The sequence below is a fragment of the Cupressus sempervirens genome, chromosome 9, assembly GCF_028749045.1.
Source record: "Cupressus sempervirens isolate cs-2001-9-10 chromosome 9, ASM2874904v1, whole genome shotgun sequence".
In the NCBI taxonomy this organism is placed as follows: Eukaryota; Viridiplantae; Streptophyta; class Pinopsida; order Cupressales; family Cupressaceae; genus Cupressus; species Cupressus sempervirens.
Genome location: NC_143126.1, coordinates 446,836,496 through 447,068,995, shown reverse-complemented (window position 1 = coordinate 447,068,995; position 232,500 = coordinate 446,836,496). Strand labels below are relative to the sequence as shown.

General features: G+C 34.7%; 1 protein-coding gene and 1 long non-coding RNA gene across 9 annotated transcripts; one reads left to right on the top strand and one right to left on the bottom strand.

The window, feature by feature from the left end:
- The first annotated feature begins 23,679 nt into the window (after window positions 1-23,679).
- On the top strand, window positions 23,680-161,645 carry LOC149539227 (uncharacterized). 3 transcript variants are annotated; one of them, XM_089800562.1, is made up of 6 exons: window positions 23,680-23,915; window positions 79,792-79,951; window positions 80,052-80,088; window positions 80,487-80,592; window positions 108,711-108,821; window positions 161,278-161,645. In XM_089800562.1, exons 1-6 carry the CDS (start codon window positions 23,820-23,822, stop codon window positions 161,443-161,445), a joined length of 678 nt encoding a protein of 225 aa, XP_089656688.1. In that variant the 5' UTR covers window positions 23,680-23,819; the 3' UTR covers window positions 161,446-161,645. The 3 variants fall into 3 exon arrangements, with proteins under 3 accessions (XP_089656688.1, XP_089656687.1, XP_089656689.1); XM_089800561.1 differs by having other exon boundaries at window positions 79,693-79,951; XM_089800563.1 differs by lacking the exon at window positions 108,711-108,821 and having other exon boundaries at window positions 79,693-79,951.
- LOC149539226 (uncharacterized) lies at window positions 93,671-162,588 on the bottom strand. 6 transcript variants are annotated; one of them, XR_016356198.1, is made up of 5 exons: window positions 162,334-162,588; window positions 148,316-148,449; window positions 141,551-141,607; window positions 119,331-119,412; window positions 93,671-93,969 (listed from the first exon to the last, which is right to left on the bottom strand). It is a non-coding gene; the product is annotated as an uncharacterized LOC149539226 (long non-coding RNA). The 6 variants fall into 6 exon arrangements; XR_016356199.1 differs by having other exon boundaries at window positions 148,367-148,449; XR_016356195.1 differs by lacking the exon at window positions 119,331-119,412.
- Window positions 162,589-232,500: the final 69,912 nt, after the last annotated feature.

Below are 232,500 nucleotides of genomic sequence, written 5' to 3'. Positions count from 1 at the left end.
AAAAATCTATGAGGAGAATTCCCTGCTTCGTATGGTAATACTTAAATGTCCACACTTAACATGGACCCATTATTGCCCAAGTGTCATGAAATTGGGCTCTAATACCAAAATTTCATGCCCAAAATATCGGGCAAAAACACACCAACAATTTTTTTAATATATAACTAATCTACTAAGTTGATACATGCTACATTGATTAGGTCATGGAAAGATGAAAAAGGGTTAAAAGTGAGTTTCAAATACATATAATTAAGATGCAGAGTTGATGTCTCCCCATATTGCGTAGGTTTGAATCCCTAAAATGTGTCAATCAATTAACATTTAGGTTCAATTTGCAAGGGTACGACTTCCAACTCAAATTACATTTTAGGGTTTCCAAGTTTATAAGTCAACTATGATGCTATCCCTTTTAACACTATACTAGATCAACCCTTAGGAAGGTCTAATTATGCATTTAAAGATTAATCTATCATACTATACTAATACTTAATTCTGTATATAATCATAACTCAATTAGAACTAATTAAAAACCCTAAATATTTATCATTAAAATAATCGTGGCATTGTCTCATCCTCTAATCAAAACCTAAACCATTCTATCAAGCTATCTAGACAACTTTAAATTCATTACACATTTAAATCGTGATATAGTCATTTGAACTAATTAAATCATTTCTATTCATCATTTAATTTATTACAACATTCTCACATCATTTTAGAACATGACCTAATTCCCTAAACAAGTTATCTAGCCAACTGGAGTTATAACACTCCCCGATCTACGATGTACCTTTTAGTTTGAAATTTAAAATGTTCAATACCCCAATTCTAAAATCGTCGCATAAATTTAAGTCCCATCAAAGATTACTAATATAAGATTTCCAAATATTCCATTTTTTGATTTTATCCTCCACTTAACTTCCAAGAACATTATCTAACAATAACTAGCACCATCATAATGACTCTAACCCTTAAAACCACACAAAAATAAATACTCTACACCAAAAATAAATACTAATTATTCTTTTCAAATAATTATAATTATTATCCATTTAATCTAACACAATCTAATTTATAAACACAATTATAGAACAACCATACTTAAACATTTCATATAGTTGAATAAAACAAAGACAACATTACATTTTAAAGTCATAGGCTTATTTATTAATAACATTAATGTACTCTATTAAAAAAGAATACTAAACAAAAGAAATATTAACACAAAAGTATAAAAATAGCTAATATAATACTAACAATTAAAACAAGATAACTAACTATACTAATTTAACATCTAACATACCACTCCTAACCTTTAAACTTTAATGCATATCCTATTTAACAACTAAAATATTTTAACAACATATTTAAAACATACTGAGATATCCTAATTTATTTTACTTTAATTAACTTGAACTTTCAAAACAAATCCTAACATTTAACAACTTAAATACAATACTAAACTAACCCCCAAACCCCCTAACTCTCTAACCCTACTAACCTTTCCTAACCACTAACTACCCAAACATCTTCCACCATCCCACTATGTCACATCACCCAAGTGGGAGGGCGCCTTGTCTGACATCCTCCCTCATGCTACCCAATCCCTTAACACCTATCCACCCACCTCACAACCTATGTGGGTGCATTGCCCCACTCAACCCACATCGACCAAGAGGAAATAAGTGTGAGCAGTACCATTCTCCACCATCCCCCTTTCCTAAGCGTCGGTGTAAGTTAACATGTCGCCACCCCCCCCTCCATTCAAACACATTAATACACCACCCAATGTTGAAGTGCCAAATCAATATTGCATGGGGGGTTATGTGAATGCCAAGAGCCAATAGGAGGAGGGTGGGTGAAGTTAGTGCATTAATGTGTTGCACTTAGTCAAAAAGGCCTGCTTCTGATATGATAAGAGGGGGATAGAATTGATGATAAATTTCAGTGGGTATGCTTTAGAATAGGATAGGATATTAGATATAATTTTTATTTTTTTCTGTTTATTTAAGTTTATAATTAAATAAATATATTTAAAGTAATCTTAATAAAATGCTCTGTTCAAGGGGGGGAAATTTAATATTTTTCCCTCATACAAAAAGCAATGAGCTTTTAGTTCTAAGAATGAACAATTTTCTTTTAAGACCCCTTTTTTTTTTTCTAAGTGTTAAATTGTGAATACAAACTATATTTTCAAGGCAAGGGGAGTATTTTTTTTTCAAATCCTTTATTTTTCTAAGTATTGAATTATCCAATATACTTAATTAGCCAAGGAGGGTTTTTTTTTTTTTTTAAGTTAATTTTAACATCGGGTTTTAAATGTTTTGTTTGAGTATTTGAAAAGGATTATAATGCTTCCTGATAATTACGAAAATGCAAGTAAAGTACCTAATCATAACATCAAATTTTCTTACCATATTTTGAGCTCAAATTGCATAACTTAACATATACCATCATTTTATCAAATTAATACTTATCAAATGAATATGATTTCGAATCATAAGAATGCCACAGAAAGGATAACACATCATTGAATCCATTTTCTGATAAATGCATGCATATAAACTAAATTGCAAGAGATATCATATGTAAGGACATACTCCTTTTTTTAAGAAATTCAATCATTTGATTCAAGAACTCCATCGGGAAAGAACCAGCAAAGAAAACCTAAGATCGTAGTCGTTTTCACAATAAGTTTAACAATCACATTTTTACAACGAGATCATTATCTCGAGGAGAAATCTCCCAACATATTTGAATTTAAATAACAACTCTGAAATTTCCTGCTTGGCTCCACAATAGGGAAACCATTACGAAGTCTGCAACACATCAAGGTGATCATGGAGAAAATGAAAACTGACCAAGAGACAACCAATCTTAACATGAAGAGAATTTTAAACATTCACTCCCATCCAGGTTTGCACAATAGGTTCGTCATTGAACCAAACTAGAGAGAAGGTAGATTTTTCCAATACGAGATTTCGGCCACAACAATGTAACAGGTTCCCTTTTGGGGCTATAATCACAAGAACTTCTGTTCTTCCATTTCTTAAATTCCAAAACTCAAAACATTGTTTGTGCTAACGAGTAGGGACCCATAACACCCTATTCTCTCCCTCTCCTCATCCTGAGGAGAGACTTTACACTGTCAAAGTCCAACCAAAGACCTCCTCCCATAAATGGCCACTTCTACCCCATTCGAGGGTGAGTAATGCCAATAAAATCCATACAATCCCTTCGAAAATCAAAGCAAAATACTAAGGAAAAACATTTAAGAAAAACCCATTTCAATCTCTCCCAAACATATTCATCCAACACACGAACATACATATGCAAGAAAACTACTTAAGCATGAAACATAGCACAAACCAAAAAGAGCTTGAAGGGTTCTTACCTTCACAATAAGGTTATGCCAATTGGAAAATTTTAGATGAGCTTCCCTTTCTTTTCCTTCTCCTTCAATCCTAAATTGCTCTCTGAAACTAGAGGTTGGGTGAACACTCCTTCTCTCTCAAATTTACCTCTAAATAAGATACTAACTCAACCACCTTCAAAATGTAATAACTTCCCCACTTGCCTAAGGTTCTAGAAACTTCTAACTCAACTTTTCATAAGGCTAACCTCAAGGTGGAGTTTAAGTTATCCAACTCATGGTGAAACTTTCAATTTTCGCAATAAAGCAAAAATGAGGTATTTAGGTAACCATAAAAGTCAACAAAAGGAGCTAGAGGGGTGGAAAATGCCCCAACCCATACCCATACCCCTTAGGTACTTAGTTTTCATATTTTTGGCTTCTAGAACTATTTAAGGGACCTAACAAAAAGCTTGAAAATTTTTGGACTTTCTAACAACCTTCAAAAATGCAAATTAATCACTAATCCTAATTAGGGTAATTAATCTTGATTACTAACTGATTAATAAAAAGGTCACTAACGCAGTCCAGCTTAGATCTTTAGGTTACTCAATTAATCCTAACTGTCATGCTGAAATGCATACACAAATCACGAGTGTCAAGCGGCACTATCAAATCACTGTTACAAAACATTAACACTTATTGATTACAGAATGATACATTCATTCAACTCACGATACAAATAAAATATAAACAACGAGGTTTGCATCTCCTTGATTTCCACAAATGGTACATAGGGTTTAGTTCTAATTCTTTCTTAGATTTTTTGGCTAAAATATCCTGCACACTCATTGCACTCATCAGTTTCTCAAGAAAATCACATACATATATTCAAAACTTATCTGGATAGTTACATAAATCAAAACATGAATCTTTCATATAATTAGTTGTTTAATTCATTTCTACTCACATTTAATCATTAACAATCACATAATGAATATAACATAACTTATTCATTAATTCATATTAAAATACTAGAATAATCATCATTAGGCATGCATATACCTAACATCATAAACATCACCAATTAAGGAATACTGAACTATTTGAAAGCATAAAAATTAATCATCGAGGTACCAAAATTGACACCCTTATCATCAGGTGAAAAGGCCTCATATCATTGTTAATTAAATTTTATTGTTTAAACAATCAAGATAATGTAATAGTTCTCGAATCACTGAGTATTAAAACATGGATGTATCAACTACTCTCAATTTCATTAGGATGTTCACAACATAAAAGATTATTTCATATCCATTCTAATCTCCTATAACAGATTTAACAGAGAAATTCATATTTAATAAGTACATGTGAGGAGTGACCTTACAGAAGGGACCTTGTATTAAGGATTCTATTCCAAACCTTAGAGCTACCCAGGAGGTCATTATTAAGGAGATTATACCTGAATTGGGTGTTGTCAAGGTATTTATCCCTCATGATTCTTCCCCACTCGGTCTTGTTTTCCAAAAATCTCCACCCCATTTTAGTGAGAAGGGCTTTATTCAAGTTAGTAATTCTTCTTATTCCTAACACCCCCCCCCCCCCCCAACTTTATCTTTGGGTTTACAAACAGTCTCCCAATTGACAAGGGTCAATTTGTTTCTCTCTTTTATGCCTAATCGTAGGAAGTTCCTTTGAAATTTTTCAAGTTTTTCATCAATAATCTGATTAATCTTGAAGATGGAAAGAAAGTAGATAGATATTCCCTACAAAGCTACCACCAATAGTTGGAGTTTTCCCACATTGCTAAGGATTTTACCTTTCCACCTAGCAAGCTTCTTTTGCATCCTTTCTAGAACAATGTTCCAAAAGGTGGTGGAGACATCCTTTATCATCAAGAGGAGACCAAGGTAGGCATTTGGGAGGTTCGCTGAGTGACATCCCAATATATATTTTACTTTAACTTGAAAAATCTCAGTAATGTTAAAAAAATTAGACCTTACTTTTGACCAGTTTTATTTGCTGACATGAACAATCCTCATAGTTGGTGAGTGGATTCCTCCAAGCTCTAGCCTCTTGGATAGAGGATTCGTCAAATAGGAAAGTGTCTTCCATAAATTGTTGTATTATTTTGGGAGATAGTGCGGTAACAAGTTGGATGCCTTTTAAGTCTCCCAACGTAGCCAACTTGCTAACCGACCTACCCAACACTTATGCCACCATAATGAATAGGGAAGGGGATAAAGAGTCAGCTTGTCTCAATCCTCTAATAGCTTCAAAACTTCCCTAGGGTGCCCCATTGAGCAACACCTTGTATTTTGCGGTTTCCACCATATTTCTTATGACATTCACTACGTCCTCTCTGGACCCCACCTATTCCAACACATTGTATAGAAAGGTCCAATTGATTCTATCATAAGCCTTTGAAATATTTAATTTAAGGGTCATACTTGGTCTTCTACTTTTTTCTATGGAGTGAATGATTGCATGGGTGGTAATCACAACGTCCAGATTTTTTGACCCAAGACAAACCCCTTCTGTGGGTACCCGATAACCTTTTCCAAAAAAGGTTTTATCCTGTTGACCATCACCTTGGAGAAGATTTTATATATAGTATTACAAAGGTTGATCGGTCTAAAATCCCTTATGGTTCTGGGTGTTTGGATCTTAGGCACAAGAACAATAAACATGTTATTGATCCTTCTCAGCATTTTCCTAGTTCTGATCATGTCCCTAGTGGCCCAAACTAGTTCATTTTTAATCACTTCCCATAAGTGTTGAAAGAAGGCTTAAGGGAAGCCATTAGGGCATAGTGCCTTGAATGCCATCATACAAAACACAACTTTCTTCACCTCCTCTTCAGAGACTTTCTCCCTTAGTTTATCATTTTCCTCATTCCCCAACACAATTGGGATGATATCGAGCATACTTTGCCTAATCATATCGTTGTTACTCTGGTTCTCCTTTTTGTAGGTATTCATGAAGAACTCAACCACATGTTTCCCCATATCCTCCTATTCCTTCCAAGCCCTTCCTCCTTCCTCTTCAAGGGAGGTAATGGTGTTTCATTTTTTGTGTTTTGAAGCCAATCTATGGAAGAAAGAGGTACTCCTATTACCTTCAGAAATCCATGAAATTTAGAATCTTTGCTTCCAAAAGACCTCCTCATTTTTAATAGTTTTCTTCCACTTCCCTTGCAATGCTCCTCCTCTTGGTTGGTAGGCTCTATGTCATCCCCTACTGCCATGGTTTCTTGTAACCTTTTAAGTTCCTCTTCAACTTCCCTTTTGATTTTAAACACATCCCCAAAAGATCTTTTTACCCATTCCTTTACATTCCTCCTAACGTTGCCCAGTTTCTAGATAAGCTTTAACATTACAGTTCCATCCACTCTGATGTTCCACCATTCTTTCACCTCATTTATGAAGTTTAGATGAGATTGCCATATAATTTCATACCTAAAAGGTTTAGGCCCACTCACCAGACCATTCACCCAATTGAACATAATCAGGGAATGGTAAAAAATAGTTCTTGAAAGGTTAATTAGGGAGGAGGGGATGAGGTGTGGCTAGTCCCCCAAGACCAGAAGTCTATCTAATCTAACTTGGATCAAATCCTTTCCCTTCCTGTTATTGGTCCAAATAAAAGGGTTACCCTGTAGTTTAACATCCATGAGATCATTGGTATTAATAAAATCTAAGAGATACTGCATGCTTTTCGAGAAGTCATCCCCCCCAGCTTTCCAAGGGGTATAAGGGGGTGTTAAAGTCCCCCATGCACATAATATTTTTATCCTTCATATTTCCAAATACTCCTCATATCCTCCCCCAAGCTTCACATCTAGTAGCCCTAGCAGTCAGAGCATAAACATTCACCAGGTTCCACAATATTTTGCCATTGCTGAGCTCTATAATCATGAAGTTCTTTTCCTTATGGACCTCACTACTGTAGACACCTAAAAACCTTTAGAAAATAAAGTATTTTTATTTTTTGAAAAATTCCTGATGACATCATCATTTATTAATTAATTAATTGATTTATTTTTATGCCATTAAATCCCTTTATCTTAATTAAAAATATTTAATTAAGGAATCCCTCCCAAAAATGTTTAAATCTTATTTAAACATTATTTCCTTATTTATTAATTATTTAATTAATAAATTGACCAAAAAATCCAAAATAAATAAAAAAAATTTTTTTTGCCCAAAACTTGGCCAATTTCCTTAAGACCACTAACCTCTTCCAAAATCTTATAATCCTTCTTTAATTTTAATTAAAGGCTAATCCCATCATTTCCTACCCCTAATCAATATCTCCTCAACCCAAACACTTGAAATAAATAAAACTTTATTTATTTCCTAAAAATCTAATTTATCCTCATCCTAAGAAGTTCTAGACTCTTCTAGAAAGTCTTCATCCTCATCCTAGGAAATTCTAGACTATTCTAGAAAGTCTTTATCCTCATCCAAAGTCTAGACTCTTCTAGAAGATGTCTTTAAACCTAATCCCCTCCTAACCTTGTCACATTCCTTAAAAATGGGTTAAGACTTACTAACCCAAGCCAAAGTTAACAAATATCTCCTCCTTCACCCACCCTCATTAAATGCCATCCACTTGCCTATCCCTAAGCTAATCCTAAACCATCCTAATCCATCCTCTAATCATTTGCACAATCCTAAGCAAGCTTAAAACCCTCCTAATCAAGCCCAAGTCGAAATTGCTCTCATCTCCCTCAAAATATCTCAACCATAAAACTTTATGAAGCCCACTAGGCCATAAATGACTCTTCCAAGCCCTTTTATTGCTCTTACAAGTCATTATGAGGGTCTTTATGAAGATTTTATCCCTTGAGCCTCTTTTGTTGACTCATCCTTCCCCTTTCCTCCATCCTCTCACCCTGCGACATGTGTCACTCCTTGATTGGCTATAAGGAAGCACAATCCATGTGCTCTCTTCTCATGCAATCTGAGCCCTCCATGAGCTTTTTCTCATCCTTGCATCTTAGCCCTCAATCCCTCAAGCCTCTTGCCTATAAATTGGATTCTTCCCCTTTGCAAAATAACACAATCCATGAAGTAAAGTCATAATGCCATTTTAAGAAGCCATTTTACATCAAAACCATACACTCACACCCAAATTCCAACTCCATTTGAAGCCCTTTTTGAAGCATAAGCTTGAGCACACATCCTATCTATTTAGACAAAGCCACTCAACAAGAGAGCTTCTCATTGAGAGAGCCCATTAATGGCTCATATTCTCAATTGAGATTTCATCTTAGTCTATCTTGAAGTTCATGAATTTTGTTTAGTTTGTAGAAGCTTTATTTAAATTTGGTTTCTATTAGCATACTAACATTGCTCATATACAACTACATGTCAAGACCTTTTGCATTCTTTCACACCTTTCATATTCATTTCTCTTGGCAATGCATAGTTAACTTTTTCATGACCTAATATATTTATGGTGCCAATTTAATATTCCAAAGGATTATTAAATGTTTGATGACTCTAATGCATCATCGTTATATACTTTATTTGACTAATTTACATATTTAGAAAGAGACATAAATGGATATCCCCATCAAGAGAAGAAACAAAACCAAACCTCATGTTCATTGATTTATTTTTCTATTTTGCAAACACATATATCCTAGTACTTAAAAACTTTAAATATATTGATGGATGCCCATGCATCTTATGTGAAAAGTCAAAATTAATCGTGGAGGGATGATAATTAACACTGTTAGACCAAAACCAATGGGAAAACACAAATTTAAACATTAATATTTTTGGGTGGTGTTGACTTTTTGACTTGTTGGGTGCTCCTACACTAGTTTGAAATCAAACATTGAGACTACAAATGTGTGTGAGATATTTGTCAAAAAAATGGTCATTTGAGATAGTGATTGAAGGGCAACTTAATGTTTCAAAATTTGTTCATTTCAAGTGACATAATGTTTGTTAATTAAAAGATGATAAGGCTTATTAGAAGAATTGTGTAAATTTGTATCTTGCTCTGAATTTATGAGCACCATCTTGTAAGCATGTTTTATCTTCCCCTAAGGTTGCATGCTTGACATTGCATGTCAAATCAAGAGTATAAAACTATCTTGGCTTTGAGCCAAAAAAATTATTGTATCCAATTATTCATAGTTTGATTTGTTATCCCCATATTGTGTTTTAGCGTAAAAATGTGGTGCACATATGTATGTTGTTCATTTATCTTCCTTTGATTTTAAGTTGATTAAAGTTAATTAATATGATTTGGTGATTGAAAAGTTCAAGTATCTTCTCAAGAATGATTTGTCCCCCTCTCAATCTTGTAATGTGTTCTACACTTGTTATTAAGGAGAGGTTTCTCTAGGAGAATCTTAACTACTTATGAAAGGTTTGAGGTAGTATAAGAAATAGGTTATAAGGTGTAAAAGTTTGATGGGTTAAACTATTTTTTTCTGTAGATTGAATTTTATTTAAACTCTTCACAGTTTGGACTATGAGAATTTTTGTGAAATCTAATACTACCCTTGCTAGTTGTACTTTAACTTTAGATTAAATTATGTTACATGAGAACAGTGAGTAAAACTAAAAATAAAATCACTAGTGGTTTGAGGGAATATTTATAATTTTTGGAGGTCGTGCTCTATAAGTTTGAATTTTTTTTTTTGGGAAAATATTAGCAATAGCAATGAAAATGTGAAAATCAAGCACATGTAGACACATAACCCAAAGTAGAAGTTTGAGAGTATATGAGTATGTATAAAGAAGAGAACATTAATAGTTAATTGTACCCAATGATAAAATGTAGAAAATGCAAATAAAGGTAATGGAAAATTTGTGGAGGAAAATGAAGTTGTGATAAAAGTCATTAGAACCATTATAAGACCGTGTATACCTAAGCTAATGTTATTGACAAAAGTATTCATACATGGACACATATACTTGGATCAAATCTATGGAGTGATCTCAACCTTTGAGATGTGGGAATTTGATTCGGATAATATCAAGAAGGAAGCTACTTTCAAGTCTATTATAAATATTGAAGATGAACATGAAAGACATAGTGATTTGGATAATGTAGAAGAAAAATTTGTAAGAAGATTGAGGGAAGAGTCCAAAAAATATGAAGGTAAGTTTCCCTTTGGATGTTTCAACTGTGAAAGAATTGATCATTAAGTTTTTATATGTACATTCAAATAAGTTAACTATAGAAGGATGAATGACGATTACAATAGAAATGATGATTATAGAAGGGATGACATTAATGTAAAATAAGATAACAAAGATAATCCTATGAAGAGTTTTTATTCAAACGAGACCCAAATGAAGATGAATTCTATGATGAGACATTTTTCATCCACAAAGGATGGTGGTAGTGAATAGTTTGGCACTTTACATCTTAAAGGAAAAAGTGAAATGTCAATGATTGTATGTATTGTTCAAAAGAAGATCCAAAATATTGAGTAATTGATAGAAGATGCTCAAAGCATATGATTGGTGATACTAAAGGAAAGTTCCTTGAAATTGAAAAAAATGATGGTGGATTAGTTATATTTGGTAGTGAAGAGGTTGCTACATTCTCTAATAAGGGAACCATATCAATTGATGGTAAGAACAAGACACAGGATGTATATTATATTAAGGTTTCAAAACATAGATTTTTGAGTGTTAGTTAATGTGCAATAAAATAGTTACAAGATTACATTTCATGGGTCTGAATGTGAGATCAGAAAATGAGATTCTAGAAGACTAGTTATAAAATGAATAAAGATAAATGTTAATGTCTATTACAAAAAAGAATAGAAGAAGTAATTATTTTCCTTTGGTGTCATAACATAGTCTTATCTCTAGGTAAGTCTGAGTTAGAAGAAAAAGAGCCCTTAGATACCCAAAATCCCTAACCTTTATTGAAGGCTAAATTATTTCCTTTCCAAATGAAGTATCCATTTATTTGGTCTTTATAGAAGTACTATTATACTCAACAACGTATGTCCTTTTATTTGTGTCGTTTGTGAACAATTAGGACCTCCTTGGTAATAATGAATGCCTTCATCCTCATCTCTTTACAAAGAAAAGAACCTACCGCATCTTGAGTATTTACAATAATGTAAGTACTAACAATATCCATAATAAGAGGGTTCCACAAATTAGTAAAATAACAATGCAAGATTCAACATTTCTATTTCTCATCCACCTTAACACCAATTGTTAGCAATTTAGCCACTAGTATATTGAATGCTACTAGGTGGTCTATAGTTTGTTAACCCTTTTCCATTAATAAGGAGTATAGTTTCTTTCTTATGAACAACTTATTAACTAAATATTTCACTTGATACATATGACCACACTTATTGTATAGTTTATTTATAGAGGCCTCTTTATTAACATTAATTTAAACAAAATTTTCTAGGCACAATCTACTTAGAACCTTTAATTTATGGTCCATAACATCATATTTGGTAGCCTTGGTCTCGTGAAATTCTCATCAACAATATCCCTAAGATATTAATCTATATATATATCCTCCATCTTCAACTTCCACTTTTAAAAATTATTTCCAATAGAATTCTCCACCTCTATTTCCCCTAGAAAACTTCTTATTTGAAAAAACCTAGAACAAGATATAGAGTATCAACCATACAAACTCTTGTTCAAATCTATGGAAGTTTAAAAAGAACCAATAACCCACAATTGAAATCGAAGTTGACCATGATTTGATACTAGTTATAAGGAAATTAAGGTGTCAAAACAATTTCCTAAACTAACCTTGAGAGGATGGATATGTAAAAAAAAATCATAACATTTTACAACAATTACAAAGATTTAACACAAACAAAGATAAATAATATGGATAGAAACATAGTGATTTATGTGGGGAGAACACCTTTGAGAGAAAAATCCCACACTCTACAATTTTCTTAATATATTATTTAGAAATCAACAAAATATTATAATATACTTATAGAAAAACTTCTTATAGGAGTACCACAGACCATGGATCTAGAGGTAAGTCAACAACTATTATCCTCTCACTCAAATCCTCTACCTCACACACCTAATATATAGGATGCACACTACATGAAACAATTAAATGATATTACAAAATAATGGGATAGAACCCTCGTGAAAAGTGGTGTCCATCTGGGCTCCAAGATAAGATGTCAAGTGATATGCCAAAACACATATGAACATGAGCGGATTTCTTTTATAACTCATTAATGTGTTTAACACAATTTCACGTTTCCTATTCTAGGAGATCCAACTTCCAAACAAAATAACTTTTGGACTGGGCATATGATTTACAAATTGTTTGAAGTATTGAAGTAATCATGATTTTTTTTTTATCGAGATTTAAATAGATATACCTATCAAGTACACTTTTGGCTATTCTAAAACTTCTAGGCCTTCAAAATAAAATTTGTAATTTTTTTTTGACAACATAACAAATTATATTTTAATATATTCAAATCTAGAGATGATCTTTCAACAAAAAATTATCAACATGTCTTGTCATCCATCATGGAGAAGAAAAATTTGCTAAATTTTATGACCATATTAAATGACCCTTCATTTTGTCTATGGTTCAAGCTCTTGGCTTTGGACATGGATTCATTCAGGTCATTCATGTGCTCTTTGAGGATACTTCTTCTTACATCGCCTTTAATGGCCAACAATCTGAAGCTTTTAGCCCTTTTAGATTTATCCACTAGGGATCTCCTCTGGCACCTGCCTTATATGTCCTTGTTGTAGAAGGCTTTAGTTACTTGATGGCTAATGCAATCTTCTTTTCTCTTGTCATAGGCATTTCCCACCATGAGTCACTTGATCAACTTGTTAATGAGAACTTCATAAATGATCCATTTCTCACTCTCATTGAGGATGAGGTTAATATTAGAGTCTATCCTCAATGTTTGGACAGCTTATATATTGCTTCTAGGTTTGTCATTCAATGGCATATGAATTTATGTTACATGTAGTCCTTTCTTCCAGCTTCGCACTAGATTTCCCACTATGGATTCAACAAGGGAATTCTTTCACTTCCTATGCATTATTTTTTTCTTTTTGAGCTTCTCTTGTGGACCTATGGAATGTGATCATTGCTAAGATAAAAAAGAATTTGGACTACTGGATCACCAAGCCGCTCTCTCTGGCCAGAAAGTTCTAGACTTTTCTAAAGTTTTGGTTTTCTTACCATGTGTATTATTATTCATGTTGGGCTCCTTCTAAAGCCTCCCAAACAAAGTTTGAAAAGATTTTCAAATATTTCCTCTAGGCCTTTGGAGCTAATAATCATGGGTTCTATAGAGTTTCTTGGAAAAATTGGTTCCTTCCCAAAGAATCTAAAGGGTTGGGCCTCCTTTCAACTCAAAACAAGGACATTCCTTGTGTGATAAATGGTTTATATACGTATTAATTAGGGGCAAGGTCTAAAATGTTCTTTGACACTATATCTCTTTAGGATATCTTGTTAACAAACTAGCCTTGAAGGCGGTTGGATTTCAAGCCCTTATTATTATGAATAGTTCAAATCTAGGTCATCTTTATTGTCAAAATTATTTGAAAATATTGGGAAGCCATCAAGCCTTGGCTTCAGTGGGCTCGAGATGGGTTTCAAGATGGGATTTCTATGAATCAACACAACCTTTGGTGATATCCTTTATTTTCTCTGTAGGGTGTTCCACTTGCCAAGATTTAGGGGGTCATTGTGTTTCCACAAACGAGGTTTTAAGACTACCAACAATTTCTTTTCAAGAGCCACTATGAGTCTTTGGATGTGGGATGATCTCCAAGTCCAATTTCACCTTGGTCAACTAGATCAAGAGACTTTTGATCTACATATTTCATCCTTACCTACATATTTTCTTCACAAGATTCTTATTTGTTGTCACAAAAGCTTGCACCCTTGTCCAAAGTGTTTACCTAAGGACAACCTTGTGAAACATGGAAACAACCTCCAAGTTGTGTGACTTGAACTATGAGGTTGAGTCTTTGGAGAAGGTTGGCTTCCTCTACTATTAAGATGCACTTAAACTATTCTTGAAGAGAAAAGGGATAAGGAATACATGAAAGTAACTACCTAATCTATTTTAAAGAGGTGATGCACTAAAATAGGATGTGCAGACCAATCTCTGCCCATACATGCACAATACTATTATTATGACAGTCCAAAGATATACGAATTCAAACTTTCTTTAATCTATTAACTACATAGAGATCAGACAACCACATGAGTGACACAAGGAAAAAATGCTTCACTTCTTATCATTCACGGGCCAATAGAGATACAAAAATGTAGATTATAGATATCCGCGGTATGCCAAAGAGAGGCAGACAAAGCTTGCACAATACATCGACAACTGAAAGAGATAAGATAGGATGTCATATAATTCAGAGGCAAAAGGGAATTTATAGTAGTGTGCCAAGGCAATACTAGAGAAACAAAGAAGATCCAACCCTAAGAAAGAGTACAACATTTGTCTTTATAGTGCAAACATAACTTAGATAACTTCCATCATAAGATAGAATTCAACCACTACAATCAAATCTACAGAGAATAATCATTGCAAAACTAGAAAGATTTGATTACACCACAAATCCATACATGAGAAGATCACTTTTTCACCAAACAAAGCTTTGAGAGGTCAGGAACAATAGTTATTAACTTCTCACTAAATGGATGGATCAGTAGGTGGCGATGGAGTATCTCTTTGCATTTATCAGACCTAGGGAATGATGAAAGTAGTTGCAGGAGATCAGAAAGATCATATTCATCATCAAGGAACTACTTCTGCTGCCATCAACTTGCCAAATCAATCTTGTTTTTTGGTCAAATGGAATTATCCTTCAAGCCTCGCCATGTGGACCAAACATCTCTTAACATTTTACCACTTCGGTAGTATCTAATTTTATATCTTATGTTTCACCACCCGTGATCGTAGCCTCACCACCACCTTTCCTTAATAATAGTTCTTACATGTGAAACTGCGACCCATTGATTATCGCAGCTCCGTAGTCCGCCTCTAGCATTTCTCATTAACCACCATGACCCTATGAAGACTGAGATCTTGACCGCATCCACACCATTGCCACCTTAACCCAAGGTTCACCCTTTAATCCTTGCAACCAAGCAAAACAAGGAGAATCGCTTGATCGCAACTCAAACTTCAACCACCTCTTAACCTATTATGATCATGTGTTGGTTGTAGATCTGAAAGATCTAACTATGCAAAATGTGTCTTTAAAAATATAGGAAGATTTTCCCCTTTTGGCATTGTCGCGACTTGAACCATAACATGTTAATGTAACCATGCGATCAAGCAAAAATAAAGCAATGTGCATTCACCATCCCAACCTTGGTTAAGCCTATGCACCCTGTGACTATGTGAATTGCATGGTCATGACTTAAAATGTTCTAAGGCATAATATGAAATAAGGAATATAGCCAATGTTAAATCATTTCATAAGAAACCCTAGGCAACCATTAAAATAGACTATTGTTTGAATTCAATTTTTTGGTGGGAGGGTGATTTTGGCTAACAGTATCCAATCCATTAAACCTTGGTGGAAGGATTGGAAGTAGTATCCTTGGACTCCTCTTTCTAGCTACAAACCCAAAATGGGTCATCATTGGTTGGTACCACATTTTCCTATGGACACCATAACCAACAAATGTTGGCACTTGAAGTCTTCCTAGAAAGCCCAAAGGATTGGATTTCTCAATGTTTGGTCCACCACCATAGAACCCAAGATTACACACTTTTCCTGGTGTGTTCAATTTCAAGGTTGCCCTTGGGTTCTAGACTCAAGAATTTTCCTGGGTTCTTGATCTCAAATGCTCTTTTTGTGGGCAAACATAAATCTTTTGCATATTTTTTATTTTCTCAATGAGGTCAACAACATTAAAGTTGGATTCATGATTTCTTTAGACCATTTAGGCTTAAGCCATTTTCTTGACATATAGTCATACTGGGCGATTCACCCAGAACCGCCTTCAAATTCTCTCAAAGTTGGCATATTTTTTGGATGGAGATTTTATTCACTTTATGGAAAGATAGGAACATTTTTCTTTTTTACTCACAACTTCCTTGACGTTAATGCCTCTATGCATACTTTGGGTATGTAATAATGTGCTAATGCATATTCAAGTTCATACCAATAAAGTGGCCTTGCAGTTAGCTCACTTACAACAGTTACTATGATATTGGGGTAATGTCCCTTGTATGGTTTCTTGAGTGCCACCAGAATCTATTTCTACTGACCGAACTTCACCTTGTGGCCACAATTATTTTGCCTACTGGTTGCAAACCCCAAGGTCCTAGTCTTGTCGATGTCTCTTGGTGGTGGTAGTGGTGGTGATGGTTGGAGACATCATTCAAATTCTCTGGCACTTTGTAGATTTTCCATGGGGTGGTCCTTGCTTTCTTTAGCTCACTCCATTCGTAGTACTTTTAGTTGGCCTAATACTAGCAGTGATTCTACTTGGCATATTACCATCTCTCCCTAGGGGTTTCCTCGCCTAGATATGATGAGTTTGCCCCCTACAAGGGAAAAAAGAGAAGAAAAAGAAAAAGATATTGAATACGGGTGCTCTATTCTAGATCCCACTCGTAGCCACACTGATGTATGGGGTAAGGATGATCATTAGGACCCTCTTCCCTCATTCAACACTACTTTGGCCACTTGAGGAGGCTTTCTCTGGGCTGTAGCCATTTTTTTCTTGATGAATAGTTGATATTTTATGCTTTCAGCTTGAGGCCATGTGACTCTCGTGGGGTGATCATACATCTCCTAGCCTTTTTTGTGAATATAGATACTCTATTATTATAAATTAATAAAGAAGGTTTATTCATTAAAAAAATAGCGGCATGTTTTTCTAGTCCATCCAAAACTTTGAACAATTTTTAGGAAGAATTTATGTTCAAATATAAACTTATTACTAATAGTAACCACACGTAAATGCAAGGTTGGGAGATATTTTCCTAACAACTCATCCTCTACAACAATGACTTGTGGAAAACCCTTTTAAACTAGAAGAGAGGTGAACACAAGGATGTTTAATGGTTGTAGGTGAGCAAAATTATTGCGCTCCTAAAGGAGATTATGGGTGCCTCAAAGGTGACAGGAAAACACCTTCTTTTCATTCTTGTAATGTCAACATAACTAGTAATGACAAACGAACCAACATATGACACTTGATTTATCTAGTGGGTAGATTTATATGTTATAGCCTCTTTTTGGATTCTTTGGCCAATAGTTGATGTAAATTTGATGTATTTAAGTTATGAACCCTTTTAACACAATTAACATATCAAAAATGTCAAATTAATTACTTAAGAAGTATAAGAAGATTTTACTCCCTTATAATTATATTAAATGCAAATTATATTTTTTAATAAATTATTAAAAAATCCCATTTTGGAAAATCACTAAATTATATACTTATTAGTCCCCGCCGAAGGTAGGTAACTATAGCATCCACTGATGTCAAATTGTTTTTCAACTCCTACCTATCAAATAGAAGAATATTTTCAATTTACTGTAGCATTGTATTGTTTGAAATGAACAAAATTATATTTAGCTTTTTAGTGTTTAGTATTTTCTTTTATCCTATTAGAGTGTATAATGAACAATAGGTGTTTTCGATACACTCTTATCTTATGGATGGTGCTTTAAATTTTTGTAATAGTAATAAAGTATTTTTTAAACTGGTAGAAAACTATCCAATATCGTCCCACTTGGTTAAATTGTGTTCATAGTTGGTATTGTCAGTTCTTTCGGTGCGTACAACTCACTCCACCTTTTTTGAAGTTTACAGTTGACTGTTTGAAAAGATAGAGGCTGAGTATTTCTCCTTTGATTGTAGTAGTTGCATGCTTTATACGTTGAACATTTATTTAATATTTATTTCATGCTGCAACAATTTGTAGTAATTCCCCCTCTATATATGTAGGTATTTAATAAAGACATCTAAGTAAATAGGTTAGATAGTGGGTAAATAATTAATAAACTATCTTTTATTACTATGAATTTCCCTAATAGACGTTGAATTCCGTTGAAATCATCTAGAACTATCTAAATGCTTTCAATGTCAATTTTTGGTGAGTCAAAAATTCATAGAGCAGCCTAGCTTCTTGGCTGATCCAATTCTTTTGTGGCAAGACACTTTCCCTTTTACATTGTAGAATTCAAGCATGAGTTTCACTGGATATGGAGGCATTGTTTTTATTTTTAGGTGAGGAAACTTCTCAGATAGAAAATTTCTCACATCTTTCTTTTTTCAAATTTGTAAATAGTTGTGGCTTGATTGTTATTCTCATTTTCTTGTCTATTTACCGTTGCAGATTCTTCACCGTGTATGGGCGTTGATTTGGGCTAAGAAGCTACAATGGATCATCATTACACTAAAATGTCAGATGGGGTGCACTATTTGAGCTTCAAATGAGGTTTAAACCTAGACCCGATATTCATTTGCGTTGGATTTGAGATTTTTTTTAATGTTCTAGTCAATTGGACTTTTTTTTTTTTTAATGCTTTGGTCGATTGGACCTTCTGTTGAATTTTTAATTTTTTTTAATATTGACTGTTTTGGTTAATTCTTAGAGGAGTTTTGTTATGAGTCACTGGCTTATTCTTGAAGGAGTTGTTATTTTAATGTGTTTGGTTGTGTGTTTTGGGTTTAAGTACGGGGAAGCCCTACGAAAGTGTTTTTATCAAGCCAAAAAAAGGATCTATGGCTCAATAGCATAAATGATTGCAAGATATCTCATGGATTAAAGCATATTTGAAAGGGGTTTTTATCAGCTATGTGCTTGGTAATGCCCTGCTAATTATATTTGCAAAATATGAAGTACAAATAAAGCACAATAGTTGCTTCTAATCAAATGGGAGAGATCCAAAAAAGAAAACAACAAAAACTTTAAGTCATATTGTCAAGCAAGTAGAAAATTCTCATGCCCAAATCGTATTGGTAATGATTTGTTTTCACGTCAATTACATAAATCCAAAATTTATGCGATTGAGAGGATTGGTTTACTACATTAAAAATTAGTTCACTATTATTCTTGCAATCGATACCCTATTTGTCTCTTGAATTTCCTGTAAGATTCTTGGTAAGAGTTATCAATAGAAACTCCTCCATTATAATTATTGGAGGAGTTGTTGTTCAAATGTGTTTGGGTGTGTGTTTTGGGTTGAATTATGGCCCGGGGGCCCTCTGTTTGAGTGTTTTCTTGGTGCATGTTTAGTTGAGTTTATGGAAATTCTTTAGTTTAGGGTTTTATTTATATTAGAAGAACATAAAATGACATGTGCGATTTAGAAACATACATTTATAATAAAGCAATGGAGTCTCTGTGCATTTATTAAAAACCCACAAGATGTACGTTGAATGTAACGACTATATAGATTTTTATTTCTCGGGATTTCTTCCCAGCCTTAAGATTAAGACTAGGGTTGATATGTCTCTTCATAGTCCTGATCTTCTTGATAGCCTTATTCAATATTTTAGAATTTAGAGAGATAATTAAAAGCCAATCTAGCTTCAGTGAGCATTACTATATAATCTAGTGCAAATAGTCACAATTCAGTCCCTCCATTTTTTCTGAGAACTAATAGAAATACTTATGTGGGTTATCAAGACAGCCAAATATTCATCAACTATAGTTGCCCAAATGTAGTTCAAACCCCAACAAAGAATAACAAGGATTATTTTGGGGCACCCATTGAAGTTGATCAGATGAATGACTCAAAGCCAAGGATAATTTAATATTGTGTGTGAGTATTCTGGGTTAAATTATGAGAAAGATTTGGAAGCCCAAAGATATGGAACAGAGTAACATCAAGAGAGACAAAATGAAAAATGAAGCATAACAATTATAAGTAGGAGATAATTTCCACAAGAAGTCAAATTGTGATATTGCTATCAAGATTTAACAGTGTGATTTTGAGTCAAACTCAATGACCCATGTTTCATGAGTAGTGATTCAACATGAATCCATCTCTCATGAGAATAAATGGAACACTTAGAACTCAGTGGATCTAGGTGATGCTCACAGGGGTGAAGCACCAAGACTTCCCAAGAGGTCACCCATCCCAGTACTACTCTAGCCTGAGCGCGCTTAACTACGAAGTTTCCTCTATGGTTAAAACCAAAGCTTGCAACCCCATTTGTAAAACCTTCACCAAGTGTTGTGCCTTATGAACCATTCATTAGAAAGCCCCTTAAGCTCCTCAATTGATAAGTAGGAGATAATTTCCACAACAAGTCAATTTGTGATATTGCTATCAGGATTTAACTTTGTGATTTTGAGTCAAACTCAATGAACCATGTTTCATGAGTAGTGATTCAACATGAATCCATCTCTCATGAGAATAAATGGAACACTTAGCACTCATTGGATCTAGGTGATGCTCACCAGGGTGAAGCACCGAGACTTTTCAAGAGGTCACCCATCCCAGTACTACTCTAGCTTGAGCATGCTTAACTATGAAGTTTCCTCCATCACTAATCGATGCTACCATATAGGATTTCAAAGACTTGTTAGGACCACTTGATTAAAAGATTTTATCTACTACAATGGTAAGAGAGTAACAATCAAGTGATCTGCTAGGTTTAGCATTACCTTGCTTGTTTAGATCTCTACTTCACTCAATATCTTCCTTTTGATCTCTGTTTGGTTGATTCATACACTTTCACTTTCACTTTGTACTTCCTTCGCTTGATCTTGTCACTTTCATTCTGCTTGGTTTACCTTGTTCTTCTTTCTTCATCTTCAACGAAAATTCTCGCACAATCAACACCCTATCACCAACATTAGCAACAAAAAATAGTCCTGTTCATCTACTTAAATGGTAAACTTTACCATTCCAAATCCTTCCATATTTTACTGCTTAATCATGATCGTAGACCTCAGATTCATTGAATTTAGTCACTTAGAAAATATAACTTCCTTGAACTTTGTGATTTTCTCCATCTTGGTAAATCTCCTTCATCGGGTCTTCATTACATTTCTCCAGAAGTAGATCTTGTAATTAACTTTGACTCTATCCTTTGATCTTCTCAAACATTCTTAATTTTCATGAAAAGTTAGCCTCAAATTAATCTTTCCTTTTGTTCTTCACTCGGTGAATATTGCAAATTTACTTAGACAATATATCACTCGATTAACACTAAAATTACTTGGTCAACCCTAAGCTTTAACTCTTCCTTGTCAGGTGCTCGATGTCAACTATAGTAGCTCAGTTAATATTGTATCCCTTCATTCACTGATCAACTAGTTATGAACTTAATCACAACATTACATGATTGTTAAACAATCAAACCAACATTATACTACATCATAGTCCAATTCATTCAAGTACCCTTTAAATACCAACACTTATCAATTCTTTATCATCATACTTTCTTCAAATCCTCTTCATCAATAAGATGATCCAATACTCTACTGAGTTAGCATAATTTCTAACCAACTAAGGCTTGACATCAATGATAACATAACAGAACAATCGACATGACTCTTTTACATATAATAACAACATTATCAATTGGGGTTAACAAGAAGATATGCTTGAGCAAATATTTTGACATTTTGGTCATTATACTGCTTTTCATTTGATATTTAAAAAATATTTGTATTAATTTTATTTATATAAAAAAAATATTTTAATTTTTAATTTTTTTTAATGTCAAGTAATACATGTATAAATAAATTTTAAATTCACACCAAAAAATATTCACAATAAAAAATATTTATGAAAGGTATTAAAATAAAAATAGATTTATAATAAATATTATAAAATCATATATAATACACCTTTATATTTAAACGATCTTATTAAAATGTGGAGTACTTTCTATTTTTTGAATGATCATATGGGTGATAAGTATGTTTGTGTATTCAATATTGTCATTGTTTTTTAAAGTAATGAGATGTGCATGGGTCCATTGATTGACATTTATTGCTCTCTCTAAGTGATGAGATATGTTGCTTGTGTATTATTTCATCATCAATTTTTTTCTTGAAGTGATGAGATGGTTATTAGTGTTATTTTATGAGAGTGACTTGATTTTCTTTAAATGATGACATGGGCATGTGACAATCATTATTGTTTTCTTTAAGTGGTGTGATGGGCACTATTTTGTATTTGGCAACTATGTGTAGTTTTCTTTTAATCATGAGATGTGTATACTTGTGCATGTATTAAGTCATAAGCTAGGTATGTTTGTGTAATTGATGACCAAGTATTATTTTCCATAAGAAATGAGATGGGTATGCTTGTGTATATGATGATTATGTGTTTTTTTCTTTAAGTGATGAGTGGAGTATGCTCGTGTAATTGATGACTATATTGTTTTCTTTGAGTGGTGAAATAGACATGCTTTTGATCCCGTATTGTTTTCTTTGAATGATAAAATAAATATTACATTTTATTTTTCATAAACTCACTTTGCATATTTCAACTATACCTTTGTACGTGGAAAATAACCCTAACCAACCATGGTTGTGGTTGAATTGAAATATATTTATGTGTAAGTGATGATATATGGATATGTTTGGGCATTTAAAGACTATACATTGACAAGTACAATATAATAAATCAATTTGTCATATTGCTACCATATTAAAGTCAAACTCATTGACTCCTCTTTATAAATATGTATTCTTCTTTGAATAAGAAAACGTGCATGCTTTCTATAAATAACCTTAATCCATACATTTTCAATGGTGTTAAAAAGCACTCTCATTGTTTGTAAGTTTTTTATAAAAACACCTCAATCCTTTCCTTTCTCCCTCTCTTGTTGAAAAGCAACTCAACAAATAGATTGAATAAATGCCCATGTAGACTGTCACATCCAATTTCTGCCATAACCAATCAAATAAATACACCCACTTTTGCCAAGCTACATATTACAATTAGTATGACAAATGACGGTATTTTTTGTTCAAATTTTGCTCTACATGGAGACACTATGAATACGAAATATTTTACTCTGGATGGACAAATTTTTAATGCGAATTAGCTATGCAGCAACAAATTGCATTTGATAAATAGTTATAGGGGGTAATTCTCTTTTGTTGGTAATCTGCTGGTTGTAGGCCAGTTTGTCTTCGTAAGGGCCAACCCCTTATTTTGACTCCCTGTTAATTCAAAAACACATCACATTACATTTGATTAAATAATTTGTTTGTTTTCAATTATTAAATAAATTTAATGTAGTTAATAATAATTGCGACCAAGCTGTCTAATGTGGTACAATTTATGGGCATGTGCTGAATAGACAAGACTAAATAAATGCCCATAATAGATAAGACTAAATAAATGCCCATACTGGAAACGCTCATACAATTTGTGTGGTTAGGTACTTGTCTTAATGACAAAATGATGGCGGTCATACTTTATTTCAGTACCTTGGTGAGGTTAAGAGAGGCCTGCAATTTATTCTAGCAGGAAAGCGAACTGAGAATACTGAGATGGATTCAGTTGGGTTTGAGAAGGAGGATTTAAAAGAGGAAAGGCTTTTGAATCTGATGAGAATAACTGTTGAAGCTCAGGATTCTTCTGCAAAGGTATGTCGGATAAATTCTTGTGCAAAATCTCTTCTTTACTAATCATAGCATAAAATGCATTATACCCATTTTGTGTTTTCAGTATTTTTCTTGCTAGATAAACAGAAAATTTTCTTTTCAAGTTCACCGTCAACTGGGTTTTCTGGATGAATTGGATCGTGGGTGTTTCTGTAGATTAATTATTGTTGTGAGTTGGCTTTCCTTGCGAAATAAAAACTTGATCTTGGTTGATTTAGAACTTGTCATCACATTTTTTCAATCATTTCCAGTAAATCGGAAGTTTTCCAGCAGCATTGCAGTCTGATTTTGATGAATGCGGGTATTTTGTGTGTGCACATTTCGATCATTTATGGTTACTGTTTGTTTGTTTTTTTGTTTTTTTTTTTTTTTTGGATTCTGGATTGTTGTAATACTTCAACTTCATGCAGTAAACAGTCGTGATCTGCCACAAAGATGGTTTTTTAAAATTTTTGTTCTTCTATTTCATTTTTAAAGTACAACGAAAGCGACGTGAATTTGATGGCTGTAATGGTGAGTTTTCACTGAAAGATTGAAAATTCGTTGGAGATTGTTATTTTTTAATAAAACTTTAAATAAGATGGTTTAAATTATAAATAAACTTAAAAAGTTATTATAGATAACACAATATTTTATTTTATAATATAAATATATATTATTATAAATTTATAATATTGAAATTTAAGATATATTTTTATTGATTATATTTTAATTTCTATTTTATTTTTTTAAATTTTGTGCATATGGAATAATGTGTTCTAAACTAATAAAAAAATTGTTTATTATAGTATATATATGTATTATTAATGAAATTTATAAATATATTTAAATAAATAATAATTGTTTATAAATTAAAAAATTAACAATTATTATTACTATTTACAGTAAAAGATATTAAAATGAAAATGCTTCTCTTTCATTTCAAATTTATAAAAACATTTTAAATAAGTGTCACGTAGTGGCTGTATTTGTCTTTATAATCAATTGTAATTGTATCGAGCTTATTGAATATAAATAATTGATTATTATACATTTTTAAATTTACTATAATATGGTTCAAATATTATCTTAATAAATAATTATGTTTTTCCGTGAATGCGTAGTTGAAAAATTATTGTAGAAAGTGAAAAACAAAAGAATTTATAATTGAAAAATTATTGTAGAAAGTGAAAAACAAAAGAATTTATAATTAATAAATGGTAAAAAATATAATGTCTCGATTTTTAGAGAACTTTGATTGTGTATTAATTAAAAATTTAATTTTATTAATTTTTTAGTTCATATTAATAATAAGTAAAGCATTTGTATTAAAAAAATATATTATAAGATCCTAAAAATAAATCTTTTTAAGAGAAAGCTTGTGTGGAAATTTAATTTTATTAATTCTTTAATTCATATTAATAATAAATAAAACAAATGAATTATTCTTTTAAAAGTTTGATAGATACATTTGCTGTATTACTTCTGGGCAGATTGTGTGATAATTCTTGCATCAACGTATCCCACTATTGGACAGATTGTGTGATAATTTCTCCTTGAGCTCTTCCATCTTGATCTGAAACGTTGATGCAAGAATCATAAAGTGTGATCCGAAACGTTGATGCAAGAATTATCACACAATCTGCCTAGAAGTAATACAACAAAGGTTTCTTATGGATTGTGGAAAACTGATATCTATAATTGATAGATACATTTTTATAATTCTTTTCACCTAATATTTACTTTTTAAATCATTTATATAATGCTGTTTTATTTATCGCATATATGACACGTAAGTTTTATTTTATTGAAATAAAAAAATAAAAATAGTAACAAACAATTGACATTGAACTTAATTGTAGTTGTTTTGAAGTTTTAATTTTTATAAATCATATATATAGTATTATTTTTTGTAATATTATGTTATTAAGATTTGTGAAATATTAATAAAGAATTTATTTGTAATAAATCAAGAAATATAACAAAATTGTAAAATATAAAAAACTATGATATGATTTTAGAGAGCCTTTCTATTTTAATGAAAACAAAATTCTAGATACTTCTAGTTCCCAATTATAACTATAAAAAAAAGTCATGACTAATACACTCTATAGAGGAAATGTATTTGTTTGAAATTACTCTTTTGTAGAGTGATTATATTGGTGGAAAGATAATTGGATGGTTGGGAACATAAAAAAATTCTTCTATATAATTATAGCCTAATTAAAATAATATAAAAATGTATGCAATTAAAAAATTTAGATTCAATCAAGGAGTTGATTTGATAAATTGAAATGTTAATTTTAGAAATTAATTGTAAATGTATATGGTATTCAGATTGCAATATACTGAAAAATATGAATAATGAAGGTGAGCATAAGTGATTCATAATAGTTTAGATATTAATAATCTTGAAATACTTAATATTTCTAAATAAAAAAATTAAAATGTGGAAATTTGTAGGAAAAGCACCAAACCAATTCAACCAATCATAATTAAATAATTTGTATAAATAGTTCACTCATCTAATAAGAGATGAACAGTAACAGATAAATGATTTTCCACTTCTCAAAGAAGAGATACAATAGATTATAAGGGCACACAATCAATAAGCAATAAGAGGAGTCTAAAACACATAAATTGTATTCTTAATACAAATGATATATTGCCCACATAAGAACAATTAAAATGAAAAACAACATAAACCATGTTGTCTTTGTTTGATTTTCCAAGTGTCATTAATAGATTTGACCTCATCCATGGTGGAGAATAATTCTTTCTCATTTGGAACCTTCAAAAATCTTAGTGGTACTGAATATGTCTTCCTTGAAGAGTTTAAAAAGTTGCATTGTGTTCTAGGGTCCATCCACGGAGGACCATAATCTTGAGTTGAGAAAGAACACCTTCAGCATTCACACCTTGATAGCATCATTGTTATAGTCCTCAATCATTTAGTGAGGCAATTGTGAAACTCATTTAGGTTAGAAGTATGGAGCAGATAGAATGAACTTCAATCTCCCAAGGAGAAAAGGAGTTTGAGAGGGCAATAAGACATCTAATTTTTCATATGCATTTTATATTTACAAAATAAAGTACACATAAATTTGATGTCTTCATTAAAATGTTTCTTATTAGATGTTATCATTTTAAAATGTACATGGTGTCTAATCTAATACAAAAGATAAGAATTGTTTTTTTAGTACACATCCCATTACACTCAACAAACTAATAAAAAGAGGTTTATAATAATTAGTTGATATTTGAGTCTCCTAGATCTAAGGTGAACTTGGGTTTTCAAAATGCGAAACAAATGTCTAGTCACAAATTTGGTCATAGTAGATGAATTGATGATTGGTATTTTGATTGGTATTTTGAATGCATAAGTTAATGTAATTTTTTATCGTATCTATAGACTCATTTAAAACCAAAGACTCAAGCCACCACTTAAATATTTTACCCATAATTGACATGTGTAGCCTTAGGGTTAGATATTTTAAGTTTGAGTTTGAAATATGATTGACTAAAATTTTTACCCTCATTTTTAAATTTGATTTCTTATTGTGTATTTAGTGCCTTGACTAAAGTTTGGTCCCTAGCGAACTTGCACCTTTTAGATTTCTCACCCTAAGATTTTTCCTTAGAGATTATTTTCTTATAGTTGCTAATTCTTATTGTAGTTTGCAACCACATTGAATGTGTGTCGTTTCCTCCCAATTTTGTCATTTTATTAGCTATTTTCATTGTTTTTTATGGATTCACATAGAACCTTTTCTTTGGTGATAATCATGCATGTCTCAAGGATTTTGATGGATTCTTACACTTTCTTAAATATTTGATCCTTAAATTGTTTTGTACTCGAAAATATAGATGGCATTACATGATCTAGAGGAATTATCTTATTAGATCACATCTTTAATCCTTCATAGAGATGATCATTCATTCTAGTGTGATTATCATAGGATGCATGAATGCACCATTGTCAGTTTTATTAAATAAAAACTCCAATATTTTAGTTAAGAAGATATAATATCAATTGATAATATTATTGATATTGAAGGAGATTAATTTATCACACATCAACATGAAGAAGTGAATGAGGAGTATGGTTTTAAGTTTAGTTGTTAGGGATACCAAAACACTAAGGAAAATAGTTCATCAAATGACACCATTACACTTGACAATATAATAAGACACAACAATGAAGGAAATGTTTGCATCTAACAAGCCATAAATTGAACAATATTTGGCGGCATGATGCACTAAGTCTTCCATTGATAACTATTTTAGAAACAAACACATCTTTAACAAAAAGATAAAATGAGACAAAGATATTTACTACACATCTTTAGATATACATTTTGACAATCATTATTTTAGTACAATATTTCTCAAAAGCCAAATAGAGTTAAACAAAAAGTTAAAGGGTGGAACATAAATTCTTTCAAAAGAAAAAATCTCTATCATTAGGCCTCAAAATAAATTTGGGATCAAATAGAGCTTGGAGTTCGAGATGTAGAAATATGCAACAAGGAAAGAGAACTTTGTGCTCAACGGGTTAAGTTATCTAAGGAAAAAGAAGATATTTCAAAGCAAAAGTCTAGAATTCAGTGACTTGTTGAAGGAGACAAAAATGCTAAATTCTTCCATCAAGTACCATGAAACACAAAAGTAGGAACACAATAAGAACGGAAGTATAGTTTTGATAGATGAGGCTAAAATTGTAGAGGAGGTTGTTTCCTTTTCTGACAACTCACAAAGAGAGGTAGATAATGATAATGATAAGATGGAGGAGCTAGGAATTTATTCCAATATATGTAATAGAACAAGACCTCAAGGGAATGTTAAAACTTATGACTCTAAAAGAAGTGAAGTATGCAATATCGTTCCTTAGGATTTTTTGAAGCTCTTGAAGATGGCTTCCCTCCTTTAAATCTTCATTGACAAATTTCTAGAGGATGGTGAGCAACTCGAGAGTTTTCGAAATGGGCAATGATTGTTTGAACCTCCCCCTCCTTATTCCTTGGTTAGTTTGCATGTCATGCAATACTTCACTCTTGAGAGTAGATACATGATTGTTCACATCTATCACTTTCCCTTAATGTTAAACCATGTTAGGCATAGAGAAAATATCAATGTGTGTTTTATCTTTTTTTTGTCTCAGCAAAAAAGCATAGAGAATTGATCTTCCTTATTGCTTCACTAGGTTTTGATAATGGTGTGGTATATGCATGCTTTTGACCTCGACCCACATGACAACCCACTAAATTTTGACTAATAAAATGAACGACCCCCTTTCCCCCAACCCACAATGTAATGTATTGATAATGTTCCTAGAAGGTTCAGAGAAAGGTAGTTCCTTTGGTAAGAAAGATCCAAAACAAAAGACTTTATGCCATTATCCTAAAGCCAAGAATGTCTACCATCCTTCTCCTTAGGGTAATGAGATTCTTATGGTTACTTGTAAAAGTGTAAAATCGCTTTTGATCTTCTTGGGTCTTCCTAGAAGATTACCTAGAAGGAGTTCCATAAAAAAAGGATTCAATGTTACTATTATTGATGACGACGAGGGGGATACATAACATAAAGGAAAATAACCCAAAACAAGTAGTAGGGTCTCACTTGAGAGGCTAGCAATTTTCCAGGCTACCTAAGGTTGCCTCAACCCCACAAAATAAAGGCAAAAAAATCATTTTTGAGGATGATAAAAAATGACATCTTGGGAGAAGAATAACACTATTTTAGAGGAGGATAGTCAAGAGGTTGTTTATGAGGAGGAAGACGAATAACAGGAGTGAGAGGTTAATTTATAAATGGAAAACATAGAATATGAGGGTACCAAAGTGAACCCCAACCCCAAGAATGAGAGATTTGAAATATGGACATATATTAGTAGAGGAGATGCCCTGTAAAATGTTAATGAAAATAAAAAGGATGATGAGAATAACAAGGAGACTATTTTAGTGTGTATACATGAAAGAAGGATGAATGAAAGAAATAAGGAAATGTATGATACAGTTATGTTGTTGATATTGATCACATGAGGGATAATGATTAAAGCTATTATAGGGATGCCCATATGTAGTTCTAAAATCAGAAAGCAACTCAAGAAGAGAGGGGACAATAAAGGAGTCAAATGTTTAGAGAATTAGGCTGAGCAAATTGGCAATTGGAAGGAGGCACTAGAGGATCTCCAAAATACTTATGGTGAAGCATAGTTATAAAATGTTTTGGTTCAGTTTTTTTTACTATTGTAAGTATGGTTAATATAGTTTCATTTGGATATGCTTGCCGACCTTTTAATTATAACTATAGTTACGTATAGTTTTATGATATTTTGGTTAATATTTTTTACTACTTCAAGTACAGTTAGTATTATTTCATTTGGATAGGCTTTCGACTCTAGTAGAGTTAGGGTTTGTATTATTTAGCATTAGGAGTAACCTATGTTATTCAATGTTTGGTGTTCTTCTGATCGTTATTTATTTAACTCTATTGGGTTGTTTATTTAACTCTATCGGTCTTTTTTATTAATGGAATCAACACCCTTTCCCTACTAATCTAATAAAAGACAATGAAGCGTCAATTTGAAAATCTCCACATCAAGGGCATGACATGGAGATAACAACATTTGTTGTGTCATGCTTGCGCAAACCAATTTTATAGAACAAAATCTTTTGTGATTGTGGCCCACTAGCCTATAACATGTGTAATCATAGCATCGCGAGTGATAGTCATAGAGGGCATTGGGTTACCCTAATACAACTTTTTATTCCTATGGAAATACCTTTTTTGTTTATTTTACATGTTTATCACTATTAATGTTGTGTTTCCCTAGGATATATGGTTTTACTTGATCTTGTTGCTTAGTGTGGAAGATTCTACTAACTTTCACATGCTCATACTTGCTTCTCCTAGGGGCAAAATAGGGGGGTATATTTTTAAGACATTGTGAACAATATCTTAGTTAATTTTATAGATAAGTGTACCTTGGGTATGCATATGTTTTTTCATTCTTAAGTTTTCAAGATTATCATTTCAAATGTACATGATCATCATTTAGTTTATTCATGTTTTTTTCTCTTTCTCTATTTTCTTTATGTGCAATCACTTGTAGTACACACATTGGTTGGGGTATATGATACACTCATTTTACTCTCAACTTATGTGCAAATTTTATAGGCCATAGTTATTTTAGTGGCTTAGTTGTTCAAATTAAAAGATAGATACCATTTTATATTACAAGCTTACTTTTTCTAGAGATCTACTTTGGCATGTATGTCCACATGAAACAATATATTCTAACACTTATTTTAACCTAGGTTTACATCACTTTGTGTTGATGCTTTAAATTCACAATTCTTGCACATGATTTGATCATTTTAGTGCACTCACTGACAAATGCCTAAATTGTCACCCACTCTTGTCACATTTAAAACCTTTTTGTTCCATTTCCTAGTACTTTGAACATTCACTCTTAATGCAATTGTAATTGTGGTATCGTCCATTCAAGAAAATGGTTCTCTGGATATTGGTTTCCATTTTATAAAAGTTAGAATTCTTCAATCTAAGTTGAGTATCTATATTTTGACCATAATCAACATGAATGCTAGAAGTTCAAAATTTTGCATTTATTTAAAGAATACCATCATAAATAATTCATACTCAAGAGAATGAATTAAAAGATTTATTTAGACAAAAAAATAATGAAGATCCTCTTCTTTTAAAAATTCATGTAGCTTCTATTATCATGCATGATCAACAAATACTCATGTTTCTTATGTCAATTTACATGTCTTATTAAAATATACATATAAAATACACTCTCTCGCAAGTTCACACAACTACATGGTAGCATTAATAAATCATATTAATATATAAGTAAATAATCAACATTAATAAATAATTTATAAGGGTTATTTATCTCTATCATTTGAATATATCAAATGATAAAGAGAAAGAAGATAATGGCAACCCAAGTGGAAGGAAAGACTTATGTTTAAAAATAAGTAAAGGAGGGCTACAATTAATAAAGATAAAATTAAGGAAAAGGATTAGTCATTTTTATAGAGAATTATGGACAAGAGGTCCACTCTTACATCTGTATCAAATAAAAAATCATACCATTATCAACCAAATGGGTGTTTCATTATTTTCCTTAGGATTTGAACTAGTAAGAGAGTTCTGATAAAGGGATAATTGCTTTTCATCTTTTCCTCAAGATTTGAATTAAGGAGTAAATCCTTGAAAAGCTCCATCTACATTGAAAAAGATGTGCATCGTTCCACTAGCTAGCTTGTTTTTTTAGAATTTGGCTTGGAGATGTGAGATTCAACAACAATGTGACTAGTCGCAAAATGATCTTTGACCCGATGCTTTTTGATACTCATCTTGTACTTCCTTGTAACCTTTGGGCTTCAAAATTTTACTTTCGTGAGGAAGAATTGTATCATCTACAAATTGTTGGCGAGTGATGTTTTCTACGCCTTCAATTACTTTGATACTTGAAACTAAACCATCTAAATATGCCTTATCAATACCTCTTCGAAAAGATTCAACCATTATAACAAATAGGAAAGAGGATAAAGGGGCTGCTTGCTTTATTACTCTTGAATTATCAAAGAAACCCTCATGAGAGTTGTTTACAAGAATAAATATTTTGTGTGTTGATATATAATTTAAGTTTAAGTTAATCCATTTTTTTGAAAATAAAGACATCTAAACATTTGCATAAGAATCTCCAATCTAACTTATCATAAGCTTTCCAAATATTTAGTTTGATTATCATGTATGGTTTTTGTTTTTTTTTTTTGTTGTTGTATTGAATGCACCAATTCTTACAATATTATGATTCGATCAAAGATAGATCTATTTGGAACAAAACATGTTTGTTCATTTGAAATGATTTAACTACTAGAGTCTTTAGTCAGTTGGCTATGACTTTGCACATTACCTTGTATATTGTGTTACAAAGGGAGATTGGTCTAAAGTCTCGTGGTTCTTCTATTCTATTCTTTTTTGGGATTAAAGCTAAAAAGGTATCATTAATTTCTTTTAGAAAATGTCTTGCCCTCCTAGAGTTCTCAGTTGGTTCCCAAAGATCATTACCTAGGAAACACCAATATTTCTGAAAAAAAAACTTGCATGAAAACCATCATGCACCAGGGCTTTGTCAGGATTTAGTTCAAAAAGAGATTTCTTTACTTCATATATTATTAATTTTTTATTAAGAAATCTATTTTCTGCTCTTGTAATCACCTTGGGGATGTTACTAAGCATTTGATTTTGAGCTATCAAATCAAGCCTATCTATATTGTTACAAGTGTTTTTGTTGAAATTTACCAATTCCTTAATGAGTCTTACAAGGTTTTCTAACATGTCTTCATTAGCGTTTTAATACTCATAATTCTGTTGATGTTCCTTCTAACTTTGGTACTGTTAAGGAAAATTTGGAAATTTTGTCTCACTCTACTAACCAAACCTCTCTTGATTTTTGCCTCCAGAAAATTTCTTCTTTCGATATTAGATCTTCATGTTTTTTTTCAGATTTTTCTTTCAAATAACTTTCATTGTTTATTCCTTCATTATTTTCTCTTCTAATTCTACAATTTCCTTTTCAACTTCCACTTCTTCGTCATATATATTTTTTAAATATACTCTATCTCATCTAACACTTTTTGCTTGACATGTTTCAATTTTTGACATAGAACAAAAGAGCTTAAAGCCTTCATACGAGCCTTCCTTCAACCATTTTTCTAGTAGTGACATTAATTTCTTATCTTAAATCCACATTTTTTCGAATTTGAAGGGGCAATCAAGTGGTTAACTTTACTTTGTTGTTTCTAAACTTATCGATAGGTCATCTGACCCTCCTAAATCCAAAATAGATGTTGATAGTGTCTGGTTAAAAGTATTGAGATCTCCTTTGAAAAGAAACCTGTCCAATTTTTCCTCTATGAATCTAGTGCCTTCCCTCTTATTATTCTATGTATAATTTTCATTCTACATTTAGATATCTAATATATTATGATCATTGATCCATTCTTGAAAATCTTTGAGGGATTGAGGTTCTTAACAAACTCCCTTTTTTTTGTTCTATTTAAGAATGCATAAGTCTCCCCCTATAATGAAGTTGATGGTGTTCATTTGATCAAATAGAGAACCGATTTCATTCATTTAAACATTTTACTAATAGTAATTGTTGGGCCATAAAGATTTAAAAAAAAAACTTTAAGTTGGTTGTTGATACTATTAAGCCATCCTCCTATCCAGTTGTTCCTTTTGATATGAGTTTCAAAAAGTACCTTTCTGGAGTTCCATAACATTAGAAGTCCTCTTGATGCTTCTTGTGTCTGAACGGATTATCCTTGCCATAAACCTACCTTTTGAATTTTTCAACTTCATCTAGTGATAGCTTTGTTTTCCTGTATTAGAACAATTTCTAAGTTCATAATTTTTAAGGAGCATTTAAGTAAACACTATTTGTTAGGGGCATTTAATCCCCTAATGTTCCAGGTTGTTAACTTCATGACAATGTGGGAAGGCACTTCCCCGTCCCATTTTGAAAAGAAGATATAAGTTTTGACTGATTCTCAGCCAATCCTTCCTGTAGCTCCAATTCGGCTAAAGCTTTTTCCACCTCTTTTTTAGAGTTTTTCCATAGTTGGGAATCTCCCTTCCATCATAATGTTTTGCAATTCCTAATGTGTTTTTTGTCTTTTTTGTTCCACCTCTTCAATATCCACAGTCTCATTAATCATTTCTTGTTCCTCTTGTACTATGGTATTTTCTACAATATGTGTTTTTCTGTTTTGATCCTATTGCATTTCTCGTATGATTAGATCCTCATTAATTGTGTTTGTGACATCCATTATATAATATATGGCTTCTAGCTCCATTAAGATTTTGTTCTTATTTTGATGAGGTTGACCTTTCATTATTTCTACTTCTATGTTGTTTTTGATATAAAAGCAGCCAAAAGAAGGGGGCTGGCCCTTTACAATAGTGGCAAAACTACCAGCAGAAAGCCAACAGGCAACCAAGCAGATCCCTTAATGATTTACATCAAAAATAGAAGTAGCATCATAACAGTTAATAAAAGTACTAAGGTTCATGCACTTAACACTAACGAATTTTAACAAACTATCAAAAGGCATATGGGTGGTTAGCGCACCATACCACCCACAATCCATAGCCAAGTTCAACAGAAAGAGAAAAACCATCACAACTGGACAGAAAGAAACTGTTGGCAATATGGTCAGATAGATGTCTTAATGGTTGTCATTTATGGCAACATACATTCAACATTTCATTTATGCATTTAGATATAGAAAATTGTCAAAGTGTTTGACAGTTTGTAGCAGCACAATGAATAGATGTTATTTGGAGGACAACTCTTTGAGAGATAGCTCTTGTGCAATTAAGGAGAGCTTCATGACTGTATCATGATGACGTATGCTAGTGCGCAGATGTGTATGGACAATATGGCACGAGTTATGACTAAATTACTAGAATGGGTATTCTTCAGAGCAGAACAGAGCATAGCAGAGAATTGGATTATACGGCCTTAGGAATTATTTTGGTTACAAAATAATTACTAAGTTATGATGAGCCGACTTTATGTACATTATTTTATATTATGTCAAATGTGTGAATACATGAAGACCGATTGAGCAAAATTTTGTAAATGAGCAAGGTATAAGTAGAAATCTTATTTTGCACAGTAAATGTGGATGTGGTGTGATATGCGATCTATCACGTGAATGATCTGTAAGAGGTGCGAGCCTTATGTGATGCAAATTTTGATGTATGATTAGAACAAGTGCAAAGTACAACACACAACAAGTATTGTATGTATATCTTCTCTTGTAAAGAATTGAATTGTATAATTTTATGTTAGGGTAGTGGGCTCTTCTTGCATACATTGTATTTGTTCTACCAACTCCTAAAAGGGTTGAAGCAACTCCTAACAAAATTGAGGCTAATAAAAAGGCCTAGTCTTCTAATAGGGACTCGAGACACTATGTACTTCATAGACTCCTAACATGGTCAATATCCTTAACAAGATCCTATTGTTTAGTGAATTATCTAGTGGGTATCATCCCCACCGAGGTTTTCCCTTGGTCAGGGTTTCCCTAGTTAACAAATAATGGTGTTATGAGTTATCTATGTGCATGGTTATATTTATCGTTCAACATTGTTGGTTTACTTTTGTATGCAAGTTATAAAGTAATTAACAATATTCAGTTGTCGGCAAAAGTTTTTAGAATACTGATTCACTATCCCCCACCCCTCTCAGTATTGTTTATTTCTAACAATTGGTATCAGAGCTTAGTTACTTTGAAGAGGCTTAATAACTTAAATAAGATCCCTGTGAATATGCAACAGTTGAATAAAAACCTAGAAGATGCTCTTGAGCAGATTGACCTTCTTACTAAAGAAAGAGATAACTTGAAAGATAAGTATGAAGATGAAAAAGTTTACATTGGCAAGTTAAAGAACAAGATTGATGATTTAGAATCTGGCAAGGAACCAATTGCGCAAACTAGTGACAATGATGAAGTAGGAGATCTTCAGCAGGAAAATGAGATATTGAAACATGAACTGAAAATAGTTGAGCTTAAGTTGAGTCTTAAGAAAAATGGTGGCAATAGGAACTTGGACTGAAAACTAAGAATGTAGACCTTAGATCCTAGTTAAGTCAAGTTACACTTGAACTAGATACTATCAAGATTGAACATGCTGAGTTAGAAAAGTATAATATTATTGTGAAAGGTGAATTGACACAAGCTAAGCAATAGTTAGAAAAAATTTATTCTAGTTGTGAGTAGATAGATCAGAAGATAGTTCATTAGAGACTTTACGACAAGACAAGACTTGGATATCTGATTGGAGAGAAATCAGCTAAGAAAGTTGAAATCAGAAGAGAACCACATTCAATTATTGAATCCCTTAAGGAATCTGATCTAAGGTAGAATCAAGCACATGTATTGAAGTATCAAAGCAAGCTGAGTTGATTGATTTGTCAGCTAAACCTGATGAACCTAAGAAACCAAAGCAAGTTGATGAATTTAAGCAAGATGAACCACCCAAGGAAGTAAGATGTGAGTTCAGAGGTATATCCTTCATTTCTAATGAAGTTGGACACACGAAAAGAGATTGCACAGGTAAGTCTTTTAAACCCATTACTAATTTCTATTATTATAATTGTCATGATTATGGACATAAGGCAGTAGAATGTAAGAGACCTAAGTTTGATGGTAATAATACAAATAGTAGAATGTCTAGGAATACTAAGCCCGTAGGTAATGAAAGAGAAAGATCACAAAACAAACTCATTAATGGAGAAACATCTAATGAAGAGAAGAACTAGTTCGTGTGCTACAAATGTAACAACCCTGAATACATTGCAAGAAATTGCAGAGCACCTGAGAATCAGAATGGAACCAATCAAAGAAGAAATGCACCTGTATGCTAGTTATGTATTAACTTTGGAGACACAACAAGATATTACAGAATGGATGTAAGGAACTTTAAAAGGAATCAAGATAATAGAAGGAACAACAACAGAAATGATAGAAGGAATGATAATGGCAGTAACAACAGTCAGAAGGAAACAATTAAGGAACATGTTGATGAATTCAAGGAAGCATTTGTGACAGTTAAAGATCCAAAAAGCTCTTATACAGTTTTGGAGGAATAAATTTTCGATGCACCTGATAGGACATTAAAGTCACAAATTGCTTGTGACAAATCTTACCTGAATTAAGCAGCTCTAGTGGTAGTAGAGCAATAGTTGGTCATAACTGATGTTAGAGAGAGAGTTGGAAGTTGCACAGTTAATAGGAGGTTAAGGACATAGAGAAAAGGCTATGGTCAAGTGCGCAAGACTTGATATAATCAAAGTAAGTAGGAATTCAGAAATCAAGCTTACTGGTAAACAGAGACAACATTTGAATCTGTGGTAGATAAACATTTAATGCGCAATACGATTTGGAAAGGTTGAAAGATTGTAAACAAGATTATATGTGCCATTTGTTCATGTGAAGTGTCTTGAGCGAATTGAAAGAGTGGTTTGACAATGAATTGAAGTGCAAAGTAAAGTTTGAGAAATAGAAAGTTGTAGAAGCCCTAAATTGATTTTAAGGTATTTTTGCAAAGCTTGAACCCAGTTTCTTCAGTATTTCAGTATTTATAGTTCAAATGGCAAGTCAGAATGTGTATGATGTGAGTGAAAGACCAAAGTGTGAGTTTAAGAAACATCCGTTTATTTCTTTATTGGATGATCCGTTGGGAGCATTTTTGCAAGTTCTAGAAAATATGTTACATGTTGAAGATATAAGAAGCTACATTCACTATAAAATTGAGAGCATAGGTGATAATGAAATTCATGAGACTTTGGGAAGGATGTGCAACAATGACTTTATATTTGAAGTTTGAGTTTGCGTGCCTAGAGAATTTGAATTTGGTGAAGTATATGTTTTACACGGAATTTGATAATCACGAGTGGACCTGAATTATTTTGAGTAGGGCACATGATGATATGTTTTGGTTAGGAGATGAGAAGATTGTTATTGACGATGACCTAATTCACAAGGTCACAGGACTGGGCAATGAAGGATGCTATCTTGTAAATGAGAAGAATGTTAGGAAAATGGTTGAGACGAACCTGAAGACGAAGTTCGACAGAAGGAACATGAAGGTTGAACCTATTCAGGATAAAGGAGTAAAGTTGTTAACCAAGATTTTGGGATACAAGTTGAACCATGCATCAAGGGTTAACTTAGTACTAGCTCGATTTCTTCAAGCGACATATGTAATGGCAATTGAAGGAAGAAAGGTTAAGTTATGCGAGATTGTTAGAATGCAATTGTTAAATAACATTGCAAGATTGAAAAAGACCAAGAATATTGTATTCAGATTTGAGTCCCTATTGACTCATATATTCTTTTATGCTACAAGAAAGTTTCCTGGAATGATAAATTGGGATAGCAACAAGTGTGCAATGAAAATGGTGACTTAATGCTACAGATCTAAACCAGAGAATGTCAGAATTGACGACATTGATAGATTGATGAAAAAATTTCAATTAGAGATGAAATTGAGGTATAGAATACCTCCCTCTATGGTTGAGAAGTATAAGGAATAAATATGCTTCATGGTGAAGACAAACAACACCTGCATGGAAGCAGTGATTCCCAGAGTCAAATTCATTAAGCCTATGGGTTATGAGATGAGTGTAGAGCTCATAGAAGGTTATGCAAAGATCATACTTGAATCTGAGCAAGCCACTAACTACCTTAGATGGGGAACCTATGAAGAGAGATCAAGAGTAGTTCATTCAAAACTATATAGCAAAGAGAGCAAGAAAAAGGTTGAAAAGGAGATAGATTCCATTCGTAAGGAATCTGGCATGGCAAGACAATAGTTAAATGAGATTAAAAGAATTACGTTGGAGATGAAAGCTAGTGGTCAAACTAAGGTATTGGCAGCAACTCCCATTGTTGTGGCAGGACCTTCAGAAGGAGTAACAGTGGCACAACCTTGTGTGCAAGATCCTATTGCAACTTATGCAATAGTTGCGCAAGTGCAACCAGTGAGGACACGACATGAACAAACAAAGAGGCAGCCAGAGGTGGAAGCAACTATTGTGCAGAGGAAATCAGGGAGATTGGTAAAGGTTAAGCAAGAACTTGTACCACAAGCCAAGAAAAGGGTCAAGTAGATTGCCAGGGAACCAGGAAAGAGGAGGAAAACAATGCAGATGAGTAGTTCAGAAAGTTCTAAAGATGAAGCTGAAGATAAACCTGTTGAATAAGATGCACAAGAAGTAAGAACAACAACAAGAAAGAAAGCTTGGAAACCCAAGGTAGAGAATTTGAATATGCAAATAATAAATGATGATGATTTTGTATAGTTGAATAAATATTACAGCATGTATAGTAATATGGATAGAAGGCAGTTAGAGAATGCTATTATAAGAAATATGATATTGAAGAAAAAGAAATTTGAGAATATCCAAAATAAGATTCTTGAAGACCTATACAATAGGTTGATTAATAGGAAGAAGAGAGTGTTGGAAGAGGATTTTAATATGAGGATCACAACAATAAATAAGCTATGTGATGTTGGATACAAAGAGGAATCATACAGAGTTTTGAAGGGTATTGTGCCCTTGCTGAGGAACAAAAGAAGAGTAGTTCTTCTGATGCGAGGCAATTATGAGGAAGTAAGACTAGAAGCTGAGGAGGCTATAGTAACATATATGTCCTCAGTACCTAAGGTGAGTGCGCAGACAAAGGCTGATAGTCCAATGTATGTACAGACAAATACACTTTTCAGTGAAAAGGAAGAAGAAGAGGAAACACAACAAACACTTTCACCACCTCATATCATTATGGGTACTGAATCCATGCAAGTGGATAATACACGCATAATTGTGGATATAAAGGAGAATCCTTTTGTAGGATATGGAGCGACTATTGTTGGCAATATCACTGCCTACTCCAGCTCTGATGATGAGGAAGACGAAAATAAGAAAGACGTAGAGGCAATGAGGAAGAAAAAGATACAAAGAGAACAGGTAGAGAAGAAACAAGAAGAAAAGAAAAGAAAAGAGGTAGAAGAAAAGAAAAGAAAAGAAAAAGAAGAACATTGGAAGAAAGAAGAAGATGAAAAGAGGAAGAAAGCTGAAGAAGATGCAAAGAAGGATACTGAGGAAAAGAAGAAAGTGGAGGAAGAGAAAAATAAGGCAGTTACACTTATTCCTACTGTAGCTTTAGTAGTAACAACAGTTGGAACATCAACAACAATATCTATTCCATCTGATGATGAAGATCAGAAAGGCTTGATGAGTACTTTGAGTAAGTTGTTCAAGAAGAACAAATTTGTAAAGTCTTTGGGGAAGACATTAACAGAAGTCTTGGACAGGATGCAAAAGACAGTTACTACAACTGTAACTATTCCTGACTTGCAGTCAAATCTCATGTCCCCTTTTTTGAGGTAATTTGATTTAATTAATTAAATTAATTAAGTTGTCCAAAATAATGAATATTTTATGAGGATGACTAATTAATTATTTTAATTAAATAAATAAGTGGTATTAAGTTAATTATTTATAAAGTTATCAAATAAACAAATATTAAAAGGTAACTTTATATTTAATTAATTTAATAAAGTGACTTGAATTATAAAATATTTTATAAAGTCACTTAAATAAAATAATGTTCTAGAAGTTTCTGGAGAAAGTGGAGAAAAAAGAATAAATAGGCACCCTGGGCTTCATTCTCAGCAGGCAGATTTGATGTTATTGTTGTTGTTCCACTTTGTGGAGCCTAGGGTTTCTACAGATTACTTTTTTGTCGTAGGAAACGAAAACTTCCTATTGATAGCAATTTTGAGGGTGTGAAATATCACTTGAATTATTGTAGCAGGGAGGAAGATACTTCAGTCTTCTATTTGTGCTACATTGAGAAAAATATTTGAGTACAAAAAGCAGTCCGAAAAAGCAAACCAAAAAAAGCAGTCCAAAAAAGCAGTCCGAAAAAGCAGACCGAAAAAAGCAGTTCGAAAAACAGTTTGAAAAAGCAAACCGAAAAAGCAATCCGAAAAAGCAAAGCGAAAAAGCAGATCCGAAATAGCAAAGCGGAAAGGCAGCGTTGGTGAAAATTATTATAGACATCTACAACCAGGTTCCGTTGTTAGCATTGCAATTTAGGTGTTATAAGTTTCAGCTATAGGTGTGCATTATACCAACATTATCATTTTTGTAATCCATGTAAATGCCAAGAGTCTTGGCCATATTTCATGAGCATTGTATTAGAAATTTCATTGCAATCAAGGAGATAATAGTTGTTGGTGTTATTTGAGCAATTCAATATCATTTATTATCAGCTAGTTAGTTTGCATACCAACTATTTGTAAAAATGCCAGTTGGCTGTAGGTGTTCATTTCTCATGCTTAGATCATATATATGCATTGAATATTGCCAAAATTAGTTGCACATTCATGTTAGGTCATTGTTTAGACAATCTGGAGTCTTCTTGCAAGCATTCTTATTGATGCAAATTGAAGAAAAAAGTCATTTTAGCAAATTGAAAAATTATATCAGTCATATGACCCTTGTATGCAAAGTGTTTGACAAAATTTCGTGAGCCTTCAATCAGAAGTTTTCAATCAGATTTGAGTAGGGTCATTACAGTGGTATCAGAGCTACATTCCTGCCATCCTAAGGGTTTAGCAATCACATGCAGCCACCTAGATTCTACACTCGCAGGCAAGCTTGGTTTGACAAGGAACAAGATTTTGACAGGCAGCCGGACACCATGGGTGACAGGCAAGAGCATAGCCCACCAAGAGACAATAGGAATGAGGATCAGGAAACAAGGGAATTTTACAGAGCAATGGTTATAGGACAAGAGCGGATGGCTAAGGCTTTGCAGGCACTCGCCACCGTGGTTGAGCGCATGAACACACAGAACAAACGGAATTAGGAGCAAGAGGATAACAGGAGTGTAGTGGTATCACCTGAGTTCATAGAACTCCTTCCAGAATAGCAAATAGGCCTAGACGACCCACCTTCTTGAGAGAAGAATGTACAGTAGAAGAGAATGATGAAGATGTTGAGGAGCCCACCTTTGCTGATGTATATATGGCTGCTCATGATGAATGGCAACGATTGACGCCAGGAGCTTGAGAGCTCATGCATTTTGATTGTTTTGTACAAACGAGGATGAACTACTACAGGTCTCGACAGGAGAGGAGACCTCGGAATCAGAATAAGGATCTCAAGCAGGCCACTAATAAGCTTACATTACCTATGTTTGATAGAAGTGTCAAATCTACTGCATAGTCATGGATTCATAAGTTGGATACTTTCTTGGCTCTTCGACCCATGACAGAAGAGGAAGCCATCAAGTTTGCCACTTTGCACTTGGAAGGAACAACACATTAATGGTGGTATTATGGATTGGTTACATTGCAGCATAATCAGATTACATCTTATCAGGAGTTTGTAGATAGATTGGTGGAACGTTTTGACAAGAAAGACCCAGAATCATACTTTAGAGATTTGGCTCAACTCAAGCAAGTTGGGAGTTTGGAGAACTACATTGGGGACTTTCAGAGATTGTCAGTAATGGTTCCCAATATCTCAGAGAGGCGACTGGTGGTGTTATTCATGGAAGGCTTATTGGAGCCTATGAGAGGATGGATAAAAGCCTTTGATCCTCCTACTCTTCAGGAGGCGATGAAGAAGGCTAGGAGCATGGAGTTTGTAGCACCAAAGAGCAAGAGCTTGCATAAGGAAATCCCTTCAACAAGCAATGAGACTCCCCAACAATCAGACAAGAAAAATAAATCAGCACCTATGATGGAAGAGGAGACACGAGAAGAGTTGAGGAAGAAGAAATTATGCTATTGGTGCAAGGAGCCTTACAACAAGGATCATGATTGCCCTTTGAGGCCAATAGCAAGGCGAACAGTTTCATGTGGGCATACTATGAGGACTTTGATTCTGATGAAATTGATCAACAGGTTGCTTGAGAACTTAATCAAGGTGAGGATACTTTTGCTCCCATGGCATATATTGCCAATGTTCAGGATGAGATTGCATTCAGGTTCAGGGGGACAGTTGATGGACAAAATTGCATCGCTATGCTTGATACTGGTGCGACACATAACTTTATTAATGGAAATTTTGTAGCTCGGTGCAGACTTCAGGTTGAGGATTTTGGTGGATTCAAAGTTCGAGTAGCAGATGGATATACTCTCGCATGCACCAGAAAGGTTGCTAATCTAACCTTGAGATTGAACAACTATGAGTTACATTCAGATTTTTATGTGGTCAACATGGGAGAGATGGACATAGTTTTGGGAATGAAGTGGCTCCAGGACTTGGGAGTATTTACCCTCAATGTACCTAAGATGGAAATGTCTTTTGAGGTTGATGGTAGGAGGCATGTATTGAGGGGGATTACAGATGGAGGCTTGCATTTTATCAGAGGGGTGGACAGTAAGAGAAAGAAAAAAGTGATTCAGGAGAAACATGAGATGATTCTCAATCCATTGTTCAAAGGGGAAGCTGCTTGGTCATATGACAATTCACTCTATGGCTGGGATGATGAAAGCTCTCTTGATTCCAGTCTTGAGATGAGCATTGTTGATAGTGTTTGTGATCCTACTAGTGCATTGGGATTGCAAAGGGGGCTCACAGAGGAGATTTCAGAGGTGTACATGGTGAGGAGTGCTCATAGCTTCATTTTTTATTCTCATGTACATGACCTATTCATGATACACAATTCAGGAGTGCATGTGTTGAATAGTTGGGATGATAGTACGAAGTTTGGAGGCAAGGTTGATCAGTCTCTTGGCTTGCTCCCACTTGAGGCTAATACTTCTGCAACATTTGATGATGATATTGAGTTGGTACGACAGTTTCAGTTTGGGCAAATGTTGCAGAGATTGTTCGGTGATGACAGGGACATTATGTCGTACTTCTTGTGGGATCTAGGTGGTGAATTGCATAAGGACAAGCAATTTCAGGGGGGGCGGACTGTCATGTCCCCTTTTTGGAGGTAATTTGATTTAATTAATTAAATTAATTAAGTTGTCCAAAATAATGAATATTTTATGAGGATGACTAATTAATTATTTTAATTAAATAAATAAGTGGTATTAAGTTAATTATTTATAAAGTTATCAAATAAACAAATATTAAAAGCTAACTTTATATTTAATTAATTTAATAAAGTGACTTGAATTATAAAATATTTTATAAAGTCACTTAAATAAAATAATGTTCTAGAAGTTTTTGGAGAAAGGGGAGAAAAAAAAAAATAGGCACCTTGGGCTTCATTCTCAGCAGGCAGATTTGATGTTGTTGCTGTTGTTGTTTCACTTTGTGGAGCCAAGAGTTTCTGCAGATTACTTCTTTGTCATAGGAAACGAAAACTTCCTATTGATAGCAATTTTGAAGGTGTGAAAAATCACTTGAATTATTATAGCTGGGAGGAAGATACTTCAGTCTTCTGTTTGTGCTACATTGAGAAAAATATTTGAGTACAAAAAGCAGTAAAAAAAAAGCAATCCGAAAAAGCAGACTGAAAAAAGTAGTTTGAAAAAGCAATCCGAAAAAGCAGACCAAAAAAAGCAGTCCAAAAAAGCAATCCGAAAAAGCAGTTCAAAAAAGCAATCCTGAAAAGAAGTCTGAAAAAACAATCCGAAAAAGCAAAGCGAAAAAGCATAGCCGAAATAGCAAAGTGGAAAGGTAGCATTGGTGAAAATTATTATAGCCATCTACAACCAGGTTCCTTTGTTAGCATTGCATTTTAGGTGTTATAAGTTTCAGTTCTAGGTGTGCATTATACCAACATTATCATTTTTGTAATCCATGTAAATGCCAAGAGTCTTGGCCATATTTCATGAGCATTGTATTATAAATTTCATTGCAATTAAGGAGATAATAGTTGCTGGTGTCATTTGAGCAATTCAATATCATTTATTATCAGCTAATTAGTTTGCATACCAACTCTTTGTAAAAATGCCAGTTGGCTGTAGGTGTTCATTTCTCATGCTTAGATCATATATATGCATTGAATATTGCCAAAATTGGTTGCACATTTGTGTTAGATCATTGTTTAGACAATCTGGAGTCTTCTTGCGAGCATTCTTATTGATGCAAATTGAAGAAAAAAGTCATTTTAGCAAACTGAAAAGTTATATTAGTCATATGACCTTTGTATGCAAAGTGTTTGACAAAATTTCTTGAGCCTTCAATTAGAAGTTTTCAATCAGATTTGAGCAGGGTCATTACAACGAAGGCCGTAGAGTTGGTGAAAACGTTTGATATGGAATTCACAACCCTAGCAGAAGTTGCTTCAACACAAGCTCAAGTTACTCATGATGCAACTCTATTCAACACAGTATGCACCAATGTGCACAATGATCTGAAGACACTTGATGGAAACATCAAAGGATTGAGAAGGCATATCGATGTGGGAAAAAGATTGTATGGACAATGTGTGCACTCATACAAGTACCTTGTAGACTATATGAGAGTCAGATAAAATTTAAGATAAGTGAGCTTAAAACACTCATTTTCAAGTTACAACTCCGAGAATCAAGAATTGAAGATATGGAGCAGAAGTGGAGAAGATACATGATATGATAAAAAAATTGGAATATGAGAAAGAAAGAAGAACAAGGAGATTCGCTAATCTTAGAGAAATTTTGTTGTCTAAGATCAGCATTTTGCAGAAGCAACTCGAGGAATGTCTTACTGCTAAGGCTTCCTATGACAAGTTTGCCTATACTGATTTGAGTGCAGTAGAAGTAGCATACTATGCACTTTACACACTAATCAACATCTTGGAAATAGTGAAAGACAACTAGAAGAAAGAGATAGAACGACTAAAGGTTGTATATGCAGATTATTTTTCTAGATTAACATGTTGATCAGCAACAGAACATCCAAATTTTTGTATACAAGTTTTTGGCAGCTTTGCCATTGATGTGAAAGGGGGAGAATAATATATAAGAAAAATTGTATGTAATATGTAAGCAAAAGGAGTATACACAAAGGGGGAGTAATATCGTATATGTAAGCTATTGTAAAGGAGTGATAAGGGATGTAATGATCCATGAAAACATTAATAAACTTGTTATGTTTTGAAGGCAATTTTGTAGTGACTTTATTTTTGTTTTTTTTATGTATGACATCATTTTGGGACTTGGCCGATTTTCCCAAATGTTGCCAACAATGCCAAAGGGGAGATTGTTGGCAATATGGTCAGATAGATGTCTTAATGGTTGTCATTTACGGCAACATACATTCAACATTTCATTTATGTATTTAGATATAGAAAATTATCAGTGTTAGAGAGCTTGCAACAACATAGTAAATAGATGTTATGTGTACAGACAACTCTTTGAGAGATAGCTCTTGCGCAATTAAGGACAACTTCATGATTGTATCATGATGACGTATGCCAGTGTGCAAATGTGTATGGATAGTACAACACGAGTTATGATTAAATTACTAGTGCGGGTATTCATCAGTGCAGAGCAAAGCATAGCATAGAATTGGATTGTACGGCCTTAGGAATTATTTTGGTTGCGAAATAATTACTAAGTTATGGTGAGCCCACTTTATGGATATTATTTTATATTATGTCAACGTGTGAATATATGAAGGCCGACTAAGCAAAATTTTGCAAATGAGCAAGGTATAAGTAGAAATCTTATCTTGCGCAATAAATGTGGATGTGATGTGATACGTGAACTATCATGTGAATGATCTGTAAGAGATGCGAGCCTTATGTGATGCGAATTCTAATTTATGATTAGAACAAGTGCGAAGTACAATAGAGAACAAGTATTGTATGTATATCTGCTCTTGTGAAGAACTAAATTGTATAATTGCATGTTAAGGTAGTGGGCTCTTCTTGCATACATTATATTTGTTCTACCAACTACTAAAAGGCTTGAAGCAACTTTTGACAGGGTTGAGGCTTCTAACAAGGCTTAATCTCCTAACAGGGACTCGAGACACTATATGTACTTCATAGACTCATAATAGGGTCAATATCCTTAACAGGACCCTTTTGTTTAGTAAATCATCTAGTGGGTATCATCCCCACCGGGGTTTTCCCTTGGCCAAGGTTTCCCTAGATAACAAATAATGGTGTTATGAGTTATCTATGTGCATGGTTATATTTATTGTTCAACACTATCGGTTTACTTTCATATGCAAGTTATAAACTTATTAACAATATTCGGTTGTGGGCAAAAGCTTGTAGAATACAGATTCATCCCCCCCCAGCAGTATTATCTTTTTCTAACAAAAACAACTAGTAGAGAACCCACAAAAAAACCCCAAGCATAGGAACAAAGGACCACTACCTGGCTACCTTCTTCCATTTCTCGACCAAAACAATTTTGGCCTAGTCCTCCACAAGGAAGTTATAAAGCAGCTTCAGATCTTCATTCTGAAGGCCCTCTTCCTCCTTCTCTTGAGCCAGAAGCTAGAGGGTGGTCGCAGCTGCATGGGTCACCTTCAGAGTGAACTTGGAGATTAAGGTGAAGCCTTCCTCCAGTGCATTACACTAGTCCTTCAGTTCCTAGAAGTCTTTACGAGTAACAACCACCTCCTCCACATTACTTAAATTTATTACCTTGTTACAATTCACTGGTGACTTTTTTCTCGTAATCCAGAATGTTAGTGGGATCCCTTAAAGTTTCCAAACCATCATTCCTCATGGGGGAAGACATAGTGTTGGGAGTTTAGCTTTATCAGATTTGGAGTCTTCCTGGTTAGCAACAGATAACATGGTGAAAGTGGCAGAAATGTGAGTGGGGTCTTGGACGGGTCCTTGGTAGGGTTCTTTGCCTCAAAATCCTAGGTGCCATTGACAGTGTCATCCCACATCTCCTCTTCTTTATTGTCAATATCATCCTTCAATTCCTCCTTACCATCCCCTAAGATCTTATCACTCTCCTTCGAATTAGTATCTTCATCTTCTTATGAGCATTTAGCCATTTGTTTGAATCTACCCTTGGTCTTTTCCATCCTACCCTATCTTCTTCTATTCCTACATATCTCTTCATCTGAGTCCCCAATCTCCACCTCCACCCTCTTTTCAGTTTTGGTTTTTTTATTATCAACTAGCTCTGGAACCTGGGGTTTGTTCTTCCTGCTCTTAATCGAGGTTTGGTTGGGTGAGGGTTGTGGAGTAGGGGCATAACTACCACCTGCAAACTCTAGACAAAGGGAGTTAACAATGGGTAGGAAATTATCAATGACAATCACTCTCAAGGGCATAGGGCTAGGTGGAACTGGAATAAACGAAACATGAGCCCTTGATATAAAATAGCAGGATTAGCCCCTTTTGTTCTTTTTTCCCTAACATCCATAACCATCTTTTCTAGGGCATGCATAAGAAAAAAGGGAATGCAGACTAACTCCCTATTACGAAAGTGATTAAGTGAAGGGAAATGGTAGAAATAGTACACACCATATCTACCTTCCAGGGTGAGGTACTTCATTATGACTAGGCACACATCATCTCAAGGCTTTGATAACTTATCCCTTCGAAATCCGCCATGATACTGGTTTGGGGCTTTGTTTCCTCTGGAAAATAGATAGGCTAGCTTTGTCCGTCACCTTCGTGGTCTTTTGCCACTTCTTGCTACTTATTTCAAGGCCTATCACCATAACTATGGACTCCTCGTTCACCTAGAAAGTAATACCACTGATAGTGACCCTCCCATCATTCTAGTTGTTGATGAATTGTTGCGAATAGTTCTCGTCCTAACTAGCTATGGCCTACATGTAAGGGACAAACCCGCCTTCCTTCAACATTATCCAGGTTTCTTGCCTTTTGGAGAAACCCTCCATCTTCTTGGGCTCTAGTCTGTTAAGGTCCCCACCCACGGAATCTTGCTCCTTAGCGATATCACTTTCAACAAGCTTGGTAATTTTCATTTGCAAGAAGAGCACCACCCAAATTTTCATAGACCCATGGCTAAAAATATTGTGTTTGTCGGTTGAAGTAACCTCTTCCTTACACTTCATAGGGATGCAATATCCAAAATGTTCAGGCAGTCTTAAAACATCATTATGTGGAGTGAAAATGCTTTGCGTGAAATCCCTTAATGATTTAATAGTAATAATAATGATAACTTTTTCCGTGATCAACCAATACCACAAAAAAGTGATGGCTCTTTTTTTAAAGCTGAGGTTATCAATGCCTTTACTTTTTCCGTGCCCTTGCATGATGAAATCCACATAATTGAATCTCACAAAATGGTTTGTCAAATTTAAGGCAGTCTAACCATCATAGTAATAAAACTAGAAAGGCTGCCAAAATTGTCAGTTCTCCAAATTTGGATGTTCATCAATCATAGTTTGGAGGGTCTTTTCCCTACTAATGAGGGAATTAATATAGTTTGGTAGCATTTCAGTGCTCATCCAGCTTTTAGGCTACCCAAATCAAATCTCAAGCCTGCCATACCATTTGCCACTGCATTGGCTTCCTTGTAAGTGTGTTGCAACTCATAGTGATCAAGGGTCGTTAGAAATTGCCAAATGTCCCCCAAGATGCTGTGTATATAGCTCAACCCGGTTGGGCCTGCCCTTGGACAGAGTCAATGATGTGTTTAGAATCATATTCTATGCTTAACTTCTTAAACCTCATCTCCACAACAAATTTTAGACCCCAAAGTAAGGCAACGGCCTCAACCACGTTATTGGTTCCCTATCCCAAATTCTCAGAGTAGGCTAACAACACTTCTCCCCTACCATTTCGCAACACACCACTAGCTGCTGCCAAACCATCTCTCGTTGCACCATCAAAGTTGAGCTTGACAGTAGACACGGTGGGAGGGATCCAATAGGTTCTTTTTCTTGCTAAAATTTTCGAGTTGTCAAAGTGCTGGAAGTTGGGGAGAATTTTCCAATTTCTAACTATCTCCCCATCCTTTATGCTCGAGGGGTTCATGTGGTGCTCTAAACTTAGCCACCATAACATTCTCCCTAACAAGCTTACTTAATATCTCCCCTACAATCTCCTCCCCCTTTTCTTCCTCCTTGGATATCCTATTATTCCTTTCCTTCCAAACATCCCAACAAACATGTTGGGGGAGGATATTTCAAAGAATTTTGAGCCGAGGGTGGTAGAAGGGGCAGTTCCAGTTCTCCACAAATTGTTCCATTCCTCTATTCCTGACCCAAACCAATGGGAATTTGTTCCAAATGTAGGACCATACCTTTAAAGTATAGGGGCATTCAAGAAAGAGGTGCATAATGCTTTCCTTTGCCTTCTTGCAGAGATAACATCTGTCAGTAATCAATATGCCTCTCCTCCTTAGGTTGTCAATATTTAAGCTCTTGTCATGCATGACCATCGACTAGAAAAATTAACTTTCGATAGCAATTGACTATTCCAGAGCATTCTCTAGCTGATAGGGGTTTGATCCTTATCAAATGCAAGGAGGTAGGCAGATGTCCTCTTATCCCAAACCACCTTATCAGGCTGAGTATGCAAGGGAAGTTTGTGGTAACTGATCATTTCCTCCAACTCTTTACCCAGAGGGTCATCCCTGTTGGGAATACCAAAATTGTATAAGTGCTTCCATTTCCTTTGGGCATCAATATAGTCTGCCACCTTCTCTCCCACCATTCTTTTTAAAGGTTCCTGAAGACTGCTGAACTTGTTGTAGATCAGTGGTTTCCCCCACAGCCAGTTGTCCTCCCAGAATCTTAGTTTTTCACCATTTCCTACCAACTATCTCACCCCTTTCCTCAGAAGGGACCTGGCATTAAGGATGCTATTCCAAACCTTAGAACCCCTGAGGAGGTCATTATTGAGGAGATTATACCTGAATTGGGTGTTGGCAAGGTATTTAGACCTCATGATTCTTCCCCATCTAGTCTTGTTTTCCAACAATCTCCACCCCATTTTAGTGAGCAGGGCTTTATTCAGGTCAGTAATTCTTCTTATTCCTACCCCCCCCTTATCTTTGGGTTTACAAACAGTATCTCGATTGACTAGGTTCAATTTGTTTCTCTCCTCAGTGCCTGACCATAGGAAGTACTTTTGCAATTTTTCAAGTTTTTCAGCCATACTGTGATTAATCTTGAAGATGGAAATTAAGTATATAGGTATTCCTTGCAAAGCTGCCACCAATAGTTGGAGCTTCCCCTCATTGCTAAGGATTTTACCTTTCCACCCAGCAAGCTTCTTTTGCATCCTTTCTAGAATAATGTTCTAGAAGGTGGTGGAGACATCCTTTATCATCAAGGGGAGACCAAGGTAGGTGTTTGGGAGGTTCGCTCAGTGTCATCTCAGTGTATTTTTAACTTTAACCTGCAAGACCTCAGGAGTGTTAAAAAAAATTCTTACTTTTGACAAGGTTTATTTGCCAACTTGAACAATCTTCATAGTTGGTGAGTAGATTCCCTCGAGCTCTAGCCTCTTGGATAGAGGACTTGCCAAAAAGGAAAGTGTCGTCCACAAATTGTTGTATTACCTCAAGATACAGTGCGGTAGCTGGATGGATGCCTTTTAAATCTCCCAATGCAACCAACTTGCTAACCGACTTGCCCAACACTTTTGCCACCATAATGAATAGTTAAGGGGATAAAGGGTCACCTTGTCTTAGGCCTCTGCCAACTTCAAAACTTCCCCAGGGTGTCCCATTGAGCAACACCTCGTATTGAGCGATTTCCACCATATTCCTTATGACATTCATTATGTCCTCTCTAAACCCCAATTGTACCAACACATTGCATAGGAATGTCCAATTGACTCTGTCATAGGCCTTTGTAATATCTAATTTAAGGGCCATACCCGGTCTTCTACTTTTTTCCATGGAGTGAATGATTTCATGGGTGGTAATCACAAAGTCCAGGACTTGTCAACCTGGGACAAACCCCTTTTGTGGGTCCCCAATAACCTTTTCCAGAAGAGGTTTTACCCTGTTGACCATCACCTTGGAGAAGACTTTATATATGGTATTACAAAGGCTGATCGGTCTAAAATCCCTTATCGTTCTGGGTGTTTGGATCTTAGGCACGAGAACAATAAATGTTTTATTTATCCTTCTTAGCAACATCCTAGTCTTGATCATGTCCCTAGTGGCCCAAACAAGTTCATTTTTAATCACTTCCCAGAAATGGTGAAAGAAGGCCGAAGGGAAGCCATCAGGGCCTGGTGCCTTGAAAGCCTTCATTGAAACACAACTTTCTTAACCTCATCTTTAGAGACTTTCTCCCTTTGTTTGTCATTTTGCTCATTCCCCAACACAGTTGGGATGGTATTAAGCATAATTCACCTAATCATATTATTGTTCCTCTTGTCCTCCCTTTTGTAGGCATTCATGAAGAACTCAACTACATGTTTCCCCATATCCTTCTGTTCCTTCCAAGCCCTTCCTCCTTTGTCTTGAAGGGAGGTAATGGTGTTTCATTTTTTGTGTTTTGAAATCGATCTATGGAAGGAGGTATTCCTATCACCTTCAGAAAGCCATGACATTCAACATCTTTGCTTCTAGAAGACCTCATTTTTAATAGTTTCTTTCCACTTCCCCTTGCAGTGCTCCTCCTCTTGGGTGGTAGCCTCCGTGTCATCCCTAGCTGCCATGGCTGCTTGTAACCTTTTAAGTTCCTCTTCAACTTCCCTTTTGATTTTAAACACATCCCCAAAAGATCTCTTAGCCCATTCCTTTACATTCCTCCTAACATTATCTAGTTTTTGGGTAAGCTTGAACATTGCAGTCCCATCCACTCTGATATTCCACCATTCTTCCACCTTTTTTCTCAAGTCTGGATGAGATTGCCACATAATTTCATACCTAAAAGGTTTAGGCCCGCTCACTAGAGCATTCACCCAATTGAACAAAATCGAGGAATGGTGAGAAATAGTTCTTGAAAGGTTAACTAGGGAGAAGGGGATGAAGTGTGGCTAGTCACTCGAGACCAAGAGTCTATCTAATCTAACTTGGATCAAATCCTTTCCCTTCCTATTATTGGTCCAAGTAAAAGGGTTACCCTGTAGTTCAACATCCATGAGGTCATAGGTATTAGTAAAATCTAAAAGATCTTGCATGCTTTCCGATGAGTCATTGTCCCCCCAGCTCGTTTGAGGGATATAGGGGGCTGTTAAAGTCCCCCATGTACATAATATTTTTATCCTTAATATTTCCCAATACACCTCCTACCCTCCCCCAAGCTTCACATTTGCTAACCCTAGCATTCAGAGCATAAATGTTCCCCAAGTTCCACAACATTTTGCCATTGTTGAGCTCTATAATCATGAAGGTCTTTTCCTTATGGACCTTCCTGCTAGTCAAGACATTGGGATTCCACATAGTTGCTATACCCTTGAGGCCCCTTCCTCTTCCGAACGGAAGAAGGCAGCCCCAGGCCATAACTTATTAGTAAGCTTAATGAAATTTTGGTTAGTTATCTTCGTTTTGTGTATGAGAATACAATCTACCTTTTCAGCTAGAATACATTGCCTAAGAGCATACTATTTTTGGGAGTTATTCAACCCCCTAATATTCCAAGAAAGGAATTTCATTTCTTACCTTTCTTGATTGTCTCCAATGTAAGTTGTTTTCCACTGGCCACCTCCTTTGCTGTTTGCTTCGTTTGTGTTGTTCTGCTTTTAGGGCATCCCACAATATTTGTCATTCCCACATCCGTTTTCTGTCCACCCCTATTTTTATGCTAAGGGAATTCCCAATCTCTCGTAATACTCTTTTGGGGGGAGGAAGGGGCTGAGTGAATCATCATATCCTCAGCCACCTCAATACTTCTCATGACTTTGGCAATAGCTTCCTTTGGAGTCACTAGTTTGAGCCTTTTCGAGGTTACGTTCCCTTAGTGGGGGCTATCAACAATATTTTCTAGTTCTCCTTTGCTGGAAACTCCTCCTACCTCCTTTAGAGGTAAGAAGTTCTTGATAGGAGTCACCAACACTGTGGTCTATTTTTGGGCCAAAATGATTGGGGACACCAGAGGAGTCTTGGCTGAGTTCACTTGGCACTCAGCAACAAAATTGCATGTAACTTCTTCCATTGTGTCTCCCTGGGGGGTCCCAATCTCACCTTTTAGAATCTAGTGTGTGATATCCCCTTCCGCAACTGGGGATTTCGGGAGGTCATCAATCTCCTTCCTAAAGGGGTATTCCTCTGTGTCGGTCCCATTTTTCATAACAACACTCGATGACACAACCAGGGGGCCGATTGCTACTTCTCTATCTTTCTCGAATCTAGCCTTTGTGATCAGGCTTTCTGAGTTATCCTCCTTCCTATCAACCTCTACCCCCACAAGAGTAGTCGAAGATTCCCCTAGCACCATGGTCGACTTAACTATACTTGGCGAGCCCTCCTTTTGCTTATCCTTCTGTGTTAGGACATTGCAATCCATCATCACATGGCCAAAACGACCACATTTTTGGTAGTAGAGGCCAGCGTTCTCATATTCTATAGTTTGGACTTTTTTACCCCACTTAGTAAGCAATGTGACCATGGTTTGGAGTGCTCTGTTGATGGTAACATTCACACAGAATCTAGCAAAAACCAATCTAGATTTTTGCAGAGTTACTTGGTCCGCAGTGAGAAAATGTCTGAAAGTATTTCTTATCCATCTCAAGATCTTTTCATCTCAAAATTCCAGCGATAAGCTTGGCAAGAAAACCCACACTGGGGCTAGGCTTTGGAGTTCTTGGCTAGCATTAAAACCAGGGTGCCATTTAGCCAGGGCTAAATAGTGTTTGCCATAGTACCACATCTCAGAAAGGATGACTGCCAGATCCCTAGCAGCCATGAAGCGGAAGCAGACAAGGCCATTGGGCATAGCCAAGATGCTTACACTAACCTTCACAGACCACTTTTGTGCCACCCACTTCCTGGTCATCTCAATTGTGGGTTGGAAGGAAATAATTCTACCCACTACACAATGTTTTAGGGAGGTAGTATCGCTTTCTACAACATTCTCCGGGAAGGAGATCTCTGTATCGATAGTGTCGTGAGTAGCCTTGGGATCCACCAGCTTGGGATTCCCATCCTTTCCCCCAATGAGTGCGTTTATCCACCCTCCATTGGGGATGGGGGAAGAACCAGCATTCCCATCCTCCTTTCGAGAAAAGTCAACTCTAGGTTCTGAGGAAAGGGGTGCAAGTATGCTGACTAGACCAGAAGCATTACCCGACAAAGCAGGGGAATCTTCTCTTTGAAGCACTAGCACCATGTGCAGGTATGCTGACTAGACCAGAAGCATTACCCGACAAAGTAGGGGAATCTTCTCTCTGAAGCACCAGCACCATGTGCACGTCTGGGCACACCAGAATTTCTTGTAGGCCTAGGCCTTTCGGGGCCACATCAATTCAAAATTCAAACTGTCAATGAGCAGGAAGTTGCAGATTGGGCATAAATGTAACTAGAGGTCGTATCTTCTACTTTTATGCGATTGTTAAGATTGACCTGACAACTTATATTTCCATTGTCAATCATAACATTACTTGGCCCTTTTGTTCTTTTAGGAGTTATATTTCCCTCATTGCATGCCATTTATTTAGGTCTTCATTGACTTCGTCCTGAACTTCTATTACTTCCTCTATGAGGCTGGATGGGATCTTAAGGTTGGCTTCTAACTTTTTGATAACTTCATCTTGCCTCGCTGATGTGACTTCTTCTGTATATTCGGACTTAGGCAATTCTTTATCGTTCCTTGTTTTCTTAGTTTTCTTATTGTGCTTGAGTTCCTTGTTAATGTCCCTCTTGTTCATTTGAAGAGAAGGTGAGAGACAATTACTTCAAAACCACCTCCTTGTTTGCAAATTTAATCACTGTATTTGAACTTTCCTTCATCACATTGGCAGAAGGATCAAAACCTATCATATTTAGGATGTTAGGTGGATTGGCAAAAGTCTGGGACTACACAACTCCACTATTATCAATGGGGCCTTGATAATATCTTTGATGGACTTTATATTCCTTGAAGCCTTTTGTTAATTTGATCGATTTGTTTTTGTAGAGGGTGTTTACCTCTACTAATATTTTAACCTCCTCTGTATCGAAACTAGGTTGTTCAAAACCTGAACAAGGGCCTGCACAATTCCCTATCTGTTTTAAAGTATCCCATTGAATAAGTTATACTAGGATGTGACCCAAACTAAACTGTAAGGGCAAATTATCAAAGAGAAGCTTTGCGCATTGAAATTAGGGGACCAACCAAATAACAGGAAAGGATATCCATTATAGAATAATTTAACCTTAGACAAAAGGAACTCTTTAAGTTTTCCTGTCTTACACTCTATCAAAAGGAATTTTCAGGCTATGTGAGTGATACTAACCTGGTCACAGACTGATTCTTTCCACCATTTTTCCATTCCTTCCATACAGGAAATAGGACCACTCCACAGTCATCAGTCATGTTCTTAATTTTTAATAGTATGGATTGAGGTGGCCTTTAATTTCATCTGTGATCGTATTCATGATTTTCAGAATGTTTATCTCTTGATATTGTTAAATATACCATTGACCTAATTGGATTTTGAGAATCGGGTCTTGATTTTTCTTCTACAATTTGAGAAGTCTTCCCTTGATTGTATTTTTGGATGCAAAGGAGACTAGGACTGGAAAAGTTTGTGGTGCCCTGTGCCCTAACTTTTGACAGTTCGCTTCAGTTGCGAAATTAGTCACTGAGGTGGTAAGTGGGATAATCCACATTCCTCCAGCTCGCTTGTGCTTGATGCGTTTGAAATAGATTGGAAATCAACTCGCTTGAAAACCCTAGATGAAGGGTTCGAAGGGCGACTGCTTTGCCAAGGAAACCATAACAGGCTCTGCTTTCTGCATGTTCTTTGTTTTAAGGATTCTGATTTAATCTTTTTAATGTGGATGCCTAGATCTGTTTCTTCCAGCATTTTTTGCTTACCACTAGGTTCCAACCTTCTTCGTAATTTTTGCAGAGGTGGGGGATGAGAAGATTTCAGATTGCAGGTGAACTTTGTAGTTTGCATGTTGAGACAATTTCAGATATGGATATCAATAGGGGAAAAGTCTGTATGAACGACAATGTTGGAAGCTTCCATCTAAAATGTGTTTGGTGACGATAGTCAATGTTAGAATTAATGCTCACCAACAGATTTTACCCTCCCCCCTCCCAACCCCATGCGGTAATGTTAAGAGCTCAAAGCATTATTTTAACACCAATTTGAAAGACAAATTCGAACATGTGATTTTTTCAACACCGCGTGGAGATGAAACTTGTAAGTAAACTCTTTCAGAAGTGTCCCCAACAATCTCAAAAGATAGATTTATAGCCTAAAACATTTCATCATTGAAAGACAACAATAAAGATAAGTGCATAACACAATGAGAATTTCTGAACCTCTTATGTGGGAGGTCTTTGGTTCAAGTCTGTTCAACTTTAACACATAATAATTATTAATTACAACAAATAATAAAATTTAATCGACCTAAAACTGTCAGTCAAATTCTATGCTTGCTGTCAACAAAACATGATTTTTGGTTTTAACTAATCGATGTTACTCAAAGTTGGATCTTAACTTCCTATATATAAGCAGAGACTAATAACACCTAAATCTATCCAAACTAACGAGCTAGGCTTGCATGCAAGAGACAAATTGAAATGACCTTACAATACAAGCAGATCTGATTACTCCCACAATTCACCCAAACCACTCAAAATACCACAAATATTTCTGTTTGACTTCCAAATGAAAAAGTACAGAATATATACAAACATTACAACGGCAGCATACTGCTGTTAACACATCCACAAATACCTGACAACAATAGCAAACACACAACCATGCTCATTAAACCACACCAAACAACTTATAAAATACCTCTTCACTGAAATAAGGAAACAAACATGGCTGTCTTTACATAAATCCCGTCTTTTCCTGTAAGCAACTGCCTCTCTTTCCAGTCTTCTTCTTTGCTTCCACCGTTCTTCTTTGGTAGCTGCAATTTCAATTGTTATTCGGTTGGTTTTCTTACAAGCTAAGAAGACTTTCTTCTGTTCACTTCACCTTAATTTTGCAAATTCGGTCTTGTGTCCAAGCTCAAAGGTCAACTCAACTTCGATATAAGAACTTGTTCATTTCCAAAAGAACTCTCTTATGTCTGAGGCATTAAATATGCGATCCATCAAGAGTCTTGTTGATGTTTTGCACAATTCTTGTTTAACAGCTTCAATGACTTGGAACAGTTTTACTTTCTTCAACAGAAATGTAAAAAATGGATTTCATTTTACTAGGAATAGTGAAATTGCCATATTCCCTAGCTTATTTGCAAACACTTTTCATCCTTATTGTATATGTATGACTTTTATCTTCCAGGCCATGTTCACAAATTAATATTGTTCAATTAGAAGCATCTTGAGCGCGGGCACAGTAATCGGTTCTAATGACAGCAGGAATTTTCCTTAATCCCAGCGGAAAGGCCACTAAACCCAAAAAACCATCTTTAGCTTTTAATAATCTAGCATCATAGTCAACAGCAACGGCAAATCCAATAGATCCAGGCGGAAGACGAGAGTAACAAATAAATTCAGCCCCTTCCAAATGAGCAAATTCATATTCTTTTTACCTCATTAATTCCTTTTCATGACTATTGATCACAGAGAATCTCTTTGTGACTTGTCTGCTTTGAAACCCCAATTCTTTTCCCACCGTTTTCTTCTTGGCAAATAGATCACGTAAACTGTAAGTACTCTCCAATTTAGAATCGCCTTTACAGCAATCTCTTGATCTGAGACCTTTTACAAAAGCTTCTATCCATTGGCGTCTATCAATTTCATCACCGATTGAAGTTTATCTCAAACTCTCATCAGACTCTACTGATGTTCTGAGAGCGTCAATAGGGGAATTGGGATCAATTGCAACCATTCTTTCAAGAACAGAACCAAGCAAATCATTGCAGCTTGTTTCTTGTGCCATTGATACTGTTAATGCTGACTATCCCTATAATCTCAATATGCACCTTGAAGAAAATCAAGAACTAAAATACACTAGCTTTTTGCTCTGTCATCTCAAAACCCTCACAGCATAACATACGTGGTAAAAAATGGCATATGACTTCAAATTACCTTCATCCTCGGGAATCGAGATGCCTAACAACTGGGCTGTCTTCAATTCAATAAAACTCTTAACCACAAACAAGCCAATCTTTTTCAGGCAATGAGAATGAAAAACCTTCATGGTTTTAAAACCAAAAAAAAAAAAAAAAAACCAATATTTCTGCTTTTCAGTAATAGGTGCCTAAGACTCCTGCTGGCAGAATATTTACGCCGATTGAACAATTTTCTTCCCGCCATTATCGACAGCAAAACACACTTTTATGCTTATCTTGTTTTTTCTTCACTCCGTTAGGTGCTCGACAACAAAACACGCTTTATGAAGCTTTCTCTGCCATCAGAGGTTAATGCGGTATTTCAATGTCCAAAGATGTTTTAATTGGCCGATGTCGGAAATTCGTCGCGCTACTGTTTCTAAACGCGAACTTTTTTGCCGGAACTCTGTAGCCGATCATTTTTGGTTAGCGCCGGTGGGTTGCTGACTTTAATAATTTTCACTCAAAATCGGTGGCGTTTAATAGTTTTTACAAATTCCTTGGCCGATACGAGAAAGCTTGCCAGTAAAAGACAATATATTCGCTTGAATGTCAGGAAAACACAGTTTTTAATGTGCCCGCACATCCTTTGAGCATGTTGGTCATAATTGAGATAGCTTTTATTGTGTCCGCATTATCTGATGAGTAGTTAAACCCAAAACATAACTGAAGTAAAGCTGATGATATGACTCCCCATTAAACCATTTCAAAACTGTAGAGATACTCGCCATTGAACAAATCAGGTATTTAACGAGACCAGATCAAAAATTTCCAAAAACCAACTTTAGTTGTAGTCTCCATTCATTGGTTATCTCTTGGACAATTGAAGATAAAACAGGGCTACACCACGAGGACATTGATGTAATACAGAGCATATGCCAGATTGTATAGAGTAGCTAGATTATGTCCTCCATTCAAATGCCCAAATTGTGATCATAGGGCTCTTTTATAATTCTTGGCTACGTATGAATGGGGAACGGGAGGAGACTATCAGAATATTTTAAACTCAATTCAGCCTGTCAGCAATAAAATTTCTCAAGTTACCCTGCACTCTCAATTTAGATCCTGTGATTTATTAACTGAATCAAAGTCTTCTTTACAGATTTATGAATTTGCAATTATACTACATGTCGATAAATGCTTAACTACACTCACACTAGAAATAAGGACCATAATTTTTAAATACTACAAATCCAAATGCAAATTGTTATCATTTCTTGGCTGAAAACTATATAATTGCATAAATTAATCAACCCCACCAGAGAAAATGGCAGAAATCGCATTTCCATCTGTGTGTTCACTGTAATATACAAACAGTGGCTTCCTCTCTTCAAGTAAAAACATTACATTTTACTCGTATAAAGAACATTGAATTGCACAAACTGAGGTGTGTATAGTTAAAAATGCCCACGAGCATAGTTTGCTATGAAAATAATATACCTCCAATTCTCCCTAGCGTTGCTTAACTGCTCTGCAATCTCCCACACCTATCGGCTATACACTTCCACCCTGTTCTGGTGTAAAGGCTAGTTTCATATCAGTCGCTATACCTGGTACAATAGATGACATACTTTTTTTTCTATGAAAAATAACTAAAAATTAACTGTTTGATTCACAGTTGTTAAATTTCCAGATATTGCTATTATGGGAAACATGTAGTAGCCGTCTAGGCTAATTTTGCCTACTTAAGATTCTAAAAAGTAATTTTTTTGGTGTACCTCTGTAGGTGAGCATAAGTATTTAAAATGTATACTTTTCAGTACAGATATAACTATGCAAGATATTAAAGGCTTCTAAAAATAGACATGGCTCCACCTGAACACAAGTGTAGGTTGCATGTTCTACACAACAAACAAATGCACGAATATAGAAAGCTGAAATCAGAACAAGAAATAGTGGAGTATGTGGAATATGCAATCACAAATTCCTTTAATTGGACTTATGTGTTAATTATTGTTAGTTGGACAGCTGTTATTTCTGACCCGGAAATAGCAGCACTATTTATGGGTAGCTTGGACAGCTGTTCGTCCTTATCTATGAATAGCGGTTGTATTTATGGGTGGTTTGGACAGCTGTTTGTCCACTTGCCAAAAATTAGTAAATGGTTATTATTTACTAATTTTAGAGATTCCCTTTTGGACACCTTGCAACCAATTCTATTATTGGCTGTTGAGTTGTCTTAATCTCAGTCGTTGGTTTGATTTAATCTCGGTCGTTGGTTTACCAACGAGAGTAGTATAAAAAGGGGTCTAGGGGGCATTTGGAAAGCAAGGCGGTGATGCTTTGGTGAAGCTGCTTGCAGTGTTAGCAAACAGTCTTGCAGTGTTAGCAAGGGCACAGAAGGCAGGAAGCTTTTGGAGAAGCAGTTTGCAGTGTTAGCAAACAGTCTTGCAGTATTAGCAAGGAAGCTTTTGGAGAAGCAGTTTGCAGTGTTAGCAAACAGTCTTGCAGTGTTAGCAAGGGCACAGAGAGAAGCTTTGGTGAAGCAGTTTGCAGTGTTAGCAAACAGTCTTGCAGTGTTAGCAAGGGCACAGGAAGAAGCTTTTGTGAAGCAGTTTGCAGTGTTAGCAAGGGCGCAGTGTTAGCGTGGGGATAGCAGTGGGGAATATCAGCGGGAGAGATTAGGAGGTTGTCAGAGTTCTGCCAGTGAGAGGCAAGGAATTTTGTATCTCTTGATTTGCTGAAGTTTAATATAATTCCTCATCTGTAGAACTGGTTTTCCCTTAGGGGTTTTTCCAGGGACAATTTGTCCGAAAATATTGTGTTGATTCTGTTGCGCATTTCTTTTCGTATTTTAAGTGAAGTTGCAGTTGTGTTATTTTTCGATATTAGCTGGGAATTTATTTTCAGCAGTTTAATAATCATTTGTGATAGGAGATTAATAATCAGTGACTGCAATAGTTTGATTTTTCACATTATGCATGTCAACAACTATTGGAAGTGAAGTAAAAATTAAGCTAATATCCCCCAAGTCTAACTAAGGAGAAAAACCTAATGGAAGGAAAGAGTAAGGAGAGAAAACACACTGGGAACACAGCGGCCCCTCAAAATTTATAAAAAGAAAAAGTTTCGTGACAAGAAAAGTGTGGATATCTGTTAAATGATATCTGTCAGATTTAAAATTTCTAATTTAATAACTAATCAAAACTTAAACACACAACCAAAAAGAGTTGAAAATGCTCAAAACTTTAATAGACAAAATCAAAAGGTTTTGAGTGTCCAAAAATTGAGCATCGAAAACCAAAATAAAGTTAAAAATGTTAAAAAAGTGAACATTTCTAATTCCATTAATCAAGGATGCTCAACATTAGAGCAAACATAACCTCATGATCAAAATTTATTGGAAATGCTCTATTTGGAGATACATGCAAATGGTGGAATCATTGAATGATAGACATTGTGTTTAAATTAATTTCTAAATTTGGATCTACAAACTAGCAGATGGATGCCCATCATTGATTGTGTGCATCAAAAAAATGTTATCGAATGATTGTAGTTTGTGCAAAAAAGTGAATGTGTTAAACACTAATTTGTGTGACGGGTTTGTGAATTCATAAATTTTATTTTTTTGTCATTATGATTTGTAAAGGTTTGTATATATATATATATATATATATATATATATATAAATATATATGCAAAAAATACATATTTAATATGCAAAAAAATACATATTTATAAAACTAAATCATTTAATAGTATATAAAAAATCAACTTTCATTAAGTTTGGCTCCATCTTGTTCATTTTTGGCTCACAGATACCAGGGGATCTACATTGGATTCCTTTCCTTTAGAAGCCGTAGCATTGGCTCAAATGCTAAGCTATTTAAAGAAAACCCAAGGTCTAGAAACACATTGCTGGCCAAAGCTATTTGTAGAGGAAAAACTTGTTAGACGGAAGCACATGGATGAAGCAAAATGACAAATGGATGCGAAAGTGGAATATCAACATCTATACTTGCCCGGATAACATTAAAGAAACAAAGAAGTTTGTTATGGAAAAATTTCGCAATATTTTATGGACAAGGCACATAGAGTGGAAAAAATCTTATTACATTAAAGAATTTAACCCCACTTCTAGTGATGATGAAAAGGCCTATATAAGAACACCTATTAATTGGAAAGCAAAAATGCTAATGGCACAACTTAGAACTAGTTCACACTGGTTGCGATGTGAAATTGGTCGATGGCAAGTTTCAAAGGAAGACTGGGCAGACAAAACATGTTTCTCCTATAATATGGGAGCAGTAGAGACAGAGCAACACTTTGTCAAGGATTGCCTGACATACAATGACATCAGATCTGGTTACACAGAGATATTGCAGAACAAAGACTTCAACTACTGATTCGAGGAAGATCAAGTGAAGAGAACAACGGCTCTGATTATCAAACTTCAAAGAAGGAGAGACAAGTTAACCAAAACTTTGCAGATAGATTAGTTATGCTCCTACCTTGGGGGGGGTGATCGTGTGGGTCCCATAGGCTACTTTAGCCTCATGGACGTCATTAAAATCTATTATATCATTCCCTTGGGTCGACATGAATTCACAAATCATTCACGAATTTGAGTCAAGCACAAATTTGGATCCGGCTCGCGACCTTTATGCACAAATCCAGTAACATAGGTTAAATATGTTACATAAACTATCAAGATACTACATTGGTTAACGTGCATGCAAAATGTGAAGCATGAAATATGTAGTTTTTGACAGAATGCCTCAAAGAGAGTGCAGCACGAGCTTGTAAAGCCGTGTTCGGAAGAGGTAGTTTTTTGACAATTTTGACGAGGGCTGGGTACACCAAGATTTTGATGAAGTAAGTCTGTAATAGTTTTGTGATGCAGATTTATAATAAGAAGGCTGATATAAAAAAGAACATGAATATAATATAGATCTTTTTTTCGTGGTCCCATAGACTATTTGGTTTGGGTTTAGTAGACATCATTAAAACACCTTTGTTCATTCATTCATACAACCTTTTCTAGCATGCTACATACTACGCCAATTTTGGGAGCTTTCGACATGGTTTTGAAAATTCATCAAACAATGGAAGGATATAGATTCTGGTCACAAAACATTGTTACAATGGCCTCTAGCTACATTCGTACAATATGTGAAATCATAGACATGGCAACAAACCTGTTTCATAGTGTGGCTTTAAATCCCATGGAATTAAATGATTTCAAGGATTTGGAGAAAATAGAATTTTTTAAAGACCTCAAAAACTCGCAAGAAAATGCAAACAGGTAGGTATAGAAGATGTCCTTCAGCATGGAGGTTTTATTATCATTATTTGTCTATCAGAGTAATTGGAATTGCTTTGTTAAACATGCATGTAAATGTGGAAGTGCGGAACAAGACAAGTGAATTGTTTGGAAGAACTCTTAAGACATGAAGTTTGTATGATGAATTTGCAATTTCTCTTTGAGACATTAGTCATGAACATGAATTGTTTGACAGAATGGCTCAAAGAGACATCATCTCATGGATTCAATCATTACATGTTCTGAGAAAAATGGTCATGTTAGAAAGACTTTAGAGACTTCCAAATAAATGTAGTTAGTGTGCCTAAAAAGCTGATCTAGTAACCTTTGTAAACACCCTCACCACTTGCACACAGTGGGAACTTCTAAAAATCTCATCGACATATATCAAAGCACATGAAAATTTGCATAGCATGGCTAATTTTTGGACATATTGTGCCAGAAAGTATGAAGATCCATCAAATTATATAGTAAACCCAATTTTTTGTCAGACATTATGGTGACAAGCATGATGGAAGACACATGTAAAATGTAAATGCATAGGCAAGGCAAGCAATTTTTTGACTAATTTCTCTATAATTTAAGTTGTAGGCTACGAAAGGGTGGAGATAGAATGTGTACCAAAATCAGTTCACAAAATGCCTCAAAGATATATTGTCTCATTCAACGGGATAGTCACAAGATTTATAAATAATATATTTTGTTTTTGACATTCATAAAATCACAATTGTGGAGATATATTCATCAGACGTTAATATTGGAGAGGCACTGTTAGACATACATGAAAAATGTGAAATCATAGGCAACTCACATGTTACATCCCAATTTTTGACCTAGCTTGAAATATAGCTATTGAGGTTCACATGAAGTCAGTTGGCAGTTTAATTTGATATAATCTAGCAAAATCGTAAGATAGTTAATTGTTATGATCTCAAGTGAAGAAGACATGTTAGTTGATCGTTAATCGCAAATTCATGGAATTGATGAAAGGTTAACTGTTATGATTATTTATGATTTATAATTTAATTACAGAGAAATTCCTTGTAGGAAGCATGTCGAAGGGGTGAAAGCATTGTCAGAAAAGAATTAGGCAGGGCATCACCATCGCTGGGCAGACAGGTAGAGGACCTAGCGATTTGAAACAGGATACATCTGTAGAATCGCATGAGTTATTTAAATAAATAATTTAATTAAAGTAATTAAGTTAAAATATATAAACATATCTCAAAGGATTTTAATATATCTTTCATCATATTATTTTAATTAATATTAAAAAACGTTCATATATGTACAAATGACTTAGTACCATTATAATTTAATAATTAATTAAGTGATGTTGCTTGTTCATATTAGATTTTAATAATTATAGTAATTTTTAAAAACCTTTCATCTTCTTTCTTTCTTTCTTTCTTTTCCTCCTTTCTTTTTATTCTTTAAGTTAATTTGAGAGCATTTGAATTGAATCTTGTAACTGTAGGAAGCCGTAGAGATAGGCTCCTTCTATATTATAGAAATTCTTAAGTCGTCTATGGCATTCCAATTACCTATAACATTCGAGCCTTGCTGGAAATTTATTCTGTCCCAATTCAAATCAATACCATCTTTACCGTAGGTCATAGAGCCGGACTAGCAGATTTCTTCAAGCACAAGATTACCCTTAGTCATTTAGTGGTGGAGTCACGTAAGACCTCTGATCTGTTTATTTGCAAATCAAAATTGTTTCTTATTCCATTGGTTGAGGTCGTAATCTTAAAGCATGTGATAAAATGATACTGTTTTATGCATAAGTCAATCATTTTTCCTATACAAGTTTGTCGTTTCCTTAGACAGTGATTAATGTATAAAGCATGACGTCTTTCTTGTAAAGTATTCCTTATTAAATTTATCATCTTCCATAAAAAAATCTGCCGACTGCTATTTATGATATTTAATGCACATAAAGTCTGTCAACTTCTTTTTCTATATATCCGATTATATGAGAGTGGTGTGTGCAAGAGTGATTAGGTTTCAAATACAGAGCTTCAGCATAGCAGTTTTTATATAATCAGTAGAGCTATATATATTTGTTTTGTAGAAAAAATATTGGTATCTTTTGTATAGCCTATTAGTGCTGTGGGAGAGAATATATTGTGTGCCTTCAAGATTGATCGTGAGTGCATTAAGTTGTTCATTTCTAGTTTGCAAAGCTGTATATGATATTGAGCCGGAAGTTTATTGGAGAGTATAGTCAATTACGAAAGTCGTATTCTTGTTTTACAATGATAAATCATTATCTGACCTCCTTCATATTTTATTTGATACTTTTATTAGAAATCTTCTTAGATGGTTAAGACTGAAGTGTGAAGATTAATCTTTTATGCTATCTGCTGAAATATGAAGTATGTATGATTTTTTTTCAACTTAATAATAATACTCTGAGACCTCATTAATAAATCAACCTTTGGAAATAGAGATAATCATGTATATTGGAAAGTATCCAAATGTTTCAAGGTTTAAAACATATTACCCAACATGAATTAGAACATTTTGACATCGAGGAAATTCACCAGCAAGAATGCCAACAATGGTGAAGAGGTGGAGTTAAAGAGAAATCGGTTATGATTAATTTAATTAAGTAAACATTCAATTTGAAATCTTTTAATCATAGATTGTGAGAGGCTCGATGCATGTAATCTTCTTCAATAATTGACAGAATTGGTTGTCTAAGAATTCCTAACACTTGGAACTCACCTTGGCTGTGTAGCCAAGAAAAAGGGAAACGAGGTGAGAAGAGGAATCTGTAGTAACATGAATCAGTGATCAGTTATGACAGCTCAATGTTTATCATTTTAATATGAATTAAATAATAACTCATGCATAATCTTGCTAATGTAATCCCCTGTTGCCAAGTCGTATGGTGAGTTAAATACCAAGACGCCCAGTGGATGGCAAGATGACCCTTGTCTATTCTGGTATGGAGGGTGTTGGTGTAAATAAGTATTCACTTATTACACTTAAGTTTACTTAGGTTAATGCATTATTTAATTATTTTGCATTATTTTATTATTTTTATTTGTGAGACACATAGGAGTTTGCACACCTTTTGAGTTGTCATGTTGACAACACAGGAGTACGCAACTCTATTTTAGCACATGGTATCTACAACATTGTTTTGCGTGTCACACCCTTGTAGGCTTATCCTCTCATCACCGCATTTACTTCTGTGCTTAATGGAGGATAACCCATATCTGGTGGACATGTGCTTGGTTGTATGACACATCATGATGCTAACTTCTATGCATTCTAGAAGCTCTCCTGAGACCTTTATATTCAGGCACTCTTAGTGTACTTTAATGAATAAGTTATTGAATACATTGTTATTTTGATCATACTCTCTCTCTCTCCTTGGTCTATAGTGTGCTTGTGTTTGAGTTCTTAGTTCTTGGGTGAATTTTGCCCTTAGGCGAATTCTTACAGAGGGCCTTTCTCATTAGAGATCGTGTGGGGATAAGATTTTGGTCTGAGGTTGGGTGGTTAAGCCCCTAACAATGATTCACCTTTCCTTAAGTGCCAGAGGTGCAACGAACAAAGATAAGTCATACATTCGATTGTTTAACAGAAAACAGGGATTATCACTCTTATATAGAAGGAGGTAAGATTAAATTGAGTTATTTCATTGTTACTGTCACTTTACTTTCATGAATAATGAATATAAGTATATTTTCTAATCTTGAGTTATTGTCATAGTTAAGTAGTTGGAAGAAAAGGAATCTGAAGCCCTAATTGATTGAGAGATGATTAGAACCCTAAATGATACAGTGGTATCGGAAGCCCTAAATGAAATCGTGGTAGTGGAAGCCCTAAATTGAATCAGTGGTATTAGAAGCTCTATATTGAATCTGTGGTAAAGGAAGCCCTATTTGAATCAGTGGTTTCAGAAGCCCTAAATGAACCGATGGTCAACGATGCCCTAATTATTGCAGTGGATTATGATGCCTTAAATTTTAAATATAGTTGTATGTAATTGTAATTATCATTTGATTTTGATATAGCAGTTTTTAGATGATAGTTGTCATGTGTAATTGTTATAGTGTATTTGTGGACTAACCCGGGTGGTTGCAGAAGCATCCCTAGTTTGATACTTATCTCAGTTTTCCGAGATATGTAGTTTTCAATTTTTGTAGTAATTTCATTTGATGGTATTTCAAGTTTTTAGTTAAGAAATTTTGTCTAACTGATTTTAACAGTAAATCTTATTCACATGAACAAACATGATATAACTGTCTTTCTATGAAACAAAGTAATAACTGTATTCTTTGAGTATGCTAGTTGTTAATTTAGACACTGGAAAACCGGATGTTACATCATAGCTACAAAGCTCTGTTCTACCAAAATTGCCATCTTTTCCCCATAATTGCACAGTAATGAAAGTTTATTAAGACGTAAAATATTTGACAGGGGTTATTGTATGAACATTATCTTATGGGACACTACGATTTCAACATGCATTGAAATTTTATATGTTAAAATGGACTTTTGGAACTTTTAAGAGAATAGGGGTTCTTATCCTTTATGTCTGCTAAGGGTGTGGTCCTATGAGGGGGGTGCGAGATTTATTTTCATAGAGTGGGTGGTCCTATGAGGCCAAAAAAAGTTTGCTATAGGATTAATTAGAATCTTCTCCTTAAAAATAGTAGCCCCTACTTTTAGGGTGTAGATTTGTGCTGGTGGAAAAGGTGGGGGACTAGAAATTGCTGCACCAGCTTAAGCTTTCCTTTTGCCATATATCAATCAAATTCATGAGACCACCTGCTTCAATAATTTAGGGAGCTTAAACTTTTTAAGAATAACTCCACTACAAAATTGATGGGACGTCACACTTTAAAATAATCCTTCAAAATCTCAAAAGCACCTGTTGAATTTTTCTCGGAAGCCCCCCTCCATGGTACCGCACCCCAAGTCTCTCCTACCTTTCATGAAGGTGTTGGGTGCACCATAAAACTTGACCTAAGGAAAGGACTAATGGTTGTAGGAAATGCATTACCGTTACGAAAGAAAGAGTTGATATGGCAGCCTTGTTAATACAAGATGGAATCCTTAAGACCCTTTTTGTACCTAGTGTCTCAAGAGGACATTACTATGCATGTGGAATCATATGGATATTTGTTATTGTATTTAATGTGATATGTGATTGTAATCAACGGTTAATGTCATGTAATAACCCCAACTGGTTATAACTTCGTCAAACACCAATTTCTTCTCTAGTTCAATTGTTTGACATTTCGTCAAACAGTGTGCAAGCAAGCTCTAATACCACTGTAATATCCCTTGCCCAAACTGACTGATTTTAGCTCAAGTAATATTGTCAAACACTTGTATGTTGCCTTTCTCTTTTTTGTGTTTGAGATTGTTTGATATAGTTTGAATGGTGCTAAGCAATTTAGAATGTTCGCAAATGGTATTAGAATACCTCTCACAATGAACTAATATGCAAGTGCAGTTCTTTGGTATTTTCAATGCATATGCATAGAAACTAGAGATGGAATGCATACTTGCAACCAACTGACACTATGACAAACAATTGGCATACAACTATTGTGTTGATCATATATTTATTAGATGGAGATTTTGTCAAACAAATGGTATGCAACATATATCTTCTTTATTGAATTCAATCCCATGTATAATGCTGCTATGAATTTGCCAAGACAAATGGGCTTACAATAATGACTATAGCAATGTCAAATCTGATACTGAGTTATCACTTACAACAATAAAATTATATGCCTAAGATTACAATGCTAACTACTAATATTTGTAAGAGGAACCTGATAATAGTGATGCCCACAGATGGAGATGAAAGTTGCATAAATATTTTAGTGTGGTACAGTAGCGCAACACTGTTCACATGTATCGTAGCAGCAAGGAAAAGATGATCACTAATGGCTGCCAAAAATGAATCTTTAGGTATGCACCTGATAGTCCTTCAATATTCTTCAAACTCTTCGGGTATTCCTTAACTTTAAGCATAAATATAACTCTAGAATGAAGCTCTCCTAAATGCCAAATTCAATGGATATTTCACCACCTCAAATTGTTGCAACACTGAAAAATTGATGCTCTCAAATGGCTAACTAAAATTAGAAACCCTTAGTTTCTTCTCCCTAGTTCATATCAAATGCAATTGACAATAATCGAATGCCTAACAATGAAGCTTTCGCCTCTATTTATTCCTTTCCTTCACCCTTCTAGAAGGAAATAAACTATTATTTAATTGCACTCTAGAAGCTTCCCCCTTTCCAATGCGATAATTAGTTGTACTTCTAGAAAATTAAATTAATTAAATATAAAGTCACCTTTAGATTTATTTATTTGTCAACTTTAATTTAATTTATTTCTCCTTATTTCTCCACTTAGCCTTTGGAGAATGAAAAGCTAAGAAGTGTTTACCGTACAGGTAAAGAAGTCAACACATACAGACAATAATAGCAGAATAGCAGAATTATATTCGCAATAGTAGATTAATGATGCTTTACAATGATCCCAGACGGGATATAAATACTACTGCCGAACCTTCCCGAAGGAGTTCGTTGGCCACAATTATTCTATCCGTTACAAACTATTTACCGCTGGACCGTCGGCTACGGAATACCGAAACACCGCCGGACCGTCGGCTACAGAAACATCGCCGGACCGTCAGCTACAGAAACACCGCCGGACCGTCAGCTACAGAAACATTGTTAGACCGTCGGCTATAGGAACACCGCCAGACCATCGGCTACAGAAACATCGGCGGACCGTCGGCTACAGGAACACCGTCGGACCGTCGGCTACAGAAACATCGCCGGACCGCCGGCTACAGAATACAAAATACCACTGGAACCATCCAATCGGCTAACAAGAACTCCATTAAGAGGCTAAGAAGATGGGGACATTACATGTCAACCTCCTCATTCTAGGAATCTAGATAATGGAAGCTCTCAGTTTTATTGTTTCCAAATTAGAAATGAAGATCAATAAAGGTTTGCCTCTTTTCAATTATTTTCTGAAAAATAAATATCAAGAGTCTTGGTGAAACTTGAAATAAAAGGAACAAAAACATCATCAGTGTGTTGGAAAGGATCAGATAGTGTAATATTGCTTGTGATAGTAGGGGAAAACTTGAGGAAGACATTTTTGCTTTATGCAACCCTCAAAGATCTCAAAAATGGAGATTGAAAGAACCCTCTACTCCAAGATATTTCTATGTCATGTTTTGACAGTAGACCTAATTGACATATTTTGTAGATGACTCAGAAAGGATGGTATAGTATTGAAATATTATAGTATGGCTGACATTGAAGACATGAAACAATGAAGAAGATGATTTTACAAATACAAGTGGTTTATTCTTGTTTTCATAAAAGGCATGTGGTACAATAGTACTTGAATGAATTATATAATTAGTCCGTGATACCAATCTATGGTAAAACATAGTTTGATTGGTGTCATATATAGGTGGTATTGAAGATGAGTACATGAAAATTGATCATGCTCCATGCAAACTTTAATGTTAATCAAAAGTACATTTTATTTGTGGATAGAGAATAAGGTCCACCAAATATAGTTTGAAATCATGCAATCATATTCAAGTTGTTGGAGAATGAATATTCATGTATGTCAATGATCAGGATGGTGAAATAAAATTGCAATTGCTATTTAAGAAAACAAAGACAAACAATTCTTAGTGTTAGGAATTTTTCAAAGTTGTCAAAGATGAAGCGGGCAAAAATGAAAAGCTATCTCAGTGAAGTCAATGGTTAGTCTTTCTTCTCAATGCATGTAGGTTTAGTGACTTTTGTCACTTTTGGTCAAATTTAAGTACTTTACTCTTTTTGCTTGAAATTCGTAAGGTTGATAGCCTTGTTCAATTTGTGTGTTACTAACTTGCAAAAGAAGGTAGCTACAAGGAGGTTATCTTGTGATCCTATAAATACAATGCCACTTTTGTAATGTAGGGAGGACTTTTTTGTGAAGGTGAAACTTCAAATCACTTTTAGTTTTGCATTATCTATAGAAGGGTTTGAGATTGTACAATCTTAGAAACATAATAATGAAGACATGCATTTGTACTTTCTGAATGTTGCTCTTAGTTATGATTGCTAACTTTTCGTGTGTTAAATTGGTGAAACTCATTATGAATTCACATAAATCATTATAATGCGTGCAATTAATGTAATATATGCATTCATTTCACAATATCTTGAGTTGGGTGTGTAAAAATAACCTTTCCCTTGTATGTGAGATTCATTTTCTTAGTACATATTAAAACTTGTTTTGTGCTTAAATCTCATTTTTAATAATTATTCATTTTGAATCTCAAATAGTATTCATATGTCTATTATTGGAGTTTCTAATATTAATCTCTCTTTAGTTTTGTCTTTTCCCCTGATGTACTCTTAGGTTAAAGTAAACCAAAAATCTTAAATACCATCATCACGTAGGGATCTGCCTCTCTCAAATGTAGAGGAAGATTGTGACAAATTGTTATTTGATCATAATCTCTCTAATTGTTGATACGATTGTCACTTGTCACATGACAAACATGATCAATTTTAGAAATTACATTGATAATGTCAAACCTATTTATCAACAATGATCAATGCTAAAATTATAGAAGTGATATGAAACATTAAGTTAATAATCAATATTAGGACATGCTATTTGTTGAATGAGGACTATATGCATAATACTGACCATTAATTGGAAGGGTTACTTTTTGTTATAGCATTGAAGAGTTGACACCTCGTCGTAGCTCATTAGATGAAGTGTAACATACGAAATTTTCATAACCATATTTTAATCTCAAATTAAAACTAATCTCACAAGTAACTGATTTCATTTCACATGACAGATTTCTACCAATTGATTATAACTGAAAGAAACTCTTTTCAATCCATCTTACATATTCAATTGATTATTCAACAAAAAAGATATTGCTTAACAATTTGACAAATTCTAGATATTAAGCGACAAATAAAGTAACGACTAATTACATCAGTTGAAAAGCTTATTAACATAAAAGTAAATATTTTCTACATCTTAAAATAAAAATATTTATCTATTCTAGCAGAGGTAAAAAGTGAAAGAACATATAGCGAAAATAGATGAATCTCTTTCTCTCGTTGTCCAAGCCTCGGCATTGGTGAGAGGAGAAGCATTGACATAGGCTTAATCTCCCAACTGCGGACCATTACTTATCCCCACACATTCTAAATTAATAGAACGACCCTCCCTACCTTGGGATTGGGTTTGGGATGTTCATAAGCCCAACCATTAGAATAATCAGGTGGGTTGAAGTCCCACCAGTTATTATCCAAAATAACTGAAGCGGCTGGACAATCAACAAAGGTCACATGTTAGGCACATCTGCCTAATTTCTACCCTGGCCAAGGATTTCAAGTTGGGTCCACAAACCCAATCTCCACCAGTCGACTTGACAACATATTACATAATTGGAACATGCATGAGCTATTATAGTTTTTAGCATATTATTTATTTGATCTGATACCATTTTTTTATTTGTGTAGACTCTTTACACCTTCTAACCAATTCGGGGTACCATGCCGGTGATTCCTAGGTGCTCGCGAGTTTATCCATTGTTTTTGCTTTACACCTCTTCACTCATTTTGGCAATATTGTCGGTGAATTCCTCAGTGTTCAGACTACATGATTTCAATTCCATCTCTATGTGATATAAAAGGATGTATTAAATTCTGAGCTGAGATAATTATTGACACATGATTGATATGCTTTCATGATTAAGTATCGGTAAACATGTTCCATATTCTAAAATCTACATGTTCTTCTCTTGAATTCAATCTGAAAATAAGTTGACATCAACATTATGGATTTTATGTATCATGGCACAAGGATACAACTAATGCGATATATGGAAATGAATAAAAGGAAACAAGTCTCTATAATATTCCTAGTTTGCGGATACTACATGAACCAGACGAGCTTAACATTACAAAGAAATAAAAGAAAGGACATACGCTGGTTCAACAATAGTCTTACTTGACACTTCGTTTATATTTGAGAGGCTTTGAAATCAAGAGTCGGACTCCACTATTGGTTCAGACTTCCCATGGCAAGCAATTGTAATTATTTGCAGACAGAATTAATCTTAGAGGAATTTATTCTCAATACTTGAGTGTCACCGATAGCAAGAAGGTAAAGATGAAGAATAAAAAGTGTGTTGTGATACGATTATGAGACTATAAAAGAAAGAGAGGCTTGACTCTCCGACTTCCTTCAATCACAAGAATCCATTCAAATGCTATTCTAAACGATTTAAGAGAAGAAGAGGGAGGGAAAGAAAAGAAAGAAAATAAGAAGTTAAAAGAGTTATTTTATTATTTTATTATTATTGTTCATTTTTAAATACGTTCATGTGTACGTATTGGTAAAGTGGCATCATTAGATTATAGCTTATAATTTATTGGTGTCACCTTATTTTTACGTACATATGTTCGTATTTAAGTGTGAATAATAATAATTAAATAATGAATTCATTAATAATTTCTTCAAAGGTATGAATTATAATTTTAAATTTTAAATTGATTATTATATTGTTCTTTCAATAGCTCATGCGGTTCCATAATACATGTTATCAAACCTAGTATCCTTGCAAGAGTGGACTTAGGTCAAACTTGTCGATTCAGATGATTGGACTATTCGACCATCCCCTTCCGATGATCCCGTTTAGCAATGCTTCCCCACTCTTCAGTCTTCTTCCTGTAATCATTCAAAACAACATTCTTGCCAAGACATCAATTCAGGACTTATAAATTGTTAATTCAAAATCATTTAGTGACCGTTAGAGATTTCATCAACATCAAAATAACTAACTCATTTCACATGTTCATGAAAATATCTCATTATTAGTGAATACAACATATATATTTCAACTAACTCATTTCACATGATCAGGAAGGAATAAATTGATACAACGGCTAAACTCACTTTCACATGATCAGGAAGAATAAATTGATACCACGCCTATAATTAACTCACTTTCATATGATCAGGAAGAAATAAATTGATACAATGGCTATAATTAACTCACTCACTTTCATATGATATTGATTCGTAAAATCAATGGCTAAGTTCAATTTAAAATTTAGGGCAAAAATTTGGGGTGTAACACGAAGGACAAACCTTACTCATCAATCATGAACAAGGGAGAATACAGTCTAGAGAGGGAGATAAGTGGAATGTTCATCACTTAAGTTATATGCAATACGTGAGTAAGATAGTCCATACAGAACATTGAGAAGAACTCTTCCTTAGGCAATGGATAAGGAACAAGAACCAAGATACCTGTATTTAGTGACAAAACAAAGAATCAAGCAGATAGAAACAATATAAAAGAAAATGCATGTCTAGAAGAGATCGCTCAAGATGAGTGAACCATACATTTTTACTCTTCTTTCATACGAGTGGATTAGTATAGTTCATAAGATATGGCTGTAAGTCACACTACATGAAAAATGATCAGATCTTGGTGAAGATTGTGGATTCTATTGTTCCCTAGATAATTTGAGAACTTAACCCATCATAATATTCACCATTAGACAGACCTCTTATCTGATATTTGGAATGTGCATCAGAGATCAGATTAATCATTAGACCTCACATTTTTATCAAGATTTCTCCAATTACAATTGTATGGATATATACTGGTTGATGGTTCATTATTTAAACAAAAACCCATAAGGGGGCATTACAATATGCTTTGGAGAGGTTAGACCATGCCACTAGTCAAGGACACATCTGCCAAGTAATTAACAAAAGACAGGAAGATCTTATACACACCAGCACTACCAAGAAAGTACAAATGATCATATCAATTTACTTATGTAAAGCAAACAGTACTAAATGCAGGAATAAGTGAATATAAATTTCTTTGACACTCTTCATAAGGAAAAGATAATACAGGAGATGAATACCATGTACTACTGTAGTACTAATATTGGTTATAAGATTGAGATCAGAAACTATATATATATATATGTGTGTGTGTGTGTGTGTGTGTATGTATGTATGTATGTATTATGTATATGGAATTGTAAATAAGAAGCAGAAAGATGATTTTGAACGTAATTTGCACTACATAGTTCAATCGAGAAAATCAGATAGCGCAAGTGTAAATTAAAGTGAAGTATTTGTCTTGACATATCAAGTATCCTGATAGGGGACATTGCAGAGCCCTATCCTTAATTTCCTTCTCGTCTATTGTGCATTTATTGGTTTTGGTTTGTTTAGCCTTTGTCTCCCGTTGAACCAATAAAACCACTTTATTCTCATATTGTACTTTTTGTTCACTATGAGGCACCATATAAGATGTACTAGCAGGGCTTCTTGCTGTTTTTGGAAGCATCACAAACAGCTTTTTCTGAGATTGCTTCATCTTGTGAATCTGCCTACATCTTAATATCCCTCTACACTGCTTTGTATTCAAGAAGATTGGTCTCATACTGACATAAGCCGCATTAACTTCAATGAACCCTGCCAAAAAGAGGCCCGAGGCCCAATTGTATTCTCCAGTTGAATGTTAGGGTAAGATTCTGAAGCTCCATTTCTAATTTAAACAGAGTGACTTCCAGAAATCAGTAAACCCTCCAAACATAACCATTTCAACCAAGATTTAAAAGGCTGCATGTAAGAGTCGTTTAGAAATCTTCCAAAGTTTATTGGATGTGTGTTATTTACTAGCACCTACCTGTTTCCTTTGGTAAAGATGATTTTCTTGAAAAGACCAAAGTATCTATGACCAAAGGGTTTGGTGGCTTTTCCTAAAGCATAATCGTGAGTTTGTGTGAAGAAGTTTTGTGGCCAGGGCAAAAGACAACAATAAAAAGAAACACTTCATTGAGATGACAAAAGAGACAAGGAGAACCATAACCTAACCTGTTCCTTGCAAGGAAATGCTGCATAAGGCCCACAGGCACAGCCAGAAACAAACACCTTTAAAACACATCTTTTTTGTTGGGGCCACTTAATCTTTTAGACCTTTTCCAGTGCACTTTCTCCCGAAACCCTAGGGTCCTCCCTGAACTTTTGTCTCCATAAATACAGACCGCCAAATGCTAGAAGTCCTCATTGCTGCCACTTGTCTCAATCCGTGCTATTCCTAAAGCAGCTTCTTTGTTCCTCTGTGAGCAACTCAAAGCCCTTGTTCAGTCGTCACTTGATCTTTCTGGGATTCCTCCAATAGTCTTCAACAGCAACTCTATTGAATCGTTTTTGGAGAGTGCAGGAGATCGATAGCCATTACATCCTCCATCTTCAAATTATGTTTTGCTAATTCTTTGCTTTGTGTCTTGCATTTTTTTCTTCTACAAAGTAATTCTCAAGTAGGCTGTGTACTAAGATTTCATGCATCATTCAATTGACCACTATTAACTTAGACTGAAGTACATACTACAAACAATAATCAGTTTGATGATGATATGGATAAAATGAAGTACAAATGTTTTGTCTATTGGTGCAACAACATGTTACATGGAATAGGTGCATTTTACTTTTATATTAGTTTTTGACCCATGAATACATGTTTGAGGATTTGATTTCGTATGGAGCACTTGATGTAGGTTCCTAATACTTGTCTATATGACATTAGAGTGCATCATAACAAGCATATATCTGTGCATTACACAAGAAAACATGTAGAAATTCAAATTTAAATGTTAATTATAACAAATGAAATCAGTTTCTAAGAATAGACAATGAATTTCTACAGTGTGTTTTAATTCTATTTTTGAGGATTATAATCTGGTTTCTGGACCTTCCTTTATTCCTTCTGCTTGAAATATCTTCCAACTTCTGTATAAAATTCTAAATTTATCTGCTTTCTTTGCTGTTTTACTCTTTATGCTGCTTGTTTTTTTCTTCTCACGGCTTCCTTCTTCTTCGTACCCCTCCTTCACACTGTTATTGATTGAGGAGAACATTATAAACTAAATTATTATATAGGTCTTAAGGAAACAAGGTTGAGTAACACTTAATAATGAGTTGTTAACCAGTAATTTGTTGGTGTTATCTCATAATCAACCTTGAAAACTGTTATTTTAAGATTCAACTAAATCAGAACTGCTGTGATGAAATCACTGTCCAACATTAAATTTGAGATGTCAGTGCAGTGAAGAATGAAAAATAACACTAGTGGAGGAAAACAATATTACAGATACAGGATAAATGAATCTTGATTCAGGATCCACAATATTACGAAAGTCAACATTGGATTATTTTATCCACATTGCATTATTTTATTCATTATATGATGAATGCCTTTCTCACAAATACATCCGCATTCTTGAAATGCACCCCAAACTGGGTTTCATCCTAACAGCAATACATGAAATAATATCTTGCATTTCCACTATTCATACCTTAAAACGGCCAATCTCAGATCTAGTCGTTGCCAATTTATTTGCATCTGCTGAAGTGTAACACGTTTCTAACAAGGCACGTGAAGCCTTTTACATTTTTCTGTGTATTATAAGTTTCAAATTTTCAATGTGATGGGAAATGTGATGTAAATTTGTGTCTGTACGAGATGCCAATAGTTTTGGGTTCTACATGGAAGATTTAAATTTCGTTTCTGCCAGCATGGATGGAGCAGGATGTTGCCAGAAGTGTACAACAATTGTGTTTGGCAAAGTCAGCAACTCTGATAGATATATTCTGCGCCCATGCTCCATTATTAGCTTTAGTGTTGAGTGATTTTTAAAATAAAAAATTTCAATATTCTTGGATCACAGTAGAAATGATATGAATCAAGGAGGTTATAATCAATATGTTAATATTATCATACAAATAACCTACCTGAATGCTGTAATTTTTCTTTTGAAGACTGCAGATGATGCTACACTGAAACGTTTTTTGCGTGCACGAGATTTCAATGTGCAAAAAGCATCTCAGTTTTTCCTGAATTATCTGAAATGGAGACAGGAATTTGTACCTCTTGGCTATATTCCAGAGTCGGAGGTCTCTAACGAGCTAAAAAAGGAGAAGATATTTATACAAGGTTTGGACAAACAAGGGCATCCAATTGGAGTAATTCTTGCTGCAAGGCATTACAGCGATGACAGGGACCTAGAGGAATTCAAACGTAAGTGGCTCTTTTGAATCCATATTTTATATTTAATAACTTTAAGTCTCCTGAATCCAAGACTCTACAGTTTGAATGGTCCTTTTGTGTATTTCTACAGGTCTTGTTGTCTACGGATTTGACAAAATTACTACCAGGTAATCCCTTGCATTATTTTTTATAGTTTTACTTGCACATTATGGCTAACGCTTATGTGTTCTGGGTTTTGATTTCACTCCATCTAAGTTAACCATCATCACTTTTGGTTCTAATATATTATATCATGTGTGATTTTTGGCTCCTGGGTTGTTTTCTACACTATTCATTTTCTGGTATAATGGGAAGTATTTAATCTGAATGACCCACTTTAGTCAAAATGTGGATATTAATATAATTTGTCTGATGTTCTTCATTCTTTCCACATAATGATGCAGTCCGGACCAGGAAATTTCACTTTTAAATGTTCTAATGATGTATCTTGTCTTAGCTGAGGACATAAAAATAAAAAGATTAGGAGATAAATATGCCTGGAATAATGCTTACTCAATCCATCCAGATTGCCAAGAGAACTGGAAAAATTCACCATCATCGCAGATCTTGAGGGCTACGGCTACAAGAATACAGACATCCGTGGTTATCTTTCAGCACTTGAAATATTGCAGGTGAGTGTTGTTTCCAACAAGTTAAATGTTGGTCATTTGTGGACATTTATATACATTATTTCTCTCTTTGTACATCATTCAAGGAGATTCATCTTTTGGGATTTGTTTCAAATATTGGTAAAACATACAAATTAATTCCAAATTATATTTCTCTATGCATATACCTATAGAAGGATTCTTCTTTTATCTTTTGTCAAAATTCCCAACTGAATAATTTTGTTACTTTTATTGCTAATTTTGCATTTTTTGTAATGATCCTGCTCAAATCTGATTGAAGGCTTGAGAAATTTTGTCAAACACTTTGCATACAAGGGTCATATGACTGATATAACTTTTCAGTTTGTTAAAATGACTTTTTTCTTCAATTTGCATCAATAAGAATGCTCGCAAGAAGACTCCAGATTGTCTAAACAATGACCTAACATGAATGTGCAACTAATTTTGGCAATATTCAATGCATATATATGATCTAAGCATGAAAAATGAACACTAACAGCCAACTGACATTTTTACAAACAGTTGGTATGCAAACTAACTAGGTGATAATAAATGATATTGAATTGCTCAAATGACACCAGCAACTATTATCTCTTTAATTGCAATGAAATTTCTAATACAATGCTCATGAAATATGGCCAAGACTCTTGGCATTTACATGGATTACAAAAATGATAATGTTGGTATAATGTACACCTATAGTGGAAACTTATAACACCTAAAATGCAATGCTAACAAAAGAACTTGGTTGTAGATGGCTATAATAATTTTCACCAATGTTGCCTTTCCGTTTTGCTATTTCGGATCTTCTTTTTCGGATTGCTTTTTCGAATTTACTTTTTTCGGTTTGCTTTTTTTAACTGCTTTTTGTACTCAAATATTTTTTCTCAATGTAGCACAAATAGAAGACTGAAGTACCTTCCTCCCAACTGCAATAATTCAAGTGATATTTCACACCCTCAAAATTGCTATCAATAGGAAGTTTTCGTTTCCTATGACAAAGAAGTAATCTGCAGAAACCCTAGGCTCCACAAAGTGAAACAACAACAGCAACAACATCAAATCTGCTTGTTGAGAATGAAGTCCAGGGTGCCTATTTATTCATTTTTCTCCACTTTCACCAAAAACTTCTAGAACATTATTTTATTTATTAAGTGACTTTATAAAATATTTTATAATTCAAGTCACTTTATTAAATTAATTAAATATAAAGTTACCTTTTAATATTTGTTTATTTGATAACTTTATAAATAATTAACTTAGTACCACTTATTTATTTAATTAAAATAAATAATTAGTTATCCTCATAAAATATTCATTATTTTGGACAATTTAATTAATTAAATTAATTAAATCAAATTATCTTCAAAAATGGGACATGACAGTCCGCCCCCCCTGAAATTGCTTGTCCTCAAGCAATTCACCACCTGGATCCCACAAGAAGTACTGCATAATGTCCCTGTCATCATCGAACAATCTCTGCAACATTTGCCCAAACTGAAATTGTCATACCAACTCAATATCATCATCAAGTATTGCAGAAGTATTAGCCTCAAGTGTGAGCAAGCCAAGAGATTGATCAACCTTGCCTCCAAACTTCATACTATCATCCCAACTATTCAACACATGCGCTTCTGAATTGTGTATCATGAATAGGTCATGTACATGAGAATAAAAAATGAAGCTGTAAGCATTCCTCACCATGTACACCTTTGAAATCTCCTCTGTGAGCCCCCTTTGCAATCTCGATGCACTAGTAGGATCATAAACACTATCAACAATGCTCATCTCAAGACTGGAATCAAAAGAGCTATCATCATCCAAGCTATAGAGTGGATTGTCATATGACCAAGCAGCTTCCACTTCGAACAATTGAAAGACCCCTGATGGATCTCTGCTGCTAATCTGCTGTAGCTTTATTATATTTTCTTCTTTTTAATTTTGTTTTCCCTGTTTATTAAAGTTTTCTTGCAGAACTAGACGGAAATGCAGAAGAGTTTGTTTGTTTTTGCGTTTTTGATGATTATTCAACATAGAAATGAGAAGGAGCAAATGATATGAAAAGAGTCTGAAAATAAATAACAATATGCAGTAAAATCAGAATTGATATAAATCGTACCAGGCAGATCTTTGAATTATAGAACCAAATAAAGAATCCAGTACATTTTCCCTAACAATGACGCCACACTGGCTGATGGAAAAGGACTGTAAACATGCATACGTCTGCTGCTGACTATCCGACTATATTTCAAAGTGCTGCAAATGGCGGCTACTGCAGCAAGGCTCACTTTCCCATGTACTAATAATTGTGCCTAGCTAAACAATACTGCGGAGCCAAGCTGATATGGCGTCCTCCTTCCTTGATAACAGCTGATACCACTGAAAATTCCAAAACCAAATACTGCTGAGGGTTACGTCCCAGCCAGTAAATACCCTGGGGTTTGCGTCCCAGAATAAAATCGCCCAAGCAGAGCAAATTTGTAAACAAGTTTAAAATGCATAATATGAATGAGGAATGGCGCCTCCATCTCCTTATAACCCCTTCCAAAGAAAATCGAACCCTAAAGTGACTCCAAAAGGCATTGGGTTACAAAAGTGATTTAAGTCTTATTTTAAAGTGGCAATGTTACTAAAAATGACCCTTTTTCTCCATAGACATAAATCCGTTCACTGAATTGCCCTAAGACCAAAGAGAAAGATTTAGAAAAGTTCAAGACCTTTCCAACGAGCTATCACACCAAGGGGTACGCATCCAGATGAGGTCAAAATTCTCCTTATTACTCCAAAATGGCTATTAACTTAGCCTTATTTAATTATTAAATGCTAACTTAGGAAATATTAAAAATATAACCCAAATAGCTGCAAAATGCCCAACTGACATTACAAACCATAAAATCATCCTGTCACCTGTTTGTGACTGAAGTCGGAAATCAAGGATCCACTGGTAGTCTCATACCTAAAATCTAGGGATGCTCTTAAATTTTAGGAAACAAGCTCTATCCCTTTGAAACTGAACCCAAAGAGCAAACTCATGGAAACCCAACCTTGTGCATGATCATACCTCCTAAAAACTAGGAATAAACCCCATAAATATAGGAACTGTCTCCTAAAAACAAGGAACGTCTCCCAATTGATCAGTAACCCCCAGAACACCAAGTTCCCAACACTGAATAACCATACTGGGTCTCTATCCAACCCTGTCAGCCTACAAGACCCCATAATAAGTTGACTCACATGTCTCTGCTAGACTGAGCTAGAGTGGGGACATGACAACAATGGATTGAGAATCATCTCATGTTTCTCCTGAATCACTTTTTTCTTTCTCTTACTGTCCAACCCTCTGATAAAATGCAAGCCTCCATCCGTAATCCCCCTCAATACATGCCTCCTATCATCAACCTCAAAAGACATTTCCATCTTAGGTACATTGAGGGTAAATACTCCCAAGTCCTGGAGCCACTTCATTCCCAAAACTATGTCCATCTCTCCCATGTTGACCACATAAAAATCTGAATGTAACTCATACTTGTTCAATCTCAAGGTTAGATTAGCAACCTTTTTGGTGCATGCGAGAGTATATCCATCTGTTATTCGAACTCTGAATCCACCAAAATCCTCAACCTGAAGTCTACACCGAGCTACAAAATTTCCATTAATAAAGTTATGTGTCGCACCAGTATCAAGCATAGAGATGCAATTCTATCCATCAACTGTCCCCCTGAACCTGAATGTAGTCTCATCCTGAACATTGGCAATATATGCCATGGGAGCAGAAGTCTCCTCACCCTCATTAAGTTCTGAAGCAACTTGCTGATCAATTTCATCAGAATTAGAGTCCTCATAGTATGCCCACATGAAACAGTTCGCCTTGCTCTTCGGCCTCAAAGGGCAATCATGATCCTTGTTGTAAGGCTCCTTGCACCAATAGCATAATTTCTTCTTCCTCAACTCTTCTCGTGTCTCCTCTTACATCATAGGTGCTGATTTTTTTCTCTTGTCTGATTGTTGGGGAGTTTCATTGCTTGTTAAAGGGATTTCCTTATGCAAGCTCTTGCTCTTTGGTGTTGCAAACTCCATGCTCCTAGCCTTCTTCATCACCTCCTAGAGAGTAGGAGGACCAAGGGCTTTTATCCATCCTCTCATAGGCTCCAATAAACCTTCCATGAATAACACCACCAGTCGTCTCTCTGAGATATTGGGAACCATTACTGACAATCTCTGAAAGTTCCCAATGTAGTTCTCCAAACTCCCAACTTGCTTGAGTTGAGCCAAATTTCTAAAGTATGATTCTGGGTCTTTCTTGTCAAAACGTTCCACCAATCTATCCACAAACTCCGCATAAGATGTAATCCGATTATGTTGCAATGTAACCAATCCATGATACCACCATTCATGTGTTGTTCCTTCCAAGTGCAAAGTGGCAAATTTGATGGCTTCCTCTTCTGTCATGGGTCGAAGAACCAAGAAAGTATCCAACTTATGAATCCATGACTGTGCAGTAGATTTGTCACTTCCATCAAACATAGGTAATGTAAGCTTATTAGTAGCTTGCTTGAGATCCTTATTCTGATTCCGAGGTCTCCTCTCCTGTTGAGACCTATAGTAGTCCATCCTCGTTTGTACAAAACGATCAAAATGCATGAGCTCTCGAGCTCCTGGTGTCAATCGTTGCCATTCATCATGAGTAGCCATATATACATCAGCAAAGGTAGGCTCCTCAACATATTCATCATTCTCTTCTACTGTACGTTCTTCTCTTAAGAAGGTGGGTCGTGTAGGTCTATTTGCTGTTTTGGAAGGAGTTCTGTGAACTCTAGGTGATCCCACTACACTCCTGTTATCCTCTTGCTCTTGATTCCATCTGTTCTGTGTGTCCATGCGCTCAACTACGGTGGTGAGTGCTTGCAAAGCCTCAGCCATCCGCTCTTGTCTTGTAACCATTGTTCTGTAAAATTCCCTTGTTTCCTGATCCTCATTCCTATTGTCTCTTGGTGGGCTATGCTCTTGCTTGTCACCCATGGTGTCTCGTTGCCTGTCAAAATCTTGTTCCTTGTCAAACCAAGCTTGCCTGCGAGTGTAGAATCTGGGTGGCTGCACGTGATTGCTAAACCCTCAGGATGGCAGGAATATAGCTCTGATACCATTGTAATGACGTTGCTTAAATCTGATTGAAAACTTCTGATTGGAGGCTCAAGAAATTTTGTCAAACACTTTGCATACAAGGGTCATATGACTGATATAACTTTTCAGTTGGCTAAAAAGACTTTTTTCTTCAATTTGCATCAATAAGAATGCTTGCAAGAAGATTCTAGATTGTCTAAACAATGACCTAACATGAATGTGCAATTAATTTTTGCAATATTCAATGCATATATATGATCTAAGGATGAGAAATGAACACCTACAGCCAACTGCCATTTTTACAAACAATTGGTATGCAAACTAACTAGCTGATAATAAATGATATTGAATTGTTCAAATGACACCAGCAACTATTATCTCCTTAATTGCAATGAAATTTCTAATACAATGCTCATGAAATATGGTCAAGACTCTTGGCATTTATATGGATTACAAAAATGATAATGTTGGTATAATGCACACCTATAGCTGAAACTTATAACACCTAAAATGCAATGCTAACAAAGGAACTTGGTTGTAGATGGCTGTAATAATTTTCACCAATGCTGCCTTTCCGCTTTGCTATTTCGGATCTGCTTTTTTCGCTTTGCTTTTTCGGACTGCTTTTTCGAACTACTTTTTTAGATTGCTTTTTCCGACTGCTTTTTCGGATTGCTTTTTTTGGACTGCTTTTTGTACTCAAATATTTTTTCTCAATGTAGCACAAATAGAAGACTTAAGTATTTTCCTCCCAGATGCAATAATTCAAGTGATATTTCACTCCCTCAAAATTGCTATCAATAGGAAGTTTTCATTTCCTATGACAAAGAAGTAATCTGTAGAAACTCTAAGCTCCACAAAGTGAAACAACAACAACAACAACATCAAATCCGCCTGCTGAGAATGAAACCCAGGGTGCTTATTTATTTATTTTTCTCCACTTTCTCCAGAAACTTCTAGAACATTATTTTATTTATTAAGTGACTTTATAAAATATTTTATAATTCAAGTCACTTTAGTAAATTAATTAAATATAAAGTTACCTTTTAATATTTGTTTATTTGATAACTTTATAAATAATTAACTTAATACCACTTATTTATTTAATTAATATAATTAATTAGTCATCCTCATAAAATATTCATTATTTTGGACAACTTAATTAATTAAATTAATTAAATCAAATTACCTTCAAAATGGGGACATGACATTTTTTTGGTCTGTTTTTGCTCAATTTGTCTGACATAAAAATAAAAAATTGATATTTTTGTACTTTGTGTTCGTGTTCTTATACTCCAGCCATAGCTAGATCCTCGTGTTTCTACAATAGTCTTTAGGTAATGTGGCTTTGTTGCCTCTATTCTTTTAACTGCCATAGGAAATGGTTCTAAATTCTTTGCCTGCAGCAAACCCTTCCTAATGGTATGCTTTTGCTTTTCTTTTCTGTCTCATGCTCTTATAAATTAGGAAGATCAAGTTTTATAAAGGATTTTAATGTGACTTGAAAAATGTATATGGATTTAGACATCTCCACCTTGTTTGATTAGATACCAGCGAATGATTTTTTTTTGTGGTGGCTGATCTTTGGGGTGCTGCAGCACTGTTTACACTGGGCCATGCCTTTGAGTGGAATTGTGACATTGAGCACTTTATTGACCATACTTGGGTAAGTGCAAGGAGATTCAACTTTTATCATCAATTTGACCGAATGGAATGTGTTTTGGGGAGAAATAAAGAGTAAGGAATGCAATGTTGGGTTCAATTATCAATGGATAGGAGCAAAGGCAAAGGGCTGATTCTAATTATTAAGGAGCATACAGGGAAATCCAAGACTCTATTATCAGAACACAAACTACATTGAACGATATAGCCACTCTTGCTATAGGGATTTCTGCCTAAAGCCAAAATCAAGTGTCTCAACAAGTTGGTGAGATAAATTTGTTAGTGTCCAACAAAAGACCACCAAGAGGGTCCACAAGAGTGCTGAAATACGCAGAAGGCCAACCCAATGCAAAAACACCAAATACTGTTTGAAGAGAGAAAAATAGAACAAAAGCAAGAAGCAACAATAAATTAAACAATCAACTAGCTGCACTGAGAAGCCAAGAAAAAGTCTAGAACCCAGGATAGGCTCTAGGACAAGGAGGCCCAAGTCATCTCTCAAGACCTCTCGAAGAAGAAGAACAAGACCGCTGCTGAGAAGAGGTTCTGCGAGGTCTCATAGATCTGATGATAACAGAAGGGTTCAAGCGATCGATTGATAGCACACATAGTAACGAGACTCACCGTGAGTCGGGAGAGTCGTCCGAGTCAGCGAGTCAAGTTACCTCAGTCGGGTCAAAATGACCCTTGACTCTGGCTCGACGGGTCAACTGAGCTAACACACTTGACTCGCTTAACTCAGTTGGGTGACTTGGGTGATTTGTCTAGGTGACTCGGTTAACTCATTTGACTCGGCTGATTTTTTAGATTTCTTTTGCCTTTCTAGTTACGTAATCAATGTATCTTATGTATGTGATCAAATTACCTTCTATTTTATGATGTTATTGTGTCTTTAATTTTTATTCAATAATGGGTGCATAGAATTAATTTAAATCCAAAAAAACTCTAAATTTCAAGGGTTTTATCACTTTGCTGAGTCATTGCCGAGTTCGAACCGGGTCATGAGTTGAGTTACCCTTGCTGAGTCCGAACCGGGTCCAAGTCTCGTTAGTTTGGTACCACATGAAGGGGAGACCACTACAAAACAAGAGGTGACAAGCTTAACAGAGTGTGGTTTTGTAGGGAACTGATGTTGAAGAGAGTGGTCCTTAACTATGAGGACCTCCTAAAGGTAAAGAGCGAGGCACCTCTGATCTATGTATTTGAAGAAAGAGGAGAGAGACTTAATTCTCATCAAACAAGCAATAGAATCTCCCTTTGATCTCATAGTACATGGAACAAGAGAAAATGAAATGTGTCTTTCTCATTTGAACAACTCTGCAACAAATTGAGTGCTAACACCATCACAAATTTAGGTAATAAGACAAAGTGTTGCTCCACCCTTGGTTCCATTCAATGGACACAAAGGAAGTAGGAGAAAATGTATTGGATCCTAATGAGGTAAACAAAGCTTACCCTCTCCACCAAGGCTTCAAATTGGCGATGCGCTGTTTGATATAAGGAACATGGATCTCAAAATAGGTGGAGATGTACCTAACGATGTTAAAATACACGTGTGCAAATTTTATGTTTGATTGTTACTTTATGAGTCTCAAAAGGATTCAAGGATTTCTTGATAGAGAATAGAAAGGAACGTTTCTTTAACATGTCAAAAGTCAAGGGGACAGATGTCAGCCTAGGAAATAGAGAGGAGGCAACCAAGAAGGTTGTAGTAGAGGTTGATGCTCATGTCAACAATAGAGAATAGAATGGAACATTTCTTAAAATTGACAAAGTCAAGGGGAGAGATGTTAGCCTAGGAAATAGAGGAGGGCAACCAAGAAGGTTGTAGCACAGGTTGATGGTCATGTCAACAATATAACTCTTGATGAGGGAGTACAAGAAAGTTGTTGTCTATTGTTGCTAGGTTAGGATATTGCCTTAGCTATTTCTCTATATACAATAAGAAGACAAGACACTGATCAATATATGCTAGCATATGAGGAACATGCAGATGACTTATGCGTTGGCTTAGTTTTTAGCACAAAATATGAAACTCTGGCAATATGGGCAGACACTTCAGAGACAAATAAGCCTTAGGTAGTAAAAACATAAATAAGCCCATTCTAACCTTATTGTTATGAACCTTGCAGACACACATAACCCCTAGTAGCACCATTAGTTGTCAATTGAGTTGTAGAGTCGGAAACTTGCCAAGCAGGTTTGGGTCCTCAGTGTGTCCGAATTAGCTTGGGGTCCGTGGTGGGTCCTCATAGGGTTTGCACAGGTTTGCAATGACATAGACCTCTGCGAAGCTACAATTCGTAGCATGGACCCTGCAAGGACCCGCTTATTGTTTGGCGGACTCGGGTGAAGTTGGGGGGACCCTACACGAACTCACAACTCTTGTGGCCAAAATGTGAAAAAAACACATAATATGAGTATTAAAATACTTTTTCCTTCTAACCCTAGAAGGAGTCTATTAGAATATATCACACTCATTTTGTTTCTACTTTGCTCTCTTATTAAGCTATCTCATTTTGGTGTGCCCATTTTGCAAGTTTGAAGAGAAGGTGCTAGAGATTGATTTTGGAGTGACAAATCCTTCTAAAAATCAGTGTTGATTGTTCAAGGTATGCATTTGATCCTTTTTTTTTGTTCTTTGATAGCTTGTTTTAGGTCTTTTAATTGTTCAAATTTTTTTAACATGATTTTGTATAAGTTTTAAAATTTGTTTTTATTTTCATTGTTGTTATTGATTGCAACAATGAGTAGTCAAAGTTCAGTGGGTGGGGAGGGGTACCAAAAATTTAAAATTGAAAAAGGTTCTCCTTTGTGGAACCATAGAAGAAGAGCTCAACAATGTCCTCGATGGAGGAGCGGGGGGGGCGCATTAATATGGAAATGCAATGTTTGTAATTCCCAATATAGAAGATTTTATTAGCGAGTAAAACTTCATTTTCTAGGCCTTGGGAGTAAAGGGATCAATTTGTGTGAGGGCTCAGAGATAAAAAAAGAAGGGTTTGTCAGCTTCTCAAATAGTAGCCGTGTTAAAAAAAAGAAGCTAATAGGCTAGTTTCAAGAGGGGAACAAGAAAAATAAAAAGAAAACCACCAACACCACCCCCTCAAATAACCAACAAACATCATCCCTTCTCACCTATGGCATGTAGGGATGAAGAAGATGTGAAAACACTTGAAACCACTATGTACAAGAGAGGCCCATTAGATAGGGCATTTCAAAATGAATTAAGAGAAATTTGTGATATAAAAGTTGGGCATTGCCTCTATTACATCCCAAATTTTGACCTAATTTTAAAATTGCTCATAGCGATTGGATTTAATGGATTATTCTTTCATAATCACGTGAAGTAGGTAGTTACTTATATCCGTTTTATTAATTGTTAATGAAGATGGTCGTTAACCATTATTTGTTGTATGATGTTGAGTAGTTACTTGATTTTGGAATTATGGTTAATAATAAATGTTTATATGACAATTATTATGCAACATGTTATTATGATGGAAGTGTTTCACGAGTGATTGCAGGAGAAGATGAAGGGGGGAAGCATTGCTAAACAGGATTAATAGAATGGGATACTAGCTTAGTCCAGTCAATAGGATTGACAAGGTATGACCTTAAACTTCTTGGTAGAGACCTAGCGACTTGAACTTAATGATACATCTATAGGGCCCGCATGAGCTATTAAATAAATAATTTAAGAAATATAAAATAATTTAACTAAAATTTAATAAGTACCTCAAATGATTTTAAATGATCTTTCACCATATTATTATAATACATACCTATGTACGTACACATGGATATAAAAATGAAGTGACATTATAATATTATTTTCTTATAATAAAATGATGCCACCTTAGCAATATATCTACGTGTACGTAGATAAATATAAATCATAATATTTTTCAAATTGTAACCTTCCAACTTTTTTTCCATCTTTTTATTCTTCTTTTTAAAAATCGATTGAACACTTGACATTTAATTGGCGCTCAAAGAGCTAAGATAATTCTTTAAGTTACGGAAGCCAAAGAGTCCCTTTTAATCCTTTTTTTATCATGGGTCGGGAGAGATGAAATACTCAAGAGAACACATTCCCTATTTCCTTTTTATTATCGCATTTTCCTTGCTTATTTTGGCTTCCTCCACAACTGATACTCTGCTATAAACCAATTAAGTTTTTGCAAGTCCATTTGAAGACCTTTTCATTTCATAGCAGTGTCATCCTATTACAATCTGCCGTATATGTTCTTTCCTTACCAAGGATTTAAGTAGTATTTATACATAGTGGATTACATCTGCAAGCAATTGAAGAAGAGCTGATACAAATCGTTTAGAAAGACTCCAGACAGCTCTGCATTTATATCAGGTTATGTGGTAATCATTCCCAATTAATGTTATATCCCATTTTTATTACAATTCAATTCCACAGCTGCAAGCTGTAGATTATCCTCATTCACAACTAAATAACTCTAGGGAGTTGCTTACCAATAAGCACAGTAAAGTATCTATAACATGGAATCATAAGTTATTTTTGCCAATAGACATTGGAATTGGATGATAGTTATTTCTACAATTATTCTTTTAAAGAATATAATCTTTGAAATCACAGATTGTGAAATGCTGGAAGAATATAATCTTCATAAATCAATAAGAGCCATTTGCTTTGAAATTTTGAGCACCTAGGACTCATTAGTTGTTTAGCCATGGAAAAGGTGAAGAGGTGAGATGGAATCTGCAAGGATAAAGAAAGTGAAATCAGACATGATACATTAAATTTAATTAAATAATCTTACTTAATAGCGTATGCTTGTCCCTAAAAGTGTTTCTTGTTTCCAAGTCGAGGAGTAGTGATCAAGTCGTTGAACCCATTAGGAAAGCTTTGGCCAAGGTAGTTTAAAGGCATGTTTGCCATCTATTGATCACTTGATGAGAGTGGTGCTAGTTATGCAAGTATGTCCATCCATAACTTTGCAGGCATTCTAAACACCGGAATGCTCAGGTGGCTAGACTAAGAGTATCCCAAGCCCGATCTTGGGGTAGGGAGGGCCTTTCTAATTCAATAGATTGTGTAGGGATAAGTATGGTCCAAAGTTGGGAGGTTAAGCTGAAGTCAATGCTTCTCCTCTTACCAAAAGCCGAGGCTTTCACAACAAGCTAAAGACCCATCGGATGATACTTTTATGTTTCTTTTCTTCTTTCCATGATAAACATTTACTTGTATATAGATAAGATAGTTAATTGTTAATCTAATTATTTCAGTTGATCATGGATACAATTATTTTCAGTTAATTGTTGATCTAGTTATTTTAGTTGATCATGGACACAGTTATTTTCAGTTAATCATTAATCTAGCTTTTTCAGTTGATCATAGATACAGTTATTTTCATTTAATTGTTAAACTAGTTATTTCAATTGGTCGTTGATATGGTTATCTTAGTTGAACATGGTTATTTCAGTTAATCATTGATAGTTAAAACAATTAATGTTATATGAAGAGGAATACAATTATCTATTCAATTAATGTTGGGAAAATCTCTTTATAAACTGTCTTTGTTTTTTTTTAATGAAAAACTGTTTGTTACAGCCTCTTTGTGAATTGTCTTCAATTCAGTCTAGTTAGATCACCTTATTACACAATGAGAAAAAAATGTAGACAACCTCCTCAAACCAATAAGAGATTCTTGGATCCAAATGGGAGTGACTATTGTCTTTGATGGATGGAAAGATTGCAAAAATCGTCTATTAATAAATGTGATTAATGGGACAATGTTTTTGAAGGTGCTTGATTGTGAAGGGGACGTAAAAGATGCTGAATTTATTGCCCGAATTCTCATTGAATTCATAGAGTCTGTGGGCATTGATAATGTTGTCCAAGTAGTAATGTACAATGCAAAAGTTTCTAGGGTTGCAGGTGCTTTGGTAAAAGCACGATGTGATCACATCTTTTAGACACCATGCACCGTCCACTCTTTGATTTTGGTGATGAAAGCAATTAGTATCCAAATTGAATGGGTGAAAAAAGTATATGGAGGTGAGGAGATCCAAATGTTTGTTTGATAAGCAATTTTCTGAACTTTCTCCATTTTGAAATTTTTGAAGGTAAATTTTAAAATTTAATTTAAATTCAATTTAGTTTGATTTATCATTTTGTGTCATATATCCAGAATTGAATAAAATATTTTCTATGTTGTTTACATATTTAAAATGTGTTATTAACTTACCGTTGTTCAATTTTCACACATGTTCAAATAGAGGAAAACATACATGCTTATTACTTTCAAGTAATTCTCAGAAATGCATTAAAGGAAAAGTATTTTATTCATACTGAAATAATATGCAATGTTTGTATGATGGAACAAATCATGATGGAAATAAAATGCTGAAAGTAATTTTCTCCCACACATTTGACTGTGAGAGTAGTCCCGACATGCTGATATACATCTATACTCTAATGAAATTAGTAACATGAAAGAAGAGTAAGAGGAGAAAAAGGTCATGGGCACCAGTCATTGTCTATAATGATTGGTGAAGTGGCATCCATCTACATCCACCTTCTTACTGTTCTGGACCTTGCCCTTTCCGTGCTTCCAATCCCTGCATCCACAAAAGATAGTGGGTTAGATCCAATGGATCTAAGCAATGATGATAGCTCACTTCATCTCACTTTCATCATCCTACACGCTATTCATCTCAGTAAAATATAGGCATACATCAGCAGTTAGAGAGATCAATCGCAAAAAAAAAAGTATTAAAGGGACAATTCATTTTGCTTTGAAACCTTTTACTTATTAAAACTGGTGAAAACAGGACAGGCGTAGCAGGTGGGATTGGTAAGCATACAAATAACAACAAATGAAACATTAAAGGGATGAACTTTCAAAGTTTTGAAATTTTTTGTTTCAATCATACAGCAAGAATAAAAGCTACAGCAAGAGGTTATCTATCACAAAAAAAAAAAAAAAAAACCATTTTTTCAGCCAATAGGGAAAGTGCGTCATACAGGTCAAGATGCAAACCATAGCAATGACAGAAGCAAGATAATATTCATCAGTATTAATGAAGATAAAACTTACAAGAAGTCCAATGAAAGCAAGAACCAGTAACAGAGATCATGTTATGGAAACTTTCAACACAGGGGTAATTGTGGCAACATCTTTATAAAGAATTCATATATAGCAAAGAACCCTCATCAAATCTGGTACGAATGAGTTGAAACAGCAACCCAGCATGGAGACAAGATATAAGGAATAAGGAATAATGCCCATAAATTACAACTTTCAGCATTTAACAACCCTCTTAAAATCACAGTTTACAATCATATAAACAGACAGAACCCAGTAGGAAAGGAGGTAGCTGTTCCAAACATTTCAAGTGAACCACGAAAAGTAATGATCAAGGGAAATAGCTAAAAACTCATGGAGCAACAGTGATATTATAGAGGAAAGTAGACAAAAGACAAAGAGCTACACAAAGAAATCAAAAAAACACAAAGAGCCATCACAGAGTGAATGAAAGATGAGCCGTGAATATTTTCCAAGGAACAGACAGGCACAGATCTGAATCAAAATAGCGCCCATTTTCTTATAATAGCAGCAAGATAGCAAATGCATCTTCAAACAAGGAAACAGATAAGCAGCTGGGGTTGGTATGTTATTTTTTTTTTTTGCATACCAATGAAGTAAAGAAAGTTCACAAAGAAAAAATAGAGAAGTATTGTCACTTACAGCAGAGAACAACAGAGAGCCACGTTTTTCTTATTTTCAAATGCAAAAAATTGCCATTTTCAGCATGCTATCATGAGCCGTGAATCTCTAGGCGTCACTTCTAGCAAAGACGAAGAAAATACTGTAAATCCACGGCCAAGAATGAGTCTAATGGCGTATAACACCCAGTAGAGAAAAGGAATCCATACTCTAATAGCAGTCTGCTATCGGAGCCTGCGGCTGGATGTAACAGCATAGAGAAGAAAGGGCATCCAAGGTAAAACCCAGCTACAAGAAGAGAAACCCACAAGGGAAAAAGCATTTTCAGCTTTTAACAATAGCAAATACCAGTCGGCTCAGGAAAAAGCTCCATATCTCATACCATGGACAAATAATCTCCAGGCATCCAAAACCCACAGCCAAAAAATGCGGTTTCAGCTTTAAACAATGCTAAAACACCAGTCGAAAGCCCAAAAAGCCATGCGTTTTCATGCCAAGGTTTGAGAAATCTTTCATGACGTCTTCCAGAAAGAAAAAATACACAAGAAAGTGGCGTCTTTAGTAGAGAAAAAATCACAAAAAATTGCAGGCCGCTAGGGTTTGAAAATCCTCACCCATGTTTTCCTCCCATCTTCCTTATTTTTATCCAAAGCATTCGAATGGTAATGCAAGTAAAATGCATGAGTTACCTTTTATGATCTTTTTCATAAGTATTTTAGGTCCGCATGTTAAGTGGCGAGAATGTTTTGTTAAAAGATTAATCTATTTATTTTACTCACTCTTGATTTTTAAACTATTATTTTAATTGCATATGTTTTAAAATGTAATTATTATTTTATAATTGATTTTGTTCAATTCAATTATTTAATAATAAAATTCATGCAATCAAAATAATAAGTTAAGAATTAAATGTAAATAAAGCAGGGACTTTGCATTGTGATTTTAAATTTCAACTCGAAGTATCAAACAATTAAAGGGGAGTTAATATTTTTAATGCCAAATTTGAAGGGGCAGTCTCAGTTGATATTTTTAGAGGCCCAGTTCAGACTGAGGGGTTCAGAGTGCATTATGGAGTGATTTGTGGCAGTTTGGGGGTCTTTCTTAAACTTTTCTTATGCATTGATGGTAAAGGCTCAGTTTGAGATATTTGGATCATATTTTTGGAGTTTTTAGAGGTTCTTGATAATGAGTTAACTCATTATTTCGACCCAGATTTCCTGATTTGATGGAGATAGGATTGTTGTTATATACTCCTCTTATTTTTGAGATAGGGGTTCAGATTTTGAGAAAACAAGGATGCTTATGTGATTTTTTCCTTACTATCTTTTTCTTCATTATTCTGAGCTATTATGCAGATGTATTGTTTTTTGGGCCTTTGATTGGAATAAAGTTTTCATTGGAACCAGTTTTGGAGTGAAAGATTTGATTGTATGCTTCAAGGGGATTGAGGTTATTCAAATTGTCTTTTTATTGATAGACGTTTCTGAATTATGTCTTGTCTTGCATCTTCCTTATCTAATATCTATTTCATAGGTTTTGAGTTGTGTTTTATTATTGATATATTCGATTGTGATTATTTTCCTTTTGTATATTTTCAAGTTCATAAACCTTCTCTTAAATTATTGATATGAATTAGCAGATCTTCAAGCAGGGTTTTTTTGTGATTATCTGTTCAAAAACTTTCATTGTGTCTTAGGTATAACAGTACTTTGTGTTATCAATCTTGGTGTATCACCTTATTTTAAAGTCTTTTAAGCTTTTCATGTTCAAGGTTGTCTTTTTACCCTTTTCCATATAAGTTTTCACGTCTCCATTAGTACAAGTAAGGTATCAGATATATCATATAGGAACCGGCCTAGAATCCGGAGGTTCAACCAGGTCTTAGGTTACCCACAGCTTCTGGTTGATCCAGTGTTTCTCCAAAATCGTTGCAAGTTTTAGGACTTAAGGCAAATCAAGGTGCAGATTTTGGAGATAACTCTTACAATTAACATGTTATTAGGTGGCTGAAACTTAGTTTGCTTCACACACAATCATCCTTAGATGACTTGTGAGAGTGAAAGATGCATTGTCCCAGATGGTTATTAACCCCCAATGGGGTGTTTGGAAGCAATCGAATGCAAAAAGGGGCGAAAAGGTAAAGACAATGATCTTGGATGATAATTGGTGGGCTCGGGTGGGTTTTGTTTTATAATTCACCAAGCCCATCATTTCTATGTTTTGATTTGCCAACATGAGCCTTGTTTGTGGCACATCTATCTAGAGAGTGTGAAATCAGTAAATTTAATACAATACTCTATTCTTGTTTATTAAGAGATTTAAATTTTTAAATTTTTAATGAACATTGCATCAAGATGAGTTACATGAACATCATTTGACAGCATGATCTCAAAGACACCTTGTACAAAAAGGTGTAGTTAGTTGTTCTTCATGGTTGGAACAAGATGACTACACCTTTACACCTCCTGGCATATGCACTATCTCCTAGGTATTATAGTGTTGAGATACTTGCTATTCCTAGTAGAGTGCCACCATATAGAGATGCTAAGGTTGCTAGTGGGTATAAGAAGGCACTTAGTAGGATCTTTAGCGATCTTGAGGCGACATCAAATGTTAGGAGAGTTTGTAGAGTTTGTCTTAGATAAAAATGCAGACCCTAATGCAATTAATGGCCAAAGTAGAATGAATGGTATTAGATGGTGGTACCTACATGGGCAAGACTATATGTACATCTAGCCTCTTGCCTTTAAGATCCTATCACAAATAAGTTTAAGTTTTCTTTTTCTTTTTTATGGCCACTTACCTTTTAGAATTAACACTCTTAAATTTATATTGTATTTCAATTAAATTTTTTTTTTTGTTGGTTGTTGCTAGTTTAGGAGCTCTTCTGGTATTGAGCAGAATTGGAGTACATAGTCCTTTATCCACTCAATGAAGCATAACCGGTTGGGTTCCAATAAAGTAGAGAACTTGGTATATATTGACAACAATTGGTGTCTCTTGTCACACAAGGATCCAAAATACAAGAAGGGGCTAGAGAAGTTGTGGGATGTAGCACCCAAATTTGCTAACTTAAATATGCCAATTTGGAATCTAGTGAGAGCTACCTTGTTGGATGTTGATGATATAGCATTGTCAAGTTTAGTAGAACTGGTTTGGGTTCCAATGAAGAGGATCTTGATTTAGTTGCAGCCGGGGATGAAGCCATTGATCCCTCATGTTTTGATGACCCATTTGACTCTTGAAGGGCATTGATACAATGATGAACTATTAAACATTTGTCATTATGTTTTTCATTTATCATTATGTTTCAAAGTTTATTATTTGATGAACTAATCTATGTTTTGAAATTTCATTTTGCAATTCAGTAATTTAATGTATAATTTTCTTTAGAATCACGAGCATAGATTAATAAGGGAGTATGTAATGTTTACCTTTGACATTTGGCATTGATCAATGATCAATGATCAAGCAACATATATTCATATTGTGAAATGATTTAGTTTTGCAATTATGCATGTTTCTCTTTTATATATATATAATGCATATATTTATATAAATACAAGCATTATGCTCATATATATATACACTCATGAACCCCCCCACAAAAATGAACATTACTCCAAATTTGAAGCTGTCCTCGAATGCAAACTGGCAACTTAGGTTTAAACTTTAAAGTGTTGTAGCATCATTGTTCACGAGTACTGTAGCAGCTATTAAATAGTTAAATCTGATATACAATGGCTGCCAAGAATGAATCTCCATGCCTTTTTTGGATATACCTTCCAATCCTTCAAACCCTAGATGAAATGTTTCACTTTTAAGCACAAGTAGAACTCTTGAATGAAGCTCACTTGAATGCCAAATTCACTGGATATTTCACCAGCTAAAATGGCTGCAATAACATAGAAGAATTTTCAATTCTTCAAGCAAATGCTGAAACCCTTGGAAAGTGCAAGTCTTCAGAAGAACACAAGCGAAATTCATCAACCACATAATAAAATCTTTTCCATAAAGAGGCTTTATATATTTTTTCCCACTTGGTTCTATTTCCTTCATATGCACTTCAAATCATTTAAAATGATGTAGATTCTTTTTTTCCAACTTCATTGAATGCTTTAACAAATGGCCCCTCAAAGTAATGTTTTAATAATAATTTCAAACATACATTATATTTTCTTTTTGGCTTTATAAATTGCATCAATAAATGGAGTTCAAATATTAAAATCTTTGATTGCACTTTAGGTCACTTAAATGTAGGGTCATGACCCCATTGAATATAAAGTGCACATAAAACTTTATATTATGCCTTTAAAGGTTAATTATTAATAAAGTATTACTTTGTTAATAATCAAAATAGCATAACTCTAGAAATACACACAATTTTGTCTAAATTGGGGAGTCAATCACTACATCCTCTATTGGTATGACTACCTTACTAAAAATATAAAGGGTGTTGGAAACTACAATTGGAACAACTGTTGTATTGTCGTTGATGTCAAATCTATTGATGAGACATGTTGCTATCTAATCTAAATGTCATATCCATTTGATTGATGAAGACGATTTGAGTTGATCATAACAAAAGCACCTAGAGGAAAGGTTGAGTTGTGAAAAGGAAGCTACAATGGACATCTGATTAGTTAGACTTTGACAAGACATAGAGATTGTTTAAATCATGTTGACATTCAAGTCTTTACAGTACAAGTCAAGATACATCACTTATGTAAAGCTTGATCGAGCAATTGAGTAAAAGATAAAAAGTGCTTATACTCATGTTCATTGCATTGAGGACATTTGGAATGATATGAGAACAAAACTTGACATCATGGAGATGGATTACTGCAAATTAACTTTGCAACAAATAATTGATCTTAACATGTTGGAAATCCTTTCAGATTTTCAAGTTGAAGACGATGGTGACATCTTTGTTTCGGAATTTCATTAGGCCGGCTTTGATAAGAAGTGCCCTTTTCCTATTCAATGGCAACAAAAGGAAGGTACATCTATTATAGACAGATTTCAATCCATCCTAGTAAACACTAACAAATGGTTGAAAAGTAAAGGCTTTAAAAGAGTAAATCCTAAGATGGGCTTGGATTGTGAAAATTTTGGTCCTCTTGGCAGAAAATCACACCTGGAGAGTACATGGGAAGATGGTGCCTCATCTTCAAGTGCCAAGGGTTTCCTCAAAATCAAATTGAAGGGTGGAAAAGGAACTAAATCATCTCAAGTTCCTGAGCCAATTCAAGAATCAACAACAGAATCAAAAGAAGAATTGGAAACAAACTCTGATAAGGGAGATTTAAATGAAGAGGGGGAAATCATGACCATATCTCTTCCAAAGCCTGCACAAGCCTATACGTCTTCTATACATGAAGAACCCTTTTTGCAAGAGGTTGATGATGATCTAGATTCATTTTCTATTATTTTTATTCCTACTTCAGTCTTAGAGGTTAACATCATGGCTCTTCCTATTTCTTTTGCTGCTCCTTGTGTTCATACACATGAACAATGTGATCACTTAGCAAATGTGTTTTAAGATTTTCCGACTCTTACTAGTGGTCAAGTTTCCCAATTTGATACATCATTGACAGGATTTGAACTTTTCATGATGGAGTCTTCTCAACATATTCCTATGCCTTCAACAGTACAAATTAAATCCTGCTCAGTCACTATGGATATACAATCCGGATCAATGCCAATGGTCTCCACTGTGCTTGCTTCTGTAAATGAACAACAAAGAGAAGGAAAGTGGTTGTTCCTCCCGTCAATCTCCTAGTGAAGAAGACTAAATCCAAATCTTTGAAAGATAAGATTGTTTCTAGAATTTTAGTTGATTTTGATAACACCAAATTTGTTGAGATTGCTGAGCCTTTGGTAGATAAACCTGTTGATGAACTTACACGTTCTGACTACAAGTTTACTAAAGTTAAATTTGGAAAGCAATCTCGTTTGAGTTATTTGCAAGATGCTCAAGATGCATTGACAAATGTGTCGAAAAGCAGTCATGAACTTTGGGAAAAAAAGAATCAGTTGAAACAGGAGATCTCTCGTTTAAATGAGGTTATCCAGAAACAATCTTCTCAGAGTGTTGTTATATCTTAAACATCTAAAGAGAAAAGGTTGATTGAAGCTACCAAGTCTTGGATACAGGAAATTATTTTTGAATGAGTTCAAGCCATCACAGAGACATTTGCAGTTCTTAGGTGTGTCAAAGAGATAATAAAATGGAACAAAGCTTAATTTCTTTTTTGACTCAAGAAGCAGATAACTTGAAAGAAATCTTTGATAATTGGGATGAAATGATAAAATTTGATTTGGATGCTATGGTCTCATGTGACATTCTTCTGTCATGTGAAATGTTCTTCAGATTTCAAGGACTTATTGGTTACAAGGAGGAGACATTAAGAAAGCTAATCACAAAATTGCAAGTGGCCTTTGAAGATTGTCAAGCAATTGAAACAAGTCTTGTGATTTGGAACAGATGCGATGCTATGTTACTGATGATTTTGGTAATCTTTTGGCAGCAGAGAGAGCGAATTTAGAAAATACAATTAGGATAAATGTTGATGTAGATTCTGAAGATTTTGGTTCAGACACGATGAACAAGTTCGTTTTGTATAAATCTTTGACAAAACACTTATTAGATACTACAGCCGTGAATTCCAAAGTTGTGCAATTAGTATATGAGAATGCAGTGAGAGTTGAAGCCATATTGAAGAATATGGAGATTGTTGATCTTCCCACAGTGCGTGATATTATTGTCAAATTCAAGGCACTAAGAAACAATCTCTAAGATTGTTGTTTTTGTTTCACGTTCATAGTTGTTTAGAATGGATTACATGAAAAAGTGTAATTACATGTAATGCGAGTTACATGTACTTGAGAAGATGTAATGCGAGTTGCATGTAACCCTTTTATTTTCTATAGTTATACTAGGTCAAACTTGGTTGAGTTGCTCCCACGTTTTCATCCACCTTTTTCTCAACTTCTTTATGTATATAAAGGAATGGCCCCTCATTGTAAAATCATCATTATCTTTATGCAAGAGAGCTCTAGAGAAATTGTGCCAGTAGAATTTTGTTTGTGTAAGCACTATTGTGAGAGAAAGTGAATACAAAGGAGCGTTTGAGACTTAACTTTGATTAAGTCAGATTGTTATTTGTGTGAATTGTAAGCTTTGTCTATAATTCATCCAAGTTGCCTTTGATTCATATTGTCTTGTGTTATTGATAATTGTTCTCATGAATTGAATAGAAAAGAGTTAAGAAGCAATTGAAGCCAAAGCTTTGACCAGGAGCAATTGTGAAAGTGTATAGCTATAAGCTTTGTCTGTAGTTTATATTTTTTTTCTTAATTCTCAAAATAGTTAAGTATTCTTACTTTTAGGAGTCTTTGTGCCATAATTGTAAAGTTTATTCCATATAGAAGTACGACTGTATTGGAAGCAAAGAAAGCAGCACGGGTGGCTATCAAGGTCAGCTTGATTAAGCAGACAATATTGTCTTAGTAGAGGTTACAAATGCAGCGTGAGTTGGAGATCAGTTTGGTGCAGGCTTGGGACGAATGTGATATTGGTGTCGCAGAAACAGATCTATCTTGTTAGTCAGTCAATGTATTCTGTTTTGTTAATTTGTCTCAGATATTTTATAATTGTCGTCCGGAGATGACTTTTTTTTGGGGGGGGATGATGTTAGCCGACTTGATTGTCGTCGATAATTTTGTACTTTGTAGCCGAGCATCGTGGGTTGGAGACCAGTTTGGTGCAAGCTTGGGACGAATGTGATATTAGTGTCGCAGAAGCAAATCTATCTTGTTAGTCAGTCAATGTATTCTGTTTTGTTAATCTGTCTCAGATATTTTATAATTGTCGAGATATTTTATAATTGTCGTCCGGAGATGACTTTTCTTTTTGGGGGGGATGATGTCAGCCGACTTGATTGTCGTCAGTGATTTTGTACTTTGTAGCCGAATTTTCTTTTCGGGGGGGATGATGTCAGCCGACTTGATTGTCGTTGGTGATTTTGTACTTTGTAGCTGATGATTTTGTACTTTGTAGCCGACGTCGTTGGCTACAAAGTACAAAATCATCAGCTACAAAGTACAAAATCACCAACGACAATCAAGTCGGTTGACATCATCCCCCCGTCGTCGGCTACAAAGTACAAAATCATCAGCTACAAAGTAAAAAATTACCAACGACAATCAAGTCGGTTGACATCATCCCCCCGAAAAAGAAAAGTCGTCTTCGGACGACAATTACAAAATATCTGAGACAGATTAAAAAAACAGAATACATTGACTAACTAACAAGATAGATCTGTTTTTGCGACACCAGTATCACATTCGTCCCAAGCCTGCACCAAATTGGTCTCCAACCCACACTGCATTTATAGCCTTTGCTAAGACAATACTGTCTCCTTAATCAAGCTGACCTTGATAGCCACCCGTGCTGCTTTCTTTGCTTCCAGTTGGAATAACATTAAAAAGGAGTTTCTCATAGAATTTCAACTGTTGCGCAATGATAATGAAATTGTTGGAGAGATCTTCAATACTAAGCAGGGAACGAATGAAACTATTCGCGTCTATGCCAAAAAATTAAAAGATTTGGTAAATAAAATGGAAAATAAGCCAGTGGACGAACTGCAGAAATGATGGTTCATGGAAGGCCTACGCTCGAAGTTGCGCAAGAAGATGGAAATTGTGTTGCCTTCATCATACATGGAAGCATACAACAGAGCACTGAACTTGGAAAGCGAGTAGAGGATGAAAAAGAAGAAGAAGAATAGTTCCTCCGACTTAGACGACGACGAGTCCTCGGGAGAGAATAGCAGTGATGATGAGAACAGTAGCAAGAAAGTCCGTGCCCTACAAAAAGACATGATCCGCATGATGGAGTTTAAAAACATGCAGAAGGAGACCAAGGGAAGTGAGCTGTGGTGCACAGAGTGTAAGACGGATGGTCATACCAAAGGGTCCTGTCCGAAGAACCAATTCTGCAACATCTGCCAGATCATGGGACATTCCACAAAAGAATGCCCCTTCAACATGAAAACCAGAGGACCTCAACAAGTGCTCTTGACACAGGCAGCTTCCACGTCCGGAGGGAACGAAAATGCAAACATTGATGGTGACACTTCGGGTGGGTGCAAAAATAATAGCAGAGGGCAGAACATTACATTATGCTTGATCAGATCATTTACAATGATCCCAGACAGGGTATAAATACTTTCCGTCGAACCTTCCCGAAGGAGTCTGTCGGCCACATACAATATGTCCGCTACAAACTATTTACCAACGACGTCGGCTACAAAGTACAAAATCATCAATGACAATCAAGTCGGCTGACAGACCGGACTTAGAGCCAAACCGGTACATTTTAGCTAGCCTTTGAGTTAGTAAAGGTTTATAGGTATCACTGTTTCCAGCTCTTGATAGAAGTGTAGTTAGAGATTCATCTTGCCCATTATTCGCTCTACGGGTAAGTGGATCCTTCCTTCAAAGTTAAGAAGAAAGGATATTAGTGACACCCTGTTTATAAAATTTCTTGACTTCTTGCTTACCTTGAGTTGATCCAAGGAACGGTGAGAAGGGGGAGCCTTCCCTTTAAGGTAGGAGAGACTCTGTCTCACACGCTGTGACTGGTTATCCTATTTTGCGATTGGATTTTACCCAAAACTGTCGGTTGCAAAATATCCACCCAACTGGACACATAACATGATAACGAAGAGAAAACACTAGAATCTACCTAGAGAAACTCAAGTATGGGTGAGAACTCTAGAAGAATGATGTTAGTAGTATTATACCTCGTCTACCCACTATCTCCTTTGCTAACTACAAAGTTTACTACCTACTTAAAGGCATTTATTTACACCATACATGATGAATTGATGTCCAAATATATAAAGAAACATGGCTACCATTCTCTAGTCTCTATAATTATCTTTGAACTCTTGGAATATGACCCATACAACTGAATGGAATTCCTTCTCAAATTTTGAATAGGGATAATATAGATGAATCTATTACAAGAGTGTTTCCAAAATAAGTGTTCACATTAACTAGAAGACTGATAATCAAGTTGTGAATGTTTTCTTCCTTTTTGGCTGCACTATTGTTTTACTAGTAGATGGGTGACATGTTCAGCTGTGATTGAACATGTCACATGCATGCTGTTTCATTATTATGAGTTAATTGGTGGTTGAAGCTAAAAAGATGCCTCCTTTCTAAACTAATGAAAAGTCCTTTGGTTGTCCAAATCACCCAAATTTCCTTTGTCCTTTTCTTACTCTCAATTTCCCCTTTATTTTTTTGTTGATTATATTTCTTAGGACGTGCATCTTTTCTTAATTCTAGCTTATTAGGAACCCTTCAAGGAAGTAGCTTAGTGAGTTTGTTAGCTCGTCAAAACCAACATACTGATTCATTTTCTAATCAATTATTTTGAATGTAGATAATGATTTCATCACCTGTCATAGGTGCATTCGGGGCTGTAATTGTTATTTCCACCACGATGTTTTGTTTTCTTTGTACAAATTCGTGAATTACTATTTTTTTTCAATCGCAAATTTCAAGATAGAGATAACATCATTGGTTGTGTGCTCCTTCGATATCAATGCATGTCCTGGCAAGGTGGAGGCATAAGTGATAGTGCAGGGATGTAAATTCTGATCAAGGTGCCTTGTGAAGTCTCCCCAAAAGTGCTTCCCATGCACCCAAAAGCACTTCCGAGGAGCATTAACAGGGCACTTGGGCACCTCTAGCAGGGAAAATACGAGTTTGAGCCAAAATACAAATTAAAGCACATTAAGACGTGCTTCATAACATGTTTTATTCTTTTTTCTCCTAAACTCTAAAACAGCCCTAAAAGAGGCCATTCATTCATTTTTCATTTTATTTTATTTGTAGGTAGGCTCTCTTCTCGTTTGGTCTCCATTTCGGCATTTTGAAGGCAAGGTGATTATTTTCGAAGATGATTGTTCATGGGGTGCAAGATAACTTCCACAAAGATTTGTTAGCATCTAAGGTAAGCATTTGATCCCATTCTTGAGTCCTCTAAAGATATTTTTTGTGAGACTTTGATGGATTGTTTCAAAGCTGTCAGGAATTTTTTCAAGCTTTTTAAAATTTTCATTATTTAAGGAAATAGAGAAACAAGTTTAGCTATCTATTTAATATTTTTTTATCATCTTTTTGCACTTGTATGCTTGATCTTCATAGTTTCTTTTGTAATTTAAATTTATTTAATTTCTTATTATCGCAAGAAATTATATTGTATTGTGCAAGAATGACTGCAGTCAGTAGTCAAAGTTCAGCGGGAGGAAGGGACTCAATAGTCTAAAAAATGATAGAGGATTTCCTTTATGGTGAAAAACCACAAGATTATCAAAAGTTTTAGGAGGTGGCTCATATCTTTGAAAGTGTAATGTATGTCAAAGTGACAAAGGTGAACCATTCAATAGCTCCAATTTCCAAGTCAAACTTCATTTTATGAGTCCCACTTGCCAAGGAATGGGAATGTGCAAAGGAAAAGTTGGGAAAGGGATGTCTTATGCGCAAATAGAAGGATATATAAAAGAATAAGTTGCTGATAAATTGGTAAAAAGATAAAAAATGTTCCTACCAACCCAATCTGTAAAGAAAAAATTGCAATTACCCACTGAACCAATTCTATCCTGCAAACATTCATTCTTGTGAGTACTTGTGCCGGAAGAAGTAGAAATTGCCATCTGCAAGAGAGGTCATTGGACATGACATTTAAAATAGAGGCAAGAGCGCTTCCTAGTCAAGTCATTGCATGTTGCTTCTATGCAATGATCTTCCTTTTAACTTGGTGAGATAACTATATTGGAGGGATATCATGACAATGATCAATAAAGCACTGACTGATTACACAAGTCTTGTGTATGAAAAGGTGGGTAACACCCTATTGCACATTTCACTGCTGCTGAACAGAATTAGAGTACACACTCCTTCATCCACTAATTGAAGCTTAACTGTTTGGGTGCAAAAAATGTTGAAGACTTGGTTTATACTCATACTAACTTGTGTCTTTTGTCATGGAAGGAGAATCACTACAAGGAAGTGACAGCCAAGCTTTGGGATGTAGCCCTCGAGTGTGCCATTGGATGCAATGTTTCAAGATCTTACTACAATCATAGATGATGATGGTAACATCATGACACATGGTGAATTTAATGCAAGCGGAACCATTTTGGGTTCAAATGATCTTGAACTTGTAGGAATTGGAGATGACAAGGATGTGGATTTTCGTGAGAACCCTTATGAGTGTAAATCTGATTAGTAAATCACAAATCTTGATTGATGGACATGAACTAAATTTTGATTTTGTAATTGTAATGATTTTGTGATTTGCATTAGAATGTGCATGTAGACGTATATGATATGGCTTATTAGTTATTGAATCTGAATATTTGTGAACTATTAGATATCTTGATCAATGGTGAAGTATCATACTATCAAATAATTTAATTTTGTATATTTCTTGCATTTCTTTGCACATATATAAACGCATCCAACCACAACCACCCCCCTCTCCCTCCCCCCACCACCCAAATTGGCAACTTGGGTGTGCTCACATGCCATAAAATCCAAGAGAGTTTGTTCTCACGTGGATATTTGGATTTCTGATTGCATCATTTGCTTTGGGGTTTAACTGCTACTTGGTTCTTCTATCTTTTTTTGCATATTATATGTCCATTATTTTAGTATGGTACTGTTATCTTTTCAGACTGTAGGGTTCTTTCTACACTATCCTTTTGTAATTACATGTAAGTCCCATTGATCGATTTAGTCATTAATTTCGTTTCAACAATCCTCAGGACTTTGACTTTTCAACTACAATAATTGACCATGTGATTTGATACATGTTTGTTTCATTTTTAACTTGATAGAATTGGGTAAATGCCAGTGGCACGAACTGTTGGTAAAACCAATCTCTGTAATTCAGAAGTGGCTGTTGAAGGGTAGGTGAAGCAAGTCATGGCCTATAACTCTATGTTTTATTAATCTTTCTGAAATTCCTTAATGCATACTATTTTCTTTTCCAACTGTTTTCTGGTTTGCTTTCCTTTTTCCCTGTACAAGCAAGGCATGTGTTAAACAACAATTCAATTTTTCAATTTCATCAATCATGTTATTTGCATCGAGCAAATTGTTTATGTAAACTTATCAATAGTCCATCAAACCACACACTTAAAAATAAAAACTGTGTTTTTTAAGACTAGCAAGATAGTGTTCAGGACCAGATTGATCTTCCCAATCCTTATTGCCATGATCAAGTTTTGCTAAAGATCAGTCACTAATTATCTATCAAGGTTGTGTTGGGTAATCATTGACATTGACCTGATGATGATGTAATATATTTGATGGCAAGTATCGAAAAATTTCTTAACACAAAGAAATACAGCTGCAAGTAAAAATTGCAGTATGAAAACATCAGTTTGAAACTCTTGCAATGGTATGCATGGCTCTTATATTATATATTTGTATGCCTTACAAAACATGCTTAATTATCTTTCAAGTCACGACACAAAAAATTTCAAGTGCAATCAATTTAAAGATTATGTCTTTTGCTTTTAACAGTATAAGATAACTTGATTCTGACAGAATTATTATCCTGAGCGGCTTGGGAAGGTTCTTATGATTCATGTCCCATACCTATTTTGGGCAGCATGGAAGGTGGTGTATCCATTTATTGACAAAGTGACCAAGAAAAAGGTTCTTTATTCTCTTGCTAAGCCAATTTCCCCATGCAGCTCTGCTTATTTGTGTTTTTTTGCTTAAATTTAAGCAGCTAGTGTGTTTCCTTGTAAAATATTAATTGTGAGAAAAAAATAATTTGAAAGCTTTCCTTATTTTAATGGCTCCACCATTGTTTATGAATTGAAAAGAAGGTGTGGAAAAAAAGAGAGGCTGAAAATAAGCGGCAACTGCATATCTTGAACAATGCCAAAAAATAATTACCAAATTCAAAGTGCACAAATTGTTATAAATACTATTAATGCAAGTTTAAGATGACTGCTTAAAAATGAACAGAAGATTTTGATTATTCACAAGGCTAGCAACTCCACAAATAATTCTCAAATAAGTTGAACAGCAGCTGCATGAGGACCTGCCCTAAGATATTAATTTTTTGTATTATGCCAACCACTTCTATTGTTTTCTGTATGCAAATCTCTCCTTGGATATTTGATGTTTGTCTACTTCATTGTGAAGAACTATGATAGAAACCCCCAGTGAGCAACTGTTGCAATATTAAAATGTTGTTGAGCAAAAAACGCATGTAACTGTTCGCAGTAAAGGGAATGTACCTTTACATTTTAATGCACGATGGGGACTTTTCATGGATGCTTGCGTTTCAGTTATGTCTGATTGAATGGTAGGCAATAAACCTCAAGGCTGGATCCAGAAATACAAATTTCTTTATGCAACTGTAGAACTGTAAATAGAAATGAGAGACATGCTTCTTACGTAAACATATCACATTTAGTTCGATTTGAGTTTGGTAATGTGAGAAATTTTGGAGTGAAGTTTGTTTTTCAAAAAGATCAAATATTATTTTGAAAAAGTGATTTAATTTGAAAACAGTGAGCTTTGATTTTAAATTAAAAATTAAATATTATGCAAATTGATTGGAAAATTATAAGTACACTGAAGAAGGGTGTTTCAGATTATCATGTCTCCTTTTTGGAATCTATAGAAAAATGAAATAATTATATTTAACTTTTGGAAAATTAATTTATTTTTATAAGATGAATGTTTGAATCCACTTGCAGTTGCAGAGTAGGCATGACTTCGCTCGTAGGGCTCATAGTGCTAAGTACATCATTGTTTATCACTCAACTGAGATTGATGTTGCAGGTCCTATTACCTTTTGAGAATGAGTACCTCAACCTCAGGTCTATGTAGTCCTTGAGGGATATGTTTCTCTGCCATCTGTCATCAATCCAACCCTTGATTTTTTTTAGCAACTCAATCCAATCCATTTCAAAATCATACCATAGACTGGCAAAAATTTGCCTTTGATACCACTATGACGTACTGATGACTAGATGCCAAGCCCAAAACCTATCCACACGGTGGATGCAACACACCAAAGATTAGCTTGCTTGTATGACAAATCCATGCACTGTAACAAATGGTTTTTCATAGCAAAAATGAAGATGGTTTAAACAAAGAATTTCCAAGTTCATAAATATACAATAGAATCCTTTTCGCATGACATTAACTGCTTTCAATAATTAACTGTAATAACCTTATCATTGTTCATATAAAAATAACTATTTTAACGATTAACCGAAGATAACTGTATTCATGATCATCTGAAATAACTAGATTAAAAAATAACTAATCATAACTGTATTCAAGATCAACCGAAATAAGTAGAGTAACGAATAACTAATCATAACTGTATTCATGATCAACTAAAATAACTTGATTCACGTTTAACTAATCATAACTATATTCATGATCAACTGAATTAACTAGATTAACGACTATCTAATCATAATTGTATTCATGATCAACTGAATTAACTAGATTAATGATTAACTATCCTTTCTTTATACAAGAAAAGTAAATGCTTATTAAGAAGAGAAAGAAATGGAACATACAAGCATCAACCGGAGGATCTTTAGCTGGTTGTGCAAGCCTTGGCTTTCGTGAGAGGAGAAGCATTGACATAGGTTTAACCTCCCAACCACGGACCATACTTATCCCCACACATTCTATTAAATTAGAAAGACTCTCCCTACCTCGGGATTAGGCTTGGGATGTTCTTTAGTCCAGCCACCTGAGCATCCTGGTGTTTTGAATGTCTCCTTAGTTATGAAAAGGACATGCTTACATAAGTGGAGCTACTGACATCAAGTGATCATTAGATGGTGTTGGTACCCAATATGGACCCGGTATTTAAAATTTAAAATTTATGGTTTTGAACCTCTTTGAACCAAGGTTCAAAATAGTTTGAAGTGGTTTAGTGGTTCAAATGGTCGATCTTGCAAGATCGGTACAAGCAAAGTTCAAATCCATGGTCCAAATGTAGATTTTGAGGTATAAGTTCACCAATTCAGGTTCTAAAGTACAATTTGCTGAGTTCATGTTTGGTGGTTCGATAATATGATCTTGGAACCAATCATTCTAATAAATTCCACTTTCAGAGACACTATACTTGAATTGTTCAAATTTCATGGTTCCCAAATTGAAATTTTAACAGGGAATCTGCAAAGGAGGTGTGTGATATTCTTGATAGAATACACTTCAAGTATCTGGGAGAGTTCTCAAACTCAATAGGCATGTAGAGATACTTTGCAAACCGTCATGAGTCATTAATGCATAAGGCATAAAACTGAAGTCTCAAAGCATTAACAAAAGAAATATCAAGATAATCATGACACAGGTCTATTTGAAAAGGCAAAGGAATGATAATCTTCCAATCGGCACTCTACATGATCACCCTGACTTGGCATGCAAGCTTCATATATAAGAATGTGGACATTGAGTTAGGAAACACAATGAAAAGGCATCGGGCATCTGAAGGATGCGAAATGTTTTGATTTGCCATAACCTGTGCATATTAGACAGAGTATGTTTGATAAAAGGCCCGCATACATAGGTAGAAGAGTGATGTGATGAGCATGGGTATTCCATTTCAATTGTCTCGTTCCATATCAGAATATTCACCTCTCATTGATTGCAAATCAAATGTTTAGCAAGGTTCTTAAGCTCTAATGATCCATGGCTGGGAATTTTACTTCAGCAAATTGGATTTTCGAACAGTCATATAGACCCTCAAATAGTGATTTGTAACTTTTGACTTAGACATTATTTTCAAAATTGCTTCGGTGAGAATGTGAAAAACTAGGATTCTAACAACATATCCAAAATCAGCAAGATCCAACAATGGGATAATTAGTTATGCATTCTGTACCGAGACCTATTTTTGCTGTCAGAGTTATTTTAAATCTGCCCAGCATCAAGAATATTTTTATATTGGAATAATGTAGTAATGTGCCACTTGTCAAAGTCTCATTTAATATGTCAAATTATTCTTATAAAACATTTACATCAAATTTTTATAAGGTTATGAAAATATAAATGAGAGAACATAAGAAGAACAAAGGGGGTAGTCAAATAAAAGTTACGTGATTCCAAGAATCAGTTATGCAAACTGAAAATACACATCAACTCGCTATTTATGAAGGTATTTTCAAACGACTGTTGGTTCCACTTTTTCTTCCCGAGACTACAGACTGTGTGCTATAGCAAGAGGGGAAAGAGTTTTTCCAGATTTATTCCAGTTCTTGTGAGGAAGAGAGGGCAGAGCTTGTTTTTTGAATTGTGTGTTAGAGAAAGTGATAAATTTTGATTTTTTTTACGTAATGCAAGGGAAGAGTTACAGTTTTCTTTAGATAGTGACTTTGACTGTAAATGTGTCAGAGGATCTTTGTTGTCTTTTATACTTTAGAGAAGGGAGACTGGAGGATAATTGTATCAAAACTTTGATTTTGGGGCAGTTTCTTTCGACTGATCATGATCTTTGCATTGTTTTTAGTTTTCTCCGATTATGCTATCATTTCAAGATATCTTTAAAAGCTCCGATTCTTCATTTTCTCAAAAGGATGGAAGATATATTATTTATTTTCGTTTGTTATGTAATGCAACATCTAGGCAAATAGACTTTGTGTTATTTGTTGTTCTTTTCTTTTCAGTCACCTAGTTTTTGCATCTATTTCATGTTTATGAGTAGATTTTTGTAAAACCTTTTGTGCTTTCTGGTTAAAAGCATCTATATTTAAATTCATTGTAAATCATGTACGGGGAGCTATACTCGATAAAATTTAGAGGAAGGTTATCAATCCAATGATAACCTATCCAACTGTTAGTGCTGATTACGTCCTCCTATCTGGGCATTTAGAGTTAATTTGTATTTATTTCTTCGGAGGACAATCTGCTCACTAACAGGTTTTTGGCGACTCTACTGGGGAATCGGAAATGATAGATCAATGCTTTTCTTTCCTCAGTCAAATTTGTCATCTCTGCAAGTAGAGATTGGCAACTCTATTATCGACTTTCAGAATTTTCGGTTAAAGAGTCCAATGTTTTCATTTTCAGAATTTGAGGTACCTCCCCAAGAATGGAGGTTGGCAGCTCTATTGAGGAAGGATACCCAGTAGCCTTCATTATATATAAAGAATTTTTAAAAGATTGGGTTCCAGCAAGAGATGAAGATACCTCTGAAATCTTTATCTTTATCCCATCATTCAAAGGCAGTCCTATCAGAGAGGTTATCGAAGAAGTTGCAACACAAGTAGGCTGGCTGAAATCTTTTTATGGTGCCATCCTCCTAAAGAAAAGATCCCAAGTGCAAGATCTTAAAAAAAAAAGGATATGCATGTGAAAAAGAAGAGACGACTGAAGTGGAATACAAGCAGGAGAAAGATCTTGAAGAAGAAGGAACTGGAAGCTGACAAGATGATGAATATCTAGACACCTTTCACCTGCACATGATTCCCGTCGCCACATCACCTCTAGTTAATCCTTGAGTTAAGGTAAAGACTTTAGATTGCCCATCATTATTTTCACTTGATGAAAATTTTGAGTGTATTCAGAGAGAGAATGATGTCTCTTTTCAATTGGCTTCTATGACTATGGAGACTTGTATAAAATCTTTGCTTGTGATTTCATGCCATGAGGATAGTTCATCTTTTGATACCCAACAAGTCTAGATGGATTTACTACAATCTCATGTTGATCCAGTTTTACAAGATGAGAATACCTATGACAACATCGGAGTAAGGGTAAGCAATAATGATGAAATCTTGCCTCAAGTTTCTTCTTCATCTCATATAGAAAGTTTTACAGTTGAGGATCATGATGATCATCTGTTGCTTAAAGATTCCATTGGAATGCTTTCTGGAAGTGTCTCAGCAGAAAATGAATCTTTAAAAGTCACGAATGATTATGAGAATAGTGATTCTTTCTATATGAATGCTGAAAAAGATCTTATTTTGAAATATTTTCACTTTGGAAATAATGTAGCAGCAAATCTTATTAGTAATGCTGATTTTAAAGATGGTGCTCCTGAATCCTTTTTCTCTCCATGCTTTGAAAGTTTCAGATTTTGAAGTGATGACAACCATCTCATTTCAGAAGTTCCTTGTGAAAAACTTGATAACATGATGACGGAATTTCAATATTTCACCTTTGACGTAATGGATGAGAGATAATAGTCATCCTTCCTTGAAGAGTTTTGTTTGTAAAAAAATTCAGAATGACGTGCAGCTTGAAAGTGAACTTTCCACACGTGGAAAATAAAGATGAATCATCATGTTTAAACATTTGTTGTCAGCCCACAGCGAGGCCTGATATGTTTAAGGATAGACTCTATCTTGATGACAAGGTGAAAGTATGTGTAGAAAAGTTTTCTTCTCATGCTAAAAATCAGATTGAAGAAAGAGCTGTTGAAGTTATCACTCAGCCTGCAGATAGCTCAGCTGAAACATGGAGAGGCACATTCCTTGATCAAGAAAAAGAAATCATAAGCGAGTTCTTATTGTCTCTTCAGCCGGAAGACCTCTCTCAAGTTGGCCCATTTGATGATAGTCTAATTCTTCATAGAGACGAGGTAAAGATGCTTTTGGATGAAACTCCTCGTGCTGATTTTCTTCTTGAGGAAACGAGGTATGAAGCTGACTTCCAACCTAGTGATAACTCGGCTGGTATGTTGAAGGATGTTTTTCTCAATGAGGAAGAAGAAATTATAGACACATTCCTATCATCACTCAAGCCAGAGCATTTCTTTAATGATGACTCAGGTATTCATTTAAATCACATTGAGAATGAAGCATTCATTGATAATTTTTCTTTCCATTCTTCTATGCGTGGCTTGGTTGATTTGGATTATGGGAGTAATGCTGAAACATGTGATGACACTTTGGAAAAGGAAAAAGATGGAATGTATGGCATGTTTGATGAAAGTTTGGTTCTTGAAAGAGATGAAGAAAATAGATACTCAATGGTTGATCCCATGTTGGATGAGGCATCTCTATGGCTGCAAGTTGACCATGACATTAAGGACCATGTGCAAGAATTGAATCTTGATGACAACATTTTCGGGTATTGTGCATCATCTCTTGGTGAAGTTGCTGCGTTTTTTTTTTCAACTTGAAACGGAGTCTGATCCTATGGATGTGAAAGATCAATTCTCGAATGAAGAAAAGTGTTATAATGAGTTATGGCTGTTCGGAAAATAGTGTTGGATCAGCATATGCATGTGTGCTTTAAATTTGAGTTTCAGCATTGACGAAGTCGCCATTAAGCAATGGTATGGAGCTGCTCTATTAAGACATGATTTGCTGATGCGGAAAGGTTCCTACTTCTCCCAGTCGGTAAATGGATTCACATGATTCCTTTCTTACTACTGGTTTTGTGGTAGGTTTTGCTTCCTACCTATGTATATATTTTGTAAATAAGTCTTTGTGGTGCATAGTTTAGCTTTTCTTGTTTTAGCTCACTGCTGCTTTGTGTTTAGTTTAGGTGTTTTTGGTTAGTTAGTTTTGCCCTGCTCCCGTCCACCCTCTCTACAAGTAGCTCCCGGTTTTCTATTCTTGGGGATTCTATTTGCCCAATGAATAAGGCACTTGTCTTTTGCCAGAGATTGCTAGAGTTTTATATTCTGTATCAAAATAAGTCCCATAGTTAGAGCCCTTGTTGGTACCCAATATGGACACAGTATTTAAAATTTTTAATTTATGCTTTCGAACCTCTTTGAACCATTGTAGTTCGAAGTGGTTTAGTGGTTCAAATGGTCCATCTTGCAAGATCGGTACAAGTGATGTTCAAATCTATGGTCCAAATGCAAATTTTGAGGTATAAGTTCACCAGTTTAGATTCTAAAGTACAATTTGCTGAGTTCATGTTTAGTGGTTTGATAATATGGTCTTGGAACCAATCATTCTAATAAATTCCACTTTTAGAGACACCATACTTGAATTGTTCAGATTTGAAGGGTTCCCAACTTGAAATTTTAATAGGGAATCTACAAAGGAGGTGTGTGATATTCTTGATGGAATACACTTCAAGTATCTAGGAGATTTCTCAAACTCAGTAGGCATGTAGAGATACTTTGCAAACCTTTATGAGTCATCAATGCATAAAGCATAAAACTGAAGTCTCAAAGCATTAACAAAAGAAATATCAAGATAATCATGACACAGGTCTATTTGAAAAGGCAAAGGAATGATAATCTTCCAATTGACACTCTACATGATCACCCCGATTTGGCATGCAAGCTTCATATATAAGAATGTGGACATTGAGTCAAGAAACACAATAAAAAGGCATCGGGCATCTGAAGGATGCGAAATCGAACACACACCAAATGTTTTCATTTTCCATAACCCGTGCATATTAGACAGAGTATGTTTGATAAAAGGCCCGTATGCATAGGTAGGAGAGTGATGTGATGAGCATGGGTCTTCCATTTCACTTGTCTCGTTCCATATCAGAATACTCACCTCTCATTGATTGCAAATCAAATGTTCAGCAAGGTTCTTAAGCTCTAATGATCAATGGCTGGGAATTTTACTTCAACAAATTGGATTTTCTGACAGTCATATAGACCCTCAAACAGTGACCTGTAACTTTTGACTTAGACATTATTTTCAAAATCGCTTCGGTGAGAATGTGGAAAACTAGGATTCTGACAACATATCCAAAATTCAGCAAGATCTAACGGTGGGATAATTAGTTATGCATCCTGTACTGAGACTTATTTTTGCTCTCAAAGTTATTTTAAATCCGCCCAACATCAAGAATATTTTTATATTGGAATAATGTAGTAATGTGCCACTTGTCCAACTCTCATTTAATGTGTCAAATTATTCTTATAAAACGTTTACATCAATGTTTTATAAGGTTATCAAAATATCAATGAGAGAACATAAGAAGAGCAAAGGGGGTAGTCAAATAAGAGTTACGTGATTCCAAGAATTAGTTATGCAAACTGAAAATACACATCAACTGGCTATTTATGAAGGTATTTTCAAACGACTGGTGGTTCCACTTTTTCTTCCCGAGACTGCAAACTGTGTGCTACAGCAGGAGGGGAAAGAGTTTTTCCAGATTTATTCCAGTTCTTCCAAGGAAGAGAGGGCAGAGCTTGTGTTTTTTGAACTGTGTGTTAGAGAAAGGAATAAATTTTGATTTGTTTTACGTAATGCAAGGGAAGAGTTTTAGTGTTCTTTAGATAGTGACTTTTACTGTAAATGTGTCAGAGGAGCTTTGTTGTTTTTTATACTTTAGAGAAGGGAGACTGGAGGATAATTGCATCAAAACTTTGATTTTGGGGTAGTTTCTTTCCACTGATCACGATCTTTGTATTGTTTTCCATTTTCTCTAAAATTCATTCTAATGTCATTGTTTTTTGATTATGCGATCATTTCAAGATATCTTTAAAAGCTTTGATTCTTCATTTTCTCAAAAGGATGGAAGATATATTCTTTATTTTCATTTGTTATGTAATGCAGCATCTAGGCAAATAGACTTTGTGTTATTTGTTGTTCTTTTCTCTTAAGTCACTTAGTTTCCGCATCTATTTCGTGTTTACGAGTAGATGTTTGTAAAACCTTTTGTGCTTTCTGGTTAAAAAAATCCATATTTAAATTCATCATAAATCATGTATGGGGCGCTGTACCTGATAAAATTCAGAGGAAGGTTATCAATCCAATGATAACCTATCCAACTGTTAGTGCTGATTACATCTTCCTATCTGGGCATTTAGAGTTAATTTGTATTTATTTTTTCGGAGGAAAATTTGTTCACTAACAGATGGAGAACATGCCTATAAACTACCGTGGCCAAGGATTTCTTATGGGCTCAACGACCTGATCACCACTGCTCAACTTGACAATAGGTTTCATTGCAGGGGTGAGCATCAGCTATTAAATATTTTTCATTTAGTTTATTCATGACTGATTTCTCTTCTGTTTTCTTGCAGATTTATTCCACCTCTTCACCATACATGACTACACAGCATGTGATTCCCAGGTGTATTGAAAGATTATGAGCACTCTGTCCTATCGCACCTCTTCACTATTACATGGCTTCATTGCCGGTGATTCCCAGGTGTTTTGTGAAAGTTATGAGCATTTTGCTCTCGTTATCTTTTATCATGAATTGTGACAAATAAAAACTTGTTCTTGAGATTAGCAACATTCATACAAAGCCTTATTACATTTAGAGACTCTTCTTAAGAGATACTATTCAACTTCTTTTATGATGATATTGGATACAATGAAAGTAAGAAGAAAGTTCATCACAAAAGATAGGGATTATTCATCAAATTAATCAATGTGATCAGAGATAATGAAAAGAAGTTTCTATGCCTAGCTGACTATTGTAGAAATTGCATTTAAAAATAGTGAAATGGTGACTCATAACTTGTTAAGAACTTAGTTTTATTGGTAGAACTTGCAAATAGGATCACTTTCCCCTAGTTGCCTAAGATTTCTCTTTCAATGCATAAATCTCTGCTTCTTGGTCAGGTACTTGCACAGCAAGGAAATGGAATCTTGGATAAGCTTATAAATTGACTGCATCTGTAATTTTGTAGAAGCAAACAGTGTTAAATGTGTTGGGTGTTATGGAGACAAGGGATATTCCGGAAAACAACTAGCAGAAAGGAATCGAGATTATTGCAGAGGTTATTATTGAATGGTCATATCACAACAAGGTAGTTGGGTTAATATAAAGGACGTCCAACCAAACTTGGCTTCAGTTTAAATGAAAGAGACGCGCCTTCTTGGCTTCCATCGGTTAAAGAGTATATGTTAATTCGAATTTTCAAGTGTTTAAATCGATTGAAAAAGAGAGGGAAGAAAAAAATAAAATGTTGGAAGAAAGAGTTGGAAAGATTATAATTTCAACTATTATTATAATATATAGTTACATACGTTCATGTCAATATATCAATGGGGTGACATCATTATATTAAGTTATTATAATATAATGGTGCCATTTCATTTTTATATTTATATGTATGTATATAAATATTTATTATAATAATATGATGAAAGATGAATTAAAATCCCTTGAGGTATATTTTATATTTTAAATTAGATTATTTTATGTTTTCTTAGATTATTTTCTTAATAGCTCATGCGGGTCCCACAAATGTACCCTGTGTTCAAGTGGTTGCGTCCTTTCCAAAGAAGTTTACGGTCATACCTGCCGATCCTAATGACTACACTAAGCGAGCATCTTATTCCGATGATTCCGTTAAGCAATGCTTCCCTCCTCTTCTCTTCTCCTGCAATCACCCATGAAAACACTTTCGCCATAAATAACAATTCTATAATAATTTCATATAAGCATTTTAAAAGATCTTAAATTATTAATAATAATTTGAAATCAAGCAATTTCTAATCATCTAATAACAGTTAATGGTTAACTACCATCTTCATTAATTGTTAATTCAACGTAAATAAATAACTACCTATTTCACATGATCATGAAAGAATAATCTGTCAAATCCAACAGTTATGAACAAGTTTAAAATTAGGTCAAAATTTTACATACCCTACCCCTTAAATTTTTCATCGTCCTCGATGAATATTGCAACAAAAACCTTAAACAATACTTAATCAGTTAGATTTAAGAAAAGAAAGGAAATGTTGAGATTCCAGCCCCAGAGAAAAGATGAGGGTATTTTTGGAGAATTTCGTGATAATCCTCACAAAGTGGCATTATCCTCTACGTACTGATCCCACTAGAGCTTTTATTGTGTCAGCTCCCAATTTTGTAAGCGTAGCTTATGCACCTCGAGTATTTTGAGTGGTTCTATTTCTACCACCCCTTGTACTCGCACCTGTAATAGTTCACAATCAATTATATGATCATGATGGGTAATGTATTTCTTAAGGTATGACACATGGAAGATGTTGTTCGTGTAAATAAGTATTTAATATTTACACCTTACTTAAGTTTACTTAGGTTAATGCATTTTCATATTAGTTGTCATGTAGACACTTAGGAGTTTGCATATTCATATGTGTTGTCATGTAGACAACACAGTAGTTTGCACTCCAATTGAGCACATGTTGCCTACTACATCTCTTTATGAGATGCACCTTTACATTCTTATCCTCTTATTGATGCATATACATTCATACACAATAGAGGATAATCCACTCTTGGTGGAACAATGCTTAGTGGATATGCTTATCTCTTTGCATGACTCCTAGTCATCTTGATTGCCTTTATATAGAAGGCACTTCTATAATATATTTATCCAATTATTTGATATTTAATTATCTAATCAATCCATTCTGATTTGATATCTTGTCTCTCTTGTGTTATCTCCTGAGCTTCTAGATCTTGGCATTTCATTCTTACATGGTATCAGTGCTATACCAAATTCTTACATGGTATCAGAGCTATACCAAATTCTTACATGGTACTAGAGCTATACCAATTTGATACAACAGTTGGAGGAGGTCACTTTCTTTTTAGAGGAGACACTTGGGTCTTTGATACATGTTTTACATTCATCCTTAGTTGAGTCTGATTTGTCTTTTTCAACAGAGTGGCATAGTACGCATGATTTGGAGGAGGCAGCTTTCAATATTGACACGGAGGTACTTGAGCAGGTTCCAAAGATTTCATACATTTTGAGGTTTCTTCCTATAGATGGGAGAGGCTTCATTGATACACCTTTGGTTATGTTTCTTCCTAAGGGGAGGAATGTTGTTCTACACTAATGGAGGAGTTTCTACATTGAGCTTTGTACATCTACCACAAGTGTAATTCTACATTGAGGGGAGGTTACTTGGTCTATCTTCCTCTTCTTCTCTCTTATGGAGGGGATCTTTTTCTCACATGAGGTCTTCTTCTCTCTCATTTTCTTTTATTGTACTTATCTCTCTTTTTGAAGGAGGGTTTTTCCCATTTGGTTTTCCCTTTTTCTCTGTTTTATGAGAGATTGCATTGTATATGTTTTGCACTTGCATTTTGTACATGGGTACCTAACATGGCCTAGTAGTCGAGACCTGTCTTGCATTATTATCTAGGTTTTGTGAGCTTAAGTATATTTCCCTAAGTTGCACTTAAGGTGGTTTGTTGGTGTATAAGTATTTACTATTTACACTTAAGTTTAATTAGGTTAATGCATTTTCATATTAATTGTCATATAGACACTTAGCAGTTTGCATATTCATATGTGTTGTCATGTAGAGAACACAGTAGTTTGCACTCCAATTGAGCACATATTGTCTACTACATCTCTTTATGAGATACACCTTTACATTCTTATCCTCTCATTGGTGCACGTACATTCATGCACAATGGAGGATAATCCACTCCTGGTGGACATGTGCTTAGTTGGTATGCTTATATCTTTGCATGACTCCTAGTCATCTTGATTGCCTTTATATAGAAGGCACTTCTTGTTACATCCCAAATTTTGCCCTAAGTTTTAAAATTGTTCATAACCATTGGTTTAACGAATTATTTCTTTTCATGACCATGTGAAAGCAAGTTAGTTAATTAGATACGTTGTATCAATTTATTTGTTCCCTGACCATGTGAAACGAGTTAGTTAATTATATACGTTGTACCAACTGATAACGAATTATTTCGTTCATGATTATGTGAAGTGAGTTAGTTATTATAGACGATGAAAATAATCAAGCAACCTATAACTGTCATTAGATTGACAATTGTTTGATTTGAAATTAACGATCGCTATATTTTTTGAATTAATTTCTTGGCGAGAATGTTTTGCTTGGGTGATTGCAGGAAGAAGACTGAAGAGAGGGGAAGCATTGCTAAACAGGATCATCGGAATGGGATGGTTGATTGATCCAGTCATTAGGATCGACAAGTATGACCTAAGACTACCTTGGAAAGGATACGAAGACTTGACCACAAGATTGCATTATGGGACCACATGAGCTATTAGGAAAACAATATAATATTTAAAAAAAAAAATTTAAATAATCTAAATTAAAAATATAAAATTCATACCTTTGAAGATTTATTATTGGAATTTATTATTTAATCATTATTATAAACCCTTAAATACGAACACATGTATATAAAAATGAAGTGACAACAATAAATTATAATTTAATACTCTAATGATGTCATTTCACCAATATATACACATGAACATATAAAAGAGCGCATAATAAAAAATAAAAAAATTAAAACTTTTCAACTCCTTATTCTTTTTCCCTCTTATTTCTTTCTTTTATATTCAAATTTGTGATGCATTTGAATGGCCTTCTTGATAATCAAAGGTAGCCGAAGAGCCAAGGTCGACCAATTAATAGAATATCATGGATCGTATTTGACACAACTTCTCTTCATACTGCATTACCTCAAACCTTACATCTGCCTGAAGCTTAGCAAGCTGAGTTAGTCTCAGCTCGACATCGGAATTCATATCTTATAATTTCAAATTGAATCCATTATTTTTCTTCTTCATCCGTCAACAAGTTCAGAGCAAAGGAAGTTGTGGAAGTTCATTTAATCTGGCCATGGGAGGAAGAAATACCTTGCTACGGGTCACATGAGTCATGCTAAGTTCATTTCGTTGCTTTCTTGCTCTGTCTCATTTTCTTCTATACTCAATGTTTTACCAAGCCTGTGCTCGGTTTTGCTCATCTATCCTTGTTGGTGTTAATACTGTTGTCGGATCATAATATTGGATTGAATGCAATAAGACATAGCTTCCTTAGTCGAAACTTTACAAGAAACCGATATCATGTCACTTGCTTACTACCAATAATCACGAGATTGTCTTAGTTATAGGGGGAACAAAAAGCTATAATAAAATCCATGAGTCAATGATCCTGTCCGTAATATTACATTTCTTTTCATACATTTTGTAGAAGTGTAAATAATGTCATAGTGTTCAAACACTAAGGAATTCACCAACAGAGACACCATTAAAGGTGAAGAGGTGTAAATAAGATGGAATGGATATAATCTCTCAAGCACCTAGGATTCACCAACAAGAAGCCATGAATGGTGAAGAGGTGAAGATAACCTGCAGAGTCAAGAATGATATTAGTTAACTAAGTAATAAAAATACATAATAGCTCATGCATGTCCTGATAATGAAATATGTTGTTAAGTCGAGTGGTGGAGATCGGGTTTACAAACACCAATTGAATTGCTTGGCCAAGGTAGTTATAGGCATATGTGCCAATCATGAGATCTTTTTGTTTGTCCATAAGCTTCAGTTATTTAGGAATAACTGATGGGGCACTCAAACCACCGAGTAGCTCGAATGGATTGACTTAAGAACATCCCAAGCCCAATCTCGAGGTAGGGAGGGTCGTTCTATTAAGATAGGATGTGTGGGGATAAGTATGGTCCGCGGTTGGGAGGTTAAGCCTATGTCAGTGCTTCTCCTCTCACCAATGCCGAGGCTTGAACAACATGACAAAGGGATTTCTCCATTATTTCGATATGTTTTCTCTTGCACCTTAACCTTTAGATTCATTGTAGAATAAATAGACAGTTGTTACTTTATTTTCAGCTATACATGTTATCAGTTAGATTGAAGATATTAGTTGATAAAGAAGATAGTTGTTACTTTACTTTCAGCTGAACATGTTATCAGCTAGAATGATTAAAATGTTAACAATGTATTCATTTATTTATTTCATATCAACAGTTGAATATAATTGGCAAATGGAATAGGAAGCAGTTACTTCTTTCTAGTTATAATAGTTAATGAAAGTCTTTTTCATGTGGAATGGAATTAGTTATTAGTTAATTAGGTGTTTAAATTGGTGAGAAAAATTCATATGTCACATATGGTATCAGAGAGCTGGGTTCGACATTGAACCTAGGGCACCCTACCTTCTTGAAATCTGAAAGATTTTGGAATAGCTATATAGGATGCAAGTACGTAAAACACCCCGCAAGAAGACTCGACACCCCATCTTTCCCTATCTCATTAGAAACATGACTAAATATGACCACCTGTTGTTTTATACCCAAAGACAACGAAACTCTGAATCAAGCAATTCAACGGATGAAGAAAGAAAGAGTCAAGTGGACTTTTGCTAGCAAAGCAACATATAGAAACAAGCTGATTCAAAGCTGGAATGCTCGACAGAGCAATCCTCTTTTACAATTTCATAGATCTTGGATGGTGCGGGATATGTACCAATCTGAATCAAAATTAAGTGCTGCAAAGCAAGATTGAATGATATGTTGATGTAAACATCCTCAATAGAGGAAATTTTATGAATAAGGTTGCTCTAAGTGAAGCAACAAAATAATAAGTTAAATTAAGTTATTTGAAAATCATGTGTTTGTAAGACATTTTTTTTTTGTTTTGTAAAATTTTTTTTTCTTCATTTTCCACATAATTGACACAACTGTAAAATAAGGGGTGGGAACCATAACATAACAATGAACAACAACGAGAACATTGTAAATCAAGACATAATCTGTGAGAACACCCAATCGTCAAATGATTTGCTACTTCAGATCTTGCAAGAAGCACAACTAAAGTTAGAAAACATGGAAAAAAGAATGAGTGAAATGGCAGCCCAGATAGGGCAAAACCGTGAGGAAACTTAAACCTCACCACCTCCTAGAGCGGAGATAGAAGTCTCTGAACATAAAAAAACTTCCACTCCCAAACAATCAGAGAAACAAAAGAAGGAAGAGATAGTGGCTGATTTATCAGTAGACATTAAGAAAATAAAACCACCTAAGTTTTCCGGTTTTGAGTCCGGGGAGGAAGCAGAAGCTTTGTCAATTGAGATGGAACAATATTTTGAGATCAGGAATTTCTTTGAAACCTCAAAAGCAGTTTGGGGAATATATCATTTTAACGGAGAAGCTACAACTTGGTGGGGAAACACCAAGGTTGAACAAAACATTAGAACCATTGAGATCACCTGGAAAAAATTTGTGAACATATTTCAAAACCATTGGCTATCGCAAACCTTTTATGATTAGAAGGTTTTAGACTTCCAAAACCTAAAACAAGGAGACATGTCAGTACATAAGTACTAGGAGAAGTTCACTCAATTGCTGAAATATGTTCCACCATATCAGCAGGATACCAATTTGAAGGTGAGGAAATTCATCTTGGGTTTGAACAATAGGATAGGAGGAGCTATTGATGTTCTCGCTCCCCGAACCATGGAAGAATCCCTAGAGAAGGTTGTTTGGCAAAAACACAAGATCGGGAAGGATGACTCCATCCGAGATGACAAGAGAAAGGCAACTTGAAATTCAGAGGGTACTAATTTTGGGCCCTAGAAAAAGCAATATAAGGACTACAAATATAACAAATCAGAGTTAAAGGGTGATGGAGTTAAGGATGTTAAAAACAATTATATTACGAGTAAAAGCAATAAAAATAATGAAAAGAAGGGACCACTAGGAGGATGTTTTAACTGCGGAGGGGATCACTATGCAAACTGGTGCCCTAGTAAACCCAACGTCAGCCAACCACAGCGACCACCTTTACCATAGCGGCAGCAAGTCTTTCAACAGAGGATCCGCACAACCCTAGATAATAGACAGGGAAAACAACAGATAGGCCCCATTGAAACTCTGGGTAAGATCTACGGAAACCTTGTGTCCATTTTAATTGATATTGGACCATCTGAATGTTTTATATCACCTAGACTATTAAGTAGGTTTCTGAAAAGATCTAGTTTTATGGCACAACCATGGACAGTCGAATATGTGAACCAGTCAAGAGCCAAGGTAGAGCAGTGCCTGTTCGAAGCTCAGGTTGACTTCTTGAATTTTTCAACGGAACTGAATTTATATGTGGCACCTCTTGGGTCATACGACATTATCATATGAATCAATTGGCTCGGTGAAAATAAGGCCAAAGTAGACTGTCTTGCTAAAACGGTAAGTTGTGTGGATGATCGCGGTAGACCCACAAGCATTTCAGGGATTAAGCATGAAATTAGATCAAAACAAATTTTTGCAATGCAACTTAAAAGATATGGAAGGAAGGGTTGTTAGATTTTTGCAATTAGGATTGAAGACACAAGGGAACCTAAAACCACCAGTTATGGAGATGACTACATTTGTGAAAATGGGGAAATTTGAGAAAAGTTAAAAGAGTCCTTTGAGGAAAAATACCCTTATTTGAAGAATTATCAAGATGTGTTTTCTGAAGAACTTCCTAGACTACCCACTTCCCGAGCATTTGATTTCACCATAGACTTGATACTAGGAGCAGAACTTGTATCTCGGGCACTATAGGATGACAACTACAGAATTAATGGAACTATAGATCCAACTTTAGGATATGTTAGATAAGAAGTTCATCCGGCCTAGTGTCTCACCATGGGGAGCCCTAGTGCTGTTTGTGAGGAAAAAAGGATGGAACCATGAGATTATGCATAGATTACAGGCTACTTAATAAAGTCACTGTCAAAAACCGATACCCATTGCTGAGGATAGATGATCTTTTTGATCAAATGAAGGGTGCGACAGTATTTTCAAAAATTGACTTGAGGTCAGGATACCATCAGCTTTGAATAAAGGATGAGGATATACATAAAACTGCATTCAAAACTAGGTATGGACATTATGAGTTTATAGTCTTGCCATTCAGGTTAACCAATGCCCCAACAACTTTCATGAATTTAATGAAGAACATAGTTCAAGATTGTCTGGATGAGTTTGTGATGGTCTTTATAGATGACATCTTAATATATTCTAAGAATGAGGAAGAACATCAAGGGCATTTAGAAATAGTTCTGCAAAGACTAAGAGAACACAAACTATATGAGAAATTATCTAAGTGCGCCTTATACCAAAAGGAAATTTAGTATCTAGGGAACATTATATCAACTCAGGGTATAGCAGTGGATCCGTCAAAGATAAAAGCAATTAAGGAATGGCCCATACTTAGGAATGTATCTGAAGTTAGGAGTTTTATGGGCTTAGCAAGATTCTATTGTAAGTTTGATAGAGTTTTCTCAAGGATAGCCTACCCGATCACCTCACTCTAGAGAAAGGGAAAGAAATTTGTCTGGTCAGAAAAGTGTCAAATAGCATTTGAGTTTTTGAAAAAAATAATTGACTACAACACCTATTCTAAGAGTACCTGACCCACAAAAGTAGTTCGTGGTAATAATTGATGCATCCGAAGAAGGATTAGGAGTGTTAATGCAGGATGAACAGGTCATTGCTTATGAATCTAGGAAACTGAAAAACTATGAATAGAACTATGCACCCCATGATCTAGAGTTAGCAGCTATTGTGCATGCCTTACAAATGTGGAGACATTACCTTATCAGAAAACCTTTTGAACTTAAAACCGACCATCATGGTTTGAAGTATATTTTCACCCAACTGAATCTCAATGCCAGATAGAGGAGGTGGTTGGAGTTCTTAGTAGATTATGAGTTCGATATAAGTTACATTAAAGGCAAGGAAAACAAGGTGGCAGATGTCTTAAGCCAGAGAAGATACATCTTGGCAATAACTTCTGTAAACTTCAGATTAAGAGATCAGATTTTACGACACTTGGAGCATGATAAATTTTATGTAGAAATCTGTCTATCCCTTATTAGGGATCCACAAGATCCCAAGTACTTAGAATTGAGCTCAGAAGAGGATGGATTATTAAGATATCATCGTAGGATTTATGTACCCAACGACTTTGAACACGAAAGACTCATTTTAGGTGAATTTCATTTGGCCCCATATTCAGGACATCCGAGACTAACAAAAATGTTATTTGATATAAAACCTCTATATTTTTGAAAAGGGATGAAAAGGGAGATAACCGAGTTTGTCGCTAGTTGCTTGGAATGCCAGAGAGTAAAAGAAGAACATTGATATCTAGTAGGTTTGTTACACCCTAATGAGGTACCCGAATGGAAATGGTAGGTAATATCCATGGATTTCGTATAGGGATTACACATGACATGAAATCGACACAACACTATCTTGGTCATGGTTGACATATTGACAAAGGTTGCTCATTTCATACCAAGAAATTTAACTGATGGAGCTCCCGAGATTGCCCATAAGTTCATGAAAGAGATTTTCAAGTTGCGTGGAATTTTGGAGAAAATTATTTTAGATAGGGATGCTAGGATAACTTCCAGATTCTAGCAAACATTATTTACAGCCTTGGGTACTAAGCTAAACATTAGCTCAACGTTTCATCTAGAGATAGATGGTCAAACATAATGGTAAATCAAGTATTAGAATATCTCCTAAGAGTATATTGTATGGATCAATAGTACTAATGGGAAATATACTTACCCTTGGTAGAATTTGCATATAACAACTCCTATCAGTCCACCATTAGAATGGCTCCCTTTGAAGCCTTGTATGGTCGTAGATGCAAAACTCTAGTGAGCTGGAATCGGTTGGAAGATAGAATCATTGTTGGACCTGAAATGCTTCAAGAGATGGAAGAGCAAGTAATCCAGATTCCTCAAAGATTAAAGGAAGCTAATGACAGACATAAAAGTTATGCTGATGGCAAAAGAATACTAGAGAATTCTCAGTAGGGGACAAAGTATTACTAAGAGTAAAACCTCAGAAAAGTACTATCAAGGTTGGCAAAAATGCTAAGTTAGCCCCAAGATATGTGGGACCCTTTGAAGTTCTGGAAGTTGTGAACCCAGTAGCTTACAAGATTGCTTTACCACCAGCCCTTGTTAGGATGCATGACGTCTTCCATGTGTCATATCTTAAAAAGTATATCACCCACCATAAACATGTGATTGATTGGAAATTATTGCAGGTGCGAGAACTAGGGGTGGTAGAGGTAAGACCACTCAGAATACTCGAGGTACGTAAGCTACGCTTGTGAAATCGGGAAGTGACTTAGTGCAAGGTCCAATGGGACCAGTATATTGAGGATAATTCCACTTGGGAGGATTATCATGACATTTTTCAAAGATATCCCTATCTTTTCTCTGAAAATTGAAAATTGTATATTTTTTTTTCTTCCTGTATAAACTAAGTATTACTTAAGTTTTCTATTATGTTCATTAAGGGCGATGAAAAATCTAAGGGGGTGGGTATGTTACATCCCAAATTTTTCCCTAAGTTTTAAAATTGTTCATAATCATTAATTTAACGAATTATTTCTTTTCATGACCATGTGAAAGTGAGTTAGTTAATTATATACGGTGCATCAATTTATTTCTTTCCTGACCATGTGAAACGAGTTAATTATATACGTTGTACCACCTGATAATGAATTATTTTGTTTATGATCATGTGAAATGAGTTAGTTATTATAGACGTTGATGAAAATAATCAAGCAACCTATAATTGTCATTAAACGATTGACAATTGTTTGATTTGAAATTAACGATTAATATATTTTTTGAATTAATGTCTTGGCGAGAATGTTTTGCTTGGGTGATTGCAAGAAGACTGAAGAGAGGGGAAGCATTGCTAAATGGGATCATCAGAATTGGATGGTCGATTGGTCCAGTCATTAAGATCGACAAGTATGACCTAAGACTACCTTGGAAAGGATACGAATACTTTACCTCAAGATTGCATTTGGGACCGCATGAGCTATTAGGAAAACAATATAATATTAAAACACAACTTAAATAATCTAAATTAAAAATATAAAATTCATACCTTTGAAGATTTATTATTTGAATTTATTATTTAATCATTATTATAAACCCTTAAATACGAACACATGTATATAAAAATGAAGTGACAACAATAAATTATAATTTAATAATCTAATGATGTCATTTGACCAATATATACACATGAACATATAAAAGAGCGCATAATAATAATAAAATAAAAATAAAAACTTTTCAGATCCTTATTCTTTTTCCCTCTTATTTCTTTCTTTCTTTCTTTTATATTCGAATTTGTGATGCATTCGAATGGCCTTCTTGATAACCGAAGGTAGCCAAAGAGCCAAGGCTGGCCAATTAATAGAATATCATGGATTGTATTTGACACAACTTCTATTCATACTACATTACCTCTACCCTTACATCTGCCTGAAGCTTAGCAAGCCGAGTTAGTTTCAGCTCGACATTAGAATTCATATCTTACCATTTCGAATTGAATCCACTATTTTTCTTCTTCATTTGTCAACAAGTTCAAAGCAAAGGAAGCCGTGGAAGTTCATTTATTGTGGCCGTGAGAGGAAGAAATACCTTGCTACAGGTCACGTGAGTCATGCTAAGTTCATTCCGTTGCTTGCCTACTCTGTCTCTTTTTCTTTATACTCAGTGTTACACCAAGTCTATGCTCAGTTTTGTTCATCTATCCTTGTTGTCGGATCAAAATACTGTTGTCAGATCAAAATACTGGACTGAACGTAATAAGACATAGCTTCCTTAGCTGAAACTTTACAAGAAACTGATATCATGTCACCTGCTTACTACAAAATAATCATGAGACTGTCTTAGTTATATGGGGGACGAAAATCTATAATAAAATCCACGAGTCAATGATCCTTTCCATAATATTACATTTCTTTTCATACATTTTGTAGAAGTGTAAATGATGTCATAATGTTCAAACACCGAAGAATTCACCGACAAAGACGCCATTAAAGGTGTAAATAAGATGGAATGGATATAATCTCTCAAGCACCTAGGGTTCACCGACAAGAAGCCATGAATGGTGAAGAGGTGAAGATAGCCTACAGTGTCAAGAATGAAATCATTTAAGTAATAAAAATACATAATAGCTCATGCATGTCCTGATAATGAAATATGTTGTCAAGTTGAGTGGTGGAGATCAGGTTTACGAACCCAAATTGAAGTCCTTGGCCAAGGTAGTTATAGGCATATGTGCCAATCATGAGATCTTTTTGTTTGTCCATAAGCTTCAGTTATCTAGGAATAACTGATGGGGCACTCAAATCGTCGGGTAACTTGGATGGCTGGACTTAAGAACATCCCAACTCTGATTCCGAGGTAGGGAGGTCCGTTCGATTAAGTTAGGATGTGTAAGGATAAGTATTGTCTGTGATTGGGAGGTTAAGCCTATGTCAATGCTTCTTCTCTCACCAATGCCGAGGCTTGAACAACATGATAAAGGAATTTCTCCATTATTTCTGTATGTTTTCTCTTCCTCCTTGACCTTTAGATTCATAGTAGAATAAATAGATAGTTGTTACTTTATTTTCAGCTATACATGTTATCAGTTAGATTGAAGATATTAGTTGATAAAGAAGATAGTTGTTACTTTACTTTCATCTGAACATGTTATCAACTAGAATGATTAAAATGTTAACAACGTATTCATTTATTTATTTCATATCAATAGTTGAATATAATTGGCAAGTGGAATAGGAAGCAGTTACTTCTTTCTAGTTATAATAGTTAATGGAAGTTTTTTTCATGTGAAATGGAATCAATTATTAGTTAATTAGGTGATTAAATTGGTGAGGAAAATTCGTTTGTTACACTTCTATAATGTTTTATCCAATTATTTGATATCCAATTATCTATTTAATGCATTCTCCTTTGATCATAACTCGTCTCTCTTGTGCTATTTCTTGAGCTTCTAGATCTTGGCATTTCATTCTTGTCTTAGGTAAGTTCTTATATGGTATCAGAGCTATACCAAATTGTTATAGACGTCATGCATTCTGGCAAGGGCTGGTGGGAAAACAATTCTGTAAGCTACTAGGTTCGCAACTTCCAATATTTCAAAGGGTCCCACATACCTTGGGGCTAACTTGGTATTGTTACCAAACTTGATAATACTCTTTTGAGGTTTTACCCTTAATAGTACTTTTTCTCCCACTGAGAATTCTCTAAGTGTTCTTTTTGCATCTGCATAGCTTTTCTATCTGTCATTAGCTACCTTCATCTTTGATGAATCTGGATTATCTGTTCTTCCATTTCCTTAAGCGTTTCAAGTTCAACAATAATTCTGTCTTCCAAGTCTTTCCAACTCACAGGAGCTCTACATTTGTGGCCATATAGAGCCTCAAAGGGAGTCATTTTAATGGTGGATTGATAGGAATTGTCATACGCAGATTCCACCAATGGTAAATATGTTTCCCACCGGTATTGCCGATCCATATAATATACTCTCAAAAGATCTAATACCTAGTTTACTCTTTCTGTTTGATCATCTGTCTCAGGATGATAAGTTGAACTGATGTTTAGTTTAGTACCCAATGCTGAAAATAACATTTGCCAAAATCTGAAAGTTATCCTAGCATCCTTGTCTGAAATAATTTTCTCCGGGATTCCATGCAATCTGAAAATTTCTTTAATGCATTTATGAGCAATTTCTGGTGCTCCATCAGTTAAATTTCCTAGTATAAAATGAGCAACTTTTGTCAATCTATCAACTACTACTAGAATGGTATTGTGTCGATTTCATGTCATAGGTAATCTTTGCACAAAATCCATGGAAATTATCTATCATTTCCATTGTGGTACTTCGTTAGGGTGCAAAAGGTCTGCTAGATATCGATGTTTTGCCTTTACTTTTTGGCATTCTAAACATCCTGCCACAAATTTTGTTATCTCCGTTTTCATTCATTTCCAAAAATATAAAGGTTTTATATTAGACAACATTTTAGTTAACCCAGGGTGTCCTGGATATGGAGCTGAATGTAGTTCTTCCAGAATCATTCTTCGAAGTTTAGAGTTGTTGGGTACGTAAATCCTGTTATTATATCTTAACAATCCATCCTCCCCTTGACTAAATTCTGAATACTTAGAATCTTGTGTGTCCCTGATAAGAGTTAGGCTGATTTCTGCATAAAACTCATCATGTTCTAGATGTTGTAAAATTTGGTCCTTTAATCTGAAGTTTATAGTAGCCATTGCAGAAATTTGTTTTCTCTTAATTAGGGCATCTGCCACTTTGTTTTCCTTGCCTTTAATATAACTTATGTCGAGTTCATAGTGTGCTAAAAATTTCAGCCATCTTCTTTGTCTAGCATTTAGATTTGGTTGAGTGAAGATATATTTTAAGCCATGATGGTCGGATCCTAGTTCAAAAGGTTTCCCAATCAAATAATGTCTCCACATTTGAAGAGCATGTACAATAGCTACTAATACCAGATCATGAGGTGCGTAATCTTGCTCATAATTTTTCATTTTCCTAGATTCATATGCAATTACCTGTTCATCTTGCAGTAGCACACCTCCTAAACCTTCTCCTAATGCATCTGTTATAACTATGAATTGCTTTAGTGTATCAGGTACTTTTAGCATGGGTGCTGTAGTTAGCTTTCCCTTCAAGTATTCAAAGGCTGATTGACATTTTTATGTCCCGACAAATTTCTTTCCTTCTCTCTGAAGTGATGTAATCAGATAAGCTATCTTAGAGAAGTTCCTAAATTTTTTTATATAAAACGCCGCTAATCCATAAAACTTCTAACTTCTATCATGGTTTTAGGTATAGGCCATTCCTTAAATGCTTTAATTTTTGACGGATCTACGACTATGCTCTGAACTGATATAATGTGCCCCAAATACTGAATTTCCTTTTGATAGAAAGCACATTTAGACAATTTTCCATATAATTTATATTCCCTTAACCTTTGCAAAACTTTTTCCAAATGTTTTTAATGTTTTTCCTCGTTTTTAAAATAGATTATAATACCATCTATAATGACCGGCACAAACTTATACAGACAATTTTGAAATATGCTATTTATTAAGTTCATCAAAGTTGTTGGGGCATCGGTTAGCCTGAATGACAACACTATAAATTCGTAATGTCCATACCTAGTTTTGAATTCAATTTTGTGAATATCTTTGTCTTTAATACAAAACTTGTGATATCTTGACCTCAAATCAAATTTTGGAAACATTGTTGCGCCCTTCATTTGATCAAAAACATCATCTATTCTAGGAAGTGGATACCAGTTCTTGATGGTAATCTTATTGAACATTCTGTAATTTATGCATAATCTCATGGTTTAGTCCTTCCTAACAAACAATATTGAGGCTCCCCATGGTGAAACACTGGGCCGGATCAGTTTCTTGTCTAACATGTCCTGCAGTTGTATTTCCAACTCCATTAATTTTGTGGTAGTCATTCAATGTGGTGCCTGAGAAAAGGGTTTTACTCCTAGTAACAAATCTATGGTAAAATTGAAGGCTCAGGAAGGTGGTAGACTGGGGAGTTCTTCAGGAAAGACATCTTGATAATTCTTTAGATAGGGATATTTTTCTTCGAAAGAGTCCTTTAACTTTTCTTTGATTTCCCCATCTTCAAAAATGTAGTCATCTCCATATGTGGTGATTTTAGGTTCTCTCATGTCCTCAACTCTAACTGCAAAGATCTCATAGCCTTTTCTTCCATATTTCTTAAGTTGCATGGTAGATATCTATTTTGATTTAATTTCACGTTTAATCCCTATAATGCTTGTAGGCCTACCTTGATCATCCTGACAATTTACAGTTTTGGCAAGACAATTCACCTTGGCCTTATGTTCACTGAGCCAATTAATGCTTATGATAATGTCATAAGACCCAAGATTTGCTACATACAAATTCAATTCCGTTGAGAAATTTGGAAAATCAACCTGAGCCTCAAACAAAAACTGCTCTACCTTAGTCCTTGACTGGTTTGCATATTCAACTGTCTATGGTTTTTCCATAAAACTAGATCTCTTTGAAAATCTACTCAATAATCTAGGCGATATAAAACATTTAGAAGCTCCAGTATCAATTAAAATGGAGATAGGGTTCCCGTAGATCTTGCCTAGAGTTTCAATCGGGCCTCTTTGCTGTTATGCTTGTCTATTGTCTAGGCCTGCATGGATCCTTTGTTGATAAACTTGTTGTTGATGTGGAAGAGGTGGTCGTTGCAGCTGATTGGTGTTGGTTTTGATGGGGCATTTATTAACATAATGATCTCCTCCACAATTGAAGCATTGTGAAGGTGGCCCCTTCTTTTCATTACTCTTATTATTGTTACTTGTACTAAAATTACTTCTAACATCCTTGACTCCGTTTCCTTTTGATTCTGGATTGCTGTACTTGAAATCCTTAAACTATCTTTTATGAGATCCAGAATCAGCACCCTCCGTATTCCAGTTTGTTTTCCTTTTATTATCCCGGATGGAGTCATCCTTTTTGATTTTGTATTCTTGTCGAACAACCTTTTCTAGAGCTTCCTCCATAGTTTGAGGAGTGAGAATGTCAACTGCTCCTATTCTGTTATTCAGACCCATAATGAATTTCCTCACCTTTAGATTTTTATGTTGCTGATATGGTGGTACATACTTCAAATGTCAGGTAAATTTTTCTCAGTACTTATGCACAATCATATCTCCTTGCTTCAAGTGTTGGAAGTCTAGAAGTTTTTGGTCATAAAAGGTTTGGGGCAGCCAGCAATTTCTTAAAATGGTTGCAAACTTTTCTCAAGTAATCTCAGTGGTTTTAATGTTTTGCTCAACTTTGGTGTTTCCTCACCAGGTTGCAGCTTCTCCAGTAAAGTTGTATATGTCCCAAACCGCTTTTGAGGTTTCTAAAAAGTTCCTAATTTCAAAATACTGTTCCATTTCAGTTAGCCAAATCTTTGCATCCTCTCCGGACTCAAAACAGGCAAATTTGGGTGGTTTAATTTTCGTAATATCTGCTGACAAAGCAGTCACTGTTTCTTCTTTCTTTTGTTTTTCAATTTGAATGGGTGAAGAGGTTCTCTTGTTATATTCGGAGGCTTCCGTCTCTGTTCTAAGAGGAGGCGATGATTGTGTTTCCTCATGGTTATGCCCCATCTGAGATGCCATCTCATTCATTCTCTTTTCCATGTTATCCAACTTCAGTTGCGTTTCTTGCAAAATCTGAAGTAATAATTTAGTGGATGATTGAGTGTTTCCATGGACCATGTCATGATCTGCAACGTTCTCGTTGCTGTTCATTTTGTTTGTTTACTGTTTTAACCTAATAAGAATTTACAAAATTTGTGTTAATTTATTGAATCTATATATATTTTTAAATGTACCTACAAAAAAAGAGTTTTGCATATGTATGAAACACATAAATTAACCCAATTTATATAATTAACTTAATACTTTTCTACTACATTCATGGCAGCCTTATTTACAAAAAATTCCTTTATTGAGGATGTTTACATCATAAAATCTAATCTTGCTTTTCAGCATTCAGTTTTGACTCGGATTTGTACATATCTCGCACCATCCAAGATCTGTGGAAATGCAGAAGAGAGTTGCTTTGACGAGCGTTCCAGTTTTTAATTAATTTGTTCCTATATACCGCTTTACTAGCAGGAGTCCACTTGACTCTTTCTTTCTTCATTCGTTGCAATGCCTAGTTTAGAGTTTTGTTATCTTGGGGCATGGAGCAGCAAGTATAGTCAAATTTAGGCATGTTTTTAATTAAATAGGGAAAGATGGGATGTCAAGCCTTCTTGTGGGGTGTTTTACATATTTGCATCTTGTACAATCATTCTAAGAATTTCAGGTTTACATCGAAGGTAGTGTTCCCCAAGTTCAGTGTTGAACCCAACGCTCTGATATCATATGTAACAAACAGTTTTTCATAGCGAAAACAAAGACGGTTTTAACAAAGAATTTCCAAGTTCATAAATATACAACAGAATCCTTTTCACATCACATTAACTGCTTTCAATAATTAATTGTAATAACTTTATCATTGTTCATTTGGAAATAGCTATTTTAACGGTTAACCAAAGATAATTGTATTCATGATCGTCTAAAATAACTAGATTATCGAATAACTAATCATAACTGTATTCATGATCAACTGAAATAACTTGATTCAAGTTTAACTAATCATAATTGTATTCATGATCAACGTAATTAACTAGATTAACGACTATCTAATCATAATTGTATTCATGATCAACTGAATTAACTAGATTAATGATTAACTATTCTTTCTTCATACAAGAAAAGTAAATGCTTATCAAGAAGAGAAGGGAATGGAACATACAAGCATCAACCAAATGATCTTTAGCTGGTTGTGCAAGCCTCGACTTTGGTGAGAGGAGAAGCATTGACATAGGTTTAACCTCCCAACCACGGACTATACTTATCCCTACACATTCTATTAAATTAGAAAGAACCTCCCTACCTCGAGATTGGGCTTGGGATGTTCTTTAGTTCAGCCACCTGAGCATCTTGGTGTTTTGAATGTCCGCTTAGTTATGAAACGAACATGCTTACATAACTGGCGCTACTGACATCAAGTGATCATTAGATGGCAAACATGCCTATAAACTACCTTGGCCAAGGATTTCAAATGGACTCAACAACCCGATTATCGCCCTTCGAGTTGACAACAGGGTTCATTACTGGGAAGAGCATGAGCTATTAAGTATATCTCATTTAGGTTATTCATGTTTGATTTCTCTTCTATTTTCTTGCAGATTTATTCTAGCTCTTCACCATACATGGCTACACAGCCGGTGATTCCTAGGTGTTGAAAGATTCTGAGCACTTTGCCTTTTCACACCTCTGCACCATTACATGGCTTCATTGCCGGTGATTCCCAGGTGTTTTGGAAAAGTTATGAGCATTTTGCTCTCGGTATCTTTTATCATGAATTGTGACAAATAAAAACTTGTCCTTGAGATCAACAACATTCATAAAAATTCTTATTACATTTAGAGACTCTTCTTAAGATATACTATTCAACTTCTTTTATGATGATTCTGGACAGGCTATGTGTTGATTTTTGTGACTTGAACCGAGCTTCATTGAAGGACAGGCATCCTTTACCTTTAATGGAGCAAATCTTGCAGGTTGTTTCAGGTACGGAGAGATTCTCATTGCTGGATGGTTTTTCAGGATATAATCAGATTCGTGTCAAGGAAGAGGATAGGTATAAGACAACATTTACCACCAAATGGGGAACAATGGCATATCAGAAGATGCCATTTGGTTTGTCAAATGCTGGTGCAATGTTTCAGAAAGCCATGGATAAAGCTTTTTTGAATCTGATGCATAGGGTTGTTATTGTTTACCTTGATGACATTATTGTTTTCTCTAAAAATGCAGTAGATCACTTTCAACATCTAAGGATAATATTTGAGAGATGTCGAGAATACGGTATTTCATTGAATCCCAGAAAGAGTGTTTTTTCAGTTCATGAAGGCAAGCTGTTAGGATTTATTGTTTCCAAGGAAGGTGTCACCATTGAACTAAAAAGGGTAAGTGCTATCTTAGACTTACCGCTGCCAGCTCATAAGAAAGGATTGCAAAGTTTCTTAGGTAAGATCAACTTTGTGAGGAGATTTATTCCAAATATTGCTGAATTATTGATCCCATTAACAGCTATGCTTAGAAAAGGTATGGTTTTCAGCTGGACTAAAAAAGGTAAGCGAAGTTTTGAACAGATAAATGAAGCATTAGATTCAACTCCCACATTGTTAAATCCTAATTTTTCAAAGGATTTCATTCTATATGCTTACGAGAATAATGATATCATTGCTGCCATGTTAGTGCAACAGAACGATGAAGGCTTTGAACAACCATTAGCTTTTTTCAGCCAAGGACTGAAAGATTATGAATTACATTATTTATTTGTAGAGAAACACGTCCTTGCTATCATAGGAAGTCTAAAAAAATTCAGACACATGCTTTCAAATAATAAAATACAGCTAATGGTTGCACATCCTTCAGTCAAAGATTTCTTGTTGAATAAGGACCTGAATATTAAGAGGGCTGGTTGGATTACCAAAGCTATGGAATACGATATTGAAATCAAGGTTACCAAGCTGGTAAGAGGTAAGGGGCTATGTGAATAGCTTGCTGAAACAAGAAAGAATGAGTTTAACGAAGATTTAGATGCTGTTCTAGTTCAGAATGATGAAGAACAACCTGCTGTTATAAATATTCAGAATGATTGGATAGACGACATGGTAAATTTCTTACAGACGGGATGCTGTCCTGAAGGTTTAGACAAAGCAAAACAAAGGTATTACAGGCTGCAAGCCATTCCTTATTGTTTATTGAATGATATTTTGTTCAAGAAAGATTTACAATGTGTTTTGCTGAGATGCGTTAGACCAGAGCAGGTTGACCACATCCTTCATCAGTTTCATGAAGGGCTAGCTGGAGGCCATTTCTCACCAAGAGCAACGGCTCTCAAGGTAATGAAAGCTAGTTATTATTGGCCCAATGTATTTAAGGATGCTCATTTTTGGGTAAGAAAGTGTCAAAAGTGCGTGATTTTTGCTGGAAAAGAAAGGTTGGCTGCACTTCCTTTGTAGCCTATTCAAGTGGACCAACCATTTATGAAATGGGGTCTAGACTTTATTGGTGTCATTAATCCACCTTCAAGTGCAGGGCATAGGTGGGTATTGATGGCCACATATTATTTTACCAAGTGGACAAAAGTTGTAGCTCTCAAAGATGCAAACGAAAGTGCTGTATTGAATTTTTCTGAAGATTTGGTTTGCAGGTTTGGAGTTCTAGATTCTATTATTTCAGATAATGCCCTTGCATTTGCAAGAAATAAGATTGCAGAATGGGCTGTTCAAAAAAGCATTTATTTGAATACATCATCTAACTATTACCCATAGGGTAATGGACAGGCTGAGTCCACCAATAAGAACCTAATTTGCATTATCAAGCGAACATTAGAGGGCAATCAGCGTTCTTGGCATGAGAAATTAAAATCAGCACTGTGGGTTGACAGGATTACTCCTAAAAGATCAACAAGCTTGTCTCCCTACACACTAGTTTATGGTAAAGAAGCCAGGTTACTAGTCTTAGTTGAGCTACCAGCATTGGATTTTATGTACCAACTTGATATGCTGGATGAAGAACCTATGACAGCAAGGCTGAATCAGCTAGACAAATTAGAAGAAAAGCGAAGAGATGCGTTGCGGAAAATTGAGTCATCAGACTCAAATGAAAAGGACGTTTGATAAGAAGGCATCTCTAAGGGTTTTCTAGCTGGGAGACATAGTCTTGAAATGGGATGAGTTGAAAAGTAGGCCTGGAAAGCATACTAAGTTTGATGCCATGTGGGCCGGTTCGTACATCATAACCGGAACCACGCAACGCAATACTTTCCATTTGTCTACACTTGAAAGAGAGGAGTTGAAAATCCCAGTTAATGGGATTCACCTCAAGCGGTGTTTTTGAGGTATTTTTTAGATTGCAATAAGTGCTTTGGCACAGTAGAATAGAGGTGTGATTTATTTTCAGATTTCAATAAGTGTTGTCTCAACACATTTAGATTCAAGTTCAACATGTTAGTTGTTAGTAATAAAGCTGGAAACTATAGTACATCATCATCAATCTGCCATCAACACATGAGATACATATCACACAAAGCATAGAACAAGTCCCGATGCCCTGAATCATACATACCTCATAGGTCCATAATAGGTTCATGATGACATGGTGTAATTTTCAGCCACTCAACTGTAAGAAAATCGGAGAACATTTAGGCATATTGCTGGTACAGATCCTTTTGGAATATTTTCAGAAAAATAGCAAGTACAAATTCTGGTTTTGAATTACGGTTGACTTGAATGAATATCTTGCCCCACAATAGTAATATGATGTGTTATCCACCATCATACTACACTGATATAACGCTGTATACACCATGAAAATACTGCAAAAAATAGGAGGAATGGTCACTCCAAAACAACTAGTATACCATCCTAGTACAATCATAAATAACACACCACATTGCTGTTATGACGCAATGTACACATTCAAGCTTAGCATTTCAAGTTTTGTAGTTGTCTTTCAGTAGATTTTCAACCAAATCTGCGAGGTGTCATAACAGCCAGCAGCTATTAGTCCTCACAACCACGATACAATTGTTATGTCACAAAAAAGAGATCAAAAAATAAACCATGTTATTTCTTTGCTGTGATACAATTCCATCTTGGTTATCAAAACGAACAGCTATGGGATTCTATGGCAACTAACAGATTTGTCCTTTCAGTTTTCAGTTTCAGTCTTCAGTTTGGTGTGGTAAGGTGTGTTTATTTCAGCAAGGTTTTCAGTTTGAGTTTTTTCTAAATTTTGAGAAGGTTAAGTTTTCTAAGCGCTAAATATGACTCTATACCCAATGGATTGACAAAGCAATTGGTCTATTACTGTTTAACAGGCAAACAACCTTGAGAGGTTGCCAAAAATGTTACCAATTCAACATGCCTTTTAAATTGCTAGAGCTTACGCTAAACTAAATATGTTTTATCTACTGACTAAGTGTGTTTAGCTGCTTAGAATATACTATACAAAACGAAAAGAATGCAGTAAGCAAAGTACAGGAATCATAAACAAGAGAATTGATCACTCTTTCAGGAGACAAGTACCAAAATTTTTTTTTTTTATTCAAGTATTTAAAAAATGTTTTACAAAGTGTTCATGTTTACACAGTACTTGAATACAATGCATTCAGATATTACTAGCGCTTTCAGCTCCTAACATAAATATCTGAATTAAACACATTGTACAAACAGAAAAGTACTGAAAAGGAGATATAAGGAAAGGCATCCATTGCCTGAATGGAAGGATTGTTGCCGAAGGGCTGATCCCGCATCTCCATCTGGGAGTAAACCTACAAAAAATGAATGAAGAAATGGGTTAGTTCATATGAACTGAGCAATAAAAAACTTTCCTATCATCTATACTCTGTTGTTTCTACAACATGGTTATTCAAATAACTATGCTAAAAGGCAAGAAGGCAAGAAAAATCCGAAGAAGATAAAACATGTTTTTACTAATGAGTTTGTTCCATGTGCAGATACAGGTATGAAGACTTGAGGCTATAGAAGGATCATGCGTAAGACACATGCATGAAGCCTTTTGGCTGAGTTTGTTCGGGCAAAGACAGAAGATATTGGGGAGACTGTAGCTGATTGAAGACATTGAGGAGATCATTGAAAAGACATACATAAGTTACAATCATGAAACTTTTTGGTCAAATCAAGGAGGGGCAAAGACCAAAGATTTGAAGAGATTATTGAAGGGACACGCATACACTACAAGCGTGGAACCTTTTGGTTGAATCATGTAGCGGCAAAGGCAAAGGACAAGAGGAGACTGTCGAGGGGGCATACATAAGTTTTAGGTATGGGACCTTCCGGTCGAATCATGGAGGACATGTAAAGTCGAAAGTCTTAGGCTAAAGGAATTTCAAGTATTTTTGCAAGTATATCTCGATTCTCAGCATATATCAAGAAAGTACAAATGCAATCAGTTACAAGGTCAGTCAGAACTAATTATCAGTGCCAAATCAATAGAAAAAGAGGAAAATCTGCTGCAGAAAAATATAAATGCAGATAAACAGGAGTATCAACATCAGCAAAATCATTAATACATATTGTTGAGCAGACTGGTAGAGGAATAACAGTAGCAGAAAAACAGAATTTGGGTGTAAAAGAACTTTATTTTCATGCTGCAATTCTTTCTTAATATATGACATATCCAAGTTTGCACGGGTACATGGGTACGGGAATGGAAACGGGTACAGGTATGCATATTTTTCAAAATAGGGGACGAGGGTACATGTGTATGCCTAATTTTTTCTATATAATTAATATTTTATAGAAAATATAAAAATCAAAATATGTCATGAGTCATGACATTGAGCATTCAAAACAAGAAATTTGAAAATATGAGCCATAAGTCATATATATATATATATATATATGCTATTGCTGAATGTTTAATGTTTAAAGTATTTTTCATAATAGGGGATAGAGGTAATTGGGTATGTCAAACTTATTTAAAGATTATACTTTTATACTTATAAAAAATCTGAAATTATGAGTCATGACAATGGTTTTTCAAAACAAGAACAGTGATAAAGTTTGCAAATGTAATGTATTGTTTTCAGTTTCAGATTTGCTATATGTTTGAAATAATAATACATGATAAATGCTTAGATGCATAACAAAGAAGGCAGACTTTAAACACGAACAAGAAGATCCTAAATCATATGACAATGACATATTGCAAATGATAAACTTATGACTTGAACAGTGATAAAGTTTACTGTTAATGAGTATCAAAGTTTCAAACTGATTTGGTATTGAATTAAGTTTGATAAACAACAAGCTAATACAAAAATAAAAAATCAAAAAACAAATTAGAATCTTAATCAAGGTCCTTAGCTATGATGCTCTCCACCGAGTACTCGGTACGTGGGCTACGTGTACCCGGTACGTGGGTACGTGGGTACGAGTACCAAGGGTGTGGGTACGAGTACCCATGCAACCTTGGACATATCAAACTGCTATGAGCAAAGTACAGATGCAAGGATTCATGATATTCATCTTATTCAGGTACTGCATGATGATCAGATTTATAGAGGAATGGAACAGTAAGCAACTAATGTTCAACTATAACAGTAAATAAGACAAGGAGTATCAACAAGTTGAGTTTTCACGAGAAGCTAATCACAAAGAATCACTTATATCTAATGGCATGTTTGAGCAAAAAGACCAACTATGAGGATTAAATGATTTACATTCATTATAATCATACAAGTCTAAGAGTACAGATTCAGACCAAAACTTCACATCTGATGTATATGTCAGAAGAATGCCACAATCATAAGGTAAAAGGTTTTAGTCTATTTCTTTAAGATCACCTAATGGAGGTATATTTCTACTTGTCAAGGTTGTTATGCAGATTCAGCAGTAGGTATTATTCCTCCAAACAAAATTTAAAGATTTCACATTCCTTTAATTTTAAAGGTTTTAATAGGGAAATGTACAGCATTGAATTTATTACCAAATGGAGAAGAAATCACAGAAATATGCAAACCCACGTGCAAATTTATTGATATTATCTCAATATATGACTATTCATAGTAGCCTAGGAAAATAGTGGGGTTTCTAAAGCTTATAGCTAGCAAAAGCAAAAAAACTCATACCAGTCAACAATGGCACCCAAAAGTGAATAATACCCAGAATTTACATTATATTCAGCATATAACAATAAGTGATGACTAGCATACAACCATTGAAATTTCACCAACGAATGTATATCAAATAATACAGATCAAGAACCCATAAAATCTCAAAGAAAATCGTGCCTAGAATCAGTGAAATATATTGCTGTATGGAGCATAAGAGCAAGCACATACCCAAGAAAGAACTCGTGACAGTAGTACAGAGATGAAACCCGCAGGATAGTTTATAAAACATGGCATCAAAAGAAGAAAACCAGTTGCTTACAATTCATAGCGTGCCAAGGAAAACATATGGCGTCCAAAACCCACAACTGGAAGCTCACGGCAAGTAGTAACGCCCAACAAAGAAGATATGGCGTTCATGGTAGAGAGGAACCATGGTATGATCCAACACTCATGCCTGAATCTGCGAGAAAGATGCGGTCCAAAACCCGTATGGGGATAAAATCACTACAACAAGCTCATAAAGGAGATGTTTAGCATGCTAATGCTCATGATTTTGTACTACAGAACCAGAAGCCTAAGTATAGAAGCAAGAGAAAAGAAGTTATGGCGTTCAAATGCAGGTGAAATTGCAGCAAGAAAACCTCCATAGCTGCGGCTAGGGTTTGAAAAAACCCTTTATCTCTTCCTTATTGCGTATTTGAGCAAACAAGACACAAAAAAGAAACAAATGCCTTTTACCTTGGCTTGAACATATTTCACATTATGCCCTTTGCTATATTGAAATTGCATTTCGGGGCCATGCCATAAACTATGGTCATGCGTTTTATGAGACTCTATTTTTATTAGTTTTATGTGTATGAAATGGATGATATTGTATCAATTATCATTTTATACATATAAAACTAATAAAGTTTTATAATTTATTATATTCTTCTATCCTTATTAATATTGATATGTTTTAAATTGACAAAATATAAACATATTAATAAAAATAAAAGGAATTAATTCCCTTTATTGTACTTAATATTAATGTGTTTGTAAATAAAAATTGATAAATAAAAGATAAACACGTTAATATTAAATATAATAAAAAAGATTTGAATGTAAAATTAATAAAATCAAGTGGTTATAATTATAAAACCATTGATTTTATCATTTAAACGGAATTATATGAGTTTAATGCTTAAAAGCAAGGAGCTTTTAGTAGAGCAAAGAGGACGTTCAGTTAACAGGGATATTTTTGAGGCCAAGTAGAGTTCCAGTTTCACATGCATATTTGTGGGTTATTTGATGATATTTTTAGCAGTCCATGGAGCAGTTATGATCAGTTATGCATGTAGTTCAGATTGAGGGCTTATTTTATGCATATATTGCATAATTAGGAGTAGTTTTACATGCTATATTTGTGGGTTACTTCATGCATCCGAGTTTGAGCTTTTGTGCATGATTTTGAGGAGCTAGATGCAGTTTCCGAGTTATCCATCAGTTGGGCAGGTGGTTGAGAGCAGTTTTCAGAGGCTTCTTCATAGTCTTCGTCATTTTTGGGTGATTTTTTTAGGCGTGATTTTGGAATCCGAGTTAGGGCTATTTTCTATATATTGTACTTTCACCTCATTATGGGGGACCTTCTTTCGGATTTAGATTTTGGCACATTGCAAATTTTGAGTTGATTGTAAGGGCATTTGTAACAGAGATTATTTTTTCGGCATTGATTATAGAGATTCAACAGTTCCTTCTCATTGGTTCTCGTGCAATATTGTGGATTTTTTACTTTAATGTTGTGTTCGCCTTCATTTTAGTTATGACCCTTATTGCAGGTTTGAATCTTGATACATGTGATTACAGGTCTATGTTTGTGATTATTGTCTTTTTTGCAGAAAATTGGTGAAACCTAGGTATCCCTTTCAAAAGCAGAAGATCTCGGTCCTTGCATAGAAACACTTTTGTGGTTACGTGTTTGTTTGATTATTGTGAATCAATTGCCTTTTTCATAATTCGTGCTAATTTGATCAAAGTTACATTCAAAACCATTGGTGTATCACCTATTTTAAGTGTTAGTATTCAGTTATTCTCATACATTCTCAACCCTTTCCTGAGTTCAAAGTTAGTTTCACAGGTGATATCATATAGGAACCGGCCTAGAATCTGGAGATTCTTCTCTTGTTCTTAACCCCACCATCCGAGAGAAGTTTCCATGTTCCAACAGGATAGCTAGATTCTTATCTCGCTATTTGACAACAGTTTTTGGCACGCCCGGTGGGACACAAACTGCTTTTCAGTTCGCTAAATCACATAATTCTATTGCTGTTATTGGTGCAGACAGCAGTATTACAGCCTTTTTGAAGGATTTTTATCAGCACCTGGCGACTCTATAATTGAAGGTTTTGCAGATCTAATAAGCACTTGATGAGCAGGACTCCAACAAGGTCCAACAAAGAGGGATTTGTCTACCAAGAACTACAGCCGGGTAGAAGAGGAACCAGATCAGCAAGGGGAGCAAGGAGGATAGATTTTTCATCATTTGACAATCCGATATTTGAAGATCAAGAACCAAAGGTAATTGCTGAAGATATTACTTTTTCAGAGGATTTTGATATCTTTGGTAATTTCGGCTCTGAATCACCCGTTGTTGAGGAAACACCCAAAGGTCATTTTGTTCCTACAACATTTACCAGCAGTTCTCCAGTTGTTGTCCAAGGCCTAAAGACATATCAGCGAAAGGCAAACAAGCCAAATCAGCCGTTACCATCAATTTTACAGTAGCAAGTGTTACCACTTCACCAAATGGCTCGAAATTTGCCATTCGTACCTTTCAACGCTGGAAGTCCTTTACAAATTACCACCCATCATGATGTTCCACCAGCAGCGCTGAAAAGTTTACCATATTTCACTGGTGAAAATCATGTATTAGCGGTAGAACATATCAGAGATGTAGCCACGTTTTGTGGCTTACATCAAGTAGCCCATGAGGATGTGGCGTTAAAATTACTAGCAGCCTCATTTAATGGTAAGGCGTTAATATGGTTTCGTAGCTTACCAATCAATTCAATTGCCACATGGGATGGGCTGGGAACAATTTTTATCAGTGAATTTGAAGATAAATCAGATCATTTATCCTTAATTGAGCAATTGACTACCATCAAAAGGTGTCCTAATGAGCACATTTCAGACTTAATTTTCGTTTTCAGAGGACATGGGACAAAATTCCAGCATCTGTCAAACCTTCTGAGGATCATGTGTTTTTGTATTATTTGAAAGCTTTTAATAGCGATATTTTAGTCATGATCCAGTCTATGGTGGTCGTACTTTACCAGGTGCATTTGACATTGCTGTTAGAGCTGAGAACAGCTTGATTCAAGCTGGAAAATTACCTCCAAGGCCACCAATGCCATCTTTTGTAGAGGTACAGCCAATAGTACCGGTTGTAGTACAACCGTTAGCTGTTGTACCACCAGCACCGGCATTACTAGCATTCAACGCGCAGGTTGCAGCAGAAGAATGTGCAGTTACAGGTCCTATTACGGAGCTAAAATAGTAGAACGTTGAGCTGAAAGAGAAAAATGACAGCATAATGAAGACGTTGCACGGTTATGGGAATGAGATAACGAACTTGAAGAGGCAACAAGGTCAATACAATAGACCTCCTCAAGTTCTTTATCAGAATAATAGGCAGTCAAATCAATTTTCAAATTCAAATCAATCATCTTAGAATCAAGTACAGCAAAAGAATTATGGTCAAAGGGCTGGTCAATCCTATAACTATGCTACTCCTAGTACTTCCAAGGAGTTGGTAGTGGTGCCTCAGAACAATTATCTACATGAAGAAGAATGGTGCAATACGTGTAATGCTGGCCACTTTTGGTGGGATTGTCCACATGCGCTGGAGGCAAGAAGGCAAGATGTCCGCAAGGGACAACTGATTGTAAACCAAGGAGAGGTCAACCAGCAAGGTGATTTGCCACTGCAAGGTAATCAAGACGTTGCCTTAATGAATTTTAACGAAGATGAGGTTGTTATAGCAGCAAATTTCGATCAAAATCAGACCTGGAGACCTGTGTCAACGGGAACAAGGTCAAAGACCCAAGCTGCAAATGTACAACAGCAAGTTGATAAGTCAAAACAGCAACAGGACAATACTGATAATATGCAACCAGAACCATCAAATGCACAAAAGATGCAATATGTACCAAAAGGACAGCAAGTTCAAGCTCAAAAGGCGAGTTCACAGCCATCACAACAGCAGAAAGATCCTACTATACCAAAGAATCAGTCAAAAGTTAGTACCCAAAATTTCAATATTGTTGAGCATCTGAAGAAAACTCATGTTCCTGTCTCTATGTGGGACATTCTAGCACTCTCGAGTCAAAAAGATATGTTACAAGAAGCATTACAGTCACTGACCTTATCTGATAATGCTTTGGCCTAGCGAACTCCTTCAGTTTAAGGTCATACCTGCCGATCCTGATGACTGAACTAAGCGAGCATCCCATTCCGATGATCCCGTTTAGCAATGCTTCCCCCCTCTTCATCTTCTCCTGTAATCACCCATGAAAACACTTTCGCCATAATAACAATTCTATAATAATTTCATATAAGCATTTTAAAAGAACTTAAATTATTAATCATAATTTTAAATCAAGCAACTGCTAATCATCTAATAACAATTAATGGTTAACGAGCATCTTCATTAACAGTTAATTCAACGTAAATAAATAACTACCTATTTCACATGATCATGAAAGAATAATCCGTTAAATCCAACGGTTATGAATAAGTTTAAAATTATGTCAAAATTTTGGGATGTAACATGCACCCTTACGACATTAAATAGTGGTAGACTTGTACCATAGGCCCCACCACTCCCCAATGGCAATTTTTTGAAGTGTACAATGATGTTTCACCTACGTACAATCAATATAGTTATAGTATATACAACCTACCCGCATGATCAGATAGAACCCCCTTTACTGGATAGCCAAACTGGTCAACTTTGATGCACCCATGACCAAATGCAAAGCCCAAACACCACTATGATGTACCGATGACCATATGCCAAGCCTAGACACCTATGCACATGGTGAACATGACACAAAACATTAGCTTGCTTGTACAACAAATTGATGCACCCTTGTGGCATCAAATAGTGGCACGTTCTTATATATTCTTGGACATGATTGTAGAATTCGGATTTGTAACAGAGATCTACAACTTGCAATCTTTGGTGGCACACCTATGTTCTTGAACATGTGAGGACCTAAATCCTAAGTAGCTGAATCGGGTATGGGAATGGGTACGAAACGCTGGTACAACATAAATTTTTTTAGGATGTTGGGTACGGGTATGTGCACATCCACATATATATACAAGAAATCTATACATATCTAATATATATGTATGTGTGCTGCTAGAAAACATACCAATATCAAAAACAAAATAAATATAGAATTCAAATACCAACACATATGCTAGCAACTAAACAAAACAATTATAAATTTCATATTTTGAAACATAAGTATTTAATTTGAAATTCAGTTTTTGATATCAATAAAGATCGAGCTAGTGTCATGAAATATAGTTATTGTTTGCAATAGAAATAATACTAGAAATCATTGATCAACTCACTAATTAGAACCATATAGGTCATCATCATTATCAAGATTGTCATCAACATTGACATTAGATAATTGAATCCCACTAGTACTTGAACTAAATGCATGTTGACTACTTAAATCCTCAATTAGCATTGTTTGTGCAACAATAGAAAAATTTGAGTCAGAATGCTCTGGTTCTACATCCTACAACTTTGCTTTCCCTTCCTTGTTTTCATCATTTTTGTGAGTAAGAAGGCGCAAGTTTGAATGCACATAGATTAAATCCTCAGCTTTGCTTGATGCCAACCAATTGCGCTTCATTGAATGGATGAAGGAGTATGTACTCCAATTTCTTTCAGCTGAAGATGTACTAGCAACCTAATGAAGCAAAGGAAGATCTCACTGGAGTATCTAAAATCTAAGTAAAGTAAATCAAATGAGTTTGTTAATATCAAAATGACAACCATATTTAGAGTGTATACAAATCATATGCTTATCTGTGATAAAACTTTGATTGCTAGAATTTGGAGGCTTGGTGATTTGTGGCCATTGAGATACCACCAAGAGTGAGCATCGTTCCTATATTTTTCACAAATAGCAGTAGGACTATGACCAGTGGATGATACAAAATCAGAAAATTCACTTATAACTGAATCTTCCATTTCAATCACAGGGAAGAGTCTAGCAACAACTTTCTTGAATCCTTCACCTACTTCTACATCTTGATATGGTGGCACCCTTGTTGGCAAAGCAAGAATCTCTTCACTATAATATTTGGGACTCCATTTGAAGGCAAGAAGATGGAGTGGGGTGGTCATTTTGTTCCATCACTCAAAACATATTGATTGCACCTCTTTAAAGACGGTTTCTTCAGGGTCTTGCTCTTTGTCATTTATGACAGATCTCATACTCTCAATCATTGAGACTATTTCATCATAAACCTCTCCCAAGCATGGCTTATCCATGTCAGTAAAGCGTATCATATCTAGGATGGGCCCTGTGAAGCTAAGAAGGTATGCTGCACGATCCCACCAAGCATTTGCCAAAATCCTATTCCTAATAATTGTTGCCTTGTTAGTGTTGGATTGCCTCCATACGGTCCATTGTTGGTTGATCACCATAGGAGAATGTGCCTCTCGAACATTCATCGGTCATCTCAAGACAATAGTATTCAATGCAATTCTAGTCTCAGCAACCTATTTGAAAATAAAAACAATTAATTAAAAATAAAGAATGTGCATATATATATATATAATTTTACTAAAATAAATCACTGAAGTAAAACATAAAGATAAAGTATTTGAATTTTGAATTACCTTCAATAGCTCCAATCGCGAGAATGATCTAAAAATAGGTTGCAAGAAAGTGATGGTTTGTTATGAACATTTGGATAGCTTGAGCTTCATCATACACTTGTTTAATCCAAGTTATTTTTGTACCCAACTTTTGTAGTATGAGGTTGAGTGAATGCATGACACAAGCTGTCCAAAATATATATGGGAATCGTGTCTCAACTAACTTACCAAGAGTGGCAATAATCTAGTGGTGATAAGATCAAGGATAGATATCATTAGAATTGGATTCAAGGTCTATGATTGAAGGTTTGTGATTGAAGGTTGTGATCAAGCAGGCCTTTTGTAGTTTGGCATGTATGAAAGCATGCATACTGGGAACTTAATATAATTTTATTTCCTATTGAATAAAAGTTGATCTCACATTGTTCTCTCTATCACCTTGTTTTTTCATCGTGTTCACTCTTGCTACATGTCTGGATAGATTTCATCGAGATTCCTCCATCTGCATTAGAGTTGGATCTAAGGTCTCTAATTGGAGATTGTAATCAAGAAGGCCTATTGCAGCCTAGTATATGAAGGAATACATATTGGCAATTGAATATAATTTGATTTCATATTGAATAAAGGAAGATATAACATTGTTCTCTCTATCTCCTTGTTTTTTCGTTGTGTTCACTCTTTCTACATACTTGGATAGATTTCATTGAGGTCCCTCCATCTGTGGCTATGTTAGGTGGTATATAAGCCAATTTTGTTTTCTTGTAGAATATAGGTGATGAACTAGAAGTTGTGAAGCCTTAGTTGATTTGGTATGGGGCAATAGAATTGAGATCTAACCAACAATTGCAAAGGGTAGCAAAATGGTTTGTGGAAGGAGAGATGCAAATCTTGCAGGAATAGATATATTGAGATAAATTGCAGCCAGACTTGAAGTAGTAGATACTTCCCAAAGAAGGCCTATTGAATATGAGTGATAAAGAAATTTAGGAGAACCTGTACTTGAACAAGGGGATGAAAGATCCTTGAGAGCCCTGACTAGACTTAATGCAAGACAACATTTCAATTTTCCAGATTATGATGGTAAGCTAGACTTGGATGAACTGTTTGATTGGATTATTGAGATGGAAAAGTATTTCAAGTATGAAAGTACCAATGTAGATAAAAAGGTGGAAATTTCTAGCCCATTGAAAGGACATGCATCATTATGGTGGGAACATTTGCAAACGGATAGAGAAAGGAGAGGAAAGGAAAAGATCAAGTCATTGGATGAAATGGTTAATGAATTGGGTGAATTCTTACCGAGTGATTATCAATTAGGTTCATTGAGGAAGATGATAAATTTAAAACAAAAATAATCTATTATAAATGAGTATACCAAGTAATTATATAGTTTGGGTATTAGATATGGACATATGGATGATAAGGTTGAAAGAATTGCAAGGTACCTAAATGGTTTGAGTACTTCAATTCAAGATGAAATTAGTCTGGTTAAAATGGAAAGTATTGAGGAAGCTTAATAGTTTGCCATAAAGGGTGATGAGAAATTGAACAAGGGATAAGAACATAGACAAAGAAGAGGTGGCCAATTTCAAAGAGGTAGGACATTTAGTGGTGGAGGAAGATCTTCTTTAGTTCTGACAAAAGGAAAGTTAAAGTGGAAAGAAGAAAGTTCATACTAAGGAAGAGAAGGTTACCTTAGAGGTAATAACTATAGAAGAGAAGATAGGAGTTTGTTTAAGGGAACTTGTTTCAAATGTGGAAGAGTTCATAGAGCATTTGAGTGCACACAAAAAAATTCAAGAAAGAGGACCGATATCAGTTGTAGGAATGCGTTTATGGAAGAAGAGTCATTTGGATCTACAAATCAACAGGAAGATGGAGGAGCCTTGATGGTTAGTAGAGGACTATGTAATGAGGAACCTGATCAAGAACTGTTGTTAAGAAAGAGTTTCTTTAAAACAAGATGTATAGTTGCAAGAAAGTGTTGTAAACTCATCATTGATAGTGGGAGTTCAAATAATCTAGCATCAGAAGAATTGGTCACCAAGTTGCAGTTACCAAGGATCAAGCACCCAGAGCTTGATGTTTGGTATCATTTTTCAGATCTTGTTTTTGATACCATGAATAGTTTTGTACCACACTACAAACAGAGTTTTGATTTGGTAGTAAGAATTTCTGTCATGAGATGGTTGTCTCCATGTAATTAGAGATGTATGCTATTGTGCCATGGCAAGCTCTTCGTTTTAGATTAGAGCATTGGCATGATACGGTTTATCTTGAGAGTTTTTTCTTCTATGGGCACAAAGTTCTGATTTGTGGAGATCAAGTTATCCATGTTGTGTTCCTAGGTTATGCAGAGTTGCAGTGGGATTTTTGACAATTGGTCAGGTTAGTGTTCTTAGTATGAAGTACTTAGGCAGATTGGCCATAGATATTCTCTTGAAAACTAAGAGGCATGAGTGAGGTTATAGTTCTCTTGGTTTAGAGAACATTTGTGGAGACAATTTCTCTTTGGAGGTTTCATCATAAAGACTGAGGAGCCTACACCTATGGATGGACATGAGTTCATTATGGACCTAGAGGAGATTGTTCTTGGAGAAGAATCATTTTGACATAGTGTACCCTAGAGGAGCATTCTCACTCCCCACTCTTGGTCTTCTCAACATATTTATCTCCTTGTGCTTTTGGGTTTAGAAAATGGTTGAGATTGTTCCTAGTTTTATAATTTTTGAGTTTGGTCTTCTTACTTACAAGAGCTTTCATCCATGGTGGTTGGGTGTTGTAAATGCTCCTATATGGCTAGGTAAAGTAGATCATACTTGAAACAATTGAGCAATTGGTGGCATTGGTAAAAGGATGAGTTATGGTTTGTATGGGTGTTCCTTCCAAGAATTTTTTGAGGTCATCTATTGTAGTTGTACTTCATTTTTTTAAACTACAATATGTGGCCTTTTCATGAGGACTTGGAAGATGTTGTGTGACATTTTGCAGTTCGTTGGTTGTGGTTTGCAGGTGATGTCAAATTATTGTTACACCTTTTATGTGTTGATTGGTAGATTGAGTCAACTTTTGGTTGACATTGCTCATGCAATTTGGATTGCTCATAGTCTTCTAGTTTTTTGCACATCAATAGTTTTTGGTGTGTTTTGTTGGAAGATAGTATTTTGTACATGGTTAGTTGTTGTATGGGTTAGATATTTCGGCATAAATTTACTAATGCTGTATGGTTAGTTGGATGTAATTAGCAACTGGCTGTGGTTGCTATTCCACTTGTGATGATTGGCTATTGGCAATTTATTACCATGGGATTTGGTAAGGGAAAGTAGAGTTTAAGTGGGAGGTTGCAGCATGAGTAAAACTTCAAGTGGGAGATTGTTGGATGTGAAGTCTGACTATTATTTTCTTCTTTTGTGACTGTTCATTTCAAATTTCTCTTATTTTGCTCTTCATCTTCTCTTAAAGACTATTGTATGAGGATAAATCCTGATGTAACCAAGCTGTATTGACTGGATAAATTAAAAGCTTTGCTCTCTAGTGGATATAGCCAAATTGGCGAACCGTGTTAATTTTTTAATATCTTTTTTTTTTTTTGTGGATTCCAATTTGTCTTCTAATTTTAACAGATGGATAATTGAATAATGTTAACTACCATATTGATGATTAAATTAAATGTTATTATACTCAACTATAGTGAGGCACGGTAGAAACCCGTGATTGTTATGAGTGTGGTCAGCAACTAGTAAGGAGATACCATGAGTGATCAACACAACAATACAACCGTCAATCAGCAATGTTTATGAAGCATGAATCTAAAGAGGACATCCCTTCTCACCCCAAACAGAAGGTATAAGAGCTATCAAAGATTAGATATATAAGAGCTATCAAAGGTTAGATATATATACAGTTGGTATTAATATCCAGAGAATTATAGAATCAGATTTATGAAATATACTTGGCATTGTTATATATATAGTTTTATGAAATATATTTGACATTCTTTTATATATATACACACACGGTATTGATAGTTGGTAAGAGTTGTCATACATAAATGTTGTAGCTTATGTACGAGGCTATTCTGAATTTACTTATTATTATATTTATGTATATTAAGAATAGTTAGTTTATATATATATATATATAGTTTTATATAGTTTTATGAAATATACTTGGCATTCTTTAAATATATACACACACGGTATTGCTATTTAAAGAATTACAGAGTCAGATTTCTGAAATACAATTGATATTAACATGGTATATATATATATATATATATATATATACAAACAAAAATGTTGTAGCTTATGTACAAGGATATTCTGAATTTACTTATTATTATATGTGTATATTAAGAATAAGAACCCTTTATATATGTGTGTAAAAGGATGAAATGAAGATATTTACTACATATATAAGTATAATTAAATTTATAAATATTATAGATGACTTATAAATTATTCAGATTTATGTATGTGGGTTGCCCCATAATCAATAATAATGAATGGAGGAAGCAAGTTAGTGAATTGTAGTTTATGAGTTCCCCCAAGCTTAGTAGATCACTCCAAAGAGTAGAATTGGTAGTAGTGGGATATTCTTGTCTCTTTTGGGCTAAGAGGTGATTGTCATAGAGGGATGTTGTGCACTTTTGGGCTTAGTTGGGTTGAACAGTTTATAGACACCCTTTGGAGGCTTTCCTACCAAATTGATCTATAATTGGTTATAAGAATAAAGACACATTCATCATCCCTTCTAAAGTGTTTGCTGTTAATCTGTGTATTTACTTATTATCCATGACTTATATCTTGTAGTAATAGAATCTATTGCAGAATTACTAATTTGGGACAAAATCCAAGGAGACACTAATTGGGGACATCACAAAGATGCTAAAAGAAATGAACCATACATACTGTTGGCAAGCATCTATTAATCGGATATTGATTACAGATTATTATATTTAAATTTTATCATATGATATGTATATATATGTATGGATGTTCATAAGACACACACACACACACACATGAAAACATTACATTTATAATACATAAAAGACTATTAGAATGACCTAGTGTTAAACATATCACCAATGCCTTTGTAAGGGTAGGTTGGTTTGTGTAAGGGGAGGCGAGTAATTCCATCCCAAATTAGGTGACTCCCAAGTGGTGGTATTGATGGATGTTCATGAAACCTTTGGGGTTAATTGTGGAGATAGTTTCAAGCCATATGGTAGTAATTTTCCATCCTCCATTAGGGTTAGGAAAGAAGTTAGGATGATTTTGCAATATACAATCATGGATCGTATAATGAACTAGTAGTTAATCTCTTAAATTAGTTAAAATATAATATTGCATAACAATGTATATTGATGCCTGCTAGACGGACAATCCCCAGCAGGGAACATTATATTTGCTTCAATTGGACTAGATTCTTGAAACGTATTTATGGGTTTGTCTTATCAAATCTCTTAACCTTCGATTGAATTCATCTATTTTTAAAACCAAGTCATGTTTGTTGTCCTGCATTTTGTCACCACAAAATGTAGGTAACAATACAAAATATTTTCAACTTAGTTTCACATTTCTCTAAAATAGTTCATTATTTAATTGGCTAACATCGATCAATCAATCGACCCCAATTTGCATAATGAATCCTACTGAAGGCTTTTGTCAACTCCTTTTTGTTATTCATTTTATAAAGCCTACGCTTGACTTTTGAAGCCTTCAATGTCCTTTTTGGCATTTTCAAGTGTGTGTTTAGCTGCTTTTAGTCTTTTGGTTTCATCCAATCCCTTGCTTTCGGTTTTCCCTTCGATTTGGCACATCTTCGGGCTTAATCAGATTTGGCAGTCTAAAAAAACGATCATTTAAGTGCCCAAAAGGTGGACTATCCAGATGCAATTGCATATTTAAAATATCATGTTATATTTTAATGTTGACATTCACTTTTTGAAAAATATAACATTAATTGTCTTTATGTTATGTTTTTTTAAGTTACTTTATCACTTAAGTGATTATGGAGTACTTTATGTTATATTTTCATGTTGGGTTGCTTTTTAAATTTTTCACTAAAGTGACTTTATCAACTATAGTGTAAATATTATTTTTGACCCAATTAAGTTATATTTCTTCAAAAATCAATTAAACACGTTCTTAGTTGGTTTGTTAAGTTGTGCAAACGCAACTTTCATGTCTATTACATGTTTACATGCAAATGCATTCCTATAGTGCGATTTGCACTAGAAATGCATTTAATGGACTTCCGAGATTCCACTTTGCATGAAAAAACTCCTTTACATGTAATTGCCTCTTGAGAGTGCGATTTGCACTACAAAGGCATTTTAAGGACTTAGACAATTGAAAAGCTACATTTTCAAAAAATGTAATGGTCATCCAAGGGTGCGATTTGCATGGAAATGACTTTTTACATGTTAAGTGTTACATGCAATGCCCTTGGGAGAGTGCGATTTGGCATTTTAAGACATGTAATTGCATCCCAAGTCAACGTTTTTGCCTTCCAAGGCCAACAAAAGCCCAATGCATATTACATGATACATATTTTTAAAATTTGTAATGGAGGTCGAGAGTGCAATTTGTGTTCTTTATCATATTACAAGTTTTTAAAATATGCAATAACACATGAAGAGTATGATTTGCATTTTTGGCCAAATATATGCAATTAAATACATGTGTTTGGCATGGAGAATGCGATTTGTGTTCTCAACCTCCAAATGCATATTTTTAAAACATGTAAAGGCTGCAAGAGAGTGCAATTTGGCATTTGAACACATGCATTTGTTATTGGAGATCACGTTTTTTCCTCCCAAGGCCAAAAACGTCCATGCTCATGCAAGGAAAGGGTACTTTTTGAAGGAAAACGTCCAGATTTCTCCATTTCAAGCAATGAATCGATCACAAGGAGGGTATTTTTGAGTTTTAATGCATAAACATGCATTTGGGGCTCATGATTATGCATATCCAAGACAAAAATAACCCAGATTTTTGCTTGAAAAGTGCATGTTTTTGTTGAAAATGCCCAGAAATTAATGTTTCCAGCCCATGTATATGCATTTGGAAGAGGTGTTTTGGGTTTTGGATGTATGATTTGTCAACCCAAGTCCACGTTTTTGCTCTATTTCTCCAAAAAGGACTCATTTACATGGATTTGGAGGGCACTTTTTTGGCCAAAAATGTCCCAATAGGTGCATTTCATCAAAAGTGTTTTGCATTTTAGGGTTTGAAGATCACATTTTTGGCATTCGCATACAAAAACACCTCATTCGTTGACCAAGGAAGATCACATTTGCAAGCATTGAAATAGTCAGAGTTGTTTGCGAAATTCAAAATTGAAGAGAAGTCTTTCATTTCAACTTCTTTCTCTTCCACATTTGGCTCTTTCATCTCCAAGTAAGTAGAAGATTTCAAATTTGCCTGTCTATTCTTGCTTACTTTTCTATTTTGTTGCATATTTTGGTTTATCATTGTACACTCGTTCAAAACCATGCCATGCATTTTGAAATTTCCTTTAAATAAGTTGAAAACTTCTATTTTCAAAATGCTTGGAATTTCTCCAAACTCCAAATTCAAAATTGGATATAGGAGAACAATTTGATAGTTGTCATGTTTGAGTCAATAACCAAAGGTATGTTTTTTTCTTTGTGCATATTTTTTTTTATCTGTTGTTCGCTTGCTGTTTTTAATTTCCTTTTTGCGGAAAGGTTAATGATTTTCAAAATGCTTGGAATTTCCCCAAACTCCAAATTCAAAATTGGATATAGGAAAACAACTTGATAGTTGTCATGTTTGAGTCAATAACCAAAGGTATGCTTTTTTCTTTGTGCATATTTTTTTTCTGTTGTTCGCTTGTTGAACACTCATCCCTCATGGATATGTCATTGTAACTCAAATCCAAAAGTTTTCATGGATCTTATCTCATTGGAAGATGTTTTCATCTTTATGTTGCGGTGCACTCGTCAAGATATGTCAGAACTTCTTCAAAGAATTGAGACATCTTGTCAAGAAGACATGCTTTGATTCTCAAGAAGCAATTATTTGTTTAATCTCCATTTTCCCAATGGTTGTCCAAGAAGTTGAGTTTGTGTGGGAATGCGCCAAGCATGTTGCTTCAAAAAAGGAAAAAAGAAACAAAAAAGAGTTTAATGTGTTGGTGGAAAGTAGTTTCGAGTTTACATCTAGACACCATCGAGAAGGTTTTCAAAGTGTTAGAGACTCCAGAGTGTGCCAATATACAAAGGAGAGCTCATGACAATTATGAAATGAAGAAAATCTTGATTACGTCAAGTTTTGAAATGACAATGAGCAATTCATCAAAGAAAATTAGAGGCTATCAAAAGATGCAACACCATGATTATTAAGGTGACTGCAGTGTTACAAAATACAGGAACTCTCGATCTTATGATTATCTTGGATTGCATCATCAAGTACAATGCCTTTGCCGACAATCTGTAGGATTGATTCATTGAGAATCAACAGTCTTACCATTTTTTTCTAGTGTTTTCCATGTTAGTAGTAGGAGAGGATGAATTAAATGAGACACAATTACATGTAATTTGATTTACATGTCCTTCAAACGTGTAATCCTATAATTCATATCACCTAGTTAGATTGGGTCAAAGTTGGTTGAGTTGCTCCCACTTTTGTTCCTCACTTTTTTCCTATATAAGAAGTGCCCCCCTTATTGTAAAAATCATCTTTTGTTGTATGCAAGAAAGCTCTGCTAAGCTTATGCAAGTATAAATTTTATTGTGTAGTACCAATGTGGGAGAAAAGTGAATAAAGGAAGCAATTGGATTCGAAGCTTTGACTAGAAGCAATTGTGATAGCGCAAATTAGAAACTTCTACTATAATTTGTGCCTATTGTCTTTTATTCATGTTATTATTGTGTGTTTAATCATTAGATCATAGTGAGTTAAGAAACAATTAGAGCTGAAGCTTTGACTAGGAGTGATTGTGGTAATAAATAGACTAGAACATTTGACTATAGCTTAGTATTGCCATCATAATTCACAAAAATAGTTAGAATTTCATACTTCTGGAAGTTTTTGTGCCCCAATGGTAGAGGTTATTCTTATAGAATAGATTAAAACAAGACCTAGAGCCAAACTAAAACGTTTTCAATCAGCCTTCGAGTTTCTTTCAATCAGCCTTTGAGTTGGTGTTGGTTTATTGATAACACCGTTTCCAACTATTACATAGAATTGTAATGAGAGATTTCAATTTGCCCATTACTCGCTCCGTGGGTAAGTGGATTCTTTCTAAGAGGAAAGAATATTGGTAACACCTTTTACAAATCTCTCAACTTCTTGCTTACCTTGAGTTGATCCAAGGAATGGTGAGAAGGGGGAGCCTTCCTTTTAGGTAGGAGAGACTTTGTCTCATACGTTGTGGCTGGTCATCCTATTTTGCGATTGGATTTTAACAGAACTGTCGGTTGCAAAATACCCAGCCAACAATGTCTTTGAGTCAATAGTCCACTGTATACCACTCATGAGCTAAGGTTGCCAACTCAACGCCCTCTCTCTCCATCATTAGGTTCAATGAGCAGTAAGTATAAGTTTTGGAAACAATGATTTGACTGTAGTATTACTTATTCCATCAAAGTTGGGCATTGTAAATTTCCCAGAATGGTGTTGAAGATCCTTCTCATACCCTTCCCTCCTATGCTCTCCTTTAGCTATTAGTCCTCAATACTTGGTGCTATTCATATTATTTTGATAATGATCGAGTCCTCTCATCATCTGGGCCACTTCTTTTAATGTTCCAGACACGTTGAGATGAAGCTCTTCAGATCTTCTAATGAAAGCCCCTGCGTCTCATGGCCTATGTCAGTCATGGTGCCCTTATTTTTTTTCCTTTGTCGGCATATTTTCTCTCACATGGGCTGGTAAGGACTTACACTCCGATACCAATGAAAGATACCTGACTTCTAACAGGACTTAAAACACAATATTCAATATAAATTGAAAAATTACGCAGAATGAACTCTTTTTGTCATAGCAAAGCATTTCCAATTACAGATGAAAACATACAAATTTCCATTTGCAAGTTTGTATCGGCTTTTTATTCAGTTCTCAGAATAAACGTTTCAACGCTACATTTAGAATGTGACAGCTTACAGAGAATACAAATGAGGGTTACCCATCTCTTTGTAAACTTTCAGCATCCTGTTGGTCTGGCTTACTGATTTCTTATTTGCAATGTCGATCCTCCAACCTTATGCCCTAGCCTCAAATTTGGCGAATCTTCTGTTGAAGCATTTTTAGTGGCCCCACTTCTTCACCAGTGGCCTGAGCTTTCACTCTATGTATTTATGCATTTCTAATATTATTATGAATTTGTCTTTTTGTTTGCAAGAATTCGTTTTCTGAAAAATAATATTCATTCACTGTGAATGCAATTTAGGTTTTTATGAGAATTGTATAGATAAATTGCATCTAATGTCTGTATTGGTCTGCAGATAATTTTCGTTGAAGATAAGCATCTTAAAGAAACTTTACTGAGGGATATTGATGAAAGTCAACTTCCTGAAATCTATGGAGGGAAATTGCCGTTAGTACCAGCACAAAAGTTTATTCCAGCTAACAGTCCCCCTGTTACATTGAGTACTGACGGAGATGGATTCTGATAGCAGTAGACATACCAAAATAGATTATCTTTTCTTTCGTGATTGTACTGTATTTATTAATCTTTTATACGATTGCACTATGTTCTTCTTAATCCTCGAGAGTGTCTTATTGTGCAAGATATTTGCCAGAGCTATTTAAGTATTGAAATAATCTTTTCAAGGGACTTCCCAATAACGTTTTATTCTACGAGCTTTCAGAATTAGTTGTGTTAATTTTGTTCTTTCATTCAAAATGGAGCCGAGATTAAATCAGTATTTGTTAATAACTCTTTAGATTATCTTAATTAAAATGAAATGTTGCTATTAGGCCTTCTGAATATGATTGTGTAAATTTTTATCATCAATATTTTAGATCATATGCTATGATCTAGCATCAGAATGTGAGAATTCAAGAATGCAAAAGATGGAGGATCATGGAACGTGATCCAAAAAGCAGTAGAACATATAGCTACAGATTCTCTAAAAAACTGCAATACCTACAAGCCAAACTAAAAAAGTGGAATACAATGGTATTTAAAAATCTATTTATTGCACTTGGAATGTTTAAAGAAGGGTATGAGGAGGAAACATGGCTAAAAACAAGAACAAAATACGAGGTTATGATGTGCGAGGAGATTTACTGGAGAGATAAGGCTAGGAAGGTGGGTGAAGGAGGGAGACTCCAACACATGGAAATTTCGTACTGCCACCAAACCCAAGAAAGCCAACAAAAAAATTGATGAAATAAAAAAGAATGGACGGGTCATTGGCTGTAAGATCTGAAATTGAAGAGGAAGTAGTGAATTATCTCTGCTATGCTCGACCATCGAGCATCCACAATGAGCAGTTTGATAGGTTTATTCTGGAAATTATCTCAGAAGGGTAGAAAAATATGTTAATATCACCTACCTCAGAGGAGGTGCTGAAGCCGAGCAGTATTCCTACTGAATCTGGACAAGTCAGCTAGGTTGGACAGATTCCATATGAAGTTCTATTAGAAATATTGGTCTTTCATAGGCAAGGACATTTTTGAAATTGTAGAAGAATTTAAAACAAAGAATAAGTTTGTTGAAGATCTACATCATACTTCCATTGAACTCATCTCAAAGAAGTCTGGACTTTGGGCACAATAACTTCAATGAGCACAGATCCATCTCGTTGTGTAATACTATATAATGTAGTATACAACATTGTTTCCAAGGAACTAGTGAATTGCTTAAAAAGGATTGCTCAATGTGGTAGTATTTGAGGAATATAATGGATTCGTTGTTGGTATAGAGTTGAGTGATAATATTATTATGGTCGATGAAACAATGTATACTATAACAAAGGAGTGGAGCATAGGTAGGATGGTGAAACTGGATGTAAAGAAGGCCTATGAGATTTTTAATTAGGATTTCCTCGCAATAATTATAAAAGAGTTAAACTATAATGCTCAAACGGTGGAAATGACTTTTTATTGTTATTGCATATCGACTCCCATGTATTTAGTACTAGTCAATGTCCCTCTTTGTAGATTCTTGGAAGCCACAAATTGACTGAGGTAGGGAGACTTGAAGGCTTGTGGAAAGGAATAAAAAAGAGTGTTATGTCAACCTTATCACTCGTTCAATTTGTCAACAACCAATCTATTTTGGGAAACAAACATCAAAGAGGCAAAAATCAAGGAAAATTGGAGGAGTTTCCCAAATCGTCTTAGCAAACCATGAATAAAGAAAAATCAGATAATTTCTTCAATATTGAGAGCTCAATCAAAAGGAAAATTGTAAGCATGCTTCAATTCACTATATCTTGTCTTCCAACCCAATTTCTTGAAGTGCTTTTGTTTGTAGGCAATTGTTGTTTGAATCACTAGGAGGATGTGGTGTAAAAATATACAAATTAATTAGCAATACAAGAGATAAAATAGTTCTCTTTCATTAGGAAATTTATGATATTGACAATCCCATTTGCATTATGCCATGCTACAAATTCACTCGTAAGGCAGTATCAAATATGGAGGGCTTCCTCAAGAAATTCTTATAAGAAGGATCAAAAGAGGATAGGAAGCTTCCTCACATCCACTAGAATACATCATGTGGTCCAAAATTTGTTGGGGGAGTAAGGTGCATGAAAGAACAAAAGTGGCTCTAAGATCCAACTTATCTTGAAAAATGTATAGAAATCCTAATTGCCTATGGTGAAGGTGCATAAAAGTACAAAATTGGGCTCTAAGATCCAAATTATTGCCAATGTTGTAAGTGTAAGAAATCACACTACTCTACGATTGAATTTATCTTGGAAAATATATGTAAGTCCTAATTGCCTTTGGTGTAGAATCTTTTAAAGTAAATACTTGGAGAGAGAAAACCATAAGAAGATCCTTACGATTGGAAGTACAAGCAATGGATTGCCAATTTGACAAATCATATGGGATAATCAAAATCTAAACATAGAACACATCGCATGGAAGTTCTACAATGGCAAAAGCATTGATTTTTGTTAGAAGGATTAGCAACCCATTTTACCAATGCACTTAAAAAAATTGGTTCTAACATTGTAGATATTTTTAAAAAATCGTGTCAAATGATAGGAATAAAATATGAGTGGTTGTATATGGAGAGTCTATTAAAAACAATAAATTATTTGTAGCCAAAGCGATGGAATTATTTGGTATGGGCCCAAAACCAAGGAATATATTTACAAGATTGGCTATGTGATACAACATCCTCTCTAGAATGGCAAAAAATGGTCATCGATATTGTGTTGGCACTCCTTGGTCTTACCTAAACTCTGGGCTTTCTTGTCGACAACCTTGCATGAAAGAATTCTCATTGTTGAGAGATTTGGACCAAGAAGATGTCCACTGTCTATGTGATATAATGTTAATGAGTTTATTGATCATTTGTTGTTTTGACCATATGCTAGTCCTCATTTAGTTTGGCCCTAGTATTCCCTTGGGTGGTCAATTCCATAAGGAGAGGCTATGATGCAACATATGAGTTGTTGATCTTGAATCGTTCAAAATGCTCACTGGACATAGATATGGACGTTGGCATCTTCTATCCTTGCCTAGCAGATTTGGAAGGAGAGAAATAGGAGACTATATAAAAATCTACTAAAATAAGTAAATATAATAATAGAAAATAGAATATGTGAAATTGTCAACTCTAAATGTAAGATAAAATCAAGCACCATAATAACTAGATGGGATGAAGAGATGCAAAGCAAATGGAAACAATTAAAGAAGTTGATTCAGGGAATAAAAGACAAGACAATATTGAAGGATGCTAAGTGGATTGCTCCTGCTTAGGGAAAATAGAAGCTAAAATTTAATGGCTTTTTTAATAGAAACCAAGGATTAATTGTAATAGTAAGTATGTTTGGGCTATCTCAAGAAGGTTTGGTTAGGCTACTAACAACAAAGTAGAGATTGAAGTCCTTATGCTTGGACTCAGTTTTTGAAGTCCTTGTCGATGGACCAACCATTTTCAAAAATCAAAATATTAGGAATATAGATATAGGAGATCCACAAATATATTGTGTTCAAGTTATACTGAAAAGCTTAGAAGTCGATGCAACATCTTGGGGTTGCAGGTGGAAATGGATGTTGTAGAGGTCGATCCGAAGGCGGATGCCTATGGAGGCCACCTAGAAGGGCCTCTCGGGCATCTGGAGGTGACTAAAAGCCTGTCACTTCCTTCTAGTCGCCTCTGGATCCTTGGAGGGGCTTCCAAGTGGCTTGTACAGTCATCTAGGTGCTTCTAGAAGCCTTCACAAGCCCAAACCCATTAAAAGTTTTTAAAATTACGTTTTACCACTTAACTCTTTATTTAGCACATGCAAGAGTTTTTAAACTTATTTTTCCTCCTAAACCCTAAAAGAGGTCATTCAACCATTCTTCATTTTATTTTGTTTGTAGCTAGACTCTCTTCTCATTTGGTCTCCATTTGGGCATTTTGAAGGCAAGGTGATGATTTTTGTATAGGATTGTTTGTAGCACAAGAGATAGCTTCCACAAAGGAGTTTTATGCATCTAAGGTAAGCATTTGATCCTGTTCTTGAGTTCTTTATTGATTTTTCTTGAGATTTGGATGAATGTTTTCAAGTTTATGAAGAAAATTTTCAAGTTATTTTTATTTATTTTAAAATGATTTAAAGAAACAAACTTAGCTATCTAATTTAGCAATTTTCTATCATATTTTTTCTCTTGTATGCTTGATGTTCATATTTTTTTCTCTAATTTGAATTTATTTAATTTCTAACTTTAGGCATAGCAAGAACATAGATTGTATTATGCAAGAATGACCATCGTCGGTAGTCAAAGTTCAATGGGAGGGCAAGGAGTTGATAATTTTAAAACTGATGTAGGATCTCCTTTATGGAGACATTATGCAAGAATCTCACAATTTTTTGAAGGTGAATTGTGTATTTGGAAGTGTAATTATTGTCAAAATAATAAAGACAAAGCATTAAATAACTCATATTTCTAGGTCAAACTTCATTTTATGGGCCTTGCTGGAAAACGATTTGCAAAGTGCGAAGGCACAAATGGAAGGGGATGTCTAATGCACAAATAACTTCATCTATAAAAGAACAAGAAGCTACTGATAAATTGGCTAAAGATCAAAATAAAAGCTTTTATAAACCTCCATTTGTAAACAAAATAATGCAATCAATCATTGAAACAATTGTATCCTCCAAACATCTATTGTTGCAAGTACCTCTACGAGGAGGGGAAGAGGAAGTAGAAACTAGACCTGCAAAAGAATTAAATACACTTAAATGAATTAAATATATTATGTACGTGTTTATGTTGATATAAATGTGTATGTGTGTGATTCTACCTCAAAAACTATCTTACTTAAATGAATTAAATATACTTTGATTAAAATATAAAATCACAAACATTATTAGTATTAACATATAGTAATAAAAATAATGATGTAATTTGTAATGGCTTACATTCAAATAATTGAAACAAGTAGAGATCCTAAAAAATGTTTAAGTAATGAGAGATTATAAAACACACAAGGCCACAAGGTTTAGTCTCCTCCATAGGGGGTGCAATTTAGGCAGTATAATAAAAATAGTAGTAGAATAGTAGTTTATTAATTTTAAAATTGTTATTAATTTCTTAGTTATTACAATGTATGATAGCATTTGATTACAAATTACAAATTACATAATTTAATTTAATTTTTACAAGATTGTACTATGATAATACTAATAATACCAATTATCTGCATTTGAAAATATAAAATATAAAATATAAAATTATTAACACTAAAAATATTATTAGCATATGTATATGTGGACTCTACTATCTTTGAGTCTTGAAGTGGGGAGTAGGAACAACTAGTCAAGGGCTTTGGGTGGTAAGGGAGTTGTAGAGGAAGGGTATTTAGAGGATGAATATGCACGATGATGATGGAGAGATGAGGTTAGTTCTTTCTGCTTGGTTTCGTCAAGGGTTAGTGTTTTTTACCTATACAAAGTTGTTGGATTTTTGGTAAGGGGTCCTATCTTTTTGTTCATAATGGTTCTATAATTGGTTCAAATTATTTCTTTGTTGGCACTTAGTATTCTTCTATCTTGTTCATTGGTTGGGGAGTGTGGTTGACCATTGGAATTTTCGATCTGTTATGGGGATTTTTTGTGATAATGGAAATCTCTCTCTTCTAATTGCAACTGTGGTTTCTTCCTTTAAACCATGCAATTTTTTTCTACAAGTTTGTTTCAAATGTCCATGAAGTGTTTGTTGAAATTTGCGGTGCCTTTGCATTGGTGGCTTTGGTGGTTAGAGGGGATCACTTGCTTGAGCTTTTTCTACTCCCTCCCTCTTTGTTCATAGTGCCTCTTGTGCTTGTTGGAGTAAGGTTTTCATTGCCTATGGTTGGGCCTCGTTTGGGCTTTTTAGTTTTTAGGGGGATTACCCTATTTTGGGTTTGTTTTTATTCTTGGTGCTCCCACCCTACTACATTGCCTAAGATATGTTGGTAGTAGCTTTGGTTTGGCTAAGCCCAATTGTAGTCTTGTGGTTCTATGTTTCTAAACAAGAGTTTTCTTATGCTCTTTGTGATAGATCTTTGAAGCATTATATTTTTGGTGTTGGGGTTTTGTGTACCTCATTTGAGCTAGGTGTTTTTTGGTTCAAATTTATCTCAAGAGGGATCATTATTTTCTTTCATTGGTCCATCTCTATGTGATTCCTATGGAGGCAAAGTATTATCCTGTTGAGGTGAGGTTTCTTCATGTGGCTAAGTTTTGGGTTCAACATGTTATGATCTTTTCTTCCTATTTTATTATTCTTATTGATGTTGAGCTTGTTGGATACAATTGTTCAATTGAGTGTTGTCTTTGATGTTACACAAATGTCATATCAGTCATCAGATAGAGTTTACCGATCTTAGTTGGTCAGCAAGGCAAAAGACAGAGTCTACCGAGCTCAGAAGGTTAGCAAAGAAGGTTTACAGTGTCTACCGAGCATTCTCAGGCTTTACCTTGTGTAGACAGTTGTTACCAAGCTTTCAAGGTTAGCAAAGGAAATTTAGTTGTTATCGAGCTCACTCATTCATCAAAGGAAAATAGTGCAGGAAACAGATCTTACTGAGCTCTCATGGACAGTGAAGGAAATTTAGTTTTTACCGAGTTAACTCGGCAACTAAAGGATTTTGCAGATTTTGCAATGTTAATCAAGTTAAGATGGTTAACTCAGGAAATTGTTTCTGGAAGTAGTGCTTACCAAGCAGGGTCGGCCAATGTTGGATTTCATTGTTTTGTGAAATAAAATTTATTTGTTTAATGTAATATTTGTAGCCGACTGATGTATGGTTTATTGGTAAATGTAACGTGTGAATCAGTCGACTTGATAATCTAAATGGTATATATAAGAGGTCAAGTTGTGAATTCTAAGTGTGTGTGATGGATTTGATGTGATATGAATGTGAAGGAGGACTGATTATTGTGAAAGAGAATTTTGAAGAATAATAAGAGATCATTGAGGAGTAGCAAAGCTATATTTGATCGAGGAGGATCTAATGGTGCAGAATAGAGATCTGTAATCAAAAAATTTAGTTGCATCTTATTCAAGTCAATTCATTGTTACTTTCTAATAATTGTAGCAGTGATTTCAAATCTCTTAACGGAGTTGGTTTAACAACCATTTTGTAAATCGTCTAACAAGGTGACAGTTCAGTTGAATTGTTCTAAAGACCACTAGCAAGGCCACTCCTAATAGGGTGATTAAATCCTCTAATAGGGTCACACCTAACTGTGTATTGTAACCTTTAACAAGGTTGGCTCCTAATAGGGCTCACTTCAGAAGAGTGAAAATTGGTAGCTATTTACTTGGTGGTTTTTCCCATATTGGGTTTCCATGTTAAATCTGGTGTCTCTTGTGCTCATGTTATTTACTTTTGCATGCATGCTAATAATTATGAATGCTAAAGATTAGTAACAAGTTAATCTACCAAGTTACAACATTTATGTGATGTGTTTATCGAGTGACAACAATAACTAGTTATTTAAGACATCTAAGGGACCAGGATTTATTTTTGTGGTAACTGATTCATCCTCCCCCCTCTTAGTTACTTCATTCATAATTCCAATAGGGGTGTCCCTAATGGAGGTGAATATTTTCATACTAGGAGAGGCTGGGAGTTGTTGTATGTGGCATTTTCTTGACTTTGGTTTCTTAGGTACAGAGTTAGATCATGGTTGGGTGCTCCTAGTAGTCTCTTACTCCACTCTTCTTCTTGATGTAGGTACCTATATTATTGAGGTGGATGAGGTTTTTTCAAATAGATGGGTAACTGCAGAAAGATGGAGGATCTAAAGGGCGTATAAGATGCCATTTTAAAAAAAAATCAAAAAATTCTAAACTTCAACAAAATGTGAAGATAACTTGACTCAAAATTGGGTAAGTGCACATAGATGTGGTACCAAAAAGCTACCATTGTCTTTTTTTCCCAAGCCAAAGCATAACATGATTGCCCAATAGTGCAATCACACTATAGGTTGGATAGCTCAAGACATAAGCTTAGGAAATTCAAAACATATATGATCACCCTATAGTATGCTCTAACTATTGTGTGTGCGCACTATGCAAATTTCCTACATTTACATGTAAATCCCTTCTAAATTTGCAAGTAAAAATTTAACAGTTCCTGTCAAGCCAATTTTAGCACTTGGATCATACATATTATGCAATATTGAAGTATAAGTTGCATACTCTTCCTTTCTTATACTTGAGTTATATTTAATGTACATATTATTAGGATGTTTGAGAGTTGTTTCATCTTCGTAGGAATTCAAATTTTGAGGGTAGACACTTAAGTTACATTTACTGTATATACTATCGGGATATTTGAGAGTGATTTCATCTTCATAGGAATTCAAATTTTGAGGGTATTTAAGAAATTTGAGACTTTTCTAAATTTCAGGAATGAGCACATTATTATGAAAATTATTCCTAGTGGACTATTGATAGTAACCTTAAGCCCTTCACTTCTGCATGATTATTTAAGGATCATTAATCATTGTATTGATTATATTCTATTGTTAGCTAGGTAATTGACATGTTTGTAAGAAACTAATGTTTTCTAATGTGTCCTAATATATTTCATTATTTATTAAGGTGTTTTAATGGGTCCTAAGTGGTCATAAAACCTTAGGACCCATTATGACCTCTTCAAAATTATTCATACCCATTATACACATAAAGATCCCTTATAACAAATTAATCATTGTATGATGCATTTTAGGGTTCTAATGTGTGCTAATCATTAACCCTAGTTTGTCATAAGGGGCTTTCATGGATCTTAAGTGGTTATGGGCACTCTTAGGACTCATTACATTGTTAGTTTGGTAATTGACATTTATGCTTAACCATGTTGTGCACGCGCGCGCGCTTGTGTGTGTGTGTGTGTGTGTGTGTGAGAGAGAGAGAGAGAGAGAGAGAGAGAGAGAGAGAGAGAGAGGTGTTTCAAGTGACACAAAATATTAATCATTGTAGGAAACTAATGTTTCCTGTAGGAATTTTCCTTATGGAAAAATGACACCAAGATCAAGAAGCTCAAGACTTAGCACAATATGGACCAAATGATGTATGATCATAAAAATATGAGAATGAATAACTAATTCTTTGGATATCAGATTATTCAATGATAGATGATTTCCTCATATGTCTCCTGTACATACACACTAGAAGTGCTTATAGATGAAGGCATCTAGAATGACTAGAAGTCAACAAAGAGATAAGCATGACAACTAAGCGCACGCCCACCAAAAGTGGATTATCCTCCATTGAGCATAGAAGTTTGTGTGATGATGAGAGATAAACATGACAACTAAGCACACGTCCACTAGAATTGGATTATCCTCCATTGAGCATAGAATTTGTGCGATGATGAGAGGATAAGCATAACAAGGTGTATCTCGTGAAGAGATGTTGTAGACACTATGTGCTTAAATAAGTTGCTAACTCCTATGTTGTCAACAAGACAACTTGTATGACAACACATACTCCAAGGTGTCTACATGACAACTAATATAATAATGCATTCACCTAAGCAAACTTAAGTAAAGTGTAAATAGTAATTAATTATTTACACTAACACCCCCCCTTAAGTGCAACTTAGGGGAATGCACTTAAGCTTACAAAAGCTATGATGGGTCCCGACTACTAGGCCATGTTAGGTACCCATGTACAAATGCAATGAAATCTCTTATAAAGTGGAGAAAGAGGGAAAACCTAATGGGAAAAATCCTCCCCCCAAAAAGAGAGATAAGTACAATAAGGAAAGATGCATGTATGGATGGAGTAATCAAGACCCCCCCCATTATGACATACATCATGCATATACACTAGAGAATCCCTCCATAAGAAGGAAATATAGAGAAATGAAATCCCCTCCCTAGTGAAAGATCTCCTAATGATGAGTGCTTGAAGGCAAAAGAGAATCCAATGCCTACAAACAACATTTCTTCCTTTAGGAAGAAGATACACCAAGTATAGGTGCAAGTATGCTTCCCATTGTGGATAGGAAGATGGAAGAGGAATCCAAATATAGTATGTTGTGGATGTTGCCTTCGGAGTCTGCTCATATGTTGACAAGTCCTTGATGAATGTAGATGCCACAAGCCAATCTGGTGGATGCCCAGTAGAAGGTGGCAAACAAGGTAGCATGTCCATGGATGAAAGTGAATCAACCTCCAAAGACAATGAAGCATCCTGATAGGAAGATATGGGAAGAGAGGCAATGTAGCTTCCCCTCAATGAAGAATGCACACCCATGAAAGAAGCTCCTTGGTGACCGAAGAAGCTGCACCATGAAAGCTGAATGATGTTCCTCCTTGTAGGAAGAAATGATGTCATAGGTGTAGTAGAGAATGCTCCCCAACCAGTAGGAAGAATCCTTAAAAGGTATGATGTCTGAGGAAACTTGAATACAACTTCTAAAGACTGATATGTCTCCTCTAAAGTAAGAGAGTCCTCCTCCAACTGTTGAAAATAAGTGTCCACAATCATGTCAGTTTCAACAAGTGAAGAAGAATTCTCCTCAATAAAGAGAAGATGGATGTCATCAATAATGTCTCCCACATCTTCAATGTAAGACTCCAAAAACAACATGACAATGTTTGGAAGGAAGTCATCCCATGAAGTTGAAATAGGAAGACATGCTTGTTTATGTTGCACTGAATCATATGTATTTGTGGTTGGAACTGGATCAGTAGAAGCAACATGAGCATTAGGAGGTAGGATCTCAACTGGAGTTGTAGGTACCATAACTAGAGTGACTGAAGGTAGAATGTCCTCTGGAAATGGAGGAACTATTGAATCTCCATATGCTTTCCAAAGAGCCATCCAAAGATCATAAGGTTCATTGACCTTTCTAAGGACATCAAAATAATCATAACTGATACTAGAAAAAATGGCTGGCACAATTATGCGAATAGGTGTGAGATCAGTGTAAGAGGGCAGTTCTTGGGAAAATTGAAAATGAAATACTTCATTATGTTGTCTTAGATGATCAATCATCAAAGCACTCCATTTGATAGTTCCTCTTTGTCAACCTCAGTTTTAAACCAAACTAACATTTCTGACAAGACTTCATGAGATAAAATAATGTATAGACCACCCCAAAATGCAAAAACAATTAAAGAAACTCCCCCTAATATATTATTTGACACTTTATAGTTAGTGCGATTACAATAGCCACCTGCCAATTTAGGGCCTATTTCTGAAATTAGTATTTCTGTCCATAGAAGCCTATATTCTGTTTGCAAATTTACAAAGTAGACAAAAAAATGCACTTTCAAAAAAAAATGAACCTGGTTATGTGTCCAGATGAGCCCATATTAAGCCTTTGAAGTGACAAAAATTAGGATTTGTGATTTGTAGAAAAATTTAGGAACAGAGATCTCAATATCCTACACCAATGTGTAGATCACAAAATTCTACCCCAAAACAAAAAAAAATTGCTCAAAAAAAGGAGTCCATATGAGGGAGGTATCACTATTTGAAAAACATCTTTGTAATTATTTTTCCTAAATTGCGGTCGTCGCACCTCCAAAAAAAAAGGACTCTAGATTTCACCTCAAATGTCCGATTTTGATGAAACAAAAGTTGATTTGGGGTTTTTTGACCTTCTGAATATGATACCAATATCTGATTTGCACCAACAAGTTGCAATCTTGACCTACAAAAAATCTCTCGTACTAGCCTAATGGCCAATTTTTTTTCAAAAAATAATGCAAATCTGAAAAAATTGTAAACACAACAGAAAAATGCATATCTAAAAATCAATTGTATAGATTTGAAAAGATCATACCAATTTCGCAAATCAATCCTTCGAGTGTCGGATTGCAAATTTTTTTTGCCTCAAATTTGACTATGGCCTAGGGTAGGCAAATTTATAGTCAAAATTCACCGAATTGATGCTTCAGATGCAATGGTGAGGTCTGCTTTGGCTCTAGACACTCCTAATAGTTGTAGATACTTCGGATATGAATTGTGGTCCTCTAAGAGGTGAAGAAAAAATAGTCTCCAATGGTTATGAAATGACACTCCCTCATCTTTGATACCATATAAGAATTTGGTATAGCTATGATACCACGAAGAATTTTCCTTAGGGAAAAATAACACCAAGATAAAGAAGCTCAAGACTAGCATAATATGGACCAAATGATGTATGATTATAACAATATGAGAATGAATAACTAATTCTTTGGATATCAGATTATTGAATGATAGATGATTTCCTCATGTATCTCCTGTATATTCACACTAGAAGTACCTATATATAAAGGCATCTAGAATGACTAGGAGTCAACAAAGAGATAAGCATGACAACTAAGGACACATCCACTAGAAGTGGATTATCCTCCATTGAGCATAGAAGTTTGTGCGATGATGAGAGGATAAGCATAACAAGGTGTATCTTGTGAAGAGATGTTGTAGACACTATGTGCTTAAATAAGTTGCTAACTCCTGTGTTGTCAACAAGACAACTCATACTCCTAGGTGTCTACATGAAAACTAATATAATAATGCATTAACCTAAGTAAACTTAATTAAAGTGTAAATAATAATTAATTATTTACACTAACATTTCCTAATGTGTCCTAATATAATTCACTATTTACTAAGGGGTTTTAATGGGCCCTAAGTGGTCGTAAAACCTTAGGACCCATTATGACCCCTTCAGATTTATTCATACCCATTACACACATAAAGATCCCTTAAAACAAATTAATCATTATATGATGCATTTTTTGGTTCTAATGTGTGTTAATCATTAATCCTAGTTTGTCATAAGGGGCTTTAGTGGGTCTTAAGTGGTTTTGGGCACCCCTAGGACTCATTACAATCTCCTAGGACCTATTACAACCCATTATGACACATTAGGACCTCGCAAAACCTACTTATCTTTATAGGACACACTTTTGGGGTCTCATGTGTCATAATGGGTCCTAATTTGTCCTAAGGGGTCATTATGATAGATTATGACACATTAGGGTCCATTGACACACAATAGAATCCATTACAATAGAACCCATTAGTACCACTTCCAACACATTAACCAATATTGTAGAATAGACTAATGTGTTTTAAGGGGTCATAATTGGTCCTAAATGGTGTGGTAACACATTAGGACATGTTGCAACCCCTTAAGATGTATTAGGACCAATTAGAATACATTACAACACATTAGTACCCCTTAGAGCACCTCAAGGGGTTTAGGACACATTAATGGGTTATCTTATGCCCTAATAGGTCCTAATGTGTCCTAAGGATTTTTTATGTTATCTAAGTGATCCTATGACACTTTATGACTCATTAGGATCCCTTAGGGTCCATTAAGACACATAATAATCAATTACAACCCATTAGAACACATTAACTATCGTAAGACACACTAATTTGTCCTTAGGGGTCCTAATTGGTTCTTAGTGCTTATAATAAGTCCTAATGTATCATGTTTGGCTTTAATGGTCCTAATGTATCACAAGGGGTTATAATGGGTCCTAAATGGTCTCATGACCCCTTATAACACATTAACCACCTTAGGACACTTGAATAGGATGTAAGTGATTCTAATGAATCATAAGGGGTCATAATGGATCTTAGGTGACCTGACCTTATATTTACCATTATAACCACTTAGGATAGTTTAGAAACAATTAGGATACATAATAATCCATCAATAAACCTTAGAACACATTAAAGGGTGCATGACACACTATCACACATTTATGAGTGCTAGTAAATAGTAATGTGTCTCAAGGGGCTATAAGGGGTCCTAAAATACATTAATGTGTCCTAGGACCCTTGCTAACCCCTTAGGACCCCTTACCATACATCTTATGGTTCCCAAAGGGTCAAAATATATCTTAAAGGGTCTTTGGACCCATTACTATACACTAATGTATTAACTAAAGGGTCATAAGTGGTCCTAACACACATTAATGTGTCCTATGACCCCATATAAATCCTTACAACCACTTAAGAAACCTTAACACATGTTAGTGGATGATAAGGTGTTCTAAGAAGTCTTAAGTGGACTTACAATACATTAATGTGTCCAGATACCCCTTATGACCCTTTAGGACTATATATCATACACTAATACATGATGAGTGCTCTTAATGGGTGATAAATTGTCTTAAATAGTTGTTATGGGTCTCAAGGGCTTGTAAGAATTATCAATGTGTTCTAAGACACCTTAAAACCCCTTACCATGCATGTTAAAGAGTCCTAGGGATAGTTAGGACACATTAATGTGTGCTTGAACACCTTACCTATTGGACTTTAGAAGCCACATTGGCATTTGGATAGGAAAAAGGTATTGACTACTACTTAACATCACAAAGACCTAACTATTATCATTATTGATTGGCAACTGATTGATAAATGAGAGAGAGGTGTAAGACAATGCAAGCACTAGTAAACAAGCATACTAATTAAGACAAGGATATTGGTGTACTCAAGGTCATGTCCAAATGATGCAAGAGCATCTTGGGTGTTAAAGGAATCTTGCATCACCCAAAAATATTTCTTTTTTATTTCTTGAATAAGGGTTGTCTTAGTGTAGAGTTGTTTTTTTTGGAAGCTTTCTACTTAGTAAGTCAATCATACGAGCTCTGAATTGCTATAAATGTTTTAGAATAACTGGGTGGTGGGGGGGGGTGAATCAGTTATTCAAGTTCCAACATGTCCAATTCAAACTTTTTCACTAAGTGTAGTGAGCCGATTCAACCATACATTGATCCAAGCTTTAATATTCATATTCAACAAGTTATTGTAAATCAACATGCAAGCATAACACATAAAAGATCAACACATAACACAATGATTTTTATGGAAACCCAATTTGGGAAAAACCACTAGTAACATGCTATTCAATTCTCACTCTTCTGAAGTGATTCCCTATGAAAGACCTGCCCTGTTAAAGGCTACACCACACTGTTAAATGTGACCTAGTTAAAGGATTTAACCACCTTGTTAGAAGTGGGCTTGGTTAGAGGACTTTAGAACATTCACTTGGAATGCCACCCTATTAAAAGATTTACAAATGGCTATTAAACCAACCTAAGTCCATAGGATTTTCATATCTAATACAATTGCTAGAGAGTATTAGAAATTCTTTGACCTAATTACCACATACAACTTAACTTGCAGATCTCATATCACTCTTCAGCTCTTCACATTGCTTGGCCTTCAATATTTGCAACCCTGACAACTTGCCTTCCTTTCAAGCTTAGTCTCCTTGAGTCTCCATGCTCATTGTACTAGTGCAATCATTTCTTCTTGAACACTTGTAGAAGTAGAGTCTCTGTCCTCTGTTCTTCCTTCTCCCAGATGTCTTCTCCTTGACACCCTTCAAACCACTTTGCAATTTGGTACTCCAACAACTCTTTCTTCTTGATCTGTGACTTCTTAAATAGAAGTCTTAGAGTTCTTTTTTCTGCTTGATTCTTCCCTCCCTTGATTTCAATTCATATGGATTAGGTAGGATTTATTGTATCTAACCCATATTATGTTTCCTCTAGAAACATCATGAAAAATCCTCTTGAATTCACTCCAAAACAGTTTACATAAAATTTTGTGCCACTAGCTCATCATCCTTATCCTCCAAACAATTCATAAAATTCTAGGTAACAACTATGTCGTCTTAGATTTGGCAAATCTTCAATTTTTCCAATAATATAGCAGCTCGATACTATTGAAGTCCTGATGCTCGACACATATTGTGTTACTCGGCGTCAACTACATTTTTACTGATGCTCAACACTTGAAGTTCACTCGGTACCAACTAAGATTTTCTGATACTTGACACCTGATACTTTGCTCAACACTTGAACTTCACTCAACACCTGAAGATCACTCGACACACATTAGAATTTTCTTTTTCTCGGCTCCACCTGAAAATTTTCTCAGCTTCAACTAGCTTGCTCAGCACCCATTGATGAACTTAGTTTAAGCTTTGCAGTCAACCTTATTACAACTTATTCCTCCAATGTTTCTAAGTGTAGCCAACCTCTCTATCTTCAAGTATGTTATCAATACATCATTTAACCATTTTCTTAATTGATCCTTGCACTTCATTACAACATCATAACTCAACCTTTCCCTCAGGTGCTCTTATTACATCTTGTTGATTAAATCCTCTTCATCAATCAACTAAGTGATAGTACTTGGATCTTATAAGCAATTGTCATTCCTGCAAATAGCAGGTTTGACATCAATGACAAAATAATGATTGAAGACATTCTGTTAACAACAATATCCCTCTTTGATCTTTAATCTTCTTCTCACAATGATCCTTTAAATCAAATTTCCAACAATCTCCCTCTTTGGTATTGATGGCAAACCAAACTGATCAACCATTAGACTAAACTATTTAACCAAATACAAATTATGTTAGAATAGTAAGTCAAATGCCAAAAAGTAATTGTGTTACCATCAGTTTTCACATCTCCCTCTTAGCTGTTGTATCCTTTTTGTTTCCTTTATGCCCTTCTTACTTTTTTCCCTCTATATGCATTACTCTTCTTCTGCTATTCTTTGTTCTGATCAACTTCTTCATCTTCTCTTTTTCTTCCTTTGGATTTGACAATCCCCCTCTTTCTCTAGATTTGATCAATTTCTGTACTTTCTCCCTCTTACTGTTGATCATTTGCTATAATCAGTTTTAGCTTTACTTCTCCCTCTTTGACAACAATGCCAAAGACATGTTGTTTCAACATCTTAATATGCAAGTGTAGCTTTTGTAGGTTCATTCAATTTCTCCCTCTGTCACCTTGCTTGTGACTGATTTGTAACTTTTGCACTTTGATTACTTCAGACATGAATCCTAAAGTAAATATCCTCTGCATCAATGTGTAATATCTCAACAATTAGCTCATTTGATGTAGGGAAATCTTGTTTTTTCTTAAGTAGCCTTGGCTAGGGGTATCACCCTTAACTTACCTCTAAGATACTCAAAAGCATCTTTAGGTAGTGCTTTTGTGAAGATGTCAACAATCTGTTCTTTTGAGCTAACATATTCCATCTTCACTTATTTATCTTCCACCAATTCTCTTACATATGGATACTTGATTGCAATATGCTTGGTTTAGCATGCATTACATGGTTCTTTGATATGTCGATACCACTTGTATTATCACAATAAAGTATCACAAGCTCATTCACCTCTTCCTTCATACCTTGCAACAAATGTTTGATCCATACAATATTGATGCAATTAATAGCAGCTACACCATTTTCAAATTTTGTAGTGGATTGTGAGGTACAACTTTGCTTTTTACTGGTCCATGTAATCAATCTTTTCCCCAAGAAAAGTGCTCCTCCATTGGTGCTTTTTCTGTTATCAATATTGCCTCACCAATCTGCACCAGTGTAGGCTTTTAGTTCAAACTTTTCAATTTTCTTGTAGTACAAACCATAGTCATTAGTTCTTTTTAGATACCTCATTATTCTCTTCACTGCCATCAGGTGATTTTCTCTTGGATTTGCAAAAAAACTTGCCACTATTCCAACAACTAATGCAATGTCTGGTCTACTATGTACAACATATTGCAACTTTCCAATCATTGATCTATACATTGTTTGATTCACTTCAGCAGACTCATCATTCTTGGATAGCTTATGTCTTGTTGCCATTGGTGTGCTGACTGGTTTTGAGTCTTCTAATCCAAATTTCTTGAGTATCTCCTTTATGTATTTGGATTGGGTCACAAATATGCCATGCTTCAATTGATGTACTTGTAATCCAACAAAGAATTTGATTTCTCCAAACATTGACATCTCAAACTCATGCTTCATTTGATCAAAAAAATATTTGCATAGAACATCTTTTCCTCCAAATATTATATCATCAACAAAGATTTTAGATATCAAAATGTGTTTACCTTTTTCTGGCTTGACATACAAGTTGTTGTTGTCATTTGTTCTTTCAAATCTTATCTTCACAAGATATTTGTGCAGTCTCTCATAGCATGCTCTAGGTGCTTGCTTCAAACCATAAAGTTCTTTGTGCAGTTTGCAGACCATATCTTTATTGTTGTCATCAACAAATCCCTCTGGTTGTTCTATATAGACTTCCTCTTCCAGTATACCATTTAGAAAGGCAAGCTTCATATCCATCTGGTAGACTTTGAAACCTTTGTATGCAACATATGCAAGTAATGTTCTTACTCCTTCCATTCTTGCAACATGGGAAAATGTTTTCCCATAATCTAATCCTTCTTCTTGTGCATAGCCTTTACAAACTAGTCTAGCTTTGTTTCTAGTTATCTCACCATTCTCATCAAGCTTGTTCCTAAACATCCATTTGGTACCAATTACATTCTTATCAGCTAGTCTAGGAACTAAGGTCCATGTTTTGTTCTTCTCAATCTGGTCTATCTCTTCTTCCATAACTTTATACTAGTCATCATCTTGTAGTGCATCCTTCACTATTTTGGGCTCAACCTTGCTCAACAGACATGATTCATTCCTTAATCTATTCCTTGTTATTGGTCTAGCATCCTTGTCACCAATGATTTGATCTGCAAGGTGATATTTTCTTATATACTTGGCCAACCTTGGTTTGGTCCTTCTTTCCATGTTTGATCCTTTAGCTTTAGAGTCATTTTGTTGTTCTCCATTTGGTACTTCATCATTTCTTTCATGTGTATTGATCTTAGAATCGAAATGTGCATTTCTCTCATTCTGCAGTTTGGCTTGTGAATGTAGCTTGACATTCAGTAGTTGTGACTTGACTGATACTGAGATTTGTTGCTAGTTCCCAACTTGATTGGCAACATTTTCTTCAACAGTCATTCCTTCATAGAAGTATACAAAAGATCTATAATCTTCTGATTATTTAGTTCCATCAACTTGAACTTCTGCATGCTCATCAAAATTTACATTTGCACTCTCCACAATCTTATTAGTGTTAGTGTTCAAACACTTATATGCTTTGCTTCTAGTGGAGTATCCAAGAAATATTCTTTTATCACTTTTTGCATCAAACTTGCCATTTCTAGTATCTTTAAGAATATAGCATTTACAACCAAATATTTTGAAATGTTTTAAATTAGGTGAATGACCATACCATAATTCAAAAGGTGTCACATTTGTATCTTTCTTGACTTGGACTCTATTGAAGGTGTAAACAGAAGTGCTTACAGCTTCTCTCTAGTATTTTAGAGCAACATTTTTCTCCATCATCAAGGTTCTTGCACAGTCTATCACTGCCCTATTCTTTCTTTCAGCAATGCCATTCTGAGGTGGAGTCCTTGGTGCTGATGTTTTCCTTTAGATACCTTTATCATTGCAGAATATTTCAAATTCTTTTGATGTAAACTCACCTCCTCCATCTGATCTTAGGCACTTCAGACTCTTTCCTGTTTCCTTCTCAACTTTGGTCAAATACCACTTAAACATTTGAAATGCATCAGATTTTTTCTTCAAGAACATAGCCGTCATCATCCTTGAATAGTGATCTACAAATAGCATTATGTATTTGTCTCCTAGGTAACTTTGTACTTCTATTGGACCAAATAAATCTATATGGACTAACTCTAGTACTTCTTTGGAAGTGTATGTTTTGCTTTTGAAATTAGGCTTAGTCATCTTTCTTAGTTGACATTGTTTGCACATTGTGTTTTCAGGTTCTTCAATTTAGACAAGCCTCTGACTTTCTTCTTCTTGCTGATGCTAATCAAATTGTCAAAGTTAACATGATACAATCTTTTTTGCTATAACTACACATCATCAAGTCTAATAACAAGACACATTGCATCTTCCATATCTAGGTAAAACAAGTTACTCCTAGTTTGTTCACCTTTTCCTATCAAATTTTCATCAGTGTCATAGATCTTGACAGTTTTGTTTCCAAACTCTACTTTACAACCTAATTGGGATACACTCAACAAGTTATAGGTCAATCCTTCAACATAGTATGCATTATCAAATGAAATTTTCTCTATGAGTTTAATTGAGCCTTTTTCTTTGATTTGACATGGAGCATCATTACCAAATCTAACACTATTTCCATCATATTGAGTAAAAGTAATGAATTTACTTTTATCTCCTATCATGTGATGTGAGCATCCACTATCTATGATCGATTTGTCATTCTTGTTCACACAAGTCACCAATGTTGTTGCTTCATCTTCATATTTATCTGATTCATCCTTCATGGCCACATAGACTACTTCATCATCATTCTCATTGGAATCTTCTTCAACAATGTAGCATCTTTTGCCTTTTTCCTTGTAGTCTTTGCTATCATCTTCTCTCTTGTTTTTGTACTTGTTTCTTTCTTTGTAGTTATTTTTCTATGTACACCTTGCAACAATATGACCCACTTCATTACAATTGAAACATATGATAGGGAGCTTACCCTTGAATTTACCTTTGCCTCTATGGAATCTCCTAGCCAGTAGTGCTTCTAACTGTTCCACATCTTCCTCATTTGTGCTACTATCACTGGATGCATGTTTTCTTTTTCTTCTCTTCTTATTTGATGTCTCCTCCCTAGTGTCTTTTATTGTCATCTTGACTTTGAAAGAAGATTCAGGGTTCTTAGGTTTGTAGTTGTCAAAGTTGGACAATTCAAATGCAGTAAATCTTCCCACTATTCCTTCAAAGGTTAGTGTGTTTCCTTGTACATACCTTAGCTCGTGGATATTTGAAACTCTAATAGTATAGATAGAGAGTAGAGTTCTTAAGTATTTGCTGTTGATAGTTTCTCGTTCCAATTGACCACCTAGACTTCTTACTACACTTACCACTTCTTTCATTCTAGTAGCATATTGAGCAACATTTTCTCCTTTCTCCATTTTCATGTCATCAAACTTTCCTTTGAGGTTTTCTCTCTTTGCTCTTTGGAATTTCTGATCTCCTCCTTAGATATTTGTTAGGGCTTTCCACATCTTGAATGTAGTGTCACAATCTTTGATGTCATCATATTCTGCATAGCTGAGTGCAGAGGCAATCTCCAACATTGCTTGATTGTGCTCCTTCCTTTTGCTCAAATCATTTGTAGTTAGAGGTCCTGTTGGGTCTACATGTTATGTTCTAATTGAGGTCTTTGCATAACCCCCTATTTATCCAAGGTGCAATTTCATTAGACTCTGCCATGTAGCAAAATTTTCTTTGTTGAGCTTGGAAACTTCTCTCTTGGACATCTTGATCTTCCTGCTTCTAGTACCTTGAAACTAAATCAGCAGATGGCTCTGATACCAATTGTTAGAAATGCTTTAGAATAACTGAGAGGGGGGGTGAATCAGTTATTCAAGGTCCAACATGTCCAATTCAAACTTTTTCACTAAGTGTAGTGAGCCTATTTAGCCATACATTCATCCAAGCTTTAATATTCCTGTTCAACAAGTTACTGTAAATCAACATGCAAGCATAACACATAAAAGATCAACACATAACACAGTGATTTACATGGAAACCCAATTTTGGAAAAACCATGAGTAACATGCTACTCAATTCTCGCTCTTTTGAAGTGATGCCCTATGAAAGGCCTGCCCTGTTAAAGGTTCCAACACACTGTTAAATGTGACCTGGTTAAAGGATTTAACCACCGTGTTAGAAGTGGGCCTGGTTAAAGGACTTTAAAATATTCACTTGGAATGCCACCTTGTTAAAGGATTTACGAATGGTTATTAAACAAACCTAAGTCTATAGGAGTTTCATATCTAATACAATTGCTAAAGAGTATTAGAAAATCTTTGACCTAATTACAACATACAACTTAACTTGTAGATCTTAGATCACTCTTCAGCTCTTCACATTGCTTGGCATTCAATCTCTGCAACCTTGACAACTTGCCTTCCTTTCAAGCTTAATCTCCTTGAGTCTCCATGCTCATTGTACCAGTGCAATCATCTCTTCTTGACCACTTGTAGAATCAAAGTCTTTGTCCTTTGTTCCTCCTTCTCCTAGACATCTTCTCCTTGACACCCTTCAAACCACTTTGCAATTTGGCACTCCAGTAGCTCTTGCTTCTTATTCTATGACTTCTTAAATATAAGTCTTAGAGTTCCTTTTCACACTCGATTCTTCCCTCCTTTGATTTCAATTCGTATGTATTAGGTAAGATTCATTGTATCTAACCCATATTATGTTTCCTCTAGAAACATCATGAAGAATCCTCTTGAATTTGCTCCAAAATAGTTTACATAGAATTTTGTGCCACCAACTCATCATCCTTATCCTCTAAACAGTTCACAAAATTCTAGGTAACAACTATGTCAGCTTAGATTTGGTGAATCTTCAATTTTTCCACTAATACAGAAGCTCGACACTATTAAAATCCTGATGCTCAACACAAACTGTGTTGCTCAGCATCAACTACATTTTTATTGATGCTCGACACCTGAAGTTCACTCGACACCAACTAAGATTTTTTGATGCTCGATACCTAATACTTTGCTCAGCACTTGAACTTCACTCGACACCTGAAGATTACTCAGCACACACTAGATTTTTCTTTTGCTTGGCTCCAACTAAAAATTTGCTTGGCTTCAACTAGCTTGCTTGGCACCCACTGATGAACTTATTTTAAGCTTTGCAGTCAACCTTATTACAACTTATTCCTCCAATGTTTCTAAGTGTAGCCAACCTCTGTATCTTTAAGTATGTTATCAATACATCATTTAACCATTGTCTTAAGTGGTCCTTGCACTACATTATAGCATCATAACTCAACCTTTCCCTTAGGTGCTCTTGTTACATCTTGTTGATTAAATCCTCTTCATTAATCAACTAAATGATAGTACTTGGATCTTATAAGCAATTTTCATTCCTACAAATAGTAGGTTTGACATAATGACAAAACAATGATTGAAAACATTCTGTTAACAACAATCTCCCTCTTTGATCTTCAATCTTCTTCTCACAATGATCTTTTCAATCAGATTTCCAACAAGAATGACCTAATTTCAAAGGTGGATCTTCATCTTTTGAGGCTTAGTGGCATATCACAAGTATTCATAAAGTTATTGTTGATTTTTGGTGTGTGATTTTGGTACAAAACTTCAGGCTCAGTTTTGAAGGCCTTATAGGCCTCAGATGGGCTCTAAAATGAGGTCAACTAAAGCATACATTGGTAAAAACTTTAGGCTTAGTTTTGAAGGCCTTATAGACCTCAAATGGGCTCTAAAATGAGGTCGACTAAAGCATACATTGGTAAAGCCTAGTAGATCAAAAGATGAGGATTTCAGAATGGTGTTATAATAGCCAATCAAAGAGACAATTCATAAGTTATGGTCTTCCAAAGTTGGGCCAACCAAAATTTCCAAAGGAAGTGTCAAAAGTGTATTGGGAAAACTCTGCATGTATTTTTAGGGTTGATTGGCCTTGTGTTAGGGTTTGATGTTGAGAAACTTCCCAGGAAGCATAAAATTTCCTATATAAGAAAGCCTCATAGATTGTCTAGGATAATTATGGGGGATAGTTCACAACTCTATGATGTAAATTATTTTCATATTGAATTTCAAAATTTTGTAATTTTGCACTTATGACAATAATAAGAAGCCCATATTTTGTTCTTACAAATTTTTATTTATTTATTTGTTTCTATTATGTGTTTGTGGTAATAAGGGAATCACTTTCATCACCAACCGACATACACAAAAGATAGTGGATCACAGATCATGTGTATAGAGTCACCAAGGATGTGACATAAGGAAAATGACAATCAACAGGTGATGTGACAAGCACATACCTTGGTGTGGTTAAAGGAAAAAATGACACAAGTCTAGATTTAGATTTGCTAGAAGACATGCAGGACTTTGTGAATAAGAAGCTATGAATAGACAGTCATAGATATTTTTTGACTAGCTCTTGTATGTAATTCAAATTTTGTATTCATAGAATTTGAGAAGTATATTCTTAGGGTTTTGGTGCCAAAATGAAAAGAATGTATATAATTTACAAACTTCATTATGAAGTTGTTGTTTATGAAGAATGCAATTGCAAAAGAGAGCAAAACCAGAGAGCATAACAATAGACTAGTGCATAAGCACAAAGGTAGAAGAAGTAAATGAGAATAGTTTACAGGGGCAAGCCAAAACAAAAGGAGAAGATCAAGGAATCTTCAAGGTAAATGCAAAGGATCTAGAAGGTAAGGGGTGCCACACTTTAGATCTAAACCTTAGTTTGATTTCTTATCATAGTAACTATTGTAAGCCATTAATAGGGAAGACTTATATGTAAGTCTTTGAAATACTCTAGAAAGGTATCTCTCAGAAAGAGATCTTAAATTCTCTGACAAGGTATCCTTAATAGGTTTATTCAATCTTAACAGATTATACACATTATTAATAAGATGTATTCTTAGAAAGAAAAATAGTAGCCTTTAATAAGGAATGTTTTTACTTAGGAAAAGTTAGCGGGTATATAACCCCCTCCATGGTTTTCATCCTCACATCAAGGGTTTCCAAATATAAATACTTTTGTCATTGATGTATGCTCTCTTATGTGATATTATATCGTTTTACTACATTATATCTATCATTATATTATTGGTTAAGAGTCTATAGTTGGTCTAGTAAGCAAAGTAGTTGTAGTAACCAATTTGAAAGTTTGTATTGATTCATCCATACCTTGCCCCCCTTCTCATTTCTAGTTTGGGACACCATTACCATGTACTAATATATGGTAAGAGGTACTACAATTTCATAAGGAAATCTAAAACAAATTAATGTTTCCTAATACCCCTTATGACTTGATAACACCACTTGCTCTAAATCGTAGGGTTCTTATGAGTTGCTAGAGAGTCCTAGGACCCCTTATAACCCTTAGAACCCTTTATCATACACTAATGTATGGAAATGGGTCCTAAGGTATTGTAAGGGGTCTTAAGAGGTTGTAAGACACATTATTGTGTTAAAGGAACCCTTAAGACCCCTTACAATCCCTTATAATATAAAATGCATGGTAAGGAGTCATACGAGGTCCTATGACACATTAATGTACCCCATTACACTTTAATACCCATTACCATGCATTTCTCTTAAGGGGTCATAGGACACATTAATGTGTTCTAGAAATATTTAAGACCCCTTACCATACATTATTGTATGATAAGGGGTCCTATGATCTCCCATGACCCCTTTGGACCCTTTAGAAACCATAACATATATTGTAAGGTGTCCTAAGGTAGGTAAGAATGAGAAACAATCCTAAAAAAATCATGCATAAGTCAAGGGCTTAGGGTTCTAATCAATAGCTCACTAGAAATCATATTGAAGATAACACATTGATTCTTCAAATTCTAGTCTTTCTTGAAATGCATAAGTATTCCCTATTTCGAAAGGGTATTCTAGTCTTTCTTTATTTCCCCATAGGGCATACACACTATAACGTGCATGTGTTATTTAATCCACTACATTTTGATAGTGTGCTCATACTTTAGGGTGAGCACACTTTTTAATGCATTGTAATTCACCAAGCCTAGGGCTTGGATTTTCCTTAGAGTTTCAACCCAAAGGTTTGGTAGATTCATATAGATCTGAGACATATTTTCTAATAAACAAAAGTAAAATGCATAACTCTTATTGTATTCTCTCCATCAAGTTTCCTTGTGGTTGAATATGAATAAAACTAGGTTATGTGATATTGTAGATCTTTGTGTTATCTAACTATATAAATCATATTGAATTCATATCATTTTAATTTCTTTTGACTATAAGTCTTTTTTTTTTCAAAAACCAATGTGTAGTATCTGGAGATTATATTTTGGCTCATTTGTCGAAGTTCATAACAAGTTAGTTTATTAGAAACTAGACTCCTTTCTACACACTTTAACAAAAAAATGTTTTTATTTTTTAAATTACTTTTCAATGATTTCTACGACATACACATAGACATTTCACATTTTCAAGATGCATTTACTTACAAAATTCATAAAAAAATAAATATACATTGAAAAATTAGCTAAAAAATCTGGGATAAACTATGTGGTGTTAGGTAACTTTTAACGTGAGTGATTTGAAATTTTCGAAGAAAAAATTATCATTTTAGAGGGACCACAACTAACCATACGTTATATTTTTACTAAAAAAATAGTACCACTTTGTGTGCTCCCCAATTTTAAGGGCCTTGAGCTCCATTATTTAACAAAAAAATTAGTAGTTTATAAACTAGATTCAGGGGACTACTACTTTGATTTTTTTTGTCACTTGAAATTTTGATTCTAACTATTTTTCAATTTCTCATCGAAGTTTAGAAATTGCCGATTTAAACAAAAAAACACCTTAAACCTCATTTTTGATACCATGTGATCACTTGCCTAATTTCAACATGCAATATAAACAAGAGTTGTAGTCATCCTTTTTTTTCCCCCTAAACTACCATTTTTTTAAAATAGAGTTAAAGGCCCTAAAAAAGGGAAGCATAAAAGGTGGTCCTATTTTTTGGTTAAAAACATAACATAGGGTCTAGTGCACCCCCCCTAAATCGCTAACTTTTATTTTTGAAAATTTTTAAATACTCCAATGAGAAGTTAGCTAATACCATAGAGTTTATCCTAGATTTGCCTTCTAATTTTTTAAATGTATATTTTATTTTTTATGATTTTTGTAAGTGGACACATCTTGAAAATGTGAGATTTTTGTGTGCCCATAGAAGTCATTGAGAACTAATAAAGAAAAAACCTTTTTTTGTTTAAAGTGTCTAGAATGAAGTCTAGTTTCTAAAAACAAACTTCTTGTGAAATTTGAGAATAAGCTAAAATCTAAGCTAAAAATACTACATGTTAGTTTTTGAAAAAAATCAAACATGAATTCAAAAGAAATTAGAAATTAAAGGCTTAACACATTCAGAATTCAAAATAAATTATATGGTTAGATAGTTAACAGAGAGATTTGCAATATCATGTTATTTGATTTTATCATATTTAAACTACAATTAAACATGATGAAGTGCAAAAAAAAAGTAAATGTAATTTTATTATATCTTTTTTGGAAGGACATATCTTAGAGCTGTTTGAATCCTCGAAGCTTTGGGTTGGATCTTCAAGGAAAATCCAAGCCTTAATCTTGATGGATTCCAATGCATTAAAGAGGTATATACTCATAATATTTCACACTCACTATAGTGTGTACATAATATTTAAATACAAATCTTTTTTTGAGATTACATTCGGTGCAACCTCAAAACACAATTGAATATATAATTTTACATGCTATAGGGTCTACACGCTCTATAATTCATTGCAAAAAGGCTTATGGGAGGGAGAGAGAAAGAGTAAAAAGGTTGGGGTGAGAGAGGGGTACCTAAAGACCCACCACAACACCTTAAGGCCCATTCTAACCTTTTAGAACACCTTAGGACATGTTATGGCACCTTAGTACACATTAATTTATTTAATACATGTATTTTCAATCCCATGTTCATCAATAATATACCTTTTACCATGGAGGACAATATTGTGAAATTTCTTAATTATTCTATTCTTAAGATAATTCAAAACTAGGTTCCACATAGTCACTACAATGATATGAGCCAATGAGCTGATAGATCCTAAGGACTCCACCTCATACCCTCCTTCACAATAAAATATATACTAACATGTGAAGAAAATGGTCTATATAGAGGACTAGTGTGATGTGGGTGGTCCTAGGACCCTCAAGTCCTATTAAAACCCATTAGGGAAACTTGGGACACTCTAGAACACCTTAAGACCCATTCCAACCCTTTAGGACCCCTTATCACACATTAGTATAGTAGATAAATATAGTTTCAATCCCATGTTCATCAATAATGTACCTTGGGCCATAAAGTAGTATAATTATGAAATTCCTTTATATTTTCATTATTAACAAAATTAATTAATAGATTCTTGATACTCATTATAAGGTTCTAAGTCTATTAGCTTATAAATTCTAATTTCTCCACCCCAATCCCCCATTCACAATAGAAGGGATAGTAACATGTGAAAACTCTAGTTTAGATAGAGCCCTAGGGTGATGTATAAGGGTTTGAATAAAAAAGCTAATTTATTATAAGGGCTCAACCTCAATACCCTCCTTCATAATAGAAGGAATAATGACATGTAAAAACTTTGGTCTACTTGGAGTCCTAGTATGATCTAGGTGGTCCTAGGACCCCTTATATTCTATCACAACTGATTAGGATACATTAGGACACACTAGGACCTATTTCGACCCTTTAGGACACCTTAGAATCCCTTTCCACACATTAATATGTTATATACATGTAGCTACAATCCCACATTCAATAAGAATATACCTTGTGCCATGGAGTACTATATATTGGAACTCCTTAATAGTTTTATTGTTAGAAAAATCCTAACTAGATTCTTCATAGTCACTATAAAGGTTTGAGTCAATGAGATAATAGATTATAAGTTCTCCACCTCGATGACCTCCTTAACAATAGAAGGGATGGTGACATGTGCAAACTTTAGTCTAGTTAAAGGTCTAGTGTGATGTAGGTTTTCAAAGGACCCTTAAGGTCCTATTACAATCCACTAGGATACATTAGGACCCATTTTGAACTTTAGGACACCTTAGGATCCCCTAGCACACACTAGTATATTGAATACATGTAGTTTCAAATACATGTTCATCAAGAATATACCTTGTTCTATGGAGCAATATATCATGCAATTAATTAATAGTTTCATTCTTAACATAAATTATAACTAGATTCTCCATTGTCAATATAAGGGTTTGTGTCATGGAGCTAATAGATTATAAGTTCTCCACCTCAACTCCCTCCTTCACGATAGAAGAGATGGTGACATGTGAAAACTTGTATCTACCTAAGCTCTAGTGTGATGTATAAGGGTATGATTCATCAAAATAATAGGTTCTATGGTCTCCACCTCAACACCCTCATCCAAAAAAGAACATAGAGTGACATGTGCAAAGTTTGGCCTAGCTAGAGTCCTAGTGTGAAGTAGGTGGTCCTAGGACCCCTTAGGTCATATTACAACCATTAGGACATCTTAGGATCCATTACAACCCTTTAGGACACCTTAGATTATCTTACCACATATTAGTATGTTAAATACATGTAACTGTAATCCAATGTTCATCAAGAGTATACCTTGTGCCATAGAGTATTATATCATGCAATTCTTTAATAGTTTCATTCTTAACATAATTCATAACTAAACTCACCATAGTTAGTATAAGGGTTTGAGTCAATGAGCTCATGGATTCTAATGTCTCCACCTCTACACCCTCCTTTATAATAGAAAATATAGTGACATATGAAAAATATGGTCTAGCTAGAGGCCTAGTGTGATGTAGAAGGCTTTTAGTCAATGAGCTAATGAACTCTAAGGTCTCCACCTCAACACCCCCCTTCAAAATAGAAGGGATAGTGACATGTGGAAACTTTGGTACAACTAGAATCCTAATGTGATGATGTATAAGAGTTTGAGTCAATTAGATAATAGATTCTCAGGTCTCCATTCAACACCTTTCTTCACAACAAAAAGGATACTGGCATGTGAAAACTCTAGTCTAGCTAGAGTTCTGGATGATAGGGTTATACAATTAAGACCTATCTAATAGATCTTAATGCAGTATCATGGAAGGGAAATGGTTCATGTAATCTTCATTCCTGATGACTTTTCATTGAAAGAGTTATTCAAAAAAGGTTCTATAAAGGTCTTTTGGAGTCTATACCTTGTGATTGAATTTTATAAGGTTGTTTAAAAAGGTCTATTATTTGAACATCTAGATCTTATTGCAAATTTTTGTGAGATATTACACGTCGGGTTCATTATAGGATGTGATACTTATTTAGTTAGTCAAATTATCCAACACAAGAATCTCCTACAACCACCATGTATGCATTGATTGGTTCTTGGTTCTATAAATATTGCACACAAGTCATATCTCAATATTTTCTTTTATTTAACATGCTCCTAAAATAGTTTGTCTACATAAAAATATCTTAGCTCTTCCATCTTGTTGGATCAACTATTGATTTTTCACCCTTGATACTATATGAGAGACAACAGATTAGAGTGACTTGGCAAGGGAAGTTCTATGTGAGTTTTTTGTTGTTGAATCTTTAATCCTTGTAATTAATGCCTCAAGTTCTATATTATTATTTTCCATTTGACCTAATATATTTTATCACATTCCTAGAGGATGTTGAGGCATTGGAGGAGGATTGTTTTAATCAACTTTTGAAAGTGTTTCACAATTGAAGAGAAATTAAAATCCTAGTGAAGATGAAGTTATTGCAAATCTAACAGGTGCATCTCTTCTACTGACATTTTTTTTTTCTAGAGACTTAAGTTCAAATGGAGATAGTTAGTTCCCATACATACCCCGATCAAGCATATGAATCAAATGTTGTATAAGTAAATGAGATAATATATTATTAAGAATGTTTATAGTCTCACTTACAATCAACTACTAATTTTTGAACACCTTTCTAGATACTAATGTATTCATGAAAGTGCATACAATTTTTTTTATTTGCAAGTAAGGTAATTTTGAACTTCAACTAGAAAAAAATAGCTGGAGAAATACTCTCTATGTGTCTTTGGTAGACACAAATTAAACAATAGGCTCTACATGTTTCCATATGTGTCATTTTCTTCTTGAAAAAATTGTTGAGGTTTTGATTGTACCAAAAAAAATATAAAATATTGTTTCTCACTCTCTTTTTTTAGTTTTGGTAGAAAAACATGAAATAATATGCTATACCTACCTCTATATAAGTTATTATATTCTCAAATAGTAAATTAGTGTTCCAAAGAGATGAACCCAAAAGCAGATAAAATGATACTTTTAGCTACTATAAAACCAAGAAAGGATTCATCCGTAAATTATTTTGGACTTGATCTCTTAACTGCATTTCTCTAGCATTCTAGGGTGATGCCTTTGAACAATAATGATGACAAAGAAACTGGGGTGATATTGAGATAAGACACATTTGGAAGTGGAAAGATTTTGATTTTTTTATTATGGTGGATTTCTAGATAGAGAAGAGGGAAAGATGAATATTGTTAGAGGTATGACGTTGGTGTTGTCCTCAATAAACTCATAACTTCACACCATATTTTGATCTTAATGATGATGTGAAGACTAAATTTATCCTTGACATGCTTTCACTTTGGAATATGAATGAAGAGAAGTTGTTTGTATCAGCTAGTTCTTTTTGATGCATATGGAGAAATTTTTAATTAATAAACTCAATATCCTACTCTTTTAGACACAAGGATTCACTTAGTGGCATAAGTGGTCATCTTTTCATGCTCCTTGTTTATCAGCTATCACAAAAGTAGCTAAAATACTACTTCCACCTCCTCTATATCTACAAGAACTTCTTTCTCACTATGTATGTCTTAAAACCCTAAAAAAGGATAGTAGACTAGTGTTCCAAAGCCACAAACCCAAATTTAGATAAAACAATGCATAAAGTTTTTGTAAAACCAAAGAAATTGGGGAGACATTGAGATAAGGCATATTTGGAAGTTGGGAGTTTTTAGCTTTCTTATTTTTTTGGCAGATTTACAAATAGATAAGAGGGAGAAGTGAAGAATCTTTAAGGTAGGTGTTTGGTATTATCCCTAGTAATATCATGAATGCCCAGAAAATGTTGATCCTAATAGTTATTTAAAAAATAAATTTGTTCTTGACATGCTTTTATTTTTTCAATGTGGATAAAGAGAAGCTATTGGTTTTCAACTAGTTCCTTTTGGTGTATAAAGAGCAATTCTGAATAAACAAACTCAATCACATGCTCTCCTAGACACAATGATTCACTTGGTGGAATAGGTTGTCAATGTTTCACACTCGTTGTCAATCTCACTGAATCTGTAATGTCGCTTCCATCTCTTATAGATCTTAAAATTTTTCCAAAGAGAATTCTTCATGGGGAGCTTCAACAAAATATTCTTCAAAGAAAATTATAAAATTATCATTTTTTGGGTTTATTAAAACTTCATATCCCACAACATGCATAGAATTATAACCTACACAACAAACACAATGCACATCCTTTAAAAAGTTTGTTGTAATGCAAGAATAAATTATCCCTAGTAAGCTTGTGAATGTATACTTGTTGTATAAATGATATTTTTTGGGGTTATTATAATTTTATAGTGAACATAAAATTCACACACTTTAGTGTATGTATTCTATAGCACGTGTTTATTATGGATTGATGTAGGATTGGAAAACCCAAGCCATAATGCATGCATGCTATAGTGCACACATGTTTTTCAAGGACTAAAAAGGCATTTGACAACTTTTTTGGTCCCACATCTTTATGCAATGTCCTAGGTTTGGACCAATTATTAGTTAAAATACATTATGTATGTTAAGGGACCCTAGAAAAACCCTTGGATCATGTTTCATGTTAATGTAGCAATTAATACCCTTTATACTGTATTTGGAGGCTTTGGAATTTTGATGTTTCAATTGGTCCTTTGATAGTCTAGTTTATTTTAGGTAGTTAATTTTTAGTTATTTTTAGGTCTACTATGTGGTTGTGACCTATGTTGTATATGCTATTTTCATGGTTCCTAACCTAGCTGAAATTCTCTTATACAAGGTTCTAAGGTCCTTTCAAACTTATTTTACCATAATAAAAAAACATCTTACTATCACAATATTATCATGAAATGAATAAATATAATATGATAAATAATATATAATCTTTAATATTTTTTCTATAAATAGTAGGCCATAGAAAATATTTATTACATATCAAAGAAAATGGTAGTACACCTCCATTTGATGTAGGCACAAGTAGGCAAGAACACATCAAAGAATACAACTACCGTTGCTTGAGAATTAATCAGTTTAGAATATACATATAAAGATCGCTATCAAAAAATTGTAGGAAACCATTGAAGAAGACAATTCTCTCTCTTCTTGTATAGCTTAAGAAAGCTATATATATGATGCCGTTGTTAGATTTATTACATTAATTAGGCTAGTTTCTAAGTTTAGTTTAAATAAATAAACTAGTTAGATATATAGTTGCTTAGAAGTTATTCTTGTAAGTAGTTTTTGTAAGGGAAAATGAGGTTATATGAAGTTGTTCACATATTAATGTGAAATATTAAATATCAATTCAGTATCAAGTTTGTATGTATCAAAAAAAATTGAGTCAATAAAAATAGCCATTTAATATTTTAGCTCTTTTATTTGTTATCAGAGCGGGTTGATCAATGGGGAGAATAGTGCTTTTGATGGATTTTTGATGACTAGAGTCTAGCTCTTGGAATTGTTTTCAACAGGTCAAAGATCTTATTGATGGGAAGTTGAAGAAAAATAAAAATAGGAGGCTGGAGGCAATGGAGGTTAGAGGACTTTTATCATCTCAAGCTAACTTCTCACTCAAAGATAATTATCGCATGGGAAGCAACTATTTGTGTCCCTATAAAGTCGGGGCTTGGAAGATTCATCCCTGAAGAGAATGCGAGACTTGATAAATTTGTGTCCATAAAGAAAAGAGGGGGCTTGGCTATGTGATTCTCCTTCTATGGATTGAGGTGGGAAAGATTTGAAGAATGACATTAGAGACACTTAGAGGAGATGTTGACTTTTGGAGGAAAGGCGTCTATGTGTAGACATATTAGTGATGATTATTTGTACAAAAATTGAGGAGGCGTTAGACACACTTGAAGGAGATGTGGAATTTTAGAGGGAAGGCATCTCATGTGCAGAACCAAAGGAGGCATCAGGCACACTCCATGGAGACGTGAAATTTTGGAGGAACTATGTTTCATTGTGTAAGGGAGGTGGTAACAATCTTATGCAGTTTGAAGTTGGGACATGAGAGCAAATTCAGGATTAGGATTTACAATCTAAAGTTGCAGAGAGAAAATCTACTTTCAAAGATTGGTGAAGGAGCTTCATCAAAGTTTGCAAAGGAATAATATTGGTGAAGGCTTTCACTTTTATTAGATTAATGTAATAAGAGGGGAATGTTGGACTTATTACAATTAATTAGATTAGTTTCTAATAAGGGGGAATGTTAGATTTGTTGGATTAATGTAATAAGGGGAGAATGTTATATTTATTACGTTAATTAGGTAAGTTTCTAAGTTTAGTTTAAATAAGTAAATTAGTTAGATATATAGTTGCTTAGAAGTTATTCCTGTAAGTAGTTTTTGTAAGAGAAAATAATGTTATATAAAGTTGTTTACATATCAATGTGAAATATTAAGTATCAATTTAGTATCAAGTTTGTATGTATCCAAATGTATTGAGAAAATTTGAGTCAATAAAAATAGTCATTTTTATATTTTAGCTCTTTTAGCCTTTCTATCATAGCCAACCTAATAGATTGTGACAAGAATGATATATGACCGATGATAGTTTGTCACAATCGGTCGTCATTTCATCCATTGCAATGCAATCAATCATATGATATTCTCGCTAGGCATGCCATTACAATTAATGATGAGCATCAAAATATCAATGAAAGTTAGTATTTTGAAAAAAAACTCCCTTAGCCTGGTGGATACATGTGTAAGATAAGCATCACCATGTACATGCTTGCTTAGTGCGAGAAGATTATGTGTATATATCATTATCATTTAAGGAGGGGGGGAGGTTTTGGTTTTGTGGTGTGGGGTATTAGAAACTCCTCCTATAGTGTATCTCAAAAGATTAAGATAGTTAATGTGTGTGTGTGAATATGTGTTGTTAGTAATGGCAGAAATTAAGTGAATGCACAATAAGGTCATAGGGGAACATTAAGGAGTTTGTGTGGTTGTAGATAAGATTAATACAAGATTATCTATATTTCTTGCTACATGATCATATGATGGGCATGAATATTCCTCAGTCTAGTTATAATTAATGATTATAGTATAGTTTTCCTCTGTATAGTATAGTATGGTATAGTTAGTACTATTACTACAACCACTACTGCTATTGACTAACCTAGCCTCATGTTTCTCCTCTTGGCCACTAATGTGGTTGTATGCAAGCCACTTATAATACAATGTGTAGACAAGATCCTTCACTTTCCTTTTCCATTTCTTCCTTCTCCATTGGAATACATCACTCTAGAGACATAGATCAGAAGGGCACAACAAGAAACACAATATACACTCACTGCTTAATCCTAAATGAATGAATGAAATGGAAAATATGGGTGGGGACATAAGTTATAAAACAATCAATTAGAACTTAATGACTTTTAGTTTTCCTTCTATTCCCCCAACTCAACAAAAGCTTCCATTGTATAGCCTCCTAGTTTCTCTTTATGATTTATTTGTGATGTAGTGTAGGGCAGGAGAATCCCCAAAGGAGATATCCTCGCTCCTAGAAAATAACTACATAGTGGAAATACAATGGAAAGAAGTAACAATAAAAGATCTGATACCAAAATCTCAACTCTTTATTTGTAAAATAACTGATTACATACAATGTGTTGGGTTGTAAGGCCTTCCTGGTTACGACCAAATACAAAGCAAGTAATAGTTCTGCAAGATCCCTCAAGTTCCAATCCAAACACAACTAGTCTGGATCCACACTCTGGTAGAAACCTCCAAGGAAGATCTTAACTTTTTCTTGCAAGCCCTCTAATCAATCTCCTTGTTTTCCAAGCCGCAACTACTAGCCTTTCTCACAAACTCACAACTCCACCACAATCCTGCTGTAAACTACCTCACATTCGGTGCTCTGCCCACAGACTCAGGAAAACTTGCTCCTCTACTTCATCCTCTTCTCCAAGATGGATGAATGATGACTAAAGACTTCACCAAAACCCCTACTTATACCCATCTAAGCCACAAGTCATCCCAGAACACAAATTAAATACAAATATATAAATTAAATGCTACAAGTTGGCCTACAACAACAATTAAATGCCCAAAATTGATATCCGAGTAAAATCATGATATCTCCTAGCTCCAATTTAATTAGAACACATGATTCAAATTGTAGTTAGTAATTTAGGCCCTCTTCAATCCCCAAAATTTTCATCCTCTAACACATTGTGGAATAGTAGTTACATGTCCTATAACAGGCACCAAATTCCTAAGCAAGGCCAAGTTCCATAGACCATGCCGAGAAACCAAAGACGATGCTGAGTCTCCACACTATGTTGAGTAACCAAAGACCATGCCAAGTTTCTAGACCATACCAAGAAACCAAATACCATGCCGAGTCCCTAGACCATGCAGAGAAACCAAAGACCATGCCGAGTCCCCATACCATGCTAAATAACCAAAGACCATGCCAAGTTCCTAGACCATGCTGAGCTCCATAGACCATGCCAAGCTCCAAGACCATGCCAAGCTCCTAGAGCATGTCAAGAACCTCCCAAAATAGTCACCAAGAAAACCCAAGATGCTCCTGTATCAGACTCCTCGGGTAAATAGAAAAGTGTGTCCAACACTTTGATGGCCAAAGCAAGATCAACAACCAACTTCATCTTTACCAAATGCTTCCACTCCAATAGGGACAAGAAAACCAACATGAAAATCATCCACATCTACATCATTCTATCAAACACTAGAATCTCAACCATCCAATCAACATGCTCACTTTCAGGAATAAACTAAACATAATTCTTCAACAACAAACCCTCATCCATGTCAGCAACTAGTGAATCCACAGCAGTAACAAAAAACTCCACATCAACAAAACTATGAAGATCCCCATCAACACATGCCAAACTCACAACACCGACGATCTCATTTCTCACAACAAGATTCTATACAACACACAACTCACCATGAACAACAACCATATCATTCACAACCAAGTGCTCTACAATTTCCATGTCAGACCCAACCAACTGATCATGAAAATCAACCTCTTTTCCAATATCAACAAGGTTAGGAATAGCCTTAGTAACAACCTCTAGTTGCTCTGAAGGTTATGTATTAGATTTCATAAACTAATCAATAAAACCAACCTTTTCCACCTCATCCTTGTTATGCCATCTTCTCTCACAAACAAGTCTCTTAACTGGCCAAACAACTCTTTTTCGGATCGGTAGACTCCAACTCCACAAACATCTATAGAATGCCTTCCTTAGCTTGTCCTTATCTTGATCATCCAAACTAGTTTCAAACCTAGCAACCACGTCCTTAGCTCGATCAACCAAACTATCTTCAACCTGAGCAGACATCTTAGAAAGCCTCCTCTCTAGTACATCATAGAGATTCACAATCTTCTTAGGGTCCAATCCTCTTGGAGCCATCTCCCAAGATCTTCATAAACCCTCTACAACAAATCCTTCCCATGGTCCTTGTGAGAAACCCAAATTTTTTGCAAGTTAGATCACAACCTAGCACCTCACACAAATAATCAGGAACTGCATCACAAGTCTAGGACCACAGATCTACAATCCACAAGCTCTCTATGATTATGCCTCAACAAGATTAGTCTTCCATCTTTGCATCCATCGATCCATCTTGAAAGCCCTCAAACCAAGATAGACTCAAATATACTTCTCCAACCCAAGTCCTAATGCAAACTACCTCAATTTCGATGATCTTTCTACACACTCAAGAACAACCTTTGCTTTGATACCATCTAACGTAGCACAAGGCAAGAGAATCCCCAAAGGATATTTTCTATCCCCCAAAAAATAACTACTTAATGGAAAGACAATGACAAGAAATAATAGTACAAGATCTAATACCAAACAATTCTTTATTCATAAAATAATTGATTACATGCAATGTACTAGGCTATAAGGCCTTCTCGATTATGACCAAATACAAAGCAAGTAATAGTTCTACAACATCCCTCAAGATCCAATTCAAACACAGCTAGTCTAGATCCACACTCTAGTAGAAACCTCCAAGGAAGATCTCAACTTGTGTTCGCAAGACCTCCAAACAATCTCCTTATTTTCAAGCCATAGCTACTAGCCTTTCTTACAAACTCGCAAGTCCACCACAATCCTATTGTAAACAGCCTCACATTTGGCACTCTGTCCATAGACTTAGGAAAACTCTCTCCTCTACTTCCTCCTATTCTCCAAGATGGATGAATGATGACTAAAGAATTCACCACAACCCCTACTTATACCCATCCAAGGCACAAGTCAGCCTAGAACACAAATTAAATACAAATACATAAATTAAATGCCACAAGTTGGCCAACAACAACAATTAAATGCCCAAAATTGATATCCGAGTAAAATCACAATATCTCCTAGCTCTGATTGAATTAGAACTCATGCTTTGAATTTTAGTTAGAACTCTAGGCCCTCTTCAATCTCCAAAATTTTCATCCACTAATACATTGTGAAAAATTAGTTACATGGCCTACAACAAACACTAAATTCCTAAGCAAGGTCGCGCTTCATAGACCATGCTGAGCAACCAAAGACCATACTGAGTTCCCAGGCCATGCTGAGCAACCAAAGACCATGCCAAGTTCTCAAACCATGCTAAGAAACCAAAGAATATGCCAAGTCCCCAGACCATGCTGAGCAATCGAAGGCCATGCTGAGTCCCCAGACCATGCCGAGCAACAAAAGATCATTGCGAGTTCCCAAACCATGCTAAGCTCCATAGACCATGCCAAGCTCCAAGACCATGCTAAACTCTATAGACCATGCCGAGCTCCTAGAGCATGCTGAAAACCAATCCACACACCCCCAAAGTAGTCACCAAGAAAACACAAGACCCTCTTGCATTAATTTGTGTGTATGTAAAGAGAAGAGAGTGAATAGCCTATAGTCAGAGCACCACACCAATATGTATGGCACTTAATAAATGGCCCTTCCCATATATTTTTATGTAAAACCTTTCTCATAAGATAATATGTTATGAGCTCTTCATTAGTGGGATGGAACTTGAATCCATGAGGCATTTGTGCATCACCCTTATCATGACTGCAACCAAACTTAGGAGTCTCCATTATTGAATTATCTTCCTAGTCTTCTCACAAAAAACATAAGAAAATAAATAGATTATTTCAACTATACCCCACTATATAGGCTAAGGAAGCCTTGCTCAATTCTCCAAATGCCCACTTAGCCATTTACAAAGTTTGATATGTGCTATGGGGAGATGTTGTGGGGTAAAAGTACAAACTTGTGTCACCTTTTATAAATAAATGATATATCAGAATATGACAGTTCAATATTAATGACAAAAAAAAAATAGTATTTGTGTTTAGAATTTAAAGATGATGTAAACTGATGAAATATGTAGAATTGGATGAATTTTATGCTAATCATTTTTATAATTTTTTTGAGTAATAATTTATTCATTTTCATTTATTTTGAAGTCACTTTTTTAACTGTAAAAAATATAGGGTGTAGTTCCCGTAAAAAAAAATGCAAATCATCTTTTTTTGTTCTAATTTGAAAATATTTTATAGATGACACGTATAGCTAGGGAACAAAATAAGAAATAATTATTTTTGATGCATATTTTCTTTGTTATAAGTAATCAAGTTCGACCTTCTCATAAGCCAACAGTTTTTTCCTCCTGTCAAAACTTCCCAATCAAATCTACACCTTCTTTAAAAAAAATTACATATTCATGAAGAGGACTCTCTCCTATAGAGATAAATATAATTTTTTCATTTTTTTAATATTATTTACTGTGTTTTTCCTTTTTTGAGTGACCATGTTTTGAAATGTTAAAATATTGACTTATAATATTTTGAAATTATAACATATTATAATTAATCAAAACACTAAAAAATTTATATAATGATAATGTTGAATCTGAGATCTATAAAAGGGTATTTTTAGTTTTTGAATTTTTTTTTTTTTTGATAAAGAAATGAAATTTGACCAAAACAGGTTTTGGTATCCTGAACGGTGACACAAATCTATGCTTTTACCCTATGTTGACTTCTTATATGGGTGTTATGAAAGGTGAAAAATGGGATGGGATGGGGTATGTGGAGAGGGACATATCAAAGATGAAGATGGATCATATTACCAGTCTGAAATGGATTCCCTCAACCTGGTACATACATATATAAGAAAAACATCACCATAGATAGGCTTTCTTAGTGTCAGACGATTATGTGTATTAATCATTATCATTAAAGTAGGGGGAGAGGAAGTTTTGGTTTTGTGGTAGTTGGGGGGGAGGTGCTATTACAAGCTCCTCCTATGATGTATCTCAAAATTTTAAGAGAGACAATGCATGCATATGTGAATATGTTATTAGGATTAACCTCAGATAGAAATAATAGTTACATGAAAATATAACCAATACCATAAAATAGTATATCACATTAAAAAAAAACACGAGACCAAGATCTAACATGGTTCACCCAATCCTTGGGCTACATCCACCAACAAGTCCAATATTATTATTATCGAGTGATTATAATCCATAATCCTTTACAACTCAATACCGCTGCAAGAAACTACAATATCACCATTACATTATGAAATTCCTAACCCTAAGCATTTTTATATGAGCTTTTTTTGCTTACAAAATTAGGGATAAAGTAAGTCATGCAATAGGAAAAATAGTAGTTGATGCCTTTTTACAATATAAAGGCAGTTTTTGCTTCAGGGGGTGTTGCCTCTGAAAATCCTCGCGGGGGTGTTGCCCCTCGACCCCACCCTATATTGTGAAAAGGACTGCACTTGGGACACTGCCCCAGGACCCTATAGGGGCACTACCTCTTGACCCCATCTTGGGGGCATTGCCCCCAAACCCTCATAAAAATAATATGGGGAGAAAACCACACTGAATAAACCTCCTAGTTTGATTAGGCTCCACACCACAACAATCTCCCACTTGGAAACTAATCAGAATCCACAATAATAACCTCCCACTTGGAGACTGATCATAGCACTGCTAAACCTGTAGCTCCCATTGGAATATATCAAAACACCCTAGACTTTGCTATTCTTTTATTCTGTTTAGTCGAGAAGACCAATTGAAGCTAAAGAGGAGTTTAGCTTCTCCCTTGTCACTACCTTTGTAAACATATCCATTGGAATTTTCATTTGTATGTATATTCTCCATCTTTAACATCCAAAATTGACTGAATGAAATGGTACCACAGTTGTATGTGTTTTATCTTTGAATGCAGAGCATAATTCTTTGCAAGATGAATGGCACTCTGACTATGTATAAACAAATAATTATCCCTCTATGGGTGTCCCAAATCTTCCATGAATAATTGAAGCCATATCATCTCCCTAGCTACCATTGTAGTAGCAACATACTCTGCCTTTGTAGTGTATAAATCATTAACCTTTTGTAATCGAAAAACCCAGGTCACTACTGCCCCACCAATAGTAAATACATAACCTGTAGTACTATGTCTGGTATCAATATCTCTTGCTAAATCTGAGTCAAAATAGCCCTGTAAATCAGTAGTAGAGCCCCCAAAGTGTAAACACTTACTAGATGTTCCTCTCAAATATTTTAAAATCCATTTAATTGCATTCCAATGCTCAATTTCTAGATGACTCATTTACCTGCTAACAACTCCCACTGCATGTGCAATATCTGGCCTAGTACATACCATAGCATACATCAAGCTTCCTATAGCTAAAGCATAAGGTACCTTAAACATTCTATCCTTCTCTTCTTGTGTCTTGGGACACCTCCTTAGGAAACTTCAAATGACCAGGTAAAGGTGTGCTGACCGCTTTACCATTCTCCATAGAGAAATGTTGCAATACCTTCACAATATAATCAGCTTGAGATAATGTTAATTTTCTATTCTTCCTATCTCTGCAAATCTTCATACCAAAGATTTGTTTTTCTGCCCCCAAATCTTTCATAGAAAATGTATGTGCTAACTATTTTTTTAACCCCTTAATGTGATCCATGTTAGACCCAGCTACAAGCATATCATCAACATACAAACTTAAAATAATGTAGCTGCTATCATCTAACATCTCAAAATAAATACAATGATCTAAGTGACACCTACTATATCCATGCTTATGCATAAACCTATCAAATTTTAGATAACATTGTGGAGGTACTTTCTTCAAGCTATTTAAACTTTTCTTCAATCTGTGCACTAAGTTCTCCTTATCTTTGACCATAAATCCTTGTGGCTATGCCATATAGATCTCTTCATCCAAACCACCATGAAGAAAGATTGTTTTAACATCAAGCTACTCCAAATACAAATCTTCAGTAGCCATAATACTTAAAACAATGTGAATAGAAGTCATTTTAACAATAAAAGAGAATATCTCATCAAAATCAGTGCCTTTTTTCTGTGCAAATCCTTTTACCACTAACCTAGCTTTAAATATTTTTTTACTTCTACACTCTTCTTTCAACCTATAAACTCACTTATTTTGTAAAGTCCTTTTACCTATAGGCAACCTGCATAAATCCTAAGTCTTATTTTTCAGCAAAGAGTCTATTTTGTCTTTCATTGTAGACTTCCACTAAATTTTAGTATCCACCTGTACAACTTTATCATGATATTCAGGTTCACTAGCACCAGTAAGTAAAATAGAATACAAAGAAGGAGAAAATATTTCTAGAGGTCTACTTAGGCTTGTTGCTTGTCTAACATTCATTGGGATGTGTGGTATTTGTTGTTGCGGTTGTTGCAGATCATGAGAAACTATTGGAACATCATTTTTTCGAGTATCATCCAACACTACATAATCATTTTCTTTCTTCTCATGTTGCTGCAATAGATCTTTGTACAACACTCTCTCATTGGATATGACATCTTTGCTTCTTACAGTTTTACAATTTTTAAAGTCTCAAAGCCTATAACCAAATTCATTTATGCCATATCCAACAAATAAACATTTCTTTGACTTAGTTTCTAGCTTGGTTCTATTTTTAGAATCTATATGAGCAAATGCTTCACAACCAAAGATTTTGAGAAAAGAATAACTCATGTTCTTACCAATCCATGCTTCCTCTAGAATACCACATCCCAAAGGAGTAGAATGAGCTCTATTAATCAAATATACAACAATATTGATAGCTTTTGCCCACATGTTTAAGGGTAACCCTACATGCAACATCATGCTCCTTACATGCTCCATTATAGTCCTATTTGTGTGCTCAACCACTCCATTTTCCTAAAGAGTTCTTGGAACAATTTTTTGTCTACGAATACCATTAGTGGAGAATAATCTTCAAATTCATGACTACAATACTCACCACCATTATTATATTTGAGATATTTTAATTTGTTACCAGTTTGATTTTCAACCAAGCATTTCCATTTCTTAAAAGTTTGAAATATATCGGATTTTTGTCTAAGAAAATAAACCCATACTTTTCTAGTTGCATCATCAATAAATGTAACATAATAATGAGAAGCATCAAGAGAAGATACTTGAGCTGGTCCCTATACATCTGTATGCACGAGCTGTAATGTCTCACTTTTCTTTTCCTTCCCAATCTTCACAAAACTCACTCTTTTTATTTTTCCATACACATAACTTTCATAGAAATACAATTAACACCTCTCAGATGTGGTAATTTTTTTTTGAATAAAGTACTTTCATACCTTTCTCACTTATGTGCCCAAGTCTTTGGTGCCATAGCATTGTATTAGAATCTAGAACAGTCATTCGTTCTCCCTACGCAACTCTAACAATTGTTCCTGAACATTCTTTTTTCTCTGAAACAATCAAAGTAGAAGGAACAATATGACCTATACAAAGATATAAGGTGCCTACTTTCACACCTTTTGCTACTACAAGGGAACCTTTTGAAACCTTACAATTTTTATCCTTAAAAGTAACTACAGAACCTTCATTATTCATTTTCCTTATTGAAATTAAATTCTTACTCAACCTTGGAACATGTCTTACCTTATGTAGTAGCCAATGATTCTCATTCTACAACTTAATCTTAGCTTTTTTCCTTTGCAAAAATTTGACAGGGTTCATTATCCCCCAAATAGACAAGCCCAAAATCCCCTTGGACATAATCAATAAAATAACCTCTATAAGGTGTAGCATGATATGAAGCACTAGAATCTAAAACCCATTAATTATCAACACTTTCTAAAGACAGAAGCAAAATATTCTCTTCAAATTTGTTACTTACCATGTTTGTCTCCTTGCTCCCTTCTAGTTTATCTCCTTCTTTATTCTTTCGAGTCTAACATTCTTTCTTATTATGCCTTGGTTTACCACAGTACTAGTAATCTCTTAGTCCTCTGAATTTAGACCTCTTCTCCTTTGACTTTTCTCTTGATTTCCCACAATTCCTGGAATTATTTCCTCCCTTAGTTGTTCTACCTCTACTTTGTGTGCTTAAAGAACTTCCTGATGTAGAGTTTCCTCACTCAAAATAAAATCAATCACATCATCAAATTTTAGGGTATTAGATCTAGAAATAGAATTACTTAAAACCATTACCAAGCCATTCCAACTTTTAGGCAAAGAACTCACAATCAAGAGAGCCCTAATTTCTTCATAAGAAATAACACCCATAGAAGATAATTGACTAGTAATAGTATCAAAATCATTTAAATGATCTACAACAGATCTACCTTCTATCATCTTCATATTAAATAAATGCTTCATGAGAAATACCTTGTTCAAAGCAGAAGACTTTTCATACAGTTTTGCTAGGCTTTGCATCAACTCTTCTGTCATCTTTTCTTTTGTAATATTAAATGTCATTGATGGTGCTAAGCATAATCAGATGCTTTCAAGTGCCCTTCTGTCTAAAATATCCCAGTCCTCATCTATCATGGTTCCTTATTTCTTAGATTTTCCTTCCAATGGCTTCCATAAGTCCTTCTGATAAAGATAGTCCTCTATTTTCATCTTCTATAACTAAAAGTTCTACCCATTAAACTTCTCCATGTTCAGCTTACCCTCGTCTATCATTGCTCTCACTCAACCATGAGACCTTCCTGCAGAGGATCACTAAAAAAAATGATGATAGTTTGGCAAGAAATATGATGACCGGCTGGTTTTGATACCACTTCTTAAGATTAACCTTAGATAGAAATAACAATTACATGTAAATATAACCAATACCACAAAATAGTAGATCACATGAAAGAGAACACAAGAAACCAATATTTAATGTGGTTCACCCAATCCTTAGGCTACACCCACCAGCAAGAAGTCCAATATTATTATTATCCAGTGATTACAATTGGAAATCCCTTACAACTCAATACCATTGCAAGAAGCTACAATATTACCATTACAATATAAAATTCCTAACCCTAAGCCTTTTTATACAAACTTTTGTCACTTACAAAATTAAGGCTAGAATAAGTCATCCAATAGGAAAAATAACAATTGATGCCTTTTTATAATATAAGGACTCTGCAGGGGCACTAGCCCTTGACCCAATCTTGGGGATGCTGCACCCAAGCTCCCGTAGAAATAATATGGGGAGAAAACTATGCTGAATAAACCTCTGAGTCTAATTAGGCTCCACATTACAACATATGTGTATTATTAGTAATGGTAAAAAGTTAGTGAATGCAAAATGAGGTCATAGGAGAACATAAAGGATTTTGTAGGGTTGTAGCTAAGATCGATAAATGATTATTTGGATTGCCTGCTACATGATCATATGATGGGCATGAATAGGCCTAGGCCTAGTTATTTCCTATGATCATAGTATGGTCTACCTCTCTATATTATAGTATCCTTGAACAATAAAAAAAAATATTTCACTATTATGCTTATCCTATTGTTGTATGCGTAGTCTATACTATAAAACCATCATAATCATAACTTGCATTGCATAATGAAAAAATTACCAAATGTAAATACACATAAAGCATTCATCATAGTTTTGACACTAAAATTTTATGTGGACACCCAATTTGGGAAAAAATCAGTAGCAACATGTCACTCTTTTCACTCTTTCGAAGTGAGCTTTGTTAGGAGCCAACCTTGTTAAAGGTTACAAACCACACTGTTAAATGTGACTTGGTTAGAGGATAAAATCACCCTATTAGGAGTGGCCTTGTAAGAGGACTTTGATCATGCCATTTAGAATGTCACCTAGTTAAAGGATTTACATAAATTGTTAAGTCTTCAAATGACTATTAGGTCAACCTCTATTAAAAGAATTTCAATACCAACTACTTACAATGACTAGAAATAAAACACTAGGTTTTGATCTGTATGATTACAACTCACTTTTGTAGGTTGAAATTTTTGTTCAAGGCTTATGTTGGTTTACTAAAAATCCTTCAATTGACATCTCTAATCTTTATTTGCTTTAACACCCTTCAAGAAATCAGTCCACTCTTCTCATCAACACTTCATCCTTCTTCTCTAATGTACTTATCAATAACATCATAATATATGTAGGCTTTCTCCTTTAGCTTCACATTCACTCACACTTGTACATGTATGGTCAACCTTGCTTTGTATGCCTTTCTTCACATACAAGATTCACACATATGCATACTTGCACTCTTCCTTGGCACCTATTGCTCAACTATGTATCTCTTTAAATAAGCAATTTGTTCTTTACCATTTTCTACATCCACTATAGATCTTAGGGTTTACAATCATATTCAACTTGATTCACTGTATCTATCCATCATCTTGATCTTCTTCTAGAAACTTCTCTAGAATTTTCTTATTAGGTCTTTACCTGATACTTGCCTTGAATTTAATGATCCATCTCATCAATCTTATCTTCAACGTAGTTTACATCTCCCAAGAAATCAAATAAGTCAGCTTGATTTCACAATTTCCTCAAAGTCATTCTTATATTGTCACTTGGAAATCTCTAAATTTTGGCACTCGGTCATTGTTGAAATACTCAATCACTATAAAGCTTTCTAGCTCGACAGCAACTATCTTGCTCAATTGATGTTAATACTTAGTCAACACTAGATTTGGTTAGCACTATCTGTAGATCAAATGACACAAGTATTACTCAACACTAACTATATTTTATACTTCTTCTCAACTTTTCTTAGCTTTCTTGACATAAACAATCACTTTTATTTATCGAAGTCTATCTAATCACATATCCATTGTGACTTCCTTTTCATAATTCAACCTTTCCTTTAGGTGCTAAATTTATGATCAACTTTTCAAATCATCTTCATCAATCAAATTGATATGATATTTAGATTAGGTAGCAATATATCTCATCAATAGATTTGACATCAATGAAAAAATAACAATTATTCTAATAGTAAGTTTCCAACAATCTCCCTCTTTGGCATTGATGGCAACATCTCAAACATCTCAATACTAGTAATAGTTTAGTTACCATACACTCTAAATGATGTTGTTATTGATAGTCTGATTCTTCTTCTGAAATTTTCCTTATGAGTAATTACTCCCTCTTTCTATAATCTCTCCTTTTGTAAGTTTCTAAATATCTCTTTGTAGTACGTTACTAGTAATATCTTAGTTACCATACAATCCAAATGATGTTATTACTGATAGTCTGATTCTTATTTTGAAATTTTTCTTAGGAGTAATTATTCCCTCTATATGTACTCTCTCCTTCTAAAAAGTTTCTAAATATCTCTCTGTAGTAAGTTCTCCCTCTTAAGTAATCTCTCCCTCTTTGACAACAATGCCAAAGACATGTAGTTGTCTTAGCTTCAAAGTCTTCATACATCTAAATTATGTAGATTTAGCATGTTCGACTAATATTTGTCATCTATCTATGACTAATCTAGTATGATGTACTGAATTATCTACTTTAGGCACTTCCCAAAGTAGAGTTGTATTGCATCACCGTGTAGGATATTCTAATTATTATATGTGATGCAATGCACCTTGCCTACTTAAATAGATTTGGTTAGGGGAATCACCCCTATTTTATCTATAAGATATTCATGAGCATCTTTGGGTAAGGGTTTTGTGAATATGTCAGAAATATGTTCCTTGGTATCCACATATTATAGCTTCACTTATTTGTCTTGAAATAATTCTCTCAAATAGTGATACTTGATAGCAATGTGCTTTGTCTTAGTGTGCATTACTGGATTCTTTGAAATGTTGATAGCACTTGTGTTATCACAATAGATAATCACTAGATTTGTGATTTCTTCTTTCATACCTTTCAGTAACTATTTGATCCACAAAATTTTTGAATAGTTCACTACTACTGCCACATACTTGACTTCAAATGTAGATTGAGAAATAGATATTTTTTTCTTTCTTGTCCATGACACCAATCTCTTTCCTAGAAAGAATGCACTTCCACTAGTGTTTTTCTGTCATCAATATTTCCTACCCAATCTAAATTAGTGAACACCCTTAGTTCAAACTTATTATTTCTTTTGTAATGCAATCCATAGTCTTCTATACCTTTCAAATATCTCATTATCCTTTTCACTGCCATCATAAGATTCTCTTTAGGATTTTCTAAAAATTTAGCAACTATCCCAATTGCCAAATCAATATCTAGCCTGCTGAGAACAACATATTGCAAATTTCCAATCATGGATTTGTATAGGGTCCGGTTCACATCAGTAGAATTATCATTTGTAGATAGCTTATGTCTAGTAGATAGTTGCAATCACTAGGCTAAAATCTTCTATACAAAAAGTCTTTAGTATCTCCTTGATCCAGGGGATGAAAATTACTAAAAAGTAAGATGTCCCCAATGCTCCGAGAATCAACATCATTACAAGTGTTCACAATTTTGACTCCAACATAACTTGAACGATCAAAATTGGAGTTCAAGTGCAAAAATTATGACTGGTCAAAATTTGGTCAAACTGGGACTAAAGGTCGTAAAAGGGTGAAAAAATAATCATCTCAAAAGTAGTTGACAATGGATTCCAAATGAAAGAGCTCGTCAAAAGCTTTCCAATGGCGTTCGTTTCATCAAGAACGGAGATCGGATATAAAAGTTATGATGGTTTCAAATTCCAGTAAAAGTATGGATTTTGATGACATCAGCATGACATCACGAAATCATAAAGAGAGGGAAAACATTCAAATTTGAATTAAAGGAATGAGATAATGGGAGTTGAACTCCTAACCATTGGCCTCCTAAAATTAAGGCCAACCAATGGGCTATTTATGGCATATGTAATATTAAGGGAAGAGTTGTTATCTATTCATAACAAATCCGCCCAAGCTTATTTAATTAGGGGTATTTGTTGAAAACAAACCCTTAATTTTGGTGTCAAATCATATCCAAATAATGGTAAAAGGGGTAAATTCGAAATATGTAACCAAAATGGGGGATTTTGTTAGTTAATTGTTTTAGCCCATTTTTGGCTAAATTTGATGTATAAAATGGGGGTAGTAGGCTTTGGAAAGGCATCCAGGTGATGAGAAGGAGATTATGATTTTGGAGACTTGATGATTATTCCTGCACATTGGAGAGTAATGCTGTAATTGTGTTTGAAGGGAAGATCTTGAACACTTGTAATTGATTTTGGAGCAAATCGGATTGGTCCCTCTATTGGAGCAGGACCCGGAGATGTAGTCCGACCCGCGGATGAACTCTGTTATCAATCGTGTTTTGCCTTATGTCTCTCTACTCTCTTTCTTTCAGTCATTACCTTTTTTATGCTTTGTTCATTTAAGCATTTAAGTTGTGTTAATTTGCTAATTAACGCTTTGAAATTTTATTTTATGAAATAATGTTAAGCATTCCTCTGTAATAGTCCTAGATCCTAATCAGATCACTCCTTGATATATTTGGATTGTGTAATGAAAATACTAAACTTCATTTGACATACTTGTAGTCCAACGAAGAATTTGATTTCGCCAAACATAGATATTTCAAATTCTTTCTTCATTTCATCAGCAAGTGATTTGTATAAAGCTTCTCTTCCTCCAAATATAATATCATCAACAAATATTTTAGATAAAAATACTTCATTATTCTTACCATTCTTAAAATATAGGTTACTGTTATCATTTGTCCTTTCAAAACCAATATTCACCAAAAAGTTGTATAATATTTCATACCATCCACTTGGGGCTTGCTTCAATCCATAGAAGGATTTGTTCAATTTACATACCATGTTCTTGTTTGGATCAAAAAATTCTTTAGGCTATTCAATATATACTTCTTCCTCCAGTATACCATTTAAAAATGTAGATTTAAAATCCATTTGATATAACTTGAAGTTTGTGTAGGATGAGTATGCAAGTAGAGTTCTAATTCTTCAAGCCTTGCCATTGGTGCAAACATTTCTCCATAAGAAACTCCTTCTTGTTGAGCATAACCCTTGCATGCCAATCTTGCCTTTTTTCTTATTACTTCTCCATTCTCATTGAGCTAGTTCCTAAAAATCCACTATGTCCAAATGACTTTTTTGTCTTTAGGTCTTGGCACTAAGGTCCAAGTATTGATATTCTCAACCTAGTCAATTTCTTTGATCATTGATTGGATCCAATCTTCATTTTCTAAAGAATCCTTTATTGACTTGGGCTCAAACTCAGAAAGTAAGCATATATTATCTTTGAGTCTTCTTCTTGTCATAGCACTTGATTCAATATCACCAATGATTTGTTTAGGTTTATGGTGTATTCTAACATATTTTTCTAGCATAGGTAGTTTCCTTCTCTGATCTTCTACAGGTTCATCTTGAAAATTAATCTCAAGTTCATTTTCTCTTGCTTGCTCTAGTTTTGGTTCAGGTTTTGCATGCTCAACATTTTCTATCTGATGGTTGACATTGCCTATCTGAGACTCAACATCTTCATTCCATTATTTCCTATTTGATGGGAACTTGCATCTTGACTTTTCTATTCACTTTGAGTGATGGGAGCATCATCATCCACATAGATGAATGTACTATAGTCTTCAGGTTCTTCATTACATGAAGTGTCACCTCTTTTTATGAACTCATCAACTCTCACATTTGCACTTTTCACAACTTTGTTAGTGTTAAAATTTAAACACTTATAAGCTTTTCTTTTAGTGAAATAACCTAAGAATATGCCTTCATCATTTTTTGCATCAAGCTTTCCATTCCTAGTATCTTTCAATATATAAAATCTATTACAAAAGATTTTGAAATATTTAACATTAGAGCATAACCATACCATAGTTCAAAAGGTGTATCATTTGTACCTTTCTTGATTTGTACTCTATTCAGTGTATAAATAGTAGTACTAACCGCTTCTCTCGAATATTTTTGTGATACATTATTCTCCATCATTAATATTCTTGCACAATCCATTATTGATTTATTTCTCCTTTCTGCTATTTCATTTTGAGGAGGAGTCCTTGGTGCTAAAATCTGTCTTTTGATTCCTTTATCACTGCAGAATGTATTGAACTCATGTGAAATAAATTCATGATCTCTATCAAATCTCCAAACACTTCAGACTCTTCCCTATTTCTTTTTCAACTTTGACTAAATAGCACTTAAATAACTAAAAAGAATAAGATTTATCTTTATCTTTAAGAAACATCACATTCATCATTCTAGAGTAGTCATCTACAAATAGAATGAAAAATTGATCTCTATAGTAACTTTTAACACCAATGGTCTGTATGAACCAATTTCAAAATATCATTAGTAGTATACATGTTGCTCTTAAAACTAGACTTAGTTATCTTTCCCAATTGACACTGTTTACACATAGCATTGTCAGGCTTCTTTAGTTTAGACAACCCTCTCACTTTATTTATCTTAGTGACATTTACCAAATTGTCAAAGCTCACATAACATAATCTTTTGTGCCATAACCAAACATCTTGTTGTTGTGTAAACAAACATATCTCATTTGATAGGTCTAAGATAGAATAAGTTACCTCTTGTCTACTCACGAGTCCAATTAGCTTAGCACCACCATCATGTATCTTAGCCTTTCTATTTTGAAATTTAACTCTATAACCTGATTTGTTCAGCTATGAAACACTCAACAAATTGTAGTTAAGTCCTTGAACCTAGTAAATATTGTAAAATGTTATCTTGTCAATCTGTTGAATAATACCTATACCTTTTATAACACATGAGATATCATTACCAAATTTAACACATCCAACATTGTATGGACCAATATCTTTAAATCTATCTTTATCATCAATCATATGATTGAAACATCCACTATCAATTATCCATCTATCACTTTTTGTTCACATAATAAATCAATGCATTTTTCTCATCTTCATTAGAATCTTCTTTCATAGCAACATAGAAAATTTCATCATCATTAATCTCATATTCATTATCAATCTTTTCTTCAGCAATATAACAAGATTTCTTATCTTTACCATCCTTTCTTCTCTTGTAATCTTTGTAATCTCTTCTTCATTTGTACTTTCTTTCCTTCATTTCATCATTATCATCTTTGATATGACATCTAGCAGAAATATGACCAACTTTGTTGAATGAAAACAAATGATAGGAAATTTATCTTTGTATTTACCTCTTCCTCTTCCAAACCTTTTTGCAATGAGATCTTCAAGTTCATTGATCTCATTATTAGAACTATCACTTTTACTCTTCACATGTTTTCCTTTTTTCTTGCTAAGAATTGGTTGTGACTTGAAAGTAGATTCAATAATAGCAGGTTTGTAATTATCAAAGTTAGACATCTCAAAAGCAGTAAGTCTATTGATTACACCTTCTAAGGTCAAATTATTACTTGGTGTGCATCTCCATTCTTGAATTGTAGAGACTCTAATGGAGTAGATAGGGAGTTGAGTCCTTAATACCTTACTTATCACTATTTCATCTTTGATTTCTCCATTTGCACCTCGAATAACATTAACAACCTCTGTAACTCTTGTGTAGTATTATATTATGTTCTCACTTTCCATCATTTTCATGTCATTAAATTTAACTCTCAGGTTTTTTGATTTTTCTCTTAGAACATTGTCATCACCTCCATATATGGTCTTCAATCTATCCCACGTCTTCTTTGCACTATCATGGTCTTTTAGTTCCTCAAACTCAACAAAGCTTAGGGCTGATGCAATCTCCAACATTTCTTGGTTGTGTTCTAACTTCTATTTCAGTTGTTCAATAGTTAGAGGAGTAGTTGTTACCTTTTCATATTCATTGTCCAGAAAATTGACAACAACATCACTAATACTAGATATGTGCAACTTCATTAGGGTTTGAAATGCAGGAAAGTTCTCCTTGTTTAGCTTAGGTACATCTCTTTTATCAATCATGATCTTTATCTTTAAGTACCTTCAAGATTTTCTTTGTAAGAATTGTGATCTAATACCAATTGTTAGAAATGTTTAGAATAACTGAGAGGGGTATGGGATGAATTAGTTACTCAAGGTCAATATATACCACTTGGAAAATAAAAAAATAAACAATTTATTGTTCTTCTTATCCTATTGTTACTTGGTCTATATTGTAAAAATGTCATAAACATAACTTGCATTGTATAATAAAAATATTATCAAATGTAAATACACATAAAACATTCATCACATCTTTGACAGTAGGATTTTATGTGGAAACCCAATTTGGGAGAAAACCACTAGCACATGTCACTCTTTTTCACTCTTTTGAAGTTATAACTATTAGGAGCCAACCTTGTTAAAGGTTATAAAATACACTGTTAAATGTGACTTGGTTAGAGGATTTAATGACCCTGTTAGGAGTGGATTTGTAAGAGGACTTTGATCATTTAATTTAGAATATTACCTAGTCAAAGGATTGACACAAACTATTAAGTCTTCAAATGATAGTTAGGTCAACCCTTTTAAAAAGGATTTCAATACAAACTATTTATTATGACTAGAAAGAAAACAACATGTTTTGATCTATGTGATTACTACTCACTTATATAGGTTCAGATCTCTATTTGGTCCTTATGTTGGTTTACTAATAAGCCTTCCATTGACATCTCTAATCTTGATTTTCTTAGACACCCTTCAAGCAATAAATCCACTCTTCTCATTAAAACTTAAGACTTCTACTCTAATGTACTCAACGATAACAACATAATATCTTCAATCTTTTTTTTTTAGCTTGACATTCACTGACACTCTTATGTTTCTAATCAACATTTCTCTATATACTTCTCTTCATATACAAGCTTCACACATACACATACTTGCACTCTTCCATGGTACCAATTGTTCGACTCTGTATCTCTTTAAATAGGAAATTTGTATTCTACCATTTTCTACATCCATTGTAGATCTTAGGTTTTATGATTAGATTCAACTCAATTCACTGTATGTTTCCATCTTCTTGATCTTCTTCTAGATGTTGAGATCTGATTGAAAAGATCATTGCTAAAAAAGGGAGATTGTTGAAGTAGAACATATGTTTCAATCATTGTTTTGTCACTGATGTCAAACCTACTATTTGCTGGCAAGAAAATTTCTTATAAGATCCAAGTACTATATCTTAGTTGATTGATGAAGAGGATTTAATCAATAAGATTTAACAATAGCACCTAGAGGAAAGGTTGAGTTATGGTTATGTAATGAAATACAAGGATCAATTAAGACAATGGTGAAATAATGTATTGATAATCTACTTGAAGTTACAAAGGTTGGCTACACTTATAAATTTTAGAAGAACAAGTAATACAAAGACTGTCTGCCAAGCTTGACCGAAGTTGATAGTAAGTGCCAAGAAAAGTTAGTTCAAGCTAAGAAAAAAATTAGTTGGAGCCAAGTAAAAGAAAAATCTAGTGTGTGTCGAGTAACATAGTTGATGCCAAACAAACACAACAGGTGTTGAGCATTAGTAAATTGTAGTTGATGCTAAGTGAATTCATAGTTGATGCTGAGAAATGCAGTATGTGCCGAGCATCATAAGATTAATAATGTCAAGCTACTACATTATTAGTGAAATCAAAGATTTGCCAAAATTCTGAGCCAATAAGTTTGTTTTCTTGAAGTCTATGAACCAGGTGGAAGATAAGGATAATGAGCTGATGGTAGAGAATTTGAGGTAAACCATTTTTTAGGTGAATTCAAATGGATTCTACTAGAAGTTTCTAGAAGAGACGAGACATGGGGTAGATACATTATATCCTACCTAATCTTTAAAACCCTAAAATGGATGATGGAGTACAAAGTAGAAAATAATTCTAATTTCCTATTTAAGGAATGTCTTGTCATGAAGAAAAATATAAGGGGGAGACATCGAGAAGGTCAAAAAGACCAAGGAAGAATAGAGATAGAGAGTCAAGGTCTTTGCTTCATCAAGTGACCATAGAAGAGACTGTATTGGCATACCAAGCAAGAAGGCTTAAGGAGATATATGCTTGAAGGGAGAAAAAGTTGTCAAAATTGAAAAGAATGAAAGCCAAGAAAATTGAGGATTGAATTGTGATATAAAATCTACAAGATAAAGTTGTAAGTTGTATTAGATCAAAGATCTATTGTTACTTTCTAACAATTGTATCAGTTAGTGTTAAATACTTTGGACTAAGGTTGACTTAATAGTTATTAGAAAATCCTTTAATAGGGTGGCATTCCAAGTGAATGGCCTAAAGCCCTTTAACCAAGATCACTTCTAACAAGGTGATTGAAATCCCTTAATTGAGTTACATTTAATAGTGCGTGTTGTAACCTTTAACATGGTTGTCCTTTCATAGGGCATCACTTCAGAAGAGTGAAAAAAGAGTAGCATGTTACTGGTGGTTTTTCTCAAATTGGGTTTCCATGTTAAATCGCTATGTCAAGTGTGTGGATGAATTTTTATGTTTCATGTTTTATTGCCCTCATGTTGATTTAATAGTAACCTGCAAGTTTTAGTGATAAGTTTGGATGCATACATAGACATGGATGTTTAATGGATTCACTAAGATAAGTGAAAAGTTATATTGGTACATTTGGACCTTGAATAACTAATTCACCCCCTGTCAGTTATTCCAAAGAATTATAACAATTGGTATACTATCCATCTGCTAAGAGAACTAGTTTGAAAGTACTAAAAGCACAAAGATCAAGATATCCAAAAGAGAAGTACCTAAGTTTAACAGAGATAACTTCCATACACAAAAAATTCTAATGTGACTGCATCTTGGAGGAATAGGAGATCATACACAATTCTCCATTTTAGTGGAACATGTTGATCCTACTAGAGTTCCTATTGCTGAAGATATGAAGAAGAAGAAAGAACACAATAAGGCAATGTTGGAGACCCTCATCTATGCAGAATTTGATGACATCAAAGGATACAACACTGCAAAGAAAATGTGGGATGCATTGCACACCATCTATGGAGGAGACAAAAATGTTCAAAGAGCCAAATCTAAGAGCATCAGAGGTAAATTTGATGACATGAGAATGGGAGAAGGTGAGAAGATTGCTCAATATGTTTCTAGAATAAAAGAAGTTTTTAGTGTAGTAAAAGGTGCTGCTGGTCAAATAGATGATGATATTATTTTAAGGAAAGTCTTAAGGACATTACTGACTATTTATGCTATTAGAGTTTTAGAAATCCATGAATTGAGATGTATTCTAGGAAACAATCTAACTCTTGAAGGTCTAGTTGGTAGACTCATTGCTTTTAAGCTAACTTCGACAATTACAAACTAGAGAGTCTTCAATCTGCTTTTAAAGCTAAGTTTCTATTGAAAGATACTAATGAGAAGAAGTAGAAGAAGAAAAGAAAGATAATGTGTCTAGTGATAGTGATACTCATGAATAAGATTGATGCAGGAGCATCTAGAGGTATAAGGGCAATCCTGTGTCACCCAAAAAAATGTACTTAGACTTAGTTTCTGTTTCGTGTGTTTTCATTTTTGGATACCCATTTGGGTCAAATAAAGGTTCCAACTCTCACAGTTCCACTATCAGTGTTCGTGTAAATCTCAAAAAAATAGGAGTATGTAATTGAACCATCATTTTGGCAAACTAGGAGGTGTAAATTGGCTAGATGAATGTAATTGTAATTTAGAGCATTCCAGAAAAAGAATCAGGTCAAAAGGCTCCACGGTTTGAAAGTTATTGCAATTTTTTGGATTTTGGAGACCTCCTAAGAATGCTTCAAAGTCAGGTTAGTGGCATTAAATGACCTCAAAAAGGGCCAAAAAAGGGCTATAGAGTGCTTCAAGAGCTTTTCGAAAATGTAAACGGTTCATCAATCGAAGCTACGGTTTAAAAGTTATGCCTCCCAGAAGTTCGGCTACCATTTCTGGATTCCTCTAGATTTGCATCGACTTTTAACGCAGCTTTTGGAACTTTCTATTTGGTCAGTGGATGCCTACTAGCACTTTCTAGAATGTACTCCTAGTCCTTAACCCTTTGGGGTCTATTTAAGGAGACTTTTGGCATTGTAAAAGGCAATTCAGAGTGGAGTTTGAGAGGAGGTACTGAAAGGAGAAATTATCTCCAGATTTATGCTATTGTAAGCCCTTAGGGCATGTTTTGAAGTTTATTTTCTTTGTATTGTTTGTACTAGCTTATTTTCTCAGTTAATATAATTTCCCCTTTTCTGTTGTGTCCATTCTGTGCTTGGGTTGTGTCCCCATCAAAGATGTTGATCAACTAGAAGCACTGTTGGCAAAAAGATTCCATAGAAGAAAAGGCAAGTTCAATGGTAAGTTACCCATCATTTGTTTTAATTGCAATAAGATTGGCCATATTGCTGCTAGGTGTCCAAAAAAGAAAAACTACAGAGGAAATGATAAATAAAAAGGTAGAAGAAATGAATACAGAAAAGATTATGAAGACAAAGGCAAGAAGTGCTACATTGTTGAAGAAGATGATTTTGATAAACATGATGAAAAAGTAGCTTATGTTGCAATGAATGATGAGTTTGATGAAGATGAGACAACTACACTTGTGACCTGTGTAAAAAAAAAATGACAAATGGATAATTGATAGTGGATGCTCACATCACATGACATGAGATAAAAGTAAGTTTTTTATCTTAAACCATTATGATGGAAATAGTGTTAGATTTGGTAATGATGCTTCATGTCTAATAAAAAGAAAAGGTTCCATTAAACTCATAGAAAAGGTCTCATGTTATAATATTTACTATGTTGAAGGATTGAATTATAATTTGTTATGTGTGTCACAAATAAGCAATGTGGGATGCAAATTTGAATTTGGAAACAAGGCTATCAAGATATATGACACAAATGGGAAATTGATAGGAAAAGGAGATTAAACTAGAAGCAATCTATTTTACCTTGACATAGAGGATGTTACTTGTCTTGTTGTAAAATTTGAAGATGTGTTGTTATGGTAGAAAAGGTTATGTCATGTTAGCTTTGATAACTTGATTAGTATCAGTAACATAAAGAAAGTTAGAGGTTTTTCCAAGCTGAAATATCCTGATAATTAATATGAAAACAATGTTAGCTAGGTAAAATGACTATGTCAAGTTTAAAAAGTAAAACTTATACCTCTAAAGAGATACTAGAGATTGTTCATACTGACTTGTGTGGATCTACAGAAGTACAGAGTTACAAGGGAGATAAGTATATAATGTTATTTGTAGATTATTACTCTAGAATGATGACAACCATGTTTCTAAAGAAAAAGTTCGATGCCTTTCAAATGTTTAAGTGGTTCTTGCAAAGAGTTGAAAAATAAATAGGTAAAAGTTTGAAATGTTTGAGATCAAACAGAGGAGGAAAATTTACATCAAAAGAGTTTGAAATGTTCTGTAATGATAAATGAATCAAAAGACAAACTTCTGCACCTAGGACCCCTCCATAGAATTGAATTGCTGAAAGAAGAAATAGGTCAATAATGGATAGTGCCAGGACACTTATGATGGAGAAGAATGTTTCTCTAAAATTCTGGAGAGAAGATTAAAGTACAACTGTCCATACCCTGAACTGAGTGCAAATCAAGAAAGGTACTAATCCAACACCTTTTCAATTATGGTATGGTTACTCACCCAATGTAAAATATTTTAAGGTCTTTGGGAGAAAATGTTACATTCTTAAAGATGTAAGGAATGGTAAGTTTGATGCAAAAAGTGATGAAGGTATATTCTTTGGCTACTCTACAAGAAGTAAAGCATACAAGTGTTTAAATACTAACACTAACAAAATTGTAGCAAGTGAAAATGTAAATTTTGATGAACACACAGAAGTTCATGATGCTGAACCCATCAAAATACCACAAGAATACAAATCATATGTATACTTCTATGAAAGAATGCCTTCTGAAGAAGAAGCTTCCAATTAAGTTGGGAACCAACAACAAGTTTTAGTGATTGCCAAGTCACAACCAGTAAATGTCGAATCAAATTTAGGAACTGAGCTGCATTCAGATGTCGAGTTATAAAATGAAGAAATTGGATATTTTGATTTTGAAGTTAGTGTACATGAAAGAGATGCTAAGATACTTGGTAGAAATATACATAGTGATTCTGAAGCTAAAAGAAAAAATGAAGAAACGAGCTGAACCAAGACTATCAAAATATGTTAGAAGATATCATCCTTTCAATCAAATCATTGGAAACAAAGATGCTTGACCAATGACAAGGAATAGAATGAGGAATGAATCGTGCTTGCTAAGCAAGAAAGAACCCAAAATAGTAAAAGATTCACTAGAAGATGATGATTGGTACAAAGCAATGGAAGAAGAAATTGAGTAGATAGATAAAAACAAAAGTTTGAGTTTAGTTCCAAGACGAGATGAAAAAAATGTGATTGGTATGAAGTGGGTATTTAGGAATAAGTTAGATAAAAATAGTGAAATCACAAGGAACAAAGCAAGACTAGTTTGCAAAGGATATGCACAAGAGGAAGGAATAGACTATGGGGAGACATTTTCCCCTGTTGCAAGAATGGAAGGAGTAAGAACTCTACTTGCATATCCTACCTACAAAGGATTCAAAGTTTATCAGATGGATGTTAAGTTTTCATTTATGAATGACATACTAGAAGAAGAAGTCTATAGAACAACCAGAAGGATTTGTTAATCACAACAATAAGGATATGGTATGTAAACTACACAAAGATTTTTATGGTTTGAAACAAGCACCAAGAGCACGGTATGAAAGAATTCATAAGTATCTTGTGAAGATTGGATTTGAAAGAATTGATGATAACAACAATCTATACATAAGGACAGAAAAAGGTAAAGACATTCTATTATCTAATTTTTTTGTTGATGATATAATATTTGGAGGACAAGATGCTTTATGTAAGGATTTTGATAATAAGATAAAACTTGAATTTAAAATGTCAATGTTTGGTGAGATCAAATTCTTTGTGGGACTACAAATATATCAACTAAAGTATGGCTATCACCCAGTCAAAGTACATCAAGAAAATATTAAAAAAATTTGGATTGGAAGATTCAAAACTAGTAAGCACACCCATGATAAGAGAACACAAACTATCAAAGAATGATGATTTTGCCAAAGAAAATCAAAGACTATATAGGTCAATGATTGGAAAGTTGTAATATTTTATACATAGTAGACCTAATATTGCATTATTTGTTGGGATAGTTGCAAGATTCTCTACAAATCCTAGAGAAAATCATCTAATTGCAGTGAAAAGAATAATGAGATACTTGAAAGGAACATAAGAGTTTGGCCTATACTACAAGAAGAATGAAAAATTTGATTTAAAAGCCTACGTTGATGCTGACTAGGGAGACAATATAGATGACAAAAAGAGCATGAGTGGAGGAACACTTTTGTTAGGTAAGAGACTAGTTACATGGACTAGTAAGAAACAAAGTTCTACCTTACAATCCATAGTTGAAGTTGAATATGTTGCTACTACTATAAACTGCATAAACATTGTATGGATCAAGCATCTACTCAAAGGAATGAGGGAAGAAATAATAGAACCTGTGGTACTTTATTTTGATAACACTAGTGCTATAAATATATCAAAGAATGCAGTGATGCACACTAAGACAAAGCACATTGAAATAAAATATCATTACTTAAGAGAGCTAGTTGAAGACAAAGAGGTGAAGATGGAGTATGTCAATTCAAAGGAAAAAATTGCTGACATCTTCACAAAACCATTACCTAAGGATGCATATGAATATCTCAGAGGTAAGTTAGGTGTGATACCCCTATCAAAGGCTATTTAAGTAAACATGTGGGCTTGCCTAAATGAAATAGGTTGCTTGTCAAATGTCACAAATTGATGTAGAGGATCTTACTTTAGGTATTGCCTGAAGTAATCAAATTGTTAAAATTCCAAATCAGTCACAAGCAAGGTGAAAAAGGAAGAAATTGGAGATATTGAAAATTCTATATCTACATGTTAAGATGTAAGGATGATATGTCTTTGGCATTGTTCTCAAAGATGGAGAAATAATAGAAATTTTTCAAAAGCTAAGAGGGAGAAATAGCACAAGGGAAAATTACAAAACCTAATCAAGGTAATAGATCAAAGAGGGAGAAAAGAGAAAGTGTATCTAAGAGGGAGATAATTATTGATGTTGTTGATTAGAGGTAAAAACTTGAGGGAGACATCCTAATCTACCTTGTAAGAGGGAGCAACAAGAAAAGAAATTCAGAGGGAGTCATAAAAAAGAGTTTTTTAGAAGTTAGAAGTTGTTGATTGAAGGAACAATTTTGATACAAGTTTTCTTTTTGGCATTGTCTTACTATTCTAACTTAGTCAGTTTGGTCAAACAAAATGTTTTACCATTTAGGTTACTTGGTTGATCAGTTTGGTTTGCTATCAATGCCAAAGAGGGAGATTGTTGAGATCTTATTGAAAAGATCATTGCTGAAAAAGGGAGATTGTTGAAGTAGAACATATGTTTCAGTTATTATTTTGTCATTGATGTCAAACCTACTATTTAGTGGTAAGACAATTGTTTATAAGATCCAAGTACTATGATTTAGTTGATTAATGAAGAGGATTTAATCAATAAGATGTAACAATAGCACCTAGAAGAAAGGTTGAGTTATGTTTATGTAATGAAGTACAAGGATCAATTAAGACAATGGTGAAATGATGTATTGGTAATCTACTTGAAGTTACAAAGGTTGGCTACAGTTAGAAACTTTAGAAAAACAAGTAATACAAAAATTGTCTACCAAGCTTGACCGAAGTTGATAGTAGGTGCCGAGAAAAGTTAGTTCAATCCAAGTAGAAAATTAGTTGGAGCTGAGTAAAAGAAAAATCTAGTGTGTGCCAAGTAACACAGTTGATGTCGAGCAAACACAATGGGTGTCGAGTGTCAGTAAAACATAGTTGATGCTGAGCCATGCAATATGTTTCGAGTATCAGAATATTAATAATGTCAAGCTGCTACATTATTAGAAAAGTCTATGAACCGGGGAAGATAAGGATGATGAGTTGGTGGTACAAAATTTGAGGTAAGCCATTTTTAAAGTGAACTCAATTGGATTCTAGGAGAAGTTTCTAGAAGAGACAAGATATGGTGTAGATACATTTTATGCTACCTAATCCATCCAAAACCCTATAATGGATGATGGGAAAAAAATGACAAAGAATTCTAATTTCCTATTTAAGGAATGTTTGGTCATGAAGCAAAATATAGAAGGGGGAGATATTGAGAAGGTCAAAAAGACCAAGGAAGAACAAAGATAGAGTTAATTGCTCTATTCATCAAGTGACCATAGAAGAGACTACATTGGTGTACCAAGCAAGAAGGTTTAAGGAGATATGTGCTTGAAGGGTGAACAAGTTGTCATAACTGAAAATAATGAATGCCAAGAAAATTGAGGACTGAATTGTGATTTTAAATCTGCAAGATAAAGTTGTAAGTTGTATTAGATCAAAGCTCTACTTTATTCTCTAACAATTGTATCAGTCGGGTTAAAATTCTTTGGACTAAGGTTGACTTAACAGTCATTAGAAAATATTTTAATAGGGTGGCATTCCAAGTGAATGGCCTAAAATCCTTTAACTAGGCTCACTTCTAATAGGGTGATTGAAATCCCTTAATCGGGTCACATTTAACAATGTGTGTTGTAATCTTTAACAGGGTTGGCCTTTCACAAGGCATCACTTTAGAAGAGTGAAAAGGGGGTAGCATGTTATTGGTGGTTTTTCTCAAATTGGGTTTTCATGTTAAATCATTGTGTCAAGTGTGTGGATGAATTTTAATGTTTCATGTTTTATTGCCTAGATGTTGATTTAACAGTAACCTGCAAGTTTTAGTGATAAGCTTGGATGCATACATATATATGGATGTTTAATGGATTCAATAAGATAAGTGAAAATTTTTATTGGTACATCTAGACCTTGAATAACTTATTCACCCCCCTCTTAGTTATTCTAAATAATTCTAACACTAGAAACTTCTCTAGAATTTGTCTGTTAGGTCTTAACCTAATCATTTCCTTGAATTTAATGATCCAACTCATTAATCTTATCTTTAACATGGTTTACATCTTCGAAGAAATTAATTAAGTCAACTTGATCTCATGATTTTATCAAATTCATTCTTATATTATCACTCAACAATCTCTAGATTCTGGCACTCAGTCATCACTGAAATAATCAATCATTGTAAATCTTTTTGGCTCAACATCATCTGTCTTGCTTAGTCACTACTAATGCTCAGTCAATACTAGATTTTTTGATGCTAACTATAGCTCGGTTAGCACTAGCATTACTTGACACTAAATATATTTTATACTTCTACTCAAGTTTTTTGAGTTTTCTTTACATAAACAATCACATTGGTTTATCAAAGTCTATCTAATAAAATGTCCATTGTAACTTCCTTTTCATAATTGAACCTTTCCTCTTGGTGCTATTGTTATGAGAAACTTTTGAAATCCTCTTCATCATTCAAATAGATCTGACATTTAGATTAAGTAGCAATATATCTTATCAATAGATTTGACATCAATGACAAAACAACAATTGTTCCAATTATAAGTTTCCAACACTACTAATTGAGCTACCATCCTTCTACTTTAGCTAGCCACTAATGTCGTTGTATGTAAGCTACTTATACTACACTACGTACACAAGACCCTTCTTTTTCCTTTTCCCTTTTTTCCTTGTCCTCTAAAAAAGATCAGTTCAAAGACATAGATCACAAGGGCACAACAAAAGACAAAATATATATTCATAATTGAATCATAGATAAATGATTGAATAGAAAATCTAGGTGGGGGGATATGTTATGTAAAACCTTCCCATAAGATTGCTTTGTAAAACCTTGCTCATGAGATATTGTGTTGTGAGCTCTTCATCAATGGGATGGGACTTGAATCTAGGAGGTAGTTGCACATCACCCTTATCATGACTGTAACCAAAGTTAAGAGCCTCCATTATTGAATTCTCTTCCCAATCTTCTCACTAAAATATAAGAAATCAAATGGATTATTTCAACTGGCCTCCACTATATAGGCTAAGTTAGCACTACCTAATTTTCAATATGCACACTAGGCTTTTTTCTAGTTATTGAAGTTAAGAATATACTTTTTTATTAATATTTCAAATCATATTTTATCTAGTTTATCATCAATATAATGAACTAAAGAAGAGAAAAACAATTATTGTCAAGTCAGATTCTTATATTTATATTATTAATATCAATAAATTGAAAAAAATTGATATTAAATGATAGAATGGAGAAAGACTATTATTACCTTTGCTCCCATAATCAAAGTAAATCCAAGAACGGCACCAATAGGTAAACCTATAACATAACATGCTCCCAAATTCTCATATTCCATAAGAGCTTTTCATCCACATCCCATAGCCATACATGCACCCACCAAAAATAATGTCCATAACTAAATAAACCTTTTTTCCCCCAAATTTATACAAAATAGAACAATGCCATATGGCATAAGGCATGTATCAAAACACATATTTCAATGAAAATATCTCCAAAAAAAGAAAGAGAAATGAAAGCATTTAACTTGTGAGTTAGGCTAGTATCTTAGTAAAAATATATATATTAGCCTTCATACTTGATAAAACTGGTTGACCACTATAAGAATTAAATTACCATAACTGAATCTAGAAGGAACTCAACTTTATGACCATCTCCAAGGTGAGTGATTTGGTAAACTGATAGGAGATTGGAGCTAAGGTTTGGAATGTAGAGAACATCTTTGAATTCCCCATTTTCCATTCCACATATCCTTTTCTTTCAACTTCTATTTTAGTATCATCTCCCACGAAGATGTGCAGTACCTTTGATTGCTTCAATGAAGAAAAGTCTCCATTTGAAGAACCCATATGGTACAAGGCACTTGAGTTAAGTATCCATTTTGAAGAAGAACTTGTGTTTTCCATAAGTACTTGCCCTTTTTCCTTTGAAGAGGTTGGAGTTGAATCTTTGGAAGTACTTGGCACTTGAATCTTGTTCTTCCTGAGTAGGTTTTCCAACTCATCAGTTCTTTTAGTCTTGCAATGATGCTCATCATGATTTGGATTTTTGCAATATGCACAAAAAAGTTTGTCCTTCTTTTCATTACTTCCCTTCTTATTGGAAGAAGAATTTCCTTGTTGTGAGGAGGATTGTTGTGTCTCAAATTATGATTTCTCCTTCCACTACTTCTTCTTGTTGTTGTTAAAAATTTTCCCTCCTTGACTTGATTGGTGCTCATCACTAGCTAGTGAGGCTTTGGTATTTGATGTAGTGAGAAGTCCTAAATCCATCAAGTGAGATTGTTCAACAATCAACATCTCTGCAAATGCAACAAATGTAGGCTTTTGGTAAGCACTTCGCATGGTCAACCTATAAGTATTAAAGCTCGAAACAAATGAAGCATACTTAGAAGGCAGTCTCTTCAAGATGTGATGAATCAACTTTTCATCCTTCATAAGATTTCCACAATCTTTAAGTAGTGCCCTATACTCATTGGCTTTGTTGATGTAATCATGAATTGTGTCAAAGTTCTTTGGATCCAAGAGAAGTAGATCATCCTTAACTTGAAATCCTTGTTCATCATCCACCTTACCTTACAATGATTCAAGTTTGTCCCAAGCTAGTTTGGATTTCATGAAACTCGCAATGTGGAAGAAGAGATCTCTATGTACACAACTCCTAATAATTCTTAAAGCCTGTTGGTCTTGTTTTTTCCATTCAATGAGTTCTTTAGCATTAGTAGATTTGGTAATTGTACCATCAAAATAAAGATTGTAACCTTTTTCCATTAATCTAATCCATGCAATATCTTTCCAAGTAGAATAATTGTGTGAATTTAGAGTGGAAATTTAAATGAACCCATGATGTAGAAATAAAAAGAGCACAAATAGAGACACAAGAAAATAGTACACCCCCCCCCCCCCCTTTCACTCAATCAAAAGACCCCCCAAAAAGATGCTTTTGGCACATTATAAGTAGTGCGTGTACAATGGGCCACTTGTTTTTACAACTACCTTTTGAGGCCCAAATCTATCACTAAGAACTGTAGCTGAGATGTAAAAAAATTATAAAAAGTAATCAAAGCTTTATAATGTAGAAAAAGCCCTACTTTTGAAAGTGAGAATTTTGTCCACACAACCCTAGATTTTGACTGCAGATCTGGAAAGTAGGAAAAAAATAATACACTTTCAAAAAAATGAAACCTAAAAAAGTGACCAGATGTGCTTGTATAGAGGGTTTGAAGTTGCAAAATGTAGGATTAAGTAGGTACAGTCACCAAAAAATACAATTTCTAAAAAATCCTTGCACCAAAACTAGAAAAGAACACCACCATTGGAAAGTTTAGGAAATTTTACCCATTTTTAAAAAAGAACACACCTAAATCAGAGTCTAGATGACCAAGTTATGGGCTCACAAAGTCAGGCTGCCAAATCAAAAAGCAATCTAGAGAGGGGTCTGGAAGAAAAATTGCTAGCTTAAATTTGATGGTTAAACAATCGTCAAAGTAGTTATAAGAGGCCTAGTTTTGATGGTTAGATGACCATCAATTTTAACCTCTTAAAATGTTGACGTTAGCAAAAAATTTGTGCCTGGGTTGACGTGTTAGATGACTAGATGTACGAACATGTGGTATGTACGACATGTGTCACCTACAATTGGCTTCTGAGTCAACATATGGAAAAGTGTAGATGTGGCCTTTGATGATGTGGATTGTCCACGTGGTGGGCTGTACACATGTTCTCGTGTGATGCATTGCAGAGCTATTGTGTTGTCATTGTGGAGGTTATAGTAGGGTGCTGCGTGGAAAATTGGTGTTCGTCCATGGGGTAGGAGTGGGCATTGCAGAATTAGAGCTTAGTGGCATCTATTAGGTCCACATGGAGCTGGGCCATGTGGTGTGAGGAGCAGAGGACGCATGTTTGTGGAAGAAGGTTGCAGGTTAAATGGTTGGTGGTGACCCTGCTCAGACAGTGGTGTCGAAAATCATCCTTGCCCGCATGAAGTTCGCACCAGAAGATAGAGTTTAACACCGTTGGGAGTCTATTCGATGGGAGATCTAGGTGCTAGTGGGAGAGTATATGCCAGTAGTGGGATTTTTTTAATTCTGACATGCCCAACGCAAATGAACAATGGGTTGGATAAAAGAAAAAGCCTGCAGGGAATTGATCGAATGTAAGAGCTGCCAGATTATTAAGTGCTCAGTGGTGGAATAGTAGTGTTGCATGCCTATAAATTGTGGCCAGGGCCAGTGTAAATGCCTGCTGATAAATTTATGGTATGGATGCCCCCTGCAATAAAAAAATATTCTCCTTGCCAAATTAATAGTAGAGTAATCTTCCTCTGTATAGGGCTAGGATCTTACATCCCAATACCTGCAAAAAAATTTCTCTGCTACCTACTTGGAGGGCAATTTTTTTGAAATAATATAGTTAAAAAATGTAGAGAAATAAAAATGCTGATTTGAATAAATTAATTAAAATTGCAAATGACCATACCTGAATTGCAAATTGGGGCCTCCGAGTGGCAAAATTTTTTTGCCTCATGGTCGACTTTGGCCTAGGGTAGCTGAGTTTATAATCGATCTTCACCAAATCAGCATTCCAGACACAATGGTGAGGTTAGACCTGGCTCTAGAGGCTCCCAATTTTTGTAGTACTCTAGATTCGGGCCAAGGTGCTAAAGCAACAATCATCTCAAACGACTATGTGATGAGAAAATCTCCAAGCTTTGATACCATGTAAGAATTTGCCTTAGGGAAAAATTCACCCAACGACTAAGAACTCAAACACAAGCACAACTGTAGACCAAAAAGAGAGAGTATGATTAGAATGATGATATATTTATTCAATATGCATTAAGAGTACACTAGGAATGCTTGTATATAAAGGCCTCTGACATACATCTAGAATGCCTTAGAATTAGCTACATGATAAGTCATACAACTAGACACATGTCCACCAGATATGGGTTATCCTCCATTAAGCACATAAGTAAGTGTGATGATGAGAGGATAAGCCTACACAGGTGTAATAGGAAAATTAGTATTGTAGACAACATGTGCTAAAAAGGGAGTGTGAATAATTGTGTTGTCTACATGACAACTCAGTGAATGATGCAAACTCCAGTGTTGTAGACACCATGTGCTGAAATAGAGTTGCGTACTTCTGTATTGTTAACATGACAACTCAAAAAGGTGTGCAAACTCCTAAGTGTCTCACAAAATAAAATAATAAAATAATCCATTAACCTAAGTAAACTTAGGTAAGTGTAAATCGTAAATATGTATTTACACCAACAACCACCATTAAGAAAAATTGATATTACAAGCAATAGAGACAAAACAATGACCACTTTTAAACTATTTGTATATGGTAGACCTAATTCCTTTCTCAACACCATAACTAGTAATGAAAAAATAGCATTGATTATGCAACAAGTAGAAACTATAAATACAACAAAAAAACCTTTCAATTTTGGGTCTCCTCCCTCCAAGATCATTACCCACTCTTATATTGCAAAAGCATATTACAAAGAAACAATTTAATAATTAATAATTAATAGTATTCATGAACATAATCCATAATATGAAAATAATAAAGGTATTAAATATCTACTATAATGGATTATTAATAGAGGAAAATATTTACTTGAAAGCAAAAGCAAATCATCACCAACATTGATCCATGGAACCAAAAATCAAGGTAGCAACTTTCTACTAATATTTACCATCAATATAGTGATGCAAGGAAGGGATCAAATAAAATAGGGCCAAAGCACACCCAACTATCCAAACCACCTTGCAAGAGTTAACACAATAGAAGCAACACAAAAGAGAACAACAACATAAAGAGAGAATAATACTCCTTATTGATTTATGAAAATATCACCATACATGCCTAGCTGAAGGCCTTTTGGGTTACGACCAAATACAATTACATTCAAATCCAAGATATAGCTGCAAATTTGCACTTTCCAGTTCTACTTTGCAATCCTCTTCCAAACTACCTAAACTCCTAGCTCTAAGCCTAAACACTCTATTTATACTAGCCAAAACAACTTACAGATTACTCTAGAAAATAGAGAAGCCACAAGTCAGCTCTTAGCAAACATTAAATGAAAACAAACCTAAAATTAAATACACAAGTAAGCTTGCATCAACAATTAACTATCCTGAAATTGATATTCAAGAAAAATCATGATATCTCCTAGCTCTAATTGAGTTAGAACTCATGCTTCAAATTGTGGGTAATATCTAGGTCCTCTACAATCCCTTAAGTGTGCAAAGTTTGACTTATCAAAGAAAAGTGTGCATCTATTCTGAAAGTTGAGCATAGAAAAATTTTGTGCAGAACTGCCAGAAATTGATGTTCTAGGAGAATTTCCATATCTCATAACTCATGAGGAGTTAGAACTTGTGCTCTAGACCATAGATATTAGTCTTGGCCCTTTTAAGTCCTAAAGTGCACAACCCTTCATTCATTATGGAAAATTAGTTACATGGTCTAAAATAGGCACACAGAAACTAGAAAACATAGTTTCAACAAAACTCAATTTTAGCAGCAAGGTAAAACTAAAAAATATGAAGGATAGTAGTGCAACTCAAGATGCTTCTGCATCATATAGATAAATATGTAATTGAAAAATCAATGTTGGCTTTGGAGACATTACCCTAGGATAATGACCCTCTTCCTTTTATATTTTCTTTAGCTCTTAGATGTTGTTAGCTACTTAGGTTGCTCCATTATTGAATTCTCTTCCCAATCTTCTCATAAAAATCCAAGAAAACAAACCAATTATTTCAACTATCCTCCACTGTATAGGCTAAGGAAACACTGCCCAATTTTCCAGATGCCCACTTATCATTTTATAAAATTTGATATGTAATTGTGGGGAGATTTTGTGTTGACCTCTTACATGGGTGTTACGAGAGGGTGGGGAAATGGGATGGGATGGAATATATGGAGAGGCACAAAACAAAGATGAATCAAATTTATAGTCTAGAATAGATCCCCCCAACCTTGTATGTACATGTGTAAGAAAAGAATCACCATAGACATGCTTTCTTGGTGTTAGAAGAGTATTTGTATATATGATTATCATTCGGCCATTTATCTTTTTTTAAAACTAGGATCTGCAAGGTCAACATAGGTCAAAGGGAGTCAAATTGGTCCAATAGGTAGTATGAGCACAAATATGGGGTTTTTGGTGCATTTTAATCATGTTGGTCATGTTTAGGGTTATGTGGTGTCAATTTATAATTTTTTTAATAATATTGCAAAATTTGTTTGACAACTTTTGCAACATTTGGCTAAAAAGTTGTGAAAGCAATGAATTAGTGCCCATGTAATTGGAAAAACATATTTAAAATTGGTTGTGGGAAGTTTGAAATGGTCTGAAATGCTATCATTTTTAACTCTTCATTTGTTGATCACATGTAGATATCTCATTAAAACAGATTGAATAGAAGATGTATACATATAAAAATTACACAATTGGTTATACAATGAAATAATATATTTGGAAGGACCTATTGGACATTTCAAATCAACTTGTTAAGGGTTAAAATTCCATGTTTGGTCTCTATGTTGATGATATAGTCTTAACTGTTAGTTTGTGAACAGTGACAAGATATTATCTTGTTGGGCCACATCCTACATTGTCTAATTTTCAAATACATAGGTGTAAATATGACTTTTAATTCTCACCTTTTTCTTCTTTGAATACATGCCTATTGACATACCATCTCCAAACCAATAAAGCATTGTCTTCATCTTGATCTTTGTTTTTCCTTACTGAGTTAGTTTGATGAGACCTATCAGTAATTTCACAAGATCTTTGTGCTTAATGATCATTTGAGTTCATAAGGATAATTGGTGTTTGTCATTCTATCTCAGCATTGATTCAAGGTACTTCAAGAGTCTATCAAGTCATGGGGAGTCAAGGAATGTTCCATTCCTTCTAGGAACATATTGTCCTCATCCTAACACATTCATTTCATCAAAATACTGACCTCAATAGGGTGTGATGTTGTTTAAGATATCCTAATATGAATATAGTGTTGTTAAAAAATAAAACACCTATAAGGAGT

What these genes read in the sequence shown, in the direction of transcription:
- LOC149539227 (XM_089800561.1), top strand. Translation starts at nt 23,820, where the DNA reads ATGGATTCAGTTGGGTTTGAGAAGGAGGATTTAAAAGAGGAAAGGCTT. An exon ending in GGACCTAGAGGAATTCAAAC is followed by an intron (nt 79,952 to 80,051) that starts GTAAGTGGCTCT and finishes GTATTTCTACAG; the next exon opens with GTCTTGTTGTCTACGGATTT. An exon ending in CAGCACTTGAAATATTGCAG is followed by an intron (nt 80,593 to 108,710) that starts GTGAGTGTTGTT and finishes TGATTCTGACAG; the next exon opens with AATTATTATCCTGAGCGGCT.